Source organism: Hylaeus anthracinus, unplaced genomic scaffold (genome assembly GCF_026225885.1).
Source record: "Hylaeus anthracinus isolate JK02 unplaced genomic scaffold, UHH_iyHylAnth1.0_haploid 11982, whole genome shotgun sequence".
Classification (NCBI taxonomy): domain Eukaryota; kingdom Metazoa; phylum Arthropoda; class Insecta; order Hymenoptera; family Colletidae; genus Hylaeus; species Hylaeus anthracinus.
Window position 1 is genome coordinate 5,316,938 of NW_026534330.1, and position 203,150 is coordinate 5,520,087.

Here is a 203,150-nt window from a genome sequence, read left to right on the forward strand (position 1 = left end):
ACACACACACACACACACACACACACACACACACACACACACACACATTCACACACATTCACACAGATTACTCCTGGAATATACAGCAAAACAAAGGTTAACATACATACAGAATTGTTTAAAGAATTGAAGAGGATGAATGCTTGCCTTATAAAAGAGTAGGATAATAAATTTTGCGACTCTTCTGATGAATCACCCATACATGTAAGTAAAATAGAGGCCAGCGTGCACACATGCGCACTTCCGTACACACAGAATTTAGTAACACGGTCACTGAGTAATTCGTCACAGTTCGCCAAGTTCCTCGTGCGAAAGTTGCGCCTCGATTGTCCGCCAACTAATTTCGGCTGTAATTCGCTCTGGGAATGCAGGAATGCGGATCGGCCTCCACGCGTTTGGGAAAAAGGAAGAAAAATTAGGTGCGTGAAGCAAACATTTTCCATTTCAATCTACTCCTATTTTAGACAATTTTGTATCCATAATCCCCTCTTGATCAAGTAATAACTCACAACAACAAACATTAAATTCATAATATTATTCAAAGCGGAGGCAACATTCTAACGTTTAAATACCTTCATCGAACATCGTCCAACAAAACACCTAAACACAGGGAGATGAACTTCTACCACTTGCACAACGAACCCCTCAATTATGGTATAATTTTGTTCGCAATGCAATTTGCGTTGGACGTGGAACAACGAAATAAATTTTGGGGAGTGGAACAACTTCGCCATCGACCTGGACTCGTGTAGTCCTCGACGTGTCGAAAACCGGAAGTCACCAGCTGAACGCGAACTCCAAGCGAGCGTGGAGCAATAGCTGGGAACCGCTCGCACCGTCCTCTTTATTAAATTTATGGAAACTTCGCGTGCATTTATCGAAAGGGTCGGCGTGAATGCGCGTCGTCGTCGTACGGTGTCCTGATGCAACTCGAGCGTCGCAACTGGGCTAATCGAATCACGACCCGCGTACAGCCGCTAACTAAGCTTTTCTGTGCGCGCTCGGGTGGTGCATTAATTGGACCGAGTTTCTATTTCGTTTGGTAGCCGTGTTTGTCAGTCGTCAAAGGGTCGGAAGAAAACCTCTGGCGAGTGTATAAAAGGCGAAAAAAAAGGGACGGCTTTTTTTCGCGGGTGAAAAAGATGGTCTTTAAAAGGACCTTTTTGAAATTCGCGAGCTTTTCCTTTGATTGAACGTCTACAGTTCTCGGGAGAAAGGATGGAAGAAGTAGTTCTGAACGAAGAAAATTGGTGTGGTTGGGAAATTATACCGAAATCTCTGGTGCTCCTGCGTTATCAGACTTGGAATATTTTTTGGGTAGATAATTAACACCGTCAGTGCCAGACATACTCGTGAAAACATTTACAAAGCTACAATTATGTTTTTATACAATTTGGAACTCTATGATTTAATATTTGCAGCAGAATTAGTTGTACAACTCGATAAAAATACATGAATTCTATCCAGACTTGTTTTCTTTAACACCTGGCTTTCAGAATTAATTTTTTTTAGTGAAAATCCCTGTCACTCATACATGGCTGACGTGGCGGTCAACGTGTCAAAGAAACTATTATATTTTATAATCGTTATAGTTCGAGGAGATTTTATTAAAATTTATTTTAAATCAGCAAGTGTTGCATCGAAAATATTTACCCTACTAGTTTCCAGTGAAAGATAAGGAACGGAAAGTTTCCATCAAAAACGGGATGCGGTAAGCAGTAAAACATCGAAACGAGCTCTAATTGGTACGGTCAAAGACCTCGACGAAAAGAACTGGTCGATTGTCGGCTCTGAACGCCGCCAGCGTCGAACGCCAAAGGGCATCCGGGGCAAACAGGAGCACACAGGGGCGAACAAACGTTCCCCTGACCGCACGACATCCTCTCGATGTCGCGATCCCCATCCAGGGTAATTAAAAGGACACCAAACAATGGGGAGAGCAACGGTTGGCTAAAGGCGTCAGACAGAGGGATCGAGGTATAAGCTAAAAGCACCAGGGGACATCTATGAAGCTTCTTTACTCACAAAAACCACTACATTTCCTTTGTTTACTGTCGAACTACCATTAGAAATTAGTAAATTAGTTTCTCACCATTTTCTTTACTTCTTTACTGTGGTTTATACTGTATCAAATTATGATGGAGAGCTATAACCTTCCGTTACGTTTACCTATACTATATAATCCAATTTTTGTGTTTGTTCTATTTTTCGAACCAAATGTAAACATCACATTTTGGTCCGAGGCTGTTGGAATTTAAATCGTAGCTTAAGGGGTTACAAAATTAACAGGAACTTTCTGGACAACCGAATGTACTACTTTAAATAATATCAATTATTTAGGAATTTTTGCCATGTAATAAATGAATACTCAGGAAAGAGGGACTGTTACAAATAGGAGCCAACAGTGATCCTGTACGTTCTCATATTCGGCAATTCCGAAGTTTGAATTCGAAATGTATGATTTGAAAGCGTCATGTATATTACAAACGGCTCAAGAAAAGTGCTCGACGACATAGGGTGAGGAACAGCGAACAGAGAGTCGGTCATCCGCCGTTGCAATTAGTTTAAACGACCCGACAATAAAATCAATGTACCCCCGTCGGTGTTCGTCCGTTTTGTAACCTCCGCGTGTATACTTTTTCGTCGACGAGACTGGGCTTAATTGAGAGCACCGGCTAGATTTACGGGGGCGGATCTCCCCCGAGCTTTGCAGGTTATGGATCGTGTACCGTGTGACGCGTGACAACGTAGGTGGATAGGAGATTGCAAGGACTAAAACGGCGGATCTGCGAGTCGGTCCGTGTGTGTATATTTCCGCGTGTCTGTCAGAGCTGAGGGGGAGTCGATCGGGAAAAAATCAATTGTCTCCTGCATCCGTCTCTCGCGAATCTTTGGGAGCGCGGCTTTTCAGATAAATCGATCGAGGATGAATTGCCGTAGCCGGCCGTACATCCTGTCTCCGTTCGTAAGAGGAACGTCGGCCAGACTCGTTCACGATCGATGATACTTCCTCCTGCAGACGCGGGGAGCGACGAAAGCGTCGAAGATTCCAGCTCGAAATTACACAGGGAAAAATATGACCGGACAACCCGCCTGACGGCAGCGTCGCGAATTAATCGACGGCCAAAGAGGAACGTCCGCACCGAGAACGGAAATAGTCGTCGTTCCATTTTCGCCCCGGTGCATCCGAATCGCGTAAGATATCGATAGAATTGATGGAGGGTATTGGCATACGAGGGCGAAGCACGAGTTCGTCGTCTTAGAACGTATAACTGCATCCTCTTGAATAGAGGCCATTTTTGGAGGAGAGGGATTTTTGAGGTGAAAAGTTTCGTCATTGAATGTTTACACTTTCTGGAATTTTTAATATGAAAACTACGTACTTTAAGAAGTTCAAATTCAAATATACGAAAACACACACCTCGCCGAGTATGTCATAAAATTCACACTAAAAGAATATTCGTGTGTTCGAATAAAAACATAAAAATTATAACATGCCCTCCCTCGAGCCCCGAAACGTCCTTCTTGCCCGCGAGGAGCTGGAAGTCCGATGAAGAGCCAATTGGGATCTCGAATCGGTGACGTGGCGAGGACAACGACCGATTCACTCGAAAGGAATGACAAACGTCGGCCATTATGGGTTATAATTATTCAAACGGCGCGGCTGTTGGTGAACGCGGACATTTCCCTGGCGACACGGACGCGAGTCGGCGCTGACCAGCCAGAAACGGGGCTTTGCGTTTCACAAATTGCGCTCGTGGCGGTGAACTATTTAGCCCGAATGAGAAACTAACTATCCGTGTAACCGCTGTATCGCGACAATGAACACGGTCAATGTTTCATCGCGTAATACTTTATACTGAACGCCGCGGTTACGACGACAGCATTTTTAATTCAATTCTATGCGAAATACAATAGTTTCTCTGTCGGTGGAAGTATGAAAGAAACAAGGAAGTATACTTGACGATGAGAAGGATCATAATTTCAGCCATCAGGAGTTGATGATTTGTGATAGGGTTCCTGACCGGTTCCTTTCCAGTTTGATCTATCCGTTTAATATATATGTAATAACTCGCAACTCGAAAATTGATTTAAACATTTTCAGAGTCTCGAATATCCCCGATCATCGTTTCATCGTGTTTCAGTCTCGCCATTGGCGAATTCAGGGGTGAAGTTTGATCGATTGAAAGGTGTCTGTCGAAGATGTGTCGAATACGGGGCGATGGAGGTCGGTTCCGTTGCCATTTCGCAGCCCCTCGTCTCGAGCTAAAAACCTGGACGGCTGAAGAGCAGGTGAATCGTTGAAAACGGCATTCGCGTGTCAAGTGCGGGATAATTCAATAATAGCCGACGCACGAGATGGCTGACAGAATGGCCGAGGGGGTAGAGAGCGGGGCATTCAAATGCAAACCTGGAGAGAATGGCCGCGGGTCGAACGAAGAACACAATGGAAAGCAATCCCGGGGTGATCTACGAGAACTCGACGCCCGGTGACGATCTCGATCCATATGGATAAACTAATTCAAGACACCGCTTTATACGTCGTACATCGGCATCACAATAGGGAAGGTTTCTAGGGGAACGCGTCGATTCAATGGGAAAACGTCACGACGGTGTCGCTGCCACCGGAAACCGAGACCTCCGCTTTCGAGGACGTGCTGTAACTCGAAACAACCTCGACATCGCTTCGAGAGCGTTCACTCTTCGAGGGACGAGCACCAATTCGACAGATTTCCAAGTTTCGAAAGTGACCAACGAGTCTGAATTGTGTAAACATCGCCAAACGTGAGGAAAGGCATTGGATCGTGGTGTCAATTGTTTATCGAAGAGTGTAAGCCGAAAGTACCGAAAATTTAACGACCTTAATATCGTCTTTTAAATCGTTGATTGCGATTTAACGTGAAGCATCGGTTTGGGAAATGTCAGAATAAAAATACGACCAAACAGGTATTCCGTACGTTACGGTATCGGGGTTTCCAACAAATTGCATTATTCGTTCGATCAAGTATCGAACACATCCGGTCTCGACGCGAGCCCGAAGCGCGTTCATTGCTCTCTGTCCGTCGCTGTCGAGCACAGAATCATTGACCGATATTTGTAGCAGTGCCTAACAAACTCAAGCGCATTCAATTAACCATAATCCTTCAGATTTCACGGCATTCAGTTTTTCTATTATTTTTGCTCCGAGCTATCTATATTTCACATTCAACAAAAGCCCATTATGTGGAATCGCGTGCGGCGCTTAACCCAGAAATTTGTATCCCTGAAGGGGAGCGAAACAATAACAGAATAAACGTTGAACCAATAAACGTAATAACGTTACGTATGCCGTTGACGTAATTGTCCCCTCCGTAACGATTTTTTTTTTTCTTTAATCTCTGTGCATCATCCTTTCAATATCTCATTAGTAAACTGTATTTAATAAACGCGTCTCTTTCCTCTCTGATAAAGAAAAAAAAAAATTGAATAAAATCTCAGGTCTCGCATCATCGACTAACCTACATTCATCGTCAAACTTCTTTTCCTGTGCTCGTTTTCTTTTCTGTAAATATGAATTCTCCCGAACTCATCGTGGCGTGACAGAGCTTATTTTCACCACTAATATTCATTCCACCTTCTTACTTTCATCCCCCCATCATTTTCCTATCGAAGTATCCACTTCTTTTTATTACTTTTCGCACGAGCTATCGCAATTTCAGCAAATGAGGACCCGGAGTCTAGATCGAGGGGAGAACGCGTCTCGAGAGCGCTCAAGCGTATGCTCGCAGGGCAACCGTGAAATTCGTCGAGATATAAAGGGCGCTGCAAGTGACTTCGGGCGATAGGAATCAAAATTCGGCGAGTCCTGGGGCGCGAAGCGGTCCTTTCGCCCATGTTTATACGCGCCACCAACTGAAATATCGGCTTTGGAACTGACGCGCGGCATATATCCGCGGGAAAGATATTTCAACGGCTCTCAACGTATACGAGCTGGTATACCGCTGTTTCGAGACCGCGAATATGCTTCCAGAGGATTTCCACGGTTGCGAAATGTATGCCGGAAGTGTCATTTCCCGGCCGCGGAGAGACCTAGGAGTCTGTCTTTTCAGCGAAAGAGTAACACAATCTCGACTCTCGTTTTCCTACCAAGACACGCTTGCCTCGATTCCTTTCCCAGCCCCTTGGATTTGCAACTGTTCACTGTGTGGTTGTTTTATTACACAAACATTGGTGAATTCCATTCAATTTTATCCACGTGATAGATGTTTTTTTTTTTTTAGCCGTGTGATATAAAACGATCATTCTGGATTTAAGTATCTAATAAAATACAGCCTCTTTACGCGAGGGTCATTCACATATAAACCGAAATTTTGTACACAGTTTTGTTGAGGATACATGAAAATACAAATATATTGCCTTATTTTTCTACTTAGGTTCCTTCAACAGAAACACATTTTCTCCATCAGATAGGAAGCTTTCTGATCACATCAGTGAAAAATGGACTAATCTCGCGCTTGCATCGGACTACTGTCTTAGATCTGTCGAACCATTGGCAAACAAACCTTAAGAAAAAGATTTGAAAACGAGAAACGTGTTTACGACCTTGCGGACGGAGAGCTTTCCTAATGAATTTTCCGGAGTATCGAGTTCTTCGAATAACGGGAGTCTGGCCGTCATCCCCCGTGGCTGGTCCATCGCCTCATTAACCCAATTAAGCAAAGAGAGGCTTAATGACACGCGGGTCCTTTCTCCTCCTCAGCCCCCTCCCTCACTCCTACCAGCCCGCGGCACTCCCTTTTTTAATACGGCAAATTAGTGAGCGAACCTGAAAGAGTCCGTTGAACAGGCGGCCGTGATCGTACAAGAACGGGCTCGATCCAAAAGCCTCTGTTCTCTAAGCTTTTCGCTCCTTTTCGGTAAAAATTCGTGTCGCTATAAGCGGGTCCTCGTTAAGGAAACGGTGATTTAGGCAATTTATTGAAGAATTTATCGCGTGAAATTAGAATTGTCTCGAAAATGCGTGGTCTGGTTTGGGGGCTAATGTTGTCTCCACATTATGGTTATCAATTTGTCCCTAAACAAAAATTTGTACTAAGTAGCTGAGTAAATATTATTAATCAGAACTGTTAACGCTCTCTGTACGCTCTAAAATTAAGAAAGATGACTATTTGTTTGAGAATTCGTTCGTTGAAATTGCCGGCCAGGTGACAGGCTTGCAAAAAATAAAATTGCGGTACATTAAACAACAATTTAATCACGAAAGCACAGATGGTTGCAATTTTTAATAGTCTGTAGAAAGTGAGTATTAAAGAAATTGAGATTTGAGGTGTTCGTAGAAAACACGTGGTAACTCCGCTAGAATTATATTAATTTTAGTGGATTTGTGAGCTCGAGATAAGTGTCGTTTATTGCGAGAGAATGATATTCGCTTGAGATTAGAATCGATCCTCACTCCTAGTGGATCATGTGTGCGCGCTTTACCGATGACCGAAGAGCCAAATAACGCCAAATGCGCAGATTGGAGACGAGCGCCGAATGATTGACACGTTAATTCTTCAATCACTTCGGTAGCGAGAACGCATAATCTAGGAGGTGCTGCTGGTCAATAACCACGAGTGTGATTGTTGCATTCTTGAACATTATTACAAGTAACACCCTTGTACTTTTAGAATTTTCTGAAGTGGACCTAAGCTAATATTACGTAGAATCGCCTAACGCTTTACTTATATTTTTAAATATCTTAAAATTCCCAAAATGTTTAACTTTACATTACTACTAATTAATCTGTAAATGTCCCGAAAATGAAACAAAAGTGTTTGTATCGAGACTCCCTCCTCGTTCCCATTTTTGTGCTAACGTTTGGCAATGAACTACAGCTCGTTGCAGTTTCTGAGAAGCGCCCTGTACAGCTGGTGGCTTCAGCATCCTCTTCTACGTAAATGAGGAGGCCGTCCAAGAAAAAGCGGTTCTTTTCGCGCGATGAAAGGAGTAACGGTCCCAACGGGACACAGCGCGAACAGAATTTAATTGAAAGGCACTAGCGCGCAAAATAGTTGCATTAAGGGAGACTTTTTTAAACAGGCAGATGTAAAAGGTCGTTTTCTGTATGTGTCACGAGTTTCTATGCCCGCAAGACGAAACGCAGGAACGCGTATCAAAAGTGTATCGAAGGAAAATGGGCCGAACAAATAAAAGCGTTCCACGGAGCGAAACGCTCGGGAAAAGTGAGCGCTCGGCGCGATGAAAAGCATCTCAGACATTGAGGCTTAAATGCTTAAATGTTTAAACGACTTACAAACCACTGCAAGACTGGGGATAATTATTTCTTCGGGGCACGGCATCGCTGAAATCGCACCGACGCTTTTCACGCGTTTCAGAGCCTCGCAGTCCGCGGTCGAAATTTAATCAAAGCTGGAATAAGAGTCGAAGGGTTTCGAATGGTCGAAGACTCCCATTCGAGCGGTGAGCTCCTCGTTTTGGTAATTGCAATCGAGATAAACGAGTAAATGGAGGATCGCGGAAAGCATAGCCAGGAAGCATGACGAAATTGAGTTCAGTTCTCGCTCCTTAACCCTCGAATTCGTCGTTCTTAGGCTTTTTCATCGCGCGGAGATTGGCAACATTTTATGAGCAGTTCAGGCACCAGTTGTGTTTGGTTCGCGAGCGTGTCTGACCAGGGCCTGGCAAATACTACTTACTGCCTGTTCTTGCAAAAAATACTCTAAAACGACAACGAATAATAACGAACCCAATGCTGTTCCCACAGAGTACGAAAGCTCAACTATAAAATCTATATAACTGGAGCTACGACCAAAACAAACATGGTAAAAAATTACTGTACCCCTTCAAATGACCAAAAACAATCATTCAACGTTAAATCGAATTCGAAGGGAAACCTGTCCTCAAATGAGTTCGTTACACTGGCGTGGCTTCCAAAACGCAATCACCCGAAACACGATCAGCGTCAAGCCAGGAAAATCGCGTCGGCAAGTTATAATTCATTCAGGAGTTGCAAGCAATTTACGTTTCACGGTTGAGTCTTCCATGCAGCCGTCAACCGTGCCGAGCGGAAAACTGAAAATCGTATCACCAACCTCACCCCTCGCCCATCCCTGGAGCTCACATCCACGAATCGAGTTCCACGCATTACGGAAGCACCCGGTACATCTAATTGTTCCAAGTTCCGAAACTTCGTCGACGACCCGGTGTCCCATCCAGCGTCGAAATTCGAACGCCTCAGGATTAGTCGAGCGACTCGGCTCGAATCGAGCAGGGAAATATTTCACGGTGGAACGCACTTGTTGGAGATCTGCTCTCCCTGTTGGTCCACGGGTTAATCCTACGAGGATCTTCAACGGAGATCGCAGTGTATTTGCTGGAACGAGCGGAGGGGAAGGCCAGGGGACGGCCAGGCCTCGATCTACGGGATTAAAAGATTACGTGGGCTCGATATACGCCCTCCGAACCCCGCCGAGAATAAATCTTAGAACGGTTTGGCGATGGTCGTTCCGCAGACAGGCCGCAGCAACAATTAACAACTGGGCCGCTCTGGGTAGCACTTGATTGCCCGTCGAACTCCTCGCCAGATCGATACACACCGGCTGCCGTTTTTCACCGTTTTCCCATGCCAACGGACGAGCCTTAATGTGGGCTCAACCTATCGATAAATCCACGACGGTTGCCTCTACGTACTGGGTGTTTCGTCTTCGAAGTGTTTTTGTTTGTTTTTCCGTTGGGCCCACTGGCATGAGGACGTTCGTGTTCCGAACCCTTGTTCGAGTAGGAAAGGAACGATTATTGAAAAATTTTAATGTCGACATGGATCGAGGTACGTTGAATTATTTCTTGACGTTTTGTATTAATGATATAGCTGTTTTATTCTTTGATATTATTTGTCAGTTTTTGTTTTCTGTGTCAATGTTTGGAATCAAACAATACATATTTTTATTATTTTCTACTTTGATTATTCCAACTTGTTTCGTTGTCACGTATTTTCTGTTTGTATATTTGTCCCGTAATAAAAGAGTTACCATCCATTTAAATAAACAAAACTCCGATGCTTCGCGTATTCTATTTTTGCAGGAAACATTCCTGTACGATTACCAAAGCAGAGGGAACACGTACCAGGTGATAAATCTCCACGGACCACCCCGTATGCGTGTACATGTATCTAAACGGGTGGGGAGTTGAGCTCGTCTCTTCTCGTTTTTTATTGGGCTTCAGCCGGTTGGCTCGGTCGGTCGAACTCTAATCACCAGAAAAAGCTCTTACCGTTCGATCCTCGCGGAAAATCCCTTAGCCCGTTTCACTTTCCATCGACTTGCTCTGGTGATTTTCAGAAACGGAACACCACGATAAATCCCCTACTCGGCGGAGTTCGTTTCGGAAGTTCCACCGGTCGAATTCAGTTGTACACCAGATATCCTGGACATTTCACGTATTCGAGTTCCCGGCGATAACAATTTAACCGCGATCGTCGATCATTTTCAGCATTTTCCAGACCACTATCAAGTTTCCAGAGTAAATTCTAGGGTAAGGGCATTGGTCACTTCGGTTTGGAGCTCCACTTCCACTGTTTCACTCTACAAGCGTCTGTGTTTATTTCATTTTGGGCAAATTGGCAGGGTACATTGGAACATATTTATTATCAAATTGTTGTTCTTTTTATAATTGACAGTAATTATATATATTAAAAACTAAACGTGTACATATGTGGCCAAGGGTGCGAAGAGGTTAAGCTTGAGATATGGTTAAAAATTATGGCTCCAAATTTTTATGTTTAAGATTTTTTGTATCTACGATAGTTTAGGCATCGTCGCTCTCTAACAGTTTAGCTGCCTCACCCTGTATACATCTATTATTCTTTCTATTCTATCTATTCCTTTATTGATTATTTAAACATCAATGAAATGTCCACTATATTTATCAACTAATCAATTAATTAAGAACTAACATTTTAAATGAATCTGGAAACTTATTTCTATTTAATCCAACTTTTCCTATTTGAAATATCAGCGATAATTTGAGATGGTTGAACAAATCACGAACGTTTCTCAGTGTTCTCTCTCGAGTATCTTTCCCAAATATATCTGTCAACGTACGCTGAGAAAACGAGGCGCGGGGAAAAACACTCGTCGACGGAGAGTAAAATTCGCGTGCACACGCAGTTTTACGTTTCACTGCCGGTAGATTACCTCGACGCTTGGATTTTTGTGTGTCGAGGATCAACGGCTCCTTCGTACCTATTTGCGGACAATACGGCTGCAAAATGCTCGAGTGAAATAACGAGGCGAATTGCAGCTTGCCTAACAAACGTCGAGTTTCTAGTAATTACGCGCCAAAGAACAGACGTACAGATTTCCACCGAAGTGACCCGTGAAACTCGTTCGAAGAGAGGTACAATTGATAAGAAAATTCTCTAAACAAAGATTTCAGTTTAGGTACACTGTTCCTTTCCAATATTAAATTTTCTCATCAAACTCTCAAACACTCACGAGCAAAACGAAACATATAAAAGCAATCAGAAGCATCGTTACGAAGAACTGTACTAATGCTAAATAATGTAGTCAGACTATACCAAGAGGAATTTTAATTACGTTACACATCAAGGACACATCAAGTTCTTGTAAACATAAAACTAGTAGAATTATTCTGAAAATATTCAACTTCTGGCGTTACTCGCAAAAATACAATTCAATAGAGTAAATCTTCTGAATTGTAAAACAATTCTTTGTCTAAAAATATCTACAACAGATCGTACAATCCCTATTTTAATCCACAAGGTAGTTTCAAATTATCCAAAACGTATTCCAATCACGTGCATTCAGTAACAAACATACGAATTTTAACCAAATTCACGTGGGAATATTTCTCCAATGTTCTCGTGCACTCTCGGTTCCCAATAACTCCCTCGAACTCTGTTGCACGAGAAACACGATCGCCGCGCATCGAAAACTCAGCGACTCTCGTCTCGAGTCGTCATCAAACTTCGTCCAACTTGGAAATAACACAGAAACTGTAATAATTCAGATTTATCGCGAGCGGCAGTTCCTCGCGAATTAAAAACCAGAAACGAAGAGGAAGACGAAGAAAAGTTCGCCCTTCCGCTTGGCAAGTCCCCGTCGCGCGGAACGGGAGAGGAAACGAAACTTGGTTGCCGTCTTATTCGAGGCGTTCATTGTTAACGAAGCTCGGTGACGCGACGCCAGCAGGAATCGCGGGTCGCGTAATCGCGTTTTAGTGATTTACAATCACGGTGGCCGTCACTTCGGGCGGCAATAACGGCAGGCGTATTGAAATATTGCTCGTTAGCGACGAGACAGTGTAATATCGCGGAGCTATTACGGGCCGACTCGTCATTAGTCGACGATTCACGGGACCGATTTATTGGCACCGGCCGTGGCACGTCCATCGCGATATTTTCTCGGCTCCAGCCAACGAATGCACTACCCTCTGATGTCCAGACGTGAAAACGATTCTGTACACCTGCGTCTCTCCAACTTTTCTGCTCCAATTTAAAAGTAATTTCGACTCGTTCCTGAGATTTACAACAAAGGCTGACTGGGACGTCTGAGCAATACAATCTATAATTGAAACAACGCGAAAATGACACGTTGTAAGAAATATGGATCATGTTTGCGCATTCATCCAGTGTCCGGTCTATCGAGCACATACTAAAAACGTTGATTCGAAGCTGATTTTACTGACGACAAAAAGCTGTTTGCGATAGCGACTAAAAGCAATCACCGAAGGAATTGAATGGCAGCAATCATTCGAGCCAATGTGACAAGAGAATACGTTGGGTAAATCGCGAAGCCAGACAAAAATGGTTTTAACTAGCGACACGATTGTCCTCCGCTCAGCGCGAGAGAGTTTTGATCGACCGTGAGGAATGTTTCAGCCGTTATGTTTATCGTCGAAACGAGCCACGGATATTGACCATTTTATGGCGCGTTGTGGTCGTATCGAGATTTCGATAATAAATTGAACTTAACCGGACAAATACGAGATCTGCTTCTCCTGGAATGACGAAACATCCCCGTACAAACTGTATTTATTTTATCACGCTTGCATTTGATCAAATTATCTATGTTTCTAGGCAGTATGAGTAGTTCGTTGTAGTCAAAAAGCAAATAAATATGTAGATAACATTTGGACGCTGAAGAAAAAAGTGCTTTAGCGTAATTGAAATTAATTTTCCATAATGATAAGTATTTTATATTACTGTTTTGAGCGTTAAACCCCCAATGTAACTGATTAGAGGATAAATGTATAACAATTACATTTCTTGTCCCTGTAAATATACTACATTTGCAATTCCAGGAATGATTCGCTGCCCACTTTCGCAAATTCTTGACTCCGAAACTTGACAACAGTATCCCAACAGTGAGGCATGTACGACAAACATAGTTACAGTCCCAAAATTCTAGCACGATTAAATACGCGAGCGCGTACGCCCACCGACGTAATTTGATTCGAAAGTTTAAACAACGGGTAATGTTTGTTAACACCGCATTAATATTAATTAAAGGATTAACATTAAAGCTAAATATTCATGACAGGGCTAATCTGTTTACTTTGTAAATGGGGCATACTCCGGCGAAAATAATGATTTCCTCGATTAGGATGCAAATTAATAGCCTCCCGGGGAAATCCTTGGCGCGGCCGTTTTCCAATGTTTCCCGTATCGCGTGTAACACCGCCGTGCAGGATTTTAATTAACGCTAGCGGACAGTTCGTTGATCCGTGCTTTATGACCCAGCCTGTGTTCGGTTTCCACCTAACAATATTTTATCAACGACGCGTTGTGCGAAACAATGCAAACATGGTCGAGATGTTTCTGTAGAATAAAAAGGAATTAACGGGAACAGAGCAATTGTTTAGAAACGAAATTTTTGTTTTTTCGATGATTTATAGAAGAGAATTACAAAAAAATTTGGGTACTTAGGAATCGAATAGTGCGATGAAAATATTAGAAAATGAGTAAGCATAATTCAATGAAATATTGTTGACTCGTTCTACTTGACTATATCTGACCAAAACCATCCCTTTCTACTTCGAAGATTTAGTCACCTTAAATATTAAGAGTATTCCACTAATGCAACAGCCTGTACACGCTTTTCAACGAAAAATAAATGCTCTTAAGTTTCTAATTACCGTGTTTAAAAAAAATGCACCAATATCCCCGAGAATGGTGAAAACAACACGAACCAATTGAACATGCTGGTTTGGTTAGCACGGATGCACGCTGAATACCGATGCGCTCTCGTTGTTCCACGGATTTAGCTTTCCAGTTTTCTCCTAGCAGTTTGTCAAATTACGACGGGCCAGTCGCCGACAGCGAAACATCGATCTGGCCCCCTTCGTTTCCATTATTTTATCTCGCAACGAATTCGCCATTGATGCCTTGTTACATTGTTACATCCGCGCGTTAAACGCCTCGGTAGATAACGAAATCAACCAACGTGAAAAACGACACTCTGACGATTAAAAATTATTTAAACGACTAAAGATTATATCGTATCACAACGATATTTAATTCGATTTTAAAAGAAATAATTTGAATTCTAATTAAAAGATATGTTGCAATTACTTTGCACGAAGCAACTACTGGGTTTATTGCTCGCTGTAGTCGTCCATGAAGAAACAGATAATTGTATCCCTTGTACTGGCTACAAAGAAAAAAATGGCAGAATCGTTGCCTGGGAAATTGCGCGAAACTTTGGCTAAGGCGTTGGCAAAAAATATTCGGGTACATGCGTTGGTATTTCGGTTATTTAATTTAATTAAACTGGCCACCCGTGTTATTGGACATCGCAGCATCAACGTTTCATGGAACTTCGGAATTAAAATCGATCATAAAATAAAACTCCAGCTTGGTAACGAATGTGCCAATTTATCCTGACATCAAGCCGGTTCTGTATATTGCAGTAAAAATAATTGATTTCCTGAAATAACAATGCCAAGCCAATACAATTGTAAACACCGATATTATTATTATTCTTGATCGGTATCCTGAAACTCTGAAAACCTCAATGTTCCAAAGACCAACACAAAATTGTTCTGAGTACACCACAGTCTAAGCTTTTACACATGCGACCTTATCGGTAGAAATGTGCAAGAATATGCAAACATACAAAAATGAAATAGAAAGGATCATAATTATTTAATGAAACTGTTTAGGCCGTTTCTCAGTGAAACCAACGAATCAACTACCTCGCTTGACAAGAATAAAATTCCACGGGTATGTTTAAATAGTAATTTCATTCTCTTTTGCGGCGGACGCGCGTGAAAACGGATAAACAACCCCGGTTGCAAGCGTTGCCCCGTATTTACTCGCTGATAAGTGTCCAGGATGCTCACAGACAGCGACGTACGAACGCACACGGTCCCAACAATCCCTCTGTCTCTCGTCCGTGTCAATTTACCTCCGCATGGATGCTGGAACGAGCGTGCGCGTGTAATATAAACCAGTGTTTCCCAACCTTCTTTATCTGGTGGCTCTTTCCTACAGTTTTTTTTTTTTTTTTTTTTCATAAGTAGACCAAGTATATAAATGTATAGACCATTAGAGCATTGTTAAGACTGTAGGAGTCTACACAAAAAATAAGGCACGGGGATTCGAACCCACGATCCTCGGATCCACAGTCGACCGCTTTACCTACGCGACCAATCCCGTACCTTACGTTTCGTGTTCTCGTTTGACTCTTTATTGTTGGGTATGGGAGACGCGGATACTACAAGATATCGACCCCTCTTCAGAATAGTATTAGAATAACGTATACAGATAAAATAAAAATATCACTTGTAGAATACAGAAATAAAATATAGAACTGCAGAAACGGAAATGGAAATTATATTCATGAAGTATAAAACATAGAAATGACACTTGTGATAAAAAAATAATAATAATACGCGAGTTTATAATGGGGCTGAAGAATATCGAAGAAATGTCATATGTTAAGACACAGGATGCTAAATAAGTCATGGTTGCACGTTGGAATCTTTTCTATTAAATTTGTTGTGTTTATTTATTGTATTTTACAGATAATTACTTTTCAACGCAAATTTCATATGTTAGAACCCTGCTGAGAATCCCTGGTGTGGAGAAGCGAGCGAACGTGCGGCAGTTACGCGGGCCTCTGTTCTACTTGCAGCGATAGAAATTATGCAAAGCAGAGCCGCGCGGGACAAGGGAATGGGCGGTGGCGCGGGGCCTGCCTCGGAAACAGGTGAAAAAGGAGAAAACCCACGGCTGAAACGGGGATGCAGGAAAAGTCAGGGGGAGGGGAGAGAAAAGTATCTATGGGCTGACGCACAAGTGAAGGTCGGCGATTTACTCGAGGACCCGGAAAGGCAAGCGGATAGCGCCCAGTTAACGTAATAAACGCTCTTATAATCTGTAAGGGTAGTATTACTATCATATTTTCGGTATATTTATCTGTACAATAATGCAGGAATAGAAATATGCGTTCGAGATTGGATTCTTCACTCAAGTAGGTAACATGATTACTGTAGTGTTTATGCAAGTATTAGGTTAGGTATTTCGCCTAATGGAAATTACGAAATAATAATGAGATTGGAAAATTACAAGAAAGCTCAACACGAAAGCTTCAGGGGTTCTCGTAGTATGAGTCTACCTCAGTGAAACAGTTAAAGAACAGCACTCGTTAAATATCGAAGTAGTTTAAGCCAACATTGGTCAGACAGTTACATAGCGACACTTACACGACGTTCAGTCAAACTATCCGGTAGTAAATGACAGATATGAGACAGATAGTAGTTCAAGTAGTAATAGATAGATATTGGCAAACACTCAAACTGCATAAGACAGTACGTGTCATCGCATAACACAACTTTGCGTACAAATGCAAATGTTGCGATAAGATAATTCAACCGTGATTTTCGTTCGCAAAACTGAAACAGAAATTTCGTCCTCAGTCGGTTTGGGAACGGTGTATCGAATTGAATATTCGGACCAGGGCAGTTATCGGAACTCCTAACCGACTCGATCGGTCCACGCGAATTCGATTAAACCCTTCGTTAGCTCGGCTTCCGGAAGAACTTAATGAACGTCGTTGTTCGAGGCACACTTTTCAATTATTACCTCGCACGTTCGAAACGTGTTTCCAAAGTGGTAGCATTACGCGGAAGCTGTTTCCAATATTGCATTACCTGTAACTCCGGGGAATGCACCTGTTCGACGGAAATCTGGTAAACAATAGGGTGGTTCCATAAGCGTAGACTGGAACCGAGAATGCAGATCGAATATTCGGTTAATCGGATATTCTGTAACCGGAGCGCCGGTGTTCAAATAATTCGACCACAATAAGCATTTTTCGCTGATATCGACCGCGCCGCGCGGTACATGTTTTTAACTAAATTAAATAGATGCTCGGGAAAGACTGACAATCGTACGAATTCAAATAAAATGTATCCTGTCGATTTCATCGGGCCAAATAGTATTATATTCGTTGAAACACAATTAAAATAAAAGCGGTTTAACAGACGGAGTTACCAGCTGTCCCAACGAAAGAACATCATGATTATTGTCTTGTAACAATTCTGTGTTTGTTTTCTATTACACTCCTTTTGCAATCATAATAAATTTTGCAAGAACATCGAATAGTCCCACAGGTTCAGCCATTTATTGTCGGGTCTCAGAAGTAGTTTATTGCGGGATTGTACTTCTACCTACCAATACGTAAATTACCTGAGTGTCCAACTCCGTGACACGATCCTACCCCTGGCACCATCACCTCCAACCTCATCAAATTCCCAAAAACGACCATACCGACGAGGAAAAATGTACATGCGAACCTCTGAATGGAACATCTGGTGGAAAATTCAGCTTCTAATTATTATAGCAAAGTCTACAATTTGCGCGTAATTCCTTTGGCAGTATTCACAAAGACTGCACGTACAAAACGCATATCGAATATGAACTTTTTATAGACCCATAAATGAAGAAGAAATTATTTTTTCCCCTTAAGGATAAAATGCTATTTATGTAACTGAGGGCTTATTCTTCAATCCCGAACAAGCAATGTTCGAGGCCAAGTATTGAGGGATTCCATGAACAAACGTCATACTCGATACACCGAAAAAAGTCGTGGAGGCATTACTTCATTACTATCTTTGGTCACGACGTCTAGACAGCCTTCATTGTCTCTGCTTCATTAAGACCATCAGACGGTGGCGCGTTCTATTTTCATCAGACATCGAAGGTCAAGCATCATCGTTCAAAGTGGTCGCTTTATTAATTTGTTCTGCGCCACTGCAACGTGGCTGCCAAGACTAACGATCAAGCTTCGTAGCAGCCGACTTTCTGGCTTCGACGCCTGAATAATTCAATGGAATCGCTCGAATCGTTGTTGTCTGTGCTTATTTGGATGCCACAGGAACTTTTCAAACTTTCAGGATACTTCCATAGCAACCGAGACACGCTATGATTCCTGAAATAGGATACCTCGTCAAGAGAAGTGTCTTTTCGATGCATGAATTTTATTACGTTTAACTTAGAAATAGAAACTTCTTCCTGGTCATTTATTTATATTGTCATAAAATCATTGGCAGTTACGAATAAGATACGCAGTGGTATCTGAAATTTTAAATGCGGGTTACTATTGATTTTAAATACCAGTCTCTCTCTTCACTTTTTTTTGGAAAAAGTATATTGTTGATTTTCAAAGTACTCTAAATAATTTTTAAGATTCAACAAAAATGCCCATATTAGCCTTCGTTGAATCTGGAAGACGATGTTCACCGCGTAATGTTTTTCATCCTTCGATGAAACGCAACGAGTTCGACGACGAATCGAGTACCCCTTCACTCTCTTGTAAAATTCTTTCCCTCGCGCCTTAGGGGAGCGTCACTTCAATAAATTGCTGAGGTTTCCGCGCATCTTGCAACAGAAGTTCGCCCGACGACGAACGGGGCGAGTTTATATTAAATTCAGGATCCGTCGCGGGAAACTTCAAGTACTGCTAGTTGTCCGCGACTGCGCGTAAATGTTAGCTTATTACGCAAACTAAATCTGTCGCTCGCGGCTATAAAGTATACACGTCGCGCCCATCAGCAGCCATCAACCGGCGGCACAACTGTTTCCAGTGGAAAATTTCGGATGGCACACGTGAGTAATGACAGTTCCTCGCCTACAGCTACACCCCCTCCCGAAACAGGTAAATTACGTCACGATGCGATGAAATTTTCATTCTTTTACGAGATTAGCGAAGAATTTTTATATTAACTTGCGTGCTCGAATTATAGGTGCAATCATAACTCTAGGATATTTAGAATGATTTTCGTTGTATAAATGGGGCTATGGGGAAACATTATTTCGAAATTAATTAATTGAATAAAGAAATTAAAATTTTGCATGCACAATATTGCCTTGTAGAGATAAATCATTAAGGAAATAGATTCCTCAACTGTTCAAGTGGTATAAGACAGTCCACGTCAGACGATAGTTGACTCTGACTCCACTACTGCATGAACGTCTGACAAAGGCTGTCTCATGCTACTTGATGAGTTGAAAAAACTAATTTCTGATAAATAACAAAATTTATTTCGATTCCTATCTACATCATTAATAGTATCATTATTAATACATCAGAAGCTCTTGAATTAGAATTAGATAATTCAACCTCTCAATTTACGATGTTACACACGAGGGATTCTAATCTCGTGAAATAGAGATTAGCACAAAAGCGATACAATTGACTGGAAAGTTGGAGACTGAACAAACTAGATACGACGTTAAAATCTACGTCCCCGGGTAGCAAACTTTGAACAGGGCCGTTCCCTGAAGACAATGCAATTAACTGATACGGTTTTATTCCTCGCCTTTGCCGTGGCTCAGCCAACGTAAATCCAGCGAAAGAATTCCAGCAAACGGTTAGTAGTATCGTTTCCAAGTTTTCTGAAAACGTAATTGCGCCTCCCACCGTGAACTCCTTAAAGCACCGCGGTGTTTTCGTCGTTTCTCCGCCGATTCCACCCTCCCTTTCGCCCTTCTTGCTTGGCCCTTTCTCCAATGGAACACTTCGCGAAGCGTAACCGTTATCGTGTTACACAAACCTACTCGAATACTATATCACCGCGAGCGTGGAACAACGCTATCGCTATCACCGTCGCTACAAAATCAGTTTAGTTTTCCTAACTTCTCTCATATTTCAATTCTGGATCGCTACGCGTCGCGGTGGACGTCGTTACCCGACCGTCCCGCTGTATCGTCACGCTATTATCGCCGATTTTTAGAATAAAAATAATCGTGTCGTCCAATCATTTCTTTTGTACGAGCAATAAAAGAAAATTGAACGAAACGGTAAAAGTAAACGTACAGGATTATAGATGCAAGCTCAACTCTACGATATTTATAATAATTTTAATCACATAGGAGAACTGCAGGGACATTTGTAATTACTTTTTTTTTTTTTTTTTTTTAATTATCCAATTAAAGCCCCTACGAGGGGTTATTAGCAACATGCTCATTACTGAGCATAATAGAAATTAAATTATAATTAAATCAAACAGTACACATTACAGTATTACACAGAACATAAACGTAGATACAATTACTAAATAAGTACAGAATTGTAATTGTAATTAGTTGATTCAATAAAATACTGTATTTCAACAAGGATGTAGCAGAGAGAAATCATCATGGAAGCAGATTTCTGACTTGAGTAGTATAGGACAGTCTTCGTCAGACGTTTAAGTAGTGCGAGTCAACGAGTCGTATATCTCTGGGTGTAATCTTGAAATTATATTTCTGAGCTCAGACGAAATAATAGACAACATGAACACGCAGAATTGTAAATGCACACTTAACCTCGGGAAGTTAACAATGATGCATAAGTGCTTCGTAACGAAGCTACAACTTTGTTACCATTTTACTGGAAAGTAAGAAGAATAGTAAGATTCTACAAGCAAGTTTCGAGGGTTGTGCAGGTCTCGACAGTAGCGCCGACTTAAACAAGGATGAAATACCCACGCAACTCTCTTGGGCAGCTAATAGAAAAGGGGTGGATGGCTATATACGACTATGTCGTGCACGAGAGTCTGTATTCGGTATTCAGTGGTATCGTGCGAGCGGAAGAGTTCCTGAAACGGCCGATGCGGGGGTTGAGGAGCGGTGGTCGGTGACAATGCCGCCCCAGCATCTACAATATGATCCATTGGGGATGTCTGGCGCACGGAACGGATGCGCGCGCGAAATAACAGTTGGCCTGCTAATCAACCCCTGCGTCTAAGGTTCAGTGCTAATATTGATGTTCCAGATTAACGGGATGCCAAACCGAATCTTACTGACCCGTCTACGCTATTCCCTTTTCGCTGGTCTACCCCGAAAAGTCGTTTTAAGAATCGATTGATTACTTTTGCCATGGGGTGCTTTTAAATACTCGGAAAATACTGTGGAATTCTGAGTACACTTGTTGATCTTAAAATTCTACAAATTCATTCCTCATTGTAAATTGTAGATGTCCTGATTTTATAAATACCTGAATTTCAGGTATTCTACGAGTACTGTCAGTGGTTAAAAAGTTAGTTTGAATCGTGAAACAAGTAATTCTTCGTTCTCGATGGTCCCGATTACTAAAACCATTTTTGCTGTGACTCAAATATTTATTTCAAGAATAGGTACAACAAAATTCGTGCACAAGGAGGTCAAATATCGTTCGCAAGCTTTTCGTATTTACGATACGCTATTTCCTATGAAGAAAGGTTCGTTTCACGAATTCTGTACGTCGATCCAGTCCACCGCGGGAAAAAAGGGACAATTCAATATTAACTTTGGTCATTACGGATGGCACGGAGCCATTTCTGCGTCAATCGAACAAGGATCTCTCGGACGAAGTTCAGAAGCACTTTGCAAACGACGTTACTTCCGTGCCTAGTGGACCGAAAAAGCAACCCAACATGGATTACGACGCCGAATCGGTGCCGTAAAATGGACAGTAATATACCTGCGCGACCCGCAAAATTTCGCTCATACTTCAGACTTCGTCGGGGACGTTTATGCGCCAGATAAAATTCCGCGACCCCGTTCCAGGGGTTGTCGACTAATTTGGATCAAGAAGTCGATCCCTCGATTTCTGAGTTCTCTTAAAATAAAATTCACAGTTTTAAAAATGATTCCTGCCAATTATTGCCTCCACGTTCGTCAGTATTTTATAACATATTAACGTACGATAAAGTTCCAGCAATGGAGGCTCGAATAAAATAAAAGTCACGCAAGTGGAAAGTTAATTAAAATAGAATCAAAATAATATCTTTTTCATACTCGCGTATCAGAGGTTCGAAAAAAACAAAATCCCTACAATAGAAATATAATGAAATTAGAAATGCTCGCAGCAGATGATAGTTACAAGATTAATAACAACAAAATACGTACAACAGCCCCGAATAGTGGTCCGATCTTAAAAAGGGTAAGAACCACTGTAGCTGATATAAATGCTGCGTCAACGGGAAACGAACGCGAAGAATCGGTGAACAGGTGGAGAGTGGAGAGTGGGAAAGGAAGCTGACGCCCCTGATCGAGCATTCTCGCGTGTGCATGCGGACTGCAGCGACGCGTGGATGCAACGCACGCGAGCCGAAATCGATTAATGCGAAATTAGGACGAAAAGTCAAGTCCTCGCGGGATGAAATGTCGCGCCCAGGCCTCTCCGTGGTCGCGCGGGAGCGATTTTCACGCGTACTCGCGAATCAGGTCGCGTTTTCGTCGACGCACCCCCACGAATCACGTTTCGAATCCCATCGAATCGAAGAGGCCCTGACGTTCCAGTACGAACAAGCTGTTAATCTCTTTAAGAGGGCATTTTGGTCAAACATATTTTTTAAATCCATTTTTCCTTGTATTTTGTAATAGTTTATAGTCTTGAAAATATTCTCGCAAATAACTTAGTCACGATATAGTACAAAACTGAATGAATTCTGTACCATATGTACTTTTCATAACACGTTTAAATAATTTGTATTATTACCTTTCCTTCGCACCTAACAAACTTTTATTTTGATCTCCATAGAATTTCGAAGATTTTCCAATATTTTGAGAACTCACGAGGATATAAACCAACAAACAGTTCTACCCCTAAGCGACTCGGCAACGTTCGAAAGGGTCCTCGGCCCGATATCCCCATCATTGGAAAATATACGCTTCTGCTCGCACGCATCCCGCAGATCAGCGAAACTGTTCGAATTGGAATCGTATTTCGAGCGGCTTACAGAGTTGCTAGGAAAATCGTATTCTCCTACAAGCTTTCGCGCTTCTGGTTCTCTTTGCGATTCGCCTTCTACAAAGGAACCACATTTTGCAAGCTCGCGAGCGGATAAATAGGTTCGAACCTTTATACACGATGGCTGTAATGAAATCGAACACGCGTACGTGAAACTGGAGTCACAGAGGGGAAACAGGAGGAAACTGAAAACCGCAGATAGCAATTCCAGTGAAAATAGAAAACAAATGAGGCAAGGTGCACGTGTTGGTTACAAAACTTTAATCGTGTAGATTGATCTCAAAAAGCAAGAACTGTCATCTGTAATATTTTATTAATAACTCGTTTGTTGTTAGAGTAAATTACACCGAAAAAATCACGTAGCTCTAACACGAGTACCTTAATTAGCACAGAAAGTATCAACTTGATACATCGCCTAGGTTTCTTGGAAAAAGAATAAAATCGTAACTATCGCCTATTTTTTGACTCGAAACGTGAGAACACTTTAAATCAATAGAAGAGGATTTATGGGAAATGTTCGGTTGCTATCTACTCTGTCAGGGGCGAAGGAAAAAGCGAGGGTCCGCGTGGAAACGAAATGGTTGGTTTTCAGTAGTGTTCGCGACGATCGATAAAACTTTCACGACGCGTCAATGGCGTCTTCGCGTCGCGTTTTTGCGTCGAGTTTTCAAGCCGAGCGAAACGAATCCGATGCGTGTCACTGGGTCAGCCGTCGGCAATGGCAGAGCTTGCGTTCCTTTTCGTGACTGCGTCGATTGCGAGCGCTTTCATAGTCGAAATACGTTTCAGATTTGCCAACGATATTTCATCGACGCTCGCCTCTATTACGCGGTTCTATCGCATTACAGGGGATTAAATTTCAATTACGAACACTAAATTCGACACACTAATCCTGGTAACACTCGGTATACAGGTTATAAACAAATTCTATTCAAGGGGGATAAATAAAATTTAATGTAACGCTGGTGGATTCGTCCTGTCAAAAAATAGAGGAATGGCGTTTTTATTTTCTCGAGAAAAAAATTCAGTTTTTGCTGCGTTGCTCCTATTTTTTGACGTTTAATTTCTAAGAATTTTTTGATCATTTTTGAAATTATGAACAACGAAGATATTTTGACACTCCAAGCTGAGTGATCCACCCTGTATACTCTGCATTACTTACTACTCGTTCTAGGGAGGTGAAGGAGAGAAAATGCACCAGGAAAAGGGTGGAACTTTATGCACGGTCGCGTCAGTGCCTGGACAATGGCCTGGAATCCGCGATAAGGGTAGACAGGGTGCACAAAGCTGTTCCTCCTTTCCCCCGTGTACCTTCCTTTACGCTGGCAAATTCAAGCAAACGTGGAGAAAGACGACGCTGGAATAAATGTTAAAAGAGTTACAGCTTCTTGGCTAACCCAGCACGATCACAGCGATTCACTAACAAATTCGACCGTATTAAACCAAGGAATCTCGCGTACATTCTTATAGAATAGACTTAACTGCTTGGATATGTCTACTTGTTTCATTTATACAAGATATGTGACATGTGATTGAGAAACAAATTTTTTTCAGAGAATAAAATTCAATCTTGTTACAGCTTCGATAAAAATTCTTGAAAAAGCCTGAATATTCGGGTGGACAAAGTGGTATAACCCCTTAACCCATTCACTGCCGGCCAAATTTAAAGCGTTTTGCTTTGGGCGCTAAGATCGAATACGGATCTGTAATTTTTTTGCAACAATTCGTGACTCATAAAGCTATAAACTTATCCCTTGAGTAATTGCAAACAACTTGAACTACGAGACATCTCGTAGTTGGCAGTGAATGTATTAATGGACTCGAAGACACGGAAAAACTTTTAAATGAATGACCAACAATTTCATAAGAATGCTTCTGTCACGATGAAAGCAGAACTCCGCTCGCAGTTAATAAATCAATTACAATGACTGCGAGCAACTATAGATTCCGCGACTATAGAATTCAAATTACGATTATTGCGAGCAATTAACGCACGTAATCACAGACCTCGAGCGTCAATTACACCGAAAAATCGACGAACAATCATCAATCGTCAAACATGATTCATTTTTAAATCAATACTCTCCTCGAATATCAATACGAAAGACGCACTTCGTCGAGACCACGATGGTGGTCGCGCAGAAGTCATCCCGCGAGTTTCATCCCCCTCAACAGCAACCCTTGTCCGTCGACAGGGGCTCTTCATTTGCATTCCCGCACGCGAAGCCCAGACCCGGTTACGGACTTAATTCCCCGTCGTTCCGTCGATGAGGAAGCAGTTAGCCAGCAGGAAGCGATATCGGCTCTGACGGTCGGGAGTCTTTAACCCTTCACCCCGGCTGGGTCGAAGATCTCCCGGCGATAGGGTCGTAGTAGTCGACCAGCATCGGGTACCATCGAGTTGACAGTCGTCGACAGACTGGAGAGAAGGTTGGGAGGGCGGGAAGACGGTACTAATTGTACGTCTCGTCCTCTCATCCTGTCTCAGCCAGCCTGCAGCAGAGCCCCTAAAAAGCAACCAACTCGACCAGCAGCCGTCCTCATCATCCTGGAAAATAATACACGCTGGTCTGGCTTGCTTCTGCTTCTTCCAAACCCCTCTCCCCTTCCATCGTTCCTTTGTCTCGCGCGTCCACGTCGTGTCGGAGTTCCTCTTCATCCCCCCTGCGTCTCCTTGCTACAACTCCCCCCTCCGAAACCTCGCAGACGTCTTTTTTCACCCCCAGTTCCGTTTTTCTTCTTCTCCTTTTGCCAGGCCAGACTCGACACAAAGCCACTGGATTTCAGATGCGTTCTCGCGTCTCCGACGACTCCTTTCTTGTATCCCCTGGCTACGTGTACGTGTCATCCCACCCTCGTCTTCCAGCGTCGTTAACCCCTGGTCAGGCTCTAATTACGCCGACTACCAAGTGGTCGGATCGGGAGATCTTGATTAGGCATGGGTGGTTGGTGATCAGGTGACCTTCAATGTGGGAAGGGTGAAACCTGTAGCGAGATCGATCATTTCGGGTACGCCAGGAACCGGTGTTGAAGGTGGGTAAAAATGTACGAACTGCTTTCCTCTTAATCATCATCGTTATTATATGGTTCTGCCAACCGTTATCCAAAACTTTGAAATTGTTTACTGGGAACTATTTACGAAGATCATAATAGCGAGCCTAAAACGTTTAAACGTTTCTATCAAGGATTAACATCGTGCTCGTTGTTCATTTGCCGAACTTCGGGGAAAGCGAGCAGAGGGTTGGTTTTAATGCGGATTTCAGCTCCCCCTCTTCCCGTTTTCGATCAAGCTCCTGAATGAAATTTTGACGTAGAGCCTTGTAAAGTCAACAACGGCGAAAATTGCGGCGAAAAGAGCGCCTCGACGCCGGCCATGAATATGCACGACGTTGATTTTTGTACTAATACGCTCGAATCTCGAAAATCGAGGTCGATTCGACGCCACAAACAATGACAGAGCGGCCGTTCGAGCGTAAAATTACGTCCAAGTGGGACGAATTGTTGTAAACAAATTCAACATTCCAATCCACTCGCGCCAAAACTAATATTTCCGGCTTATTTGGCTTGCCAGCCGTGAAATTTCAAACAGAAATAACGAACTTTGCGGCCCCGTTTTACCGATATGCAAGCTCTTTTATTTTTGGCTAGCGCATTCATTAGCCCCAACGCACCCCCTGTCCATTGTTGATCGATTCGTTGGCCAGGGGAAAATATATATCGTGAGAAAGTTTGAAAACATCCCGCGTGGCTATTGCGACCATTCCACGGACAGAACTGTAAAACACCGGCCGTTTTAATTGTTTGTTTGTTTTTTTTTTTCTTATAGCTACGCGGATTAGTCGAGCGACCACTTGATACCGCGTGCCAATGTAATTGCACCAGTTGTCGATCGTTTAATAGAATTCTTTTAATCATACTTTAGAAACAGTTTGCTTCAAGTGCTTCTTCCTACTAATTTACAGCCCAAGAATGGTACCAGTCTTATTTCAAGCGTTTCATAAAATCATTTCGAAACAATTACAATTGTTGGATTATGTAGAGTAATCAGAATTCATTTTGAATTAATTAAAGTAAATGTAACAAAAATGTTTTGTCTGTAAGCCACAAACCTCGAAGTTCTTCTTTTCTCAGGTATTTTGTCTAGAATTAGAAAATTAGGTCTAATAAGTTAATAAAAACTAGGCAATTTCGAGTATATTCGAATAAACATAGCGAAGTTATTATTACGTGAATTATGTGTCAGCTAATAATTTTTGAATCCAGTGATTTAGTTTCTGCTCCGTCGCAGCGATTCCATCGAAAAATCGATTCCGGCGTCGCGTCGTCAGGCGCGACTCCTCTCATTCGATTAACCGTTTTATCCACGAATAATGCAAACGGTCTAGTTATTGCATGCCACGAAGGGATTATCTGACGTTCCATGCGGCCGCATATTTAATCAATTCAACGCCGAGACCCAGTTATATACTTGAAACTTCGGAAACGAAGCAGCGAGGTCTAACGAACTGCTCTGGTGTTTCCGACAAACGATCCTTCGTTCTTCCGTGACCGACAATCGCGAATGATAATCCGGTGCGTGTGATTCTTTGTAGAATGAAACGTGAATTGACTGTGCTTTGAAATATTGCGTTTTTACGAGGATCAAAAGAGACCTCGAAGCAATTTCAGTTACTGCTTTAATTAAACTTGCGCTTCACCAGTGATCCGTGATACATCGAAGAATAAATTGTATTCGTAGTGTGCGTTACTTCGGTATTGTATTTCATCGCAGTATCTGTGTTCCAAATGATGCACAGTCGATTCAGCGAGGGAAATAAATATTTTTCTAACGCGCATCTATAGCAACGTTTCAACTCGAAACAATATATTCCTCAACCGTCTCCATTTCTGCTTTTTCGTGTAAGTGTGCGATTCTACTGCACCCACTAGCATCAAAAATTAATTTAAGACATGCCAAACCGAAGCATTTTTGGGTTACTCGAAGTCCCACGTCAACGGTTTGCACAATATTTCTTCCAGCTGAAAAATAAATTGCATCTAAAGGGGTTGCACCGTTTCGCAGCGCCCATCCCCTAGAAATACATCTACCCGGAATCCCCTTGGCACTCGTACTTGCAGTCAAAGCGCCAAGCACTCCCGGGAGCGTTTTATTTGCCCGCTTAACGAACCCGAACAGCGCCAGCCGTCTGTCTCGAGGCGTCTTCCCGTGGCATATCGAAAAGACAAACAAAATCGATCGACGTGTTTCCCCATCCGCAAAAAGTCGCTGGAATTTGCACTTCCGCGTGACCAGCATCAAAGCTGAGCGTTCAAGACGCGGCGGCTTTACCTCGAGCAAGAAATCAAGACGGGAGCCGCGACGAGCGTTCAAAGCGAGCACGGCTGGTGGTCGATTCAGCAGCAACGAGGGCGGAACGCCAGCTACGACGACTGCGGTGGGTTGGGAAAGGGGTTGCGTCCTCGTTGAGGAAAATAAATCGCGCGTACATGTGCAAACGTCACTTCCGGCGGCTGCGCGATTCGGCTCGTAAATCCCGTCCAAGAGCGCAGAAACAAGACGATCCGCGGAATTAACGCGCCATTAAGTAATTACGTCAACGTAAAAATAGCGGGGAGAGCGTTATTAATTATTTTAATGGCGCACGATGGCTGGCCACTCGGAAATTTCGAAATACGAACTGTGGCGGTTTGCTTGCGACCAGCTTAAATAAAGACGCGGTTATTCGGTTGCGATGTCTGGGATGATGATGCAGAGGTTTCTAGGCGAGTCGGTTCGTCTTTGAAGGTATGCGTCTCGGAATAAAATACGGCGTGGCCGTGTGAATGTTTTTTCATGAGGCAATCAAATCTTGAGGAATGGGGAACTGAATAAATAAGGCGAGGAACAAAGCAGAGGACGACATAAACAAATTTGATGACATCTATGCTCTGCATGTAGAAGTTACATACGTTTTCTGATAAACTAGTAAAACGACAAACTACCATTTTTCATTAAATTTCTCACTTTTGCCTTGGACGCCAAGATTTAATCCAGATTAGTAAAGAGTTATTAATTAAAAGTATCTCATACAATTGTATTACGCTGTTGTTGTTATTGCGGTTGATCTATGATTAATAAGGTGCGGACGAACGGTGCAAGAGTCGCAACCGACGTTTCCAGCGATATATTCTGAAGCTTCGAGACACATATAAACGTAGTAGAAAAGAAAAGGTCAGAACAACTTGCACTCATTTCCTCGGAACAAATTTCTAAAGAATAATTTCTAAATTCCTCGTTTCGGAGTAATTCGACTTGGTCCCCTTAAAAACGAGGTAGGGCGTTGGCGAGGTGAACGAACAGAAAACGAGAGGGACAGAGAGAGGGCGGGTTTCGGGAACCACGTAAGTCTGGAGACAAGAAGCCCGTAATTAGAACTTAGATTGCGCGCAAGGAGGATCCAGCGATTCCAGGCTTGCCAATCGGCATCGAGTTCGGTATATAAAGGACGAGCGCGGGATCTAGCCAAACACCAGGGACACTCAGCGAACTCGTAGAAAGGAAAACCTCGAACCCCTTCGCTCTATCGATCGGCGTGGTGGCAATTAAGTCGGAAAAGCGGCGTCTTTGTGCGCGACCAACCGCCGATTTCGAATCCCCGCGCTCCAAAGTGCTGTTATTCTTTACGGATGAAATCTCGGGCCCGCATCTCGAGGACGATGCGAATTATGGCAGTGGCGAGCTTTGGGCTACGCCCTACGAGGTAGGGCGATGAGTGATTTTATAATGACGATATAATCACTACGTCAGAAAAGTGGTACAATATTGTAAAACGAGAGAGATTACCTTTTTTTATAATATTAGATTGTCCCAAAAGTTTCTTTCGCTTTATCAATAAGTAATACATGCACAATAGTTTGTTTTATGTCACATTACTGAATTGTGCGCGATTTATTTTGCTCCATTGCTGTTACAACACGAATATCTAGGAAATTAGATTGTCTATTTATATAAACACACATAAGAAACTTTCGGGACAACCTAATACTTAGGGCTATATCTTACATATTAAATCAACTGGCAGAAGAATAAGTTGTGAAGAAATTAGTGCCAACCAGAAAATAAAGTATTCCCCAATAGAAGCTCTACGTCCTGGCGTAAGGTCACCAACGTACACCCAGCCAGGCTCGGAGCCTTGTCAATGCACGAATCTACTTAGGGCAGAGTAACCGTTAACCAGATTCGAAATTACACGTAATAAGAGCGACAGGATTTACTTTGGCGAAGTATTGTCCCGGTTGAATGGCGATCGAGGGTTCCACGGAAAGAAAGCGAGGAGAGCGGAGTGAATCGAGGCGGGGCCATTGAACGCGTCCCTAGGAAGAGCGGTCGGTCGGGTCGTCGATCGATTCGTTTGTCGATTGGATTGGAAGTTTATCAATAGAAGCGTGGTTGCTTTTGTACGGCGAAATCTTGCCCTGGGAAACCGCAGAAATTGTACCGCGGGTAAAAAGCTGCGAGAGCCAGAGGCTTCCAGCGTCGGAGTGGCCGTTGCCACGGAATCCGCCGTGGAAAACGTGTCAAGGGGGTTAAAGAGTAACGCCGCTGCGTCGAGCAAGTATTCCACCAGCGAGGAAACTTCGGATCGCCCGCTAAATTATGGATGGTCCCAATGGGCGCTGCCCTCCGCAGGAATCCCCGCTGAAAATCTTTCGAGTCTTGCATATCCGGGCCGCATTGTCGTTGGGTAGAAACTTCGCCCCGGCTTGGACGGTGGAAGCGTGGAAGGATGTGTTATTCTTTCCCTCCTCCCCGATCTCCGCCCTCCGCGGAATTTCCGGGCTCGCGACGCGACGACGACGAAACTCTGCACGCACGGAACCCGCTCGGGTTGGCGACTTGGACTTCCTTCCAACTGTGGAAACGATATTACGGAATTTCACCCAGACCCCTGTTTCCTAAGGACTTTCTGTCTAACAAGCAACCACGGCTCCCCGATCGATGCTTTCGAGGGAATCTGGAGTTTCGTGTGAAAGAAATGGGTACTTGTAAAGTTCAAAAATCATACGGGGTGTTTTTCATTGGTGCTTACGGATCGCTTCAGGGCAGAGTGATTCGAGAGAAGTGATTTCGTGTATTTTAGTTGATATTTATTGAACTGGAGATTAAAATCTAGAGAAGGAATATTTCAAATATTATTAAAACCCTCCGTGCCCTATTGGTGCTGATATGGCTCACGTCTTATTTATGGGAATGCGGAAAATTTAGATTGTAAACATTATTAATTTTTGGTGAGAAAAGTGAGGCTTTTAATTATCAGAATATCTTCGAGGAGCTATTTTTCTCCTTGGAATCCTTTCCATTACCACCAATGACAAACCTTCCTGTTCCACTTAATTACAATAAGAATAAGTACTTTCGCCCCGAGCATTCCATCTTCCTTTTAAAAAATCATCTTCGAAGAAGCTTGACTTAAGAAATCCGTCGAAAAATTCCAAAGTTTATTTCCTACGTGTTATAAATTAAGGTACATCGTTAAACTGCGCCAACAAGCTTCAAGTATTAAGAAGCAAAAGTCTTATGCTTCGCCTTCGTCTCTGGTTCTGAGTTCGCTACCGACATCACGAACTCTTCAAACTCTGCTTCGAGTGGGTACTACACCGCGTCAATATCTGGAGTAAATCTATTGCACACATTCCGAACAGAGACTTCAAATATTTTGCTATAACTTGTATCAATATTCGATCGTTCCGTACTCTTCCAATATTTTCCTCTTAGATGTTAGACTTATTTTTAGTCTTATCATACCGGATTCGAGTCAGTCAAACTAGTTACGCACGCCTTCACGAACTAATGTACGTCATAGCTAAAACTACTATATCCGAATAAAAATTAACTTCTATCTAAATTTTTTTTAATTGTGTAAATTTTCTTTCTGTAACTTTCATATAGTATAAATACGATTAAAACTTCTATCGAATATTTTATACACTTTATAATTCCATCACCCTGTGTAATTTCATCTTCCTCTTCCACCTAATATAATTCAAAATTCTATCGTGCACCTTTTATGCATTTATACACCCATGTGTAGTCCTTTTTTCCTCTCTCACCTATTCGTCCCACAAAAAATTGCTCTCCCTTCGTAGAACTCTTAAGCAAACAATTAAAGCACCACCTCATCAGTCTGGAATCCAGAGAGTGTAAAAACGGATTCGTCCGAGTTTCATTGTCGTCGAGACCGTTTCAACTTGCTCCATCGTCCTAAACAGTGAGGACGAAACCCCACAGTAATTACCCGCAGGACTTCAACCCCTTGAAATTCCGAGGAAAAAAGCCTCCACTGTCTCGTAGTCCTCAGCTTCGGTATTTCGACCATGGTTGCAGCGTTAGTCTCGCCGAGTAATCGTGCGCGTGCTTCTGTGTATATGGTCGCGTATGTATGTGTGTATGCGTATAGTTTAAAGCGCTTTTAGTTCACCGTGGCTGCTGCTCCCTGGGGTATTTTCTCTGGAAGCTCGTCATATTTCCGATCCGCACGCTGGCATGTCCCCGTCAAGTACCCCTGAGCTATGCATAGTTTTACAAATATTCAACCCCTTGTCAGCGAGCCGTTAATATTCCTCGCGGGGGTGGCTCGAGAACGACGCGAGTATACCGGTGAATTAAAATTATCCACCAGGAAACGGGTGCGACGTGGGACGGTTTAAGCGACGAAAACTTTCCCGTGAATGAGCTACGATGGCGATAGCAACTGTACACACAATCTCGGTAATTAATTATCCAACGGTTAGGCATTGTTCTCCATCGGGGGTATGTCACCGGGCGGAAATTTCGGATGAGCGGGTTCTAATGCTCGATAGGCGTCGGAAATCCCTGAATTACGGCTCGGAATTCTAATCTCCCCTTGGTTCTGTCTTCAATCGACCAAGGAACTTGCAACACAGTGGCGAAGATGGATATTTACAGGCTTGATAACAGACAACAGATATTTGCGATTTTTTTGCTCATTTTTTGGTTTCTACGATATGTAAAAATCCCTTGTAGATTGAAAAAGAATAGCCCCTTGAGTCAATTATTATATATAAACCTATAAGATTTTCAAAACCACAAGAAACCTAGAAAATTAAATTTGTACCAGCACTAGCATGTGAAACATACAAATGGAAATGAAATCAACATTGAAGAACAAATGAAGAACAGATCCTTCGAGATACGTTCTAGAGATCCTAGCAACTAAGACACATGAAATTTTCTTCTTTTATTAAAATTTTCAGCACGACCAAGCGAAGGAATGCGCGTTGTCCCTCCCCGATGGGGTTGCTTCGCTGATTCGTGGAATTTAATTAAAGGGGCGAGATGAACATGTTCGTTAAAAAATGCACCGGCGGATTCCTCCGAGCGATTGATGAACGACAGGAAAGTGAGAAAGAACCGACGACTCGCGGGGGAAAGTCAGGAGCTCGAAGGATCGCGAGGATTAATGTAAAACTGCAGTTTAATAGACTCGATGGGATTAATTAAAAGCTGGAAACGCGTAATCCGGAATGTTCTATTAATTTGACGTCAGCCAAGGTGATGCTGATAAATTATCCAAATTTGTCAAGAGTCCGGCAACGAAAGGGACTTGAAGATGGTTACCGCGGGTATGGGTGCGGTTGCATCGTAAATTTAAACGGTTGTACGGCGAAGGGTGTAGTTTACTGTAGACGACATGCTTGAGGAATTTACACTCGAAACTAATGGTACATAAATTCCAGTAAATTCCAATTTGTCTTTGCTTTCGAGTTACGGAGTTACATATTTCGATCATTCGTTTGACGATTTGGGATGAAATATTTAGACTCTTCTTTTCTGAGTCAAAAAATAGATTTTTCTTGCGAATATATTGCTGAAGTACTTCAACATATATTTCTACCAAACGAATTGAGCAGGAGAATTGAAACTTTTAGAGAATCTGGTATATATACGAGTAAATGAAACGTACCAAATTTCAAAAGTGTACGCCAAAAAGTGTTGCAGCAAAAAAAGTTGATAAACAAAAGGACCTCCTTAAAAACGTAAGAGTGCCAGGTAACGTTCTTTCTCCTGAATTTCTCGATAGGAAAACCTAGATAAAATTCCCTCGAATCGACCCATCGCATACGACATTCGAGAACCAGCACGATCGCTCAATCTTGGCCGCATATGTATTCAAATTTCGCCACCTGAGCATCGATACACTGACCGATATCCTCGAATCGAGCAAGGATCCGCAAAGACACGCTCGATCTGGGGGGGGGGGGGGGGGAGAGGAGGACGTATATCGGGAAAGGTTGATTTCCATGCGACCGTGAGAGGTGTGCACAGACTGCATTTTTCATTTCGAGGCTATCGCCCGGCGCAGTCGCGAAATGCAGGTTAAAGCGACCGAGTTGGCCCGTCGCGTATGAAGTGGCAGTGTTGCACGAGGCCGAGTGTGCCGTGTATTTCAACGCCACCGCTCCATTTTTTTTTCTCTCTCTCTCCCTCTCTCTCTCTCTCTCTCTCTGCTCTATTCGCTCAGCCAACGGTGGCGCACGCCGATGCACCACTTTGTAATGCAAATGTTTCGAAATAATAATTTCATCCCGGTAGCGCCACCGCCCGGACCCGAGCCTCGGCCTAGTCTTGACGCGCGCACGGCACCGCCCTGGACCTGGAAAGAGTATTAAACGTCGCACGGTAGCGGCGACGAGAAACGAGACGACGGTGTTGACCGTGTTGACCGAGTCCCGGAAACCAGGGAAATGAGAAAATAAGAATTTCAGAGCAGCCTGTGGCGAGCCAGGCCTCTCCTGGCGAACCACTCAGTCACGCTGCTGACTGGCGCATAACTCGTGAATGATGCACGAGCTACGGCCGCTAAAAGTAAGGTGCACACACTCGTGGCCCGACGAAATCGTGCGATTGTTAGTTTTTTAATGAGCTTGTCCGTGAGCCGGCCAACGTCGTCCATGACTCCTAGGACGCGCGACGCTCGAGGAGGCTCTGTAACGTGACACGAACGACGCGCCAACTTGTTATGCATAATAATGGACCGAACCGTCCTAAATGATGGCATAGGATTGGGTAAACGACTGGGTTAGGTTCGATAGGGTGGATTTAAATAAATTTATACTTGTAGTGTTTACAGGCATAATAAAAGCGGTACTATTATTGTTATTTGTTCACTTATGTTCACTCAAGCGTAGTCAGCTTCGACGATGCTTGAACATATCGAAGTAAACAGATGCAAAGAATCCGTCGATAGCGTGTAGAGGAGCTCGCACGAGTGTATAAACACGAGGAGCATTGACCGAGATTATTATGCATTCAGGAACCCCGTTGGCTGCCTACTTATTGTTATGTAATTTTAATTTAAGTTCTTTGTGCTCTTTTCTCAGCGTGAAATTTAAATAACTTTTTTTTTTTTATCGATAAACTGACGACGTTATTCATGATTTTCTACCAATTACGGTTAATACGTGCACATATGTTTAATGAAGGCGTATTGTAACGACTATTAGGTAATCGATGGTTCGTTCTGTGCATGAATAATGCGCCATCGTAAACCGTTAATGTACCTCGATAAATTAAATCGTTAAAGTAGTACGTCGCATAATAAAATTATTTTCGGAAAAACGTTCCCTTTCATTGTTGATTAAATTCTTATTAAATTCTGCTGTTCTCATAAAAAATTCTCGTTTAATATTCTCGATGAAAATTAGAAGAAGAATACAATAAACTTGAATGAATTTTGAAGAGGACTCTCACCAGGATCGGAATGCAATCTTGCCTCGTTCCTCGATGATTTATCGCATCACAGTGCTTCAATGTTTGGTGTTACACCTATGAACAGTTCAACTATAGCCCCCTCAGAAGAACGGGCACTTTGGGGACGGTTCTCGTACGAATAATTCCGCCTCGGTTGCATGCAGCATTTGTTATTTAAATAGAAGTTTCATTGTAATATTTCACGCGGCAGTTACAGCCCCGGTTACCGTGTTACCTCTGCGAAGGTCCTTCTCGGGATCGACGCGCATAAAGTTCTCGCGGTCTGAATTTATATTTGCTGTTCCTCGCTTTATACTAGCAGTAACCGGTACCGTAAAACTGCGGCTTGTTGTCGACTCTGCGCTTGAATTACCGAATCGCTTGTAATCGTTAAGCCACGACGTTCCTCGTCGATGGAAAATCGATGGAAAAACTCGTTCACAAACGATCGCCAGTTTTATGGAAACAGTGTGATTCGTACAATGACAATCGTTCGTCATGGAATCAAAATACAAAAATCAGTACAAAAGGTGGAATCCAATCTTTTTGTACTAAGCTTCATTTATGTGGAAATGGAGACTGGCGACTTAATCCTTTGAGGGTGTTTCAGTGCAACTGGTTCAAAAAATTGATACTTCGATATTTATTTCAAAGAAATGTTCAATGAAAAAAATACAAGTAAATGGTTTCACTATTCCGTTGTATTTCCACAAAAGAAAATCCTGTAAACTGACTATCGTTCGGTCACCGAAACAATAACACACCCTAAATTGGGTCAATTAGATCTACAGTGTATTTTTGTTTAATTGTACGTATCGACGGGCACGCATCGGTAGTGAAACTGGCTGGAGTCGATTCATCAGCTTGTTATTAATTGTTCATCGTCTATTTTCGAATTTCGAGTGGCGATAATTCCGAATTAGCTGTGACGCAAACTACATCCCCGTGTTCGATACTCCCCGCTGTAATTACGATCGGGGTACATTGTGTATAATTCCTCTAGGAAAAGTTGACGAGTTTAAACGTATCGTTAACGAACTCGCCGATTCGTTATCAAAATTGATCCGACTTTATCGTCTTTCATTCCAATTCACTTGTTACGGTGCGAATAACTGGCGGAAGCAATTAAAACGTGCCGAGTTTCGAGAAAAAAAGAGGACGGAGGGGGGTGTAGTAACCGTAGTTAAGTGTCCGGGAGGTCAAATTTGAAAATTACAAGCAAAATATGCGAAAATATTGTGCTGGTCTAGAGATAAACAAACTGCGTTTTAATTATTTAGTTAATTACTAGGCCTAACGATGCTACCCCTAAGTCCCTCAGATTCGACTGACCTTCACGAGGATTTGACCCCCCAACGTTCGACGAACACAACGATTAACGAATCCTCCCAACAGCGGTATGTTGGGATTCAATGTCACAATCGACCCTAATTTCTCAACTTTTATTTCAATTCGCCGGATTGGATACAGATAACCATCGGAAGCGATTTAAGCACGGCGAATGCGAGGATAAAGAGGGCAGAGGGGAGAGGAGGGGTGAAACCAGCCCCGTAATTACTTGTCCAGCAATTTCACCCCGTCGGTGGCTGAAAAGTTTCAGTCGTCGAATTCAGTTGCAGCGTGGCTTTAACCGCGGCTGACGGCGGACGATAACCGTTACGGTTCGCTCGCGGTCGATGGCAGTCCGGATCGCTTAACGATTCCAGACTTTGTACGCGCCTAGTTTGTTATTCGACGTCCGGAATCGGCTGGGGTTCAGTGAACGCTCAGAGGAAGGCTTTCCAGCCGAGCGGCGATGATGGAGGGCCGGAAAAAAAAGAGTCGGAAAAGGGAGAAAACGGACAGCAAAAAATTGTCCTCGTTAAGTACGACGACCTCCATTTGTCTCGCTGTGAAAGAATTTTACGACCACCGTATGAGACACGGAGGTGGAGGGGGTGGCGAGCGCTCGAATTACTTTTAATAAACGAACGATGGTCGATCACGATTCGATGTGCGGCAACGGCAATTAAACGTACCGTTATCAACCCCTTTCAATCTGTTACGGTTGTCGAACTCTTGTCGAACTCTACGGTTGTCTTGCAACTGTTTTTTATTATTGATGTTAAGGGGAAATTTTTAAATATCTATCTTAGTATTTCGAGACGATATCAGAGAATGATTTCCCGTTCTTCGACTTCATTTTCCTGTTACCTATTTTTTTATATCCAAGGTAAATAAGGTTTCATAAATTCCGCTGTGCCACCCCAGCGCATCTACACTAACATTTACGCAATTACACTGTAATTACATTTACACTGGGATTTACGCAAGGGCGCAATCCGCAGGCTTAACCAAGAAGTTTCTGAGCCGACATCGCCCCCACAAGGTGAATTCAATCATTCAGCCAAGAATAAAACACCGAGGTTCTTGCGCTTGGTTCCGACGTCTCGTCATCGCAAATAAACGGACTAAGAAGAGCGTGCGGACGCCTGGCAAGGGGAAGCCGGTTTCAATCTCCCTCCAGTAATTGCAATTTATAACAAAACCCCCTCTCTGGGGCGGGCCCGATGGCGAACAAAACGCGGAAGATCGCGCGGCGTTTCCATTGTTCGACCGATACGATGTGCTGAAAAGGCGGGGGAGTAAGACCGGTACGCACGAATCCGGATAAACGGTGCCTGAAGAGGGAGAGAGGGAGGAGAAAAAATAAAAGAATTCGTTTCCGCGAAACGAATGGGCTTGAATACAGAGGGTGGATCGGCTGGAATGGAAGAAGGTGGTCGAAGGATACGGGGAAAAAGGGAATTAAGCAGCGGGCCACAAATCCGCCGCTCGACGTCCGCGCCAGAAGAAAAAGGTACTTTAAGCGCGGTAAAAAGCAAACGGTGCCGCACAATAGCGTCTGGAGCCTGGGTAGAAAAAAACACGAGCGACCCTGGACCAGGTACGGAGGTGGCTCGAGTAATGCTCGAAAATCAGGAACGTCAATTACAGTCGTTGATCAAATTAAAGGCGTCGAGAGAAAACCAGTTCCGTGGAACAAAGAAAAATATCTGACGCATAAATAGTCGAAATGAAAATATCGATAGAGATTTTGTACAAGTCTAGTCGTTAGACGATATTTTCGAATACGTCCATGTTCTCAAAGAGGTGGAATGGTCCTCGAAGGTTGGATATCGAGCATCGAAGGCAGCGAAAACTTTCCACGAGGACCTTTGCACGAATTTCGAAGTTTCGAGAGCAGAACGCGCAAGGGTGAACCGCTCTTAGCCCGTTTTTAAACAGTCTCGCTCAAAGCCGCCATTCGAACCGCTTTCCTCTTGTTTCGTATTTCTTGTCGTCTTTCTATTTCCTTCTCGACACAGAAATCAGGTAAACGCCGAATTATCCGTACCATCGTCCTGAGCTACAATGATGCACATAATTTTTTTGAAGGATTTCGTACTTGTTTGTCTTAGTAATATGCATCATATTTTTATATAATATGTTTTTAATAAAAGTCGAAGTACGGTCTCGCGATAATTAATTTTCGATGCATTACACTGGTCATTAAATGTAAAGATAAATATATTCATATTACATTCTTTATATTACACGATAAAATTATTATTTTCATCACTCTTTATCTTTCTATCCGATGATGCTCCTAGTCCATAACGTTTATGCGTGGAAAAAATAGTCGATAAGTATTTATATAATGGTTGTAAAATCTAATAACAACGCTTAGCAATAGGAATTTATTCGCGTTTCAATATTATGAATATTGCAATATAAGAATTTTGAAATTCGTAAGCTGCCCAGTGCTTTAGCATAGTGACATCTCCAGATACGGCTTTCTGGCTTAGGAAGACAGCATTAAAAGAAACAACGATGGACGTGCAAACACCGCTCGAAGCGTTCTTATTTACATTTTACGCTACGACGATCAAGCGGCAGATTATCAGCGTTTGCCGTAGTTTCACGGGACAGTAATTTTTTAAAGCGATGGAACATTATAAGCTGCGCAACTTTTTCTCGTATAAATTGCGGTGCTTCGAATCGAACTGAAAAAGAAACCAATTTCCGCGACGTCGTCCTGTATAATTTCAAAGAAAAACGGATCAGTCGCGAGTTTTTTTTTTTCGCTATGCTTTCGATCGGGGAAAAAGTAGGTGACTGATATTTTTCATGAAAAAATGGAGGTAGGGGAGAAAGCACTCCGACAGCATACTTCTGAATGCTTTCCGTATCGAAAACCATTGGCTTTACGGGAGGAAATAAAAAAGCAAAAACAGTCGATGCCAGCAACGTATGTACAAACCCACCGTTGTGTATCGATCCTTGCTCCGCTCTGTCAGATCTAAACGAGGTATGTGCTGCTGCTAAAAAATTTACAATTTCCATCGATCATTACGGATATGAAGTTTTTGATTCATCAGGATTGAACGTTTGTTCTTCTTATGATACTCACACGTGTGTATAGGTCTCTAATAGTATTCAGTGTGTCTATTTTCAAGGCTATCCTATTCTATTTGTAGAGTTCAAAGACACACTGAACCATGGCAACTACTATTAAACAAATAAAGAAAGAAAGTAGCATTCACATGGTTAGTTTAATTAAATACTTTTCTAAAGAGGGGGGCCACAGTTAAAAAATATCAGAGGTATAAATTTCAATATAATCTTTCGGTATATAAAAGTTTGCTATGCATAGAAATATTTCTCGATATTTTCCGAATATTTGAAACTTCCTTCGGTCTTCCGAGAAACGAAATTTTTGTTCCCTATATTCGGTCGTTTTACTCGAAATTTTACTCTATTCGGGAAGAGCTATCAATAATTCTCATTAAAATAAATTAAACGTTCCCCTGCACGAAAATCCATTGCCTTAAATCTGCGCTATATGATAAATCGTACAGTCTGAATAATACACAAAGGACGACGCACTGTACGTGAAACGTTTTTCGACGGCGAACGTTAGAAGATAAAATCGCTTTAAAACGTCAGCCGCCACGGGTGAGGGGTTAAATTCAAAAGTTCCTCGGCAAAATGGGATCGTTTCATGGAAAATATCGTCGACGAAATATCCAGAGCTCGTCGAAATTACGAGCGATCGGTATTCCGCATTGGCGTCGAATTCACGGCTCGCCATTAACGTCAAAATCAGTGGGACGACCGGAAGGAACGTTCCAATTTTCGAATTGCGATTTTCCCGACGGTTCGTTCGTCGCATGGTCGCGTATTTCGCGGAGACGCGGCCGCCAGACTCCGCGATATGAACGAGCGTCGTCGAACTCGCGCCCCTGGAATGGGCGAGAACACTCCGCCAAATTAAAAAATATGGCACGGGTCCAACGCGAACTGGCACCGACACGCCACACACTTTCGTCTTCTTTTCTTCCATTCGGGTAGGTTCAGCCGTGGGCCGAATAATTCTCGCCAGGGCCGTGACAACAGGCAGATACCTCCGGGGCGCCATATTGTAAAGACGTCCTTAGAATTAAAAATAATTAAATTAGCCCAGCCAAGCTCCAAACGAGCTGTTATTCTAGCCTCGGCATCAGAATTCGTTACGGCTGAATTTCGGTGGCTTGGTTTTCTGTGCACTTTCCCACGGCTTTTGTTATCTATGAGATGGACAATGCCGTCGAAACGAAAGATTACATAGGCAAATATAATTCTTTCAAAAGTAACATCGATGATATTAGCACCATCCCGTATGTAACAATTATAATTCATTATTTTCTTGTGTGCTTCAAAATGAAGGAAGAATTTCACAATTTATATTCAACCGCCGAAAATAATAATATATCGAATTCGTTACTCTTGACTCTGATCTACCCTATATATAATGCCATATTCCATTGTTGGTCTAGCCACGGGCCTGATCCCCGCGAAAATGCCAGCCATTTTTCCGTCACAGGTTTTTCTCGCGCTGGCCATTTTCCCGCATCACGGATCGAGGATGACGTATCTTCCGCGCGCGAGTACGTCCTCGACGTTTTAAGCCCTTCATCCATTTCCGGGGCTCGATCGCGAGACTCCCACGCGACGTCGCCGACGCGTCGCTCTTTCTTAAAAAATTGTTTCCCGGGACCGAAACGCGGGGATGTCTCTTGTGTTCGACGCGTTAGCCCTGATTTAGGATCTTTTGTATCCTACAAATTAACTTTCTTCGTGAATAATTTTCGGGTGCCTCTAATGATTTTTTTTTTTTGAAGTAATATTCTTTTCCTGAATTTTAATTGGTTAAGTTCTGACCATTCATATTCCGAGCAAAGTAAAGTTCGTATTTTAAAATTACAGACAGGCTGTTGAAGACCTAGCGCGTTTTCTTCGAAGCAATCGAAGGATGAGTTCGAATGAAATTATTTTCCGAGGTTGATAAGCTTGATAAAACTCCCAAACGGTGGTACAGGAATGAGTTTACACCGTTTATTGAATTTACCGACTTCTGTGGTTACGTTTACTATGGTTCACAAAATCCCCGTTCAAGAACGGAGGGTGCGCTACAAAACCACTGATTTTTCGCGAGGTCGGTACTTCAGTTTATCGGACACTAATCCTCGCTAAATTGCCGGTCAAACCTTTCGATTATAAATTAAAAAAGAGCGCGATACTGGAAGTTGCATCTAGTCTTCGAAAATTCAAAACCAGTTTCCGAAGAAAATTCATTGGATACACTCAATCCTACAACTCAACATTACTTAATCTCTCATGTCACTCCCGAGCGATCCAAACTCGTGTAAAACAATTGAAGGAACGCGCGAGTACTGGAACTCGGAAAAAGTTGGAAATGCCCGTCAACTTCTTTCCACCTTAGCTTCTTGCGGCCTTGAATGCTCCTACTTACCTCCTTACCTAACTCTTGCGCTGAATGGTCAGACTTCCTCGTCAGCTGATCAACGAACGACGGAATGAGAACGAAGCGAAGGATTTAAAGTCAGAGTTCGACCCTTCACGGTGAACCGAAATCATTGAAGGAGGCCTGATGAGCTATAGAAACGAGCTACGTGGGTTCTCGTTCATCTTTTTTTTCCATTCAGCGTTGTTCGTTGGAATCGTTAGAGGTACCAGGGACCTTTCAACGTATCCTTGTCGTACTTCAAGATTCGTCACAATATGTAGCAAATTGCCATAGTCGATCATCTTGAGCAATTAGGGCTGCAATTTAGGCTGGCAAAAAATTTTCGCGTGAAGATGTTGCAAACCGTTGCGATTAGGGCTGGACTATTTGCATAAATTAATATTCATGAAAGCATTCGAGTATTACGAATGGAATATTTGAAATAATATTCGTTATTCGAATTTAATTGTTGAAAAATATTGTTATTCAACGAAGAGAGTATCCACTGATCAATTTAGTTCCACGTAAAATACTTTTGCATCTAATTGGAAAAAGTTTCTCCAAGACTAGTCCTTTGTCCCATCACGATAGAAATAGTTACGAGTGAACGTCAATAGGTTTAGTGTTAAGTAACACAGATACTGGTGATGCATGTTACAGCTTGTCAGCTGATTTGGGCCACGCATGCAGATTAATCGTTGCTCTGAGTGAAATCGATGATACTCAGATGATCGATAATCTCCACGTATATATAAGCGTACATATAAACGATGGTGTTTCGTCCTACATGCATCTGTTGATATATTTTAGATGGTTAGAATAGAATTCATGCAATCATTGAAATGTTCGAACACTCGAACGAGACAAGAAGTCCCTGCCCTAGTTGCGAGACGGTGAAATCATTTTCGCGATACCGCTCTCCGTCTCTGTTCCGTGTTTTCCAAAGAATCCTGGAAAGCACAACGACGGAATCACCGTGAACGAAACCGAGGAATATTCCTCGATCGCATCGAGCTCAGTACTCCCGATTTTCGTGGTTTCGCTCCTCGACGTCGTGGGAATAACGATGGAAAAGAATTACAGAATACCACCGTGACTTCGTTCCCACTTCCCGCACGCACGTTTTAATGGTCGCCGCGCATTCATATTCATTCTTTTATTTCGATTCGAACGAGCGCGACGAAGGCTCGAGTTTCTTTTTGATCGCGTCGAGCTCTTTTTTCCTCCAATTTTATCTTTCTAAAAAAAAAGAAACGTCACAAAAATCACCTTCGCCGTCTACATTCTCGACACTTTTGAAAAGATGACACACTGAACTATTTTTACCGTGAATATGCAATTACTCGACGAAATTACTTTAAAATATAAGTATGGGAATCTGGTTAGGATAACATTGCTCAAGAAGTTTTGTCAAGCCCAGCAGAAAGCTGAAAAAATGTTTGATGCTCTTCGTCTTTCTAATTTCTGGGGAATCGTTGTCCGCGATGCTTAACGAAACGCCTACTTTGCATACCGCGAACGAGCGCGTGCAATCGGGTTAGCGAAATCAGCATATCGCATCGCAGCGCATAAAATGGAGCATGCACGACCGCAGAAAATACCGCGAATCGCGCTCCGACCGAATTACTCGCCCCCTGAACCGTTTTATCGGCGAAATCTGGATAAATGGTCCGTGTTTCGCGGCTTCGTTTCAGGAAAAAGTGAAAAACAACGCTCGGAGGTCGACGGGACTCGTCATATTTCCCGCGAAACGTCACGGGAATCGATAACGATCTCTGCGTGGAAATTCGTCCACATGGTTTGGGGAAGAATCGTATCGATAGCCGTGGTGTCTCGTTAATCGCATTTAATGCCAGTGAGAATAAAATTAAATTAAAAATTTTGTATACTTTATTAGCTCCAAATTATGTACAGCTACGTATCAAAATAATGAAAAGTGTGATTTTTAAAGCAGTTCGCGTTATATTTACAATCGTCTTTCGAAACCAAAGTGACTTTTTTCACAAATGAGGACACCTACTGTTCGACAAAAAGTGGTCAGCCTGGGAAATTTATCAATGAAAGTAAGTCGTGCCACTGGGGCGTCGTAAATACCGCAGCATTCCCCGTCACTTCCCTGAAACTCTCTGTAGACGCGTTACCCGCCGGGATCGTTCATAATTCACATCCGATTCGAACAAAGTTTTCCAACTAGCGCGATTTGCTTAATACACTGACGTCCTCCTTTCCACTGTGTCCTCTCTCTCCTCCGCGTATCTTGGGTTTCCCGTTGTTTCCACTCCGATCGTCCGATACACGGGATGCCTCGCCAAAAATAGGCCATATTAATACCTTCGCCACTTGGAATAATGCAAGAATAATGAAAGAAAGAATAGTTCTGGAAGGAGTAGTTGGAATCTACATTTGTAAGGTCTGTAGCTAAGCAACAATTGCTCACATTTTTTATATTCGTTATGAAAATGGAACCATATTCCTCTTCATCCAGGATTTATCCCTTCTGTAGTACGTGTATACCAGTTTTGATCTCTAATATCGTTCAGTGTATCTACTTGTGCGCGTCTGACCAAGACCGTCCTATACTACTTCGAGAGTTCGGACATGATAACTACATTCTGCAAAATTAATAAAAAGGAGCATCCCTCGCAAGGACAGTTTGGCTCGATATTTCCTTAAAACGGGATCATATAATCCAAAATTGAAACAGGACAAAAATTTTAATATAGAAAATTGCAAACAAGTGAAATATTTCTCTCAGTGACAGAGCTAGCAAGCTAACCCAGACCTAACATTAGTCAAAGTATATTTTTCTTGGATCGTGTTAATTTCACCCTTTATTATTTTAAATCCACCCAGAAATTTCTACCTCAATCTAGATTATAATGTTAATCTCGATGGTACAATCGCGTTTACAAAATGAAGGGCTCCCAAAAGCCATTACTGGTTTAATTTTTGTTTCCCTCGGTATTCAATATGGCGAGGGCATTAAGGTGAGCCTGCTACTGAAAGTGCACCCCGTATATGCGAGTTCGCACGTCCCTGTGGTTAACTCAGCCCCGTTAGGAAAGTTTTTAATTCCATTACTCGTTTCGCTGCCTCTCGACGGCGACTCGGGAGTGTTCGCGCTTCGCGATGCGAGATACGTTCTCGAGGCGATCGAACGCGTCAGAAAACTGGGTGTGCGATAATTGTTTCAACGACTTCGAGAGCTTTGCACGAGTGTCTTAACGCTTCAACGAAACGCGGCATTCCCCCTTCGACTCGATTATCCGTTTGTAAACGGCCGCTACACGACTCCGAGATGCTTCCACGTCTGGCGCGATGCTTTAATCGCCACGAACACACCAAACCCGAAACATCAACGATAATTATTCCTGTATAATTTTATACTATAAAAAAGTTTTGCAACTATCCTTGAAAAAGTCAAAACTTTACGTTATAGTATTTATTCGTAAGTAGCTAATATAAATTTCACATTTATTTTAATTTATATACGTGAAAATCGTAGAACTCTTTAATGAAACTATTATAAGAGTTTGCAATAACCTGATCACTCGTTCTAAAGAGATTTCGTATTCAAATCGTCCCAGCAGGTGTTAGTGAGGGAAATATTTGGTAGGGCACGTTTGTCGCATCCCTGGGAGATGATGCAAATGGGGTTTGTTCTCGAAGCAAGCCAAAGTGTCGTTATTTATGATCAGCGCCGTGTAATTTACGGATCGTGTAACAGCACTCAGCCTGGGACTGCGTAGTAACGTGTAATTTCAAAATAAACAACGCGGGAAGGGGTGTGAGCGAATTTTGTTTGACCGCAAAATGCAACAGCGTGGCGGGAAAGCTGCCACTTAGACGTAGCGAATTTATGTTCGACGAAAACAAACGAAGGTTCCCGTGAATAACCGTACCGTTCGAACTCGAAAATTCATACAACTACCTGTGCTACAAATGCCTTTGACGTTTTCGTCAAGGAGGTTTGTCGCGACTTTGGTTCAATAGCTTTCGTGTCCCAGAAGAAATCATCGTTCAAGATGATTTCCATGCAGCGTGGCCTATTCGATGCAGCTGCTTTTCAAAAGTAGGTTCAACCCTTTGCACTCGAAAAAGAGCCTCTCGCGAGGGAATATCCCGGGAAGCGTAACACGCCGATTTTTATGAAAATTTTTCGCGAAGTAAGTTCTTACTAAAGTGTACGCCTCGCAGTTCTTCTCTTCTATTTTTCGCATAAATATGTTCCACAATGTCTGGATTCATTATTCATTATTTCATTCATTATTTAATACGGCGTGATTCCTGTTCGCACATTTCGTAACTAAATGGTCCCGAGTGCAAAGGGTTAAATTAAGTGAGCAATACCGCACACCCCACGCGATCGAAATAAAAAGAAAACTATATAAAATAGAAATATAATCTGTGCATCTAGTGTTGATTCTAATTTCACTGAGTTTCCCGTTCGTACAAAAATAATGAAATATGATCGATCGACGCGAGTACAGTGGAGAATATATTGGTCGAGTTAGTTAGCAGAATCGAAATTCGAAATCACACCCATCCTGACCGCGGTATAATAAATCCCAAGGCCTTGTGAAAGATGATACAAAGCATGAATGATATATTGTGTCGACGTTTTCACGAGGATTTCCAGAGGAACGATGTAACGCGCGTATAAAATTGTATCGCCACTTTGCAAACAGAATTTCCCAGAGCCGGAAAGCGGGTCAAATCGAAAACGACGAAAGCAAACGAAATTTTGTCGATGCTGCAGCCACGCCCATATTGAAGCAGCGCTGATTTTGACGAGGATTGCGTTAAACTGAACGACAACTCGATTTATGTTACAGCGTTCGAGCGTTTCACGCATGTCGCGACAACGTCTACGTGGTTGGGAAATCATAATTCGGAAACTATCGCAACAGACGTAAAATGCCGACGTGACGGGCACATTTTCCGCGCGTAGACAGTAACGGGTACAATTGAAACGAAGCAAAGGACATTCGAGACAGGTAATAAATAACAATCCTCCAGGTTCGCTCGACAAATTTTCCTCGAGCTTTTCTGAAAGGTTCGCGCGTACCGCGACAGAATCAATCTGGGAGAGTTATTCAATAAAGACACGAATGTCAGAACAGCCTCGGTTAACGATAGAGCAACTAGTAATTGCAATCTGTCAAAATGGGAGCCGCGATATCAGTGATGAAATAAATAATTATGACCAAATCTTAGACATTCTTGACGTGATTCTAAATTGAGAATAAATCGATGTTGATTGTTCATTGTTCAAATAGATAGTACATCATTGGATACCATTATTTTCTACTTAGTCAAACAAAGTTAACAAATAAAATCATCATTTAAAAATTGGTATAAATTGAATGATTTAGATACCATCAAAATGAAATAACAAAGGTTGTCCGACGAGAGGGGTGGAAGCATCGAAGCAGAGTTACAATTGTTCTATTGGTAATCTTCCATCACAATGCTCTCGCAATTGCCACCCTTCGATTTCAACTTTGTTACACACGAATCGAACGACTTTTGCGGACTTGCAACGCCCAGAGCATCGCACTCTGTCACTCAATTACGTTTGAGTAAGAAAATGGAGCAGTGCGGTGGGTGCGGTTCGCTTGGTTACGTGGTGTAACACCACTACTTCACAGTGACCGACCAACTCGGTCGCTCTAACCTGCAATACACCCCCGATACGCTACCCAGTCGCTACCTCTCCGGGTTAAAAAAAAAAAACCGATAAAAGTGTGCCTCGACTATTAATTATTGGCAGCCTCACCTCGCGCCATTAAGTCGATGATTTCACCTGCGCGCGATTAAACTTCTCTCTCGGATTTCCTGATTTCAAAGACCCCTTCGTGGGTTCGACCTCGTTCGAACGACGACACGGGGTTGAAATCCATTCAAACTATAACGGGTAGCTCCTAAGCAACTTCGCAATTACAACGTTGAGATTATTTTGTTAGATTAACTGAAAACCGACAAACGTTCACGCGTACGTGACAACGGCTGACAGAGGGTGAAGCTATGTTTATAGCAAAGTTAATAGTGATTAAACAATTTTACTACAAGTGTAACACAATCATAGTTTTTTATTTATATCACTTGTATCGTAGGGAAACGGAAAAGTTAGTCCTGAAAGGAGTTGAGACCCGTAATATATCAGACATTTTAGTTACCCTCTTTGAGGCCTATAATTGGCGCGAAAAATAATTCAAAATTGTTCATGTTCGACTTAATGGCGTTACTAAATTTCTTTTTGGATAAAAAATGATCATTCATTCTTTCATAAATACATTCACGCGTGCTTAGATCTCCTTACTACTAGAATGAGTATATGTCTGACTAAGGGCGTTCTATTTTACTTCGACAGTTCAAAGATATACACAGTACACTCTTTTATACGTGCATACGTGGCTTGGCCGCTAATACAGTTAAGTTATCCTGCTTATGTGTGGTGGCTGATCAAGGACACCGTATTCTACTTCGATAGTTCAAAGACACTCTGACTAATCATCCATTCTCCCTATAGTACGTGCATACGTGATCGATTCGCTAATACTGCTGAGTCGTATTACTTATGAGTCTGACCCGGACCATCCTATTCTACTTCGAGAGTTCAAAGGCTTTAAACAAATAAACAAAGCAAGGAGCACTCACAGGGGTTCAATTAAATACTTTTCCAAAAAGAGGGACCTACAATTAAAAAATAGCAGAGGCAAAAATTTCAATACATCAAAGTTTACTATATATACAAGTATTTCTCCTTTTCTAAATATTGTATTGTTATACCATCAGAGTTACAAAACGATAGGATCCTCGACTATTGCTTATCGAGGGCCTCGCATAAAACGATTATTTCACCTGCGCGCGATTAAGCTTCTCCCTTGTCCCTGGAATTCACTCGAATTCTAACGGGAGGCTCGCAAACTAACGTCACTTCGCAATTACAACGTCGAAATGATCGATTTACATTATCAGAAACGAAAACATTGACACTCGATAATGCTAGCTACGCTATTTGCCGCGGGAGGAACAAATCGTCCGCGAATCACGATTCGCGGTGCAATACGACCGTATCAGGCCTCCATTAATTTCAATCGCGCGTTAGATTCGCGTTTAATCGTGCCTTTGTACCTCCAGGTACGCGGACACTGATTTTACGCCCACATCATGGCGGAACGGTTTCGCGCGCTACCGCTCGACGAATGTTGTGTTAGTATTTGCACAGCGACGCTCTGTTACGACCCATCGCCGGGGAACAGACGAAAGTCTTACCTGAATAACAATTTTGAACAACGAATGGACGATACGCGATTGTTTCACTTGCTACTGTTGAATAAAAATTGAGATTTTAATCGGGAGATATAATCATTTCGAATTCGGCGAATGAAAAATTTTAAATTGGAAAGAAAATGTAATTCTTTGACAATGAGGAGTGTTAATGAATAACCCCTGAGTTACATTCTTTGTTCTAGTGATCCGTGATTAGAAAAGTTTGAGAAACACTGGCCCACGCCAGAGGTGAATCGCGTTCCCTCGACGCAAAGCGAAACTGATGGACATCGAATCCTCGTAAATCAATAAGTCGAGCCTGTTCACGCAGGAAATTTCTATCAATCGTCACCAGATGCGATTTACCTCTGTATCATCCTCGTAACGCCACCAACGAAAATGAACGAACAAAAGCGTACCGCTATGAATACTAATTTCTCAATTCCATAGAGAAATTGTACGTCAGCCTGAGAATCGTAATCGAGTGGATTATGCAGTCGATAGAGCGAGATTTTCAAACAGTGTGAGAACGACGATTGAATGGCAAAAAAACAGGAGGGGAAAAAATCGCAATCGTTTGGGATTATGTGACAATCCGCGGCAGTATCGTCCCAACGAAACGATCGAATCGATGAAATGTGCAAAGACGAACTCTGAGTTTCTGACTGAAATGGAATTTTCGCTTATGGTTAACCTTCTGACTGCTTGAAAAAGCCTATCGGGAGACAAGGGTTGCTTGTCATTTGGTCGGATAGTTTAAGAGATAATGATAAAATGAAAATAAGTCACAGAGAAATGTATTACAGGTCATTCGTTACACGACCGAATTCGTCAATAACATTTATGTATATTTAAAAATCTATCTCAACCCTACACCCCGTTAAATGCGTTCATCTGTTACGAAGTACCTAACTATAATTGCAGTGATTATCGTACCTACGTGAATAAGAATAGTATTTCACCCGAGTGAAACCGCGAGGCGCAGCTAGTGTATAAATAAATTGCTTCCTGATTTCTCGGCATGTACTGATGTCCGAATTTTTCTGGGCACACCGGCGGGAAGAACGCGAAAGATTCGAGGGCAGCTGAAAATCATCGTAAATTCTCAACTGGCCGGTTAAAGCAACCCGCGGGCCACGAATCGATCTTTTTTCTCCTCACGTCTCCACCCTTCCCGTTCCTGGCTCAATTTTTATTCCGCGGTTGCCAGCCAGTAACCTGATTAAACGCTCCATATAATTTAACGGCGGTTGCCGCTCCGCAAAATAACTCCTCTCCCAATTGGGTGTTAAAACGTAGGAATGAAAGTTGACGAGTATCAATTATTTCGTAGAGATACGACTTCGTGAACTTATCTCCATGCCATTCCTCCCTATTAAGCGACGATTCGTGTCAGCTGAAACGACAGCCAGAACTTCGCGAAGCCAATGATTAAATAAAGGTCGAAGAGCAACGAGTTGTTGGAAATAAACAGCTTTGGATAACTTTAATATTCGGACAGTTAACTCCAGATTTGAAGCTCTCGTCGGTATAGATACACAATGTAATTCCAAAATGAAATATTGTTTTACATACGTACATTTAAAAAATTATGTTCAAGTAAAACATTGGAGTTTCGACGAGCAATGGTTAATTAAAAAAAAAATAATTGTTCGGTGTTAGATTCATGATACATCTTGCGAAACGATCCCAACGATGCCTGATGTTGACGTCACTTTAATATTCGAACACTTGGGTATAAGGCACTTTGCGGAGCCTACGATATCAATTAATTCGTACACCACGTATGCATGTAACCACAGAACCCGAGATACGTCTCAAGAGAGTAGGTATGTTTCAGTGCACATTAGTAACGCTTCAGTCGTTGTAAAGATGAGATGTAAAATTTCCATAGGGAAAATGGCCCATTGAGAAATTGCTACTTTACTTAATGTAAATAGATGTAACGTAAGTTATTGTTTTGCAATAAAAACTCGAATAAAGTTTAAAAATAACAATGATTAATTTGTTTTAAATACTATTCAGCAAGAATTGCTTTTCTAAAGTTATGAAGACAGTATTTCAGTTTCCTCTAATTCAGTTTGCAGCAATTATTTGTGCTATAGAACGTACGCTAGAAATATGAGCCGAGACTCGAATAGCACATAGCACTGCAGACCAATATGACCAGTCGGTATTTTCGGTTAATATCGAAAAATGGCTGTATGATATTGCTATTTTCTCCTGTACGTGTTCTCTTAAACTGCCAATTAACTGAATGCAACGTTGCTGTTGCAATCGAACCAATTTCTGGAGATAGTCGAAAGATTGTTGTCTGTTGAAGAGTCACGGCCACCATGGCCTGATATTCGGAACGTTCGAAAACGCAAATTGAAACAAACGATAAAAGCGAAATACATATCCCCGTAGAAGCGACGATAATACCGATTTAGGCGAAGTCGATATTTCATCGTAAAAATTGAATCGTAACGCGCTGGGATAGGTGCTTTAATCAAGGATTCGACGATAAAATGACATCGAATCGGGGACCAGTTCCGGAAGTGCCACCGAGTCAGCAGGTTTTGACCGTTCGCTCTCCCATTTCCATGGAGACCTGAGTTCGCTCGACGCGCCGGAAGCGTCAGGCTTTATCCGGAAGCGACGCGGTGACGACGAAACGACCTTCCAAATCGCCGATGGAAAACTTCCCGACACCCCCCAAACCCTACCCCTTTCCCCGCAACGATCGTAAACTTTCACGGAAAATTGACAAAAATACACGCCGGGAGCACGGCTGTTGTTTCCGGATCGAAAACAAGTGTCGGTTGTGCTTTATTTTTTTCGAAACGCCAAAATAAAGACCGACCAATTCGGTCTATATTGCAAACAATTTAAGTAACGACGTTTAACCCTTTGCACTCCGCGCCATCTCGTTGCAAAATGTGCGAACAGGAATCGCATTACATTAAATAGTACAATTTTGGAAACGTGTCTTTTTTGGTACTATTAGACTCGATTATAAATTCTTATAGCTTTCTTGAAGCGTTGACACAAATTTAACGAAAATAAATCGGACGAACTTTCGATGGTCGGTAGAAGCATTATTATTTAGAGCGATGTTATGAATAACGAAGCTTGCCTGGACTACCTGCATTGCTCAATTGATTTCTCAACTCCACAAGCATCGAGTCTAATCCAATTTTGAAGTAAACACGTACCAATGTAAGGCGCAAACCTTCCGCGCGATGAGCTTTACGATTATTATGGGAAAAACTCGCGAGCAGAATAACAACAGATTTGTTTCGCGACACGGGATTTCCAGACATCTGTCGCAGCTTCCGAGCGTAATAAAACATTCCGGAACGTCATCGCGTATTTACTGGACACGCGAAAACGACGTCAGGAAAACTATTGCCGTTGGTTTGATCGACGTTTCGCGGATGAGGCACAGGAATCACGATTAACCGGACAAACGACGACGGTATACGATAATCGCAGGGGTTTGTTATTTCTGGGAACGGCAGAGAGGTATTTGCCGAAGGCACGAATCGATATTTAGGACCGCGCGAGGACGAATCGTCGTCGAGCATTAACGTTGCTGCAGCAACGCGGGAATTGTCTGCTGTAAACATCGTCATTATCGCGATTCAGAACAATGTTCCAGGAAATACAAACGAACGAGGAGATTAAAATCCACCTACAGAAGTATAAACGGGTTAATTATACGTGAATCAGCATTTACGACGCAACACGCGGTGGTATTTCTGATGTAAAGTGTGGTATTCACCGCGGGGGTGCTCGACGGTCTGGAGAAGAATAATCTCTCAAGGATTTTCCATTAATTCAGGCGGTGCACGTCTCGTTTTTTTTAAATGACACCACACGAAGGAATTTGATCTTTAAATCGTTATCAGGCAACATTTCCTTAACGGGTGAATTTAGGGGGGTATTCGTATCTCTTTCAGATATGTAATATAAAAATATAGACTCTATTGAAAATAACAAAAATATAAATTGAATCTGTCAACACATTCGCGACCTCTAATACCGAGTACTGACGAAAATAATAAAATTCCGAAGCTGGACATCGGAAACTTGTATCTTTAGGGCGAAGATAAAATGTACAAAATATGTTTCGAGATATCAACATTGTGAATATGTGGTGTATAAAATAAAGAGATATTCATAATTTTGTCATAACTAGGAATAGAATTTAAAGTGTATTAAAAGTATAATTAAAGTGAATTTAATGTGTTGATATTATATCTCGTCACCCACACTCAGTGATTTGAGATTCGAAAAGGAAATCATCCCTAAATTAATCCCATGCACGCGATCGTCGCCATTGTTTATTTTACGGTCCTCGTCCACCGTCGCGTTTCCATTTGTTGAAAATTTTCGGTGCCGCGATGCGACGCGTGATTCCCGATAAAACACGCTCGGAGTGTGTCGATTACGCGAGCACATGTTGCGACAACTCTAAGCGGGTGGAACATCGACGAAACAGAGGGAAATTCGACGATGATGATTTCTCGCTTAGAAATTTTCAGCTGCTGCGCGCCATTTGGATATTTGTAAACTGGAAAGTATCGATAAAATATCCGCGATGAAAATATCGAAGGAACGAGAGAGCCCTGAGTTGGGTGAAAAAGGAACGCTGGTGGGGGGTGGATGTGGTAGCGAGGGTTTGCAAGGGAGGGGGGAGAAACTAGAGGACTACGCCCAGGACCAACGGCACCCCCTTGAAAGCACTCCGACGTTTCCGTGTGATTCCATAGGAGCTTACGGATGGCTTTCCCCGGTAAAAGTTCGGGGGAAGAAGCAATTTATTCGTCGCCTTGAGTAAAGACGCGCTCGTGGCAAGAAAAAACATTTTCGCTCTGTATTTAACCAGGATTTCGCGTCGGGCGATCGAGCTCGTTCCTCTGTCGAATTGATTTCCTTCCGTCCAGAGAGGTTGAAATTAATAAGAGGACGGATGAAATCGACGATAGAATCGATCGCGACGACGTTGATGACGCTTGAGGGAAAAATGATTCGATACGGGGAGGAAGGCGGGAAATGAAATCAATCAGTTTCCAATCGAGTTTCGCGATAATAAAATTTTTTAAAGCGTCTCTCTACGGGGAATACCGGGATACACTCAATCTCTTTGGAAAGAAACTGTACGGTTTTCTCTGTGTGTAGATGTACATCGATACTTTACAAAGAAGAACGTACGAATTCGCGACCGCTGACGTGAATTCACGTCACTTCAAATTCTATTCCTGATTAAGGAAAATATATGATAATCTTTTTGTCTATACACTACATATTTACAACATTTTGTATTCTTCTGATCTTGAATGCAATGACATATTCAATGACTTGTGGTACATGGGTCACCCAAGGTCATTTAAAGTCAAGTTTCATAAAGTGGTAAAATAATTTCCAAGATTTGAAAGAAACGATTCTTTCCAAAAATATACCAATTCATTTTGTCCGTAAACCATTGTCTTTAAATTTCGTTCTTCAGCATTCGATTCGATTTCTTACGAGTGGAATCTCGGTCTGAGTGGAAGCTTTAAATGCATCCTCTATCTATCTAACACGCGGGAAACAAAGCATTCATGGTAAGTCGAACCCTACGGTCATTGTACACCGTGGCGTTTGATTGACCTTGAACGTCCCACATATTATAGGTCGTTGGGTTTGCCGTTGCATAAACCACTCATCTATATGGCTCCATTTAAAGAGGATGGAGGTAACCTTGAAGTCTCGAAAGTGCCACAACCCAGAACGAAACCTTGATAATATCATCACCCTCGTAACAGCATGTTTTACATGGAACGATTATTCGAATAAGCAGTATTTTCAATGACAATTGTGCCCAACGATAACCCTACCACTTTATAAAGTTTGTAAACAATCATGAATTTTATCACAAGATTTAACCTCTCACGGACACGCCCCGATTTGGCTCTTAAGATAAAATGAAGACATAAAAATTTGTCGACGAGAAATGGCTGACTTTCCTTCGAAAAATTATTTCTTCGCCATCATGAAAACCCATTCGACATAATGCTGTGTATTTTCCAGGATCAAACGCAACCAAATCATTAATTCAACAACGGAAGACTTGGATTCCAAATAAACCGGCAACTCCTTTTCGCTATCTTCAATTCCTCTTTTTTGGGGAGGACGTTGGAACTAGGAAAGAGAATCTTTCTTTGGTCCAAGCACAAAGTTCCGAAAGCTTTTAAGATTCACGTTACAAAAGCAATCGCGCGCGCGCGCGCACGCTCGGCATAGGTAGGAAGAAAACTCTAGAAGCGAGACCCTCGGAAGAGGATGAAGAATGCGTTTATATTTGTCTGTCAAACGGGAAAAGTTGCGTTTCAACGTTTCGTCTGCTCGAAAGTCGACGGAAAAGAATTTAATTACAGGCTTCTGTTTCGCGGCAACGACGCCCTTAAAATCATACACATCGACGAACTAATTCAATTAATTTACACGCTTATTTCAAACATCGCACTCCGTGGGACTGTCGAAAATTTTCTGACGCTTCATATTCGTAAATATTAATTATACTTTCCGTCAATTATGGAACACTTGAACCGAATAATTTCGTTGTGCTTTTCGGATTAATTTCCAACATGAGAATATTAAATTTCGTTGATTTTAAAGAACAATTCGAATAATGCATATTGTTTAGCGATGTTTGCCCCACCCCCTCTAGTTTTGCATTATTTATTATTCTAAAATTGAAGAAGTGTGTAAGAGGACAAATAATTTAGAAAAAAGTGCAAATATGCTAACTCAATGGATCAATTTAGTTGGTAAGGTTAAAATAGCTACGTAAATAGTATATGTAACTGAGTGAGTATTATTATTTGGATTACTCTAAATGCCGCGAATTAAAATTTGCTATTAATTGTACTTTCTGCGTTGGGATACAGTGTCCAAGCGACATAACTGAAAAGAATGATTATAAAGGTCGACCCACGGGAACAGAGCGAATTTAATATTCTGATCGCGAACAAAAGCATATTCTGGCTACCCCACCCGATGGAAAATGTATGCATGGGCGAGAGACAATTCCCTGAGGATTACAAAAATCTATAAACAATTGTTACCCGACTGAAAACACTGAAAGATCTTACGCTAGAGAAGAAGCTACGATAAAAGATTGTGTGCGGTAATGAGCAAAACTCTTATCTAGATCGATGCTTCGATATTAACGAATAAAAGATACAATTATTTATACGATACTCGTTGGATGAAAGAATTTGCGTTATAGAATTAAATTGTATAATACGCATAGAAAAATTGTCTGAATGACTATGTTATTTATTTAACGACCTAAACTGTAATAGAAAAACGAAATATTAAGCTTCTATGGAGACTATTAGATCTACGAATTATTAAATTAAATTGATACAATTTCGTTAATACAAATGTGGGATTTAAGTAATGTACCTGACTCTTGCAACAAGCTTCAATCGATATCGATCAGCAAAAGCGCATTTGGAAACAGGAATTATGCGAACAAGTAGCATCCAAATGGGACCCCATGGAATCCTCCTTGTCACCCCTCGTGGTCAATACTGTTACGATGTTAATAATCTAGATTCGAGGTTATATTTCACGCGACAACATATTGACCACGTGTTGAGTTCATCAACTAACTTTATATATTCCATAGACACTAATACCCCGAGTTTATCATCTCGAAAATTCTTTTTCTTGATAACGAAAGATCAGATTCTTTAATTTCGTAACGAAGAATCCTCCTTCTCATTGATACATGCCATAAGCTATAATTCAAAGGCAGTGCTTTATTTATGTATCACACAAAGGATTCTCCTGTATAAGAAACATTCAAGTATCCCCACATGAATTCGCGAATATAATAGCATTGCTTCCTCGAAACTTGCCTCGACAGCACGCTGCCAAACATAAAAACAACTACGACAACATTGCTGCCACACCTCTCTCGATTATTACCTCTAACGATGCCGACTCGGTAACAACAAGACATGAAATTTCCAGGAATGAAACGATGGTTCCATGCGTGGAAGAACCGAACATAGTAACGTAAAGTGGACTCACGTTGCTCTGCCGGCGGGTGGGCACATTGCCCGCGGGCGTCGATGAGGAGTAACGGTGAAGGACGAGCTACCGTATCCCGGGCGTCCTGTGTAGCGAGCACGAGGACTTGGTGCGCCGTGCCGATTTACCCGCAGCAGTCCCCAGTCCTCCTCGCGTGGACGTGGCGCGCCCGCACATATCCCCCACGTACTCGACGTCGTCGTGGTCGTAGTGGCCGCCGCCGTGACCGTCGTCGCGTCTAAGACACTCGTCGTCGTAAACGTCGGGCGTCAAAACCGTACACGTAACCGTTGCGGTCGGCGTCGTGGTCGTTGGCCAGCAGTCACCGCGCGGACCCGGTACACCAAGACACGCAAGGACACCCGGCCCTCGCAGTCAGCCGACAGTCGACCGCACTGCGGGTACGCGGCTATCGGAACGAGCAACCGGCCGGCCGGCAGTCGTGGAGGTAACCCGTGAACACGATGGATCGGTAGACGGCGCACCAACACACCAACACCCACCAGACAGATACGCAGCACCACCGACAGATACGAGACGATAGCCCCGTGAAGAGATCCGGACGGCACAACAACACCACTGCTTCTAACGTGTAAGAAAGGAGCGAGGATCGCGCTACCAGGCCTTCGTCGGCCCTAGACCCTGCGAGCCATAGATAGCTACACCACCGTTTAAAGCAACTACCGCCATCGTCGGCGTAGCCAGGTTCATCGACAGGCTGCACGCAATAATCTCTGCTTTCCTCGGCAGGCTCGTGGTCGTCGATGTCGTTTTCCTCGGCGCTACTGCTGCGATCCTCGTCCCCGTGCTCGTGGTCGTTCGCGTGGTCGAGATCGTCGTCCTGGTCATGCTTGAGCTCGCACGCAACCCGTTCGTTCCGTTCGACGCGTTCGTCATGGCTCTCCGGCAGAAATCCGACAGCGCGATCCAACTCGCCATAATCGGCGGGATCCAGCGGCTCCTGGCAGCCGCCAGCTCGACGACTGCGGATTTCTGCCTCCTCCTCTTCTTCCTCCTTCTCCTTCTCCTCCTCCTTCTCCTTCTCCTCCGCCTCCTCGTGTCCCTTCGACGCGAACTTCCACCTTGCGATGCGATGCGACAACCACGCACCCGACAGGATCCACCTGACCGCTGCTAGCAACGACGACGACGACTCCCTTCCTCTTCCTGTTATTCTTCCTACCGGCCGACTCTATCCAGCCTGGACTATTGCTCGCTGGCGATGATGTGACTGCACGCGCGGCAGCCCGCATAAGCGGCGGCCGCCTCTTCCACGAGGCCGACGACGATCATTCACCGCTCGGAGCACCCACCACTACACTACCACCACCACTACCATCACTATCGGCCACCGCCACCCTGAAGCCACGCTGACCTCCTACCGACTTGCCTCTACTCGACACACCTTTATCTTCCACCTGCCGCTCCCACTCGCCCAGCTTTTCTGTCTGTTTCCCCGCGATACAGACACACATACGTGCGAATCTCTAGCCTACCGAGCGAAACGTTGCTATCTCGTCGCCCAGCGTCTCGGCCAACCTCGAGCACTGATCCGGTTCTCTCATGACTGCGTACGATTCACCCTACGCACAGGGTACTATCGTTCGCCGACAAAATCTCCCAAATAAACCGTGTCCTTGGTTCTCTCGCGCGACCGCGACACGCACTAGGTTAGGCGCGGAGAGAGCGAGTCGCTGCGCGATCCGACTGCCACCGATGCTTCCGTTTCCACGAACGCGAATGCTGGCAGCTGGCAGCTCCCCGTTCCCAATTCCCCGTCGCCTTCCGTCTCCGCGATCCTCCCTGCGTGCTTGAGAGCGTGTACACTGGGGTTAGGCGCGTGTCGATCGCTCTGGTCACTCCTCTGTCACTCGGTGCGCGCGTTCACTCGATCCCTTGCACCGCTGCGGAGTCCTGCACCAGGGAGTCGTGTCGGTGCAGCAGGCACTCCCAGGACGTGTCTCTCTCTCTCTGGCAATGTTCCGACCGAGCAACCCACCTTAGCACTGACGCTCTGCCCGTTTCGCGGACCGGAGGGGGAGAGGGCTGTTGTGGCGAGCCGTATTCTCTCTCCTTCTCTTCCTCGAGCGTTAGCCCTCTCCTAGTTCCGTCCTCTCCCTACCCTCGCGATCCCCGACTGTCCTCTTCGTTGCACCACCTACGCCTCCGCTCGCTATACTCTACGGTTAGAGTCTCTCTCCGGTTAGAGCCCCGCCGCACAAGCCACCCTGCGCCCCGGGAGCCAATACCAACCCATGTGGAAGCCCCGACGCGAGACGCTGGCGATGACTTGCGAAGTCGACCGAACGTAGCCGAGCCGCCACCGCCGCCACCCATGCGCTGGAACCACCACGCGCGCCCCCGCACCCCCCCCCCCCCCCGCCCTTTCACCCTCTCGCGACCGAACGTCTACGCCAGTGGTGCGCAAAGACCGACCCGCGAAATCCAGTCCCGGATATATCGCGGAATCTACGCGAGGACGATGACAACGTTGTCGCGGGAGTTTCTGGTGTAGCTATAGAGCGATTTATAGAGGACGTCGTTTCCTCGCAGCATCGCGTTTATCGAAATCGTGGATTTTTGTATTGGACGCGGAAAAAGCGTTCGCGTCTTTTCGTGATAAGAATGTGAAGCTATCCATCAAATGTGACGTTCGAAAAATTTCCGATTAGAGAAATCGCAACCCACACCCCTTCATTCCTGAGTATTTGCATTTTGTTATGTTTTCAAGTGTCAAGATTACAAAAATCCAATGCAGTACCACGCGAAATGATCAATATCGATGCACGACGCGTAAAGAATTTTTCCTCCCAGGCGAAGATTAGCGTACTGATCGAAAAGGACAGTGAATGAAACGCGACACCTAGCCTTAATCCTCGGCTTAATTAATCGTCGAAGGGGTTAGTATTATCGGGACTTATCGAAATATGTTCCTGCCTGGTTAAAGAACCTATTTCCGGTCATTTGCATGAAATGGGAAAAGTTCCTGGCAAGAGCCCGCAGCAGATAACAAAAATTGATAGTTCGGTACGTCTCTATCTTCGATACCAGGGAATTTTCCGCGTAAGATCATCGCAGTAAACGAAAACTGAATAATTTATGGAAACTCTAAACGCAGAAAAGCGTGGATATGCTCTGTTTAACCGTTACCGTTGTCACGGAAACATATCCACGCAAACCAAGTTTTATAAATAGTTCACTTCGTGGAGTATGAAAAATGTATTTGATTAGTTTGGTGAAATAAACATTGTGGATCAGTGAGCAAATTGAGCAATAAAATAGAGCGAACGAGTCCGTATACATTAGTATTCTTCGTCGTAAAAGTTTATTCATTCTCGATGATGACGACTATCATTATCAATTAAAATAAACTATATATTTTTTAATTAGAAAATAAACAAGCATGCACAGTATTGTAATGCGGGAGGAAACTCTCGCAACAGGAAAAATCTGTATTTGTTAAAGTAGTATAGGACAGTTGGTGTCAGACGTCCAAGTAGCGAACGGCAGTATTTATCAGACGCGCAAGTAGCGCGAAACAACCTTGGTCAAAGGTTAACTAAAAATGGCAGGGAACTCTTTCCTACGCCTAATATTTGGCCCAGTAACAAGGAAAGGTTGCTCACCACTGATCTACACGGACGATCCCCCACCCAGCCAGGTGCCGCCCCTGAAAGCTCGGAAACCCCGCAAAACACGACGCGCGGCCATGTGGCAGCACCCGACAGGACCGGCGACGAACTTCGCCGGCAAGCGTCGAGCTTGCACGAATCGTCGCCGAGAGAACACGAGACCATGTGGAATCCTCGAGGCGGGGATGTGCCGACAGGATCGTAAGACGTTTCTATTCTACAAACAATCCTATCGGTTTGTTGGCTTGACCATCGCAGACGGGCTAGTTAAGAGAGGAAAGCTGTAACGGAAGCTTACAATCACTGGTAGGTATTCCAAAAAACCTTCGCCCATAAAGATATCGAGTAGCTAGCAGTCGATGTTACACATTTTGAAGATAGAGGTTCATTGATAAAATCCCTTGGATTCGCGATCAGAAATCACCCCCACCAGTGTTTTACATTTATCAGTTCGAACATCGACTGGAGACGTCGGTTGTGAAAGCACAGGCTAGTTGATTGTCCTGTATTTCATTGCCCTTGGGTCCGACAAGTTCCCAGATGAAAATCTGTACCCGTGCCTCGTGTATTCATAACCGACACCCTCTATTTTCGATCATTAAGCGATGCAGTACAGGTAACAGCCGAACGATTGGAATTCTAGGGATGATAAGGAATCCATTAAATTCTGAGATGGAGAGTGGACAAGGATTTCTGGGAGGAATCTGCATTGGCCCAAAATAGGCGCGCCTGGAGCACGGCACTGTGCACGAGGCTCGCCGAGAATCGACGAACCGCCCTATCTGTCTCTCCCTCCCTCGTACCAAACCACCCTGCGCTTTCTGTTCCACTTGTACGTGTTCAGCATCTCGCCTACCCTCTGTCCTTCCTCGTTGCTGTTCTCTCCGCGAGGTATCCCAGTCGATACTGACACTGGCGGTGCGAGGTCGACTCGTCAGAGGGTGCTGAACGGAGTGCAGAACCAACGAAGGGACCTCGCGGAGAGGCCGCGGGGGGGTTGACGGCTGCGAAAAAAGGGAGTGGGCGCCCTACGTTACTCCATCGTTCTCTCTCTCCCCGTTCAAATTGCACAATAGAAACGGAGCCTTATCCGATGCGGACATATCGGACACAGTCATCCCCATTTCTCCCAAACCATTCCCCGCAGCTTCTGTCTCCGTTTCTTCGGCGGTACTTTCGCCGTCTCTCGCGCCGATTCGCCCGCTGACGAGCACGAAATTGTTACGTTTTAATGAAATCCCCGAGAGAATTTTTAGAGTCCACTAAAGGGCGAGAGACTTTAATGAGTCGGAGGCCCCGTGAATGGATATCGTTATCGACGATCGTAACAGGACGCATAATCGTCCGCGAAGAACGCCGGGGAAAATCTTCGACCGTGACAGTGTTTCTCAAACTTGTCCGCTGGACTTTTTGGGCAAAGGTCAAAAACGAATCCACGAATGCTGCCCTTAACGGTTAAAGGAAGATCTGAACTGATACTGATTAATCTGTTGAATATTTAGCTAAATAAAACACGCAGGTTTTAAGTCTTCCTTGATGTAAGGTGTTTTACGAAAAGGGTGCGAGTGACGCGGATTACCCGAGTTGTTCGATCCGTACGCTGTCGAATTCCAACGAAGACTGAAAAATGCACAGAGTCATACCGTTGTTTCCCCACAGTCCCCTTTTTTGGGGAATTTTCCGTCAATTGTCCTCCGCGCGACGATAGACATAAAACTTTGGTCCAAACTTGGTTATTTCGGTCACTATTGCCCTGAAGGTCTCGAACTAGACGAAATCAAACTTCCAAATTACGACGGTTTTTTCCGCGGAAATCCAACATAAACATTAAAGGAGCATAATAGGGGGGAAAATTTACATATGAAATTTCTATGTTACTAATTACGAGAAATATCAAGTAATAATGACTCGACCCAGTAGCTTCATCATTTACCCACTCGTACATCTGTAAACCTAGTTCCAATAATCCTTCCATAGAGCAAGCTCAAATCATGTCCATTCAACCGCTGGGCAACTTTCATCCATGGACAAAGAATTTCCCTCGTGAGCATCGCTCAGCGTCATTCTTCGCGGCTCCTCGCTGTACATTAAAGTACGATCTCATCAGCGGCACAATTCGTTCGATTAAATCACGTTCGAGGGGACGGAAAAATATGCTTCTTGTAATTCCGCGATCTCGATGCAACATAAATTTACAGAGCTTTACGGCCGCGGCAGCGAAATAATGAAACGCTGCGGCAGCTTGCGCGGATTAACGGCTGTCCGGCGCATTGAGTCCGCCTTGGGTGTAAACAGGTGAAACACAGGCCCTTTGAATTGTTAAGGGTGCAAAGGAACCCGGTAATAATACCCATGGCGAAGGGGGAGGCTGGGAACGTAACGGATACGAGTCGAGGTGCCCCGTTTGTAACTTGTTGAACAAGCGTCCAGGACGCGTCGAGGGGTACGATATTGACTGTGATTCGTTTAAACGAGGACCCAAGAGATCCCTGCCGCACGATTTCCCTCCGTCAAACGACACAGAAATAAGAGGAGCAACTTCCACAATTTGCCCGACTTCTTCAATTCTCGCAGAAGTGGCGGTATATTTCGCAAAGCGAACCGACTGTTTCTGGCCAGGAGTGGATTAAGGCATGAGCTTTGGGGACGCAGTTCAAGGTCTATGGCAGCTGGAGGTCCTTCAGAGATTAAGGGGATAGTTGTTTCGTCTGTGACTGGCGAATCCAAACGTAAACACTCTCCAAACTATTGATTCAATGATATAGCACGTGTATCCCTGCAGTAAGAATACTGTAAGAAAAAGGAACATCGTGCTGCACATATGTACATTGAACACAGGGAGATATAAATATATAAGATTTATAGAATATATAAAAGTGAAATTTAAAAAAATAACATCTGAGAAATTTACTTGTTTCGATGAATTATTCTCTTCATCTTGTCTAGTACAGCAAAATGACGTGGATAAACATGCGCGTGTGAACGAAATTTTATTTTATCTCAGAGACGTGCGCTATATAGTACCCGTAACCAAGGGATCTCGGAAAATCTCAATCGAGCATCGTTTCTGGTTCGCCTCGGTCACGAAGATGTCCGACGACCGCGTTTCCTAACAAAATGTAAGAGGAAAACCATCGAACGTGGAGAGCACGTAGAGATGCTAGGTCCGACACAAAAATAACTGGAATGATTTTACAACTTGAGAACCGACGGTGGTCGAGGAAAAATAAACGGACGGTATTTGATCGTGAACTATGCTCTCACAGTGTGACAAGTTGGCTTTAACGACAAGGAAAATCGACGGACGTGTCTTCTACTGATTTTTATGAGACTTTGCCGGCTTGTAGAAGGGTCAGGAGTAAGGGACGCGTATTTCTTTAAGCTGCAGTAACTCAAACGTAAGGGATGAAACTACCCTCCAAAGTTTCAGCCCTTAAAAATATACAGAAGCTGTTGAAAACACAGAAACGTTCATTCGAGAAATTTTGTAAGAATTTCGATGGAGTATGAATCGATGATAGAATAGATTAATTAAAAAGTTAAATAATCATTTGTTATTGTAGACAGATGAGTTCTGAGTTAAGAGGAATATGTGTCACGGTTGAGTAGAAAATATTGGATTATTTATTTTGGAAAAAAATAGTTGCAGTGGATCATTTTAAACTTTCGAAGTAGAAGTGGGCCGTATTGGTCAGACAAACACAAGTAGTACGACTGAACGATATGAGCGACATGAGCACGTATACACGTGTTGCAACAAAAATAGCGATCAATTCCTCTTTAGAGGAACATTGTACTATTGATAAGTAGCACATGGACTGTGTCAAAGCATTTTTGGTGCCAGAAACTTTTCACTAACCAATCCACGACGGAAGTTGTTTTGCTCGCACGTCTAGAAGAAGACCAATATTTTCAGAAAGTAAGAAAACTGTGAAAGATACAAGGATCAATACTATATTAAAATCCTGTTTAAACTACATAAACGAAAAGAAATAAGTCGAACCTGTGGAGAAACGAGCGAATCAAGAGAACGCGTTCTCCCATAACGCTTTGCCTGTAAAGCACTTTTTTAGCCAATAAAAACATCGCCGTGCTTAATCACCCCTCGTATTCGCCCGATCTTGCTTCCTTCGACTTCTTCCTCTTCCCGAAGATCAAGTCCCTGCTCAAAAGAACCCATTTTGCGTGGGTGAAAGTCGAGCGAAGCAAAAACGACGAAGCCCCAGAACAGTCTCGAAGAAAACGATTTCCAACGTTGCTTTGAACAACGGAAGCATTCATAGATGTACGTCAATTCGACAAGGAACTATTCCACGATGTATAGAAACGACGTTCTGAATTATGTACGTAGTAAGCGTTGCCATCGATCGCGTGAATTGCTAATTTAGATCGCGATGGAAATAAAACTGATGGGTTCCTGAATGCCAAAATTTATTTTAATACTGCGTCGATTGCGAAGTCTGAAACGCAAGTGATAAAATACTGTATAGTTCCTCAACAAAATTCACGAGCATTAACTAATTTTTAATCGATAAACAGCAATTATTCTTAAAGTGAGAACGAACGTAATTTTGAGGTATTAACTTCAGACCAAGAGGGTGAATACGGCGACGTGACGTAGCATAACTAACACTCCAGTCTGACTTCTTCAATATTAATATTTCAAATAAAAATTTGTGTATCTTCCTCAAATATGAACAGACATACAAGCAAGCATGTAGATTAAAATACTCTTTACCATCTCTCATCCAAAAAATCACGACTGTGATCAAACTTTGAACTCTGATTTCCCACAACCGCTAAAAATCTGTGTTCCAGAGGCGTTCCCGTCATATTTGCGCTGAGCCATGTATTCGACGAGATTTCCACGAGATACGAGAATCCGTGGATGGGCGTTTCGTGCGGCGATCGGTTCTCGATATACGCTTCAAATATCCAGCGAAATATTCGCGTGATCGTGGGCCGCAACGGGTAACGGTTAATCGGAGCGAAACGGGTCAAATCGAGGAAAATATGTGACAAGCGCGTGTACGTAAATGCAGCCAGGTACGCGAGACAACCTCAGATATGCGGTAGTCCGTTGCACGCTGGCCTGATGGGGTATGTGTAAGGTATTTCCGGGTGGCTCGCTCCCACATCCGCGCACATCCCCGTTCTCACTCTTCCTTCCTTCCACGCCGAGCCGCGATCTACAGGGATTCTCTAAAATAAACGGGTATGCGTGAAGTTCTTGTTTCGGGGGCGCAGACGCCGGAATTCCTCGAGGGTTCGCCGCGTTCTGCACTGCCTTTGGACAACGCGAACACGCCCCATGCGAGGCCCTGGGGCTACCGGTAACGAAAATACGACGGAATTCGAAACTGTTCGCGCATTCGATAGGCATTCCCGCTACCGCAACAGAGAAGGTGCTCGTCGATGAACATTACCGATGTACACGCTTACGCGACGAAACAACTTCGGTCGCCAAAGAGGATAGACAAGTCGAGGATGGGATGAAATTTTTTTTTTAATTCAGGGTGTAGAATTTGGTGTCGTCGAGAAGTCGAGGAACTTTCTCCAAATGTAAGGGAGGATCTGGTTCCTCTTAAAACTTTAATTTGGATACTATTGCATTATATTAGAAAAACTTGAATAATATTCTTGAATGTTGACGAATTTTTTTTTTTTTTAACTGAAATAGAGAAAAAGACGTGACTGGGTATGAAGAACACACTTCAGTTTGATTTTTTGTGTAAATATCAGCCTAAGATCTACAGAGATTCTAAACAATAAACGAGTATGAACCAACTTCCAGGGACCCAGGACACTGGAATTCCTCGTGGGTTGCCGCGTTCCACCTTCGAACAACGCGAGAACGCTCTGTGCGAGGCCTCGGAGCTAACAATAACGAAAATATGACGGAATTCGAAACTGTTCGCACATCCGATAGGCATTCCCGCTGCCGTAACACAGAAGGCTCGTCGATGAACATTACCGATGCACACGCGGCGATATCAATAATTCATGAGGCTGGCGAGAACGATCGCCATCCGAAACGGCATTTGCGTTTGCGGCCCATAAATTGATTCGTTATATTCGAAGGTGTCGGACGATAATCCGTACGATCCTACTCTAATTACGTCGTTAATTTCGTCCACACCAAGGTACGAACATGAGGAGACTGACATTGACAGACGATTAAACACAGCTACAGACCCAATCGGGACTTACTTACTGTTTATACTACTCATACTCGTACTTTTCGTACTACTCATACTATTAATTACTAACTCTACGATTTCTTGATTAACTCGGAAAATGCAATCATAACACATAAAGGGAACTCCATTAGCCAAATTCAACAATACTTTAAATACTTTATCCTTAATTGCTAGCTAATTTTCTTATTGAGAAACCCATCATTATTAAATATTTCTAAAGTTTCCAGTAAAACGCGAGAGTTGAGGCAACTTCGAGCAGAGAAAGGGTTAAAATAACGAAGGTATCCCGGCAGCATGATTCCAAATGGGCCACCTTCTATTATGCCGTTCATCCAGTGGCCCACTTACACGAATAAATTCATTTTGAATATTGATTCCACATTGCGGCGGTCGCAGTCCCCGTGCAGCCCTGTCGGATAATAGAACCGCGACTGTTTACGAATTCGCCCCTCAGCGCACGGGCAGACGTATTTGTGACCACTAACGAGCGCGCGAATACATCGGATCCTCTCTCATTTAATTTGCAACGTATAAGTTCGCAATACACCGTGGGCCATGGCAATCGTATCCCAGCCAGTCGTGTACGCATTAATTCGAGCCCGACGTGAGCTAATTCCCATTTGGATTAATTAAAAGGTCTTAGTGCGCGAGGCAACCGGATTAAGGTAAGTTTCCTGTGATCGGTATTTTTCGTGTTAGATACGCGAGCTAATTCAAAGGGTGAGAGATAATTCGCGAGATGGTAGGGAAAAATTATACACTTTGGGGAAGCTTCGCGGCAAATCGACCATTACTTATTGTTTGTGACTGGAAAAGATTTGACTCATCGATAATATTTTCTAGACTGCTCCATACCGTACCTCAATAGGTAAGTAAAATAGTATTACAAGTATCAAGTTTAATACATAAATTTTTTGAAAAAAAAAAAGGCTTTTGAATTTTGCCTATGACAACTTCACGCTCTTCTCTTAAATTAGCAAACGTCGAAAATTAAACGTACTGTAACTCTGAACAAATTCTAAACCGACAAACTGACGGCTAAACCCACCCCTAAATTCGCACGAACTGAATCATACTCCAATTCCGTCGAAATCCCCCAACGGCGACCGCAAAATGTGATCGATTCAACGCGGAATGATCCCTTGGAAAAAGTAAGTCGAAAGCCCGGGGTCAAAATTTGTCCCAACGAGGCGTCGTTTTCGAGAAATCGAGCGTGAAAATCCGTGTCACGCGGTCGCGTGTTGTTCCACGTTGCTCGACTTATTTCTCCCTCAAGGTATCGTCGCGAATTACGCTCCATCCCGCGTAATTATTCTCCCGGTTGTTGGTAGCTGTTTACGTACCGGAAGAGCGAACGTGGAAGTAAAAGAATTATTCCGGGTGAAGAATAAATTTGTTACTCCACGATATGCGTTCCAACGCAGCGGCAGGATTTAAGAAGCAGCTGTCTTGCGCGTCCCGTTTTCTCGTTCCGCCTGGTTGCTCAACATTATTCCCGACGCGGCCGTCATCCCTCGGTCCTTTCTTCCCTCTGTAATGATGTTTCCCCAAGCTCGAGTTCCTTCTTTTTCTCCTATCGTCGACTTTGTCTACCCATCGAGCCTCCGCGACCTCGTGGGACCCAAACATCTTGCCTCGACGTCGTTGAAAGATCAAAACTCCGGCCAACTAATGTCGGTCTGACAGACAGGCTGAAAAGCAACCCTCGCGGGAACCTCGACAGGGAAAAGTCTTTGGCTGATGGCGAAGGCACCTTTGGAGCGTTAACGCCTTCGACTAACAGGCCACAAAGTTAACGGGCCCGAGCACACCAAGGAGAAACTAATTAACACCATTACTAACGCCGTTCAGCTGATGGATTGTTCGCCACAGACGAACCTCTGTGGTAATTAAATTTAATTCAGCGCATGCTTTCAATGTCTGTGAATTTTCATTATTTACAGGAATTCGAAGACGTTGTATACATAGCGTAGTAGAAATTAGACACAAGTGCGATAAACTAGGCAACGACTATTGTACGCCAGCAATCAATAATAGGTTGTAAATTAATCACGGAGTACGCCACGTATTACATTTATGATCCGGAGGGAGCACTACAAAATGACAGCTACACCTGAACAAGGTGGTACTAACCAACAGAACAATGATACATGATGGACTGCATATCTCGTTAATTTGTAAAGTAAATAAGGCATTGTACGTGATTGATATTGGAAATACAGACATAGTAGCCAGGAAATATCGAGAGAAAAATATTGGAAATGCGTAGACACTTAGAACAGAAAAATCGCCATCTTGGATGCACGGAGAATAATCCATAAGATAGACAATTGACGAAATAATCCAAAAGAAGAGAATATACGTAACAGTAATAATAATAACTTATTATATAAATGTCTTTCTGATACGCTTTTAACAATTTTTCAATTATGAAAAAAGCCTTTCATCGTACCTACCACCACTTTACAGAATGAAACCGTAATTCCTAAATGTGAATTCTGAAAACGCTTCAAGAGCAGAAAAGATGAAACAGAAGCTAGGCGATCGGTTCGCCGCGAAGTCGTGTCACTCGTTTCCGCATGAGCCAGTGGACGGGAAAACGAATACCTTCGAAATTGGAAGAAAGTAGCATTTCTCGATCGACGACGCCACCGGGTGGTTCTCTCCCCCTCGTTCTGTATTCGGTTACGCGGAGACGCGTCGTGCGAGCATCAGTTCTCAAGATTGCGGTTAAAGGTGAGGCTTAGGAAGGGGCTGCATGCATCACGAAACTGCAGAGCGTGGGTGGTACGTACAATAAAGCTTGAAACGGCTAGCACGCGTTACAGAGACGTCTTGGAAAATGGCAACAACAGTTGGCTCGCTCGTACGAACACGATACCTCGAGAGTCCTCGAGCCCTGCCACGATGGCAGTAATACGTGGCTGGACGTTCATGGAAATTTATGTCTCTTTTTCTACGTCCAAAGCCCGAAGTGAACCAAATACGCGTCTACGCGGGACGGATGAGCCGTGTTCGCCCTCTGAGCCGTTTAATCTTTATTCTCGAATATGTGGATGCACCCGTGCGATCGTTGTACTTAGATGATACATAGGCGAACGGGTCAAGAGTTCATTACTGAAAGAGTGTCTCCCGTAGCTTCTACGGGGTGGGACGAAAATCGATACGAAACGGAAATATGGCAGTTAATGGGTTAATTCAGCCCGCAACAACATTTAAGTCGTACACGCCTACAATAAGCCGTTAACTCGGCGAATACGATTTGGAATGTATTAAAAAACTTGACCATGAGGCTTTGCGACACGGAAAGTTCTGCGTTACCAACTTTCGTAGTCATACTTTTCGCTGAACAGCGATCGTGTATTCTTTTCAAGTCAGCCGCGCAGAAGAATTCTAAAAGGAACTAGTCCAGCGAACGAATGTCGCAAATTGGAACGATGCTGAGAAGGTCCGCGGCGGGGCGAAGCTGGAAATTACAAGAACGAACATCGTTTCTTGAGCAACGCGGCCAACAAATTCCAGCAGCGAGGCAACAACTGGTTCAAACTAAGTTTCCCAAGAAGGGGAAGGGGGGAGGGGGTATGGCAGAGAATTAAAAGTGTTATCGCAACGCTAACGCGGACTACTAGGGTGTAGAATGATCAGCCGTGCATGAGGCGCGACGACGCTGCACCTTCTGAGCGGCGTTCGCGTAGGTATACCGGGTGTCCCGAACGGAGCCGCCATAATTTACTGAGCGCGCACAAACACTCATTTAAACTCCAACACGGCTTGACCATTATCCCAGGGTTTCGGCGCGGCAGAGGGATGAAAGCGGAAAAAGGCGGTGGTGAAGGTTTGGGACAGGAGTGCGCAACCCCCTAACTTTTCCCCTAACTGGCCCAATACAACAAAGTATCCAGTTACCAATTCTGCGAACACTATTTCCTTTTAGTTTCTTTTTAACATAAATTTTATTTTGGGCCAACGTAAACTTGTAAATAATGAATTTCTTTACGCAACTTCGAGACAAGAACTTTCAAATTACGACAAACTTGTCTAGTTTTCAAGATAGAAGAAACCTCACGACGAGAAACTGTTCACAGTGCGACGGGAGGATCTAACAACGAACTATAATGGGATTTCAGCTTATCACCCGGCCCTGAGAGCTCCCGTGCACAAGCGCGAGAGAACAAGCAGCGGGGGCAGATGACACAAGGGTGTTCGATGCGTGAGACCACATTAATTACCGCTACGTTCCAAGAACCAACCACTTTCGAGGTATATCCCGATTCTGGCTACCCCTTAGTCCACCCCTCTCTCTGAAGCTCCGTATTCACAATGTGTCTATTATTCCTCTCCGTCGCTCCCTATTCCTCTATCCTCGCCATTCCTCGTCCATCTGGTTCCACCTGCTTTGGTAGGCTCCACTCGGGTTCGTCTCCGTCCCGCACGGTAACCCGCTTAGCTCTCCTGGCAGAAATTTCAAACGCGCTACCCGCGCTCAAGAAACACCGCTCGAAACGAAATTCCAGAAGCACTTTCCGATTAATAATTCAACCGACGGAGGTAGACGTACGCGACGGTTCCCTTTGACCCGTTTTTATCTGTTATACCCGCGGCCCTGTCACTCGGAGAAACGAAGCTGACGTCAGGTGCAAATTGTGGACACGTTCGCGCAATTAACGAAATCGACAGGGAGAATTGTTGCTGTAGGACGTAATCGATGGCACGAGTCTTGGGTTGAATAACTGGAGCTTTTAGTGGTGATTAATATTTTTACACTTGTGTATTTTTGTAATAAAAATGTTTAATTGCATTTTAAAAAGGCTATAGTATGAGAGAATCCAAACAAAAAATTTTAATTTGTTTGTTTCATCGAAAACATGGGCAAGCATACTAAATTTTAAAATGACAGATGGTACAGAGGAACAATTGTAATCTCTCTGAACGAGAAAGAAACATCGAACCTAACCCAACGAGCGTCATCGTAGAGCATTTCTATTCTATTCTAGGACAGTCGTACGAAAGTGCGGGGCATAAAGTGTAAAATACTCTGCGGTGCCTCCAGGTAAGACCCTTTTCTCCCTGGACGCGTTCACACACATAGACCGGGCTTTTAACCAGATGCATATTTCACGAGGAAACAGTGCCACTGTAGACTCTTTTCCAAGCAGCGAATACTTATCAGTCTTGTCAGTACGAGCTTTCCAACGCGACGAATTTCGCGAACAATCCAGAAACCATTGCTTCGACCGAGAGACCGAAATTTTGCGAAACACTTTTGAGGATCAGCCGCAAAACTGATCAGAGCGTTCCTCTGTTCTGATGTTAAACAGATACTGAACAAACGTCCCTCCCCTCTTTCGATAAATGATAAGATGTTTACCAATTAAGATGTTGATGTGACGTTAAATCTATATAAAAGGAGACGTTATTTCGTAGACTACCAAAGGTAACTTGTACAGGTGATTTGCAATTGTTTTTATTTTGATAACATACGCAATTGTCGTAATCTTCTTGTTGTATTTTCGTGTTTATGATACCTATTATATTTTATTTAATACTAAGGTAAGTAGAAAAAATGACTTCAGTTTTGTAAGAATATTGAAACTGTTGACTAAGACTGACTGAGAAGCATTGTCCTGGCTTTATTCCGCCCCATAAAAAGAGAGCACCCTGTAGAAACTGCGTTCTCCATTGTAACAAGAAAGTTAGCGAAAGGAAACAAACAAGAAAAGAAACTACGTAGTTCTTCCAAAGTTGTAACGCTGGATTACGTGTTGCAACCCCACTTGAAATTCTACCGCGTTCGCCCTACCACCAACTAATTATTTATCTAATTAATAAATGATCTTAACACTTCACCGACCGGTAGCCTGTTAATAAACTTTTCTCTAGGACAACCAATACTTTATCTATTATTGAGATAACATTCTATCCTTCCTAAGGATGAACCAAAAGCTTCGAAATGATATATGACACTGGTATATAAAATAATTTTAATGACTTCAAAAAATTGCACAAACTGAAACAACCGCACAAACTTTTGGTTCGCCCTAATATTATAAAAATATTAATCACAAAACGGTTCTAATAGATAAAATAAATATTGAATAATATCAATGTTGTCAAAATAAAAAATCTAAAAAGTGCAAATAAAATTTCTCGCATTCAAATTGAAAAATAAAATAAAATCATACGTAAAAGGATTAATTCCTAAAATACGACGCCAGCCCTTGTCATCCCTCCCCTGCAGTCTGCCATCAGACCATTCCCTCTGGGATCCTTTTTAAGTCGTCGAGCTACAGATACGCGGAATGTTCGGTGGCCCTAAATCGTCCTCGGTTTCTTCCCTTTTGCTCGGGCGGGTGTAATGCCGTTGAACGAAAAATATAACGTCGTAAATTTCGCCATGGTTTACTGGCCCAGGATCTTGGCATTAACACTTCGAGTAGCTAAGCAAGCGTGGAAAACGAAGAGAGAGAGACAGAGAGAGACAGAGAGAGAGAGAGAGAGAGAGAGAGAGAGAGAGAGAGAGAGCGCGCAAGGGAGCGCAGGGGTGCGGAGACCTGCAACGCATTTCAATGCACCTCCGTACAGAACATATTCCTCGACACAACCAGATGCACCGCTCCCTCTCACACTCCTGAACGTGTCGCTGTGAGCTTGCATGATACGATCCACGCGCACATACACGCACACACAGAGGCACGCGAGGCTTCCAGAGCGAAGCTACCCTTCCGCGGTGGAAAGTGCCACTGCAGCCTTCCTCCCCAGGCTTCGTGACGAAGAAACCCGGAAAAACAGTCACGTTTATCATCGAGCTCCGCGAGCGCATCGGGATGAGCCCAGGCGGGGGATATAAGCGCAAGAAAACGGCTAGCATGTAAGGATAAAGTGCTCTATAATGTACGGACGTGTAACGGCTCGTTTCCGTCGTCGAGAAAAATGGTATTGGCCGAGGACGGTGCTGGCTGTGTTAACGAATTCCCGTAAACATGCGAACGTAAACGCGTCCCAACCCCGGTGCGTATAAAGGCCGTACATCCTGAAGGGGACCCACTTCGAGGAATGAATTTTGCATCAGTACAATTGAAAACTGTGCGCTAGTTGAAAGTGTTCCTTGGAATACACGAAGCGTAGGAATTTCGGAGCGCTTGAGCACCTCATATATTTCGACCATTTTTAGGAGGGTCCTCTTCAGGAACTTTGGCTTGTATAAATTAATGTTTCGTTGTTTGACCCTCTCGAACACTTTAATACATGTTTTTGACTCAGCGTTGAATATTTTTTGGGACAACAATCTTAATCGTGACCTAGGAAATATATTTATTGAGTTGAAGATAATGTAGAGGAGTAGAACGATCTCATGGTTATATTAAAAATTTAGTTGCTTGCTCGCAAATGCTTGGGACGATTACAATTTGGTCCAGCGTGGACGATCCTTTGAGATGAGAATGTGCAATGCAAATATTACTTCGTCCCCGTCCACCAATATTTCCGTTTTATTAACCTACAAATTAATATATTAATATCTGATCGAGTCGCGGAATAATATATGCCGCAGAATTGATTCTCGTTAAACGAACGCGTTCTCTGACCCCATTTTCGGTGGGGTTTAAAAAGCGCTACGCTTTTCTGCCGTCCCTCGTCGAGAGCGTTGGCTACTTAAAAAAATAATGCTCGCGAAGCATCGAATATTTTAGCGACACTATAATTCTCGTACACGCGAGCTTCCAGCGACTCGGGATCTCGTTAATATTTGAATATATGAAAAAAAAAAAAGAAATATAAAAAAACAGGAGTACTTAAGGGGGAACTATAACATGCATTAGTATGCACGTGCATCCGTATGAAGAGAAGAGGGCAGTTACCCCTGTCCCCGGAGCACGAAAGTGGTTCCCTCACGAGTTTAGTAGTGCTTCGCAACGACGAAACCCGGAAAAATAATCCCGTTTATCATCACGCAAGAGTAAAGACCTACGACACGGAATTACCCTAAAAACAAACTTTTGAAGCCAACTGGCTAAACAAAAACTAAAATCGCACGTTGAGCTCGAAATCAAATTTAATTCCTTACCGAAGAATCGGGACACACGCAGGCGAGATATTCTGTATCTGGCAGTAGCTTGTACGAGCTGGCGCTTCAACAGCTGTAATTTATTTTAGAAAAGCTAACGCCAATTCAAACTTACGAAAAATCCTTCGAGGCACGTTTAAACGTCACTGAAGACTACAACGTATCCAAGTTTCAAGAAACTTCAAAATATTACCTCAACAAGTGTCCAATTTGGCGTAGAATTTCCCTAGGGAGTTTCATAAACCCCTTCATACGTGCTGCACATTGCAATGTTGCTGGATTTCAAGATTATTTTTTAATACAGAACAATTATCTTCTCGAAGTAACACATGATGTATTACAATTATAACATGAACGACATTCCGCGGTAGAAATCAGTCAATATTGTAATTATGATTAGTTAATTGTACTCTCAAAGTCACAATATTAAGATGTTAATATTTTCTTTTTTAACACGTTGGTCGCCACGTCGCCCAGATATTGGTGACAGGACTGTTCATTAAGGAACTAAAAAAATTAATTTCGAAGCTGAGGAGGTAATGAAAAAAAAATCTGTATGAGATCCGTGAATTTGATGAGGTTACAAAAATTAAATACTGGGACGAGTCTTAAGTTCTCTAATCTTTGATAGCCTCGAGACATTTTAACTCCGTCGAAATTTTCACGAGTTTTAGTCTGGCAGCCAACGTGTTAACCAATGAATTATTTTCAATGAATGATCTTCCTCTCATATACAGGTCATCCAAGAGTTTTTAATTTATATCTAGTCATCTCTCCACAATTTAGGAAAAAATGATTCCACGTGAAGCGTGTGACTTCACGAGGAGTCTGTGAAGCGATACGCAGCCTTCCAACGCCAAGAGGTTCTCCGCCCCTAGGCTAGAGTCGACTGAAGGGAACGATAGCGCGAAGAAACAGTTGAAAAAGATGCACGGGGATCGGTGTAAAAATTTGATCCAGGTCTAGCTAAGGGTAGCTCGCTGGAAAGGGCGTAGGAGCGCCCCCACCCCCCAACGAGGAGGCGGAGAGACGTTTTTCTCTAGCCCGTCGAGTGCAACGAACAGGGCCTGCGCCATAAAGGCACGTTCACAACGCGCAGGCACCCCGCGGCCGGTGCATGCGCAATGGTGTATTGATCCCGCAAAATCTGAGATGCACGTAACATCATCCAGTGGTCCATTGGCTGTACACAATGTCATTTCTGTTCTGCGCTCTCCTGGCATTTACGCGAGCGAGACGAGACGCGTGAGTAATGCGAGTCGACGCATCGATTCCTCGTCGCGTTCCCGATCGGTCTGCGTGCCACAGAGGCTCGAACGGACCGAGATAGATTATGATAACCCTGGGAGGACACGAGATCAGATCCCTTAGGCATCGTGATCCGCAGGGAGCCTGAAGAGAACCCGATCGCAAGTACGTAATCATTGAACTCCGTTGTAAACATTAATCTGTAAACGAACGTCTGTGACTCGAATCCCTTTCGACGCTTGAAGGGATCGGGAGGGGGAGGAAGGTTGTCAAAAATTGCATTTACGGGGAAAATTGTACGGAACACTATTGGCGTCTGAAACCTCTTGGTCAAAGTCTGGAACTGTTCCGAAGCAAGCTAACCCTTAGACGACTGGGGTCCATTAGGGATCTTCTGATTATTTCATCAACATGATTCAAATTGAATAATTTAGGGCTGGGGTTAATTAAAAATCCCACGTGGTGCTTTGGAAATTCAATTTTGAGCAATCTAAACTACGAATTGTATTTTTTAAAAAAAATTTGATAAATTGAGTAGATATGTATGATTTTAGTTACTTATTTGTCCAGCTATTATAACAAATACTCTAATGTTCACATTTGCGAAACGGACTCTTAGCATCCGACTATTTTCGTTTGCTTCCATCATAGACACACCAATTGCGTACTGTAAAAAAGAAACGTGTGGTCGTCAAAGGGCTAGATTGGTTTCACGCTTGATCCAACCAGAGACTTCAGAATCGATGAAATCAATAAAGTAGAGTCACTCGTGCCAATAAAGATGCAATTTATTGCACTGCAGTCAAACAGAAAATTCGAAAACACGTTACACTGAACTGCATCTCAAATCCCGAGCGTAAATACCGCCAAGTGCGGCCATGCTCGGACCCTCGAACTGCAAACGATTCTGATCAAAAGACATCGATTATTCCAACCATTACGCGGTGCAAATTAAATTTAATAACCGGTCGTTTCATGAAAAAATCAACGTAACTGGAAGACAGTTAACGCAACAGGTTCATAATTCCATAATTCGCAGCGTGGAGTTTAGCCGAGGCAGAATCCTAGTTTGTTGATTGCTGAAAATGATTTTAATATATTCGTAAACGATGTTCATAGAAATTAGAAATGTTTGCGATCGACACCAGCCACCTTCCTTTTCTTCCGAAGGCTGCCACTCGGCGTTATTTATGATTAAACACCTTTCAGATTTGTTTAATTATGTACATTTCCTCGAAAAAATAAACTGGAGCTTGCCTTAAAGTTATCCACTCTGCGTTGTAAGCAGGCTATAAACAGAATTAAGTTCATAATCCACTGAACTACCACTTGAAACTAAGGACGTACTATGCAAGATGTCGCGGAGGATTTTAATCGTTGAGGAATTTTTTTGCGATGGACAGGATGCCCCAATCGGACTCGTGAATAACTAGACGCCTGCCGTTTACTCGAAATGATACCGCAAGCGATCGTGTTGATCCTCTCAGTGGGGGTATGCTACAGCAACCCCGACGCGAAGAGACTGTACGACGACCTGTTGTCGAATTACAATCGGCTGATTCGCCCCGTGTCCAACAATACGGACACCGTTGTTGTTAAACTAGGACTACGTCTTTCTCAACTTATAGATCTCGTATGTTTTGTTTTGTTTTTTTTAAATACATTGTAAGTAATCGTTCCGTGTCCAAATCATTCAACGTGAACATTTTCAGAATTTGAAGGATCAAATCCTCACGACGAACGTTTGGCTGGAACACGTAAGTTTCTAATTGATTACATAACTTGTCTCGCGGATATTGGCTTAACTCGACGACGAACTTTCCACAGGAATGGCAGGATCATAAGTTTCAATGGGATCCGGCTGAATACGGAGGTGTCACTGAACTCTACGTGCCCAGCGAACACATATGGCTTCCAGACATTGTCCTTTACAACAAGTAAGTGACCCATGCTCGAGTGATCGTTAAGATGTTTAAAACGGTGTACGAATGGAAAGTGTTACGTAATTTAAATATACATTGCAACTCCATTTTCAGTGCCGACGGAGAGTACGGAGTCACTACAATGACGAAAGCTATTCTACATTACACTGGAAAAGTTCTTTGGACCCCACCAGCGATTTTCAAGTCTTCGTGCGAGATAGACGTTAGATACTTCCCGTTCGATCAACAAACATGCTTCATGAAGTTCGGTTCGTGGACCTACGACGGTTTTCAGGTAGGCAACGAGTAAACGTTATCAAGGTTATTCAAAGTTCCTCGATGTTCTTTTAACCCCATGGTACTGTTACGCCGGGGGGTTGAAACACGAGAATCCATGTTAAACTATATATAACGTTTATTAATAAACTTTAACTTTTAACGATTTAACTGTACGGAACTATAGTGCGGCATCTTCATACTGTCGCAACAATACTATGACCTTCAAATGACCTTGAAAATAATACCAAACAGTAGATCTGCTTGTACTGTCACATCTGTCCTCTTGAACAGTACAAGTTTTCTCTTTGGTATTTCCTCTTACCTTTTAATCCTCGCCGAGATACATGTAAATGTTCCGTATGTACTGATCTTGTTACTCGGAGAAGGTGTATCGAGCCCTGGTCTAGTTTTCCTTATTATATTCAGATCGACTTGAAGCACATTAACCAGAACATGGGCGACAAAGTAGAGGTTGGCATCGATCTCCGCGAATATTACCCCAGCGTAGAATGGGATATACTGGGTGTCCCAGCGGAACGGCACAAGAAGTACTACCCCTGTTGCCTCGAGCCCTATCCCGACATCTTCTTCAACATCACGTTACGTCGCAAAACATTGTTCTACACGGTGAACCTGATCGTGCCGTGCGTGAGCATCTCCTATTTGTCCGTGTTGGCCTTCTACCTGCCCGCCGACTCCGGCGAGAAGATCGCTCTTTGCATCAACATTCTGCTGTCGCAGACGATGTTTTTCCTCCTAATATCCGAGATCATACCATCCACGTCGCTGGCGCTTCCGTTGCTGGGCAAGTACCTGCTGTTCACGATGATTCTGGTGGGCCTGTCCGTAATAGTGACGATCATCATACTGAACGTACACTATCGGAAACCCAGCACCCACAAAATGAGCCCGTGGGTCAGAAAGTTCTTCATACGAAGATTACCGAAAGTGCTGCTGATGCGGGTGCCCGACGACCTCCTCAACGACCTCGCCGCGCACAAGATATACGGGAGGAGAAAATCTGGCAAAAAGAACAAGTTCAACGCCGCTGTCGCGGCCGCTTTGCAATCTTCCTCAATAGTGTCATCGCCAGATTCTGCGCAACATCAACGGATTGGTGGTACGTACTGGCGATAAACTTTTGTTACGCGTACAAAGTTGCAAGCAACGATAGATGAAGATTTGAGCAAAATAAATCCTGGACCAGGTCGAGTCACGGTCACCGTTCAGCTCACGTAGCTGAGACGTTGTCATTTTTCAGATCTTTATCCTTTTGTCTCTTCTTGGTGTGCCCTTTGCCTCGATATCAAAGAACAGATGGACGTTAGCGAAGATCCATGAGATAGCACGTTTACCAAGCATAAATAAGAATCGCTCGTTTTCAGGATGCAACGGCTTGCACACTACGACCGCGCATAACAGATTTCTGGGAGGTATAGGCGGATACAACGGGCTTCCAACGGTGATGTCCGGCCTGGATGAATCGTTGAGCGACGTCACCCCGAAGAAGAAGTATCCCTTCGAGCTCGAGAAAGCTTTGCACAATGTGATGTTCATTCAACACCATATCCAACGTCAAGACGAATTCAATGCGGTGAATGTCGCCATCATAAGTATCGGTTATTCTGATTTATAGTTTGGATTTGTAATTAACCGTGATCGTACAACAGGAAGACCAGGACTGGGGCTTCGTGGCGATGGTTCTGGACCGACTCTTCCTCTGGATTTTCTCGATAGCCTCCTTCGTCGGCACGATCGTCATCCTGTGCGAGGCTCCGTCGCTTTACGATGACACCAAACCGATCGACATGGAGTACTCCTCTGTCGCTCAACAGCAATTTCTCCCAAATGGTGACTTGCTAGACACTCTTGTGTAGAACAGTTAGAAAAAAAAGTAAGAGACGAGGAAACCGAGGTACTGATTCGTCGTCATCTTCCACTTAGACGTTATTTTCCTTCCTGAACTTTATAATATTCTTTATAGAGAGACATGGTGTCCTGTGAAGTGTATCAACACCTCCGGCTTCTTCGTCTTTTTGTCAGAACGTATACAATGCTCGATACAAGTCTCGTGTTTGAAATACATATATACATTTCATTTGTACTTATCATTATAATACGTGCACAGGACGAACAAGTGCTCTTGAGTAACGATAAATCTGTTATTAATGCCGTTGACGAGAACGTTTCAATATTAATTGTAGATGTTTTGTAACGTCGATTAACGTAGAAGACGCGGACAGGATGTAAAACGCCTGTCGACGTCTAAACCGCGTATAGCGAAAACTCGTCAACTGCTCGAGTTAATATCTTCCCGAGGAGCAATCGAGAATACTGTTATGTAGTGTACGGAATTTTTTCAACTATTAAAATATAAACCAACCTTTTTCAATACGAACGAAGTATATACTCGGATCTGTTCGATATCTTGTATGCCTATTAAAATAAAATAAACGACAATTGAAAAGCACTTTATTGATAATCCATGATCATTCGACTAAGCTAGTTTGTCAATGCCGCGATAAGAATAATACTTTGAGCCCCTGCGTAAAGGTAGTCTACGTTGCAATTTCGTCTCACTTCTGACACGATACATTACAATTGACTACAATAAAATTCAGCCATCGTTTACGCAGACTTGCACACGCACACTTTAAAACGAACGTATATTTCATTATGTCAAACACGTACAAGAAAAATATCATACATTTAATGCACATACGAGCGTATACTGCCTACCGTTATACACGCTACGAGGACACGGAAAGAAAAGGTAAAAACTGATTTAAATAAATTCTGGTATTAAAGTTTTATCGCATAAAGCACGACTGAAAATATATATGTATTATACATATAAGATACAAAAATTCTGGTGTCATAGTCTTCACCGTGTAAATCGTTGAACAAAGCACGTCAATTGAAAATGTTTCGCCGAATCCAATAAAATTAATAAACGTTTGAACATATCTACACAAACAAAAATATTTCTTTTCTCTTTAGATCCCATCTACGAAAAACGTTTCTTGCGAATCTCGCCTTTTAATGAAGGAACAAAATATCGTTCCAGGGCGAATGAAAAAGAGAAACAGGTAAATCGAGTAAACTCTAACATCCCAACATAATTCGGACGTTGCTCATCAAGCAAATCTTCGCACAAAAATATCATCTGTCTCGGAACTATTTACGCGTTACGATATGCTGGGACACATTTCATCGAAACTCGCGGAAGCACCAATAAACATGCGCGTCCTCGTACACAGGGTCCCGTGGAACGAAACAGAATTCCTACGGTCGCGTAGACACGAACGATTCAATCCTAGTGAACGACCAATCGCTACTTCGTTTTACAAAAATAATAATACGCGAACACTGTTGCGAACAGGATGCAACTTTCATTCTCTTTCGTTCTATCTCCCTTGGGTAATCGTTCCCTTTCTCTTTCTTCGAAAACGGAAATTCATTGGAAGAAGCAATAAACATTGGAAGAAACGACTCCAGGAGCTCTTCAACTCGTTCGCTGTTCTCTGACCTACGCGCGGGTTAGGATAGCATTGACTCGGAGGCTTATGGCTTGTCCAAAGTCTCGCCTCTTTCTACTTATAAGGACAGTGGACGTGTTATGACCATCTTTGCTTATAATAACAGTGATTCGTTTCAAATGATTCTATCGGAGATATATCTTTAGCAGGGTGGATACAATCATTTGAACAAAGTATAACGCTCACAGGCATTCTTCTCAGCTGCCAATGATAAATTGTCAGTCTCAAAACATACATTGTGTGTACAACACTTGTTGTGTGACACATTTGTCACTCTTCGTATACAATCATAATGGAGTCAACGAAAGTATAGGCATATTAGTACTGTAGGAGTCTAAACGAAAAATAAGGCACGGGGATTCGAACCCACGATCCTCGGATCCACAGTCAACCGCTTTAACTACGCGACCAATCCCGTACCCTACGTTTCGTGTTTTCGTTTGACTCCTTGTTGTTGGGTATGGGAGGCGCGGATACTACGGTACTATCGCCTATTAGTATCAATGAATTCAATACCCAAGGTTTACATTTAAAAGGTAGAACTCTCAACAAGAAACAGATTCATGAATGCTACCAAATCGATTCTTTCGTTGTCCCCCATTATACATGCGTGCACTCCCGCATGATACTATAGCCCAAATAAATAATCATCTGGTTGTTCGAAGCTATGGAAAATCTGAAATACCTCGACGTAACCCAATCCTGAATATCCTAAGTTCTATTAGTAGTAGCTAGCAAAATACGGTAACTCCAACGGAAGACATTAACATGGAATGGTGAATTAAATTCGAAAAGAACAACGTATGTCTACGTTACGTCCCGAACATCGTTATCCAGCCATCAAGCAAAGTGGTCCTCGCATTAATTTCATCCAAATCGACCAGGAATCGTTCTTCCATTCCCATTTTAAGCAATAAACGATCAAGCATCCCAGAAAGAGTTAACGAATATAAACCTCGTCGTGTAAAATCTCTTTCCTTCGAGATAAAATTTTCCTAAAGCTATGGAATACAATAAATGCACGTAAGAACAACGCTGTTCTCAAACACAACGCTCGAAAATACCCTTATAATATTATCTAATTTTACCTGCACACGACACGCACACACACACATACAGACACACATACAGACGCGCGCGCGCCCACTTAACTCGACTCAAATATGGAATTAATAATCATCCTAACCATCACTCGTTATATGAGCTGTTGATTATGAAAGTAATCCAAGCCCAATCATCTTTCTACTTTCATAGTCTTTATGTAATATATTTTACTTTCCTCGAGACAAAGGTAGAACCTTACCTTTTTAAAGGAATTTAAATAATGTAGATACTTTAATTTAACGTTGATATTTCGATCGTTTTTCGGCTGCTACATGTTTTCATTGTTTATGATGATAACTGTTTCATAAAGAACGGCTCATACGTTGCATTCGTATTACTTCACAAGGAATAAGCGTCATAGTGTTTCTGATACAATCTATGACAATCTCGTAGAGTTGTTCCTTAACTCTATTGTTGGCCGACGTGTAATCCCAGAAACAGAAATGGGCAAAATTTTTTTTCGAATGATAGATGACGAATAATTCAATCATTCGAATCATTCGACGTGAAATATAATTCAATTTTATCATTCAAATACTGGTATTCGTCTAGCGAATAACGAATAAAAAATTGCGAACACTTTATTCGTTGTTCGAAATCACTATACAGATAAGAATTTTGCCCATCACTGTGCAGGAATGCAATCCATCCTCGTATTTATTTCGAGCCACGCGCTGAATTGTAATTCGGTACAACATTCCTTTATCTTTGTTGTCGTAAAATTAATCCTCCTGGCTAGACTGTGCAGAATTTCTCAGTCTTCGAAATGTGTTCCGACTCTCGACAGTTCTGTGCTGAATTTTGTGCAAAAGCAGTTCTCGATATCATGTAAAAACAAAATTCCAAAACATGTTCTAAGAAAACTCACTAAAGATAACGAGAATTATGTGCTAATTCGTTATCAGATATGCGTGACGCTACCGAGTGGGGAACAAAATTGGCGATGACGAACCGATTCGGATAGCGGTCACGTGGCGAGACGTTCCGGAAGATTCATTATCCAGCAATGATATTTCAAGAACCAACGAATAATATAGATCTTAACTGACGGAAGTGGGCGGTGCCGTGCGTCGCCCGAAAACACACGGCCGTCGAAACGTTGACTCTCTATTGCATAAATTTTATTCGAGTTTCTCTGACTTGTAAATAAACAATTTCTCGGTTATCTATACTTCCGCGATGGAATTCATACTTAAGCTAAGTAATAAATGGCTGAGCTCGTGAAGTCTTCTTAACGAGCTTTACGCAAATATTTTTTATCGCGCTCCCAATGGGATATACTATGCAATAGAAGGTTAACTCGATAATACGCGACAAACAAAGACATATCGGATACTCTTAGTAACATTACAACACTGTGCCTGATTACATATAAAACCGTAAACAATATACAAATAATCCCCGCGTCGAGTTAGATTCAACCCTTCCACCTACCGATATACTGCTTACAATTCGGGCAAATGTGATGGACGTTCATGAAACTGCTCATGCAATATGGCAGACACGAACAAAGGCAACATCTGAAATAGAAACGCCATCGGTCAGAAAAATCGACTCGTTGAAACTGATAACAGGCCACACACGCACACACACAGGATGCAACAGCAACTGGACATTCAAGGCTCCAAAACGATTTTACTCCCAATAGTTTCCAAACTTCTTGGAAATCACCCTTCTCCCATTAAAACAAAGAAAACCTCCATGTCTGAGATTTGTGAACACCGAATATTTACTTTACTAATTACAAGCTTCATCGAGTACGAAGAATCGTTAAATTAGATAAGAATAATAGAAGAAAAAAAAACCCTCCCGTCAACCTCAGTTATTGACCTCCGATGATCAATCAGTCTATCAATAGAAACAGATGTTCAAGTCATACTATTTAGCTAACGCCTACAACTCTACATCTCAGAGAGATATATTAACGTGACCTAATAGGAGAGGTTGATTCCGACCTGGAGAAATGGCCTTGAGCGGTCAATTGAGTTTCATCCGACTATAACGAACACAGGTGTTATCATCAGCCATGCTTTGAGGGAAATCGGGTCAGAGTGGAACGGGAACTAATAGAAATCAATAAATGTATAAAGAATACACCAACGTGCAACCCTATGAAAGAGTCAGGTGTTTGACCTTAGCGAAGCTCTATATTAACTAAGTGTGGATGAAGAGCGTATAGGCTACTTGGATGCTGCCAGCTCTTAAAAGCATTTTCCTGACAAAATGTGAAAATAAGTCCTATTCAGAACCCATGGAAGTATGGACTTAAATTCTTCACACATTCGATACATTTTTGATGCTAAATTAAACCAGCTATGAGCGAAAGGGTTACACCAGCGCGGTTTCGTTTTCGTGGATATAGTGGATCGGATTAATGCGGAAGTAAATCCAAAATACAAGATTAAGAAATGAACAAGCAAGGATTAAATGAATAAACAAGCAACGATTAAAAGAACGAAGTCACTCACCCAAGTAAGCAGAGTACAATGCAGCAAATGTGAGCGCTCGGCTGATGGTCCGATATAATGGTGGTCTTAATGCTTTGGTGACACTTCGGGCAGGTCATTTTCACGGGATTCCGGCCCAGCACGACCGTCACAGGCTGATAATTAGCAGTATAATGTGTCTGGTGTTGCAGGTGTGGCACGTTGGCTGGGACTGCTCCTGGGTAATTCGGCGAGAATACCGCCGTCGTTTGGGTCGGAGGAACTGTAACATTAGATCAACAGGTTAGATCAATCGTGTCCTCTCCGTCAAAGAGCTGGTGTTCCTTGTTTCTCGAGACAAAAATAGGTACAATACTTGTATATATATATTTTTTTTTTAAGAAACTACGAAGTATTTTAATCTATCATTTTGCTTATATTAGGTTGTCCCAAAAGTTTCTTTCGTGAGTTGCACTCAATTATTTTCTGTGGCCGTGTTTATATAAATAGACAATTTAATTTCTTAGACATTGATGCTGTAACAGTAATGAAGCGAAATGAATCGTACACAATTCAGTAATGTAACATAAAACATAAAATATTGTGTATATATTAATTATTAATAAAACGAAAGAAACTTTCGGGACAACCTAATATATTTATTCGTTCTCGAAGAAGGTTTACAAATTCTTGTGGTGATCTCCTGTGGCGATTTGTTAGCGAAACGAACGTTTCAAACTAAAACCACGACCGATAAGAGTTAGTAAATATTATAAAAGGGATGATTACATGTTGGTACAGGCATAACAGGTGGTCCTACTGGATACGGTGGAATATTTGACTGGGGTGGTGGGCTCGCTATATTCGCAACAGCCTCTTCATACGAAGGTGGTGCTGATGGCGGAGGTGCCGTGGGTTGCGTGGTACTCCCACTCGCCATATTTTTCTCCATAATTCCTGAAACAACAATTAGACAAAATTTCATTAAAATTTAAGAAAGGATTATGCGGTATGCTTGTTTAATATTATATTACATAAATATGAGCCTATGGATCATCGATACCTTTCACCTAACCGGATGACCCATTTCAATCTATAAATAAACATCGTGAAGTTAAGGGTCAAAACTTTGAAGTAGGATCCTCATCCTATGGTATAACGATTTATTTCAATTGTTTATACTTCCAACTAATGAATTTAAGACTGAAGACATTTATTAAATGAGATACCTGATCAAAGTATAAAGAATTCAATTGGATCGCATACCACAAAGGTGCCAACCTGTTCGCGGATGCACACACGTTCGAACACAAAGTGCCACGGACAAATGAGCAGGAAAGTGCTCGTGTGCGAATAGAAAGTTGAACGAATGTTAAGTAACGGAGGCTAACGATGTGCGCTCGTTTACAAAGAGCCGTGTCTAGGAAGTTCGAAGCCTGAAATGCGTTAGTCCCTATCGATAACTTTGTTACATCGTACCAGGGTATCGGATACAGTTTTTCTTTTCTAATATTACTTGTAAATTTTCTGTTATAGATTATATGGAATGGTACAGTGTAAATAAATAATACTTTTGGTAAAGCCCTTAATTAGAATTCAATTATTGTTCCTTTCGTACCTTTTGAAATTTCTGTGTAAAAATAGTTAATCAATTGAAACAGCCTGTAACGAAAAATGTGCAAAATTGATCTAGTATCCCTTTCAATGATGACTTGATATTTTTCACGAAACACGTATTGGAAAACGTCGAGTGAAACCGTGCCCCCTATTTCAACAGCGAATTAAATTACTTCCACGTAATTCGACGAAACGTGCAAATGGATCTCGCTGGACGCAACGATGTAATATCAATTTAATCTGGATACGCGTGAAATGCACGGAGTTACAATTTTTAAACCGTTACACGTCTTACGTAACATTTACGTGATTGAACGAAATACACGGATCACATTTAACGACTGCTGAATTATAGTAAACCTGTTGACTTTGTTAGAACATACCACGAAAAATAAAAAAAAAAAAGAAACCGTACTCGTGAAAGTCCTGGAGTAGATGCGCTATCATTTAATATTAATCATTAGATTTTTTTAATGCGCGTCAATTTGTTAATACCGAAAATGCAATTTGCATAATAAAGCAATTCGTGTACGCAAGTGATCAACTCGGAGAAAATTCAATGAAAATCGGAGAAGTGACATTTTTCGCACGAGCCTTCGTGCTTGAGATAATTAAGTTTAAAAATACGTAAAACACAAAACTCAAGGCCATTGAGGTGTTCCCAGTGTGATTCATACTCGAGAAAACGAGTTTGAATGAATAGTGTACTTTGATCCGGTTATAGCAACACCTTCCGAAATCATAAACATATTAAATTGTTAGTCATTAGCTATCAATCGCACGTTTCATTACGTCAATAATTTGCGATTCTTATGATCCAGTGTAGATAAACATCTAAGAGAGAAATAACGTGTCGCACAAGTAGCGGAAGGCTGGTCTTAAAGAGCTAACCAAAAAACAAACAAAAGATTATTTCTAGTGTAATGCGTACAATCACTCCTTCTAACAAAAATATTTTGCATAGCACGCAGAATTACGAAAGAAACTTCAATTATTGCAATTTTTTGCAGATTTTTGTATTATAAAAATCATTGCGTATATTTATAGGAAATATTACATAAAAATGTATTTTCTATACGAACGAAATGGAACACGTTCTAGTTAAATAAATGGACTAAATTATAATGTTATTAATAATAAATACCGATGCACAACTATTACGGAACCCTAAATAACCTTTTATGAACGTACTTTTTTCAAACTTTCTGTCCTGCATCGTAAATTATAATATATCGCTAAATATTCGAGTACTCCGATTTGAAAGCTGTTTATATTTCTTTGGTACAACTTTTTTTTTTTTTTTTAAATCATAGATAATTTCGATTATATAAGCATTTAATTATGCAATAAGAAGAAGTAGGACCACGTGAAAACATGTGTTTTGCTTTAAACAAAAAAATGTGCAAAATATGATCATGACGTAAAAGTCTGACGCGTCAACGAACTGCTTCTCGGAATTGTGATAAGACACAAATTTTAATGAATTCTAATGACATCTTAACGTTTATTAGAAAATCTGTTTGCGAAGGTAAATGTACAGGAACATAATGTATTGCAACACTTACTTATATTTAGATTCTGAAAATTTTGAGTGAAGTAGACGTCTCCAGTGAAGTAGAGGTTATAATTGAACACCACAAAATATTAACTAGTTGTATTCGCCGCGAGGTAAATGTTCCACATAACTTATTATACGAGTATCGATTATCTTATAACACTACTTTGTGATTCTGATTCAGCGTATTTAAAGTAGAAACGATGAAAAACACAGGACAGTCTGTCAACGATCGTGTTAACATGACCAAAACGACTAATGCTAACGACTCTGATACAATTCTGCCAACACCGAGCGACCAATTACTGAGCTCAGGCGCGAAACTGGACAAATCGGCGCCAAATTTAAAGATCAAATCGAACCCCGATAGTTTTTAATAATATTTTGAATCTTCAAAATATTATTTTATTCGTACAATATATTGTTTTTATTACTTTATACTATTTTAATATAAATAATAAAGTTTTTTACTGTAAACTGATCTTAGACTGCAAGGATGGCCAACGTCGGCAATTTCTCTTCATCAAATAATTTTCATTGCCATTATGTTGGCAACGACTTCTGATGAATATTTGTATTACTTAGCGAACACAAAACTTTGAAAAACTTGTTGTCGAATGTGTTTGAATTTGAACACATCGGATTAATTGCGTGTATTATTTAAAATGTAAAAGAAAAGCACCGTAATGAAACAAATCACGAAATTGTTGTTGTAATTTTCGAACTCGAAGAATTTCGAGTAGATTAGGACAAAGTTTGAATACGTCCAACGAAAAGTGTGGTTATTCTTGTTTTGCGTTCTACCATCTGCGGTGTTGCAAAGTGGTATGAGAAATACATTTGTACCTTAATGCAATATTCTTACGCAGAAGTATTGTAAAACGTATTCGTTTAGAGGTTCTTAGAACATAAGAATACAAGTTTTAACTTGATAGGAATGCAATGTGAGATTTTTTTCATTGCAAAGTGAAAAAGACAATCTAAACTGGTAAAATGATAAAACACGAATTTGCTCGTAAAATGAAGAGAGAAATGGTTTCGATCAGTTCATCAAGTTCGGAAAGTGAACTATCTGATTATATTAACATTGAAAATGAACTAACAGATGAAGATGAGGAGGAGTTTGATGAAGAAGATTATGAAGAAGGAGAGGAGGATGACGACAGTGACACAAGTTCAAAGAAAGAAGAAAATTTTGAGTTTTTAGACAAATTGGATGAATATATGAATATATTTAAAATAGAAACAGACAAATTAATTAAATACCGAGAGGATAAAGAAGATAACTTTAGAAGAACTGATATTGATTATACTATATCAACAGTTGAATCTATGAGTATCACTGATACTAATGTCTTACCAAAACCTGTTCCACTTAGAAATCCAAACTCTAGAAGAAATTCTATGCTTCCTGGATCTGAAATGTGCAACGGAATAATAGCTTTTAATGATAGCCTTAACCCCAATCATAATCAAATGTTGCACAATGAGACCTCAGAGTTTGCTACTACAGATAATATGGATAATCATGATCCTGAAACAAGTATTACTAAAACTCTTACACCTCTTAGTGAAAATTCACCTGATTTATTGATTGATGTTCTCGATACAGAGAAAGTACCTGAACCTGTAAAGGAATTAAAAACCTTAATATTGAACAATGAAGCAAAACAATCAGAAGTAAAGAAAATTCAATTGGAATTAGATGGTGCTCGTAAAAATATAAAAGAGCTTGAAACAACCATGAAAATTAAAATGCGCATATCTACAGATTTGCCAAAGAACCTAGATTTACTTGGGGTAGTGATAGACAAAACTCATCGCAAACAGAGTGAATTAGAAAAAAAATGTTCTTGCGTAAAAACTCAATCATCCCCAAAAAATGTACATTCAAAAACTAAGTCTACACATGAGAAAAAAGAGGATGTAGTCAAAGACAAGGTGGTCCAATATCAAGAAAGATTAAAAAATATTGAGATGATAAAGGATACTGCTTATGATTCTTTGAATAAACAACGCAGAATTACTCATTCTTTAATTGACAATAACAAACAAATGAAAAATCTGAAGGAACAGTTGAAGAAAGAAGAAAAACGTAAAGAACAATTAGAAGAGGAACTTGCAGAAGATCAAAAGAAGATTCATGAACTTCAAAGAAAATACAATTTAACTGCCTCTAAACTGAAAGAATTGCAAGCAGAAAGCAAAGGTGGAAAAGTGAATAATATTTCAAAAACTGATCATCCTGATAAAGAAAAAAATTTATTAGATGTCAGTGCAAGAATATTACATCTTGATCATGTGTTAAAAGAAAAATCCATAGATTTAGAAAGAACAGCAGATATAGATGAAAAGGAAGCTTTACGGCATGAAATTCGAAACTTAAGACGTATAAGAGATTGTTTAATAGATGAAAAATGTGATTTGGATGAGAAATTTCAGAAAGAAAAAACTTTATCTACTGTAGAAGAACGAAAATTACTGGAATGTGGAGAAACTATTGAAGCTATTGATGCCATGATTGAACATAAGAATGAAATGATCTGTGGAAGAAATTGTTTTGATGAAAATCAATCACAACGTGAGAAAGGAGAGAGAATGTTGATGGAAAGATTGGCAAAACTATCAGAAGGTGAAATGAAAACCCTGTTTTATAAATATTTTTTGAAAGTGATTGATTTAAAGGAGAGTTCAAAAACCCTTGAAGTTCAAACTGCAGATTTAGAAAATGTTATAGAAACACAAGAATGGCAAATACAAGCTTTAACTAATGCATTGAAACAATCCAAACTAGAAGCAGAGAAAAGAATCATTTTTGTAATAAGAGAATACGAGCAGAAATTACAAGCCATGTATAAACACTTTGCAGAAGAAACAAGTAGTTCTGGACATGAAACACTAGATACAGATTCTGAACTTGTCAAATACAAATGCGAAAATGAAATATTGAAAAAGCAATTAGCACAAATTAAAGCTTATTCGAAAGGTTTAAAACCTCCTTGCCCAGTTACTTCGGGCAGGATACCAATAACAGCACCAACAATGATACAAGGTCCTCTAAGTCCAACAACCAAAGTGACTAAGGAAAGAAATAAACTGATAATACAAAAAACTACTGATCGTGATAAAACAAAAAAATAAATTTTTACCGGAAATATACTCTGCATTTATTTTTGCTAGTATTACACTACTGTCAATGATGCCATAGTAATGTAATAAATCACTTTAACACTTTACCTATCAATCTATATAGGTAGAAATTCTAGTTAGGAAATTACACTTTATAATTCTTGGTGTAAGAATAAGAACAATAATTTATGTGATCTGATAATATGTTGATATATTATATCAGTCTTTTACACATTGACCACTTGTTATATGTATATATGCATGTCATTTTAATTTGATAGAATAATTTATACAATTTTGGCAAAATCGTTTTTACTTGAAAAGAAATAAATACTTGATTATTGTAACACATTGTTTCCTTTATTCTACTGTTAAATTACCTTAGTTGTATTAATTAGTCCTGTTGGAAAGCTCAGAAAAAACGGGCCGTTTGGTTCGAAAGCGACCATTCCGGAACTGTAAAGAAACAAGCGGCTCGCGCCGTTAGATGTCGCCACCGACATGAAATTCAAAATACAAATTCTCTACTATTTTCTGCACATAAATGTAATTTTATTTTCTATCTATCTTCACACGAAATTCAAACCGAAATTATAGAGGTTTGATATCTACCTTCGGTAGTAATCGATTATTTTTGTATCACTTCTGTAATTGATTAACGAAGTAATCATGATGAAAATAATCATTAATCGATTAATCGTTCGCGGCTCGAATATTCAAATTATCCGACAGCCCTAAATTAATCCATTTCCCTTTCAAATAATAATCACTAAAAGACATATATATATATATATATACAGTAAAAATGCAATTGTTACAGTATGTAGTGCTACGTTATCTTTTTATGTTGTAGTTTTTTTTTATAGCTTAGATCTTATTCAAATTTTACTTGTGAGAAAGAATTCTTGGACTCACAGCGTGTCGAGAGTTGACTATCCGTAAAATTCCGCAAGATCAGCCAAGCAAAGGTACAATGTCGAATGCAGTATTGTTTTACATTTACAATCCGAAACTGTGAACCATTTCACGGCATATGTTCTTTTATGCAATAGGTAACACTTATATTCCATACAAAAAATTTGTATAAAAATGTGTAATGTTTTCGATACTTTTTATAATGCACTTATGAAGTACGAAATTACAGTTTCCGTAGTGTAGTGGTTATCACGTGTGCTTCACACGCACAAGGTCCCCGGTTCGATCCCGGGCGGAAACATTTTTTGTTTTTATAATTATTTTATGCTTATAAATTATATTAATAATTACATTAATTTTATTCAAATATCGTTCCATAATTTTTCAAACTGTTTCACTTCAATTGATCTCATATATGTATTATTTAGTAATAGTATATTCCTTCACTTTATTTTAATCTGTAACATTTGTAATATATTTAAACGAAATTCGTTCGTTACGTGTTTGACATTGTAATAGATTTTTCGAAAAATATTGAATTGTATATAGTGAGGTATATTGTATCACTCTCCTAACGAGGAGCATATGACGTACATTAAGAAATGTTGAGATCAACTGTCAGGATGGCCGAGCGGTCTAAGGCGCCAGACTCAAGGTTTCTTCCTTCTCAGCTTTTCAGAGCTGAGCAGCACTTAGGGCTTTCTGGTCCTCTCTGAGGGCGTGGGTTCGAATCCCACTTCTGACAAATCTTTTTGCGCTATTTTAAGTACAATTATGTTTGTTTACAAATTAATTCATTGTTCGATGTCTTCTTTACGCCGTCATGCGTAGATAGAATTAGTGTCGCGTGTTCGACTCCTCGTACTGGCGATTTATTTTTATTTTGTAAAATCACGTAAATATTACATCAACCATTTTTAGAGATTGGAAAAATGTATTAATATCGTAAATTTATATTTTGTTGCCGTATTATTAAGTTGTAACAATCACTTTACATAAGGTATTACAAAATTACAAGAAGAAATACCTGGCTCTCACCCAGGAGGCTCGGGTTCGATTCTTGTTACCGAAAGTTCGTTTCTTATTAAATAAACAAAATAATATAATGTAATCGAAGGAAAACTTTTGACTTCACAAATGGGTATTTTGGAACGCAAGCGTTAATCAGATTGGTTTTGGAGTAGAAGAGTTATTTTACTTCAAACACAAGCACACCGTTTAAATATTAATTCTGTGAAATGTTTTGTCGAGCTAATTCCAAGTCACACAGGTCATTTTCCGTTTTGAAAGTACACACAGTAGCCGTATCATAAATCACTCGAACGCTATACGTCAATGGGACAGGCATTCATCTGCTGCCATGGTACAACTGTTTCAGTTACAACTCAAAACAATTTCTTCGGTACACGCTGTTTTGCACCGCGTCTATTCTTCGCGTAAATGGGTAGTAAGCCGTGCCTTCGTTCGTCTATCGGTATGCAATTACTGCCACTTCTATCGACATTCGCGGAAGTGACCAAGGAACCGAACACATGCAACATGACCTAAGCCTATAATTCCGAAAAACGACCGTGCAATCGCATCCGTTTATCCTCAATTTTCTTGATAGGTACCATGAAGATTTAACGGAAATAATACCCGATAACGTGCCAGGGTTGTGTCAAAGTACACACTATGACGCGAATCGCACTCACACGACACCAAAGACATCATACCTTCGATGGAGGTCTGTTTTTCCTTGGACTCCTAGGAAAACGAGCTACCAATGGCTTCAGTGTCAGGCCACGAGTGCGTAGATCCGTTTCGAAAACTGATAGATCTCCATACTACTTACTTGAGGTGAAAGTCGTGCAATGTGTTTGGGATTTGTGCAATATACTTTTATAAAATAGTGGTATCGAAAAGAAAACGTTTACCTTTCGTTTGCACAGGTCCTGCGGTCTCTGGCAAATTAGTCCAAGTAATTCACGGTTTCTGCGATGGGCGTACTTTGGTTGCAAAATTTTGATGCTGACGACGATGTACGTCTTTATGATGACCATCTTCGCAGACATCTGGTCGAACATAGACAACATGGCGATCACCACCGACGGCGGTTGCATCTTGGCAGGAATGGTTGTTGTTACTTTCAAAGCCATGCATTACCAAATCCGACGTGGGAAAATAATGCGGTTGTTGGACGACACGTTCAAGTGCGCCGATGATCTGTGCGAATTTTCAAGTAAGTACCTCTTTCTCGTACGCACTAATAATTCACATTGAAAGAGAAGACCTGAAAACACTTAGTTGGGTTATTTGATTTCAGACACCGACTGTATTAAAGACATTACCAAAAAGTACCACTTACGTAACCAAATAATCTTGCACGGATTCAGCGGAGTAGGAATTATCCTAGCGATCGCTCTGTTATTTTTCTCCCCGATGGAAGATGGCTTACCAATCAGAGCGATGTACCCCTTCGACACAACCACATCGCCCTGGCGCCTGGTTGGTTTCGCAGTAGAAGCAGTCGCTGTTTCAGGCGGTCTGATCGCGATTGTTTCAATGGACTCTCTGATGACTCTAGTATGCAGTATGCTTAGTATGCTGTTCGACATTCTCAACGTGAATTTCGAGAACCGCATCGAACAAGTGGTGAGCGACAACAGAAAATAATTTGTTCGCATTTTTTTTTTTTTTTTTTTTTTTTTTTTTGAGTTAAATTGTGAACTAGCTTCTAATGTACAGTAAAAATTAATAATAGAAAAAAGAAGAGTAATTTCCGTCTAGAGTTACTTGATAGAGAAGCAATGAGTCCCGTTTTCATTCCTTTGCAATACACATTTTTCTCCACAGAGCAACACAGTTTGCAAAGTACGTAATCACGATGACACTTCGTACATCGTGAAGAAAGCAGACGATAGTTTCCTGCGTCGTTACAAGAAGTGTCTTCGGTTCCATCAGCGACTGGTAGTTGCGACGAACGATTTCAACAAGACCTACAGCTTGAGTATGTTCGTTCAGATGCTTTCGAGCACCTCGATTATTTGCCTGACCTGTTTTCAGGCTATCGTGGTAAGACATGATGGTCGTGTACGTTGGTCAGTTCGTGATCGATTTGTATCGCTCGGTGCAGGTCGGAGGGCAGAACTCGGACATCATAAAATTCGGGATATACCTAAACGCCGCCGTCTCTCAGCTGTTGTACATCTGCTGGCTAGGAAACGAGCTGAACTATTCGGTGAACGGTCAATCGGGGGGGTTGAAGATCAATTAAGCTGTTTTAACACGTTGATCGTCACATCATCCATGAAGAGAAACAATAAATCTGAAATGTAACTCTTCCAATTATTGTCTGAAAATAAAATTATAGCCTCGTGGCAAGTATCAGTCTGTCAATCAACGTGTTAAGCAACGGCTTAACTGTTGCTTTACCGGAAAGGGACTTATTCTAACTCGTTAATCATCGTTTAGAGCTCTGTCTTGGACAGAAGCCAGTGGCTCTCCAACTGGCATCATCAGTATTGGCCAGATATCGCGCTGACATTCATGTTAGCCACGGCGTTCACGAGACAGTCGATAGAATTGAAAGCTGGCCCATTTTACATACTGTGTCTGCAAACTTTTATCATGGTATGGAAGTGAAGTTTACACGCTGTCGAATGTTTTTCATTGCAACCATTACTTGCTTTTTCAATGATAAGTTGTATCTACCTTTTGTTGTTGAATTACATTTGAATTCGAATTATTGCAGATTATAAGAAGATCCTACTCGGTCTTCGCGTTGCTAAACAACGTACATTCAGAGAATCTCTGATGACGCGACCACGTTTCGAACGCTGTGCAGCATCCAAGGAGGCGTTTTCCAATAACTCACGAACGAACACGAGGTGTCACACGATCTTCCATTCCAAAAAGCGTAATTCGTTGAAAAGAATCTTGCTTTCGCGCTCTTTTACGCGAAATGCTCTTTTACATAACTTTAACATTGCAGACCACCGATATCTGGAGCGATCAATTTCATCTGGAGCGGCAAATATATTTGAATTCAAATAAGTTGTACTTGTGTGAATATAATTTTATTTATTTACGAAACGGGTACCCATCAGTGTACATAAGCGTACAGTCCCCATAAATTTGAAAAAATATGAAAAATTAAAAGAAGGAAGAAAGGAATCAGATGGGAGAAGTTTAGCTAAGATGAATTTACAGAATTTTCTTGAGAAACGGGAGTGGAAGTTTATCTAAAAATTGTGGACGATTCTCGAGTACAATGGCCGCCTACGTTCAACCTTTTCGATGTTGTGGGAGTTCCAACAAGCGTTCAGTCGCGTATCCGCGCGCCAAGACGAATGTCAGCACCGTGAAGGTTAATTTGCGTCGCGACGCGGTTGAGTATATCACGATGTTCGACGAGGAAATAATTGACTCGCGCCTCTTTGACCGTAAGCAGGAATAGAAGTAACATTTTCGAAAGATTCGTACTCGTTAACTTGGCCGCGGCAACCTGTTCCCTCGTCACGCTTACGGTAACCCCCCCTAGCTTCAGACTGGCAACCTTGCAAATTATGGTCAGGAATACTCTCGCCATGCACACTAGCCATTTACCGATTCGTTCTGTGTGTTCGCGCTAACACGTGTAAAAATAATAATTGAGAACCTGTAATTTTCACTTTATTAGACAGAATGGCGGGGGCCATGTCGTAGACTCGTGAGACGGGCCTAGAGATTCGAGAGTCACCGAAACAGGAGCTTGGTATGCACTTTAATTAGTAACAAATTGGACAACTATACAAATTTTCTCTTCGATGTTACATCGTGTCTATTATACACTTTATTAGACAGAATCGCCGGCCGAGTCGCAGACTCGTGAAACAGGCCTTGAGAGTCAGCGAATCAGGAGCTCGATAGGCCAGTATTTAGATAAGAGACATGGTTATACGAGTAAGTATAAAAGGCGTACCTAATGTACAGTAAACAGAAATCACTGTATCGATCATCAATCAAACGTCGCGTTACGTTGAAACCCGCATACACTCTGACGCGAACGACAAGATTCCAGACCCCTTCAGCTTCGTCTACCGGTTGGATCGGTTAATTAACCAAGACGATGCACGCGCAAATTAGTGGCTGATCGTTGCGTTGTTAATTTACGATTAGGCGCAAAGTCTGCACCGTTCATTGATTAAGTACCGAGGAGCGATCGTCGTTAACTTTCCGCGTAAATGATCGCGCAGTGACAAACTAATTCCGTGCGTCTCTGATTAAAAAGCGGTCACCTTTTACTGCCCGCTGGATATCATTCGCACGCCATGATTTCTTGAAATACGAGAGCATTCGTGTCGCACGAAACTCCGAGGGATCAACCGATGATTATCTTTGCACCGATTTATGGCGCTCCGTATGTTTTTATCACGGGTGGACCTAGATAATTGCTCAGGAAAATACATTTTTTTTTTTTAACTAATTATCAGGAATTGATAAAATCTCTGAAAAGTTTTCTCTAATGTTTAAATTTGTCTCGAATAGATCTTTGACTCACGAACGGAACGTTACCTGGTTCTGGTCGAATGTTCTTCACACTTCCTCATACTTGACCTCGATAGGTAAATCATATCGCATTAGCAACATATGTTATACAACAAATGACTGCAATATATTCACACAATTCTTACCAAAAGCTTCAGGTGCAGCAGTTCTACGTGATTATGCTTCAGCAAAATTCAAACAGAGCGTTCACCGCTATTTCTTCGCATAATATACTTTATACTAATATTACTATTATTAGTACCAAGATTCCACAATGTTGGAAGACCATAAGAAGACCACGTTCCTGGATCTTCTGACGTCCACTTCGACTTATATGTCCACTCCAAGCAACATCTTTGCTCGGAAACGACCATTGTCGGCTTAATTGCGCGCCGACCACAAACCGCCATCCCAAGGCAAATCAAAATCCATGTCGTTGCTGAAATTAACGCGCCACGGTAACAGATAGAACTGCACTCGAACCAATCGTTCATAATTATCTACCTTGTTGCTCGCCGAGGGGGGCAGTCCCGTCTCGCGAATAAGAGAAAGGGAGCGAAGAGGACGTCCTTTTCCCAACACTGGCTTCCCGGACAGATGGTCGCTTTACCATATGTTACCTAACTGTAGGTCGTCTAAGCACCACTTCTGTCCGCTGGTATCGTCCGTCTCCTCGCGAATCTTCGCGCTGACGCTTCGACACGGACGAGACTTCTTGCGGTTCGCTTCGTTCCCCGAGGAGACGCGCTAATCATCTTCAAACTTACAACCTACATTCTATTGTCCAGCTCCGCTGACTGTTGAAATTAATTCCAGCCTGCAGCCACTGAGTATACTCGCGACTTCCTTGGCGCGAGGGCGGAGAAGAATTAGACATCGGTCTTCTTTCGGCATCGTTGACTTCCTGAAGGAAAGAACCGAAGAAGAGTGAAGGTGCCTTGGGTTAGAAGAAGTAATTCTCTAATATAATGGAGAATTTGTGAGTACCACTGATCATCTCAGATTAGCGATTCCTAGGGGAAGCGTTACGTTTTTTTTACGCTAATCTACTATTTCTTGCTTACTCTTTAAGCTTCTCAGCTCTTGTACAGGGTGTCAAGAAATTCTGTGTAAAGACCATTTGCAGCTGGATTCTACACCTCTAGATCGGCGAAGATCTGTCGAAAGTGTTTGGTGCAAAATTGACCTTGACCGTCATTTTGAAGATCGAAGTTTTTTGCGACTGCGTCGTGTTCTACTCATCGAGCGTTAAGCTTGTAAAAGGAACCATGGGTCGGAACTTAAGTTAACAAGATGCAGTCATAAAAAACTTTGACCTTCAAAACGATGGTCAAGGTGAATTTTGTACAAAACATTTTTAAAAGATCTTCGCCGATCCAGAGGCGTAGAATAATCTGGCTGAAATGGTTTTTATACATAATTTCTTGACACCTTATAGGTGTGTTCTTGCACCTCGCGAACAATGTATATAAGATGCCTTTATGAGTCATGGCAAAACGCACTGGCTGTTTGATCACGGTGCGTGGTTTTTGTTTGATAGGCTGCAATTTCTCGTCGGAGAGGTCAGGATGGATACATTCGAGCTACCCAGGCGAACCGACAGCCGCAATAAATACGTCGAATGACTTAGGAAGAAGGCGGCGCAAGATGGTTGTCAAGGACGAAAGGTTTCGCGTGTGGTCCCCGCGGGACGATCCCTCAACTTATCACGCGCGCTTCATCCGACGTAGGCATAAATTCGCCGGCGAGCTTTTCATATTCTCGCGATGCCCCCGAAAGAGCAATCTTGCCTCGTCACGTGACCTACGTGGGGTCAAACGCATCCTTCTCCGTCTCTACCGCTGATTGCCGTCGGTCCTCGCGAGGAGCCAAAACCAGAAAAACTGGAGTGGCGATTCGTTATCGAAAATCTCGTTTGCGCGAACTCTGCTCCTCGTTTGTCAAAGTCTGCCTCGCGGTTTAATTCACCGCGTGTCGCCAGACGAAGCAAATTTTCGTCCTCGCGAGGAACAGCCTGAATTCCTCTTCCGGGACGCGGTGGCGCGTGAACGTTTCTAGTTAGGCGAACATCTGGAGACAGATTTACAGCAGGAGTTGGCGAATTTTTACTAACGTGGGCCAAAGTTCAGGAAATCTTCTTTTCGTCTTGACACCTACGAGAGCGTATTTGGGAATTTGTTTTCAGAGGAAGCGTTAGAAGAATCGCTTACATTTGTAGTGCGTTCTTGTCGGTCGTTGAGCAAGGGTTTTAGAATTGTTGTAGCTGGAGAATTGATGTAGTTTCACGTTTCCACATGAGAAGTAGGAAACATTCTCAAATAACGTCAATTCTCAGTTGGAATTTAATTCACTGCAAACTCGTCCAATCGCAGGCAAGGCTGCGGTTCGAGTCTGCATCGGGTTTGGCAAAGAGGTGGAAGGACGGTCGAACGCTTCGAGGGCAAGGTAGAAATTTAACGGGTTATGGAGAGAGATGATCGAACGAAAGAGATTAATCGGCCCCATGTAATGAGTTTTTAAGGGCATTGGGACCGCTCCAGAGACTCTTATTGCGAAAATTAATAAACCAGATCGCGATGGGTGTTCCATGGGGGACGAGAAGTTCGATGAGGTTGGTCACTCGCGTTTTGGCGGAAACTTCAACGGTGATGAACGACGATGACGGCAACCGTTTGATAAAACCTCGATGCAGCAAATAAAACGGGCCGTGCACGCGACTCGGGGGTCGATCAATTGCGTGAAAGTAATAAAAAATCGTGCTGCACCCTGCAGGGACCAGGCGCGCGATGAATATATAAATGATCGCCCGGTTGTTTATCAACGAACGTGTCCATTGACGCATTACTTGGTCGCATGCAACGATAAGTGGGCTGCGCTCGCTACATAAAGTACTGTGGGAAAGTTTAATCGTTTATCAAGTGGCTCGAGAGTTTTGCATAATAATCCTCTTTCGCGTATCTCTGTGATCTCCTCGTTTTTCAGGGAAACACACGTTGATCGGCAGATAAAAAGTGGAGCAGAGTTAAATGTACCTGATGGCGCGCATCTGGCCAGTCGTTACTCGGTATAAATCTTCCACGTCATGATAATGATTTAACAAGTTTTACGCTCGTAAAGTAGAAGGTAGAGGATTGAGCGTACTCGGGTAGCGTAGGTCCAGGTAACGTAGAGAAAGTGAGTTAAAAAATGGAAAAGAAAATACAAAAATCTTGTTACCCGATTGCAAGAAATACATGTAAAAACGCCAATAGCACTTTTAACCATGGCTTTTCTATTCGTTCTTGCGCGATGGATTCCCCCAGCTGTATTACTATTACTGGGTTCATCACGTATGCAATGTGTATTTATCAATTCGTTTCCTATATACTTCCTATAGCAATTATTTTCTATCCATCAAATATTGAATGGTTCGCGACTACCTTAATCATCCAAGGTGATGATTGTCAACGTCACGTTTGAATAGCGTTACGAAGAGGACCCCGCGATTACTCTTTAATTACATTCCTGGTGGCCAGGCGAATATCTACATAGCGGCATGCTATAGAGCGTCTTCAACTGCGAGACGGCTGCCTGCTCCAATCTTCGCGTGTAATCTGACCAGGAATGTTCTAAAAGTTCCTCTCGTCGCGTAAAGTGCGTTCGAAAGATGATCGAGGGAAGTAAAAACCTGGTCGCCGCGAGTTTTGTAATTAACACGGAACCCGGAGTAATTAATTCCAATGCTTACTGATTGGCGAAGGGATTATTCGCGCCGATCTTTGAAAAAGTAATGGCCAACCAGATCTGCGAAATGTTAAACCTCGGAATTCCTTACCATCGAACGAACCTAATTACATCAGTCGGTCCAATCTCTGTCTTCATTTCACATTTTTATTTTCACGCAAGAGGCGCCCGCTTTTTCCTTATGCGCCCCTTAGTGCCGCGCATTTACCCTCTGGCGCATGAATTTTATTTTATCCTTGGGGAAGATATTTCTTGTTCGGTTACATGTTCGTGGGTTAATTAGCAATCAAAGTAAATATTCAGAGTCAGGGTAGGAATACAGATTTTTTTGAATTTCCATTTCAATTGAAGTTAATACTCTCCTAATAAAATACTGATCAATATTCCACTCGAAATCACGGGAGTGTCGTCGTTATCGGGACGTTTCCAGCCCTCAAAGATTCATGTTTACATCGTCACTGAAACGCGCTCCATTTTGTCCCGAATACGCATAAATAATCGAGGAACGCCAGTAAATTTCGATGGACGGAAGGCGCGTCCTGCGTTGCAACCGGCTATTAAAAATTTATCATCGTGCGATACTTTATTGGATTCTTCATTCGCCCCTACGAAATTATAGTAGTTACTCACGCACACCAAGTGTTTTATGGTTGTCCTCGCCATCGCGTAATCAGCTTCTTGTTAAAATGTTTCGTTCATCGATCGTCGCATAAAATTGCCAATTAACAAGGCTGGCTTTAACTTGTCCCTCGCGTTCCGAATCTCGCTTGTTCTCTTCCTTTGTCAACATTTTCTGGCGCGAGCGTCAATAACGAGCCACCCGAGAAACCATAATCACTGATTTATGCGCGAACCGTTCAATTTTTCGCCTTACTTCATTCGCAATGGTGTTTATTTCCTCCATAATTCGTATGATTTGCTGGTGATACTTCAGGGTGGGCCAACCAGGACTCAGGTGACACTTGCCTGAAATTTACACGAGGAGGGTAGTCTTGGAACCGTTATGCTCTCATAATCAGTGGCAATGTGATTCATCCCGGATCTGCGGGCTGGACTCATTGATAAGGCTTAGACAAGGCTAGTAGATCCTGTGTTCGATGTTATACTATTAATCGTTTGAATAATCTGTTCAAGATGGTACCATTAATAAACTATCGATACTCTAATGTACAATGATTTTCATCGAGCAGGAAAATAACAGTACTCAGCGATTAAGCGAAGTCCAAATAGAGGAGGAAGGGATAGATTGATGAAATCTATAAAAAGTAGGAGGGATACCATCGCCATCACCTGTTGTTCACATATAGGCAAGTAATGACTTTGGAAACTTCAGCTGTGTCAACGCACGTTAATTATTAATAGAACAATCTATAATTTAGATCTGTATTGCTTTGTTTTTAGATGAGGACGATCTAGAAAATGAAAGACTCTCGTGCGCTCCTCTAGCATGACGCCCTCGATGCGTACTTTCGCGTGACAGCGCAGCCCTTGTCGCCACTGCAGTCTTTTAGAAGGCAAGCACGCGACAACTTGCACTCGACAAAGGTATCTCTTTAAACCGAAGTATTTGAGCCACCTCGAACACCTCGCGATGCTTCTTCCTGCATATATTCAGACCTTCGTTTGACTCAAGGCTACCATTTTATTTTGAAACAATTATAACAATAATCCCATCGAGATTCATTTCCTTTAACAACTCATCTTCAGAATGAAACTTTTCAGTAAAAAGTCCTGCCTCCCACATGCTTGATATGACGTCAAGCTGTTAAACGTTTATTTCACCGTCTTCGTCACTTCAATGCGCCCAGTGGTCGCCATGTTACAATTCCTGGGTATTAGTGCTAGCCGCGTCTACAGCACTACATAAAGAATGGCTCGCTAGCTATAAAACGCCCAGTAAAATTTCATTCTTTGGCCACCTCGACGCATAAAATTCTCAGCGGTGCCCGTCAACGACTTCGCGGAATTTCTTTCCACGACGAACCAGCGGAATGCATAATAAAAGGACGTTCCGCGTAGTTTGTTCGCGGCTCGATCCCGATTATGATAGCCTTTGATAATCCGCCAACTAGAAACTGGGCCTGGCTCTGTGCTCGAGCGAGCGCGTGGTCGTCCATGAACGCCGCTCGCCGATCGTGAAAAGCGTCGCGACGCTACGCTTCCAACCGCGCGAGAGTTGTCCCCGTTTGCAGACTTCTCTCTACATATTTAGTCCGTATCACTGCACCGACTCCGCGAACCGTCCCGTCAGGTAGACGACAAACTTTTCCAGCTCGTCTGGTCGTCCAGAACTGGAAACGCCATATTCGTCGTGGATCTCTATCGTCCATGATCTTCAAATGATAAATAGAGACTGAATGAGGAATCTGACTACTGTTTAGAGATCTCAGGAAAAAGGTTTTTTAACTTTTTAATTTTTATTTTTGAAACTAAACGTTCTATAAATAAACTGTAAATATAAACAATTTCGGTCTTATCGTTGCTTATAAGCTGACATTTTTTTAAAATTTACACCTCTACGTCTCTTAGAATTTCCAGTAAAAATCGTCCCTCTGTCAAAGGGTTAAGACACGTCTTTAAATTGATTTTTAGCTTCTTCAATAAAAATCCAACCTAATCACTTTGTCTTCAAATTTGTAGGTACAGATGCATCCCAAAGAGCCTCAAGCTCAACTCCAAGCAAATAGTGAAAGCCTTGCACAAAAGGTGTGATCTATTCCGAAGTAATTTAACAATGTTAACGCATAACGGTGCTTTCATTTGTCGAGGTTTATATCGATAAATAGCAGATAGCTAGACACCTGCTACTTTATTTGGTTTGTAGGACGACGATCGTGGTCGCGACGCGGAGGACACGTTGCATCCGTTAGGCGATGCGTGAAGGAACAGAAGAATGCGAAAACAGTAGCGTCGCGGCTGGTGGTTCTGGTATCTACACACGCATACTGGCATGAAACAATTATTATTAATGATGGAAAACCCGTGGAGATCTGGTAACGGGTATCTGATCGATGAACGCTGTTCCGCGTGCTTAATGTCGCGTGTTCAGCCACTTGTGACAAGTGCTGCGTATATCATTTTTGCCAAATGTAGGCGTATCGAGTATCTAATACTTGTCACTATTTGTCAATGACAGAATGACAAGCGTGGTACACCCATGGAGGTTTCGAGGCACGCGGAAATATCGAGTCCCGCTTTATTTGTCACTGTATATAGGAATACAGCTCCCAAAGCCACGATTTAATGATATCATCTGAAATGATAAAAATGTAGCTTATGTCAACAACAATCGTATAAAAATTCTCTAAACTTCAAAAATGATATACAGAATGCCAATATTCCACAATGTGAAAACCGCAATTGCTTTCGCACCAACCTCCTATTAATTATATTTTTTTTTCTGTCACGATTGGTCACATTCAGAAATTCAGTATCGATCAAAGATAGAAAAACTGGACAGCGAAATACAGGAAAATTAATGAATAGAAGTAAAAATAAATACACGTGAGTGACATAGTGGCAATAGTTTCTATATAGGAGTGATGTCGCAAAGAAAAGCTACTTTCTTTCAATGGGTTGTTCAGTGTCTTGTAGCAGAATTGTGTGAAATGCAATTTATTTATAGCACAGTTTTATACGTGTACACTACATTCTTGATTGCACTGGAACACATAACGACCGTGGACAGTTCTTTTATCTGTTTCAACATTCGTCACCGTCTTCTGTAAGAATTTTTACATTTATCATCCTTTCATGACTTCAACAATTCTTCTATTCACAGATCCTCTTGCTCATTCTATCGTATTTTAACTCAAAGCATTATTTTTGCTAACGACTATGTCGAGTAAATGACCCAAAAACTGATCGCGACGAGTAATGCCTGTGAAAGCTGTATAAATTTTTATTCGATACACCAATCCTCACAAATGGTTTATAGCACGCGCGCAGCAGTTTAGATTCCAGCTGTAAACACGTTAATTACCGTCGCTAACGGAAAGTGGAAGGGTGGGATGCCCCCTTTCTCAATTCTATAACGCCCCACTCCGAGCCCAGTGACGATTCACGAGTCACTTTGACATCACTACCTGCGCGCAAGACACCGACGGCGATCTATATACAAGGGGCCTCGACTAAATCGAGTCCTGTAAAAACAATACCGTCGCGCTGGTCGATGATCGGCCTCTCCTTCGAAACAGGAACAGCCAAAGGATCGTCCAGTCGCGTTTCAATCACCGTCGACAGCGCGACGAGGAGCCATAGATCGATACCGCGAATCGCGGGAATCACCGAGCGATCGCAGTTCTCTCGAGGTAGAATGTCGATAAAAATCGATGACCGAAAAGGGACGAGTGCAGACCAGAAGACAATACCGCGGTAGTCGCCGAGACGGGTACCGTTTCGAGGGATGACGAAAGATACGAATGGAGGGGAGGGCGATGAATGGTCAGGAGGATGATGGAAACGCGAAGAAAAAGACGGAAGCGAGGAAGTACATAAGCTTGCCACGTCTGTAGTTGCGAGAAGGTGCTGAATACGTGACTCTTGTTTGTAAGAGTGAAACTCTTTTTAAAAGTCGATGTAAGTGGTTGGAGAAAAATGTAAATAGTTCTGTAACTTTCCTTGCGGAATTCGGAGTGGGTCGCAATAACTGTACCCCGTGAACCTGGTGTTAAATGAGTGATTAGTGTTAGACAAGAATTTAGGGTAAGAATTCAGTTTATTAATTCGGTTAATTTCGTTATTTTTTAAAGATGTTTTCTCCATTTATGGTTCAACTAATAATGAACGATCGTTATTTATCTTTAACACGTTACATGCAGGTATACTTCGCTGCGGACTTGCGCGTGCAGCGGGCGTTTTTTCGTGAGTCTCGCGAGAAGTTTGGTCATTCGATAAAACCGCAATAAATCGAAAACTACTTCGTTTTTCTCAACGAAACTTCTTTTATTTTACACTGAAATATATCCTCTATGATTATTTTCGCGAGAAAACGACCTTTTAGACAATTTTTAGTTTTACTATGTGTCCAAAAATACTTTTTCATAACAACAAGCGTCGTATACGTACAATGCCGTATATATACAATATCGTATTTACACGATACCCGCTCTCTAGCACAAGTTTACTAAATACGTACTTTTACGTGACCCGCGCTCCAGTGACAAACTGCGAGAAACGTAAAAGTACGTTTGCCGCATACAACATGTCAACGAATGAATGTTTTGTCCACTTCTGTTTCGAACAGTGTCGGAGTCCAGCACTGGTTGGCGCCATCTAGCAACGCGAGCTATCGAAAGAGAAAGAGGAAGTTCCCGCGGGGATCGCGACGCAGGATCAGAAGAGGGACGAGGAATCACGAGGGAAAGACCGTTGCCAGAGGAAAGGAGACGGAGCAAAGCTCGTCGTAGCTCCGCTTGCGCTCTCGGGCACAAACTACCCGACCACCAGCCAGCACGGATCCGAAACCCTACCTGGAGTTGTGTCTATCGTGGGACGTGTGTTCACCTCGCGCCGCCAGGATCTCCACGCGACCAGGGTCCTATCTCGAACAGATTTCGTCCCTTTCCAGTCGATAAAACGGGCCAGCTGGCGACACGCGACCCAGGCACACCTTGGCCATGGGGCGTTGATCCACCTGTCGTCGTTTCCCTTGAATTCCCCGCGACACTTGCAGATTTATGCGCGACCATGAACGTCCATAAACGAACCTTGACGTCGAGGTCGAAGCTCTGCGGGAAAGGCGCCCGTTCCACGCAGTTTCGCAAGGGTATTTAGTAGAGCATCCCGATTTGGATCTAACTCTGTTGTCAGAGCAGCAAGTGCTTCGGTTCATGGTCGACATGTGGAGTTCCTACGTGAGAGGCGAGCTTTCGTAAACTGACAGGGATCCTGAAGGATCGCAGAGGGTTCGAGGGAGTTGGACAACTCGACACGTTGAGTGTGAAATGAACACGAGTCGTTCGGGGTGAACAGTGGTGAATATTGTGCGGCATTGGACAGGAAGGTCGCGGAGGAAGTGGTTAGAGATTGGCGAAATGAAGAGGATCAACCGAGGAGCATCGCTGAGCTAACAGACTACTGTGCACGTGCTGCGAGGATCATCGATCATCAGCCCGCGGAGATCGCTGTGACCGATGGGCTTCACCGCATGGCTCGTCGAATCTGGTTGAAACTTAACAGGTGAGTCGATGAAACGATTTTAAAGCGATGCTAGAGATCGTAGGTTAGAGATTTATTGCGTTTACCGATGGTTTAGGAAAGTTTACTTGAGGAGGGAACATCATTTGCGAGATTGACAGGATGATATTTGTTTGGAGGTTTAGACCTTCTTTTTGAATTAAAAAACTTTAAGAAAGTTTATTGTAACAAACTACATTTAAAAAGATAGGATGAAGAAAATCGAGTATCAAAAGACATTAGTAGTGAAGAATTGAGTAAATTTTAATTTGGACAGTATTGAGCTGAGTTTAATTATAGTTTCTCATAATAAACCATTTTCATACCTTATGAATAGCGGTTTACATTAAGAATTAGACATTTAACTTGTCCTCCTCGCTCAACTCTCAGACATTTTTTAAGTTTCCCTGGAACAAAAATTAAGTTAACAAATTCTTGGAGTCGGATCACTGTCGCCTGCACGTCTTTTCGCGTCAAACACCTGCTTGGTGGTAATTGAGTCCGTTAACATCACGCTACCAAGGCCGGTGCTTCTGCCAGTTAACATTTAACGGCTACCGAAATTAGGCAGTCGATTATTCTTCCCCAATTAGCAAGCAACGATCGATCATCGTTCAAAAAACAGTTGGGATCCGTGGATGAAGCAAATTTTTTTGCAATTTGTACACGTAATTGTTCATATTTCTTAGATTACATAGGTCAGAGGTCTATCGACGCTTGTTAGTCTTGAAATTTGCAACATTCTTGCGAAATTTTATCTCGCCAAACTTGATTCTTAATTAATGATTAAAACTTCGTGGACGAGGTGCGTAGGAATCGCCTAACGAAAGTAGGCATAATTATATATTATTATCCCGTAAATTTCTAAAAACGACAGGAAAGTAAAACGTTCGCATTCCATCGATCGCGATCGAGAAATCTGTTTTTTCAGATGGAAACGATCGAATCGAACGATCGCAATCATTTGCATCCGTTACGTCCGCTCGACCAATAGGGCGTCATGTGGACATCGGATCGAGCAAAGTGGCTGCCTCCTAAATCATACCTAAGTTTAATAATATTACCCGCAAACGTCTAATCCCGTTGTCTAATTCGACAACTACCTATAAAACTTTAGTACCTTCCGATCCTAAGCCTGCCACTTGTATTCTGACGTTTCAAGGAGTCCAAGGTGTTAAAAGACCCGAGAACACCTCGAGGGCCATCGTTATTCGTTTCGAACGATGACAATTACGATTTTCGTTCAATTAGCTGGGTTATAATTCAGCAAGATTGTTTTCAAACCATTTCCGGCTAGCTATAAAATGTTTTCGTTTTCTGTGGTTGGGTTCTTTTTATGAGCTTGGATAGTTTCTCGAAACTATTCCGTATTAACCGATTGGGATCTAGCAGCTAGAAGCAAATCATTTCTTCCAAATCAAATGATCTACCTATTGACTACTTCCTCCAAAATATTCTTTATACTCCATGTTTTTTAGTGTGTCTGCACTCTGCAGATTATAAAGATTAATTTAATCGCTGAAGATGAAAGATCTACAACTGACGTCCGAAGAAGACATCGAAGAATGACTTCTTCTTTCAATTCCCAGCCTGCTATTCAATGCCAAACTATGAGGATCTAGATTAGTCGATACGAGGAACAAAGACAAAATTGCAGTAGTAGTAGAAAGACGTGGCATCGATGGATGACTCCTCTGAAGATATAGTTCGCAATCCAATTCACTGATTACAGTTACAGTTTGCAAATTCCAAAGATCATATTAGCCGTTTGAGAATGAGATCCATTGCCACCATCAATAAAAGATCACACTGAACAGCTATTAGAAGTTAGCGACATCGATGAACGACGTCTTCCTCCAAAATATTGATCATCGACTTTCGTATCGCAATTACAGCTACTGGAGATCGCAACGACCAGTTCGGCGAACGAAAGAAAAATTAGTCAGAGGTGTAAAAGTCCTTCGGGGACAACGAGAGCAAATTCTCGCGGGTCCAGCGACTGGACGAGGAACTCCATCGCTGGAGAACGGCCAGCGCGATACGATCTACACGGCGACGTACAGAAACGACCTTGCAAGGCCACCGTGGTAGCCGACTCGGCACACACACCCACTTTACACCCGTGAAATAAAACCAGAGAGACGTCGCGAGCGTGCTAGACGCCTGTAGATCTTGCCTAGGTAGCTCTCCCCTTCGCTAGACGGGTTCTGGTGCACGTTCATTCAAGCTGCCACGCCTTCTCCTCGATGCTCCAGTTCCCGTCACATCTCGTTCTCCTCTTCCTCTTTATCTTCACTCGATTGCTCCTGATCAGTGGCTCTAGAACTGATATGGAGCCAGGAGTGGAAAGAAGTCACCAAATAGAAGGACTAGAGGTCCACGGCAGTGATGGGCAAAACCGTAGGCTTCGAATAAATCTGAAGTTTGCTGATATGTTTGTCTCGTTTCCTCTTTTAAAAATTGTCCAAAGAAGGAAACGAGACAAACATATCGGCAAACTTCAGATTTATTCGAAGCCTACGGTTTTGCCTATCTCTGGTCCACGGACCCTGAAGGTACTTGGTTACCTTGTGGGGGTTTGTCATAGTCTGGAGGCGATTCACTTAAGACAGGTTTGAAAAGTCTGTTAACCTTGTTACATGAGCTTTAGTTTGGGGTTGAGGAATTCAATTGTTTCGAGTTGGCAGAATTGAATTACTTATCATTTTTAAACTAAAAAGGAGCGAACAATGAGCAAACGTTTGCAAAAAGAAAATATTGAAGCTCAAGCTCATCATCAAAAAGGAACAAGATAAGTAGCAAAATTATACAAGTATATCATTGCACTGACCATGATCCATTTAAGTGTTTTAAAATTACATTCACGTTTAACAAATTTATCAACAATGATCCCTACCTCGGGACAATGATATATAGAGTAGATGTAACTTTACTGTAAGGAGTTCATCAAGGGTTTCCTTCGTGTTTGGAGTTTGAGAAGCACTGCTCTAGACGAGAAGAACCTAATCACGGGAGAGCCATGGAACTATGGACCGACAATGGCGAGACGATCGCGGTTACACGTTTCGATTACGGCGTTGCCTCGTACGCGCGCGATTATGAACCGAGTTGCAATCAGACGTCGTTTACGTCTCCCTGGCTTCACGCATGGTAATTTTAATTATCACAGAGAACAGATGGTCGGGACTGTAAAACGTGTCCGTTTAGAGCAGCGATTAGAGCTTGAGACGTTTATAGCCTCGCCTGCTCGCGATATACGTCAGACTCAATGTAATATTCTACAAGACTACTATTATTATTAGACTGCTATTAAGCAGGAGTCTTATTTGGACACGAAGTTCTGGTAGCCCATAAAAAGTAAACAATTGCTTATGTTAGTAATCTCAAATGTTTCAATTATAATGATCTCTGCTTCCGGTGGCGTCACTAGTTCGCGTTCTGGTCGTGCGCTGAAACGATCGTGATGTCTAACTCTGATCCATACAACTCTTAACGAATAGAAACACATTTCGACAAATCGAATCGAGCCGTTCCTTAAAAAACTTGCACCCGAAAAGAAAGTTTCATCGACTAACAATTCAATTGTTCAATCAAGATCGCTTTTGTCCATCGTCGACTATCATTCAGCTGCTCGTTCAGTTCCTACATCACATGGTCGGCGGCCTTTCAATGTCTCCAGCTCGCGTATTGTCCCGGCTGAATATCACGCGGAAGTCTACCGCAGATTACGTCGTGCTCATCGTTAAACGCGAGAGTGAATCGCGCCTAAGCGAACCTGATCTCTCATTCTCGCCGCAGTTTCAGTTGAGTCTCTATCGCGCACCATATGGTCACGCCAGAGATTTAAGATCGATCCTTGACTAATTTACGTCTCAACGCTGCGTAATAATACATCCGGATGTAACGGATCCCGTTGACTCTGTTCGCGAAAGCAGCTGGTAGCCAGCTACCGACGGTACCTCGTATCCCAAGTGATGCATCGATGTACAAGCATGGCGTGATCGTTTTAACCCTGGGGCTACTTTGCATTTTGCTACCGTGTTGGATCTATGATTATTCAGTCGAAAATGTTTCCATAACCGTTAACGAAGTTCAGTAACCGTTTAAAGTAACTCGCAACGGTCGAAAGTATTTGTCAGAGTGAGCGCAACAGGTGGTGTTCGGTGACGAAGCTTCAGAGCGATGCTGCACGCGTTTTGAGAATTCTTGTCTACGTAAAACACTTTTAGACCACCCTGTATATGAGGAATTCGTTTCGACGGGAGTTAACTAACGTTAACGAGTTTTTACTATCGATGAGAACGTGTAATCCTAGTACGAGTCCTAGAACAAGATTGAAAGTGGCTATCGGTTTCGATTTAGTTGCAATTACAGTTGTTACTGTTACGATCGAGGATCTTACAAACGATCGAAAGTGCTTCGCCCTCGTTGGAGGCATAGAATTCACTGCTGCATGGAATAGTAATTCTTGCTGCTTTTTTCTCAAACGTTAATTGCTATGAAATGAAGTATGTTAGTCTTTCGTAACGTTGATTGTTATATAGATGGTATCTGCCTATCAGCCAGTCCACAGCCGGTTCCTGATCGAACAATGCATTATTCAGGAAGTTTCTAAACAGCATATAATAAATAATACATAATTCTACAGAAATCTGAGTGGCACCAGGAAACGATGTCGGATGTTTACAAATACAGTGATTCTAATTGCTCGCAGGAAGTGTTTATCAATCTGATTGTAAAATTTGTGATTCTAATGAGATATATTTAACCGTTTTAATCTAATTTCTTTTAACATTTAATGTTTAAATATTTAAGGAAAAAGGAAATTCAGTTCCCAATTTTATCTTCACCTACGAAATTTATACAGCAGCCCAATAATATGCATAATGTGTTCCGTTTCGACGCTGTCATCGTCTCGACGTAGTCTTCTTCGCGCGATTTACGACGCTAGATGCCGTATCATGACTAATGGCACATGAAAATTTCGTTTAGCCAATTATTCAACGAACCAACCAACCATTGACTCAGCGTTTATCATTTCTTCGCTTGTCCCTCTTCTTTCACGGTTGTTGCTTCCCCACTTCCCTTTTCACTATTTATTAAAACAGTTGTCGAACTTAACGGTCAACTTGTCTTCGTTTCTGCTATTTCAGGCCTTTTTTTGTTGTTGAGATCAGTGTTTCCCATGCTGAGGTATCAGCGAGTAGAGAAGACAAGACATTATGAAAAACATAATAGTTATTTTTATTAATCCATTCACTGCCAACTGCGATGTCTCATAGTTCAAATTAATTGCAATTACTCAAAGGATATGTTTATATCTTTTTGAAATTCTAAAGAAATTCATTTCATTTGAAATACATTTCAAAAATACATTTAGGAGAGAATCAAAGACTGTTAAACGCAAATATATTTTTCTTAAAAGCCTTATTAAATTACATTACGGAAAACACGACTTTGATTTCATCCTGCGATCATATTCTCCTTTATCAAATTATTTCTTTAATAACAGGCAACTGTGGATGAGTAAAATTTTAGAGACACTGTCTCCTATACCCGTATTTTTCACCAATTCTTTTCCAAATGCGGAAAGGGCCACGTTTGCTCCGTTCGTTGGTTATTTATCCGTCGTGCATGGCTTCTTCTCGAAAGCATCTACTTCGCAGCAAGGTTCGACGTCGCGTGATTTACGACACGGAGAGAAAAATCTTGCAGGCCTGTCTTAATTCACGAACAGGCTTCCGTCACTCCTTCTACGTTCCAGTCGCGTGTAATTCGTTTGGCTACACTTTGTTATGCGAGACCAAAGCAGTCCGTGATATCGTGGACTTAATTGTGGCCAATAGGAGTATACCTTGTTGTAGCGAGCATGAGACGTATTTGGAATGCAGAAAGTAAGTAAATTGCACGTACAAATTGGATGTGGAAGTTCATATTAGGAACAGTACTGACGAGCAATTAACGGGCCAGTGGTAGTGCATATATAGGAGTGGGGGTTAAAAGGAGTAAGAAACTGTTTCTAAGATTAACTTTCATCCTAGTTTTATGATCAACGTTTCATCAGTGAATATTGTACTTACAAGCATTCAGAGTACAATTGGTATGAAAGGAATATGAAATAATAGCTGTAGAGTTACATAAAACAAAACATAGAATAAATGAATCATGAAGATTTGTTCTTACTTCTAAGACAGGAAATATGAATACAGGTGTATAGAAAATGATCAATGGAACAGCCATTCTTCCGCATAAAAGTTCCAGTAAGATTCTCCTCCAGCACGATCGATTACAGAGAAAAGAAAGCAGCCATAGACGATCGCGGTTCCCCTATAATAGAGGAAATGTTAACCATCGCACGTAACTCGGCTTGTTATGTAAATCGAGCATAGCAATAATGATGCAACGATCTCGTTAATTTTTATTTTCACCGACCATCGAAAACGCTTGTTTACCTCGATCAGAGCACCCGTTATTAGTCCCGTGCAAACGAGGTGTTTCCGCTTCGAAGTGAAAAGGGCGATAAAATGTTTAGCCGTCGAAGTGTTCTCGAGGCACGATGGATACGATATCACTTTCACTCGAATAGAGAGTGTTATAATACGCTCGTTAAGTGAATACCGTAATTACTTACGTGGTCTAATTACGTTCGATGGCGACTCGCCGATTAATACATAGCATCTTTCGAAAGTAAAACCGCGTCTAAGACTGCCACGTTCTCATCTTCAATTTAAACTCTAGATCAAAATATAAAATGCGTTAACGTTTTCGGTTGTAAAACGACAAAGTTTTTCTATTCCTTCGGCTGTGTAAAGGTGATCTGCGATTCCAGTAGCATACAATAGACCTATGCGAAAGCATTCTCCACATGGTCAGGATGATTTTGAAGCAAGAACAGAAGTCGATGTTTTAAGCCTCCTAGACCAGACTCCTCCCTTGAAAGAAGCATTGCACTTGGTTACGTAACTTCCTAGATTCAGCAATTCAATCGTCAGTCGATAGGAGCAATTCGCCTTTGATCCGATTACATCTCCGTTGATAACAGCGTACATGTCTCGTTAAGTTGTTCAGTTCCATAGCGATTCTCACCTGAAATCATACACGCCGTTAGCAATGAACACAGTCAGTCCCACGATTTTCTCTTGTCCGTCATCAATGGTGGGAAACGGATTCCGCTACGGAAGTTCACTGGACCGACATCTACAGCCAACCTTGACGTCTTATTAATAATGCAATCGAGATACTTCTGCATGATTTCTGAAATTTCACAGAAATCAAACGGAAAGATTGAGATCTTGGTGGATCACTTCAGAGATTGAACGATGAACGAAGTTTTTAGTATTTCTCCTACAAAAAGGTGATCGGTGCCGTCCAAACTTGACCGCAGCGATGAGATTAAAAAATATGCACCGCACAAAGGCGATCGTCAATATGAAAAGAGAGGACATTACAGAACAATGTCGTTTTCGAAAGTAACTTGTATCTGAGGACATCAGCCATCCATTAAGTATTTATGTTTTTTTAATGCACAACTCTTGTAATATATTACACAAATCTCATTAATTGATTTATTGACTAATAGCGGCTAAAAAATGTTAACTGTTCAAAACTTCAGTCGAAACGATCGACCTGCTTCTGTTAAAATATGCAAAGATTACACTGTCGCCCGTCGAGCTCTATTACAAATATCAGACAGCAGCTTTACGCCTAATAAAAGAGTCGTCAATAATGTATGAGAATTTCCATTAATCAGCTAGTTGGATCGTTTCATGAATGATCGACGGGACTCTAAAAATAAACGCGTCGCCTCAGGCGAAACGTGTGTCATTCACGCCTTCGTTTACTTGATATGCCTAAATATTGAGATATTTTATCTCGTACACGTTTCTTATTTGATACTAATTTGTACGCTAATTAATTTTAGACACCATAGCTTGATCCTCGAGACACCTTCTGTTACAAGTTAAACCTTTTACCAGAAACAGATTAATTACAAGTCTGCTCGTTTTCAAAATTGAACTTACTTTAAAAATGGTTAATAATAAAAAACAAAATATCTAATATTTAATAGTAATATTAGCATATTCTATTAACGAGTCACAAGAAAATCCAACGTCCATTAGTCTTAATTAAAACAATAATAGACTTTACGAATCGACGTTGACTAATGACAACCATATTTCACACTTTTTTCGAAAAGCCAACTTTGAAGTTGGAAGAAAGTTGGAAGTCCCTGACGAAGATTGAGATATCTGTTGCTTCAGGATGAAGTACTTCGAAACCCGTTTCTACACTCCATTAATAGCTACTTAACGCTCAGAATAGAACAATAAACGAAGTAAATTACTCTCTGATAGATCTGCGAAAACAACCACGAAGCAGGCGTGCATTAAGCAAAAAAATAAAAAAAATAATAATCTTTCCTGCACCGAGACATAGACATCCGTCGATTAATCACTCGAAAGAAAAGGAAATTGATTTGTCTGATAGATCGCCTAACTTCATCTACGCTAGGTAACTAGCTAACAATATCGCGTAATTATAATCGTCGTTGATATAAATCTGCGGTTCCATCGAAGGGTCTGAAAGTCGAGAGGTTAGACAGGTTGGCATTCATCATCATCGTCGAGTTCACTTCGGTCGTGTCTGCTTGGCGTGCAAATGTAACGCGAAAAGATGCGTTGAACATGTAACGTTCCTCTAACAGGAGTAACAGGTTCAGGTGTAGAGACGCTTAATATGCTGCTCGTAACCTCTAGGGGCAGCAAAGTTCAAATGCGACGCGCATCTTGCAGTGTAATCCTCGTTCGTTCACTGCATATTAACGCGATAGCCTAATTGATACCGTTACCTCCAGCGTTGCTGAAAATTGTTGGCTTCGACTGCATTGCGTAGGTGTGGCTAATATGGACTAATAATAATAATAGCTAGTATTCTTTTTAAAAGAAATTCTGTAATTTTTAAGTGGAATACAGTCGAATAAGTAACATGTTAATAAACACTCATCAGCTAAGCTATAGGTTTAACCATTTGCACTCGGAGCAATTTTGTGTAATCACTAATTACGTTTCCGAAATTTCACATAATTCAATTTTTCAACTCAGAATGAAACATCAAATTCAACTTCACGTCTTTAAAGAGAAATTGTTTCGAGTGATAGGACGTTCTTACGTAACACAGGAAAGTGAAGATGCCTGCGTCTTCGAGTGTTCCATGAAGGATGTATAATGTATTCCGCGAGGTAGGCGCAGACTAGTTTCCTCCGCGTTATGATCGTGACGATATGGCTGAGCTTTTTTTTCCACGCTCGCCAATTTTTTCTGTGATTACACTGTTACCACCCGCGATACCAACGATCTAGAGAGGCTTGGCCGATTCGCTATCGTACAGATCCTTTCGTTTTCTAGTTAGCGTAGTCGAGCTTTAATAACGCATAAATTTCCATGAGAAACGCCGACGGAAACGGAAAGTACGCGCTCATCCACCACGTCCATCACAGACCATCAAAGGCTACTTCTATCCTCCCTGAGAATTTTAATTGTGAATTTAAGAGTCATCCCTTTAAGATTTAAGAGTTTTCCCTTCTGGAAAAGTGTAGCGGGAAAATTCTTTAGTCTTTCCAGAAGTGGAGGTCTGGAAGCGCCATTTATGACTAGACGAAGGACACTATCGTAGTTATACTAGGTAAAAGTACGATAAATATACAGGATACATCAATCACTTTTTGTTGAGAATTTAAAATATAAATTCATTTTTCTTCTATTTTCATTGGAATGCAATTAATTATATTCCTCCCAAGCCTATCGTACATCTCAAATAAAATTACGAAGGAATGAACGGAAACTACAATCTCTCTTTAAAAGGACCCCTTTAAAATCCATGAATGTTTAAATACTTTATAATAATTTCTATTTAATCTGTAGTATCTATAATAATTGATTATATTCCCCGTAAAGGTAAAGTCTATCGCAGTGTCATCCGCGCTACCTCCACTCGTTACTTCTCAAATAGAATATCCGAGATCCGATAACCTTCGAATAGCGATTAACCAGAGATAGCGCTGCCTGAAATTCGATTTCCTCTCGAGAATTCAGTCGATGAGGCCAATTAACCGAGGCAGACATCGCGTTAATGAGCCGGTGGGCGCCTGAGTTGTCGCTCGATAAATAACAGCACAGTCATGCGTACGGTTATGGTCGGCAATTACGCGAACGCGTTCCTGGCGCGTACGTACGCGCGGAACACGCTCCAGGAAGCTGCCTGGATGGAAAGGTTTGTATTGATCACCATGCCGTGACGAGCGCGTCATTTTATGCGATTATTCGTTCCACGCTCTGTTCGAGGGAATATTCCTTCGCCGTGCGAACGAGGAGTACTGTTCTCTTGAAGGAAACGCGCGAGGATAACGGATGCCTCGTAGGATATCGCGCGAATCGATGCAGGCAGGATTCTGGCCGAGGAAAATAAACAAATGGTTGTTGTTAAATATGTAGTTTATGACTGGATGAATCTCTAGGTTCGATATAGGAAATCGTTGCTTGGATGGCCCCTATTAGGCTAACTGATTGCGACCTGTGGAGGAACCGAGGAACTTTTTCTTTTATCCCAATCTTCCAATCCTGCAATAATTTCTCGATACTGACTTGAACCGGAACTGTCTATTCGTAGAACAATAAAATTGTTCTATTTGGTTTCTGTTGCGGTCAGAGGCGAGGCAGAACGAAAGGGAAACTGGAAGCCTGCATATCGCGATGGATGGAAAGTAGAGTGCGCTAAACATTCATTAAGTAAAATAACGCAGATGGTAGTCGTTTGGTAGCGTATCTCCGAGTTTAATAAGTTGGATCAGACTCATAGTCGATGGATGCAACGTGCACACGAAGGAAACGTCATGGTCTGCGTAGATGGATTATAAATATTAATTAATGGACCACTATTACGACGACGAGGCAGGCCGCGGCACGCCTCGACAACTTTCATGGAGAGATTTGTTCCTTAATGCCTGACACGGCTACCTGAACACGACCGGTTGGAGGCGGTGTCTGATACCTTATTAATGAACGATAGCTTCTTTTTCTATTGGCCTCGTTCAAGAGGAATATTCATGGTATTCGTACTTTTTATCTGCATGAAAGTATAACCAGTTCAAATTAATATATTTTCATTTTCTTGCTCGTAGCGAGTCGCATTATAGTGGAACTGTTATGAATTAATTAAAATGGAAAGTAAAGAAGGAGGAAGAAATAACAAATGCGAAATGAATGTTTGTTTAAATATATGTACAGATATGGGATTAGAATTGTTAAAATTCTATGTTATTATTCATTATATTTAGATGCACTTGGATATTTAATATTTTTAGTTGTTATCTCAGTTTTATATCAACTCCGAAACCTAGCTTACAATATAAACTTACATACATAGATTATTTAAAAAAATCCTGTAACTTCAAGAAAATGTAAATAGAAAAAGTCAATTTTCTTTTACCTTCTAACTAGACAAACTCAACGATGAGTCAATTAGTAGCACCTTCGCGCGTGAGAACGAATAGGGAGATTTCATTCCTCATACTGTCTGGAATAATCAACTCCGTATAGTTTTCGACGTATGTTTGCGTACAGACAATGAGTAGCCGCAACGAATATGTGGTTTAAATGAAAATTATTGTTAGCCTATAGCACGAGCGACAGAGCAGACGTCGAGTAAATCAGCGCACACAAAAGATTCGTAATTGAAAACTGAACACACCTTGTGTTAGAATTCTTCCTTCCTGGAAAATCGTTTGCGGTAGTACGTATCAGTACGCGTTAAGTATAAACAATGAGTTTCCGAAAGCTTGCGATATATAAAATGAAATACTCACATTAGCAATTAAATGGCATTAGAAAGCAGATTCTTCAATTTTTTACGTTCGATTTTACTAATAATCTGATGTCACGCTCTGCGAGGTAAACAATTAGACTCGAATTGATTTCTTGTTTTTCACTTTCCGTTCTGGAAGCCAGAGCCGGTCGCGTGTGTCCATGAAATATTAAAAGCACTATTTGCAGGAAGCGTGTTTCCTCTCGGTCAAGTGGAAGTGGATGCTCCGCAAGAACTATTAATTGCTCGAGCTTCTGTGTAGGGGCAATTCTATTTTTGCGCGCACCACGTTCCACGCTAATAATACTAATCGCTGGAAGTAGCCTTATCCTTTCTGCGCATAAGATCTCTTGAATATGTTCTATCTGGATCGCGGAGGAATTACATTGTCTTTGGATTCAGTTGGGTATTTCCCTAACCCTTAGACACGCTTAAACAATCCATCATCAGCCTCGTTATTTCTGTAATTATTTATCCCCTTAATTGAATTGAGCCAATCTTCCCCTTTAAACTCCACGATGAAATGATATTCGAATAAAAGCTGATCACTTAAATTAATTTTACCATTTTTATTCAGTTTATTGTGTTTTCGTTCCTCGTTTATTACTGTCCGAATACTTACTATAATTCAACCTTTTATTTTACTACAAAAATAAATGTACTCGGTACATATATGCAATATAAATTTATTTATATATATAATATTCTTTTTTTTATTAAAATTTCTGTATTTTTGTTTCATGAATGATTATTAAAAGCTCATGTCTGTTAGTCTCGACCAGCTCCTCGTAGAGAAAAAATCTCAGATTATTCGTGACATTTTGGAAAGAAAATCAAAATTTTTAATTAATAAAATTAGTATATTATTATTTAATTATACCCCGTTTCCATTAATTACTCGAATAAAATTTGTCCCGTTTCTGGGTCACCACCACGTGGAAAAGGAATAATAGTCAGTGTGTGTTCTATCGATTAGAGCGATTCCCATTTATTCTTTTTTCCTCCGGATGAGAGATACAGAATTAATAGGAAGACGCGAGCATCCTCTCGAATGTAACCCAGACCGGGCTCCTTTTTGCTCCGCGACGAGGAATGCGACGCATGCTTCTGTTGCGCGAAGTATGGCGAAGCACCTGCCTGATGGGAATTGCAATGGTGTCGGATGAGAAAAAATGTGCTGCTTCGCGATACACGTCCCTTCGAGAATAATGTCACCGTTGTCCTTAAAGACTTTTATAATATTTATTGCTAAATCGACTGCTTTCCCAGCGATTTGTGTTTACCGTTCCATTGATTCCTTGCATAGCTCAGGGCCTAGCTGTGTTGGGTCCAATTCTGGAAACTTGAGATAAATTCATTAAGTCATTTATTTTATGTACAAGGCATATTTTTTATTGCCTAGATATAATTTACTATATTCGTTTAATTAATAAGGAATAATTTTTATTTAAATCACGTATTTATGTTATTTTTATATTTTTAATGCGAAAGTTTCTAAAACTTGGATCTTGTATGAAATTAAAATCCAATCTCCTGCCATTATTCAAGCCTTGGAAAAACCCGTGAGATACCCAAATTCGTCACGTGTGTCCACATCCAATTTTGCAGCGGTGTACAACACAGTTTAGAGGCTAAAAATCAGCCATCATCGTCGTGAGCTAGAAACGCGTCAATGCGTTCGGTAGATCCTAATAATTAAGCACCGTGACTCGACGTTCGATCGATATTCACCATTCGCCGACAACAACAACAAAAAAATTGTGAAAAAGGAAGCTTAATCGAGGCGTCAGGGAACTAGAAGGTTCCCATAATCACCAAAGACGCGAAGGTGGTCTTTTTGCAGTCTGAGAAAGTAACATGCGTCGTTGGGACAATCAACGTTCCGTTAAGTTCCTAACAACAAGAAAATCTCGATAATAATGTGCTCGGAACCAGCGACGTTTCTTACGATCTGAAATAACCGGTCCACCGGGTCCTTCAGGTTGCAGCGAGCGAGCATTGGTAGGTCGTTAAAAAAAGCCGTCTTCGCCAATTAAAAAGCGCTATAGAAAATGGCGACGATTGCGTGGGCTTGCTGTCGCTGGGTGCGTTAAAAATCTTGCAAGTTTAATCGTTAAACCGTGTCCAGGCCTTGTCTTTCTATTGGGGAAAGTAACGAAGAAATGATGGGGGAAATAGTTGGAAGTCGTTAAATAAAAATAAGCGAAAACAAACGTCCCGTGGACAGCGGGCGTGCCTTTGTCGCGATAAGTCAGGCCTCGGCTGGGATTGAAGCGTCAACGCTATCTGCGGGGACTACTTGTAATAAAAATTAAGGCAGCTGTTAAACGGCACCGTGAGCACTCAGTGGGCCCGAATTTACGATTACTGTGGGCCCCGCGGGCCCATTAATCCCTGGCTGGGAGATTCGGTAGGCCGTTCGTCTTCGCCTCGCGACTCACCTTGATCGCGAACCTTGATAAGTCCGCCGACAACAGGGACCCCGTAACTGTTTCCAACGATTCCAAACAAACGGCAGGGTGTTCCATAACCGGAAATCAGGAATTTATTTTTAATGGATGGCATTATGGATAAAGACAATATATTTAAATTAAAAGAGACGTGTACGTATTTGATCCTTGGCGTCGAACAGGCAGTCATTGATTCATAAACGGAGAGAACGTTGAATTTATCTATATGTTTCTACTTTTATGTAATATCCTCAGGTAATACAATATTCTTCATAAATTGGGAGAAATATAAAACGATATGGGAATGATGCTGGGAGATTGAAATATGTGTGTTAAAGTGGAAGGCAAATTGGCGAGGTGAAAGCAAAGAATTTAAATGCAGCATGCCTCTAATTTTTATAGTACTTAACCCATTCACTGGCAACTACGAGATGTCTCACGTGTCAAATTGATAACCTAGATTAGACATCTGTATTAAATCTGGGCGCCCAAGATTCTATATACATTTGAATTATTTTACTTGATTAATAAAGTATTAACTTTGGAGAACCAATATGCAATGTTGTACTCAAAGAGTAGCACTTAAAGCACTCTCAACTGCAAAGGATTAATATTGATAGGTATTACAATTTCGCAGTGCAGAGATACTATGGTGCTTGCCTGGCAGTGAATGGATTAACCGTAACAACTATCGAGTTAACATTCCAATGTTATTTTCTTCTGATAGAACAAAGTCCTCCTGAAGAAAGGTTATCCTTAGATTTTGATTGTTTTCTTTCTTTTTTTTTCTCAGTTAATGAGAAAAGTTAATTAGTTACTCAATTAATTATTGCAGGAATTCTGCAAGCACAAAAAATTTGGTTCCGTGCAATTAGGCCCCGTACCTTACTGATTCAAAAAGGCGACAGTCGCAACAGCAGCGCGCGATCGCTCATTCGGTTACTTTCGTTCCCGCAGGAAAAGGCTGCCCCAGGGTCTCTTTTTTGCGCGAACGAATCGCTGGGACCGGAGACGAATCGTTTTTACAAACATCTTCGCGGATCGTTAATGTCCACAACTCTAACCTGTGGAGCAATCCCTCGTAAACCAATGATACTGTTGCTTTTTATCGTTCTTCTCGCGTCGACACCCTCGATGGAACACCTTGTTGCGTTCAGGGAAATTCGTCGAGGCTGTTCAATATCCGTGGCTGAGGTTACTCCCCTCGAACCATGAATGTTCTTTCCAAACTTCTTATTTGCAGGATTCAATCACTCTTCAGAGGTGATAAATTAAATTCCTTATGACACCGAAATATATGATTGGTTGACGAAGGCTCCATAATAGAATTCCGAAGGTGGACATCGCAAATTTACAAAATACATTTTGAAATATAAATGTTGTAAATATGTAGTGTATAAAATAAAAAGATTTTTATAATTTAGAATAGAAACCAAGAATAGAATTTGAAGTGACGTGAATTCACTTCGAGAATGTACTAAAAGTGGTTCATAAGGTTTTGTATTAGATATATTGGGGGTGGTATCTTTGTTTTAAGGCACTGCTGCTTTAAAAGCACAGCTGATACGTGACATCAGAGTCACGTTGGGTTGCAAAGGGTTATACGAACTTCTATCGAACCAACAAGTCAGGATACAGAGTTTGAAGTTTATGCAAGAAGATCGCTGCGAGTGATCCTGAGGAGCGATCGAGGGGGGATGATGACTTTAACGCGTCGATACCGTTACATCCTGCAAGATTTTACACACTTGGAACGACCGTTCTGAACGCGTTTGACTCCTCAATTAAAACCAAGGACCTTGTGCCAGCAAACTATGCCGCCGAAATTTCCTCTTAATTGCGCTTGCAGCGGAGGTGCGATCGGCAGGATAACAGTGCTACAAAACCAGCAAGACACAAATTAATTTCAATGAAAAACAAGAAAGTGCCTCAAGATATTAATATTTAATTTTAGGATCCATTTCGATAGCCTCAAAAAATATATAAAAATAGATAGACTTTATTACGTATCCTCCTTATAGTCAATAAACCTATCCTAAGGACCAGCATTAAAAATGACGACGTTTAATTACTTACAAGACTGTCCCTATCGACCTTAATCCAAATCGATACGGATTAACGATTCGGAATAACGAAGCTCCCTGTTTACGTTCATCTTCGATCAGACCGCAACGGTTAACCGCAAATAAATCGCGCGGAGAAAGTTCACTCCTACGCTGGGTTTTGGCACGAGCGACGGAGAGGCTAGTTTCTGCTTGGGTAGGTCGGACAACCCGCGCGAAAAGATAGAAATGACAAGAATTATGGACACGATCCTCGATTTCCTTGCGCTACTTTCCCACGACCACCTGCGACGGATGGATATCGCGAAAAAAATCTGGCATCGATTCCAACTTATTCAAAGCTTTTCCTTGACCCTCGACTCCTGCGTCCGGAGAAGTGCAGCCTTCGTGTTAATCGGACTGTGCCATCCGATTGCGCGGTGAAAGGTCTCTTGGTCCCAGCGGATCTGCAAGGTTGAAGAAGATCAAGGACAGGCGACATTTTTCTCGAGTTGTACTCTATAATTAGGTATCCTGAAACGTCAGTCAAATTTAGGGACAAGAAAACGGAAAGGTACATAAATATATTATTACATGCATAGAGATAATTTGGAAACTGTAAACTATGAAAATATATTGTATCTTTTACGAAGTCAATTGACATTTTTATCCAAATAGGAATTTTGCTTATCTCTGATAGATATCACGTTTAACTCACCCTGTAGGATGGGATCCATTAAATTTCATAATGATCCTGATCCTTTACTCGTTGGCCTCGGTGCCCTTTTCTTCTTGATCCTGCTGATAGTCGATCGCATCTGTTGGAAATTCACCACACGACGCATGCTGGTTGCCCCGAGCAACGCTGCATCGTGGATAGCTTACGTCAGTGTTTCATTTCACGGTGTATTTACAAAATATATTTTTGTAATATCCTGACGCTGTTCAAGGGTCCCAACTGTTCTACGGATGTGTTGGAACCCCAAGTGACAGATAAAGAAGAGATTACTTCACTGGTGAAAAAGATGTTTTCAATCGACCTCTGAATTTTTAAAGTCAGAACTAGCGTTTACACAAAATTTATTCCTCTTGTTTTATTTCTCTGGTTATTAATTACCCCGATCGGAGAATTCCTGATCTCTTCGGGTCGGGAATCGAGGAAAAGGCCTCGAGAACCGTCAGCATGAATCACACGGTACGAAAGCGACGCGGTGTTCGCTAGTGGATGAGGTGTGCGCGAACCAGAGAACAGGTGTGCAACGTCACCGAGGTCGTTCTTTGACCAGCGCTCGCGTGTATCCAGCCCTCTTGCTCTTTTTATCCCCCTGCAGGGGCCCGTTATGTCAGACGATTAAATATTATTACGTGTTCCAATTAATTGATTCGTTAGCTATCCAATTATTTTTCGAAGAAGTAGTTCTTCCGCGCGGGTAGTTGCAGGACTGGTAGCTTATATTGTCGATACATTTTAATTTGAGAATATAAAAGACATATTACCCTCATCAGCGATGATTGTTGTTGACGCTTTTCTTGTATCTCTAACTGTACATCGGAAATAACATTATTAGTGCTTCCAAACCATAAAATTGTTACTCTTCTTGTTGAGAGATTATGTAGTGTATTAACCTCTTCAGGGACGATTTTTATTGACACGCTTTTCTTGTACCTCTAACTATACATCAGAAAAAACATTATCAGTGCAGTCGAACTATGCAATTTTTACTCCTCTTGTTGAGGGATTCTGTAATGAATAAGTTAATGAAATGTTATTGTAGGTGTCTAAACGAAAAATTAGCCACGGAGCCAATTCCCCACCCTACGATTCGTGATCTTGTTTGACTCCATGTTCTTGGTTATACTACATTCAAGTTCAACGTCCACAAATTTTCATTTAAATCCAGTTACTCCTCCACCGTAAACAGAATTATAAAGAACCCTCGATCTTCCACTCACACTACCCCCCGAACGAGAAAGCGTGTCAACCAATAATTGCAGGTTTTCTTTTTTCTACAAAAATGTACAAATTCCTATAATTTAAATCTGATGAACGCATCTCATTAATTAAGTATATGCGCCCATGAAAAACTTGTATTAAATTATGATGCATGTCACATTGGCGCCAGTGAGGTGCAGAGGTTGGACATTCATTTTGACACTTTTTAAAAACATTAACTCAGCCTCTGCGCGTTTACCGGAACACCCGGAGCTTTCCAAGACTCCGACAGGAGAAACTTGAGGTTTATGATGTTTCACGGTGACATAAAGTTCGCGTGGGGTGGATCATATTTGCTCGATCAGGCAAAGATTTATTCGTTTACAGAGTTCGCGATTTCCTTGGGAAATTTATAGGAGAAAATACGGTGAATATTTATCGTCGCAAGTCGACGCAACTTTACGGTCGCTTTCATCATTTTACCTTCGACCGTGACTTTCGCGAGTTATCGTTTCCAGTTAGTGGTATAACTCGAGATTAGTCGAGCAGAGTAGAAAGCTAATCCTTGCGTTAATCCTCGCGTGACGACTGCTATGGGTCACTGGGAACCCTCGGAGTGGAATACTCGCAGCGATAACCTTCGACTCTTCCTTTCGGACCGATAATCCGCGGAAGTAGTCCTGCTCGAGGCGACCTCATTAATAAAAGTTTTAATTTAGCCGTCGTGTCGCACCGGAGGCTTTTCTTCGGATTCAATGGGGTTCGTTTGGAAGCTGTTAACCTCTGATGGCTGATTACGTTAATTGGAATAGAGTGAGTACCTATATTTATCAGAATGGACAACAGTTTATACGAATAACAGGTAACGAATAAAACTAACCGGTAGCAATTCGTTTCTGACGTTTAGTCGGTTGACTGTGTACATTTGTATTTGTTTATTGTGAAATGTTACATTCTAAAATTCAAATATAAATTTTAATTTAATCCACTCACTGCCGACCACGAGATATCTCGTAGTTTGTGCTACAGGTTTAGATTGATTGCAATTAGCCTGGGAATAAGTTTATAGCCGTTTAAGTTAGGAATTATTAAAAAGGAAGAAATAACAAATTTAATGTCACTTCGTATTAAATTTTGGCGCCACAAGGCAAAATGATCTGAATTTGGCACACGGTATATCTTATTCTATGTACGTATAACATTTGTCTGGAATTATGTATTTTATCATTCTTCAATAAACAAATAACGTAGAAAGCTCTGAAGAGGTACACGAAAGATTCTCAAGCTGAAATGGTAGTTTGATGGTTTAAATTTTTACTCAAGCGCACAGTAAATTGTAAAACACTATTAATTTGCAATTCACGCGAGTTCCAAGTCCCAGAGATTTATTTGCAACGTGTCCCAAGGGAATCTGTCCGCACTCAAAGGGTAGAAATTCCGCATCTGGTTATGCAAAACGGGAAGGGGTCATTTTGCAGTTACACGTGCCAGCTCGCAAAACCGGGCATCTTGAACGTCCACTATGCCGTAACAGGTCTTCGTCGATGAGCGCCATTGATCGGAGAAAATGGGTACCGACCTCGTAAACAGCTGCGTTGATCGCCTAACAAGAGGATAAAGCTCATCCCGGGATTCTGCTGGTACCTCGATCGCCAGTCATTCGCGATTAATGGTTGGTGTGAATGACTGTAATCGCGAACAACAAGTCCGTAATTTACGTAATCGAATTTTATAAACCGTGGTATTTGTGGTTTGCCTGCTGGTTCTGTGGTTCATCTTCGAGAGTACTAACGTGTACAATGGCACGAGATTATAAAGCTGAACGCTTGAACAATTGAAATTTCTTTTTTATGAAAAAAAAAAGCAACTTAATGGCGACTCGAGTAAGTTACTGTAAGATGAAGCACAAGTTGAACTTTTACGAGGTCGCCATCGTCCGATGATCGACGCTCCACGTATTCAAATTGCGATCCGCGTGACTAAATCACCCAAACGCATGTCACGCGATAGCGAAACAGTGTCACCAAAAGAAGAAACCGCGTCTCCGAGTATTCTCGTGCGCATTCTCCTAAATGGAATTCATAAATTGCGAATGCTTTTTAATCTGAAGAGATATCTCGACGGCGCTCGAGGTGGTCCAGGCGAGTGATTTCTCCAAAACCGTTGGACGCTCTTTCGTTTCACGGATCAAGGCAGATGCGTCGGTAGTCGACCACTTAAGCAACTTTCTTTCGAACGACTGCTGCACTTTATTTATCGAGTACGTGCACCGAGCCTTAAATTGCAACCAAAATGGTTCCTTATTACTTTCAAAACTTCCTAGAAATGGAATCGTTTGATAAAATAATTGCTGCGCCCCGCGGTTTCACTCGCGTGGAATAATATTCTTATTCGTGTAGGTGCAAAAATTACTGCAATGTTTAGTTCAGTAGTTCCGGAGATTACATACAAACAAATAAGCGAACAAACTTTACCTCTTCGTAATATTAGCACGTAGATGATTATTTTCAAGAAGTAACCCAAGTCCACATATGGGTAATATTTTTATTCGAATGAACATTTCGAGCAACTAATACAAATATTATTTGAATTTAGGATTTGAATGCACATTGGTGTAGCGTTGATAGATTCGAACTCCTTAGTTATCTCTGAGCATCCGTCTTAAAAGAGAAACGTTCCACCGTCGTCGTCTCGCGTTCGGTATCGGTTTCCCACGCGATGCACCATTGGAAACGTTTCGACGTAGGTTCGTGAATAGTTGTGCAAATATTTCTCGGCTCGAGTATCGTGCAAGCTACGGCAGTGGCCCTTTTTCTTCCTCTCTTTTCGCATTACTTCGTCAAGACGCACAGGAGGAACGTTCTTCCTGCTTGCTGGAACTTCGATTCTTGTGTCTACTCGAATGCCGAGACAAACCGCGGGGTTAAGGATGAATCTGTCCATGGTTCTCCGTTTGCGGAAGCGCAAGGTGAAACTGAATTAGACCTCACCACGAGGACTTTGCTCTTTGTCTCTTTTAACTGGACACATTTACTCTGAAAAACTGAAGGAAGTAGACTATACATTTTTTTTTTTCTAGAACAGTGGTAATGGGACCTCTTCCTAACTTTGCACATTTATTTACACTAATAATATGAATTATTTATCAATTTATCAGAAGCTATGAATCAAATGAATAATTCACTAAAACATTTTTTAATTACACTAACGGAAATACCTACAAAATTGTAGCCCTGTTATACCCTGTATATGATGTACTCTTAAATAATCTCATTGAAAAGTGAACTGATATCCCTATCACCGAAATATATAGCACCTCTCTGGGATCAAATAAAAGCACCCATAATCGTGAGTGGAGAACACGTAATGTACAAATTGTTCAGCGATCGATCGTTAATAAAGAGGGAATAAAATGTCAGCGGGCTTCTAAAGCTATCGCCTTACTTTAAGGCTATCGAGTGTTTTACCAGTCAGTGTGTTGCTTGAACGAAAATCTTCGAGATAATTCGCGTGCCAATGGCACCACTCCTGCAGGACGAGTAAGCGATACCGCTGCGCCTGAATGGAACCTGGAACACGTCCCAACCCCGAGGAGGCATTAATATAAAATGTGACAGTCATTAAATCAGTTTCCTGATACTCGTTAAAAATCCAACGGAACCGTTGTCGTGCGTCGACATCGTCGAACCGGATTGCGAGAGACCTCCAGCCAGTCCTGGAGCCTCCGAGTAGGGGTCGTAAGCGTGAATTATGGTTATCTAACAGGTGCGAGGAAATTGAAACAATTCTTTCTTAACTACCAACGAAATTACGATACTTACTTGAATATACGTATAAAATGTTCTGAATGTTTCATTAAATCATATACATTTCTTTCTTGGTAAAAAAACGTAGTCCTAAATCTGTTTGCCCCGTTTTCTTTGCATTTGAATGAAAAAACTGTCCGAAGAGGTCCGGTAAGGAGATCGATACCTCGATGAAAAATCGCCCCAATTTTCTGCTGCACCTGTCCGATATGGAAATCATATAAAATTAAGATCTACGTCCCGATCTCTGACTACGAAATCAATTTGTATACGCCCTGCCGCATTAAAACAAGGAACCATGGCCGAACGGAATCCGATTTCCCTGAAGTCTGCTACCAGGAAAGTCGTGGACGAGGTTCGATACACCGCTCGAACGCTACCTGCGAGACGGGAATAACGACCTCGTTGTCGGCCACGGGCGTTAAAGGACGTTTTAATGGCCGCGATAATCTTCGGCAGATCTCTGAATTGGACGCTCGTTCCACCTGGATCGTGGCTGGCACGATCCTCCGCGTAAACAGCGTTCGTTCGACTCTAAATAGAACCGTAAAAAAATCACTAGTCAGTAGCAGTCCATGAATCTACCAGCTCGTAAAAGTCCACGGTGATACGTCTCAATCGGCGTCGTCAATGATATCCCGATTGGCGGCTGAAACGACGGAATTCGGCGAAAAAAGTGAAATCGAGGGGATCGAGGAACGCGTGAAGACGCTCTTCCAGCACCTGTCACCGTGACGCAAGCGGAGAATTATTACTCAAGGGATAGGTGTTTGCGAGCAATCGAAAAAAAGGGTACACGCATAAACTTCTGTTTATCACGTGGAATACGAATAGTATGAATCAAGTGGAAAAGTTATGGCTTGGAGGTGATTCTGACGAAATACAGAAGTAGCTGACGATGGTTGGAATCGATAATGCCGTCGATCGATGGCGATTGAGACGTTGAAACTTCGTTTGGAAGATTATGGGCTATCTGAAGGGGAACTGATTCGTCGACGTAGGATTTTTTGTGTACTTCTGACGACTGCTCGAATATTCCTTGGTCTGGTTCCTTGTAGTCCTTTAGAGATCCTTCAATTATTTATTTATTTCGTATATGCAATTTGTATTGCACTATTTCGTGGGGTTGGTAAACGAGATAAACAAGTCATACAAGTAAAAGAGAGAAGGCTTAATTACAGTGCAGCTTAAAATTTGTTAATTCCCCTATTAGTCTGATAGATTCCAGTGTAAAAAATGTTGAAAGAAGGAAAGCAGGAGAAATGATCTGACACGTGTAATACAGAGAAGAATTTTGAAGAATTTCAATGCAAAATACCTACTTGCACTATCGCACAGAGATACTAAGGTCAAGTATTCAGTCACAGGCGTCGCACACATTCCTGGCACCCTTCAGGCGAAGTAAAAAGCTATTCCACGCGTACTCGATTCACGTAAGCCAACTAAGCCGAGCGCATTTAGCTGAAACACACGGCGACACTGGTCACAGGTTTCTTTTCCAGGTTCCTGTCACTTTCTTTGGCCCCAGCCACCGCGGAATGTCCCATTAAGAGGATCTCTAGGATCACGCGCGAATGTCGCACGTGCTGGGGCTTATTTGCTACTACTGGTTCATTAGCCGTCTTGTTCCTCGCGAAAGATCCCTGGGAATCTCGATCAACGCGCCGAGCCTCGTCCGTCGCGTTAAAGGATTACAAGGTGGCTAGATGAAACACAAGCAAAGATGGATAAACATCTCGCGTAGATACAAATTTGTATTAAGGAGTGGAAGATAAGCGCCTTCCTACGCGTTACTTTTTGAATTCAAACTTGAATTTCAAGTGTAGAATGAAATATTTCGCAGGGTTAAATAATTATACACAGTTTTGATATAAACAGCAATTACGAATATCAAATTATTGGTGTAAAATTGAACCATTCCTGAAAATAACAATAGCATTTGGATCGTCTTTTTACCAAGATAATTTTATCAAACATTTACGTTATATTTTTATCAATTACTCAATTTTTTCCAATGAAGTATGCTCTGCTATATTATATCAAAATATTGGTCAATTCCGTTTCTTCGCAAAGGTGGCGCAATGACTCAAGACCGATATCGTCTCACCTGGAGCGTTCCTTGGATCACCGAGTTTAATTAATTTGATTAGAACCCGCCTAGCGTCGCCCAAGGCACTTCTTTGGTGTTCAAATGAATAATTGGCCACTTTCCAACGGACCATCGCCGACAGAGGGCCACCCCACTCTTCGAATTCGTATTATCGGTGAAAACGTTCGATTTACATTTCTGGTAGCCTTAATGTACGCAGGAGATCGGAATTATCTGAATTCGTTACGTTTCGGCTGTGATCTTCCCGCGAGGAAACTAGATAAGGGTAATGGGACCTTAAATGGCGGCCGTTTCTCTAAATCTGTCAGGGTAAGTGCGAGACTCCCCTTACCTGAAGCAGGTCGAACATCCTGCACGAGCCACGACACGATAAAACCCTAATGGACTCGGTCGATTCAGTTTAAATAACCCCGTGGTCCCGTTTAGCAAATGTAGCGACAGAGTCGTCCACTTTTTCGGAGCACTTCAATCCAACAGATATGAAAGAGTGATTTACACAAAGCTTGCTCGTGTAAAAATAAATTGAGATCGATCGATTCAGTATCCGTTGCGAATAAATTATTGAGGAGATTTTGACTTGTTGCACGATGTCAGATACTTCGTTCAATTTTATTTAAATAATTTAATATAACAAGTCGAAAGACTGGTTCTAATAAAAATTAAACAGGTTGCTCTTACTTACATATACACCATCCTCGCTAAATTTGTATAAAAATGAAAGAATTCCCTCGTATTTTTAAAAATAATTCTCGAGGAAGATGGACGAGGACGTTTCTAGTAAAATTCCAAAAGGGTTGAGCATTACTCAGGCCCAAACAAAAAGAACGACCGAAGATGAGTCACTTGTGCCATAGAATTTTCGGTATCCCGAACGTCGCTGCTTTAGATACAATCTTCCGAATGGCGGAGCACCTGGCGTGCTCTCTAATTCAACGCAGATAACAAATCGCCGATAAGTAGGTAATTTTTCGTGGCTTCTATCTTTCCGTCCGCCTCGCGCTCGACGAGGAAAAATAGATCGTCTCTGATCTCGAGCGGATAAAGCGGTCCTCGCCCGGCAAAATAACGAGTTTCTCGCCTACGAAAAGAGTCTAAAGAGACGGCTGGACTTTCCAAGTGAAAGAAACGACTGCCGCCAGATTCCAAATCCTCAAATGAACAAGAGGCCGGCCAGATAACGTAATTGAGGCGATATTTAAACTTTAAAGAGGTCACTTTTAACTGTCTGGGTAGTGTCTCTCAAACTGAGCGCTTCCAGGCCCCTAAAAGTGATAATCTCGACATAAAAAATAAAAGGTACACTATATGCAGGATGCGGCCGATTAACGTTTTCATTTAAAGCTTACTTTTCGAGAAAATCGAGTTTGAAAATTCTATTCGTACGTACGCTGTTACCGACTGCAAAAAGTTAACATTTCTCACATTATTTTAGCATACACCTGGGTATCTAAATTAAAAAAATATGAAACTATTTAAATCGAATTACGTTTATGGACAAGCAATTTTAGTATAATACTAAGAATATAATACTTTAATTCCAATAAAATAATATTATAATCTGATTCCGTTTGAGAAGCACTGTTCCAAAGGGTCAGATCATGCTCCCATGGATCAGTACTTCCATCAGCCGGATAACAGTGACTCTAGATGCCACGTCGGCATCTTTTTGAAAGTAATTAGACGTGATTCTGGACAAGCTTGTTCGATTCCAACGCTGACAGGCGATACTTTCGGAAGACTAATTATCGTCCAGGACATAAGCATCGACGTTCATTAATAGTTCCACGTGTGTCGGAACGGACTTCGATCATTTTTTATCGATGAAGATCAATTTATCGCAGCACGTTCGAATGATTTAATTGTCCGATTCGTCTTAATTAACGCGACGACTGTATCCGCCAATAATCCTGCTAGGCTACGCTTGATCGATCACCGCAGAATTATATAGCACTTGCGGTTGCTTAATCGATATCTCATTTAATTTTTGCCTCCTCTACACGTCTAATCCGAACTAACCAGGAACGTAATGCTTTCAATTTACGACTGTAAGTAAGTTGTAATAAATTCTGAATTACTAAAGAATACAAATTTTTAGCAATATCCAAACGAGTTGTTTATTAAAGATAATCTCATAGTCTTTTAAAAAATAATTATTATTTTTAATAGCCTAACGCATCGGTTACTAAATTCGTCGTAATTTTTGTAATAGCAAAACAAAATTTTCTTCCTTCGAGTCCTCTTACTGTCCACCCAAAAATTCAGCCACGAGCGACCTAATCTAATCACCTTGTATGCATAGTAGAGTTCAAGTGAACATCAGCAAGAAGCCTACTTTAAAGAGCCTGCTCCACTTACAGGTGAACGTGACCCATAACAATCGTAACAGTGCTACACACTCGACAAGTGACAGGTGTTTGGCCTCGGCAATGAACTCGAATCGTGCTCGTCTCCTTGAACGTAGCAGAATCCACGTAGTAGAACGGTAGGAAGCGTAGACGATAATCGCCGTGAATTTATTAAACACACGTCCGCGACCACGACTGGCGCGATTCTTGATTAAATACAATGGCGTCGCGCGCGATGCGCCTCCGGTGCACCTGGGACCCGCTGCTGAAGGAAAGTAATTTCCTCGCGGTAACTTCTTCCCAACGTTGATTTACGCCGAAGTAAACGGTCAACGACGGCCGAATTACCGTGCACCGTATGAATATCTACCTTTCTCTGTCCAATCTTATAAGCTTTCTCTCTTTCGTAAAACAAAGTTTTTAATGCTATATTTCTAAATTTCGAAGGAACGAGACGTTTAGGAATTCGGGCCTCTTCATAGAGGAGGGATAAATAGTTCCCAAGGTAAACATGATGAAGAGCCACAAAAAGAAATTGGCGCTAAACGCGTGGCACAGCGGAATCATGAAATTTGCAAAAGGGGAATGGAGAATGAAGCCGTTGAAGCATAATGTGCAAGGAACGCAAGAAGAAACCAAGGTGAATTAACATCGTGAAATTGCACAGTTTCATAATCAGAGGTAAACGCTGTCGTCTGGGAATAATATCAGCTATCCACGAATAATAAAAAGTGCAGTCGCTGACAAATGTACAGGAGGACTTCAAAGACGCGCGAATCCTCTCATCGGTTTTTGTCGTATCAGTCAACGTTTCTCGATAGTGGACAAACTAGTGATTCTCTTCTCCTTAGCGACTCGCGTCATGTATCTTCCGCGGCATCGTTCGCCGCCCTTTTGATGAATACAGATAGCGGATACCGTAAGAACATCGGATCCCGCGACTTCTTCCTGCCGTTATTTGCAATTACTTTTGCCACAAAAGCTGCTTAGTCAAAGTCGATACTGGCCAGGAGAGCCGGGTAAGTGGTGTCGAGAGGGACTGGATGAGTTGGGGAAAGATAGACAAACACGGACGGAAAAACGAACGGTTCGACCAGACGAACTTTATCGTCGACGCTCGAAAACACGTTTGAACTTCTACGTGCCTGTCAGCAGGCAAACAAATGCGCGAAACTATCCTGCCGTGGTGTCCGTACTCTTACCTTCTTGCGCTGTACGTTGAGTCCAAGGGCGAGGGCCTTTCAGAGCTGCAAGGCTACATGTCGTCTCGCCGGTTCTTAGTAAAGGTCGCACTCTTCGTCTACTGATACAGCTCGTCGCAGTTATGACGGGATGTTGAGCGCAAGCATAATTCTTGACCTCTTATGTGTACACGTGCTCTACAATTCTTAAACGATTCAGTAAATAGCAGTGCAATGTTAACGAAACTTAATATTGCTAGTTATGGGATGCGCACGAGTGTGATTTGGTATAATTTATAACATTCTTAAACATTGACACGTTGAGCGACACGCGAATTTTTAAGGAAATCCTCGTCAGGACACATGCACTCCTTAGAAGTATCGTGGTATCGTGGTATATAAATACGTAAATGATACAATTCTGTAATAAATAAAAATTAAGTAAATTTTAAATGAATTTTCAGTAATTAATTAAAATAATATAAATTTTTTAGTTTTATATCATATTTTACACTGTCAGTCCGGAACGGAAAGTTCAGTGTCCGTCACCGATGACTGACGCGACACTCAACCCGTTGAATAAAGCTGCAAAGACTTTGAAAAGATTCATACCTACATATAAATGATCGGATCATTTTACATTCATTTTATTTCAACTACAAACTCCAGCTCAGCTCTAGGGCAAGGCAGTTCCAGTAACGTAATAATAAAGGGATTAAACGCGTTGTAAAGTGCGAATCAGTGAACTTCATACATCGAATGTTCCCTAGAGAGATAAAGGATTGACTCCATCAGCTGGTAATACGCGAGAGTTGGACACTTTCATTGAGGGAAAGAAAGATTTCGATATGCGCTCGCTGGAGACTTGAATGACCGATAAGGCGATGACGATGAGTCACTCGGAACTGGATCCCATCACGTTCTCGCGCCAACGATCCTGCTTTTATGCTTCAACTTTTTTTAACGTCTCTTATTCCCTCTCGTTACTTATTCCGCACGTTTCGTGCCCATCACAGCATGATGCGACTCGTAATTGATTTTTTACATGTCCATACATCCTATGTAATCTACGTGCGTCTCGGACGACGTTCTGGTTACGCTTCAGATACTCGAAAATTACGGCAACAAAATGGGCTCGTAAATACCTATGATAACCTCTTCAAAAACACCGACGCACACGTGTACGTGGTCGGTTTTTTTAGTCGCTTTAAATACTTACATGAAAAGATTTTTAACGTTGCGTGCCCTGTCCAGTAAAAAGAGAAACATCTCGCATATGGTTTCACTTGTTCCTCGATTAGACTTTTAACTGTACATTGTGAAATATTTCCTTCTTCGATTCGAACGAAGTTCTAACCCCTTGACATACAACGACGTTTCTATTTTCCAATATCAAAGGCAACCCACGGTAAGGGCAATGGAGGGTCAGCAGGCGGAATCAAGCATCTGTGGGCGAGCAGAGTGACCAAAGGTGATAAATCCGAGTCTCCTTCTTCCGTTTTTTTCCCAACAAGATGCGCTACAAAGCTGCATAACTTAACGCTATGGTGGATCGGAGCTGCGCGCTTAATAGGGGCGGTCGAAACAAAGACCTCGAGGAAGTTATCGCCAGGAATTATAAATCTCTTATAGAGACGCGTTCGTAATTTCCGCGGGTGTGAACGCTCCGTCGTAGGTGGACCCCGACGCCGGGGGACTAATTTATGGTCTCCACGAACGCATTGTTCGCCGGTAGGTGGAACGCGAGATTTTTCACGCAGCCATAGATACATCTACAGCGAAAATTATGGGAACTGTTTATACAAGATCCCTAGAGTAATATTTGATAAATGATTATCACGTTTCTGCAATTATTAAATACCGAAGATGGAAAACTGATTAAACTCCACTTCTGACGCACGACTTTTTACGGCGCGTAATGAATTGTAGCATAATTATTTGCTATTTTTTCACATTTAGGTGGATCTAATTTTTAAACGAAAGTTGTAACTCGTGTAACAAGAATTGTTATTTTAGGAGCGAGTAAATAGGTCGTGAGGTCATACTTTCGTGAAGTAAAAAAGTTGGACGTGTCATGTGGAAATCAATAAAAGAATATCGCACTTTTTATGCTGAGTAATCAGAGCCCGCGCAGACGATAAATTGTATACCGTTATTAATATAAACGATGATGTTCGAGGAATATACCCCGCTTATTGTAATGACAGAAAGATACCATGTAAACACACGTTCGTAAATGTGCACATCCTTCCTAAGTTGCAGACATTAAGAGTTGCGCAATTAGTGGCATAACGCCGGCATGCGAATAAACTATCAGGCATAGCGTTAAACCGTCAGAGTTACTAATTGCCATTGCTCGTAGTTAGTGGAATGTAAACGGTCGTAGTTCGACAAGGAATAATGTCAAGAACAGGCAATATTAATTAAGATCTCCATAATGGAGGGGTCGTTTTCAAACATTCTATCGAATGGTGGATTTTTGAAGCCTTCGAGCATTATGCCAGCTATTATCGTTGCGTTTGTCTAGCATCGAGTGTCTAGCATCTAGCAATTTCAATTTTTGAACGATATCCACTTTTGAACACATTCTTTGAAGGGGGTAATGGAGGTATACCGATCTTGATAAGTGCACCGACGTTTCGTGGCAAATACATTCGTCTCTCGGTAACAATTGAATCATATCACGTTTCACGAGAAGTCCTGTACCGCAACCATAGCACGCAATCGGCATATCTCGTCCCCATCAAGGAAATGCTTTCGCCACGCACGCGCACGCAAACAGTATCAGCTGCTTAACAAATAAAGCTTAATTTCCTCTCCTGGAATCCGTCTGAAGTCTCGAGTCTCATACAGAAGAAGTCCAAGGATGATAAATTTATATTCTGGCCAGAAGAAAGCCAAACTTTCCACGTTCTCTTTCATTTCATTATTTTCTAAACAAGACACAAAGGGTTAAATAAATTGTCAAATTGTTCTTAGTTTCAGTGCCTGGGTTCCGTTACATTCCTTTTACCAGTAAACAATGTTCCACAATTTCAAAGACAATAGTCGATCGTGCGTCGATCTAATATCAGTCTTAGCGTTGACGCAGAATTATTAACGCACCCAACGATCCCACGGCGTTGATTCGCGCGAGCAATGCAACCCCATAGACCTTTAGGTCTCTCGTGGTGCCCTTACGACGTGCTGGTGCAACGCGAGACTCGATTAGGTGCATTAAACGCAACCATGCACTCTGGCTACCGTGGAACGCGCTGATACTGGCCCATGTGGTTCTCCTCCTCCATGGAATAGGTACACGTGGGCAGCGTGCGTGTTCCCCTCTGCGTGCTGATGATACCGCGGTATCTTTATAGAGAATGATCGAACCAGCGCTGCCTACTCGGCCGAGATAATAGCCAGGAATGGCAATTCCTGATCCTTGGAGCGCGAACGCCATTCGCGTGCTTTCATGGGATCAGCCGTGAGAATCCTCTCGCGATCTTTCAGGTCTAGTCTTTTGGTACGTGCTTCCACGAATCTGCTTCGGAGCCTGGGGACGATCAGCTGTCTCGAGATTGGTCCAACAAAATGGAGGTCGAGCAGGTCTCCACCAATTGCATTTCGATCTTGGCGAACCGATTCGCGACGTCCAATGGCGCGTCCCTCGGCTGTACCATCCACGGTGTCCAACGAATTTACGATTCGCCGCAACACTCACCTGGCTTTCTTTTGCGTTCTTTTTTTTCCTCTCGTTTCGGCGGTGAAACGCACCGACTTCGATTTAGCGAAAGTGCCACCACTCTCGAGAGTTTTTAATTTTCTCGGAACGCGCTCGTTCGTCGTGCACGCGAGCGGGAGGAACCGCTAAAGAGCGCCGATCGAAGCGATATTTATGCAATACGATGACGATTTCCTCGAAGTCGACTTCACCGACGAAAGCATTCCTATATCGGCACGGTTTCACGGACAGGGCAATAATTATCATATAAATTCCAGCAGGTTCGATCACCGGAGAAACACGCGTAACTGTCCGCGCGTGAGATTTTGATCGTTATTGGTACCGTTCAATGCCTAACAGTCGTTCGATAAGGCTGAAGAATCCTCTAATATGGTATAGAAAGTATAGGTCCTGGAATGTATTTACTCGAGTGTCTGCTCATTAAGGTGCTGTAATAATCTGTGGATATCAGGAATTAATTGCGATGGAACTATACATTTTCAAAAGTTTATGCTGCTAATAGAGGGTGACTTTAAGAAAACAATAGGAAAATACCAAAATATATAAAACGCACAAATTTTAATTCTTTATCTGTATCTCTAAAAATATGAATTTGTACAAACATACTCACTTTAATAATAACCTTTGTAATAAACATTTTTTTTTATTAAATTTCACGAATTTCTCAGTGCATTTGATCTCAGTTAACGTTTAAGGTAAAAGTAGTCTTGCCCAAAGCTTAGAATTCGACGACGAAGTGTGTCATCATTTTCAATTTCCCCGGACGTTTACTGCAAACAAATTTCTCGAGCGCGTCGCGTTGCATAAACGCCACTTAACTTTATTTATCGTCGGCCCCGGTACATTCGTGGAGGCCCTTTTATATATTACGTACTTTCCTCGCCCCGTTATTTACTTTAATGACAGCCGTTCGTTATAATTACACGGTTCGCTTATAGTTTCCACGTACGAATTAATTCGGGAACTCCGCGAAGCCTGCGACGAAAACTAAAGGAACTCGATCAAAATTAATAACCGATAATAACAAGGACCTGCCCCAGTAAGGGACGATTACAAGCTCCACGCTCCTCCGAGCTGTTTGTTTCGCGCGTCCTGATGAAGACTCGAGAGCTCGTTCGTGTGTCCTTTAATCTCTATAATTACGCGTCTTACCCGGACCAATTTGTTCTTTTTTCGCCATATGTAATGTAATTCACTTTTAAATAACGCGGTACCTCAAAACACTCGAATTTACTCTCGATACCATAATGCAGGAGTCTCTACAAAAAAAAAAAATAAGCCACGGAGATTCGAACCGACGATCCTTGTTTGACTCCTGTGACCTTGTTTGACTCCTTATTTTTGGGTATGAGAGGCGCGATACAACAATAAATTAAACGAATAAAAAGTGTCACGGAATACGCGTAGAACATTATTTTGTATCGCTCTGAATTCTATCGTGTCCAATTTTATTACAACTCACCGAAAATTATGAGACGTTTAAACTACCCATACTCTTCAAGGTCGGAAACTGCTGCTCTACGGACATCGATTAAACATTATACATTCAGAAACGGTCATGAAGCAATATTTCCGTCTCCGGTTTTCGTCACTTGTGGGAATTTACGACAATGTTCTGGCGAAGTCGAGACGAGGCTCGTCATGGGACCCAAACGCCGTTACTTTAATTTCAGGCAATCGAAACGGAGTTATCGCAGCCAATTTAATGTAATTGATATCTGGCGACATATTAAAAATAAATCCATAGTCGCAGACATTCCTAGAGTCGAAATATTCGAGGCTTTCAAGGTCCTGGAGAGTGCAGTTATGATACCAATGTGGGTTTTGTGGTTACCGTTTAGTTAGGGTACCGATGCTTGCGTTACGGATCATTGATCGCCAATCATCGGTACCTACCGATCATCAGGTGACACCTTAACCGATTGATATGCTCTGCTTACTATGCTGAGAAACGTCTGGCTTCTGCAAGGACTCCTCGATAATTACATTTTATATATGTTACAAAGAGAAAGTCAAAAAGTCAGAAACATTGAATAAAAACTTTCTTGTCAACGAAAATCTGTCTCAGCTAGTGATGCGCGCGAGACGAGACGAGACGAAATTTCTACGATCTCGATCTTGATCTCGAAAAATCTCGAAACATGCATATCGATCTCGAATTTTCGACAATTTAAAATATACAAGATTTATCTCGTCTCGTGCGCATCACTAGTCTCAGTTTCCATCAGCATTAATTTCAAATCAAAGACTCAAACTTACTACATTAAAGTTAACTTTAGAATAACCTCCAAGCTGCGGATGTTCCTGCTGCCTAAATTAATTTGTGCGTCGTATAGGTGAGCTCGATAATATGAATATATGTAGAATGGTTCTGACAGTGAAACGCAAGGGACACTGGAGATTTTCGGAATGACTTCACGGTTGAAACGAGCCTGATCCTTGGTAATTATATCCTGCCTGTTATCGGGTCTCGTCAGCTCCTCTCGCGTCCCCCGTGATGTTATTGCCGCGGACGCAGCTGGCAGCGAGCGCGTTCCTTCCTTTTAATCTGAGAGATTTGCATAAAACGCTCGTCCTCCAGTTTTTCGTTAATCGCTTACGGGTCACTGGCTTTTATCATTTGAAATTCCCCAGGGAATTTCGGAGTTGCTCGTCGACGATCGTTAGCGAGTTCCTCGCGACCGCGATTTCACCGAGAAGTCATTCGCGCTGAATTATCTCACCTCGCGTCACGAGTTCGTTGGCTAATTAGAAAGTTCAAGCGTAATCGCGTCAAATTGCTTCTGTATGTAGCAAAGGGTTTTCTAAAAGAGGAGATATATTCGATATTTTTCATTTTAAACCTCTACAGGAAGAATTCTTTTTTCTGTAGACAACTTGCAAGTCATCAACATTGTAATTAAGACGTCTTGTGGAAAAGCTAAAATTATTTGGCAAACTGTCGATATAGTAGCACGCGACCAGAAAGTAACACGAACCCATAGAGGGTTGATGGAAAGTAAAAGCTTAAAACGGTATTATTTTCTTGTTTATGCTTGGTGGAATTGTTTGAAATGAATCGTAGATTTGAAAAAGGTTTTTTTGAAGGAGAAGTGTCGTATCATCGTAGGTCGTCGAACTCATCAGTAAAGATAATACATTAGCCTGTTTCCTGGAACGCAATCATATACGTTTGAACATTGATGGTTATTTTAACGATTCTCTTGTACCTCGTGCTTCTTCCGGGCTCATCACTGAACATTATGTACATTATCACAGTGAACATTTGAGAATATTGAACTGACTTCGTTTAATCCTCTTCAAACTTCTGGTTTTGTACTTGCACACTATCTTCCTTTTTTTCGTAACTCGTTTCATCGCATCTTTAACTTTCCTATTTATTCTAATATATTGGATGAAACAATTTATCTTGTACTTCAAATGCAACCTTCCCAAGTAGGATACTTCTATGTAACTTATCTTCTTTTAACAGGCGACTATATTTTAGCATCATTACCTACAAAGTTAAAGCGTTCCACTGCCAGTATCAATTTGCTTCTGTACATGGCGTTTCCTCATAAATCCTCAGTGGAATTATTTGTATTGAATGGCCAAGTGAAAAAGCTTGATGGACGATAATTAGCAGCTGTATGGATGGTGCAACTAAACCCGTTACTTCTGTTTCTGATACATTTTCCGTGAACCAAAAGGAAAATAGAAGATGCCTTTTCAATTTGTAGTTTGCCTTTTCAATATCAGCTGTCAACTCTTCCTCCTTCATAGACGTCATTAAGAGCTGAGAAGGATGCCTCTTGGGAGCCACGGACAGTTTAGCCTTTCGCCTTCTTTGTAAGAAAACTATGAACTGAATCATTTGAACCAAGCATGGTGCCCCCAGAGTCATTCTTCTCAGCGCCAGACGATAACTTATCCTCATCTTGACTTCATTCAACTCTCTTTACGTCGCTACCTGGGAAGTCCAAGTGTTTCAAGGGTCGGTATCAATCTGCTTCAATATACGTTTCCTTGTTCATCCTTGGTGGAATTACTTGAATCGAATCACAGAAACAAAAAGAAAAACCTGATGGACGATAACGACCAGCTAGATGGATGACGACTCTGAACTCTAAACGATTGCTCAAGCTCCAACGATTGATTCCACCTCGTACAAATTTCTACCTCTTGGAATTAGAAGACAAACGCAGAGGAGGGCATTACAAATCGAGAAATAACGTTGCTCAACGGGAGCTGGAAGCCAACAAGGGGAAGATTTCGATGCCAAAGCTACCGTAGCGACAAATTGCTTGTTTTTAAGACTCTATGAACATTCGTTGCACATTTCAGCCTGATGGGATTAGTAAACAATGCAAGAGAGCATTTTTTATCGAGGAATAACATTACTAAACAGAAGCTGCTTTCTAATAAACGGGAGATTTTGACGCAATAGCAAACGACCGTAGCGACAAATTGCTCACTGTTGTATTTAAGTCTCTAGTAAGACTCCAAGTATCTAGGAACATTCATTGCAAATTTCAGCCCGGTGGAATTAGTAAACAATGCAAGAGAGCATTCTCAATCGAGAAATAACGTTGCTAAACAGGAGATGTTTCCAATAAACGGGATATTTCGATGCGTGAACGACCGCAGCGACAAGTATGTAGCTCGTCGTACTTAAGACTCCAGAAACATCCATTGCAAATTTCTGCCTGCTAGAGTTAGTGCACAATGGAGGAGAGGATTCTCAATCGACGAATGACGTTGCTGAACAGGAGCTGCTTTCCAACAAACGGGAGACTTCGATGCCGGAGCCACCGCTGCGACAAGTTACACGCTGTTGTATTTACGACTCCAGGAACATCGACGTCCGCCAGTAACGATATCGAGTCGACGAGATTTTATCTGCGTTGCGTGTCCATTCGAATCCACCGTGGAATGCGAATGGACACCCTGCCTGTGTAGTATATCCTGGAAATGAACGTTAAGGCGACGCTTATGCGGGATTGATTATCGGTTACACACTGACGGCGCGCGTGATCCGAGCGCAACCTGCGGTTAATGTGTTCGATGCTTCCAGAGGTCGAACTTTTTCGACAACCTTTTAGCCGCGGTTCGTTGGCTCTTTCCTAAGCTTTCACCGTTAGGCAGCCCGACAATGAGTCGCGATCCAAGATCACTTGTTAGGAAGTAAAGTTCCGGAAGTCGTGGTTTCGCTTACAATTAGTAGCCATCGCGCGAGAGCTCCATATTTGAGCAACGTTCACTGGTTTGCAGAAATATCATCGGCTTTCGCTCGGCCGAAACGAACGTCTGTTTTCCCTTCGGTGGACTGGCAGTTTGTTCAGGCTAGTTTGCTGAAACTCTTGCGGTCTCGCGAGGGAAATAAAATGATCGTTCGCGCTCGAAAATGTTGGCACGAGGAAGCAGAAGGCAGGGCTTTATGATTATTCACGGTGCTTGGAATCGGAAGTTGGGAAAACGAGACGCTGCTCTATCAATATTCAATGTTTGCGGCCAAACACCTGTCCCCTGTGAGTTCTGTGTTTTCTCTTTCAAATGCTACAAAACTTTCTAGAAGTTGCGTGGAGTATCTTAGTTAAACTTGAGTCTGGATTAGGCTGAACATAGCGTCTTGTGCTAACTGTGAGGGTGGAACAGAGGATGAAACTTTTTTTGTTGGCAAAACACAGATTTATTTTGAGAGTTCCAGAGAGTTGTAGAGTGGCGCTATTACGGCGTCCATCGTTGTTGCATCGAAGTTCATTGCCTCCGATTTCAGGTCAGCGATTGGACCCCTTTTACGACCGGTAAACATTACGTTCCAGGTCATTTACATAATTATTGATATTTATTGGCTAATAAAAATGCGAATGGCCGATGATCACGACGAGGGAACGTAAGAGTCTACAGTGAAATTTGTGATTAATTTGGAAGACAGTTTAACGTTATCCCGGCTGAGGTACGATATCGCGAAGTATTAATTTTCACGGAAATTTCGGAGTTGAGGATCCCCTCTGGGTTGATACGGTACTGCAAAACATTTTAAGGAGGAAGAAGGTGTGCTGAAGATTCAAGGGTCTTTCAATCACAGTCTGGGTAACAAGAGACGTCGCAGTCTTATGAAAATGAATTAAAGTTACCCTGAAGACCTAAATATTAACTCTTTGCAATTCGACGGATGACTCTCGGTCACCACTAGGTGTTCATTTCTTTAAAACTCGAACTTGTGACCTGATTAGCAAATTTCAAATTAGAGATCTCATTTTCGAAGTCAATATAAGCTTAGCATTCGTGGCAATAGAATGCTAAGGAAGCATCTCGAGTTGCTGGTAGCTACCAGAAAAAAAGTCCTCGAGTGTAAAGGGGTAACGTTAAACAAGTTATACACGAGTATGTTTGTCATTTCATGTAGTAAACGAACTCTTCTTGTTGTAATGTTCTGAAAATTCCAATTCAATAGAAGGGACCTTCTCGGAATCAAAGCGAGAATCAAACGAAATAAGCATAGCTTAGTTAACGACCGCTTTCTACAGGGCTGACACGGTAGAACCAGATCAGATAGACTGCGGTTCGTGTTCGTTGAAAAATAGTTTCTAGTAAATCTTCGTAAACGAAGCGAACCGTGTTTAGGTAACTCGAGCATCGTGTCAGAAAAAGCAATAACAGTAAATACGTCCTACGTTGTCACGACCCTTTTCTGGTTTTCGTTTGACTTCATTGGGCCAGATCATTCTTTGGCTCGTGAAACTTGATAAGCTTCGGCCTGCTTACATTAACACAAGCACGTTAATTATAATTCGTCTACTGTATACTAGAATTCAACTATCATTCTGTTCATTTTTCCCTCTTTTACATTTCATTTCTTTGTATCATTCAATATCTCTTTAATCGTCTACTGTAGACTCTATTTCAAGAAGTTCATCATATTTAATAACTAAATAATAACTAAATAATAATAAAGCATGTAATATTAAGCATGTTCAATTTTGTATAAAAAAATATATTTAGATAGTTGAATATTATATTTGGAAATTTGTGTACATTTCTGTAAAATTTCATGCTTTTTGAGCGATGATCTTGTTGTCCTTGGTGAAGACACGACAGCAGCCTCTGTTTATTACACACCTGAACATATTCAGACATAGTAATGATTTTACTACATTGTATCGCGCACTTCCTCCACCGAAATTAGCACTATGGCACAACATCTACGATACCAATCGTCTTGGACGATCGTTAGAAATCATTCTCGCGTTCAAATTAAGGCAATTCATCTAACAGCATAGGTAGATAGCATTGCGTGGTTAGTGGTTCGTGAAATTTGTCACGCCTCGCTCGCATGGTCATTCGAAATAACGAGATAGAGGTAACGGAACAATTGCCATAGAAGAAATTCTTTGGAGTCCTCGTGTGCCACCCAAAGCGATCGCAATACCTACTCCTTGATTTTCTCAGAAAAAATAATGATTTGCTCTAATACGTATCGATCGACTAACCGTTTCTCCAACATTTTTTCTATTATTCTTTTCACGTCCTTGGCCACACATTTGGACGTTTAGTTTTTTATCATTATAATTACTGTCAATAATAAAAAAATTTTTAAACATTTTAACACATTTGCGACTGGCAGATATTTTGCGTTCCTGATACGGAGCACTGACGAAAGTAATACAATTCTAAAGCTGAACATCACAAATTTGTATAATTTGAGCGAAGATAAAATTTACAAAATATATTTTGAAATATCCAAAGACGTTCATAATTTTGTCATAATCAGGAATAGAACTTGAATGTATTAAAATCGAGAAGTTCAAACGAAACCTTGCTAATGAACGCTATAGGCTAAATCGTCTATTATTCGCATATAAGTTTGCCTATCTCAATGCCAAGAGCATGTCCTCCCCTCAAAATGAAAAAGTCAAGGGCAAAGTTCAGGAAGCTCGGTGCCTGCTCCATCATGCCTAACACGATCCACGTAATTCCATAGTGTGTACATATTTAACATTGCACCCGCGACGTAATTGCGATCAACGTGCTGGTCGCAGAGGTTAACGTTCCGAGGATTAAGAAACTTCCAGCGAAACGGTATTTTAATAATGTTGTAATGGGCGCCAGTTCGAAACAACGATTAATACACGTTCACGGTGAAAAAAGTCGATGCGATGATACTTTATGGAATAGAGACGCTGCCGGTTCATGCGGGTGGAATAACGAGGAAGTTGTTTCACGACAGATTAAGTGTCCGTGTAATAGAATTTTCATAGTCGTCGGAGACCTCTGCCGCGCACTAGTGTTGGATCCTTTTCAATTCTGACATTGGTAAAGTATCATCTCGCGAGCAGTATTCATCATGAGCGCTGGGAAATGATACACGTATGCGACAAGTAGCCGAGCTTTAGGAACTGGAATGAATACCGTTCTTTTTTTTTTCTTTTTTGTATAAGCTTAGTTTAATACAAATTAAATGCAGCTCTTTGAATACAACTTTAATCCATTCACTGCCAGGCAAATTTAAAGCGTTTTGCCTTGAGCGCTAAGATTTAATACAAATGTGTAATCTAGGTATTATTTTAACGATAAAAAGTGATATTAAATTTGTTGTCTTAAAAAGTACATTTACGATCTTCTTTTGCAACAATTCGCGACTCACTGTAACGTTGACAGTGAAGTCGACGAATCAGAAAGTGGGTCGATTTGACCACTTTATAAACGAATATTTTTTTCAAATACTATGTATACAGCTAAATTTGTAACGTACGTCCCATAATCATAATAGAATAACTGATATCAGTGCTACAACCTCGCACAGACGCGATCGGTCCATTTTGCAAATGAACCGATACTATCTACGTATCTTCGACGAATCGTGTTGTATGCGGTGATTTCGATGCACCACGTTCATGAATTCGCGCCGGTTGGTTTCTTATTAGAGGGAATCGACGCGAAATAACAGGAAGACGGGAGTCCACTCGCGCCTCGCCAAGCCGAGCGGACGCGTGTCTTTCCGTAACGAAAATCTGTTGGCGGTTTCAACGAAGCGAGCAGCGAACAATCGTTGGCTCCGTCGAACGTGATCGATTTGCTATTTGTTCTGCACACCGAGCAGTCCAGGGGACGTACAAGCTTAGGTTTATCCATGTCAAATACACAATCTGCGTGAGGTCTTCTCGAGAATCCTTAGTATTTGTTTGGTCTTAGTGACAAGTGGAACTTTCAAGTTTCCTTTTCATCAAGTTTATATGTAAATATTTGGCACAAGTGGTTAGCGAAGGATAGAAACTGTAACTTTTTTTGTACGATTCGAAATGCACCAAAATGGTCGTGCTCCATGAACCTAGTGTTAATAAAAGATTCGTCTGTTATCAACAAGTCGATTGATTAACATGGGGGTAGCACCTGCTAGTCATAAAGTTACACGTAAAATGATAACTTGTTCGTAATGCGGCCTTGCACTTTCGATAATCAAAAATGACAGCTTTATCGCCTCCGCCGTAAATCCTTCCGCGGCGTCCCATCTGGTGCCTCCGTCGATCGTACGTGTTGGATCGAAAATTAATGGAACCCTCCTTGGCGACGTAATGTGTCATCATATTCTCTTTACGATATCAGGCCTATTTTAAACGCATCAACGGAATGGTGATGGATCTTCAAGGCCTGCGATTTCGTCTAACGGATATGATCGTGCTCGACTCTGTGATCCGCGATTAGACTCTTCGGGGGATATAATAAACTAAAAAAGCTAATGTGAGTCAGCTTTACGTCTGGATAACTTGGGATTCCCCTTAGCATAGTGCAAGCATGGAAGCGCCATTATCTCGTAAACTCTGTGCAGTGGGCGTCTTTCGAAAATTGAATAATTTATGTATAATTATTCTGGGCATCTTAAGAAAATAGCTGGTATCTTCTATATGAAGGTATTAAAGTCCAAACGAAACAATCTATAAGTAAGTACATTCAGTTTCGTGACTCATTTTGAATAGTGTAATATAGCACCAATCACTAAAATCAAGAAAAAAATGTGTGTAACTTAATTTCCCAGTGATGTGACTCATCATCATAATGAAACAATTGATCAATGGCACAATTTATATTTATTTTAAATGAACTGATCCATCCCTGAAGAAGTTGAGGAACGTCCATTTTGAGAAGAAGTTGCCACGACAGCCAGGAGATTACATGGAGTGGATACATTTCAAGGAGAACCGCTGCCAATTAATTAAAGGTAACTTTGAGCGCGTCCGGACGTGGTCGTGCGAAAATAATTAGGCCAATCGACGCGAATCTCGCTTCATCGAGGCGACGTCTGCTCGCAAGGATCTTCCATCTTGTCCGTGAGGGATTCAATTTCGACGGGGAGATCGATGAATCATGCGAACGGACAGTCCCTCCGTAGGCAGATAATTTGACGTAAATTGTTTCGTACTTTCTGTTCTTATTGCGACTGCGGGCACACGGTGAGTAAGCTAATTAACTGATGCGCTTGGGAGGTCTCCTTGAGGTGCATATAAGGGGTGGTTAATTGAATTATATCGATGATGACGCTAATAACGAGTTTGAAAAGTGGCGGAAATCTTTATTTAAAAGTTTTATTACGTACGTAATTGATTTGTTGTCATGAACATGTAGCTTTAAGTATCTTGGTATTCGTGAAGTCTCCACATGTGTAGCAACGTTTCGATTGTATTTTAGATTTTCTAACATTTTTATTGAATCCTGTATATGAAGGTGATTTTTTGCAAGCTACCTAGAAACTTCTTGTATTTCTTTCTATCTAACAAAAGCTTCCTTAACGAAGTTCACACAGATCAACAGGTGTTAGACGAAGGCACGATATAAGGTTCAAAGGATTTGTTAGCTCGCTAGTTCTTTACGTTGTTAACTTCAGGATCGATGATTGCCTTCGACTGCGGATTAAGATTGCGACGCGTGGAATCCTAATATCGTTTTTTCTCCATACTGAATAGCGTAACAGTACATATAATACCTTAGCTCTTTGGGGGCTAACTAATGATGTTACTTTATTTTGTTTCTTTTTCATAAGGCATGAGTACAGTGGTCGATGCTCGAACCCAACCTTGACTTCCTATTGGTCGTAAACATGGCATATGGGTATATAAAATCGAGTCGATGTAAATACTTTTCATTAGAAGGCTTGGGAATTACAAAGTACTTACTGGCTTCCATTAAAACGGAATAACCAGATTTTATTAGAAACATATGTACCTATTACCAAGTCCGTCTGATATTAATATTCGTTATTAACTCATTACAAGTTATACTATATTTCCAATTCTGTTTATATTTTCAATATTACTTGGATGTTATATGTAGGTTAAATAGAAATTATTTGTAGTAAAATAAAAGGTTGATTTATAGTAAATATTCCCACAGACACAAAATTAATTTCCGCATCAAATAACTAAGATTAATATTTTACTTTCAATTCTGAAAATCATTAATCCAAGGAGGGTCTGGACTTCCCTTGCCAGTAAGACTACCAACCGAACGTAAACTGAAATCAAACCAGAAGTTACAAATTGAAGACCACACGAAACGCAGAGTCGGCTGATCCAAAAACGAAGATAAATCCCGTATTGCCAAGCGATTCGTGACGACGATCCAATCTCATCGCGTTGCGTCCACCTTGACACAGAACGCGACATTCCACTATGCAATCGGTCACGTACGATCTCGTGCTGCGATCTGCTCTTCATCCGCGCTCATCTGCGACCAGTTCGCTTTGCATAATCTCGAATTATAAGCCGGAAATGTTTCACTCTGGCCGCGAACGTGGCCGATTATCATCGCGGTGGACGCGTGTCCGCGAAAATACAGGCTAATTGCACGCATTCCGGTTCCCCCGTTGTCGTCGGACCATGGACCATTAACCGATTGCGGTTCTCTGTTTAGCAATCAGAGATAATCTCCTAAGAATGAACTTAATTCGTCTAATAAATGACTCAGTTTCCTGACCACCGCGCGTGGAATTTGTCCTGTGTCTTGTAACGTATCGATTCGCGTTTTATGAATTCACAGCGAATATGACAACGTGTATTATGTTCGGAGTATTGGCATAAGGCCTACAATGGCCATCTGTGACGTTAGTTTGGTTTTTTCTACCGGCAAGCATCGATTTATCCTCATCGGTAGACTTACGTGCGTCAACGACAGGCGTTGAAGTCACCACAATAGCGAATTGCTTTAGCTGTCTAGCTCTACTGAATTAATGACATTGTAATTTTCAGAAAATTAAATTCTTTGTGGATGGTTGGTCTTTGTTAAAGGTTCATGTAAGATGAACACCCCCGTCAAATTTAAAAGATGTATTCACAAGTGACCAAAATTCTGAGTTCGTAAGAATCTAACATTTACCTATTTTTTACTGCTCTAAGTTTGTCTTCTCAACGACGCTAAGGCGCATTCTTACGCTTGCGTTTAAATAATGTCTCAGAGTAGCCCAGAAATGTATGATAACGACTATCTCGATTTGCCCACTCGAGATGAAGTTCCCGCGTAGAATTTATGGTCCGCGAGACGCCTCCAAAGTTGCGATGCATTCATCACGTGCATCTGTGAGTGCACTTGCCGCGAGAGATTCCCTGGAATTTTAAGGAATACAAGAAAATGGATAGCACTCCAGGGTAACTCGAATGTGGAACTCATAAATCAGCTTTAAGCGTTTCGTGCTCTTATTTCAACATCTCGACGTGCCATTGAGAACTTTGGACTGTTAACGCATGTCACGTTATCTTGAAATCTTAGTAGATTAAATATTTTTTTGCAATCTGTGCAATCTATGAAGACAGTGCTATGAAAACAATGTACTGGATTTTCCAGAATCTTTAAACTCGCATCTCTATTTTTAGTTCTTCGACTGTTTGATTTAGATAAAAAATAGGCTTTAGGCTTTAAATAGGAAAAATAACAATTTCTGTGATTTAATTGCATAACCGGTTCGCCATTTCATCTCGTGAATCACTTACGCCGCTGAAGAATCTGTCAGATGCGCCGAAAGCAGGCGGAGATGCAACGTGGTGGAAATAATCGTTTCTTTGGAAATCTCGGAAAGTATAATTTGTGTACACAAGCAAATTACACGAAGGGTTCGACAGAGTACGCATTAAACCACGCACTCCCTGTTTAATTTTCGCGTAACTGCTTTTTTGACCCCGGTAAGGGATATCAAATGATTATTTGCAGATATAATTAGTTCCTCGAATAACTGTCTTCCAATCATACGAGCATCATTTTAAATAACGCTTCATTTCGGATAATGCGTTTCTCCCCGTTGGTGTTATCCCCAGATCTTTAATACTCACGCTATCCACTACACACTTACAAATATTTCTTTTTGTCACTTTAATGTAATTTTCGAAAGAAGATTCCTATTTTTCAACAAGCAACACTAGAATCTATAGAGGTTAAAGACAATTATTTAATCGACAAGTTAACGTGAATAAATACCAACAATAATTGCCCCGACAATTCGCTTCTATCAGAAAGTATAAACATCGATCCTCGAGGACATAACTTTATTGCTACTTTCAGACATTGAGGTAAATTCGAAAACATTAATTTTTTATAGAGTTATGCTAATGCTTAGTCTTTCGCACCGATTCAGGCATAAATTTCCACGAAACGGGCGAGTTTTCACGCAAGCAGTGAAGTTTTAACGCTTTACCATCCGGCGCCTGGGTTCGTGGAACGACTATAAATATATTGTAGTAACCACTTCTTGATAACAACCGTGTCGATCGTAAATTACGACACTGTTCCGTGAAATAATGCACTGTGACCCATCTCTGCCCGTGCAAAGCGTGCTAAACTCGAGGTGTATATCATTATAATAACCTTTCCGTTGACAATTCGTACTTTGTAGCGCGTTCAGCATCAAACTATGCGCATAAAATAGTAATAAATAATCACCATAGGTGCTCAATAGAATTATGGCGTAAATAGGCGTGATGTGCTTGTTAGGTGGACTAAATTTCAACCCTTCACAATGGAATTTTAAAGAAGTGGACACCGCGCTATAAATTTTGATAAATGCCAAACGAAGCCAGCAAGCACTTAAAAGGACGAGGGTACGTGATTCGATTGTTGCTTTTGTTTTCTTAAAGATAATAGCAACAGGATTAAACCACTACTAGATCTCGGGGAAAAAAGTCGTTTAAGTTTATAATTTTTACTCACGAAACTAAACGTTCTATGAATATACTGTAAATATAAAAAACGTCCGTACCAGGAGCACCTGTTTTCCATAAACTCGAGGAAAATCGTTGCAGCGTTCCAGGCACGCGTCCTGTTCGCCTACGAGGCGGCAAGAAGAGACACGATCCGGTAAATCTCTGTGACGGCATACCTGGTGCTTCTTCTCGCGCTTCTTCGTGCCCATCGATGACGGGCTTATCTTACGCGTGCCATCGGCTCGATTGTGCATAACGCTGACGCGCGTCGCGTTGATGGGTCGAATGTTGTAATTTATTCCTCGCACGAGGGGTGCCTCCACGCGTCCCTAGTTTGCTGGAAACACGCGGTGAAATGACTCTTGCTTGTAAAAAGATTCCTCGTGGCTCTTTTTTCGACCGCGGAAGTAACATGCATCGCGGGACACGCCTGAGCGTTCTAATTCAGCTGCACGCGTCCGTGAAGTCTGGGTTACATGGACATTTCAACTCAATTCGTTTGATTTCAACTTAATTTATTTTCTGGACTTGTAGTCTCATAAACTCGTATATTGAACAAAAAAATAAGTATTCTTCCACGAGCTCTGGAAATTTATTTTCGTTAACCGTCTATGCGACCGACGCTAAATGGTATATAAATGATACCAGGCAATTTTTTATCCTCCGAGAATCGCTGACAGCGATGATTTAGCGCTGCAGATCGGGTTTTTGTACCGGAGGTGTGTCTCTAAAGATAGTCAGGTGTCGCGGAGCGTTGGGATGTCGCCAATTAGAAATTTCGCTTGCCCGCCAGCGATGCTCGATCGTCGCGGATGTTTTAACGCAGATAAATTACTGTTATTAATTCTAGTCGACGAACGACTGCTTTAACCTCCTAATTACGGCAATTTCACGGTCACGCCCCTAGAGTCGTGTAAATGCTGATAAATCAACGAATTATTTGTCGATTAGTTTCGCGAAACGCAGAATTGAGCCATCGTTCTTCCCAACCGAAATCAGCATTTGATTTATTCGGTATTGACTTACTAATACTCGCTGTATCATGTATGAGTCTGTGACCAACAGTCGAGAAAATAATAAATTAAATTGAAATCAAACGAATTGAATTTAAATGTCCATGTCTTTTTGAACGCATCAAGTTCCGTTTTATTTGTATGTCAACGGGTTAAAGAAACTAGAACACAGTAATTCAACGATACTAAAACAAAGATCTACAGTGTATACCATGCCAGTCTTTTTGGCAACTTTCTGGTGTCATTAATCACGACACCGAGCACCGTTTACTTTTAATTCGTCCCCCAATTATCTCAAACAATCGTCCCATCGTAGCCCCAGTGATAAATGTCACGCGAAGCATAAGAGAAACGGTCGATTTATTCATGCCCAAAGAGGCGAACAAGCCTCTTCGTCATCCTCGTCGACGCACGGTGCGAGAGGTTACAGTAATTCCCTGCACTTTGTTTCAGAATGCTGTGGGGAAGATGCGTCTTCTAGTTCTCGTCCTGGCGAGCTGCTTGAACGTTCTCGAAATTACTCGTTGTCAAGAGCTTTCGGTCATCAGGCACTCCGATGGAGATATTTTCACGTTGGAAGGTAAGCCACGGTGCGAGAGCAGCGATTAATAAATCTTTACGACGCTTCCTGTCTCTTTCTCTCTTTTACGTCGTCATTTCGTCCTGCTCTCTCGACGTAAATCATCGGAACTCCGGCGTCGAGACGCGAGATTCGTGGACTTGTTCGCCGAGTGCCACCGTTTCTTTTTTCCAAGGGAACGAAACTGCGAATCGCGCGATCGTGACGCGCCATTTTTCAACGAAATCACACGCGGGAATGGAAAAAGAAATAAGGATTCCGAACCGTGATTCGTCGGGCACAATGGCGGCATGGATGAACGCTCGTGGCCGATTAGCCATGAAATTACGATGTAACGGTTTGACAGCTGTACTTTACCTGACCAGATTATACGTAGCGTTCTGGCAACGTCGTTTGATTACGTGAATTTTCTCATCATCGAGGTACAAACTCGAATGTCCTGTTGGTACAGTTACGCAGGGTTGTCACATGCAAAGGTTAACGGCATCAAAATATTGCCAGGTCAATCGTCGAGTGGTATTACTGGGTCATTTTTGGCTGAACTTTACTTTGGGCACCAAAAATTATCTAGTTCTATTCCGAATCATCTTAATCTATTGACATATCATGATTATTTCATCTTCGCCGATTCAATCTATCCATTCGTTATTATTAATGATCGTACTATAGCGTTTGCATCTTTAATGGATTTTAATTATTTCCCGAGGCCTACGCGTCGCAAACCGCTTTCTTATTACAGAGCATTTAACACTAATCTGGACAACTCGTCTCTCATTGCATGAATTTGTTAGCAAACACTGTGTGTGTCATACCGTTAACTTTGCTGATGGAACTGTTTGTTCTCTTAAACGTTCTATAATCTCGAGACACCGTGTGCAGTAATCATATCCTTATTCACGTATCATAAACTTGGCTGTTAAGGTTCCTGCACGGAGGCTTGCGCAGTTCTCAGCAGCGGTACAGCCAGCCCTTACACTCGCAGCCCTTCGACAGCAGGACTCGTTCACCCCAACAACACCTGCACTTGCCAGTGCAACTATGGCCTGCCCACCTTCCGAGAGGATCTTCACATCTGCGTGAATGATATCCACGGTAAGTCCCTTTAATCTTCCCATCGTCCACTCGCTTCCCGTTGGGGATAATGAAAATGGACATGCAGGGACTTTTTTCCAGTTCGACGCAATCGAATCGAACCTACGTAGAAAGTTCCTGTTGCAAATAATTGTACACGTCCGTACCTTTCCCTGTTGCGAACGATTATGTTTAGAAAATTGAGCATTTTATCTAGGCAAAGTAATCAAGTTATTTGATCGCTCGCGGTGATGAAATTCGATGTTACTTGATCGAGACCCCGGCTGACAGAGTTGGATTGTGCATTGATTACCTTGTGATTACTTTTGTAAAATCGTGATTGCCAGATTAGTCGTCTGTTTTTGTGATTCGTAGACCGTGGATGTTTATGCAAATTTGTATTGGTGAATCTTAAGTTAAAGTATGTTTCGTCTTCTGTACAGTGTAACATGGATATTATTATTGATATTTTATACATTTTTGTTATGAGTCCGTAAACATGTGCAGTGTAGTAATCTGCAATCGTAAATTAGTCATTGTTAGTCTTCCAAATTGAAAGTTCCAAGGAGTTTTACATCTCGTAATTCTTCAAATTATAGTTTCACAAAGGCTTACAATGTTTAATTTGTCGTCTTTGAAATACAGCCTAGCGATACTTAACCACGATTCTTGATTATTTAGAAACCACAACAGTGGTGAGTTATACCGTCTATAATCACGTTTTGTCCGACGCTGCTATCAAAGCACGGCTTCGATGGCGTTACGAGCCTCTGCACGCGAATGATTCAGAATTAGTGGGATCCTGCATGAACAATTGAAATCGAAGCATGTCGATGGTGCGCCACAGTGAGATGGAACATTGCTGATTTCCCATCCCTACGATTATCCTTGAGGATCGAGTTTGTAACGGTACAACATACGTGTACGTCTCCTGGCGGTTTATTTCTCCTGCGATCACTCGAAATGAGTTTGACCAGTCCTTTGATTTTCGTTCGACGACTAATCCTCGGAGATTTATCTCCTCCAGCGACGTACGACCTGTCATCATGTTCTATTCCTAGAAGATCCTGCTAAATATACCGTTTCCGACGATGAATAATTTAAGGAGTACGCGACGCGTAAATTAATTGAATTCAAAGTGAAATTATATTTTTACAAGGTTATTCTTTGCAACGTAAGGATTTCAAGAGTTTTGAGATTTTTCCTGCACAGGAAAGGCACTATGTAGGATATCCTTTTCAAAACCCTTCTATAATCAATTCCTTTTAAATTCAAATATGTAATTTATATTTGAGAATCTAGTAATACTTTTTCATATAAATTCATCCTCCAAGTCTGATTTTGAAACGAAACTCATCACCGCAATTTTTCTCCCCATTTCGAGGTCCGCTTCTTGATCTGCACGCTGCGTTTTCTGGCCTTTCGCGGGCAGTTAGGCGCACGTACCGTTTTCAATCGAACCGCGTCATCGGAAATGATTGCTCCAGCTGTTGAAGCAAATCGTCCTCGTGCCGCACGTTTCAAAGCGACTCCGTCGAGTGTTGCGTGCCTTATAATCCGTCTGCCTTGATTTACTACGCGCTACGCGCTTCAACTCCAGGCCTATCCATCACTAGAGGAAACAGTGAACACGATTAGACAGCCGTTCGGTCTCCTAAATTTGCCAATTAAACATCGTAATTGATTGACAAACCTTTATGAGTGGATGCTCGGGATTGATTAACGACCGACTACAATCGGAGCGAAAACTGCACGCGGTGGGTTCTTTTTAAGAATAGGTTGCTTTTTGCTCTGTTGCGGATTCGCCGGTAACGGTGCTTTGGAAAGATCTAATCCGGTTAGGCTTTCCTGAGTATTTTGTCGGAATATTAAATCATTATAGAATTGAACACGTAACACGAATTGTTTGAGAGTACTTTGAAGGTTGTCGTATTATTAAAAAACAAAGGCTTACGATGAGTATAACATTGTTTGACTGATTAATAGAATCCGAGGACAATCCTTATTATCATATACGTGACTTAATGGACTCCCATAAAGACCTACTCGCGAACAAGTCGCAGGACATGCGATTAAATCAGCATAATCGACGAGTGTAGCCGATCGAACCAATTGGTTTAATTTGAAATTTGAAACGCTTTCGCATGGGGCACTTGCTGTACACGGTAATAAGTAGCCAATGAAGGTTCGCTTATTGGATCAACCACCAGCCGTGCAGTCGATTTCTACTCGTTTCATTCCCAAATAACAACGTGTTGCACTGTACTTAAAACCTCGTTATAGACCGCCATGAATAATCAAGGTTATCGAGTCTTCCCTGCAACATCGAGGCCCGTTTAAAATCGCTGGCATACTTACAATTAAAAACGTGTACAATTTACATCAATATGTCGCTGTTCATTAAACTGCAACATTCAGCCACGAGCCACTTTGCAAAATAATTACTAGTCAGGTTATTGCAATATTATACAGATTACTATATTATTACACGTTGACTGCCACGCAAGTTCTAGGGGATATTCTCGACGTTTTGTGAAACTCTAGTGTGAAGAATAAGATTATTCGATTGTTCAGTGGATCATTGTTACTTCATATCATTTCCAGCGATAGTGACTTGATCTGAAAAGAAGAATTAGACTCTGTTAATTGTAAGCATCATTATCTCAGCATTATTCCACTGTTATCACATTAAAATTGACAATTAAATCCCCGTGGGACCATGGAATATTTAAATTCCTAAGTCTTGCACAGTCCATGTGTCAATCACTCTATTCGCAATAAACTATTGCACACCTGTACCGAAGAAAATCCCTGTGTCAGGAGTCGGTATGAAAAGTGCCTATAAGGTTACAGCTTATCTCGGTAACGTAGCTGTAAATTGCCGATTAAGGCAATTTCACATGGATTTGCATCTTGTCGGGCCCCGCGGAGCGAGGGAGAGCCGAAGACGTGAAATATATTCATTCTGCCACTGGGTGAAGCCTCTGTGACCTCTGCTGGCCGTTGTGCCTGCGATCCTCATCGATCTCGAATTTCTAGGATCACGAGAACCGCGAAAACACGGCGAGAAACCGCTGGACTGTGCGTAGGCGAGCGGAGACTTCGATGCGCCGACAAGATAGGAAGGAGCGCGAAAAACAACGCACGGGTGGTACGTTGTATCCTGAGCTCGAGCTATTGATATAACTACTCATATTTATCGCTGCTGGAAAAATTTGTTGTAGAATTTATCCCAAATTACATATTATTAGAAATAATGCCAAGGTATTAAAATCTACGGAGCATGACACTCAACAAACTGTTCATTGTTAACGCGTGCATTGTAAACGTTTTGTACCAGGTGCTGAGGTCGAAACAGTCATGAACATTTTTTAAAAAGTTAAATATTTTCTGCTTCGTTGAAACAATCGAAGTTGAACTTTTATAGTAAAAGTTCTCACAATGTAGGTACTGACTGGGACATATAATGATAGAATTTCTACTTCGATTAAAATTTTGCAGCTGCTCGATCTTCAGATAAACGCGAATCGCCCATTCAGAATCATTCAAACCCTCGATCTCCATTCATCTCGCCTCCCTGGTTCGCCTCGACCTTAAAGGATGGCCTTCGAGACTCAGAAATCATCTCGAGTCATTAGCATTCGCGTCGTCGCGTCTCGAATCACCTTCCTTCCTTTACGACACACGAATCTCTCAATTCTCAACACCTTGCTCGTAACCGTAAACCTCGTCGCCTTTTACCGCCGATAAATGCTCGGTTACGAGTTTAATCGCGGCATTGTGCGCCCCGTGCGTGCGAGCGTGTAATTTTCTCGCAACGCGAATCGAAAGGATGGTTTAAGGACGTTTTCTTCGCAATGGAGTTTCATAGTTGCGGGGCAAATTTTCAATAGTCGGTTGTGTCTTCGAATTTCATCAGCTACGACGGGCCGTTCAAGGAAATAGAAACATAAATTGCATGCTGTGCAACGTTCGCGGAGATTGAGCGATGTTTGAATGGGGGCTCGAGGTAAATCGCTACTTTAATGGGGCTTATACAACGCCATGGCGAGCGAGAAACGGGTCGTTCATTTTGAATTCTTTTAAACAGAAGTATCAAACGTATCCTTCTGTGGATTACGTAATTCGAAGCACACAGGCTGGGGATGAATCGGAAAAATTGGCGATGTAAAACATTTACAAATGACGGTGTAACGTCCATCGTTTTCCACAGTTGAAGAATAAACGTGAAGTTGAGAAAAAGTGTTTTATGACAAACAGGCATCTCCTTTTTCACGAGATTAATTTTTGTTATAGATTTTGATGAAAAATCGAATAAATATATTTCTAACATTCAGAGACAATGTTATTGTTTGCGTTAGGTTTTCATTATGGAAAACGCTTAATTAAGCAGACCGTTCAATATTTACGAAGCCGAGGCGCACTTCGAAGGGTGCTCGATAATCTGAGAATCGTGATTCCTCGTCCAGCGATCGCGAGCTATGAATAATAATGGAATACCTTCGTGATTTCTGGCCGCCACGAGATCCGTGCACGTTTGGCGGCGTCCGTTGAGTTTCGCCCTGTAATAACACATCGGATAATGCAACCCCTGCGATGATTAGTTGCACGCGTATATCACGATCTAAAATCAATAATTCTGCCAGAGAACTGTCGGAGTATAATGATTGATGAATCTATCGAACACGTGTTACGTGTAGACATTGCGGATGCATCTTAAATCTACCAAGTATTCGTCTGTGCTAAGAAGAGACGGATCTTTAGATACTTCAAAGCAGAGTTGCAAATATTGCAATACTTTTCTAATGCATTATTAGAAAAAATATTATTCGCTACTTTTTCGATTTGTAATGAACATATTACTTTCTTAACCTCTTCGGAATAAAAAGTTGTTCATTTTCTTGTTTAGCTTATAACCGTCTCTGCTTCAGATTTCTATGGTTGTCCACGTGCTTTGAACACCACTGTACGTCGTCAACGTGCACGAATGTGGTAGCAGCTATCGAACGGTTGTTTGCACATCGTGGACCGGTTAGGTGTGCACCCGCGGGTGCAAGTCGACGCCGATCGTGATTTCGATCGGTATTGTGAGAATGTCTTATTGTTAAACGACGGTCGTGCACACGATTCGCACACGCGGAATGCAGAATCGATAAGTCTAGTCGTGAGCAAATTGTTGCAGACGTATATCAGCACGGCCATTCGCAATTAAATCGGCGTTGTTGCGAATTTCTTTGGAAGATTCCGATTTTTAAATAATACTGCCAAGTCTGACGCGCGTTAAGCTTGAACCTTTGGCGGAGAACAGCATCTATGACGTAGGAAGTAAATTATAGTCCTGCGAGGTAGAGTATTAATCCTTTCGCCACGGCGTGCCTCAAATATAAAGTAATGCATAGGTGTAGGATGGGATCCGTAATATCGTGGGATATCACGACTTGTAGCAAAGTTCCTGTATGTCAGTACTTTTATCGTGTTGGGTTACATTTGCTCAACATAACCATTATTTGGCATTATTTCAAAGCTAAAATAAATTCGTAACAGAACGTTGCTTCTTTTAGAATTTAGGTAAAGGACAATATGCACATTCTTGAAGAAGGTGCAGAATTAAAAAGATACAATTCTGACTGTACTACATCCACAGTAAAAATGGTGGCACGATTTAAGCCTGCAATTTTGCACGATAAAGTCAGAAAATAGTCTAACATTATATCCACGTTATTCCATTTGTATTATCATTGCGTTCCTTTTACATTACTTTCAGCATTAGGTTAATGACAGCATGTGCCTCGCCTTCTTGCCCAAGAGTGCTTACGTTCTATGCTTTAATTCTCTTCTTCCACACGTTTCTTCTGTCAATATCGAACTTCTTAACACAGAAAACCTCGACGCAGTAATGATATGTTATTATTCTCATTACGAAATGGTTTAAACTATTTGTCACGTCTTCTTTCCCCGCAGGTAATCGCCAGGAGTCCCGTTGTAGATACCTAGTTCCTCGATTCATTACCACTTCGCTTATCAGCTTTCCATAATTGTATAATAAAGTCCTGGTTCACTTCGCGACGAGAATGGCCATTCTTAACTGCCAGTGACCGCAGAACTTTGAAAACTGACTGAAAACGGCCACGATGTGCGCGTGGAGCTTCCTTCGAAAATAATAGCGTCATTATCTCTGTCTCGGTAGCTGCGTTTACCCTTTATGCGGTATCATAGAAAACGTAACCTCGAAAAGTTCGTAATTGTCTACGTGTGGATCGTAGTACATCCACGTGTCCCGACCGTGCATGTTCATCCTGGAAGGTCACAGAGATTCCAGCTCATATTTCCGGGTACCTGGGAGCCGCTCCAGTAATTGTGCAACCGAGCAACCCTAAGCATATACTCTACTTCAATTTTGCATATTCGTAATTTCGTTTCCAGTAATCCACGGACATCGGCGACCTCGGAACAATTTGCATGCAGAGAGCTTCAATCGTTCCTGGAAACTATACGTACAGGACCCATGGAGCGTAGAACAATTATCATAAGTGCAGTTTGCTTGGCAGGTTATTAAGTGGTTCGGTCGTGATTGTTATTTGGTGATACGTTCTTCGGGAATATTCGTATTGTTCTTAATTAAGAGGAGAGAAAATATACATATGAATAAGTAGGTGATGGGTGAATGTTTGTCCAAAAAGTTTGAAAATGAAAAGGATGTGTTTAACTTTAATTTCGATAAGATGATCATCGATTTTTAAAAACTCTGAACATATTAGCTATCGAGCGCCTAAAGCTTGACAAAATACCCCGGAGTCGTTCCGTTATTGCTTCCAACAGAACTATTACCATTCATGCGGTCCTTTTAACACTAATACACCGTTGAGATTAACATTAATAAAATGCTGACCTAATCCCATTGTTCTCAGCGTTACAACCGTGACCTTAATCGTCTGGAGTCCTATAAACACTGCATGAAATAGCCAGTATCACCTGGCCGTCCACGCAATCCCGGTATTAATTACAACGAACGACGTGCCTTGCATACTATACACGTGCGCGCATTAATCCCACCAATGGCGGTGCGGAAAAATTGTTCATTCGATGGTCTTGCAATCTTCGTTTTCTAACAGTATGCACGTTCAACTGAAGCCCCTTGCAGCTGCGTTCGACGTCATTCTATTGATTTGTGACCACATTGTCGCCTTTTAATTACACACGAGCAGCAAATTTATTTGAAGGTTCATGCAGGAATTTCGCTTGTTTGCCAATGATCAATATTTATCTCGAAAAATGGACTGTGTGAATTACCACGTGTAGATTAAAAAGAAAACGAGTCGAGCGTAATTGTTTCTTGTAATTGGATACACTACAACATCAGACGGCGAGAGCGACGTTTCGCATGCCAGGTAATTAAGGACAGTGCTGGATTCAACTGTACTTTTCGTTTATATCGACCAACGTGTATGCAAATTGCAACGAAGCGACACCATTGCCGAATGGACGACGATTCGAAATTCTGAGGGACGTCGGAGATTAATTTAATTAATTCCCGAGTGCGATGAACTGATTTTGAAAATTTAAGTCGAGTGACTTCGAGCTTTATCAGAGATGAAGTGAATCGAATAAATAGCAATTTATCCAGAACCTTTACTCGATCGAATAGCTATGAGGTTTATTATTTTCTCTCTAAATCCTTCCGTGATCTCAGCGAGGCTAAGTCATCTTTTAAACCGTGTCGTGGACCCAAAGAGATCGAGAACCGCCGACATAAAAAAATAACGAGAGAAATAACGCCGGATCGAGTTGCCGATTCGACTTTCCCGTCACAAAAAAGAAAGAGGATTACATTGAATTTGGGGCCCATGGGATGAAAGGAGCGGCAGAGAATCGCGAGAGCGTCATCTCACTTTCATCAAGCAGCTACCGCGAAGCCTTCATTCAATTCCCCTCGATCGAACGTCGATCCAGCGGCTTCTTTCTCATTAAAGAGGCCCACCGAACGACACGATTTACGATAATCGACAACCAAGAGCAATTAACGCCGGCAGCACTCCTCGCGGTGTCCCCGTTTACTCGTAGGTGTACCCTGGCTACTTGCGCGCCTTCTACGATCGACCATCGGATAACGAGCCGTTGATTAACGATCGAGAGGGAGAACTCGACCTCTTGAAAACGAGTCAACGGGACGATCCGCGCCGATGAACCCTGACCTTAGCCGAACCACGTTGAATCCTCGAAACCGAGCGTGCCTATTCGCCGCGTGATAGATAGTGTCGCTGGTGGAACAGGAATCGTGAAATTATGGGCGCCCCAATGCTGATAAGCGCCGATTCTCGACACGTTCCGAGCCCGGTGGTTCCCAGAATGGTTTAACGTGGAGGTTAGAACCGTCTAACAGGATCCGCGAGTTTGGTGGGAATGGTTTCAGTGGACACACTTACAGGTGACAGTCGGAACCTTGGATTTGTTAATATTGGTATCGGGTGTTGAGCTGATTTCTTTTTGTGCGTTGAAATTGCTTGGCGAAGGTCTCATGCTCAGACAGGAGCTCGCCCATATCTCGAGTATTACACCGTGTTTCTAAAAATATTTAAAGGGTGGTTAAACAGATGGCTCACACATGATACCATCTTCTGGAAACATAGGAACAATGAAAAATCTTCAAACAAACGTGTGTCCTGCTTCATCTTGACCCCTATTTCAAGTCACCATCCATTGTTGTCACTGACAACTCTTCATCACAAACGGAGCTAGTAAAACTAACTCTACTAAATTGTGTACGTACTATAACTCACTCTTTTTGTTGCCAGAGATATTAACAGGCCAATCTTATGTAAATTTCTTGGGCAATCAATCGCAGGAGCTATTAGAAGAAATTCCATTAGATGTTGCACGTGGCGTGTGATTTATGCATGACGATGCAAGGCCACATTTCTACCAAGTAGTCAGGCAATTCTTGAACGAATGAATTTCTAATGGCCGCACAGGTCGAGCAGGTCCTATTGCTTGGCTTGCTGTTCCCTAGATTTATATCACATTCCTCAGTGATAGTTAAACGCTATAGCGTCCATGATTTCGTTTGCATTGGTTTCTTCGTAAGTTTCTGATTGCTCAAACAATCGTATCGAACTTGATTTTATATAAGTTAGAACTACTTTGCTTGCGCTCGAATTCCTTCGTTTCCTCTTTTTCCATATACTAACATTTATCTTAAATGAATGTCAACAATCTGAATCAACAGTCGACACAGTCCCATTTTACTGTATTTTCCATTCAAGAAGAAAAACGTGACAGCGTGCATATGTTCCCGGGGCTCGAAACAAAATTACCATTAGCGAGTAACAGTTCTCACGGACGACTCGGTTATCGCGTTGAAAAAAATCCACGCGATTACTAAACGCGTTTGGCTTGGAATCCAGACGCAATGAAGACCCGCGCAGCGATAGAGGACAGGAGACTCGAGGCTGGAATAAGATATTGTTCCTTGCGGTACTTTTGATCACAGTCGCCGCGTGTTCGGTTGGCCTCCGGTGTTCGGTGCAGCTGTATACCCGCGAATCGATTATTTATCGGTCGCAGGAGGGACACAACCGGCCTTGGAGCCCGCAGGAGACAACGTCTGACACGACCGCTTGACCCTGACCGTCGTCGTGCGCTCACCGCTCCTCCAGGTTGTCTTTCGCCATTTTTTAACCCTTTGCACTCGGAGCCGTCTCGTTACGGAACATCTCCAACGAAGGTCTCCCAAATCAGAAGTTGCTTTTCCACAAATCAATCAATAGGTTTCTTCAGTGATACAATCACCTTATACAGGTATTCCTTTCTAGCTGACATATTGTACTCAATTTTATCATTGCGCTACTTTTAATGCTTTCAGTGAATCTGATCTTTTTTTAGTGTGTATTGTAATCGTTTATCTAGATAAATTCGTTGAATTCATGTTGAGGTTGAATAATAAGAAATAAAACTAATTTTTTTGAACATAATTATGTTTCGTTTATACTCTTTCTTACCATACTCAATAATGCTCTTTTGAGACCAGATGATCTGAATATAATTGAAACCCATTACCAAACATATAAGATACAAAATGAAGTCACGATAAGCCATTTTTTCAAAAATGTTTCAATTGATCCCAGTCTACCTTAGTTATTTGAAACAAACCTTTGCACATCTATTAAAGCATAATAACACTATATATTTAATGCAATAAATGTGAATAACACGTAGACTAGTGCAAGGGTATCGAACAGAATACATTATACCGGAGCCCTGTAAACAATGGCCCTCGAAAGGTAGGCGACCCTTGCCATTATCCGTGAGAGAAGGCCGCGTGCTCATCGCTATACAGAAAAGTCACCTGTACATGCGTGGCTCGAATTGTTCTTTACCTTTCGAGCTAGGAAACTCCCCTGAAAGGATTCCATCGTCGAGAAACATTGAGACTTCGAACCGCCAAAGCGCGTCTCGCGATTCGCCGTCATTGTACGCATTTGCCAAGTTTGGATCGACGTATCCTGTGATCCCTGAGCACGACTGATTTATCTACGCGCTGAGAAACGTATCTCCGATCGACACGATGTCTCCTGAGAAACCTAGGACGCCAATAGCCTCCCATCGGTACAACTGAATCCCATGGTTCCCTTCGCGACAGCGCGTAATCTCTTTTTCATAATCAACGAGGTAATTTACGGTCGCGATAACGCCGTTTCTCGTTTTCGCCGATCGTTCTTCAAAGGAATCGGGAGATACGTTTTAAATGGACGTATTAATAGATATTTAGCCATTTTTTACAGTACTACGGGTAATGGTAGCTGGCTGTTTAATCCATTCATTGCTAGGCAAATTTAAAACGTTTTGCTTTGACCGCCAAGATTTAATACAGACGTGTAATCTAGGTTATTATTTTGATAATAAAAAATGATATTAAATTTGTTGCTTTAAAAAGAAAATTTACAATGTTTTATGTTGAGGTAAATAGCTACCATTTAATATGGATAAGAACTCAATGTATTAATCAAATTCTTTTAAATCTGGTGTTTGAATTCACCACTACAGTTGGCTAATAGCGAAACATCCTGTTAATTCCTCCTACTCCAACTTGAGTGACAATTTGAAAAGTCCACTTGCAAGTTCCATAATTGAACCTGACCTTGACACCAACAGAGCTGATGTTTCTAATCCCGCTACTTCTCAAACTATCTATTAAAGAGCTTCTAATTATGTCGCAGCCCCCACTTCGTTACAATTCGTCAACTGCCCGCGAACAAATGTTCTTCGATAAATCTCCCAGCGTTGATTTCTGTTCTAATCGCTAGAAATCTGGCTTAACGACGCCTGGTTTCAAATCTGTAGATTAACCAGATGTGTAACATAGATTGAGCGCGCACCAAGGAGAGTTAGCCTTAGGCTAGAGCAAATAAGTAGTAAAAGCTGGACACGGGATGATTCATTTCGAAGTGGAAGCATTGCTCCCCGCGTGTTCCGATACACCCTGTATGAAGACGCCTGATTTCGACGATGACAAGACCGTGGAGTGAAAAAGGCTCTTGCACGTCGGCGACGTGACTAATGTCTCTGGACTGTTCGCAGTGACGGAACCTGAGGATACTTTAACGTCATAATCCGACAGGTGAAGTACGGTTAACGTGCTCCGACACATGTGCACACTGTCCGTTCGCCCCGTATGACGTTGCGTAAAATCAGCGGGAGTCCTGAGAACGATGAACTACGCGGGAATGTAAATAGGGCTATTCCTGACGACTTTAGCCACTGTTTCTTGTCATTCCTAGAACGCGGATCAATCGAGGTCACTGGTGAACTCTGGCAATGTCCTTGCACAGGTTCTTCTTTGGTTGTTTAAATTCCCTGTCATCCTTATGACTTTGATTTTGACTTCCCTAACCCTTTGACGAGTACGAACGAGCATATTAAACGATTGGGGCTGTGGATTTGTACTCTGTTTGGACGCACCGGTGCGTTGTATTCGTCAAAGGGTTAAGCATCTCAGGAAAGAAGAGTACCCTCTCAACCGCACGAGCTATTTCCTTACGAGTAAAAGTAGGTTAAAATCGAAAGTAACCATGTTGCCTGGTTCCCTTATTAGTGCAACGTTTCAACAACATCACCCTCCACCTCTCCCCTTTCTCTTAACGAGTTCCCTCGGTCTAATCGCAGTTTCAGATGCCAAAAAATAGGAAGTCAGAAAGCCCGCGACACTAAACTACGCCTGAAGTCCCCGACGGTCGCAAATCGCGTCGAAGAGGGTACCGGTTCCTTAACGAGAGAGCGCAATAGGATAATGCTTGACCGTTTATCAAGATTTCAGTGTTTGATGTGGTTTCTATTCGCGCGTGTGCACATTCGTACAACTTGGAATGTCTGAAAATGGGTAAAACGTGTTCTACCGGAAAATGCCGTTTCTCGTTGAATTTTTCAAGGGCCTTAAATCGTCGCCGCTATTTCTCGTGCTTCAACGACGGAGAAGAGCGGTGCTTATAGCGATTTGAAAATTATATTTCCGTTGTCTCGAGGGAAACGTGAATACGCGCGATTATATTTTCCGTGTAATCGGGAGAAAACGTGTCGTTGGCAGCTATAAAACTTTGGATGAAGACTAGTTAATTTTCATTGCCCAATTGATAGATTGGAATATTATCTCTTGCATACGGTAAAATCCTTTTAATCGACGTAAGTGATGAAAGTTGAGATTATATAATTCCGAATTTATGCGACGATTTAGGAACTGGATTCGTTTGCGGGACGTAAATGTAATGAATGGAGCAGCCAGCCAGTGCATGATGAAGCTTTAAGGGAGTTAGTTTGGAAATTGGAAAGGATTGGGCACATTCCCTGTAAGCTGAAATATTTCTCTGAGAACATTTCTCGGAAACGTGTACATACGCTTTTTGCAGTCAAAGGTTTAATCACTAATCGTGTCTGATCAACGTGTCGGACCACTAATCGTTAATGTACACCATGAAATTAGAATGCCCATTTTCCCCATCGCAGATAAAGGATCGATAAGCATTTTCGTACGATAATTAATAGAATTAATGTACTGTACAGCATTCGCTGAGGTTCTAGGTGCAGCCATCGACATCAGCGTCGCTAAAATTAAATTCAGTTAACCGCAACTTAACATTTAGCTCCTTTCCCGCGGCTCCGACGTGTACACCGTCCAACGCAACCGAGTGTACCGCAAATCATGCACGACTACCTTATCCAGCGATCCGAGCAATGAGATACGAAGCGGAGAAGACACTCGACAAGCAGAATCTTTACGAACTTAGCCAATTGGCCCGGTTACGTTTAGTAGGGCATCATTGTTACACCTGGAGAAAGCCCAAGGGAGAGTCCCGTACATCTTTCGACTTTCCTAAGATACGCGCCTTCGTGCAAGACGACACACGTGGCTACCAAGAGAGAAAATACCGTCGAAACGATTTGCATATTTACGGATCCAGGGTCAGGACACCTCGATCGTCGGGAGTCGTCCTGACATTGTGGTGATCGCTCGATGCAGGTTGTCGCGAGTAGAGTGAAAAGGAATCGTTTGTTGTTTAAAGGGAATTTTAATTATAATTCACGAACCAATCACGACTAGTGCATCCGTATAAATTTGTTGCTACTGTATATTTACATTCTCGCCGATTCCAACTTTCCTCGTGGTTTCTCCATGCCATAGCGAGTTGCATACACAACAGTCGCATAGATTGCATCCCACGACCCGGACCCACGACGAAAAGATCATTACTCCTCGGTGTCGCCACAAAAGGAATCTCCGTGCTGTTTGAAAGTGTGATGATTCAGTTAACCGTGACGCGTGGTCTCCACGCGTGAGGACGGTTTATATTCGGGTCATTCCACTTGAATCGATAGTACCTCGCGTTCTATGTGAAAAATTCTAGTGAAATTGAAATATGACGTGGTACGCGTAGAATTGACGGGTGTCCGAGTCATCATTTGGGTGGACATCACATATTTGTAAACTATATATCGAAGACTTAAGCGACTTAAAGTATCTCAAGATTAAATATTGCTTTCGACTTTAGAATTATTCTAAAAAGGACGTAATATAATTTCGGGTAAAGAGCCAAGTTGTATAACAGCCAAGTCGATTCTTCTTCTTATTGGACCTAATTCACGTTGAATATTCAGAACCCGTCCCTGAACGAATTCGGTCGTCATCGACAGAACCATTAACATTTTAACGATCGCCGTCTCCCCTGTGCGGTGAGACAGCGACTATTAATTCGGAATTAAACGACTTGTTTTGCAACAGTCTCTCGAGCGAGGCTCTCCTCTCGGTCGATGCCACGCGAGGAATCCTCAAACGAGAAATTTACGATAATGAAGATCTTCTAAATTGAGACGTCGAGGAGGAAAGGTCCCTGCCAAAGGAAAATGGTTCACCTTAATCGATAGTTGATTTCGGGTGCGATTTCGTAATTCCCTTGCAGTATCATGTTTTTATTTGTCATCTATTATTCGAATAAAACTTTACCATTCAGTGTCCTGCAATAATCGAGATCACTTCAATTGAGATCCAGAAGGCAGATTTCAGAATTGTACGAAGTGTTACGTTTCTGTGTGCTTTTTCAGAGTGCAACGTTGCGGGATTTGTCAGCAGCACTGGCCAAGTTGAGAGGGTGCCTTACGTTTTTCTACCCCAACGCGGCCAGATAATCTACCCTCACGCAGAAATTCGCTTCGAAGGTGAGTTCCTTCATAAATATCAAAAATTACATCACGAAGAAATGAATTAATCGTTCAGGTGACGAACTACTTGCTGGTCATCGATATTTTCATCCAGTTGTCAACTTTGTAAAAATAATTTTTGTACACGCAGGATAGATAAAGAGGACCTGTAACAACATTTAAGCACAATTATTGGTGCGATCGTGATTGATATTAAATAATTATCAATAATTCTTATACGATCTTACAGTCACGACATCGTTAACACTCGCCTTATTCGATTGTTTATTAACTTTCTACAAACAATTGATACCTTTTGAGGCTACTAGTATAAAGTATAGATCATTAGCAACAATCGAGGGCCGTTGTTGTTACGGCTCTGATCGAAATTAAATAGTTATAAGCATTTCTCGTAGCCGGGACAGCGCAAATTTCAAATTTCGTTACCCGTAGCGCCATCCATCGGAATGCGCTCGAAGCTCAACTGGACGGGTAACGAAATTTGAAATTAGCGCTGTGCCGGTTACGAGAAATGCTAACGTATCAATTTTTTTCATTTAAAATTCTCTTCCTGTAAGGTGTAACGACACCAGTCTGTGGTGTCGCTGGCGCTCAGCAATTAGGTCGAACAGGATGGTTGGAACTAAGGAACATCTCGGACACCGAGCCGCCCTTTAGATTGTTCCGTGACGAGGGCAGGACGTTTCTGCTGGTTGGTAACATTCTCCAAGAAGAGATTTTCCATTTATAAACTTATTATCTTTCGTTAAAGTGCATATTATTTTTCATTGAAATATACCCATCTTTAGTGGATCGGTGAAGCAGGTCTGAAAGAGGCAGCAGAAGGTCGAGTAGTGACAGCCAAACTGGTCTGCAGGGACGCTTCATCGAAGTCGAAGCTTCCTATTGTGTTCACGCCGTGCGTGGCTTTCAGGGTGGCTGGTTCGCCCTCGAAAAGCAGTAAGTAACAGTGCTCCAAAAACAAGAACAAAAATTTCATTGTTTCTCAATGATTTTCTTCAGACGTTCGAGAAGTGACGTTCTCTTCAACGACTCAACTCACTCAAGGGCTGTCCACCACCGAGTACACAGCCATAGGTCTATCCTCCGTGATCCTGGCCTTGATATACATCGCAAGCGTGTCTTTATATCTGCATAGCAAGAAGGCCAGACGAAAAATTATCGAAGAACCAGAATTGAACCTGTCACCTGGTCGAGAAGTGAGTGGATTGGTGAAGAACAACCCACTGCTCGCTGCATCTAGGCATTTCGAGAGCGACGCCAACAGTGGTTTAACGGAAAGTGACCTTGGCGATGAGCTTCCGGCCAGTGACGGAGAACAGGGCTTCGAGAACGTAAGTGGAACTAGTATTTTTCCATTTTCAAATTACAGGCGTATTTCTTCTTTCGAATTTGAACTAGAGGATCCTATTGAAGTATAGGATACATTGTGAAATTAACAAGTCCTTTAACTATTTAATGCTCGAGTAAAAGATTAAGTACAAGTATCATCATGGTTATTCAATGTGACATCGTTAATATCGTCGAAAAGCAATTATTAAAAGAAAGCAAGTATTTGCCTCCAGAGAAAGTAAGAATCTTATGTAAAGAGACTCATTTCCATAAATCAGGTAACATCGGCCGTCATCCACCCTCACTGCGTTTATTTGGAGCAGTCCGAGCTCTGCTTCGGTTCCGGCTCGATTTTAGGTGAAAGGATACCGGAAGAGGATGTACGAGTCGTGGAAACCGCGGAAAATCCCCATCAGCAAGATATCCCTGTACTGCCCGGGGCACAGAGGAGAAAATTATACTTCAACCCAGCCTACTTCGACAGACAGTTATTGCTGGTAAGCTAACAACTATCAGCTTAAAATAGACTTAACCGAAGTATAATAAAAACAGGCATGATAAGTGAATTTGTTCCTTGAGTCGTGAGCTTGGATAATCCCCAGATAATTAAGGACAGCCCGGTATTTTTCTAGGCGCCCCCTCCAGCCGCCATCGAGTTCCTTCTCAAGATTCGGGAGGTTATCTCTATTGCCAAGCACAAAATGGCCGCCAAGAGATACGTTCCTACCCTCAATGGTAAGTTTTCTCAAATCTCTTTGGTTTTTGGTTCCTCCTCTCACTGTTATCCAAGCGAAAGCATTTGGCTGATCAAGGTTACTTCTCCATTTTGAAGAAACACGACATAGGAAGGTGGAGGAAGTAGCTTCGATGGCCTTTTAATTTTTGACTAATTCGTTAAAAAAAAAAAAAAACGAATTCTATCATTCAATAAAAGAATAACAACTCAGGTATACCAGAAGAGGAGAACAGCTCGGACCGATGCGACTCCACAGGCAAGAACCAGCAACGATCGTCGCCGAGTTCGGTTCAGGGCTCGACCGCGAAGTCGCGGAAGTCCCAGCGATGCACCGGGTGTCCTGGCTGCACCGACTCCTTCACAGCCACGTCCACGCTTCCAGAGACCGATCTACCGAATCCAGGTGAGAGCAAAGTGCGAGCGTGGCTGGAGGACGTCAGGACGCCTCAGCGTCGCTGGCGAGACACGGAAGAGACCCGGAGGAACTTCCAAGAAAACACCAGCAGCTTCGCCAAAAACCTGGAGTACCTCAAGGAACTGGCCAAGCGAGACTTCGACTCGGAAGGGAGGAACCCAAAGGGAATGGCTCTGTATGCTTGGAAGGACAACACCACCTTGAAGAGCTACCATCAGACGGCAAGGAGCGAGATAATCACGCCTGACGATCGACACAGCATTTCCAGACGATCCACCAAGTCCATGTTCGAAGAAACCAACTGCTACCGGGAAAATGGCGATTCGAGTGGGTCCAGCGGTGACGACGCCCTAAACGCGAAAGTTAGGAGGACTATCGAGAATTCATTCATCGAACAGATGGAGGAGAATGGTATAGTCGAGCGGAAGGAAGACCAAGGAAACACTTCCCCGAAGACTCCTCTCGAAGACAAGGAAACAGAAAAGATAGAAGCTGGCTCCAACTCGTCGCAAAGATCAACAAAGAAGTCGAACGAAGGCTCAACTCGAACGAAGAAGGAGCTGCCTGACATGATAAATGAGCTTCCAAACGGTAATAATACCGCGAAACGTATCATGGACGCTGTTATTCGTGAAATGGTGGGCACGAAGGTCCTGGAACAGCAGTCGAAGTCGGGGAACATGGATTACGAGGTGGACAGCTTGGAGCGTTCCAAGTCCAGCCGGAAGTCTTCGACATCCCCTATTTCTACTGACCAATCCAGCCCTGCTCTGTCCACTGCTTTACCCATGGACGAGGAACTGACCATGCAAAACGCGGTGATCAACACCAGGACTGGCGAGATGACGATCTCTAAGCTGAACAAAGACGTGCTTGAGAGGAACTATTATAACAGTCTTCCTGAATTGATTTCCTCGCAAAGATCCGAGAGCTACTCCCTGGTGAGCGAGGTGTACGTAAACGACGGCTACGACAGCCCAGCCTGCAGCGACGACTCCGGTCCAGAGATCCAATACGAGCCAGAAAACCCTGGACACCTGACCATCAAGGTCCAGGATTCCCCTGACAACTACGTGAAACAGGATGAATCGGAGTACGAGCCAGATACACTGGACAGAAAACCCATGAAGCTGAAAATCAACGACGACGTGAACTACGAGAAGGAGGTGCCCGACGAAGTCTACGTGGACTCCCTGGAGAGACCAGCTCAGATCCTTCTTAAGAGCAAAGGCAGCTTTCGCGATCAAACTTCGGTGAAGAGCGATACGGGCTTGCAGCGCGGTTACGGCAGCCTCCGTGAGATCTACGAGGCCAGAATTAAGTCCAGTATGAGGGACTCCAGTTTGACCAACAGCACCAACTCGTTGAACGACCATTTGGAGGACACCATGTCCTGGAAGATGTGCAAGTACCTGACACCAGACAATCGACAAGCGAAGAGACAACGACAACCGAGCAATCAGCCCGACGTGGTCCCCATGCCGCCTACGGAGGACATTTATCAATGCCCCAAACCCCCTCGGCGGGTGAAGGACCTGATACCGTCAACGAACTGCCAGAAAACGTCGTCTCTGTCAAAAAACGGCTGGGACAGGAGTCCTGCCGAAGCGGGTGACCCTACGACCAGCAACGGTGCTCCTGTCCCCAGCGACCATTCCAACGTAGGGACCACTGATCCTTGTTCCTGCGAGCCAAGCTTGGACGTCCACGTCAGGAACTCGGTTCGAGGGAAGTGGAAGACGGAGTTCGAGCACAGGACGCATCCTGGGGACTCTGGTGACTGCAAGCAACGATTTTCGACCTGCTGGAAGGACACTCGTCAAGAGGACAAGAGGAGACTTCTCTGTCAGTGTCATCTCGGAGACAGAGGGCTGGAGAACTCTCGACAGAACCCTCAGAGAAGACGCCAAGAGCTGAGATCTTGCACACGAGGGCAACCAAGGCTGTCCAGAAGCTGCGAATCGATGACTAACCCGATGTGTCGAGTTCCTGGGTATCATCAGTTCCAAGGGAAGGTGGAGGACAGTGGCTATCTAAGCAGCACGGATAGCAACGGGTCGCAGAAGAGACTGCTGGGTCACGAAGTGTCCAGCGTCTCCGAGACTGATGAAACGGAATCTGTCTGCGATGGCGCCAGTGAGAGCGGTGCCGAGAGCGTGGGAACCGATAGTGTCTTCTTTGGGAATTTTCGCAGATTGTCGGCGTTCACTAGTTTCCCGAAGAGCATGGATTCTGGGGTCGATATTTGTCCCAGAAATGCTTACATTCAGCCTCTTATAGTTAGAAACGAGAACGTGGAGAGGACCAACTTCAGCACAAGTGATAGCGAAACGGAAAGCTTCATCACCGTTCTACCACCACGAGAAACGATCAGAGAGCCAATTTGAGTTCGATGGCTCTCTTTGAAATTTGGTAAGGAATCTATTAGAACAGTTTATTTATATTTTCATGAAGGTTTTTTTTAAAGTAAGTGTTACTAGTGTTTCTTCAAATTGTACGATGGAAATAGAGTAGCATCGACAGAATTAATAAATTCTAGTAGATAAACACTGCAGTTCAGTAAATAGGTTCTCTGTTTGTTCCTCTGCAGTATAAGAGTTAACAAGAAAAACTATGTAAAGGTCTTAAATGAAGTAGTACAAGTAAAAAATTTATTTTTCGAGTTACAGAAAATAACAATACTTTTTTGACTAGAATGTTCTTGGAACAGGAACTTGAATGATTATTACATAGCACGTTTTACTATAAATTTTAGTATAATGTCTAGGATTTCCCTTGTGGGAATTAAGATGTTCACTGTCTTCGAGTTTTGTTTAATTATAACGTGTACATATTTCTGTATTATATAGAACGAGAACGAGATTTTCTAAACGTGAATCCTGCTTGATCAAACGATTGCGGCCAGTACGTTTAATTAATGGTTAGTTCAATTAATTAAATTTCGAACGCAACGCGTTCTGGAGTTCGTCAAGCGGGTAACAGAGTCTGCATGATTAACAATCTCCAGGCTACGAATAGGAGTGGCATTAAAATTTCGTTGGTTATATTAAAGCCACTGGTTAACTAAAGTAACTAGAAGTAGCTGCAGGAACGCTCTTGCACTTCGTATTGTACAGCTTATATGTATTATAAATCTGTTATAGCGAATGATTATGTTATCATTAAATATTATTTAAATTCATAATATGATTCACAGCGAATTATAGACGCCTAATATATTTATAATAACGTGTGGTACGAAAACTACTACGATAGTAAATGTGGGGCAGTATTTATTTAATACTTCTTAAATAAGTTTATATGAACTTCGAACAATCATTTAGGTAAATCATTTAGGTAATGAAAATTACGGCTGACACTGCTTGAAAATTGCCATCGTAGTATCGTAGCTTAATTATTAAAATGGCCGAATGTGCAATATTAGCTTGTAAAGGAAAGTATATAAATATATATATATACTGTTAATAAGAATATTGGTATCTTCAACCGCGACAATTAGAATTTTATTTGCTAGTCGGTATAATAATAATTTCCTACGCGAAGATAGAAATACGCTATATAAAATAACATAATATATATTACCGCGCGCAAAGCGTAATAAATAAAGCTAATATACGTTTATTTTTGTAAAAATTTCAATCTAAATAAGGGATTAAAAATAAAATCCATTTAAACGTATTTCAAAGTTTATTACGAACTGAAACGTAATGATATCTTACCAAAATGGTATTATAACTTTATACTGTTTCTTCGTCAATATAACTAACATTTTTGTTATTGCATTTTAATTATTACCGAACAACATAGTCAAAAGTATTTTAATTTCGTGTACTCATACATCAAACAAAGCATTATAATAGTTAGTTATTAATGAATTACCAACTTTTTTACGAATAAAAATAATTGTTCCATTGCAGTTTAATTATTTGACTATAAATTAATCTTTTCTCCGTTGTTGCTATAACGAAATATGTTACGCTTTGTTTAACGATAGCATACACTACAAAACAGAGTTACTACCGATATATATTTATATGTATTTTTTACTTATATATTTTCTCTATTAATTTATACCATAATATATCTTAATATATTCTTCCGTTATTGCGTTAATTTATTATAGTTTTACTATCAGTCATACGAGCACAAAAGAGGAAAATTGAATTCTTGAAAAAATTAGTAAAGAAACAACAGCGATTGTTACGTAAGAACCTGATTTTTTAATAATCCTCGCATATATTGTAATAAAATAACATCCTCTTTTTATATCGGAAGCGCACGCTTCGACGTACCTGCCAAATGTATATACAAAGTAGATTTTAATATATTGAATTTTTGTAATGTATCGTAAGGATATATAGGAAAAATTGTTGTATTTTATATTGCGTTTGCTGAAGTAATGCACATATATATATTTACAAATGAACGTTGCAAGTAAATGTTTATGAATATACACGCAGTAGCCGTGTAGTGTAAATTAGCGTAGATTATTATTAATTATTTCAGTGACCAAAAACAAACTGCGTACGATAAACGATAATTTCTGAAATAAAACGATATGTAATCGGTTTCATTTAATCGAAATTCTCTCGGTGGTGTTGGTAGAGTATCGAGATTTTTAAAAAAGGAGCATGTAAATTTGTAATTTTAAAAGGGATATGCATCGACACATCAAGTTCACTTATTGTTTATGTAAAATCGAATAGGAACTAAACTTTATTGAACTTTATCTGATTACAAACGCTACTGTTTAAAATTATACTATGATCATATATGTATACGATTATGTATGAAATTTATATTTATAATTTGTATGTTTGAAATTTGTGAAAAAACAAATATATTCTTAGTTATTGCATGTATTTATACGCAAAATGATATTATTTCTACGTATTATATATTACTCTTTGCCGCAACTCTCAATATAAAATAAAAATAATACAGTTTTCATTTAATCAAGCGTGTCACATATTTTCTGTATGAGCCTGTCAAGTATACTTCATGAAATAACAAGTTCAGTGATGGTCTCAAAATCAAAAAGGAAATAACCATTTAGTATAAATATATTTAAAGTAAACATTCTCTAACAATTCATTACACTCGACGATTAAATGACTTATACTTGGGTACAGTGGCTGATCTATCAAGAAGGTCTAGTTCTGCCGACGAATCCTGTAATATTTTTAAGAGAACGGGCAACATTTTGTCTCTGAATGATTTAACCTTTTCCAAATTCTGTTCATGGTCTTTAACACCTTCGTACTGAACTATATAACTTATAGTACTCCACAAAACATTTCGAAAACTCAATAGTAGGTTTGCAGTCCTGGAAAAGTGATAACATGTAAAATAAATGTTATGGAATTGCTGTTATTCAATGCATAAATAGCGAATGAAAAATTACGAACTCTTCATTGCAGTACAACGATGTCTTATTAGTGTTATTTATTGTCAAACGAACATTGTCTTCGCCAATATCCTACAAACATAATAATTATTAAAAATGGTTTGAATAGTGATATTCAATAGTAGAAAACATACCTTCCATTGATGAATTTCGTGTTGGTTAAATAAGAGAACCGTTAAAGGTGAAATCATACTTGTATCGGGAACAATGCAGGCTCGTTGCCGTGCCATCTCTGTTCGATTAATGTATGTCAAAAACTGGCTTGGCCATGTTGTGCGTTTGTAATTTACACTGTCTTTACGAAGAGTAACTTTTGACCCGTCTCTGAGGAAAAATACATACGATGCAGTTACTTATCTTATGATGTAGTAATGCACATTTCAAAATTCTGTACTCACGCGGCTAATAACACGTCTGCATGTTTTGTGAAATAACCATTTTGACTTCCAAAATCTGATTTTCTTAATAAATGACCCGTTCCCGAAAATAAAATAGCTCGAGTTAATGCATTCTGATCACCATAAGTATTTGCAAGCTTACAGTCACTAATTGTCTGAAGAATACCGCTACTGATGAGCTCGTTTACATGCAAATCGTGTACATCTACAATTAAATAATATATAGTAATAACAATTGAAACATTGAACTTCATTAAATACATATTGTTAATAATCTTACTTGATAGTAAATACAAAGATTTTTTATTCTTGTCGCAATATAACGGATGAATTTCCGTCCTTCTCCATTCTTTATACATTCGTAACAAGGCAATATGATCACTTGTACTGTGATACGTCCGTTTTAGTTCATGCATCTTTGATTTATCATTTAACGAATTGATGGATAGTTCACTCTCAGTGGTAAACAAGACAACTATTGATAAAATAGGAGACAAACATCTGCAAATTTAGAAAAAGTCACTTAGTACAAATAATGCAGATCGACTAAAATTCATATATAAATTTTAATGCACGTACTGAAATATAGAAGCAAACACCACTGCTCTAGCTAATGTAGGATCCAATGTAAAATATGTTATACGTTTTCCTAAAGGTGTGAGATTTTCATTCTCGTCAAGAATACCAAGTTCTTCCAAGTTTTGTATAGCCCTCGATACTGATATACTATCAGGTTGTTCCAGCATATTATTAAAAAAATCATGTAATTTCTTGTTACTGTATGTTTTACTAATAATAGATGCCTGGTTCAATGACGTTCTAAATATTTCCGGCTCTGGGTACATTTTTAATTTTTCATATTCTTCTTTTGGGATTAAGTGGTAACTTTCTCCAGGTCTAACACGTCCAGCTCTTCCTTGTCTATATATGATTAAGAACATTAGCACATTATCTTAAATTTTGATATTATTAAACAAAATAATTATTATGGTAATTTAAACAAGTACCTTTGACAAATATTTGCCTGCGATATCCAAGAACTGTACATGGTGTACAATTTCTTATCTGAACACCAGTACATATCTTTCTTAACTGCAGTGTCTACAACGTAAGTAACATCTTTAATAGTAATACCGCTCTCAGCAATGTCTGTAGCTAAAATAACTTTTGTAACATTCTCAGAAACAGAATTGAAAACTTCTTGTTGCTGAATATGTGTCAGTTTGGAGTGAAGTGGTAGTATTATTGTGTTAGTATCAATTTGTTGGTCTAACAATTTCCAGACATACTTAATTTCTTGCCAACCTGGAAGGAAACATAAAATACCTCCAGGTGGTTTATTTTCTAAAATCCAGTGGATTAATTGTACTACTCTGTCATAAGGAATGTCCACCTCTTTGGGATCAAACATTTTGAACGACTTCTTATCAAAGATTTCAATGTCATCTAGAAAGTGCATTTTTACAGGAAATACTTTCCCAGGGACGTCAATAACTGGACAGGAAAAGTATTTTTGGAATAATTCTGCATTCATAGTTGCAGACATAATGATAATTTTCAAAGACGGGTTAGCCGCTATCAGTTCTTTCAAGAGATTAAGCAATATATCAATCTGCAGAGATCTCTCATGGGCTTCGTCTATAATTACATGTGAGATTCCACTTAATGTAGGATCACTTTGTAGCTTCCGTAACAGTATACCAGTCGTGCAAAATAGAATGGAACCCTGTTCTCTTGGTATCATATGGTGAAGTCGCACATGATAACCAACCACGTCGCCTACAGCCTCATTTCGCTCTGCAGCAACACGTTCAGCCAAAGATACAGCTGCAATTCTACGGGGTTCTGCCACCAGTATATTACATTGGTCTGCTCTATTATTTTGTATATAATCATTTAATATATACTGTGGTACTTGGGAGCTCTTGCCACAACCGGTATCACCTTTGATTAAGAGAACATGATTATCTCTTAAACTATCAAGAATTTGTGTTCTGAAAAGAATTTTATTTTATAAAAAATGTTTATCTATTGTATAATATATATAAATATACAATTCTATTTTCTATTAATAAGTAATTTTCATTCCTTTATTTAGACTTCTTGACAAATTAAAACAAAATACTACTTTAGAAAGAACAAAATTTGTCAAGAAAGTGAATAATATACGAGTTTTCATTACATACCTGTACTTAACAATAGGCAAATCATTGTCCCTATTTCTTGTATATGAAAGTCGGGTCATTAAATCAGAATTACGATACTGATTATATCTTCGTGATTCCGTATAGCGGAAATCGTTAGTTGCATTTTTTTGTGAAGTATCTTGATTAATATTGATAGTATGTGACGCTTGTATTACTTCTTTTATCTCCTAAAAGTATTTATTGTGAATAACCGATTCAAAAAGCGTTGAAAGTATTAAAAATATATCCTTGAAAACACAACTTACACTATTGAATGTGTTTACTAGTGTTTCAACTTCGTTTTTAAATTCTGACTTAAAATTTAAATTGCTAGGCACATTCAACAAATCTTTAATTTCTTCTCTGTTATATAATAGAGGTCTTGATCCCCTAATTTTATGGAGGGAATGCAACCAAGTCAAACACTGCCTTGCTGTGTGTGCTGCAACTACCTTTTGTTTTGTTCCTGTATCAGTAAAAGTCATTTCCAAGGGCCATAAAACCTTCAAAGTACATTTGAATTTTTTGACACTAGGGTTATTAAGCTTTTCATATTTGAAAGACATAGATTCTTTCATGTTAAATTCCTTATTTACAATATTATAAAAGTTAACAAGGGTTTGTACAGGTTGAGGATACAATTTCGCAATACCTGCAATTAATAGTATAAAAACATGTGTAAAGAGCAATATTTTGATAATAAATGTATATTTATAAAATTAAATATATAATAAGGATATTCTTATCGTTGTCTTATCATACTTACGGTCTTTTGAGATTTGTAACTTATGAGATGCGAATGAACTTCCTTCATCATTTTGTGTAGGTTCCTATAACATTTTATTCAGTGCTATATCTACCAAGTTTTTACATTGTTTTCAATAAAATTTGTTATTAATTATACTTACTGTATCCAAGTCAATATTTTCTAATATTTGGTCCTTACAAAATTGAGACTACATAACAGAAAATATTACATTAAGTTTAATCAACTTTTACTGAAATAAAATGTTAACATTAAGTTGATGAATATCCATATCTTACTTTCTCAATATCGTTGGACTTTAGATTGGTTTCTACTTCATTGTTATGAGAATGACAAAATGTTTTTGGATGTACATAATTATTTTTGAAAAATGCTGTACATAGTTGATTTCTTTGACGTGATAATGCACTGTTCAATAAAACTATTATTAGCATACATACTTTTAAATACAGGTAGACTCTGGTTCAATACCAGTGTTATACACTAAAAACCACTATAAATTAGTTTAAGTGTTACTTACTAATTCCATATTGATTTCCTTAGAGTAGATGTAATTTGAATCAAAGACATTTTTTACATTATATAATAAATCTATAACAAAATAAATATCTTATAAGTACTAAATTATACATATTTGTAGAAATATTATAGGCACATTCAAATATGAAGGATGTATAATTTTTCTAACTTTTGTAACATAAATTTAAAGGATGAAACTATCTTCCAGATATTTTATTTACTGATGTGTACATTATTTCATCATTTATTACTATAAATTTATATGGAGAATTTTTTGTATATAACAACAGTAGTTTTTAAAATAATATCATAAGATTGAAAGTGTCAAGTATAATTTCATTTCTTAAACTTGAATTACAACACTTAAAAACAATATGTATCTCTTATTTTTTGTTGTCCAAAAAAAATGTGAAACTTCATTAAAATCAACATTAACCACATTACAAATGTTCTATAAAGATTACATGTACATAAAGATTAACATTAAGTAGCAAGAAATGAACATTTATATGACGACACAATATAATTATACAAGGAATACATTTATCATAAAGAAAATCATTCTAATGATTAATTAATGTTCCAGAAAATATAAAATTGGATTTCCATGTATTATATTTACTGAATCGACTAAACAAACCGCATTACGGTTAGAATTGTATCACGCTTTACAGAAATATCTAATTACAAACACCCATTCTCTAGTGCATTACTAAATTTCTTATCACTTTTCTCAGTATTTGGAAATCATTAACGTACACATCAATTAATTATTTTTGAATATATATCAAAAACAGTCTATCTTGTAACTTTGAGCAACTTCGAGCACGTTTTAGTATATTTTCACACATTTATGGATATCTATACCACGATACCACCATAGATAGAGTAGTATAGTGCACAAGAAGCGAAACTTTTGTAGGACTTACAATGTGTAGTATTATAGAAGCAAAACTCATGTTGAAATCTTTCGATGTCCGTATCCTTATACAGGGTGTCCCAAAAATGTTGTAACACCTTGAAAGAGATGGTTCGGGAGGTGATTTGAAACAACTCTTTCCTTAGCGAAAATGTTGTATTAACGGAAAACACTGACCAATCAGAGCGCGCGTATACCGTTGGACCGGCCGAAGTAGCGAAGGCTACGAGCTAGGCGGCCGCGTCCAATGCCCTTCGATGCACGTCGAGTCGCTTGTTCGCGTACAAGCGCGGCCGCTTAGCACATAGCCTTCGCTACCGCGGCCAGTCCAACGGTATACGCGCACTCTGATTGGTCAGTGTTTTCCGTTAATATCTCCTCAACGAAGTCTCGGACAACATTTTTATTAAGGAAAAAGTTGTTTCAAATCATCTCCCGAACCACCGCTTTCGAGCTGTTACAACACTTTTGGGACACCCTGTATTTTCAATTATTAAGAAAATAATTCAATTTAGTAGCATCTATAGATTTAATTTATTACATAAATCACATAGCATATTACATTATTTGTTGCATGTACTTATGTACAATACTCAGCGATTTGTAAACGAATACAAACATACCCTAGAATACTGGAAACTTAAGCGAGTTGTGTATCTATACTATATTGTTAACGGTGTATCACACATGCGTGTTTCTTGGAAAACGATCAAGTATTTTGTGAAAGCTCCGTTACCATATTTTTCTACTAGTCGACCATAGTCGATGACGAACCATCATGGCGATAGGTTTTGTTTGCATCTTTCGATTTACGGTTGAAAAATTCATCGTAATGGTCTAAATCAGGTTTTTCTTGTAATCACTTCTAACATCCACGGGACCTCCCCTTGTTACTTTGTTTTGATTATTTGTATATAAATTATAAATCTAATTATGGTGAAGTTGACGGAGGAGATGGTAGTGGCTCGGACACGCGTATCCGATTTCTCTGCTGTAAAGAAACTTAATTGTTGGTAAGTATTTAAATAAATGTTACACCTTTCGAATAAATTGTTATCCGTTCTACAGTGATCAATCGATTCCATCGCGTTAAAATCTTTAAGTGACAAGTTCAGTGATCCTAAATATTCTTTGAAATAGATGCAAGTATACGATTTATAGTTCGTTACAATGTTCTGATTAAAAAAATAGTTATCGCAATGGTCGAAGTATTATTATAATTTGTAATCTTCACTTTATAGGAAATAATCGCATACTTTATTTGTCTGATTGTACTGCATAGGATTATACTGAAATGCACTATATACATAAAAAATGAAGTTTAAGTTCTGAGAAAATGATATGAATTTTGTTCTTTTCACATAAAATAATACTGTAATTATTGAATAAACTAACGTATTGTTATGTATTGATTGTTTTAGAATTCATTGTGAAAATTCTTTAAAGGTATATCTAATTTCATAATATGTACATAATTTTATATTAGTATATTGTTACTGTAGGGGTAATGAACTAACTGATGTAACCATTTTACGGAAAATGAAAAATGTGGAAGTATTATCATTAAGGTAAGTGATTAAAGTAAACATTTAATTTTTATGTTAAGAAACATGCCTTTTTATATGTTCTTTGATAGTTTTGTGCTTAGAAATGTTGTTCAAACCTTGCTACATGTTTTATGCTACAATGAGAATTGTACTATTTGTAGCAATGATCTAAGTCATTTAGATCTGTTAATATCACAGAAACTTGAATGCACTCCTACTATGGTTAGGTTTACATAAAACTCAAGATCATAAGTACAACCCACAACTTCAGAAGGTTGTTCTACCCACGCGTTTTGAATTCATTGTAATATGTTTCACTATCACGAGAAAAACAGGAAACTAATTTTATGTAAATGAATGCACAAAATGTTAAAAATTGTCTTAAAGCTGTAATTGTATTAATAATTTTTATTTATATTAATAAAATTAATATGTGGTAATAAAGTCAAATTATACTGGATGTTTTCATAATATATCTAACAAGTAAAGATATTTTGTTCTGTTTCTTGTGTAAGTTTTTCTTTGCAAGATAATTATATTTTATCTTAGTAAATCTTATCTTTCATTTTAGCTTGTGTGTAAACTTGATATAATGATTCATATCCAGAATATGTAGTTTAATATAACAAATTATATGTAGTTTAATTAGTAAATAATTGTATCTGTGAATTTGTAAATAATATATTATTTACAAACTCAACAAAATGTAATATATTGTTATACATAATATAAACTTTGCAATAAAGACTAAAATTTATATCTTATTTTATATTGTCATATACCTTTGTTCAGCTGAAATTGATTTCAGTGTTAACAATATCAATACTCTTGCTGACTTCCAATATTGCCTAAATCTGCAAGATTTGTTTGTAAGGAAGAATGATATTAAAGACTTGAATGAAGTTTGTTACCTTCAAGGCTTACCTAATTTACGAAATTTGTGGCTTGGTGAAAACCCTTGTGCAGATAAAGATGGGTAATATATATTCTATTGCCATGTAACCCTTCAAGCTTGATATTTGTATAGTGTATAGATGCATACAATTTGATTTTTGTTATAATGAATTAAATTTTCTGATCTGAGAACATTGAAGTGGATATTATCCATATCTATTTTGTTAATACTTTGTTTGTGATATAGCACCTTTAAATCTGTATAATATCATTTGGAATTGAAAGTGAAGTTATGCTTGAAGGGTTAATTATTAATTATTTGAAGGGAGTGTGGAATAATTAATTCCATTATAGGTATCGGTTAGCAGTTTTAAGAGCTTTACCAAACCTACGAACACTTGATGACAGTGTAGTTTCACCTGAAGAGGTGCAAACTGCATTAACAAGAGGTCCTATTTTGGTTCATCCTCTTGACATGGATGCATCTCCTCCACAATCAGATACAGTTAGTCCAGAAGTAAGGTTACATGCAAAACAATACTTAGCAATATATTCATATCAAAAATTTCCCATTATGTTATCATGCAGCTGTTTTATTAAACCTTCCTCATAATTTGATTGATATAATATGTACTATTTATTTTTTATTAACTGACACTGATACTAAAGTTGAATCTGATTTTATTTAATTCCACTAAAATAAGTTTATTAAAAAGTACCTTATCATGTCAATTTATGTTTAACAAACATCCTAACACTTGAATAACATTTACATAATTAGGATATTGTCACTGAATATATTGAAGAAACTGAAGTGATACGACATCGAAGATATAGTTCTTCGAGTGATCAGGTAATACAAAGTTTAAGTTATCTTTAGTTCCTTTAATTATAATTATTTAACTTTGTTCGATATATTTAATTTTTTTATAATACTTTCATTACGGAAATTGTGTTTACATGCAACATTATTATCATGCACATGTTTATAGTAGAAAATGTTTTTTGACCATAAAAGAACACTATCTTTATTTTAATACTTACAGAGAAGTTTTGAAGAGACACAGCATACTCAAGAAGAGTATCATGATCCAGATCGTAGGAATGCAAACTATAATGCATCACCACCTCATTGTTATTCACAAAATAATCAGTATACATATGAAGTAAGTCAATTACATGTACATTTTGCATGAGAATACATTTGTATTAATGTCTACATGTGTCATGAAAGTGTAAGAAACCTGATTATTCTCTGTGTATTTGAGTTTTTAATGAATAGCTTTCATTATTTATGTAAACTTAGTAATATATTAACTTTTTCACTTAGTAATCGCTGAGCAGAATAAGTAACTAAATTAATACTTAATAAATAAGCTTGATTATATTGTTGCTCCTTTTATCTGCAATCATACACTAACAGCCACAGAATGGACAGTCAAAGAATCACAGCAAAGATGACACTGTACATACAGAGTCACGCAACATCAGTGAAAATGTGACCACTAACACTGTTCAAATGATGAAGGTATATTTTATAGCATCGCACAACGTATGTGCAGTGTAGTAGTTTTTAGTGATACCTCGATAGTTGTTGTATTCATCAGTTATATCTGTATTAGTCTATTTAATCAGTTAGTGACTATAATTTAATGTAGTGTTCCTTTAGTAAGTAGAAAAGATATAAATAAAAGTATAATACTAAGAACATGTATGCGCGCATACACCCACACTTACACGAATACGCACACACAATAATCTAAGGATAATTAACTACACCTAAATATAAATATTTCTTTCCAATTAAAGGCAGAAAAATTTCATTGTATTAATATACTTTTTAGGAGTATGATGACCGACCAGCAGTTTCAAGACAAAACGGAGAATATGATGAAAGACGAAATTACTCAGATTATAGTAATAATGAAACAACTCAACGTATATATGTAGCAACGTCGCCGCGTGCACAATACTCCTTAAATGAAACCATAGATGATAGACGTTCAGATAGAAGCAATTACGAATATGATAATAGATTAAAGTCAGATTACGAAGAACAACACGAGCAAAGGATAAAGTCAGACTATGAGGAGCATCAACCACCACCCCCATCTAGACGAACAACAATCCATCAAAATGTTGAGAGGGTTAGCATTGAAGTTGTTATCTAAAACTATTTTAGATTAAAAAATAAGATTAAATGGAGTTTAAATAATTCCTCCATATTATAGGAAGATTCAAATCAAGTTCCAGGATGGGTGAGACATTCTGACAAAGAAAAATGTAGGACACAATTTCACTATCATAGAAGGCCTGTTACAAGGGTATGTACTTTAATCATTATGTAAACCTGACAAAGCATATAAAGAACAATGGGTTACTTATTTTTACTTATTTAAACAATTTTAGAACTCGAACATATTATCAGCTGTGTTATGCTTAGTTAAAGAGCTTGATTACCCAAGCTTAGAAGTGGTAGAAATGGCTGTTAGGAATCGAATGGACGAATTGGAAGAATGATGTTTCTGACCCCGTCCCCAAAATTCTCAGGGGACGGTTGCCTTCTCTCGCATGGGCAGTCTTTCTTCAATTCCAAGTCCAGAATTTTCGGATTCTCTCGATGCAACAATAATTCCTTCTAAATGCGTTGATAACGATGCAAATTGTAATGTTGATCATCGCACACGTGACCGCCATTCAATTGATGATAATGAGAAACGTCAAATTCGTCGTAATGGATCCATGGAAACCAGTCCGAAAAATATATCAATCGATCCAAGTCCGAGGTATTTTGGAAACAATCAAAGCGTGTGTAAACTTAGAGACTCTGTACCGGATAACTTAATGTCAGTAGTCGGTAACTGTGAAGAAAGAAAAGCCAATGATGTTAGAAGAGTAGCGAGCAGTGATAGCATCCCCCGAGGTGGGTTTACTGGTTTAACTTTGAGTCCAGGGTGCAGAGTTTTAAGCCAAGATTGTGTGAGAAGGTCAAAAAGTCCTGATGTTAGAAACACGATTGTCCCTCTTCGCTACATTCAATCGGCGAAAGGTACTTGGACATATAATTTATAGGTTAAATTGTACATTACGTTAATACTCTCGTGAAATTGAAAAGATTCTTTTAGACGTGTGTTTAGAGGGAATCCTAAATATTATTAAACTAATCATTGCATAACTTAAAAGAAGTAACACAGTTTCGTCTGGTTTCTTGAGAGAAAAGATATAAAAATATATATAAAATTAGAAACGATTGTGATATTTCTGCAAGGGTGAAAAAATTAATTATCCCTATGTATATGCATACCATACAATACATGAATACCCTCAAAATGTCAGCATCTTAATCTAGTTTAAGTAAACAATGTAAAAATCAAAATGATCAAATTTTGCATTCTTTAAAATAAGTTTAGTATTTATTGTATTGATAATTTAGTATGTTGAAAAACCAATTCTGAAATAACGTCACTTATTATATTCGTGTAAGTAAATAAAGTTGCAGTTCTGATAGTTTTTTTTTTTACATTAATTTGTTCAAAGTATTACGCGACTGTTGTTTTTTCAAAAATTTTTGTTGACTATAACCTAACAATACATTTAAATTATGTTCTGTACATACGGCATCACATGAAAGATAAATTTCATAACGAATTAAACGTTTTTTAACGTTGTTTGATAACGTTTAGTTAAGTATTTTACATAGGTTTGGTATCTGTACAAATCTGATCTTTATAATGTGCAATAAGTTGCGAATATAGTTGCATGTACATGTGTACAAGGCACTTGCAAATATTTGAACAGTATGTTTAAGAGTTTTCAGGCGAGTTATTGAGTACTATTAAATATGATATCTAATTTTTAATATGTTTTTTTACACGTTTACATTTACTTAAGTAGTATTCGAGCCTTTGTAAAAACTTCCCGTATACAAGCGTATCCCGAAATTACAAGTTCAGTGCTTTCTTTAACTTGTAAAGTTACTTAAATGCCACACAACATTAGGAATAATATTTCAAGTTAATACTGCAATTAAATATTAATGCAACGATTATTTTTTTTTATATTTTATTGCCATTTCTTATTATTTTCCATATTATTTTTACGTCTAACTAAATTTTTGCATTCAATAGCAAGTCATGAATATAACCATTTCATTAATATTTATTGCGTCGTATAATAAAATTGTACTTAAATGTATGAAGTAAAACAATATGACGAGAAAACAAGACAAAAGGAGAATAAGCCTGTGTGGTAGCACGTACTATAGATTAATATTAGATTGATAAATATGCATGGCATATTTTTTTGCAATGAAATCTTCGTACAGTATAAATGGATAAATATTGAAAGAAACCAAAGAAAATGAGTAACTAAATTTTTTCCACAATCTAAACCGTTCCACTTCGCTGAGCCAATTTTCAATTTAGATTTAAGATATTTTATAAAAGTATAAAATACAAGGGCTTTTGTTACACATAACCGTCCAATTATATTATTTTATAACCGCTTAATGTTATTGTTATTTATACTGTTACAAAGGCAACTATTATAAATAATTGTTTAATATCTGTTTTAATACGTAGCGCAGGTAAGAAACATTCTTTTCTTTTTTTAACTCCAAAGAATGTTTCTAAAAAACTTGTACAATAAAAGCAAAAATGGTAAGAAACGTCTTTCACTCCAAGTATAATAGTTTTGTATAATTAGTATTTTTGAAGTTATAGACTGAAAGCAAGAGATTAATGATTGTTACTTAAAACTTCATTATTTGCTAAATATTATATTTGTTGGGACTACTTATGAAATTACTATAAGTTAACTGTTTTTTCTAGTTAATGTATATTATTATAACTTGCTGCAATTAAAAACTGTGTTTTGAAAAATAAATTAATTGTCAAACTAATTTTGTATCGATTATTTCTTTTTGATGAAATACCGTATGTTTAGAATTATAAGGATGATTGCCCACGGCTGTGAATTAAAAAATATTGCGCAGCATATAGGTGTATTGCGTCGATTAGTTTTATGTACACAATTGTCGCCACGACAACGGTATGTATAAGCTAAGATATACGTGTACTAAAGAAGCAAAAGTACTTTGTATTTGGTGAAAGTGAACAAAATCTCTTACAAAATGTCTTTACATACGACACCAATTCTTTATTTAAATATGGGTGGTGAAATGTTATATGTTCTACGACAAAGATTGAAGGCACAGAAGATTAGTGTTGATAAAACTATCCAAGGCTAGTTTGATACTGATCTATATCACATAATTTCTTTATTTTACTATTATTTATACTTCGACTTATTCACGAGATTTTCATTTAATTTCTAGTATTAGACGATGTAACTACAGCATTACTTAATCCCAAAATATTGTCTTCTATATTTGTGGAAGAACCTTTAACTGAAATGTCTATCCTACGATCTACTTTGGAATGTGTTGTGTTATCATCAATTGTGAAACTTGATATAAATAGTATGAATAAACTGTTTGATTTAATAACTATGATGGTTAAGTATCAGTTAACTGCAGCTACTGGTCCTAGAGAAGTTATTCTGTTAACGTTAAATCACACAGATGCGATGCGCGATATGGTCAGTAATACAAATGCACAACAATGTATTGGATTGGTGCATCATATGGTAATTGATGTAAGTATTTCGTACTTTTTATTATTTAATTTGTACTGAATTTATGAGAACAGTTCATTAACCATTAAACAGTTCTATGATCATTTAACTTGCGAAGACGTTTGGAATGCCAGAAACGATTGTTTAAAACTATTGAAGCCGTATTGCGTAAAAGTATCTATTCTTCTCAGTCTTGGATTGCAAAATGACGATGGTAATTTTAATTTAGTACATCATAAGTATAATGAAAAATATGAAGAAAATAGAAGTTGTTATTCTGGCATGAAATTGCATGATATGGATTCCAAACATTGCTGTGGCGGTTCTTTTAATCTTTGCGATGATCGCGGCACTTTGCTAGGTAAAAACATGTAAGTATAGAATAAAGAAATTGTCAAATTTTATTAAAACAAACTCACACTGGATAAATTTTATATAGGTATTCAATGACATATGAAATGTCAAAATTGGCATCTAAGCAAAAAAATGAGGCTCAATTAAAAGACTGTGGTGCAAAAGCAGAACTTGGTATGTTGGCTGTTCAATTGGGAACTGAAGAAACTTCATATAAACGACCTTTTACTTTGAATTTATTATCAAACGACGATTCCGATAATGTAGAAGATTCTGATCCTAAAGAAGACAGTAAAAATGATATGGCTGCTACGAAACACGAAAAGACTGTATTTAATGAAGAATATAAAACGAAACTCGATAATGTTCGTGCAGATTTTTCTGAAGATAAACTTAAGGAACTGGAACATCAAATGTTGATTTTGGAGATCTTAGAGAAAGCAGAATAATTTTGTTGGATTTACTTTTAAATTATTTAATAATAATGATGCAATAAATAAAAAATACTCTCTTGTACATTTTGTCTATACTTCTACACCAGCATGTTACAGTACAAATATATATTTCTTCATACAATAGTAAAGTTGTATTAATTTTATAACATGTGAACCAAATTTTCATTTTAATCATTTAAATATGAAGTACGTGAATTTATAACATATCATACTCAATTTATTACACACATTAAACTTCCAGTAATACATCATACCAATTAAAAATAAATTATTACAAAATTAATATAGTTCAAATCTTGATCAACAATACACTATAAGATGTATGTCAGGCTATACATAACACAATGAGTCTTAACATTATGTTTGATGTTTGTAGTAACAGTTTAAATACATAAGAAATGCAGCTGTTATTAATAAAATTGTAAGTCCTCATTATCAAAAAAAGGATTCATTTTAAGATTTAGTCATATCTAAAATGTACTTCACTCCAGTTTTACCATCAAGATTAAGTGCATTCATGACTGCTTCTTGAAATTCACAAAACGGAACTAACTTGTGTGGTGGAGCTTTTAATTTTTTATCTTTAAATAGCATTCCTAGTTCATTAAACATGTCTATGCGTTCTTTGGAATTCATATTTGTCTTTGTCCATGCTGTCATCCAAAATCCTTTCACAGTTATATCCTATAGATATAGTTGAACTCTTAGTAGTTAAGTGATTTAATCACGACATAAATAGTCTTAAAAATTTATAAATTACCTTAAAAATAAGTGCAGAAGTTGGAACAGTCAAAGGTTCTCTGGACATGCCACCATAAGTTACTATAATACCACCATGGGCTAAGTGTCGCATAACTTCTAATGCATTTTGTCCACATATACAATTCAAAGCTAATTTTGGAGAAGGTAATTTTTTACTTTTAAAAATTTGCGTTTTTCTTATTTCAGTTTCAGTAAGTATTTCATCTGCACCCAAACTTGTTAAATGATCCTAAAAATATTGACTAATTGAATAAGTATTGATGCACTAGATATCTTGACCACAGGTGAGGAGGGATTAAATGTAAATTTAATTCATTAATCATTTTGTACCTTTAGTGCTTCTATGTCTGGTCTGTCTCTAACAACACTGACAGATTTATAATTCCATACTTTGCATAATTGTATAACCATTTGTCCGACTGCAGAATTTCCACCATTTTGAATCACAGTGTCTCCAGGATTCAATGAAATAAAATCTTTAAGCATTCTATATGCAGTACATGGGTTCACATTCAACATACTAGCTTCTATGGTACCAACATCTTTTGGAATCTAAAGTTATAGTATGTATTATAACATTGACACTACAAACATGCATTGCATTTCAGAACATTTTATACCTTCATCAGTTCTCCTGAATTATAATTTGCACGTGTTCTCCATGTTCCTAAATTTGTACCATTTGGAATAACTCTGTCACCAACAGTTAGATTGTTTACATTAGATCCAACAGCTATTACTTCGCCAACTCCTTCGTTTCCTGGAATAGCTGGTAAAGGTGGTTTACTTGGATATTTACCTTGTATTGTATTTATATCAGCTGGATTAACGGGTGCTAATAACCACTTAACAGACACCTTTATAAAGAATACTTTACATAATTTGTTGTATACCAAACAGCCAAGTGTTTAAAAGGAAGTCTATCTTTACTTTTTATAAACTTTACTTATGTTCCTTTTAATTAAAAGTCTAATTACCTGATCACTTTCTGGTTGATTAATAGTTTGTGTTGTAATATGTAAAACATCTGCAGGTTCTCCATATTCCTTGTAAAACAAGGATTTCACGGAATCTGCTTTAACTGCCATACTCATTTGACGAATTGATGTAAAATTTGTTGAAATAGTTCGCGATAATGGTAAAGCTAACATTCTCATGCACATAACCATTTTATTCGTCTTTAAATGATTCTTTAAATAATTCTCTGTGCAGGAAAATTATACTTGTCCCTAAATACAGTATCGGAGTGATTCAATAGATCATAATATTATATAAACGGTAATAAACGTGATGAATTTTATAGCAATTCAATATGATGTATCAATAAACATTTTCTGATTCAAAGAAATAAATTGATTGAAACCAAACTTGGGTAATGACTTCACTAAACATATGTATAATTTCATTTATAAAATCTAATTCATAAACAATAATGCTTAAGTTCTTTCAGAGCGCAGAAAAATATAGTATTCGCAACGTTTTATGACATACGCATGTTCATATATACATGTTTGTTGGAAATTTTCCTACAATTGTAAAATAATAGGTGCATCTAGAAATGTTACCACTTACTAAGCAGGGTTAAGCATCAGTGGCGCCATTGGTGGGAAAACGCCCAAGTTTGTGTATCAATAATGGAAACTGTTTTTACTACAAACTTGGGCGTTTCGCCACCGATGGCACTACAAGGCTTTCCCCTCAAACGGCAAGAATTAATGTGTTTGTTATATAGATAAATAGTAAATAATTTAAAAATTTTGTAAAACAGTTTCGTGGAAAGTCGTAAGTAGTGCGTAACAGTGTGTAACAGCCAGCACTTCCTGGTGCAGTTTGATAACCTCAAATTGCTATGTAGGTACTAGTTGTCATTTGACATTTCGATACATGACATCATAACTTCGTGATTTAATTACGTGTAACGTCAGTTTTGTAGTGTGTTATGTAAACAAAGAAACAAGTACGTCTATTAATACAATAGTAAGGGAGCTTCGTCCAAACAAAGGTATTTAAATATTGTATTCATTGTGCTACTTTTTATTATGATAATTTTCTTTGTAATTCCTATTAATTGTTGACTGTTTTATTGACATAAATTGAACGTCGTTATCTTATATTGTTGAATATTATTTAGTTGATAGTGTAAATATATATTTAATTGAATATTGTCCTTTTAGAAAATAAAAAAATGATTGAAATAGCTTCAGAAATAGGTTCAACAAATAATGAACCTGTACATATAAAAATTGGGAGTGAAAAAGCTCCTCTAATTCGTGAAAGAAATGTTTTTCATAGATTAAGCAATTTCTTTCGAATTAGAAGAGCACACCAAGCAGAAGGAGATGGATATGTTGAGTTTGGTAGCTTGGGTCCAGATATTGGGCGTACTTTGGGAACATTTGCTGGTGTATTCAGTCCTGTTACATTATCCATGTTCAGTGCCTTAGTTTTTATACGCATGGGTATGAATTTAATAACTTTTAGGCCATTTAGTTGAATAAATTACTATTAATAAAGTTTTTTAAAGATTTTTTTATGGACTGTACCTTATTATATAAACTTTACATTATAGGGTATATAGTGGGCAATGCAGGATTGCTTGTAACTTTGACCCAATTTGTAATTGCTTATGGAATTTTGGTATTTACTGTAGCATCTGTATGTGCAATTTCAACAAATGGAGCAGTTGAAGGAGGTGGGGCTTACTGTATCCTTGAACAATAATTACTTTTTTAATGTTACATGTTCTTCTTATCTTCAGTAATTAACAATTCATTAGTCATGAATTTTATATCTTGTAAGATAAGGTGTCAAACACCAGCACACTCTTCTATCTAACATTTGACTGTTTATTTTACTTTTGTGTCTGTTATCAAATTATTGGTATAATTATTAAAAATGCAATTCAATTATAATATATAACACAATTTAAAAAGTGAAGGAAGATTACAATTAGATTTAATAATGTTACAGTGAGATATTTTATCCTTATTAATTTTTTCATAGTTATGATAAGTCGTACACTTGGACCAGAATTTGGTGGTTCTATTGGTACACTATTTTTTATGGCTAATATAGTATCAAGTGCACTTTGCATTTCTGGTTGTGCAGAAGGATTAATAGAAAATTTTGGACCATCTGGTTATTTGGCTGGGCAAAGTGCTCTTATTCCAGATGGTAGATGGTGGCGTTTTTTATACTGTTCTGTACTAAACACTGCCAATTTAGTAGTATGTTTAATAGGAGCAGCAATGTTTGCAAAAACTAGTGTTGCCATTTTAGCTGTTGTGTGTGTTTGCCTATTAAGTGTTTTCATAAGCTTTTTGGTCCAAGGATACATGGAGGTAATTATATAAAATATAGAAAGATATATTGTGTAGGAAGATTTAAAAACACTACTTCATTTATTATAGGTAGGAATTCCAGATGCAAATACACTAGTTCAGAATGCAACTGAACATATTAATGGCACTTATACAGGATTGTTATCATCCACTCTTATGAGTAACCTTTATTCAAACTATAGTAAAGATTATTCAAGCAATGGGGTAATGACTGATTTTGCAAGTGTTTTTGGAGTATTATTTAGTGGTGTAACTGGTATAATGGCTGGAGCTAATATGAGTGGCAAGTAGATGAATAATTTATGTTACCATATTTTAATCATATTCTCAGGAATTAAATATTTAATACTTATTACAGGCGAATTGAAAAATCCAGGAAGAAACATTCCACGTGGAACTTTATCAGCAGTATTGTTTACATTTATATGTTATATTTTCTTATCTATTCTTACAGCTGCGACTACAAGTCGGTTTTTGTTGCAAAATAATTTTATCTATATGATGCCAATTAATATCTGGCCACCATTTGTAGCAGTTGGCATTTTAACAGCAACATTTAGTGCTGGTTTAAGTAACTTAATAGGATCAAGTAGAGTTCTAGAAGCGCTAGCAAAAGATAACGTATTCGGTAAATTGATTCTGCTTACTATAAATTTTTGTTGTATTTATTAAGTTACTTCAATCTCTGCATTTTTAATATTTACAGGGTCTGGGCTGAATTTTATAGCACACGGAACATGGAAAGGAAATCCAATTGCCGCAGTTCTGACTTCATGGACCCTAGTTCAAATAATATTACTTGTAGGTTCCTTGAACACAATTGCTCAGATTAATTCAGTATTGTTTCTATTAAGCTATTTGGCTACCAACTTGGCTTGTCTTGGACTCGAACTCGCAAGTGCTCCAAATTTTAGGTATTTTTCAGTTGTGTGGAATATCGAGAATCAAAACATTAGCGCAAAATATTAGAATTATTTTTACTTTTTTTACAGGCCAACATTTAATTATTTTACATGGCATACAGCCACAATTGGACTTCTTGGAACATTAATAATGATGTTTGTGATAAATAGTATTTATGCTTCCAGTAGTATAATACTATGTTTAATATTAATCATTGTTTTGCATTTATTTTCTCCAAGTAAGAATGCTCCTTGGGGAAGTATATCACAAGCACTCATATTTCACCAAGTTAGAAAGTATTTATTAATGTTAGATTCGCGTAAAGACCACGTGAAATTTTGGCGACCACAGATGCTATTAATGGTAGCCTCTCCGCGTTCGGCATGTCCACTTATAGATTTTGTAAATGATTTAAAAAAAGGAGGACTTTACGTAATTGGGCATGTGAAAGTTGGTGAATTTTCGGGTCAAAATGTTGATCCTACCATAGAAGAATATCCCCATTGGCTCAGTTTGATTGATCACATGAAAGTAAAAGCGTTCGTTGAATTGACAATTACAAAAACTGTACGCGAAGGACTGCATCATTTAATTAGATTATCTGGAATGGGAGCAATGAAACCAAATACAATTGTTCTTGGTTTTTATGATGAAGAAGCACAAATAGACTTCTTCACTAATTCCCAATACTCAACAGACATGTTTGAAAATATTGCAACATTTCCGAATAGCACTGCATTCCCATTGAGGCAAACAAATGCAGAGAAGAATCTAGATCCGGTGCAATATGTAGGAATGTGTTCGGATGTTCTGAAAATGAAAAAAAATTTATGTTTATGTAGAAACTTCCACATATTAAATAAATTACAAATTACAAAGTAAGTATGAAATTAATTTTGTCATTTAACAATATAATCGGCATTAAATTTTTTAATTGATTGTATCGTTATATCATCTTTTGCTATGAATAATTTTTGTTACAGAAACTCTAATTTAAAGTATATCGATGTATGGCCTGTCAATTTTTTCCAACCGACGGATCAAGATCCCTTTGATACAACATCATTGTTTATGCTTCAACTCGCATGTATCATCAACATGGTGCCTGCATGGAAAAATTTACACCTCAGAGTGTTTCACTGCGAAACAGACAGCAATGCAAGTTTAACTATCTCAGATTCGCAAAATTCGATCAGCGAATATCCAAGAATTTCTAACGAGCATCGCATAAGGAAATTATTAAACATGCTGAGAATATCTGCGTCCATTCATAAAATTCCAAACTGGGGTGCACAGGTGCGCGGATTAAAGGGTAGGTCGTTAATTGAACCTAGAGCGGAAAGTCAATATGAATCAGGCATTGAAAGTAACGACGACGTCTTAAGCAATGTTTCACGCTCTTACATTTTGAGGTAAATATTTTATTACGAACACACGTCTGACTAATAAATTGATATTTTAAATAATAGATTTGAATAGAAATATTTTAATTTCAATTTATTAACTTTATTTTTCAGTGTTAATCAACTAATTCGACAGGAATCTTCCCAAACCGCAACAACATTCATTTATTTGCCTGCGCCACCAGCATCAACTACGTGGGATGAAAGTGTTATGTATCGTCAATATCTTCAACTGCTAACGGAATTGACAGCTGATCTACCACCTATAGTATTAGTGCATGGGGTTAGTGCCGTCACATCGACCACGCTATAATAAAATGTACATATAGGAAAAGAAATTTGCATTGTATAGCTTTGGTAAAAGAAGGTATTATTTAACGAGTAACTTATTTAATGATAAATTAGACAAATTCTAGACATATTTTTTTATATAATTTCATCACAACTGTAAAGTTTTATGACTAATTATATACTAATAATACTTTCTTACAACTATAAGGAAACTTTAATATTAAAACAAATATAGTTTATTGCTGTGATAACAAAATTATTCTGTAAGAGATTTTTCAGAAGCGAATATTTTTCAAGTATATAACATATCATTATTAAGACATATGTATGTAAGCTTTATCCCGACACATTTCATATATGATACTATTTCTATACCATCTTTTTTGTACTGCACTTAATCACGAAATAGGTATAAAATTAAATAAAAGATTTATGATGTTTATACGTTTCATTATCCAAATTATTATATAGTTAAATGAATATTGAATGTGTTTAATCTACGGCAGTGATGAACGATCACCATGTTTGTACAGTATGAACGGGAAACGTTCTATGTGGATTAGTGAACACTAATAATTGACCGATATTAAGTTTTTTAAATAAATAAAAATACCGAAAAATGTAGCACAACCTCTCGGCGAACCGCTCAAGTCTGTTGCGAAATAGTTTCCACGTTATGCCGCTAGATGTTACCACCGACATGAAATTATTCAAAACATAAAATCTCTGCTTTTCTCTGCATATAAATGTAGTTTTACATTCCAACTATAATAATTTAACTAATAATTGTCGATTAGTACACTAATAATTGTTTAATGCCTAGTTTTTTTAGATAAATAAAACAAAACAAACACCTGGCGCAATCTAGCGGTGCGAAATTGGAACTATTTCACGATAAACTTGGGCAGTTCGCCGAGAGATGGCGCTATATTTTTCGGTATTTTTATTTATTTAAAAAACCTAACATCAGTCAATTATTAGTGTACAAATCAATAATTAGAAGTTGAATTATAACAACTACGATATAAAATTATATAAATATTTGTCCATTAACTTGCGTTCGTGCTTTTATATATAGCAAAACATGAATGCAATGAATGTTATAAATGAGTAACTATAATTTTTAACAATTATGGTACTGCTCATTCCCCTGGGGCAATGATGCATTTCAATCGTTACTTAAGGCTGCTTGGTTAGCATAATCTTTTCATATGGTCGAGTCAAAAAAAAAGGGAAACGCTTGGGGTGCACAGGGTTAAATAAATAATATTCCTCGCATTCGTTGTGTTAAGCTTAAAAATGCTCCCGTCGGCAAAGAGTTAAACAACTCGGTAACCTTAGAGTACATTCAAACTGTTCCTTTTTTTCGGATTGCTCGTTTGTTCGAGCCGCTCGTTTCTTTAGAGTTCCTAACTGGTTGCTTTCGAACCGAGCGGCTCGGTTTTTCCGAGTTTTCCAAGAGCACTAATGCGTATACTACGGTAGCAGCGAAAATTTTAAAGTTTTTATTCCATACCTTGATCTAATAACCATCTTCATTCGCTTGTGTATAGATGGAAGGATATCTATTTCCTTGGTTTTTTCAAGTGCACAACTGTCACTTCAGTTATTGCACTGAATCCATACATCACAATATAATTATTTCTATTCCTCTTGGCAATACTTTGCCTTGCATAACTTCTTAATGTTGCCTTAGTTCGCGTTATCGTAACTCTGTACATTGCATTTACGTCAGTCTTGTCTTTTGTACACGTCTGTTGGGGCCCACTGGCCCCCATCTAGCTAGGGTACCCCGGGTTCGCTCAGCCCTTACTGTAGCTGCATATTCGCATGCAACAGCCCCTGAGGGCCTTAAGGATATCCATTCAAGTTTCAGCCCTCTTCTTCTTTTTTCTTCCAACGATTTTACAGTCGGAAGCGGAGGTCTGTCGTCGATTTGAATATGTAAATCCGGAATGCGGTAGTGTCGTTGACGACTCTGGTGCTAAGAATGCTGCTGCAGCGATTCCGAATAATATTTACCAAAGGGCGTAGGAGTATTTATATATGGAGGATGGGAAGGTGTCGACTAAATGGAACAACAAACGGTAACGGTTTATCCTGGATGTCACTCACGAAGGTAGTCGTGGCTGGATCTCTTTTCATCATTTTCTCCCTATTTTTCAATTTTTTTCCAGGGGCAATACCGAATCGGAGGAGCCAACATCATCTCGGCAGAGTGCCAGGAATGTGATGTCTGCGCCCTTCTAGGTGACAGCAACAGAGAGTTCGTCGCATCAATCGGATCTGCATAAACGTAACGCTCGCAGGTGAACAGAACGATCATCGTTCATTGAAGTGCGCACGATCAGGTATCGAAGTAACTGATCCGTTGTTCGCGTTTAAATGGGTCGCCCGGTATAACTAGCATTTTATAATAGATTGATGCGTCCGAAGCCTATTTACGCCGTGGAAATTGATTTCGCATGTCCCGGATGCTGGACGCATTCTATCGCGTCGTATGCCTATAACGGGCGACACGATTCGATGCTTCTGTAAAACAATCCCGTTTGATTCATTTCAATGCTCGAGTGCTATCAAATTGATCCCATTAAACTGTTCTATCTGATATACCCCGAATAACCATTACAGAGCAACAAAACGATATTGTACACCGCATGGAAAGTATTCTACGATTAAACAATTTATTTATTGTCGTATTAAACGTATGACTTGGTTAGATCGGTTAAGATTCGTCAACTCGTTGCGTCGTC

The 203,150-nt window shown here is 40.7% G+C and overlaps 9 protein-coding genes, 1 long non-coding RNA gene and 2 other non-coding genes across 19 annotated transcripts in view; 9 read left to right on the forward strand and 3 right to left on the reverse strand.

The window, feature by feature from the left end:
* LOC128886176 (uncharacterized) overlaps positions 1–1,412 on the forward strand; it is a 3,224-nt gene extending 1,812 nt beyond the window's left edge. The window contains exons 3-5 of one of the 2 annotated variants that reach the window (XR_008459773.1): positions 67–204; positions 292–419; positions 545–1,412. This is a non-coding gene — a long non-coding RNA (uncharacterized LOC128886176). Of the gene's footprint in view, positions 1–66; positions 420–544 lie in introns of both variants that reach the window. The other variant, XR_008459772.1, reaches the window with a different exon arrangement.
* A 75,748-nt stretch (positions 1,413–77,160) lies between these two features.
* LOC128886321 (acetylcholine receptor subunit alpha-L1) lies at positions 77,161–81,775 on the forward strand. The gene is made up of 8 exons (XM_054141059.1): positions 77,161–77,430; positions 78,669–78,898; positions 78,978–79,022; positions 79,093–79,202; positions 79,302–79,482; positions 79,893–80,586; positions 80,852–81,060; positions 81,137–81,775. The coding sequence occupies exons 2-8, from the start codon at positions 78,719–78,721 to the stop codon at positions 81,341–81,343; spliced, it is 1,626 nt and encodes a 541-aa protein (XP_053997034.1). The 5' UTR covers positions 77,161–77,430; positions 78,669–78,718; the 3' UTR covers positions 81,344–81,775.
* A 146-nt stretch (positions 81,776–81,921) lies between these two features.
* Positions 81,922–93,237, reverse strand: LOC128886322 (lipopolysaccharide-induced tumor necrosis factor-alpha factor homolog). Of its 2 annotated transcripts, none has more exons than XM_054141061.1 (4): positions 93,217–93,237; positions 87,325–87,492; positions 86,578–86,818; positions 81,922–85,629 (listed from the first exon to the last, which is right to left on the reverse strand). In XM_054141061.1, exons 2-4 carry the CDS (start codon positions 87,485–87,487, stop codon positions 85,527–85,529), a joined length of 507 nt encoding a protein of 168 aa, XP_053997036.1. In that variant the 5' UTR covers positions 87,488–87,492; positions 93,217–93,237; the 3' UTR covers positions 81,922–85,526. The 2 variants fall into 2 exon arrangements, with proteins under 2 accessions (XP_053997036.1, XP_053997035.1); XM_054141060.1 differs by lacking the exon at positions 93,217–93,237 and adding an exon at positions 89,718–90,050.
* LOC128886320 (kinesin-like protein costa) lies at positions 90,194–93,198 on the forward strand. The gene has a single exon (XM_054141058.1). The coding sequence runs from the start codon at positions 90,701–90,703 to the stop codon at positions 92,846–92,848; it is 2,148 nt and encodes a 715-aa protein (XP_053997033.1). The 5' UTR covers positions 90,194–90,700; the 3' UTR covers positions 92,849–93,198.
* Positions 93,238–93,979: 742 nt separating the features above from the next.
* On the forward strand, positions 93,980–94,052 carry Trnav-cac (transfer RNA valine (anticodon CAC)). Its single transcript has one exon. It is a non-coding gene; the product is annotated as a tRNA-Val (tRNA).
* Positions 94,053–94,368: 316 nt separating this feature from the next.
* Trnal-caa (transfer RNA leucine (anticodon CAA)) lies at positions 94,369–94,496 on the forward strand. Its single transcript has 2 exons — positions 94,369–94,406; positions 94,452–94,496. It is a non-coding gene; the product is annotated as a tRNA-Leu (tRNA).
* A 939-nt stretch (positions 94,497–95,435) lies between these two features.
* LOC128885912 (uncharacterized) lies at positions 95,436–178,316 on the forward strand. The gene is made up of 14 exons (XM_054140280.1): positions 95,436–95,590; positions 95,683–95,972; positions 96,057–96,385; positions 96,587–96,805; positions 156,235–156,361; positions 157,283–157,453; positions 172,019–172,132; positions 172,693–172,826; positions 172,924–173,074; positions 173,138–173,469; positions 173,746–173,964; positions 174,100–174,202; positions 174,415–177,030; positions 177,468–178,316. Exons 1-13 carry the CDS (start codon positions 95,517–95,519, stop codon positions 177,003–177,005), a joined length of 4,854 nt encoding a protein of 1,617 aa, XP_053996255.1. The 5' UTR covers positions 95,436–95,516; the 3' UTR covers positions 177,006–177,030; positions 177,468–178,316.
* Positions 178,317–179,316: 1,000 nt separating this feature from the next.
* Positions 179,317–184,805, reverse strand: LOC128886328 (ATP-dependent RNA helicase DHX30-like). 2 transcript variants are annotated; one of them, XM_054141069.1, is made up of 14 exons: positions 184,654–184,805; positions 183,896–183,966; positions 183,654–183,783; positions 183,518–183,565; positions 183,376–183,439; positions 182,876–183,261; positions 182,610–182,797; positions 181,431–182,417; positions 181,003–181,344; positions 180,704–180,924; positions 180,424–180,628; positions 180,160–180,349; positions 180,027–180,097; positions 179,317–179,944 (listed from the first exon to the last, which is right to left on the reverse strand). In XM_054141069.1, the coding sequence occupies exons 2-14, from the start codon at positions 183,943–183,945 to the stop codon at positions 179,713–179,715; spliced, it is 3,114 nt and encodes a 1,037-aa protein (XP_053997044.1). In that variant the 5' UTR covers positions 183,946–183,966; positions 184,654–184,805; the 3' UTR covers positions 179,317–179,712. The 2 variants fall into 2 exon arrangements, with proteins under 2 accessions (XP_053997044.1, XP_053997045.1); XM_054141070.1 differs by lacking the exon at positions 184,654–184,805 and adding an exon at positions 184,608–184,626.
* A 744-nt stretch (positions 184,806–185,549) lies between these two features.
* Positions 185,550–191,644, forward strand: LOC128886330 (cilia- and flagella-associated protein 410-like). 5 transcript variants are annotated; one of them, XM_054141076.1, is made up of 10 exons: positions 185,550–185,826; positions 186,235–186,381; positions 187,169–187,336; positions 187,609–187,771; positions 188,036–188,107; positions 188,301–188,420; positions 188,678–188,782; positions 189,099–189,401; positions 189,486–189,578; positions 189,664–191,644. In XM_054141076.1, exons 2-10 carry the CDS (start codon positions 186,353–186,355, stop codon positions 189,772–189,774), a joined length of 1,164 nt encoding a protein of 387 aa, XP_053997051.1. In that variant the 5' UTR covers positions 185,550–185,826; positions 186,235–186,352; the 3' UTR covers positions 189,775–191,644. The 5 variants fall into 5 exon arrangements, with proteins under 5 accessions (XP_053997051.1, XP_053997048.1, XP_053997050.1 ...); XM_054141073.1 differs by having other exon boundaries at positions 186,316–186,381; XM_054141075.1 differs by lacking the exon at positions 188,678–188,782 and having other exon boundaries at positions 186,316–186,381.
* Positions 191,645–191,786: 142 nt separating this feature from the next.
* LOC128886332 (protein OSCP1) lies at positions 191,787–193,825 on the forward strand. The gene is made up of 4 exons (XM_054141079.1): positions 191,787–192,497; positions 192,590–192,909; positions 192,982–193,259; positions 193,328–193,825. The coding sequence occupies exons 1-4, from the start codon at positions 192,386–192,388 to the stop codon at positions 193,689–193,691; spliced, it is 1,074 nt and encodes a 357-aa protein (XP_053997054.1). The 5' UTR covers positions 191,787–192,385; the 3' UTR covers positions 193,692–193,825.
* A 67-nt stretch (positions 193,826–193,892) lies between these two features.
* Positions 193,893–196,004, reverse strand: LOC128886331 (enoyl-[acyl-carrier-protein] reductase, mitochondrial). The gene is made up of 5 exons (XM_054141078.1): positions 195,437–196,004; positions 195,080–195,316; positions 194,790–195,011; positions 194,458–194,688; positions 193,893–194,381 (listed from the first exon to the last, which is right to left on the reverse strand). Exons 1-5 carry the CDS (start codon positions 195,626–195,628, stop codon positions 194,151–194,153), a joined length of 1,113 nt encoding a protein of 370 aa, XP_053997053.1. The 5' UTR covers positions 195,629–196,004; the 3' UTR covers positions 193,893–194,150.
* Positions 196,005–196,154: 150 nt separating this feature from the next.
* On the forward strand, positions 196,155–200,841 carry LOC128886329 (solute carrier family 12 member 9). The gene is made up of 10 exons (XM_054141071.1): positions 196,155–196,461; positions 196,634–196,918; positions 197,029–197,163; positions 197,463–197,800; positions 197,870–198,083; positions 198,159–198,428; positions 198,507–198,714; positions 198,793–199,581; positions 199,687–200,115; positions 200,221–200,841. Exons 2-10 carry the CDS (start codon positions 196,645–196,647, stop codon positions 200,417–200,419), a joined length of 2,856 nt encoding a protein of 951 aa, XP_053997046.1. The 5' UTR covers positions 196,155–196,461; positions 196,634–196,644; the 3' UTR covers positions 200,420–200,841.
* The last annotated feature ends 2,309 nt before the right edge of the window (positions 200,842–203,150 follow it).

Bases quoted from the DNA above. Each gene is read 5' to 3' on its own strand.
- LOC128886321 (XM_054141059.1), top strand. From the start codon at position 78,719: ATGATACCGCAAGCGATCGTGTTGATCCTCTCAGTGGGGGTATGCTAC. The intron at 79,203-79,301 runs GTAAGTGACCCA...CTCCATTTTCAG, and splicing joins GACATTGTCCTTTACAACAA to TGCCGACGGAGAGTACGGAG. The intron at 81,061-81,136 runs GTGAATGTCGCC...ATCGTACAACAG, and splicing joins GTCAAGACGAATTCAATGCG to GAAGACCAGGACTGGGGCTT.
- LOC128885912 (XM_054140280.1), top strand. From the start codon at position 95,517: ATGGCTTCAGTGTCAGGCCACGAGTGCGTAGATCCGTTTCGAAAACTG. The intron at 172,133-172,692 runs GTGAGTTCCTTC...TCTTCCTGTAAG, and splicing joins CGCAGAAATTCGCTTCGAAG to GTGTAACGACACCAGTCTGT. The intron at 174,203-174,414 runs GTAAGTTTTCTC...ATAACAACTCAG, and splicing joins ATACGTTCCTACCCTCAATG to GTATACCAGAAGAGGAGAAC.
- LOC128886329 (XM_054141071.1), top strand. From the start codon at position 196,645: ATGATTGAAATAGCTTCAGAAATAGGTTCAACAAATAATGAACCTGTA. The intron at 197,164-197,462 runs GTATCCTTGAAC...ATTTTTTCATAG, and splicing joins TGAAGGAGGTGGGGCTTACT to TTATGATAAGTCGTACACTT. The intron at 198,084-198,158 runs GCAAGTAGATGA...TACTTATTACAG, and splicing joins GGCTGGAGCTAATATGAGTG to GCGAATTGAAAAATCCAGGA.
- LOC128886328 (XM_054141069.1), bottom strand. From the start codon at position 183,945: ATGTCTTTGATTCAAATTACATCTACTCTAAGGAAATCAATATGGAAT. The intron at 182,418-182,609 runs GTATGTAATGAA...AATTCTTTTCAG, and splicing joins TTGCCTATTGTTAAGTACAG to AACACAAATTCTTGATAGTT. The intron at 180,629-180,703 runs GTAAGATTATTA...ATTTAATTGTAG, and splicing joins ATCTTTGTATTTACTATCAA to ATGTACACGATTTGCATGTA.
- LOC128886322 (XM_054141061.1), bottom strand. From the start codon at position 87,487: ATGGAGAAAAATATGGCGAGTGGGAGTACCACGCAACCCACGGCACCT. The intron at 86,819-87,324 runs GTAATCATCCCT...CTAATGTTACAG, and splicing joins TGTTATGCCTGTACCAACAT to TTCCTCCGACCCAAACGACG. The intron at 85,630-86,577 runs GTGAGTGACTTC...TTTCTATTTCAG, and splicing joins ATTGTACTCTGCTTACTTGG to ATGTTGCCTTTGTTCGTGTC.
- LOC128886331 (XM_054141078.1), bottom strand. From the start codon at position 195,628: ATGGTTATGTGCATGAGAATGTTAGCTTTACCATTATCGCGAACTATT. The intron at 195,317-195,436 runs GTAATTAGACTT...TTCTTTATAAAG, and splicing joins ATCAACCAGAAAGTGATCAG to GTGTCTGTTAAGTGGTTATT. The intron at 195,012-195,079 runs GTATAAAATGTT...CTATAACTTTAG, and splicing joins ATTCAGGAGAACTGATGAAG to ATTCCAAAAGATGTTGGTAC.
- LOC128886332 (XM_054141079.1), top strand. From the start codon at position 192,386: ATGTCTTTACATACGACACCAATTCTTTATTTAAATATGGGTGGTGAA. The intron at 192,910-192,981 runs GTAAGTATTTCG...ACCATTAAACAG, and splicing joins TGCATCATATGGTAATTGAT to TTCTATGATCATTTAACTTG. The intron at 193,260-193,327 runs GTAAGTATAGAA...AATTTTATATAG, and splicing joins ACTTTGCTAGGTAAAAACAT to GTATTCAATGACATATGAAA.
- LOC128886320 (XM_054141058.1), top strand. From the start codon at position 90,701: ATGATAAAACACGAATTTGCTCGTAAAATGAAGAGAGAAATGGTTTCG.
- LOC128886330 (XM_054141073.1), top strand. From the start codon at position 185,747: ATGGTGAAGTTGACGGAGGAGATGGTAGTGGCTCGGACACGCGTATCC. The intron at 186,382-187,168 runs GTAAGTGATTAA...AATTGATTTCAG, and splicing joins GTGGAAGTATTATCATTAAG to TGTTAACAATATCAATACTC. The intron at 188,783-189,098 runs GTATATTTTATA...TATACTTTTTAG, and splicing joins ACACTGTTCAAATGATGAAG to GAGTATGATGACCGACCAGC.